General features: G+C 34.2%; 3 protein-coding genes across 6 annotated transcripts; 2 read left to right on the forward strand and 1 right to left on the reverse strand.

The window, feature by feature from the left end:
• Positions 1-4544: 4544 nt before the first annotated feature.
• spz6 (Spaetzle domain-containing protein 6) lies at positions 4545-32918 on the forward strand. Its single transcript, XM_089646401.1, has 10 exons — positions 4545-4573; positions 19479-19588; positions 20212-20367; positions 20973-21107; positions 21344-21466; positions 22107-22275; positions 24171-24277; positions 31555-31741; positions 32570-32686; positions 32811-32918. Exons 1-10 carry the CDS (start codon positions 4553-4555, stop codon positions 32916-32918), a joined length of 1233 nt encoding a protein of 410 aa, XP_089502527.1. The 5' UTR covers positions 4545-4552.
• Positions 32919-35967: 3049 nt separating this feature from the next.
• LOC149412123 (uncharacterized) lies at positions 35968-42213 on the reverse strand. 3 transcript variants are annotated; one of them, XM_089646386.1, is made up of 7 exons: positions 42072-42213; positions 39967-40861; positions 39114-39278; positions 38713-38847; positions 38462-38526; positions 37871-38048; positions 35968-36372 (listed from the first exon to the last, which is right to left on the reverse strand). In XM_089646386.1, exons 2-7 carry the CDS (start codon positions 40853-40855, stop codon positions 36260-36262), a joined length of 1545 nt encoding a protein of 514 aa, XP_089502512.1. In that variant the 5' UTR covers positions 40856-40861; positions 42072-42213; the 3' UTR covers positions 35968-36259. The 3 variants fall into 3 exon arrangements, with proteins under 3 accessions (XP_089502512.1, XP_089502513.1, XP_089502514.1); XM_089646387.1 differs by having other exon boundaries at positions 35968-36395; XM_089646388.1 differs by lacking the exon at positions 39114-39278.
• A 4151-nt stretch (positions 42214-46364) lies between these two features.
• On the forward strand, positions 46365-215537 carry ssp3 (SCAPER domain-containing protein short spindle 3). 2 transcript variants are annotated; one of them, XM_089646332.1, is made up of 21 exons: positions 46365-46721; positions 59083-59297; positions 59545-62475; positions 67268-67532; positions 68744-68819; positions 68921-69023; positions 70189-70278; positions 72647-72805; positions 77084-77254; positions 79311-79520; positions 81219-81351; positions 82578-82668; positions 83230-83587; positions 83817-83929; positions 84700-84823; positions 105229-105344; positions 178412-178556; positions 178921-179109; positions 188179-188331; positions 209152-209322; positions 214012-215537. In XM_089646332.1, exons 1-21 carry the CDS (start codon positions 46637-46639, stop codon positions 214084-214086), a joined length of 5973 nt encoding a protein of 1990 aa, XP_089502458.1. In that variant the 5' UTR covers positions 46365-46636; the 3' UTR covers positions 214087-215537. The 2 variants fall into 2 exon arrangements, with proteins under 2 accessions (XP_089502458.1, XP_089502459.1); XM_089646333.1 differs by lacking the exon at positions 46365-46721 and adding an exon at positions 56372-56440.
• Positions 215538-288358: the final 72821 nt, after the last annotated feature.

The raw sequence follows: 288358 nt of genomic DNA on the forward strand, positions 1-288358 counted from the left end.
TAAGCTGCAGTGACCAGAACGGTGTGTTCCAATTTTCACGTTTTTTATGTAGTTAAAAGTTCCACTGCAGAATGGAAGATGATGAGTCTGCATTATCATGACGAAATTCGAATGGGATAGCGATACGTTCGTTACCTGTGATATGTTTCCATGTGATGTCTTCCGTGTGGTAAGTATATCCAGTAATTCCCAGGTGTCGTGTGTAGGGTATGTGTTTGTGTGTATATGTGTTAGTGTGTGTGTATATGTGAGCGCATTAAGCAATTTATATTATTGACATGATCCTACTTTTGAATTTGGGCAATGGTCCGAAAAAATGTCGATCTTAAGAGTTTAGACAAATATTATTGAATGTATGAAGAGCACTTTTTTGTTGTTTGTTTTGGGGGTGTTATGCCGTGTTGCGCTAACTCCTTCTTTAGCCGACGTTTCGGACAGCGTTGCAGTGTTCATCATCACCCCAAAAACAAACAACAAAAATGCTTTTGGCCGTGAGAATCTAAAAACTATGAAGAGCACGTTTAATTGGGGAATTATGTGGTATTAATTATTATATCATGTAAAGGTGTTTGCGAATGTCGCACTTCTTTCAAGTCCCGCGGGATTGCGGCGTAAAATTTAGAAATCCCGCAATACAGCAAAAGGATATTTAAAAGTATTTAAGGATACTTAAACATATGTGACTCTTTGACAAGGTCTGAAGAGAATTTCTCAATTTTCTCTTGTTGAATACGGGAGTATTAATTTTATCCCGATGAATGTGGAAAATTGCCTTTCAAAATTACTGTTTTTTTATGAAATTCCAAATTTTTTTAATGTCTAAATAGTGTTCAAAATTACTGGTTGCTGAATACGAATGTTGGACGAACCCTGCAAATGGATAGTTCCTGAATATACTTTGTCCAAGATCAAATTGTACCTTTAAACATTAAATTCATTCATACACTGAATAGATTATACACACTAGAAATGTCTTCCTTATAAATTTGAGTGGATGTTCGCCACTGACTTAGTACATTTTGGTTTTAGCGCATCCCGTAATCCCGCGAGTCCACTAATATTTGCAGATCGTATTTGCTTGTGCTTACGATTTACGAAAGTTAATAAGCGGTTGTCAAACTTTGGCAGTAAAAGAAGAACTGAACTTGTTGTTAGAAAGGTAGGATAGAGCCGCATCTTAAGCTCGGAAACTTCAAGATCTGGAATCAAATTTGAAGAAAGAAATGTCCCTTTTGACCTTTAAAGGAACCCGATGGCGCCCAGTCATTTCTAATTATAAATTAAGACTTCAACCCTTACCCCAATATGAGGTTATGAGCCGTACACGACTGAGTAATAATTACCCCACCATAACTGTTTCTTTTCATATCATTAGATTCCCTTGATGTACAGGTATAACCTTTGAAAATTGTTGAAAATAAATTAAGTCAGATATTTTGATTATTCTCTCACTCATAAAAATACGCTATGTCCATCTCTCCAATTACCGTCTTCGCTCATTGAAAGTATATGATGATTAATTTAGAACAGTAATAAATTTGAGGTTACTTCTACACTCCAAACTGCTACTGTATAATTCGTGGCAGATTCCCCGAGGCGCGTTTTTTCCTACTGGCAGGTGGTGTATAGTATATAATACACAATGTGTGCCGGAGAGCATATTGTATACAGCAATCAATTCTGTTTTAAGCTAAACTCTCAAAACAGTCGTAGACTTGCAGAGCTGGTATTGTTGTTCTGGTCTATACCGGCTATAATAGATAAATCCTATTTTGTACAGGAAATCCACAAAAAGGTTTTACTTTAAGAGTATAATTTAGTACATTATTAACAATTACCATTTTATTGGAAATAGAGGTATTTTGTGGTAAATTCATCTTTGAGGCAATTGCGTCATTTCACGTACCTTTATTTAAGCCTCCGCGTTCCAAAATTCTGTCGATTTATAACACAGTTCTCTTTAACTTTTAATTAGTTTTTAAGTTCCTTAAAAAATATATTTTATATTTGAAGATAATATCTACGAGTATGTATTTGTAAAGCTGAAACTGTAATAATACGAAATTCCCTCTACAAAAAAATCGCAAAGTAAGCTCCGAAAATTATTATAAATACCTTATTCATCATTTCCGATCAATTATTATAGTTTTGAAGTGAAACTTCTTTACGCGCGTCATGCATTTTCGAGGACCGGACTAAAACCGACTCATGACCGTCACGAAAAACAGTGATCATTTGGTGGTGGGGGTACGGTACCCCCACCACCGCTCACCGTTCACTGTCGCTCTCTCACCGTAGTCGCTTACTGAGGTGAGGGAGCCACTGACGAACGTTCTCTCTCTCTCTTCTCTCTTTTCCTCTCTCTCTAGCCAACGACGCCACGCCAGGCATCAGCTGCTTGCTTCGTGTACTGCTCGGTGAGTGTAATACGAGTGAAATACGTAATTGATTGTGGTTTATTCGATTTGTTATATTGTTATAAAAAGAGAGAATGAAATGAAAAGAGAGAGAGAAGAATACTAAAAGTTTCACTTCCATCGTGCGTAGGCTTTTTTTTTAATAAATTGCTCACTTTCTCTAACATTTGTATTTAAATACCTCCCTTTCAAACCATCCTTGAACGCTTACGACGGGGCCTTAATCTATGAAATATGTTTTTTTTTAAATCCAAATTCCATCTGGCAGATGGAATATCAATATTTTGTTTGCAGATATAACTTATTAACATTATTTTGAAGATATAGTGAAGGATTTTGAAGTGACGCAATTGCCCATGGTTCCATTTACCACTACTGATTATTATTAATTTAAAAAAATATATAAAGATCTACTCGGTTAATGATCTTTACTTTATGAACCTACTAACCTATCTATTTCTACTACTGATCAATTGATGGTATTTTTTACCTTTAACAATACACTACGCATAGGTAGAATACACGTATCCGGAAACTCGTAGAATAAACTGGCAAAAAATAGGGAAACTTGTGAGAAAGAACCTCATACTCTAAGCCAAATTTGTTGGATAACTTTTTTGAATTCAGTCTTTTTCACATCGAATTTGAAAAGAAATCAGTTGCAGGAGGGTTAATATCAGTTGTTTAAGAGCCTTTTAAAACGCGTCAAAGCATAAAACCCGACTCCGAAAGTTGTTTTAATCATTTAACTGCTAAAAAAAAAAAAAAAAATTAAATCGCAATGCTCAGATTGAAAAGAAAAATCGGTAATTATTTTTTTTTTTCAATAGTAACCGATTTTTCTTATGAATCTAATAAGAAAATTCGGTTATTAGATTCGCCTATATACAACAATAAGGGGGAATTATTATTTATGTTATACCGTCCCTACAGCTCGAGGTCAGTGAAACTATGGCGAACCCATTTGAAGAATATTGTAAGAAAAAGGAAGTGTTTAAAAGTCTTGAAGGGATGTAGTAAGAGAAAGTCGTAAAGCAAATAGATATTCAAATCTGAACACTAAACACACCTAAATCCACTTCAAGCAATGGGTCCGATTCTGAATTTTGGTCGCTCACCAGGGCAATATTGAAACCATCCAGAATAAGGTGCAACGGTAATACATATTATATCATTTAAAATGTACATATAGGTAGGTACTTGGAAATAAAACCAGTGTTAAAATATTATTTACGTTCGTCGAGCTTAATCTCGCAACCTCTGGGTTTCGAGCCAAGGAACTTACTGCTCTACTACGATTCGGGCTTTGTACCCTCCTCATCATCTCCCACAAAGCAAAACAATTAATGTCGTGATCGGTATGAAGAATTATATTTTAAGTCTCAATTAAAAAGCGGTCCACAAGGCTTTATTGTATCGATTCCTAGGAAAAAGCTCCCTTCTGAAAAAAAAAGATAAACTTGTTAGTTATAATGCTTTCCGTTCTATAACAACAATTTCCATCACCGCTCAAAATCGCTATAAAATGTATGCCAAAATAAGTGCATTTAAAAAAGGGAAAAACCAAAAGCTATCTAAACTTCTATGAAATCTCAAAATGAAAAATCTTTTTTACAGTTTGGTATTTACTGCAGCGAAAGTTTGGAAGAAAGTAGACTGCAAGATCCACGAAAACAATTCTATGAAATTTTTACAGTAAAAAGACACTTTGTCACGAAAAACACGTTTTATTAAGAGCATTTAAAACAAATAGTGTTGATGAAACGCCTCTTTTTATAAGTTGGCCGTATTTGTTAGAAGAAATTAACTGTTTTTCTTTTACATAACAGGTGTACTGAGTTCTTGAAACTGATTTTACCTCGCTCTTGACCGTCAGTAACGCGTAGAGCTTCCGACTGTACAGTTAACTTGAATAATATAATCAGGTGCTTTTTAAAATTTAATTTTTAATTTCGAATTTGGAACCAAGAGTTTAAAATATATTTGTAATAAGGAACACTTTTTTTATATTTCAAACAGTCAACGGTTTTTTTATTGGATGATATTTTTTAAATAACTTAAGTGCGTTTTATAAATCGATATGTGTAATATTTGATTCCATTGAACTTTAAAACAGTGGTGCAAAAATGTCACCAATGGATTTACGAATAATATTTGTAAGTATTAATTTATTTTATACTAATTAGTTGTGTTCCTGTAATCGGAACAATCTTTGTTTATTTATAATGGAATTATACGTTTCATAAATTATTATATATGACATAAAATGATTCTGAGAACCATTATAAGTGACTTGTATACGAATAATATGTTAAATTATTTATTATAATAATTTCTTCAATGCTTAATTTATTTAAGCTGAACAAAATAAAACATTTTAGATCACGGGTTTCGCTCTTATCCGTGCGTTGAGTATTTAGATTTCCTTAGGAAATTATAATTGATTGTTTTCGTGGGATATTATTTTTAATCGTGAAAATTGATTTTTATTTCATGAAAGTATTTAAAAATGATTTGCAAATTAGTAAATATCTGTTGTGTTTTTGAGTTCATCTCCAAATGAAATGTTAAATCACACGTCATTGTATGCTCCAATACGTATGCCTTATGCCTGCAATGAAGGAAAAATACATGTATAAATAACTGTTCATTACTTGCAAGCTCTTTTATCTTCATTGAATCCGTACAGTTTGTTTACTTGAACAAATGTAACGTGAATGCCACTTTTGTTTGGCTCTTTGACACTATGTAATTTATAAATTTTTGAATTGACAATTATTTTAGAAAATTTAATTTGAGGAAATTTTAACATTTTATATGCTATCTCGTGACGTACTCGTAATTTTCATGTCATAGACTCTTGCAACACAACACAAAAGCCTCAAGAAAACATATATGTTATTTTGACACAGTTTGCAATCAACAAATATTTAATTTATTCTAAGTGCATTTACATGAAATTAAGATCTCTTTATCAAAGCGAGTATATTTAATGTAGTTCTCAGCTAATTAAACAAACTTATTCCATCTATTGTTTGTAGCAATGAATGTTTATTGCTAAAATTAAAAATAACAATAGACGCTTTATAGAAAAATAATTTTGCTTCAAACCACGTTTAGTTTTTCATTCACAAGGTTAATGGATCATTTCTAAAACCATTATGGAATTCTTAACTGTAGTCAATTGTTTTAAAATTTATTTGATACGGAATGCAATGGAAGTGTTATGTTATTGTATATTTTTGTATTAATTAAAATGCTGCCCAGGTACCTGGTGCTCCGTGCTCAGTGCTTCATGCCCCAGGTCTAGGCTCTGGGTACCGTTCCCATGGGGTTATAGCATTTAACCCAGTTTCCAGTTGGCGCAACATGCATTTTATAGTTATTATCGCTGAGTCATCCTTAACCCTTTCAGACCTGAAATCAAGCTGGCAGTGGTAGGACATATTTTACGCTTGTAGAATTATTTGAACTTTTTGGGGTATTCGTTTTCAGACAGCGCGTCTCACATAAAATGACACGAAAAATTAACGAAGAAACAAAACAATTTTTTATTGAACAAAAATATCTGTAGCGATTAAAAATAAAAATTACCCTTCACAATTTAATAATCTCCTCAAAATCAAATATTAAAACAATATTGACCAATGAATACCGTCAATTTTTATTCGTTCTAGATGGGGAAAGAAATTTATATTCATTTTATTCAAAATAAATTCATGTAATTAAAAATATATTCATGTAATTAAAAATATATTCACGAATTTCCAGATATATTCACGTATTTCAAAATATATTCAAATATTTAAAAATATATTCACGTATTTCAAAATAAATACAAATATTTCAAAATATATTCGTGTATTTCAAAATATATTCATGTATTTCAAAATATATTTACGGTACGAAAGGGGTCAACTTTTCTCAGACGAATTAATATTTATAAAGTAGTACTTTGATTGAGAATTCAACACTTTTTTATTGAAACTTTAATTTGTCTTATTTTTAGATTTGATGATAAAAATCCTTAATCAATCTTACAATGACTTAAATACCGGGCAACAAATCGGTTATTTTGTAATGACACCAGAACTCACCGCTTCAGAATTTTTTAAAGTTTTTATATTTTCTGTTCAGAGATAACAATAAATTAAAGTCTGATAAATCGTCACAAAATGAGTTTTTTCATTGGTCAGAATTATTAAGGTTGCAGAAAGCATTTTAAAACCAAACAATAAAAACTTACTTAAGAAAAAAAAACTCTAAACCGATTTAGAACGAATCCTTTTGGGACTGGGAAAGTATCGAAAAACTTTATAATAATGTTTCAGCTTAGAATAATAAATTAAACCAGTACAATTTCTATTTTATTTAAATAAATATAAATAATAATAAATATTTTATTTTAGTAAAATAGACCATAATTTAAAAAAGAAAAATAAAATATTTAAGAAATTTTAATCTTTGAGATTGAGAGAATATTTCAACACTTATCAATAGGATCACGTATATTTACGAACTATATTCGGAACTCGAACATATGAATTATGGCCATATATATCGGATTAGTTAGCCACGTTTTCTACCTATTGCGAGTAATTATTTGTTAAATTATTAATTATTCTATAGATAAGCTAACAAGAGGATGGTGAAATACCCCCTAAAAATTGCACATTCTTTATTATTTGTCATAATTTTTTTAATGGATAGTGCTCGTCATAATTGAAACATTCATAATAGTCGAAAGAGGTTTTCAATAATTAATACCTTCGATACAATAAACGAAGTCATATATTATAATTAATGAATATTGATAGCCATTTCTTTAAGCTTTTTATCTAACGAATTGGAAATTGTGATATTCTTAAAGGTTCCATAATATCTGTCAACTGAATTGTTTTAAACTATAAATTAAGTTGGGCAATTTTGAGAGTCAGAATAACAGAAATGTATACCTATATGAGACGATATATGAATGTGATTGAAGCAAGGAATGTGTACCAAAACAGAATTGTTTTTCTTGTCCATTCTGTCTGCTTACTCCTGCTGGGAAATGGCATGAAGGTTAGTTAGCTATTTAGTTACATTTTTTGTAGGATTATAAAATTTTAAAACTGTCTGCCTGGCTACAGTTACCATAGTAATTATTTTACTTTCAAGACGTTACTTAAAATACAAAAATTCTGAATACATTAAGGCGATGCCATACGTAGTAATGCAAAATCATGTGTTTTTGGTTCGAAAATTTGGTCGCCTAGAAATGTTTCAGATGCTTTAATTAAATACTGCGAGTAGAATACATCTTGGCCTTTGAAATAATCGAGTATTTTTTAGATAAGTCTTTTTATAAGCCCAGAAAAAAATAATGTATAAGGCCTATGAAAACTGCTTTAAAGTTCAAAATCTCCTACTTAAGAACTCATTTTTGGTTATGATTTTATTGTATAATGTGGCAAATTAAGTTATTTATAAAATGATCGAAAAAAAAATATTTATGCCTTAACATCCACAAAATAAAATAAAAGGCACTTTTTGGCCATGTTTTTTTCTTGCATAAATCGAAACAGGCGGATGGTGTTAAGCGGGAATTTAAACCTTATCGCCATCTACGTAAGGTTTGTTATTGATAGCGGCTCAATTTAAAATATTACACGACGTAGTGCATCGCCTTAATAAATATATTTTTATATCGTATATCAAGCTTAACAACACGATTCTTCAACACAAGACAAAGTAAAATAGCCATCATCAATATTGAACCGGCTAGGCTTAAAGCTAAAAGGATCAATTACTATTCAAATTTTGATCTAAAAAGCTTTTTTATGATTTTATAAAAATGATCATCTCAAAAATTCAAAATCACGCGATTTTTATTCATAATCTAAACGGCCATACAAGCCATTAACATACATAATATTCACATAACAAAGAACCGTTAGCCAATTGACACATTTTCAAAAATTAAAACTCCTTCCATATCCTGGTCAGTAACCTCTAATGCGTCTCGCTCTCGGAAATGGGTGAAGGTCGTTTGAAGGCATTGAACCACATAGTGAAATAATAACCAAGTTACTTTACCACTAGGCGCCTTCTTCAAAAACCTGTTATATTCGAAACATGTTTAAAGCTTTAGGTGCAATAAACACTAGGTTAAGTAAAGTGATTCATTTGGATTATACCACTGAATAAAAAATCAATGGAAGTGTGAGCTATACCGACTTGGAAGAAAACTGATGTCGCAAATTTACATAGTGTGTCGATAGTCGAATAATATACACGGTATCTAGAATCTCGCTGTACATTCAAGCGGGAAACTGATGAATCAAAATCGAATTTGATTATTGTATTAAAAAATCATATTGTCTCCGGTAAAATCCATCAAAAATTTTGGGGTAGAATCATTGATCACAAATTTAAGTTTTCAAACCAAATTTCTGTTGACATTATCGTACTACAAGCTTCTATGGTTTGTAATAAGTTCTCGCAAACAGTTTTCTAATCCCAACGCAATGTATAATTGGATCATAAAGTCTAAAGTTAGAACAGATTAAAAAAAACGTTACTTAGATACCTGTATAAGACCATGAATGAGAGTACCCGCGATTAATAAATTCATCACCAAGATTTGATTTAAGTATTCATTGAGTCAGGCCCCTTCAGTAACGCCGTATAAAATTAATATTAATTTAATAAATAACTTAGGCTGGAATACTTTAAGTTATTCGCACCAAACAACTACAGGGACGACACCATAATCTGCTATGTATCCCACATAACAGAACGGACGTACTGGCTCGACATAAAATGACACTAGATAAAGAGCTATTAAATAATATTTCGAAGACTGCTGACATATTCATCATAAGCATTAAAGGATTAAAGGATTAAAGGAGAATGTAAATAACATAAATTACCCATTATAATATTATTTCATTTTATATGTAGTTAAGTTAATGTATATTTTAAATGTTTACACAGTCCGTAATCCACAAAAAATCTATCTAAATTGCATTTCGATTTACATATTTTTTTCTGCAATCAAATGGTTAAAAAAACTTTTGATGTCGGGTCCACGCTTCGACGCTTTTTAAAAGACACTAAACAGCTGAAATTAACTCCCTAGCAACCAATTTTTTTTTTAATTTGACATAAAAAATTCCACCAGTTTCGCGTTTGTATTATATTTGGAACACAACATAGTACAAGTTTATGGACATCTTGTATATAATTTACACTGTAGTGGAAAGAAAATTGGTATATTTAGCGATGGCTCCCACAACTTTTTCAAGGTTTTCAAATCACTTTTATTTCTCCATAATTTTCTTGTCTCTTTATTTATACTTCTCTCTTTCAGAAAGCCTCATTATTTTCTATTCACTTGACTCCACTTTATTTTCTCTTTTGTGTACATAAATTATTAAATCATTGATAAGGTTAATAACAACAAATTTTGGTGAAAATAAGAAGAGAAAATACACGCATGTTTATACGTGGAATGGTTCCATGATAACTCAACACAGTGACAATTCAACACAATTTTAAAAAGTAAAATAAATTCATTAGAAACGATGAAAAAAAATATTTTAACCCAACCTAACCTAACCTACTTAACCCAGTTAGTAAAGTTTTTGTTTCATCACTTTCCATGACTTTATATAACTTTTTAAAGATGTGATGAATTATCATTATGGTGATTTATCCGGTCACCACGTATAATATACTAGCTGAGGACCCCGGCGTAACCCGGCCATTAGACGGTGACCTTCCTGTTATTTTGAAATTCAAGTGTGCGAAATTTCATCAATCTCGCAATAAAATTGTAGATTTTTATAAAAATCAAAGAAAACGCCGACCGGCCACCACGTACTTTCTCATTAAGAGGAAGCTTCAAGCCAAAAATGTGTGTATTTTTGGTATACCTTATATTGTAGGTAATAGGCATCAAAATCGCTTGACAAAGGGAGTCTAGAAACGTACGATTTCAAGCACAAAACTGGTTTTTATTTATTTTGTAAATAATTTTATAAGAAGGCAAAAAAGTTAATCAAGTGTAACTGTCACAGATAATCTTAGCTATAATAATGTATTTTTTAAAGTTGTTTCCTTTATGCGTTCATACATTTCTATTGAAAAAATATTTTTTTTACTAGTTTACATTTATATTTTTTATTGAGTAATTTATTTTTTTATTTGTATTCTACTCAAGCAAAACGATAGGAAAACCTTCAATTTATCTAAAGCATATTTTTTTGGTATTCATAATGTATACCAATTCGTTATAAAGATTAATCAAAATAGTGATTTAAAATTAAGCTTCGCCTTAACATCCTCTGACAATCGTATATACGAGTACATATCTATCTTTCAAACAATCTTATTTACTTATCTCTCTTTCAAACCACATTGAACGCTTACTACGGGGCCTTGCGTGTTTAACCAGTGATTCCTGACATCATTTGAAGTAAAGTTGGAATTTCAAAACAAAAAAAATCTCATTTACTTCTACCATTATGTAGAATCACCTCCCGAAGTTAGTACATTTTACCGCCTGCACCACAGACATAGGAATTAATAGACGAGAAGATAATGGCGAGGGGTAAAATCAACTGTTGAAGAACGAAGGGAGTAAGGGTGACTGTGATTCGTCAATAAATCAATCTGACAGTAAATAGGCATCTCGCATTATAATATCACCATTTACTTCTTAAAAGTAAAACCTGCTTTTGAATGAATAGACATTTTTACATGGGAGCGCAAATTACTCGCCACGTTATGAACAAATTTGCGAAGTCCAAATTCGGCAAAAAAATTCGGTTTTATTTTCAGAGTCGAATATTTCGTTTAAGTATTTAGTTAAGACACTTTTATAAATGTTCATAATTTACTTCCCAGCAACCAACCAGCTTTGTGTTTCGCGTCCAGACGTTTCTCGATGTGATAGTATATGTTTCTAAAATTGATCTATATTATACGATGTGAATATGCTTAAAATAAAGTAAAATAATGCTTATATATGGAATGTAATACGACAATTGGGTTTATTCTCTTTTTCACATCTATTTTTACAAGTTTTCATAGTACAAGTCAACATATTGCCGTGTTATTTCGTAAAATGAGCCGATGATGCCTCGACCATAGTTCGCACAAGAATGATGACGTCACGTTTTCAAATTTCACTTGAGGCCATACGCGAGCACAGCCGGCTCCAATGGAACCGGTATGGGGAGTGGGGATAATACGCTTTTAATCACTTAGGGCAGGTCTACTAATATTCATATGTCTATGGCCTGCACCCATTATAGTATTCTAGCATGGAAATTGTGATTTTTCTGGCCAAAATACGTATTTATTAGTGGGATGTTTAGTAGATTTGAGGTTTTCGTCCTTATGGTGTAAGTGTGTTGGTCAATAAGATACAAATTGGTCTCCTTTGAATTTGAGTAGAGCATGTTCACGATGCTATTTAGATATTTGACAATGTCGAACAATTTCACCCGAAGTAGGATAAAAATGACCTTAATTCTGGAACGCACACGACTACAGCACGTATCCAACGGTTAAATTGTTCAGTAGATTGCGCATTATTACAAGAACGAGGTTACGCGTTGTTTAATTAATTACAGTGTACAGATCTGATAAGATTCCTATTCCTAAGGTTTTCCTGCTCTCGGACATGAGAATTCTTGTGTCGTGTGAGGGCTTTGGTCGAATTTGCATAATGCATAAGTTAACGAGTTACAGTATCTATATACATATTCCACATACCTTACTGTACATTTACTAGATGACATGAATATATTTAGGTATTTGAAGTGTTCAATATCAATTATAATAATTATGTCATCAATTTAATGGAACCCAGTTTGAATTAAAATCACGGGATATTATAATCATAAAATTTGTAGAGCTGAAACTAATAATAATTATTGTCAATTTCAGCGTGACGACCAGAATTGCCTTTTGAATGAACATCGCTAGTATACTTTAAAATTCATTAATAATTCAAATTTAGATCTGTCAAACATTTAAACAAAAGATATGCAAATGTCAAATAAAGAATTTTTTATAAAAAATATCTATATTTTAAACCTACTTTATCGTTTGTTTAATATGATTCATACTAATCAATTCCAATATTGATATTTAAAAGTTAATTCAGGAATACAATTTGATATGCCGAACCAATGCACAGACAGCCGAAATTAGTATATTAAAATTATATTGAGGAATTTAAAAGCCGAAATTTATTTATTTTTATTAATTTGTCAGCAATGTAAAGAATGTTTTTGTTGGTGCAAAAATTGGGCAATCTGAAAGGTTTTCTTTGTTTTTTAAGCATCTTCATGGTATAATGCAGAAATTTTTTATTTTATATTTATTAATATTATTTAATTTTTTTTTATGAAGATTTTTAAGTTGAGATATGTTTTTTTAATTTATCCTCCACACAGCATCCCTGAAGATGACATATTCTCTGAGGGAAATGATATCCACAAGGGCATCCTTTGTAGTAAATTTTAAAATATTTGCCACTTCACACTTGTCCAAAAAACATCGATATTTACCGTGCGTAGATACCCTACTTCCAGAGAAAAAAATATAAGCAGCTATATAAATTAATAGTTCTTTCTGGTCAATGGCGTCACGTGAATTTCCACATTTCAAACAAACACTCATGGAATTGTTTCGTTGGTTCACGGAGTGTGGGTGTGATTGAATGTAAAATATGCGAATACCGTTGTGTCTATTTGATGATTAGTCGTCGTGAATTGAATAGATTCATACCGAATCAATCAGTCAACAGTAGACGTGGTAAGCACACGATTGAAAAGGTATGCCATTTAAATCATGTTATTTACAATCTAATTTTTATACATGCATTCAAAAAAATTCTGAAGGAACAGCAACACTAAAATTCAACAAACATGAATATAAGGAAAACAGCAAACATGAAGATGATAAAATCAGCAAACATGAAAATGACGAAATCAACAAATACAAAGAAGAGGTCGAAAAACATGAAGATGACGAAATCATCAAACATTAAAATAACGAAATCAACGAATATGAACATGACGATGAACATGAAAATGAAGAAATCAAATAGATACGGTCGAAAAACACGAAGACGAGAAAATCATGATGTAACACCTACACATCATTTTGTAGTCTACTACGGAATAGGAATCGCTGTGAGGAGGACTGTTGATATTCTTCAATACTATGTATTTTAATTTTTTTATGTGACACTTCACAAGAGCGCCCTTGTCTGTAGAGTGTAAAGGCAGAGGAGCTATGTCACCACCCAGTTGGCAGCGTTACAAGGCGGGAATAGTCGTTATAAAAATAAATATATACACAGAACTTTTTACCAAAGAATATCAGATCTACCTAGGCCTATGTGATAAACCTACCGTTTTGCTTAGTTTGGTGGAACAGTATCTAAAATCTTCGTGGTTTTCGATTCATTTTACGTCTGCCTGTAATTTTATAAATCTTGCTGGTGTGTGGTTATAGTTTGTTCATCAGACACAATTTTTACGCTTGGCTACAAGAATTTATATTTTATTAATATTTTAGTAACCCATATTTTAGTTTATATGTAATATTTATTAGTTTTTAAAACAACTTATTTGTTGAGTTACATATTCGGGCTTCATACCTATTTAATTTGATTTTCTCACACACATTTATCACCTAACATTAAAATTGGCACAGAATATATATGTTTAATTATAACATCAAATCACTTCAGATCGTGCTTAACTGTTAAAGTAATTACCAGTTAGCTGTGATTTGCTATTCAATTGCCTTTGCACACATAAATCGTACCGTTGGTTATCAATACCATTCTGGACACAGTTAGACTATAGATCAACAACTAACCCGTAACAAAACCAAAAAAACAGCAGGAAAGTCAATTAAAAATAATTTAAATGTTTTGAATCTGCATTTTAGGTCAAACTCATGTCCCCTCGTGTCATCTTAAAATAGCTTTTTGTTTGACTACTCATAGAAGAAAGTGAAACCAAATCTAATGCAAAATTGCTCGAAATAATAGAATTGCATGGAAATAAATGTAAATGCCTCGTTCGATTGTTTTCTGCTACAATGTGATTCTAGAATAAATTTCCATAAGCAATGAGTGCTTGTTTTTTAATGGTAAGAATAATATAAGGATTTGTGGAAAATTGTCGCACTTTATTTGTTGAAAATTAATGGCTGGAAAATAACATAGGAGGGTCTTTCTTTGGATATTTACTATAAGTAGGTACAACATTTATTCCTTGTTAATATAAAATTTCACATAAATTACTCGTTAAAAATTTATTTACATCATATGTAAAAATAGTACGGGCAATAGCCACACTCAATAAACTATTTTAAATCCTTATACGTGATTAATAGTTGTTCAAGATATGGTCAAGAAATAAGGTTTATTGTAATTTATTATAGAAGTTAAAAATGCATAACCGTTTTGGCTTACTTCAACTATGCATATTATAATGCAAAACGCTCCCGTTAGTTACTACCGCGACTAAGCTATTCAATCAAGAACACATAAATTATGTATTTTCAACAAATATTTCCTTGTCCCTGTGAATGCTTTAAAACATATTATTTTATAAAACCTTTTTGGCAAAATCCTTTAAATTTGTCGCTACAGCTTCCACTATTTAAATAATTGACAAAATCCACTTATTTGTCTGGTTTCATTTGGAATTTCAAGGAATTAGTTGATTGTTGGTATCAGGAAGTGTCAGAAACCTTCGCATTAGGGTTTGAAAATGTATGTTATACAGGTGGTTACAGGTTACAGCATCCTTAAAAGGAATGAAAACATGGCAGTGGATGCATTATGTTTCGACAGTATAATGATACTACAGGGATATCTGCATGACATTGACGAATGATATGTGTACATACTGTATAATGTGGAAACAACGATAGAAGAAAAGAAGAGAGAACAGGCAAGGAGAAACGACGATTATTTTTAGAAATAAAATATTACTTTAAATGATATTTTATTAAATAGACACAGAACATAGTTTCTTTGAGGATGCAATTTGAGTAAGGAAGGAAAGACGTGAACCATTCTCTTGAAGAGACCCATGTTGAGCACAAGAAATAATCGTCAAAATTATCTGTTCAAATGACAACCGTTTACAACAAGGCTGCCCAACCCCAGGCCCGCGGGCCACAATGTGGCCCGCGAACGAATTATAAGTGGCCCGCGTGAACCATTTTCAAAAAACCCGCCAATCCGCCAATTTGAAAAAGTGTCGCGGGCCCGCGGTTCACCAGTGTTGCCAATGAATGCGATTTATCGCTATTTAGGCTACTCAGAACGAGAATCAGCGACGAAAAAATCTAACCTGTTGAACTTACTTTTTAAACAAAAATACAGCGGTTTCGTGTCCGAAATGGAATCCTGTAACAACCCCCCCCCCCCCCATGGATTTCAAATATTTTGTGGGGAGCACTCATTTTGAATTTTTTTGTGGGGAATAATTATGTTTTATAGAAATTCTCTAACAACCCCCCCCCCCCATGGAAATAGGAACCGTCAGGTATTCAGTGGCCCGCCAGTGATTCAAAATCGTCAATTTCGCCCAACTGTTAAAAAGGTTGGGCAGCCTTGGTTTACAACAACGTGGGGCAGAACAGTGAAGCTAATTATTTGAACCACCTTCACTTTTAAATACCCGAAAGATGCGGTATTCTCACCTGGATTCTATGTTCAAGATTGCAATTGGGTCCCTGGCCATTTGGGAATTGAGGGTAACGAGAAAGCCGATTCTCTAGCTAAACTTGGAACAATTTCTGGCTCTAATCCTTTAGATTTTAGAATTCCTATCTCTGACGTCATCCCAATTCTTAAATCCAATATGATTCGCTCCTGGGAAGAAAATTGGTCTAATACGAAAACCCGAACTGGTGCTTTTTATGCTGGAATACAAAATCATATGCCAAGTAAACCTTGGTTCTACGGCAAGAAAAAATCCAAAAGATTTATTTCCTGTATCTCGAGAATGAGAATTGGTCATTGCTCCATTGCATCCCATTTGTTTAAAATCCGGGTCCTAGATAGTCCACTCTGCCAGTGCGGCATGGAAAATGAGACTCTTGATCACGTTTTCTTTAATTGTAAAAATCATTCATCTTTCAAAGGCATTTATCGTTTACTTATAAAAATCACCCATCAATCTCACCTTAGTATTCCTTATTTACTTTCTCTCAACAATTCTCGCATTTTCTCAGTTCTATACAAGTTCATAGACTTGAATGACTTCAATATTTGAGATTTCCTATTCCCGTATAGATTTCCCATAAAATTATAACCATCTCCCCTAACTTTAACGGCACATAGCACTCTTTTTAGGGTGAATTGCCTAATACAAAAAAAAAAAAGATTGCAATTCTTCACGTTTGTCACAATTTTGCACAAAGTCAAGGGTTTTTCCAGACCAGAATTTTGCAAGCTATCATCACACTTATCAGTATTGCGCATCAGTTTTATCAACAAAATGAAAATAATTAAATTATTTTAAAATATATTAATAACAGGTAAATAAGGTTATAAAATATTTCTATACTTCTAGAAGACAAGTTTAAGTTGATGAATTATCAACATTATAAACAGAAATTAATATTTTAAAAACTGTACCAAAAAAATAACGTTGAATAAGCAGTGACAGGAAGGTATATTACGAACAACGGGAGTTTTTATGTCGTAGGAAGTTATTGAATACACGAGCGTCTTGAACTGTATAAAAAAACTGGAACGTGCTTTTGTTGTTTGCCTACACGTGACCTTGCTAGGTCAATACATTATATTTCTGTTGGATTATGTGTGTCAAATAATAATGAGATGGCAGTAAGAACAACATAATGCTCACAGCCATAAAAGTTGATGCAAAACCCAGTTATGGGCAGTAAAGACGTATTATTATATATTATTATCACACACAAACCCATTTATTCATGATCAAGGTTTGTTTCACCATGACGGTTTTCGACTCTTATTGAATAAAATGATCATCTGTTTGATTTAATGAGCTCATTTCTTCGTCGTCTGCTTTGCTACTGTATAACCAATTAATGCACTTACGATTTCTAAGACTCATTTGAAGATCTAAGCTCTAATAAAAAAACACGGCTTCCCTAAGTCAAATCATTTTTAAGTCGATTTCCAACTTTTAATTTCTAAATTATTTTTCTAATTTATTTATAAATTCCTCTCAATGAATATTTACATTTTGGATTTCCCGGAGATATATGGCACCGACCGTTGTGCGCATAACATATAACTTATGTTGAAAAGACAATAAGTCGGCTAGTCAAGAAGTGTCCTACCCACCAGGCTACTCATTGACAACCTCAAAGCCTAGGTACATGGGATATTCTTGTGATATACAGTTTTACAATAAAATGAAAATAGATAAAGGCAATAGTGATACAAATCGACTTTATCACATGTTTTTGGGTCAAATGTAAAATGATTAAAGAGATAAACGACATTCCATAAATTCCAGCACAGATGCAAAGACTGTTGTTTCCGAGAAACTGGCGAATATCTCGTGACCCTATTCCAGTCATTTCGGAGCCGCTGTCACCGTCATATTATTTCATGTGTGTAACGGTACGGAATACCAAACAATATTCACCGTTAAATATTTCCAAAACATCCTTATACAAATGTGGAGCCTCCTTCTTTGCACGGGCTGAAAGATCTAAGGCGTAAATATCACCGTTGTTTGTTTAAAGAATTAACAACTTTACTGTACCGGCGGCACTTTTCAGTCTAAAACCAACAGCAATATTATTGGTGTTTTGTCTTTTTCCGCTGTCCTCTTTACTTTCCTTTCTTGGTTAGTAGTTGAACACCAGATTTTCTGCGGTTAAACTTTATACTTACTTCACATTCCTCATACACTTTACCTAGATACATCTATATACACAAAAAACTCATATTTATATCACAATAATATGAAGTAGAATAATGATCAAAATCACAGGTTTTGTGACATCAAAAAAGAAAATTGTGATTTGTTTTATGATGATCGATTCTATCCATAAATTTAAACCAATAATTTCTTCTTCTGTCCGGTTTGATAAACCTCTATTCACCGTTCTTACAAACAATATTGGTTCCTTCCGCCTAAATACCATTTATTTTTACTACTTAAAGTTTATACCTTTTTTAATAAACCCCATTCACCTTATAATTACGTCTTTATAAATAAAAATAAATAATATGCCCTCTTTGCGTCGTTTACCGTCACGTTTCTTTATTTCCTTTTATTACTTCGTCGCGCTTTTTGATTTTTTTGAAGTGGACCACGTTCCCGACCTTGGTGAATGCCAGATTTTTCAGACCATGTTTTTTTAATTAAAAAAAAATAAATACAACGTAAAGGTTCAAGCAATTGCAGCTTTCAATTACTTACCGCTCTATTTACCTACATTTAATTAGTGTTTAATCATTTATAGCGTCCATATCTTTGTTCGATGTTTATTATACTACTGGCTTCACGGCTAGTTAGGTAATGGGTGCAATTTACAGTCATGGTTTTCAGCCAACCAGAGCTCGTAATTTCTGGGTTAGTGATGCCATGGAAAATAGGTAAAAAATTATAATCATTTACAGCTAACAAGCTCACGATCATAGAAGGCACATACCGGAATACAGAAAACAAAAGACATCTTTCAGTAGGTACTATTAGCTTGTAATTTTGTTTCAGTAGGTTCTATTAGCTTGTTTTGTAGTTAAATAGGTTGTGCCATACTTTATTACTCGAGTTGTGTTTTGGTGGTTAAAGCCGACGTGATGTTATTTTTTGCTCACATACTTTTCACGATTACGTTGTCATTGCCACTACCTAGAATGAACTGAGATAGACCAGAATTGAGGTTGGTGGATAAGTTTGGTGTTAGTACTGAATCAATGTGGATGATTTGATTTTGTATATTTGGTTAGTTTTCATCATTGATTATCCTGTGGGTTGGTTTATTTAGAACCGATTGAATCGATTTTGATGCGTTTCTCCCTTTTTCCAGTTAATCGGGACCTTCGTCCTCGGCTTTGCGGAGGAAACGGACGTAACTTCAGAGAGTCCACCCGAGGGTTACTATGCCTTCGTTGAGTCACCTAGTGCCACTCCACCAAGGTATGAGAACGATTTTTCAAAAAATTACATTTTTCACTCAAGTGCTTCTGTCGTATTTGCTTAGAATATTTTCAAACACTGCAGATATTCGGTATCTGAAACAGTTTTTATCTGAAACGTGGGAAATAATTGTACTTTCTTGGGGCAGTCTATACAGACCCAAAAAAACAATTTCATAGGCATACGGGGTATCCGGGGATAAAGTGCAGTAACTTTGGGAGATGATTCTAAATTTGATTTATTTATTGCGAAAAAAAGTGAATCCAATAACATTTCACAAAATTTGCAATTGATACATAAATGAATAATAATAAAATAAAATAAAAATTGAATATATCATTTTTGTCCATTTGAAGCAGAAACATTGTCAAGTGACATTATACGTGTAATTCAAAATAAAATAACAACTTACTAAACACCTTTTTATGGGTGTATAAAAAAGTGTATATAAAAGTGGTGTTTATTAAGTTATTATATTATTTTTAAATAATTACGTCAATTATGACGCAGCATTGTATTGAAAATATATTTATTGCAATCTTGAAGTCACAAGTTGAATGAAAAATGTGTACCTCTTGGATTTTTCTTAATACTGAGTACCTATGATATATATTATATTACAGAGTAAGGCCACCTCCCTACCGCCATATCCAGTCTGACTGCCCCGGTATCCTGGAGAAGCTGGGTGCCTCTCCCCATAACCTGTGCGGGGACCTGAACAGGGGGCTCATCCCCAGGAACCCCCTCGGACAGGGGAACAGCGGGGAGCCCTACCCCTTGTGAGTTCAGTTTACTTTTACTTTTCTCTTGCCATGTGAACATAATCTTTGCATATAAAACCAGTAGTTCTGAAAAAAAAACTATGTTTCTTATTTTCACTTATTTAATAAATCAAAACCAAAATTTTCATAATTATAAACCATACATGTTTAACGTTAACTTTATTTTTTTATTCAAATAAGGAATTATTCCTCAGGTCGATAGATACCTTACCTACCTTGCCTGGTACATCACCATTCGATTAAATTAGTGGCAGATTAACGTTCCAACAGACTCTCTCACTGGACATTTAGATGCATGTTGCGATAGTCGAACAACTATTAATTCTAGGCTATGTAACAAAAACGGGTCAGAATCAGCTGTTTCTATTTATATTTAATTGCTTTGTCTTCGTTTATGCTCTTTGGGGAATCGTAAACATTTTTTGGACCTCAAACAGAGTTGCAATGCTATGTTACATCTATTCCACGGTTTTACAAATTGCTATTAAGACGGCAGATAGTTCGAATAACTTAACGGAAAGATTTGTGGAGCTTAATCCTTATCATATTGTACTAAACTATTTTAAAGAATGTGGTATATTGACAAGTGTTTTCTGTTCCAGTGAGCTCATCCGAAACCACACCCTTAAGTTCCTGTCCAGGACACTGCCTATCCTGAGGGCTGATGACACTCTCCCCAGGGTGGCACAGTTACAGGCTACAGCTGAAGAGGCATTGGATTCCTTTGGCCACAATGAGTAAGTAGAAATATTTCAAAGTTTTTCACAATTTAAAAAAAACATTTTTGAACACTGTTGCTGGAATAAAAGACAGACCGAGAAGGTAATTCACAAGATTGTAAGGTCGTTTGTATTCTTCGTATGGGTAACTTATTATTTTTGAAAGTTTTCCCGAGTTTAAGCTTAGAGTGGCCCTTATGTAGAATTGGACTAATATTTTACTTTCTAGACTTAACAGTATCTGTTTGTTTCAGCCTAAATCCTTACCAGGGTGAAAGAGAGAAGAGGGAGATCCCGCTAGATGATGGTCCAGAACACAGAGGAATTGATGAAAATAACAACAGAGAAGGAAGGAAATTCTGCGATGGAGGAGGGGTGTACGTATTTTCCGAAACATTCATGATTTTTACCGAACGTTTGGCCGATGTTGATTTTTATTTTATTTTATTTGTTGTACGAAAGATTAATCATCCGTTTGTAGTACCTATAAGATTTCTCATTTAACATTCTTATCATGTGTAATGATAGACTTACAAAAGAGTTTTAAGGCAAATATATTTTTAAGAGTAATTAAATATATCTCTCACTTTATAAATTTCATTCAATATCACTATTCCTCTAATGCACGCTATGTTGCGCTAAAACATCTGTTTTGCCGTGTGGGATCCTGAACAACTCGTCGTGATGACTACTTTATATTTCATATGAAAGCTTTGGAAAAAAATAAGATTTAAGCTTTTCACCCAGGCCATCTACTAACTCCTGAAATCTTACAATATAACTGTATTTTTTTATTGAATTGATAGGGGAATTGCTAAGGTATTTCTAAAAAAAAATTATTTCAGTTATATTTATCTACAGTTTCAAAAAACTACCCCACCCCTTTTTCGACCACTGTACACAATAAGAATAAAATTATTTTTGCCTAAAAGTGATCGAATAACTCTGTTTAAAGCCCCGGCAACGCAATAGACTTGCCAGTAAATAATAAAAATATTTTGGACCTTATGTATTTAGCTTCTGCATGCTGTACCGCGCCATCAACGGCGAGGGTCTGGCCGGGGGTGCGCCTAAGCCCCTGACAGCCGAGCGGAGGGATGAGCCCCAACAGCAAGCGCTGGCTGCTGGGGCGCAGGCCGGGGCCGGCCAGCGGTACGAGGGTCCTCCAACACCGTGCCCTGCAAAGGTATCTATTGCTCATTTAAGAACATTATTTCGTGTAAGACCAACTAAGAAATTTGACATCAATAACAACGATCGCCAAGTGAACAATTAATTTTCATTTTAACCAAATCACTATTAAAATGTATCTTCCACGTGTGAAGGTAGACCTTCATAGATGAGGTAGACCTCAGCGTGTAACCTTCAGAAATCACGCACTCCGTACGCAGATGGTGATGAGGTTGAAATCACGCACTCCGTACGCAGATGGTGATGAGGTTGAAATCACGCACTCCGTACGCAGATGGTGATGAGGTTGAAATCACGCACTTCATACGCAGATGGTGATGAGGTTGAAATCACGCACTTCGTACGCAGATGGTGATGAGGTTGAAATCACGCACTCCGTACGCAGATGGTGATGAGGTTGAAATTCCGGAACGAAAAATCGTCAAAATGCATCCTTTATTTTATTTTGTGAAGTTTAGGCACATATATTTTGACATGTGCACCGATTCATTGTTACGCGGATGACAGTACAGTTCATGATAGCTTTTTGTTTGACAAGCCCCCAAAGGGCACACAAACTCCAACGGCTCGGAGGGCTTTGAAGCAGAGAATGGACGGTTATCTCGAGAGTATTTCCTCCTGGGGTAAAAATAATCTCGTCGAATTTAATGTTTCAAAGACCCAATCCTGTCTGATTACGTCTAAAAGGGATCCAAATGATAATCTAGTCTCCTTCAACGGAAGCAATCTTCCGAACAGGCCTTCCATTGATATGCTTGGTGTAACTATAAGTGACCAGCTCAGGTACGGGGGCTCCATCGAAGCTAGAGTAAAGTTGGCCTCTCAGAAGCTGGGCGTACTGTACAGGGCCCGCAGATACTTTAATAGTACACAACTGCTCACCCTGTACAAATCGCAAGTGCGCCCTACTGTCGAATTTGGCAGCCATCTCTGGTCTGGAGCCCCAAAATACCTGAAAAAAACCCTTGACTCTGTGCAGAAACGGGCGGTCCGTTTGATAGATTCCCCAATCTTAACAAACGGACTGCAATCTTTAGAGCACAGGCGTCAGGTAGGTATGCTGTCCTTGTTCTATCGATATTACAATGGAAGATGCTCTGAGGAACTAGCGTCATTGATCCCTTCGGCACCGGTGCGTAGTCGGGATACACGCCAAACGCGCGCCCAACATTTGTACACAGTTGACACTTGTCACATGAGAACGGGTCGCTTCTACGATTCGTTCTTAAGTTCAACAGCTCGGCTGTGGAACGAACTGCCGGCCTCTGTGTTTCCTCCCTCCTACAACATGGACTCTTCAAGACCCATGTTCACTCCTTCCTCTCCACAAAAAGACCCTCCACACAGCATCCCCAAAGATGACATAGGCCCTGAGGGAAATTATTTTCTTCAGGGCCTCCTGTGTGGAGTAAATATAAAAAAAAAAAAAATATTCAATTGTTTATTTATCAAAATCTAATGAACTTATTTTGACACAATTGTAAAAACAATAAAAAGGGGTGCGTAAGAAGAAGATTTTATGCAAAGCATTGTCGAACGATGGATTTTAATTGTAACGAAATAAGTATTACAAAATTACCAAACGTGGCAAACCACTTGGAAGGGAAGTAACCTATGGCAGAGATGTTGATTATCCAATGAATGGTTCCCGGGGCGACTGTACCCATACCGCCTTCCAAATTGAATGTACATAGCTAAAAGCATGTGATACTTCATCTCTGGTCATGAATCTTTGGACTTGCAGCTATATTACTCTTTTTACTTCTATAGCTAACTTGTTGGACAGTAATAGATTACCAAAAATTAAGCAATCAACCAAAACCAATGGATAGGTACTATTGGCGGTAAAAGTAAATAAATTATTGATCATATTTTTTTAATGTTTTTCAGGTTGAATACGCAACTCCAGTCTTCGCCAAGAACTATCAAGGCATATGGAGATACGTCGTACAGATTCCATACGAAGGATACTTCACACAGACCATCGAAGTAACAAGGTTCGTTAATCCTATTGGTGGTGCGCAAATCTTTCGTTCGCAATTGTGCGGGGTTGGATGCGGTGGTGCGATAAAGACTAAGACATTCAAAAACGAATTGAATTTTGCCTTAGTGTTTGCAAGAGGAAAATGAGTGGGAAAGGCCAAAGACTTACCCTGGTCTCGTTCTCCTTAGCCGCTGGTTCCTTTTCACTTATCAGCTTGCAATTTCCTTTAACAATTCGCTCACTCAACACAAAACAAAACAGTGACATTCACTGCGGCGGGTAAAAAACGTTTCACTAGACGATGTGTGCTCCAAAACAATCACAGCCGAGTTCAACATATGCGGGTACTCAAGATGACACGAATGTTCGCGGTAAGATGCAACGATAACAATACTCCTTGTCTTTGGCCCGGATCAAGGAAAGGGGACAAGGGGCAAAGGGGGGGTGAAGGGTACACATTTTAAGGCTATTCAATTTTAAGACCTCACGCGCAACTACCTATCCTATCATGTAGAGTTCTCTAACAAGCTGTGTCACCCAATATATATTCTAAAACATACCTACTGTTGTTCAAAATTTTGTTTGTGAAGATTATAAATTAATAGCAGATTTACTTAACCCCTAAAACCTCTGACGATTTGCAATATATTTTTCACATTATAAACTGTCAGAATGCAGATACATTCTATTTCAGATACAATCGCTATTTTTTAATGTATGTTAAAATAAAATACTGTTTTAAAAGAATATGAGAGACTTTTTCTAATTTTATTATTACAAATCGACTAACTCAATTCTAAATATTAAAATTTTGAACGCAAGCATAGATAAAATTTTTAATGTAGCTTACGTTGTAATTACTACTGTACACGAAACTAAATAAAATATTTAATTAGACAAAAGTATTATGAAAGTTACTGCCACTTCACTTTTTTCGTTTTACGTAAAATTTATATTTTATCTTGACAAATATTTTTCATAGGCTGATGTTGTTTCATATATTTTTTCGGGAGTAAAGAGCGGTTTTCTTTTTTTCTTATACTATTTCTATCACATTTCTCACCATAACACAAGGTGAGATAGCATGACTATTATGAGAGCGTGTCAGGATGGAAGACGTATCACCCAAAAATACTCTACGGGTGTCTTCTGTCTGTGAAGCATATCTCCCAAAAATACTCTACGGGTGTCTTCTGTCTGTGAAGCATATCTCCCAAAAATACTCCACGGGTGTCTTCTGTCTGTGAAGCATATCTCCCAAAAATTGTACAGGGGTTAAATTTTCAATTTTGTTTGTTTGATGATATGATAGTTTGACATGCTATCATACTATCATATCATCAAACATACTAATTTAGGTTTTCTGTGTGTGGTACTTTGTCCCCATAAAAAAATTTGCGTGAAATGTGAAAGACCTCAAATTTGATTTGAATGTATGTGTCATTTTCAAAATTGGAACAGCTTTTGTGAAGAATGATTCAGATGTTTAATTTTAATTAACTAATTCTAAATTCTATATTTTAAATGTGCATTTATTTCATATAAATTTTAGACAGATTTCATCATTTTTCAAGTTTTCTATAGTAAACATACTAGTGTTCATTCGAAAGGTAAATTTCTGATTTTCTCTAAAATTGACAATATATGACCGGAAGCATGAAAGTGATAAAATCGAAAGATGGAAAAATGTTGACGAATGAGGAAAAAATAAAAGAGAGATGGATGAAGTATTTCGAGGAAGTCTTTGAAAGCGAAGTGAGTGACAGTGATTCTAGCGGCGAATCAGATATGAATGATGATGGACTGAATGTTACCGAAATTAGCATAGATGAGATAGAAAGATCAATTAAGTGTATGAAGAATGGTAAGGCTGTCGGTTTCGACAATATTGCTGCTGAATATTTTAAAGGAGGTAGCCGTATAATTCTCACATGGTTGTGCAATCTTTTTAACCAATGTTTAAAGGAAGGTTACACGCCTTTAGATTGGAGAAGGGCAGTGATCATGCCATTATACCTTTGTATAATGGCATGATCACTGCCCTTACCTTTGTAAAGGGTCACGTATTGAATGTGGGAATCATATGGCTATTAGCCTGCTAAGTTCAGTTGGCAAGCTGTATGGTAGAATTTTGATTTAAAGGGTAAAAAAGGAAACAAAGGATAAAATATGGGATGTGCAAGGTGCCTTTATGAGTGGAAGGGGGTGCATGGACCAGATCTTCTCATTGCGTATGCTCACCGAGAAGTTTCTGGCAAAAAACCAGAAACTTTTCTGTGCCTTTGTAGATCTACAAAAAGCATACGACCGAGTCGACAGGAAAAAGCTATGGAAGGTGTTGTCCAAGTATGGAGTGAATGCGAATCTGACTCAGGCAATTGCGTCTCTATATGAGGGAAGCGTTGCATGTGTTAGGGAGAACGGTGGTTTTACGGGGTGGTTTGATATCACAAAAGGTGTTAAACAAGGCTGCGTAATGTCACCGTGGTTATTCAATCTATACATGGATAATTGTATGCAAGAATTGAAAGAGGTGGGATTGGGCGCGAATTTGAGTAATCTGAAAGTATGTTGCCTGTTGTATGCTGATGATGCGGTGCTGATTGCTAATAGTATGGATGATCTGCAGTCTCTCGTGTCTAGGATGAACGAAGTATGCGTGAAGAATGAGTTAATGATGAATGTAAGTAAGTCTAAAGTAATGGTGTTTGAAAGAGAAAGTACGAAAACAATGTGCAATATAGCTGTGAATGAGGAATACTTGGAGCAGGTGGATGAATTTGTGTATTTAGGAAGCATGTTTACGAGAGATGGGAAGGCTGACAGAGATATTGAAAGAAGAGTAAATGCAGGTAACTCCATTAATGGAGGACTGAACGCAGTTGGCGCTAACAAAAAATTGTCCAAAAAAGCGAAGTTAGCAGTCCACAATGGAGTGCTGGTACCTACCCTGATGTATGGAAGTGAGGCATGGAACTGGCAAAGAAAGGATGAAAGTAGATTGAATGCTGTTGAAATGAGATCCCTGAGGCGTATGTGTGGTAAAACCATGTATGATCGTGTGAGGAATGTGGATATCCGCAAAGAGTGCAAGGCTGATGTAAGCGTAATGAGTAAGATCAAGAAAGGGACGCTTAGATGGTTTGGGCATGTAGAGCGAATGAGCGAAGAAAGGAGTGTAAGGAGAATATACGATGCAAATGTGAATGGTAGCAAAAGTCGGGGACGCCCGAGGAAGACATGGCATGACCAAGTGAATCAGATACTTGAGTCGGGCCATGTCAAGAGTCAGAACAATAGAAGAGTATGTATGAGACGATGTATGAATGTGAATGAGGCAAGGAGTGTGTGCCAAGACCGAGTTGTTTGGCGGTCCGTCCTCTCTGCCTACCCCTGCGGGGAAACGGCGTGATGGTTAGTTAGTTAGTTAGTTGACAATATGTATTTGTTTTTGAAAGGCAATGGATCTTGAGCAAAATACTTTATAAATATTTTCACTTTCACAAATCCTAATATAATTATTATACCTCGTGATTTTTCACGGGTCTGCTCTAATTAATTAACAATAACAGTTTTTCATTTGTTTCCTGATACATAACCACATTTTACATACTTACACGTATCTGTGATATCTTAGATAATAGTTCGAGGTGCTCTTCACAGATGACTCTTGTAGCGGTAATGTAAAACTGTCGATAAAGGGGATGACAGATTACGCTATAAGTTCCAAACGTTTTATTTAACTCCATATTGCTCGCCATACAATCCAATACAGACCTGTCACACATGACAGATGATGTGTTATAAGTGTGGGCGTGGCGACGATATGTGCTGTGATCAGCTAGCCAGACTATTTTTGAAAATTATGCGATCCCCTTTAATCTGTCAAAGTGACAGCTCCCATACAAATAAATGATATTCCGCGGCAGTCCTCCAATTGGATCGTCTTAAACCATATAGAACTAAGTCAAAAAACTTACATTTGAGAAAACGATGGTTTTGCGTTTGGTAATGCTGTGTAAATACCACCATCACTATGGAACTAAATTGTGACCTAAATTTAAGATAAAGGCTTAGATTGAGTTTTGAACATATATTTATTATTCCAGCATATTTAACATATCAATTAAAAATCATTTAAAAAAGTTAGTTCACTCTGGTTGAATACTTCGGTAAGTTAGTTCAAAGTTAGTGCACTCTGGCTGGTTATATTATGTGACTAATCTCTTCCATTGCATACATTAAGTGAACTAAGTTCATTCTTCGAAAAACTCGTCGTCTGAAGCAAGTTCTAGGCCATCAACATCTTCATCACTTGCATTTCCTGATTCTTCTTTTGTACGCAATGCTTCAAAAAATGGGTGATGAATCGGTGGAACATACTTTAATAGTGACATTATGTCATTCTTCTTTGCTTGTGCGATTCGATTTCCTGCAGGGTACAGTTGGGTTAAAACTACCTTGCTAACATTGAATGGTTTTCCCCGGAGTCGCTTATTGAGGTTCACTTCATAGAATTCAACTGCATCGTTGAGAGTGTACTTGAACTTCAAAATGCCTGGTCTTGATTTCACAACACATATTAAACGCATTTTTAACCATTCTACTTTCATTTTTTTGTTAGCGACAGTGGTTTTTTTCCTGTTTGTGAGAAATGATAAAATCGGTTTGGTAGAGACAAAATTTTCAGGGATCATCGTCGAGACTTCAAAGGATTGCTTTCGTGGTCGACATTCACGAATAATAGCGTTGTAATCTTCCACGGAATACACATTTTTGTGATACTTTAGATGTTTTTCAATGTCCCCAAAATCGCTGTCGTTAGGAAGGAAGCTATGTCCTGGCACTGGAAATTTGTGTTCTATAATGTCGATTGGGTTGTCATCTCTCTGAACAATGTACATTATTGCTGCTGCCATCTTGATGTTCCGGTTTTGTCCACCGCAAGAGTCGGACCAGAGCACAAGGTGGTTGGAATTAATTTCGTTAGATGCTAAGTATTTTAGAAGACATGATGCAATTTCGTTTGGCCCACGAGAAGCAAGTCCTTCGTGCCAAACATGCATAGTAGCCTTATCATTCTTGCATTCATGCATTCCTAGGTTATAAACTGAGAGCTGACGCTTATAATATGCTTCACCTGTAGATATCTTGGGTATTGGCAAAGTTTTCTGTAGGTCGAAAGTCAGCATTTCAATTTCTCCTTTTTTTGCAAGCACTATATCATTTTTTTTGGAAGTCTGCGTAGCTTCAACACGGGCGTGGTGAAGAGCAAGGTCTGCTTTCAACTTGTTCATTTTGTCTTTGTCTTGTTCTGACAAAGGTTTTCCTTCTTCTGCCCTTATTTGCACATTAAGGCTATCACAAGTCTTGCATGTATCCTTCTGTGGTGTCTTGAACTTGAGATTAAAAGATCTACGAAAAACTCTCTCGTATGATGATTGACTTACTGGCTTATTGTTTTTGAATTTGCAATCATCGCAATACAACCTGTACATCATGCATAGGTTTAACCCTGGCTGCAGATACTTGCAATTGGGGTTTTTGATACGCGTGTAGTGACTGATGTAGCGAGGAAAGCTTTTAATGTGGTCGTGAACGAGTTTTTCAGTGGCAGCATCAAGTTTATTTCCTGGCACATGGCGCCCCCTGTTATCGGTTAACTTTCCGGATCTACCTTTTACAAGAGCTCGATGCACACGAGCACTGTCAATCCGTAAGGTATTCAAAAACATCAGTTTGCACACCTGAATGTCCTTTTGGTCCCCCTTTAAATAATACGCCCTTGACTCTTGTCTTCTAGATGCCAATCCTTTCACACCAACTCGTTGTTTCACACTGGTAGTCTTCACAGAACCAGCAAGAAATGCAGTTTGGGAATCCCAAGACCCGTGCACATAAAATCTGTCATAACATGCCTTTTTGTTGGCAGTACTTAGAAAATTGTAGCACTTACGTCTACAAGTGCATTTATAATCGATAAAAGGTTTGCCCGTCATAACCTTTCCTTTGGATGAAGTGTATTCTTCTGCCGAATTTCGGTGCTTTTTCCTTAAATTTTTTCGCCACTGCGCAGCATCAGCATACTTGCTTTTCACTTTTTTTGCCCCTTCGTGTAAAACGGCATTAGTTGGCAGTGGCAATGCGTTTCCCTCCGGGGAAGAAGTCTCACTATTTTCAGCATTTTCGGTGAGTTCACGTTCCGCATGAGGAGAATTTTCAGCGCAAATGCGATCTGAAAAACAAAATAATTATTATGAATGGCGAATTTCACTTATTTTAGTCTTTAATTCAACCCTACACTATCTCTAACCATCAAATACAGCAGCCTTCTGTATCATGTTGCTTCAAGTTTCCCCTACATTGATTCAACCATACTGAACTAACTTTTAAAGTGTGAATTTTATTGCACTTAACCTGAGCTTTCCAAAATTATTATTCAACTTATAAATGCTTAATAATAAACACAATCTGCAGTACTCAACAAAAACATGATTTTTTATTTATTTATCAAAATATTGAAAGTTATCATGATTTTGCTACTTAGTTTACTTTGGTTGAAGACTGGAGTGGCTAAGAACGATCCCAGTTCAAAATAACATTTATTTCCAAATACTAGTAATTATTCAAATAGACTTACCTTCTGAATCACTAGGAACATAAGTTTTATCATTGTCATCTGACAATTCACTGAAATCTGACATGGAACACTCTGAAAAGTCATCATTTCTGCTGACCGACGCGCGACCTGTCATGTAGGAAGCCATGTTGGATACTCAGTTAGTTTAGTGTGGCTTGAGAACTAATGGAAGAATGCTCGTTTCTGATTGGTTCACCGTGCTAAAAAACTATCTATGATTGGTCAATCAACATGGTTCTCTCTGGCAAAGGTAGATTATGATTTGGAGCCCTCATTTCAAGCACTAACTCAAAAACTGCAAAAAGTGAGTTAGTTCACTATGGTTTCAGACGATCCAATTGATCTGTCTCTCTCTCTCCTGAGGAAGATTATAGGGTAGTGTGTCAGCCCAACATATAATACGTACATGTCACGCCCAATTTATTCTCACATAATATATCGTAATGTGTCTAAGGCCTAATACAGATATATAAATACCCCTGCAATCCTACGTCAGGAGCTCCGAATTGTTACTAGCGCCTGCTAATTAAGGTCCTACTGGCGGTCGAAGCTCAATTATAATAATCACAAATAAAAGTCCACATTGTTTTGTGTGTTTCCGGAGTATTTATTGAAGAGTTTTCTATTATTTAATGGTGTTTTCTTCATAGATGTATGCAGTCCAGATGCCATTACCTAGAGGGAGGCTGCCTGAGCTCCCCTCGCTGGGTGTCAATGTTGGTGGCGGAGCTCCATTACCCTCGGGCTGTGCTCGCGGCCCCCAACGCGGCCTACAGCAAGCAGAGGGCCCCCCTATCCTCTGATGCCACCACGCCACCACCGGTGCATGATTTCCAGGTAAATTTTTTTCTAAATACCAACACAAGAGAGCATTACGTATAGCTTTGCAGACAGCTAAAGGAGGAAATTAACAATGAATTTTTTTTAATTGGTGAAGAAGATAATATCAATAAATCTAAACACAACAATACAGATAATACAATCAAGTCCTACATACAAATGGAATAGGTTTAAGACTAAACAATTTAGAAGCTTTGGAAATAAATAAAAATCAGTAATTATTATTTTTTTTTTTTTCGATTTTTTATGCATAGCACAAAGGGTAACAATTATTTTACAAGCAATAATTGTTAGCCTGAAACATGCATCCACAAAAAAAATAGATTTTTCAATGTACTGTTTGTTGTGCTATGCATAAAAAATCTTGTCTTAAAACATTAGTTTACCAAAAAAAATATATATATTAATTAATATTTGACAAGTTCTAGTATCTTCACCAAAAAATGTAGACAATTTGTCTCGACGCCATCTAGTGAGAGAGTTAGCACTTACAATGCCTTTCTCATATAAAATAAAGTTGGTTGTTTTCAGGTGAAAAAATGTAACAAGCAGTAATTGTTGAATGAAACACTAGTATATATTGAATTATTTCGCGGATAAGAGATAAGCCGCCATAGCTAAGTGGTCAGAGCTGTCGACCGGAAATCGAAAGGATACGGGTTCAAGTCCCGTTGGCGTCATGTATCTTTTATCAGGAGATTTTTCAATGTGGAGTGTTTCAGGCTAACAATTATTGCTTGTAAAATAATTGATAAATCAGTAAATTTGAAAGTTAAAATTATTAATAACCAAGAGTACTAATGTGGGTATTGTTTTGTTTCTCAGGCCTACCAACAATATCTGCAGAAGAGAGCTGGTCTACAAGCGCCATCTGATGACGGACTGGGTACCACGGAGAAACCTCCACACTGCGATGGTCATGACGAACTTGGCTGCTTCCAGGTAATTACTCCCACCGTTCTTCCTATTGCCACTACCGTTTAAAATTTACTAAATAATATAAGATTTTCAGTGATTACAGATTCCAAGTCAATCGGAATGTTGATGATTTGTTATTAATTTGCAGGTCCGTCTGTACTACGACTGGTTCCTTGTTCCTGGATCTTGCAAATGCTGGAGACCAGACTACTTCGCCAGATACGTGCGCAGGAAGTCCAGCTCCCCCGACCTATAAGCCACCACACATCTAATATAAATAAATAAATAAATAAATAAATAAACACTACACTTTTGCAGTGCTGAATTCATGTATTTTCATGAGATGTAAACAAAAAACGCAGACTGAACAAAAATCAAATTTTAAATTGAATGTCCCATTCGGGTGTCAATTTTCATTCAGAGTTAGAATATTCTGAAAAACGACAAGAATATTTCGCACCACTATTCATAGACGACAAGTCAAAAATATGCAAGCCTGCTAAAAAACTATCATATCGTTAAACTGTACAAAATACGAAGAAAGAAAGTATCACATACATTCTTTGATGTCGACATTTATTACTTTGAATCCAATTATCTGGGAAAACCAAATTTGTATTTACGAGTTAATAGTGCAGAAAAAATATTAGCAACAAAAAAACAACTGCTAAAATCACAATCAAATCACTTCTCTAAACGAACTGCACAAAATTTGAATAAAGTAAATAAAATAACTCTTTGACATCTTTCCAAAATTGAAACTTTCAATCCAAATCTTAAAACACCATTTTTTGACACGTCATAGAAATGCATTGCACTAGGGATGCGATGTGTTAAAATAAATAAAAAAAAGGATAACCTACCCTCATTGAAATTGCATAAAGCATTACTAATTCATGGTTATTGACGTAAACAATTGTGTGCAAAAGAAAGAAGGGTATGATTTAAAAGATATAAGATTATATTACACGGAATTTGATCGAAGTAATAAATACGAAAATGAGCCTGTAGTTAAAAAAATCGATAAGGACTAAAAGTCTTACGATAATGTTTATACTTAGGTCGGTAAGAGCCTATGTTTGTCATTCTCGTCTTTCTTTCAAAGGTAAATAAGAACCTAACACATATTTTGCCGCAATGTATATAAGTTACTATTTATAATTATTTGCTTATGAAATCTCCATCATGTAACGATTTTAGAATTAACGAAATATTATCATAATAATTACATCATTAGTCTTAGAGATCTCTATATAATAATTAGATATCTGTTGTAAATAAAATAAAGATTTCTGTACAATTAATTATTTAACTGTAAGTGAGAATGAAGCAGTTTAAAATATAAATTTGATGGTTTTACCATCGATGATTATAGTTAGAATTATTTATTTTTGGGAATTTATTTTGTAAATTGGTGTGGCTGGATGGGTCTTGGGGTTTGTATTTTGTAATTTATTTAGGTATTTAATTATTATTTAAAACAATAAATGACTTAAGAAATATACGATAATTTTCTTTCAAAAAACTTACCAAACCCATCATCCATTTTTTGAAACGTCTGTTGCGATGTACCCTCTTGCGAAAACAAAACATATTAATTGTTGAATTACTTTTATTAAAGAAAATAAAACATATTATGTGCTCCATTTAGCAAGTCCAGTCATTGAAAAAGTAACAAAGAAAAGATATTTTAATAATATAGCATGAAAATATACACACATCAAGACCACAAGAGAATACCCAGTAGAAAGAATAATTAATCATAAATATTGCCTCGAAAAAAATCATTTAAAATAAAGCAAATATAAAAGAGTATTAGCAATCATTCGTAGGTAAAAAAGAGATCTGGTACAATTATTTTTTTAAATGGTTATTAATTCTTTTCGATTCATAATGCAAATATCGAAAAGCTTGCAAATAATTTTATTTAAAAACATATTTAATTGAAAATAATTCTACGCTACTGCATTTATTTTGAGACGAGCATTTTTAATTATGCTTAAAAAAATAGTGCCCGATTGAAAAGTTTTAAAATGAAATTAAAAACGTTTTAATCAATCAATTTTGAAATGTGAGTAGAAAAGATTTAAAATATATTATAATTCACATAAATTAATTATAAGTATAACAATTTAGTTTTTTTAAGAAATTATCAATATTTATTTATGGAATATCAATTATAATACAGAATAATAATTGATGTTTTGTAAATATTATCTAGATTATAATAAAAGTGGTCAGTGATGTGTGTTTAAATGTGTATTAAATTAAATATGTATGTATCAGTAAATAGAATCTGTCTCCCTTAAGACTAAATAAAAAGTATGCTAGTATCTCTCCATGAGATTTGTCAACATTGTTCTTCTTCTTTCTATGTTTAGTCAAAGTAAAAGAAAAACAGTACCTACTCATTTAATGAGTACTAATGTACCCCACGTGTACTTATAAGTAAGCAAATGAAAACTTAACACTAATAAAATAAAAGAAAAAAACCATCACCAAGAAATAAAAATAAAAAAAAAACACAGGCGTAAGAGAACCCGCTGGCTTGACTTAAAAAGTAAAAACATAAAAGTCTAAAAATGTTAATATAGACTGCTAATCTTTTCACGCGTTGTGGGTAAACCAACGGTGATTTTTAAAAGTAAAATATATATCTTCAATAGATTAAAAAAAACCTTACATATAAAATTATTAATATGGTATAGATCCTCGTAATGCTTGTGATAATATGCTCAGCATATTCTATAGCATTATTCGGAATAATAAGAAACATATTTTCATCGGAATTTTGTTTTCACAAAAATCCAGAAAACATTTTGTGATAATGCAAAACAAATTATCAAAAAATGGCAATGTATGACAACATTTAATCAATTAGAAACATTAAAAAAAATCATTTTCAAATCATGTAAAATACAACACATTTTATTTAGAAATATCTAATCAAATTGATTACAGTTCAATCAATGGAATTAAATATCTCAAAAATATTCTGATTTCCATTTTTAAAATTGCAATAGATTTACTCAGCAAAATAATTTGATTGGAAATGATTTGCAAAAATTACCGACTTCGGTTAGAATGATAAGCAGAAATATAAAATATATTATTAAATTCACAATAATATTATAGAAATCATCATTATTATTACTTAAAATTCAAAATGTGTTCAAATAATACTTTCTCAAACTAAACCAGAATTAAAAATTTAAAGATTCAATTTTCTTTACAAGAATTTATGCTTTTCAATTATTGATTCATTTTCCAATTAAAGTGGTTTAATGAATTAATAGTGACTAATTTCAAAATAACAATTAGTCATCATCCACATTCTTGAAATACAAAAAATTATTGATTGATTTTACAATAATTCACCAATTAGATCATAAAAAATTAGAAAATGTTTGAAAATGGTTCAAATGATTATGGAGGCATATTTTTTTTAATTAAAAATAATAATAATAGAATAAAACTGAAAAAATTAAAAAAAAATTATGTCGGTTTTACTAATAAAACCAAAAAAAGAAATGAAAAAGAACCCATTGTAGCTGATAAATGATAATATTTCTCAAGAGAAGCCAATTAGCTGAAAGCTCAAGGGTTTTGGATGACAAAAGGGTTCTGCATTAAACTTGGCTGGTCGGGAACCATTTTTGCTGCTCGAAAGGCGAAACTCGCCTCCTGCCGTTGGCCATACGTAAATTTTTCTGCAATTGAGTAAGAGAAAGTTCTGAAAATGGGAAAAACATGAAATGTGGTCATTACGGGGAACGTGTGCTGGTCAACTTCATTCAACTTGGTGAGAATATTCAAAATGCTTGGTATTGTGAATTGTGTCAATAAATCTTTTTGGTTTGTGGAATTACCATTGAAGATTTATATGTAGATGAGACATGAAGCGAAAAAATAGTTTCCGCTTTTTTACCTCCAACTCTCCTAACTAAAACTACCGAATTCGGTCTAGTAGTGAAACAAGTTTCGACGAGATATTAATTAGTTCGCAGTAGCGCCTCTAATTGTAGCTCTACGGGAATTATTAATTTAATTTGACGGCCGGCATAGTCCAGTGGTAACGCATTGGACTGCCATTCCGAAGGTCGCGGGTTCGAACCCGGCGTGCGCAAATAAATTTTATTTGATTAATTTGTGTTATTTCACAATTAATTAATTAAAATAATATATAGTATATTTGCGGCACGTTCCAGAGTGGAAGATACTACCAGTATCGCCCTGGTGTAAGACCAACATTCAGAATTGAAACGTTGCTCCAAATGGCTTTAGCCGTGTTTAGTGACTAGATCTGAATAGCCAGGTACTTCCCCACCTTCCTCTTTCCCTTCCCCACTTACCTTCAGCCTCACAACATCCCCCAATTGGGGATGCCATAGTCTCACTGGCTCCAGACGGGAGCAGTTGGGACTCTTGTGAGGTATTCACTATAAAAAAAAAATAAAAAATAAATTACGGCAAAATACACAATATTGCTAGTATGTCCGAGGTAAGTGCCGTAAAAATTTTATTCTGATTCGTAAATGTAGGTATACACCAGAAATTCTGTGACTAACTACTATATTTATGTACTCCTAACTCGCCCAGAATAATAGAGCGAAATTGTTATGCCAAGTCTGGGAACATCTTCAATTCATGAATACGAAATATTATTCCTGGGGTAGTTTTCTTACGTTTAAAATAATGTTTGATATTATTGTTAGTTTCCGATCTAAAAGCCAAGCAAGTAAATAAAAGCTACCAAGAATTGGCAAAACTGGAGACATTTGAGGGAGGCCTATGTCTAAAGCCAGAGACATTTGAGGGAGGCCTATGTCTAAAGCCAGAGACATTTGAGGGAGGCCTATGTCTAAAGCCAGAGACATTTGAGGGAAAACTATGTCTAAAGCTAGAGACATTTGAGGGAGGCCTATGTCTAAAGCCAGAGACATTTGAGGGAGGCCTATGTCTAAAGCCAGAGACATTTGAGGGAGGCCTATGTCTAAAGCCAGAGACATTTGAGGGAGGACTATGTATAAAGCCAGAGACATTTGAGGGAGGACTATGTCTAAAGCCAGAGACATTTGAGGGAGGCCTATGTCTAAAGCCGGAAGCCAGAAGACTCGTGAGGAGTAATAAATGAGCGCTACAAAGCTAACATAAGAACGGAAAAACAGTGTTAAAAATGATATCATCAAGGGTATCAAAATGATTTACCAGTTTTGGGCGTGAGCGGGCAGTACTTGACCGTGTGCGCTAGGTCACCGGTAGCTCCACAGTTGCGGCAAGTGTAGTCCCGCAGGATGGGGCAGCGGACCCTGCCCTCGGGGTCCTTCAGGATGTGTCCACGGTACACGGCAGGCTGCTCACCATTATTGCGACAGAAAGCGCACTCCTTGAGACAAAACATCACTTCGGTTACAAACTAATGATCCGATCAGAAAATTTCTACAGTAAAACTTTGTGAATCATCAAACATACTATTTTCGGTCGTAGGTTATTGTTATTGTTCTCTAACAATGAACAACTCAAATTCAATTAACTCGGGTTTGCTTTTAGTGTCAGATGTGTCATTTTAAAAACTAATTCTGTCAAGAATTCAGACAAACGATTAAATACCTATTATAATATGATATTTTAGAAAAATAAAAATTTTATTCTCTGTAGTGGAACTAATTTGTCAAGAATTCAGAAAATCGATGATGACCTGGTCATAATATAATATTTTTTATCCAAGAAACGGCATTTTGGGTGCTGGTTTGGGTAATTAAAAAAACACGGTACGTAATTATCCAGAGAGATACTCACGGTTGGTGTTACTGTAACCCTGCGTCTTTGTCTGAACTGACCATCTAAACCTCCAAGCGGAAAACCTTAAAAAAACAATCATATACACAAAATCAATAATTATAACAACCGAATCAAATCAAAATAAAACGATTGTAAATAAATTTGACTGAGATCTTCAGAAGGATTTTATTCGCCCGCGGATAGGCGATCCTTAATCCTCACTGTCTGAAGGATGGTCGGTAAATTTGATATATAGTAAGAAATATTACCATAGGCCTGTTGAGCATAAAGCTGTTGATTCTGCAATTGGGAGGTTGCTCCGAGGTTCATCAGCATCAGCTGGCGGAGTAGGTCCGCCTCAGCACTCCTGGCCAGCGGACTCGCCAGCATCGGGTTCATGGCAGCTGAAAAGGGAGAAAACATTTAAATAATATTGATAAAAATCCAGAATTACTGAACACGGTTGATACGAATTTTTTTTTATTGAAATAGATTTCCCATCACCATTTCTTGATAATTTTTTAAAAATAAGTGGATAATTACTGCCTACATCTGTTTTCGAAAAACCTTGTGTAAAGCCGGGGCAACGCCGGGGACGTCAGCTAGTAAATAAATAATATATTAAGGGAGTCACCAGGTGAAAGATGAATTACTAGAAACATGGACATACCATTAGCAGTTGCGCTCGTGGAGGGCTGCATGAGATGACGTATGCCCTGGAAGGAAGGCCGTGGGGTGGGCCAACAGCGGGAACCTCGTGGGGAGGAGGGCGCAGCACTATCGTGCCCGTTGGCCTGAAAGTCTGCCATCACGTCGTCCAGAGCGTTGGAATCTCCTAACAAAAAATACATCACAATGTGGGTGTGTAGACTAACAGGATATTTGAAAAAAAGCTGTAAGAACCATAGAATCAGGCCAGTTACTAATACTATTCAATAGTTACAAGTGAACTATTTGGGGAACCAAAAACTCAACAGTGTTGTTATTCTAATCGTTATTTTAATTTATTTAGTTTTCCAGCTGGGCTTTTACGTAGATTACAAGAACATAATATACCTAATGAATTAGCTATCAAAAAATCAGCAAAAAGTTTTTAAGAAATGAAGTAATGTGAAACTGATGCACTAAATATAAAACTATATGATTAAAGTATACAACAGTAACGTTAAAAATATCGATAGTACATGTAAAGTAAGAAAGATAAAAGAAAGAAAACTAAAACTACATTACCTACACTACTATAATTTGTAGAATTTAGCGAAGTGCTGGAAAATCTTACGCATAATTCTATAATAATAACTTATAATAAGCCAACATAGTTAAAATTGTTTCAAATTATCATTTGTTATTCTGTACCACAGATATTAAAACAAATGTTTGGTAAGGTCTGTAGCTAAAAATAATGGTTTCGAATGCTTTATGTATTACAGAAAAGACTTATGTAGAAATAAACTAGTTTGATAATGGAATAACTATAAGTTTCAAGAAAGACATATGTATATACAGACGCCTAAAAAACTTACCCTTATTTCCAACTCTTTTGGTGATGGGTTGCGCTACTTTCTGATGTTGCATATACTGGTTCTGTAACTTGGAGTCCACTTGCAAGTTTTGTTGATTGTAGTCCAAAACATCTTGAACACTTGTGGAGTGGATGTGACCGTTGTGCTGATTCTCCTGCACTAAGTTGTTGTAGTGAGAATAGTTTTGTTGTAGAAGTTCCAAGTTCTCTTGGGAACTCAGCAAGGCCTGTCTTCCCTTATGCAATATCTCCCTATACATATCAGGGGAGATTGCCGAATGCGATGGAAGGCCATAAGAATCCCACTTATTCTTGAAGAAATCAATGTCGCAGTTAGTTTGATGGTTCCTGTTGTTCTGTAGGGTCTCTTCCAAATTAGTCATGTGTTTAAAATGTGAGAATTGTTCATCCTTTATCTTCTGGCGTTCCACGTTCAAGTTGTATTTGTCTTCCTGTTGGCGATATGCTTGGAGCAATGCGAAAATTTGCTCATTTTTTATGCGATTAAAGTAAGCCAATGAAGCTTTATCTTGGCTTTCTTGGCCAATGAAATTTTTCAAATTGGCCCATTGTGCTTTTTCCGGATCTTCAACACTGCCAGGCATATTTTTCAAATACTCTCTGATCTCCCTATTCTTTTCTTCTAGAGAGAAATACATATTATCATCCCTATCTGCCGGCTCTTCCGCGGGTAGGTTTTCGCTTAAGCTCTGGGTGGGTGACTTCATGGATGAGTTGGATTCATTGTTTGAAGGATACATGGCTGCGTTGTCGTTCTGGCCCCATTCCGGATTAGAGTCCTGGCTTTTGGTGGTGATGAGACTACTCTCAGAAGACCAGGCCTGATCATTCAGTTGGTGGTTTGAATAAGACAAAGTCGCGGCAGCCATTATGATCTGGAACAAAAAATATATTTTCAAGCGTACAAATTAAATCAAATACCTAAAACAACAATTAATAATATTGTAACAACATGTTACGAATAGTACCTAAGTAAATACTCAAAGACAACATCGTATTATTAGAAGGTAGGTACCTCCTATTTTTTTATGGTAACAATTTCTTAATTGACCACGATTACAAAACTTTATAACTTCCACAATACTTTTGTTACAAATATTGACAAATAATTTTTAAAAATACTAATTTTTTGTTGTTCCTTTGTCTATCACTCGGGTTCAATGAACTCTATAGCCTTTGCTTTGTATAATTTTCAAAATTCGACGTGTTTGTTTAGAGAATTCAGACAAGCGATAAAGTACCTACATAAAAATTATACTATTTTTAATGAAATATTATTTTGTGTTAATTTTTCAAAAAAAAAAACTAGTTTGTCGGGATTTCAGACTATCCCTATTGATTGCATCAAATTTAGATAATAGACGAAGCTAAAAAATGTTTAAATTTTTTAACCTATGATTAGTCCAATTTGACCTCCAACTCACTAACGCTAAACGAGCGGAAACTCCCGAATCCGGTCACCGCGCACTTCTACTCGCCGAGGTACTACGAGATATTAACACGCAATAGCGCATCTATAATATCCCGTGATTTTTCACGAGTCTGCGATAGTTCATAATAAACAACTGCACCTGGATAAAGATGCATCAAAGTTCCAATATTTGTCTCAATCAAGGTAAAGTTTGTAGGTTAGGAAATACGCATAAATTATTAAAATAACTAACAATCGAATAATATATTTTGTGCATGTTTTATATCTCCCCGGAAAAGTTGTTTCGCGTTTCTTTTTAAGTTCGTGCGTTACACAGAATTCGGAAACTTTACGCACCTACTAATTTATTTTCTTTTACTTACAGTACTTACTTATTAATTTATAGTTCTTAATTCGTAATATATGTAGGTACTATGGGTTGACATCTTTCTAAAATACGTAACAATCTATACACATATACCAACATAAACTTCAGTGTAGTAATTTATGACTATATAATATTGTGTAAAGATAAATTATTGACTTTTAAAATACACACAAATCATTTATAAGGATGTGTAGACAAGTACACAAATGAATTATAAAGAATGTAGCAGGTGGTTGAGGCTTGCTATTGCATTTCAGGTAATAATTATAAAGTTTGTTAAACTTACCTATTTTTTGTAAATTAACCAACTGCATAGAAAATCAATCGACTCTCGTGTCACGTTTTAAAATATGAATAAAACGACGAATTTTGTATGAAAATACAAAGATGTATTGTAAAATTACAAGACGTGGTGGGTCGTTGGCTTAAATTTTAAAACTGCAATACTGCGTGGTTTTCTAGAACTTTACTGAAACAATTTTAAAATCTATAATATTGTAACAATATTTTTGGTTTCAATTTCAGCTACTGGTTTTTGTAGCCGTAACGCGGTTTTCTCCCAATTTTATGCGATCGTTTATCGTGAAAAATCATGCGATATTATAATTGTAGGATTTATCTCAGGATCAATGCCTTTTAAAAGAAGAAATTTACCCTTTGAATGCTATAAAACTTGAAAAATTATGACATCTGTCAAACATTTAAACAAATGAATTTTGTAAGCATTTCAAATAGAAAATTATTAATTAATTCAAATAATTTAACTAGATTATCGCTTGTCTGATATGATTTATACATATCAGTTGCAATTTTGAAAATTAAAAGTTCATTCAACTAGAATAATTTTATGCATTACGCATAAATATATACCTACATCAATTCACGGACCCACCAATGCACCGACAATCCAAATTAGTATGTTTAATTAGTATTTCGTGACGCGAAGATAATCAGATTGTCTTCTATATAGATATTACGATTTTGTACAAGAGACCCAACTTACCAGATCCAGTGAAATTGCGCATGTCACGCCCAATTTAGGCAGGCCAGTCCTGAGTCAAACGGCGTGTGGCTCTAGTAAAAACCTCAAGGGCGCTGTGTCACGTGTTAGTATATTATCAGCGCCTTGGCTCTTTGGCTCCTTGGTTCCTTGGCGCCTTAGCAAGTTGGGCCAAAAGAATTGGGGCGAGGAAAAATTGTTGGGAAGCACTTCGATATCACCACTAAACATAGCTAAAACCATTTCATGCGAGAAAACCTCTACTCGGGAACAAGATGCAAATAATGTTAACTATTTTTAAGTCTTTTTAAGTAGATATAATGTGTAATCAACCGAGAGAAAATAAAAGCTTTATTTTTTGATCCACTCCGGGAATTGAACCCGCGCACTCTGGGTGACGATTTTCTTTTTGATTTTTATATTTATTTACAAACGCTGGCTGTTGGTGAATTTTATTTTCTTTTTTTAATGTAAATACCGCATTAGAGTCCAACTGCATGGATTCAATAGGAATACCTTTGATTATATAAATGTCAATATGTATATATTTATATAATCAAAGGATAATACATATATTGTAAGGTTGAAGGGAGTATGTAGGGGTAGAAAATGTGGGAAAGAAAAACTAAGAACATTTTTTTTTTTTTGCTTTTTTCTACGAGGGACCAATTTTTTGGTTGTTACGACAGATTAGTCATCCAGTTAAAGTACATTATTTCTTATTTTGACATTCTTAACATTCCGAGATTTTTTCTTGTTTTGAAATTCTTAACTTTTCGAGATTTTTTCTTATTTTGACATTCTTAACGTTTCGAGATGTGTTGTGGCTATAGAGAAATTAAATATATCCACCATTTCCGAAATATCATTAAACAACAACATACCTCTTGTCATGCTATGCTTTGCTAAAAGATCTGTTATGCCGTGCGGTATTAAATTAAATTGTGGTATTGGTTAAAATCAAAAGATCTTCCATTTTTCTTGCTAGATACCTATATTAAAAATGAATTATTTATGTGAAACATATTTTGAATATAAACACTATTTATACTATGTGACAAAAATGACTGCGTGGCAAGGCGGGAGGACGCTCTACCACGGAACGACGCGTCATTCGGCCAGCCTCGACACTCGTCGGCTCTTTCCGCCCGGCCGAAAAACTCTCAGCCGTGTATTTTCTTCTATTCTCTGAAATTGGCAATGGATTTATTCTAGATAATTTGTAATATATTATGTGTGTATATTTTTAAATAATAATTGTTTTCTTACCAAAAATATAAGGACTCCCTTCCATAAAAATCAATTTCGATGTATCACGTCTGCGAGACGTCCCGTGACGACTATTTTTATTCTTATGTTTCCTGGGACAATAGGAAGATAATATAATATACTATACAAGATTCCATATATTAACATTATTTACTATCATTACAAAGTATAGAATTCTCATAATACCAAGACTTGGTCGATAGCTCTCATAAAAGAAAATAATGACAATACTTTCGTTCCGCGTGTCATGTTGTGAAAGTAAAAAACAAACCGTTCAGATCGCGGTGGTTCACTTCACAACAATAAAAAATTCAAAATGGATTTTCAACGAATTTCGTGCAGATTTCTGTTTTACAAAACTTTCGCGCGTGCTGTCAAAATCAAGTTGCGCAAAATTTCTACCAGATGGCGTTGGTGAACTTACCAGACGTTATGCGGGAAGGAGCCATTCCACTTCGAACTCCAACTAAAACGAAAAAAAAATTAAATATAATTTTACTGTGCGATATTGACTTTCGCATTAACGAAATTTATTTTAAAACATACAGGGTATCCGGGAGGTGATTTTACATGATGGTAGAAGTAGAAAAGAAAAATAAAAAAATTCAAATTCCTATGTATATTTTCCAGTAGATAAATATTTATGCCTAAAAAAATATTCATTTTCCCATACAAAAAATCCAACTTTTTAATCTAAAAACTACATCAAAATATTGTAATTTCTAAAGAAGTTATCTGGCTTTTTTACTTCACGTAGAATCACTCCTAAGTTAAAACAATTTACCCCCCGACACACCGTATAACCGTATCAAGATAAACAAGACTATGACCGATAAAATATACGTGTATTTATATATCTGTAGGTATTAACACACAGAATAACAGCAGGGTATGTATGAGACAATGTTTGAATGTGAATGAAGCTAGGAGTGTGTGCTAAGACCGAGTCGACGTCCATCTTCTATTCCTACTCTTGTGAGGAAACGGTGTTGTGGTTAGATAGTTTGTTACATAAAGAAATACCATTATGAATATTACGATTACCTAGTGCGAACAAACTCATTCAACGAGACATGGATAAGCATTTTTGTGAAAAAAAATAAATTTTGTCCTTAAACTAAAAATGTACATTGTGGTAAAAAATAACAACTGTGGGCATAAAAACGTACTAATTAATATAAGAACCACGATTAATTTGTAACATTGAAACTCTTTTGAAGAAGAATCTCAAAAAGAATCCCAAGGAATACCGAGAAAACTAGTATATTTTTTTAATCAAAACATTAGTTCGCTAAAATAAAAGTTCTCCGATACGGTGTTAGTTTGCTTCACTTTTTGTTACTTTTTTATGGATTTTTTTACTTATACATTTTTATTTACTTATGGAAGGTGATACATTGTCCTACCGCTGCGTCTCCATACATAATTGAAATAAAATATTAAATAAATTGTTAATCGTCCTTTTCACAACGAAAATAAAGTGGATAAGGCTCAGAACAATCCTGTCTTAGTAAAAATATATTTGCCTAATTGTTGGTAGGTATTATAATGGCTTCAAAAGCGTATAAACGGTAAAAGTAAGTGATAAGAGAATACAACCAGTTAGGATACCCGAGTGAAAACACGGCAAGTGATTCAAACACTCGGGTAAGTTCATGTCAGGGGTTACAATTTAACAATAGAATAGATATGCACGCCTATGAATGCGAATGAAACAACAAAAATGGTGTCAAGACAGAGTTTACCCTCTTTATCTAACCCTGCGGGGTAACGGGGCAACGTCACATTTGACAGTTTACCATGTTTCGTAAAGTTTGCTTATGACTACCATTCTAAATACGCACAATTTTTTGAAATAACACTTTGGTTCCACCTAATTGCAATAAAAAACGACTATTTGAGTTGTTGGAAATAGAAAATAGTACATTTTAATAGATATTTGGTTAAAATCAAAATCAATATGGCGGCTATCTGGGATGATGATACACCGATAACCTTTAATGAATAATAAAATTTGTTTAAAGCCATTTATTTTATCTTTTTTAAAAATAAACCCAAACCAAGCACCTAAGAAAATATAAATTTTCTAAATAGGTTTTAAGGTTCTTGGTTTGGGTTTCTTAAAAAAGAACATTTTTTTGGTGATTGTGCGTACTATATTAGTAAAATTTTACCCTATGTTTATTATTTTTTGTTTGTAAATACATTATTTTCCACGTCCGATTAGTGGTGGTTGGGTTTTTTCTGTGTAACTCTACACATTCGTGTAGGAATTCTCTCGGTACAATTTTATTGTTCTGGCAAAATTTGACAGATTCGTAATCAGCTGCGTGCGTTCTGAGATTACGGCTCATGTAAACACATTCCCACTCATCGCATTCAAAATAACCTGAACCGTTTCAGTCAACATGTGAATCGTTTTCAAATTCAAATTCGCAATAATTATTATTTGCAATAACGGCCGCAGTTTTGTTTCAGTCGCTTTGTGATTTTGTGAATTTCCAGCGTGCGAGTGATGTCACCCTTTGTGTTTGTTTTTAGTTTCGGTTGAGCTTAAAACGCAATTTGGTTTATTCATCGAGATGGAGGAAGTCAGACAGCTAGTTCAGGATGAGGGGAGAGATGCCAAGAATATCGTGGCTTTCCACGTCTCCGTAGATCCTCCAGGTAAGTCCAAAAACATAAATTGCACGACAGACGAACAATGTTTTGAATATACCTGACACCGTATCAAATAAAACTAACTTATTCATGATACAAATTCAATATAGTGTCTTCTTTGCCGTGAAAAACATTAAATAATAACATAAACAAACATATTTTTAAGTGTGGTTAACTTGATTGACGTATCTAATGCGAACATTAAAAAAATTAATGTTCCGAACAACACGTAGGTGTACAAAATAAGACAATTTTTATTTATGATATGGAAATTTTGAATTCAGTTTTCGAAACGGTTGCATGCTCGTTCGTTTATTTCCTTTTAAATAATACTTTGTTGTCAATAACAAAAATAATAATAATATCAACTGTCAAAATGAAACATGTCGCGATGTCTGTAGGTTGCGTTTTGCGGGGTTTGTTGTAAAATCAGTTGGTTATTGATGAAATTTGACGATATAATATAGGTCTGTGAGTGCATTGGCGTGTGTTTGGTGTATTTAGAGTGAATAATTGATTAATTCTGTGGCCTTTGTGGTATAGGGAAGGTTCAGGGTCAATTGACCAACAACAGGTTGACTAATAAGGCAATCCTCTCACAATACTGGCAGATATCTGCATGCCCATATTTGCAGGTAACTCTATACAAACACTATCGGTTTTAACTAAAATCGTCATGATTCAACCTTCTCCAAATAATAATGAAAACAACCTCTTTTCGTTTAGATGGCCTGATGCAATATTTCTTCCATTTTGCCATTTTATTGTTTGATAACATCAAACCATCATCTTTTTGATCTTCCCCTTGCTTTTCTTCTCTCAATCTTCTCTTAGATATATAAATTAGCAGGTTTACATTGTGGATCTTGCATTATGTAACCCATAAATAATTTTTAATAATTTCCTTGTTGTATTTTGGTTGTTTTACTATAAATCATTCTGACTGTCCTAACAAACAATGTATGTTGTGCAAATTGGTAACTTTTCATTAAAATTTCTAAAGCTTTCTGTCTACATTTATACTGTTTTTGATATTTTCCAAAAATCACATAAAAAATTTATACATATAATGACAACTTTAAACAGTTCAGTTATCTATTACACAACCGACATTGTTAGTCGCAATCAACATATAGATATTATAATACATCAATGGCCGTAATCTTTATGTCCAGTACATAATATTCTTATTTTTAGGAAATGTTTCCCTATACACATTGCATAAATAATATGCATTATTAAAATTGTGAATATTTGTTATCTCTGTTTTTGTTTTACCTTAGAAGAGCCACCACCTGGTAGGGTGATGTTGTGAGGCAGGTTAGGGGAAGGGCTGTAGGAATGGATTTGTTAATGCGAGTCTTCACATAGTGGCTGGGATTATATGAGGGAGAAAATACAGATACCGTAGCTCGTTCCACATGCATGCAAATTCAATGCGAATGCATATTTATCAGCAGGAGTTTATCTTTCCACAGACGAAGGTTCTCCACAAGTCATCCAGTCTTCCATTCCATAATTTACCCTGTTATTTCATTTCTCCATCACATGTTGGGAAGTGGAAATTAACCCACTTCTGCAGATAGACACGTTGTCAATTGCAATGCATTTTATCAAATTTTGGTGGCAATCATGCATGCACACATTTCTCTGAAATTGGATGACATTTCAGCAGTTAATATGAAATAAATGTCTGTCCTACCTAGGGAATGCAATCCCGGTATACCGGGATCCCGAAATACCGAGATCCCGCAGACATTTAGCGGGACTAATCTCGATCGAAAATTTTGCGGGATCCCGCTGGACTGGCGAGATTACAGAGAAGCGCAGCTCATACGTGTTACTCTGCGCACGATAATATGAGAAACCTTGAGGTTTTGATAAAGAAGGAAATGAATTACTTCGAGTCCGGTGGATTAAAAGGCACATACCTTCAATTCACTTACAATGCGCTATTTGCAATGACTATTGTGCCAACCAGCGTGGAAGCTGAACGACCTTTTTCAGCCGCTGGCTACCTTGTGTCCAATATCAGAAGCCGTTTATCAGATGACACAATTAATACTTTAACTTTTTTACGAAGCTATTTCAAAAATAATGTTTAATTAAACTTATGATGCTCATTGTACAAGAATATTGTTTATCGTTTGAACGTTATTATTTAAATTTAAGTTTCAGTTTCAGTGCCGGCAATCCGGGCGTTTATTTTATTTTCATTTGTGTACATAGATTTCTTTTACCCACCTCACTAGACAAAGTCTGTTCCGAGGCGGGTATGTTATGTAAATTTATTTCTTATCTTATTCTTTGCCAATTTATGACTTAAACTTTACCTATGTCTAACTAAAGGTATACCTATTAATAAATCATTTAAAATGTCCCAAAGAACTTGTTTTATTATAGTTATAAATTTAAATCTCTAAAAACAAGATCGAGGTCTTTATTATACGATTGATTAGATATCTAAGTCCACTCTGCTGGATCCCGCAAATACCTGGATCCAGCGGGACTAAGATTATTCAGTCCCGCAAATACCTGGATTGACATTTTCTTGCGGGATTGCATTCCCTAGTCCTACCCAATCGGGATTTTGCTTAGTTGTTAGCGTGGTTGATTCCAGTCCCTGGGGAGGAAGCATCAGTCCTCAGTCAAACCACAAACAAAATAAAAACATATATTTTTAAACAAATCTATTAATAAAAACAGATGTATAAAAAAACTTTATTTTTTACTTGTTGTGTTTTTAAATAGTTAAATAAATACTTATTTCAAAGCTCCATAGTGCTTGATGAAAATAACTCTGCAAGCTGAAAATTGTTTTGTTGACGAATAAATTTCATTTTGCTTGTGATGATAATTTTTGTTGCATCACTCACATATGTTTCTGCTTCATAGTAATTATTATACAATCTTATTAACATTCCCATTGTATTTTTATCTTTATTGTTTCCTGAACCAATTTTTATTTATATTTAGAAATCAAGGCTTACTGCATTCACGGGATTTAAATAATCTTGCTTAGAAACCAAACGACTCTTGAAAATTATTGAATTTTCTATAAGTAATTAATGCAGCATTTCACGACTTTAAAAAAAAAATGTTCTTGTCTAGTGAAAATTTCCTGTTAGACTGAGCAGTGTCTACACCAGTATGTTCCTACCGCTAAGAACTCTGTTGTAACCTCTCTTTCTGATACATTGCTTTGCTTACTGGAAAGATGAAGAGGTTACAACGGAACTATGAATGGTACTCCTTTATCAGAATGTTTATTTATGCAAATAGTAGTTTGTTTACTTAGCTATATTTATTTGCTTAGAGTGACTGTAAATACAGTTGCGATAATGTGAAGAGTACACTAACGTATATCTTGTTGTGATAATAATTTCACCTGTACATTTTATAATTTGTTTGTATCTTATTTATACTTTTGCACCTTCTTGCAGAATTTGAGATACTTAGCATTGCATTATCGTGGGACTACTATTCAGAATCGAAATGGCCGGTAAAAAATATCACCATGCGGTGAAGGTTCTTCACATGGGGACAGTGGGGATAATCCCCACTCTTGCTAGATGCTTTGTCTTCAACAAAATAAATGAATTCTTTAAACAAAATTAATGTAAAAATTTATCTTTAATCATTTTCACGCTTGAATTTTGATGAGACACCAAGGCAACTGGTGACTGCTCCGCGCTATGTCGTGGAGCTTACTAGCAACTAGTGGGGCAAATCGATAGTCAAGAGTCCTTTGATGCATTTCTCTGTGCGCAGAAATTAATGCGTACATGGGAGATTCCTGAAAGTGTTTGGGTACATTCCTTGAATTTCTTTCTCGCTCCTAGTCAATTTGAGAAACTGCGCATGCCCACTTGTATGTTGATTCCATGCAGCTTGGGAAAAGCATTAAATCCTCTCGTGACGAATATTATTGGATTGTCTGTTTTACATGGTTCAAGAAAGTTACGTAGTTTTGGGCGGGGATCGAGCGCGTTCGAATTAACTGAAAAATATTGCATGGTTTTTAATATACTATAATATTTTTAATTGCACCTGCAGAGATTTTAATGTATTCTGTGTTTAGACATCTGATATATTATCGAAATATTATATATTATCTTCTATATTTATATAAAAAGGCGATCCCCGCCATTGAAGAAGTTAGTACTCGAACTGCCACTTTTACCAAGAGCCCTAGATATGGTATTCCTTAAGAATGGCTCTATACAGGGTGTATCGGCAAGTACCCGACAAACTTTAACCAGCTATTCCTCAGCACATTTGGAGTAAAAAATGTTATGGGCGCTTTGCTGTCCGGTAATATTTTTTTTCCATTAAAAACAAAATAAATAAAAAATCCACACTCCGTCACTGTCATTTGCATTGTTTCTCGTGTACAACAGCTGTTATTAGCAAGTGTGTCAAAAAGTGTCCTCGCTCTTTCGTACACACTAAATAATAATAGTTAAAAATGAGACGAATGGTGCCGTGCCATTTCGTTGTGATTGTAAAAGCGCGCCAACGTAGGTACGCACGTACATTATTCAATGAAACTCGAACAAAATATTGCCAGATGGGTTTTCAAACTTTGACAAAGGATAAAACATTGGTGACATGTGGTGAAAATATGAATAGTAAATTTTTTATTAAAAAAAATGTTACCGGACAGCAAAGTGCCCATAACATTTTTTACTCCAAATGTGCTAAGGAATAGCTGGTTAAAGTTTGTTTCGGGTACGTGCCGATACACCCTGTATAAATCAAGCCAATATCGACCCGAATTTCCCAATTCTTAAGAAGTACTCAAAAATATAAATTAACAAATCTATTGTTAAAAAATAACTATGACAATAATTTTTTTTTAATACATCTAAATTAACCCACTTCCTGACCTCCGATCGAGCTGAAACTCGGCAAATAGATTCAATGTCGATGACAATGCATTCTATCAACTTTTGGTGGAAATCGCGTATACATATGCATTTCTTTGAAATTGGATGTCGTTACAGTATTTAGTATCCAAAATAAATCTCAATCCTACCCAATTAGGATTGGGCTCAGTTGTTAGATAGGTTGACTACTGTACCTGAGGAGGAATGTTCAATCCTTAGTTAAGGCAATGCACTACGTCGTGTAATATTTTAAATTGAGCCGCTATCAATAACAACCCTTACGTAGATGGCGATAAGGTTTAAATTCCCGCTTAACACCATCCGCCTGTTTTGATTTATGCAAGAAAAAAACATGACCAAAAAGTGCCTTTTATTTTATTTTGTGGATGTTCAGGCATAAATATTTAATTTTTTTTCGATCATTTTATAAATAACTTTTGCCACATTATACAATAAAATCATAACCGAAAATGGGTTCGTAAGTAGGAGATTTTTAACTTTAAAGCAGTTTTCATAGGTCTTATACATTATTTTTTCTGGGCTTATAAAAAGACTTATCTAAAAAATACTCGATTATTTCAAAGGCCAAGATGTATTCTACTCGCAGTATTTATTTAAAGCATCTGAAACATTTCTTGATGACCAAATTTTCAAACCAAAAACACATGATTTTTCATTACTACGTATGGCATCGCCTTAAACCATAAAAAATAATGTATTTTGTATTAATAAAAATAGACATTATATTAAAATTTTAAAAGCGATTTTTTATTATTTAATTTTCCCCAAATGCGGAGTTAATACAAATTACAAATAAACATTTTGAATATCAATAACTACCTATAATTGAGTGCAATGTTTGCTTACAATATATTTTATATTTCCATCATAACAACATTATCGTTTATTATTTCTAGTTTCATGTTTTTTCTAATAAACTAACGCCGCTGCCATCTGTTGACAGTTTTTGCCAACGTCCCAGTGACCCAATCTTTAGTTTGAAAAGTTGTTTTATGAGATCCATACTTGTGATTTTGCTCTCTGTTTTTCTGTTTATATTTGCTAACTCAATAAATATTCTGATCTCAAAACTATTTAGGGAAGCCCGTGGTATTTGTAAAATGCTAATTTCACACAAAAAGTTTTATTTATTTGATCTTTTGTTCGGTTATCTGTGCCAGATGTAGGTGTGGTGAGTCCATATAAGGTTTATGGGATGTAAATACCTTATAATATAACCTCATATTGCCATTGGATACAAATTTATTATGCTTTTAAATTATTATGTGACTTTCTTGGACGCCATATCTTTTACAATATTTTATGATTTTTAAATTGCCCATCCTGTCCCGTGTTTGGTTATTATTTATCTGGCATTTGTGACGACAGCTTTTAACTTTCCATTAAATAGTTTACCATAGTGTAAATAACTGCCTACAACATTAGTAAACAAATTTTATTTGTTTGAATTTCAAAGACTTATTTTCCGGCCTACCCTTTTAGCTCTGTTTTTGTGAAAAATCACACCAAACTTGCCTTACGGCTTGATATACTTGACTCTGCAGTTGCAAAAAATTGTAAGATTTAAAAAATAGTGTGTTCATTCACTAGTTCCCAAAAACTACGCTGAATAAGACTCTTCCACTCTTAGCCATTATTGAAATAACACTTCCTTTCTACTCAATTAGTACAAGAAAAAACTATTTACATTGGGGCAGATGGAAAATTTTCACAAATTAGGTTCTTAGTTTGGGTTATTTAAATAATTTGTGCATATTTAGATTGAAACGGAACCCTCCAGCAAACATTACATCATACCAACAACATCAAATATGGCATCAAAACTGGTAAAAACCTGGGAAATTTTTAGGTTATTAGGTTCTTAGATTGGGTTATTTAAATAATATGTGCATTTTTAGATTTAGCACAAATTAGGTTATTAGGTTCTTAGTTTGGGTTTCTTTAAATAATTTGTGCATATTTAGATTGAAACGGAACCCTCCAGTAAACATTACATCATACCAACAACATCAAACATGGCATCAAAACTGGTAAAAACCTGGGAAACTTTTAGGTTAATAGGTTCTTAGATTGGGTTATTTAAATAATATGTGCATTTTTAGATTTAGCACAAATTAGGTTATTAGGTTCTTAGTTTGGGTTTCTTTAAATAATTTGTGCATATTTAGATTGAAACGGAACCCTCCAGTAAACATTACATCATACCAACAACATCAAACATGGCATCAAAACTGGTAAAAACCTGGGTAACTTTTAGGTTATTAGGTTCTTAGTATTGGTTATTTAAATAATATGTGCATTTTTAGATTTAGCACAAATTAGGTTATTAGGTTCTTAGTTTGGCTTATTTAAATAATTTGTGCATATTTAGATTGAAACTGAACCCTCCAGTAAACATTACATCATACCAACAACATCAAACATGGCATCAAAACTGGTAAAAACCTGGGTAATTTTTAGGTTATTAGGTTCTTAGTTTGGGTTGTTTAAATAACTTGTTCATATTTAGATTGAAACGGAACCCTCCAGCAAACATTACATCATTCCAACAAGATCAAACATGGCATCGAAACTGGTAAAAACCTGGGTAATTTTTAGGTTATTAGGTTCTTAGTTTGGGTTGTTTAAATAATTTGTGCATATTTAGATTGAAACGGAACCCTCCAGTAAACATCTCATCATTCCAACAAGATCAAACATGGCATCAAAACTGGTAAAAACCTGGGTAACTTTTAGGTTATTAGGTTCTTAGTTTGGGTTATTTAAATAATTTGTGCATATTTAGATTGAAACGGAACCCTCCAGCAAACATTACATCATTTCAACAAGATCAAACATGGCATCAAAACTGGTAAAAACTTGAGAATTTTTCATATAATAAAGAATGTAACACTAGTAGTGCCTTCCATACAAATTAGAATGCAAACCAATGATCCATTTAGCCCGACCGCCCGGTGTTTCGTCTCACTTAGGGTCAAAACACACTGAGCGTATCTTAAGCAGCTCATTTTACGTCGAGTTACTCATATACATCGTCACAAATTCTCCTGCGCGGCCTCACCATGCGTATTATACCTTGTTACGCCGAGTGTAATAAGGCCAAGAAGTCAAGCACGCATCTTGCTTCAAATTTGAATGAACACGCAGAAGCTGCTCAGAATTCTCACGGGCTGCTTTTTATGCAACTTAATATATATTTGGCATATTTTCAGCGGCTACAGCCATACTTTGCGACGCGTATCTTGCGTAGTGTACGTTGTAAGATACGCTTAGGACGGGTTGTTTCGGAGAATTTGAACATTTCATCAAATTTCAACGTTCATTTTCAAGTTCTGCGAAAGATTTTTTCAAGTTCTGTTTTTATTTCAGTTTTGTCAAGCAACTAGCCTACAATGATATAATAACAGAACTTGAATAGGACTTTCACAGAACCCGTAAATGAACATTGAAATTTGATGAATTATTCAAATTCTCCGAAACAACCCGTCCTTAGTGTGTTTTGAACTTGAAACTCGCCTGAGACCGTTGATCTCCATCCCATTTGAATTTCGAAAACACAGTTTTGGATTAAAATATAGGCCCCGATTGGGCTTATATCTGGATCATGCTCATAAAGCACTTTTTGTGTTTTTATTTACTCTATGGAAATTTTTATTTTTATTTTAATGCATTTTTCCATCTCCCCTGATGTAAATAGATTGTTGCGGAATTTTAGAATTTTACCAAATATTTTATGTTGATTTTTAAGGTAAAATTGATCTTACTTCAGGCTCACGGATGTGCCCCCAACACGTTTTTATTGATTTATCTCTTCAGTGTTTTAATCCTATATAATTTATTATCTCTATTGAAACTTTCAGAAAGAAGAATAAGCACAGATTTAATACTGTTACAAAGAATGCTACATTTTAAAATTGACTGTCCCGAATTACTTCAATGTATCAATATCCATGTTCCCAAAAAATCATGCCGACATTTCTTACCTTTTTACTTCAATAACACCAGGATACTAGCTTACCAAAATTCTCCGATTCCGAGACTTCACAATCTCCGAAATAAATATTCTGATCTGGTTGATATATTTCATTTGAAAACTAATCAGTATAAATGTTGTATATTCTATCACTTTTATTCTTCTAGACACAAATAGACCTATGTACCCATATAACTTCTCCGCTTCTACTATTTTGTTTTGTTGAATCTTTTAAATTCAATTATATGCGTGAGGATTCATTTTTGCCATTATAATTACATTCTTCTTTATTGTATTAATTTTTAAGTGTTTACTCTGATACAAAATGCTTGTATTTTTTTTTTTAAAAAAAGCTCACCAGGACGTGTAATAAATAAATAAATAAATCCTAATTCTACTAATTCCCTTTCCATTCCATTAATATATTTTTTTTTACCCCATTCACACATAAAATTCACGTGATATTACCATTTAACATGCTAACCGCCATGTAAAAAGGTTGGGCAATACCATGAATCCATAGCATTTGCCACAATAAAACTCTGAAAAAGATAGCCAGTGGGTGGCTATTTATTATAACAATAATATTTTACCTAAACCTACACAATAATACAGCAAACCTATACCTTCGTCTTAAATACTACATATTATTTGCACCTACATATTACATACAAGTACAAAACAATAATACCAAACGCAATAATTCTGGATGTAGGTGTAGCAACTTATACAATAATTTATTGTATCTTTGAGTGGGTGGCCTGAAGTGAACTGTAGGGAGTTATTCAAACAAATATGAACTGTTGATCTGAGTGAATCTGTTGCACGTTCAAAGACTTTCTGTAAGTTTTCTCTTTTCTTGATTGATTTTTGATTTTGTCTTTGTTTTAACTCATTATTCTGTTTATCTTTACTGTTGTTTTTGTAGATGTTAGATGGAAGATAGTCTGTAAGGTAAATGTCTTCCATGAGAGGTTATGTAAGCATTTTTTTTGTTGTCACTTGAGTCATGGCTTCATGCCCAAATATGTACAAGGAACTAGGTTTGGCTTCATTGAATGATACTTTTTATGTAATTTATATTTCTCTGTTTAATTAAAATCAAATTGAACATTTGTTTGGAAATTCAAGGGCTTAGTGTCTTCTCTAAATAGTATCAAACAAAGTTCCTATCCGCGTCTGTGTGTTATTCTAATCTATGCAACGGATTTTGATAAGGTTTTCACTATCATTTAGAGAATTTCTTCCGGAAGGTTTATATATATAATACATGCATATTATATTTATTGAAAGTAGAGAAAAGTTGAGCAATGCTGTGTACTTGTCAGCTGGTTTTATCATAAAATAGGCAGAGATATAGGTTCTTACTCATTTATTTTAACTGTCGTTTTTGTAAATTTTAAACATACGGTTAGTATGTAAGGTAAATCACTTCCATGATAGGTTACGTTATTTGTTTATTATGGTCACTGGCTGAGTTGGCATCGCGTGTATGTCCCACAGTGTCAGTTCAATTCTTCAGCTGGCTAAGTCATTCATCACAACATTTTTCGCTTACTGTGGTGGTCGCAGGAGATTTTAAAATATTGTCATGTTATTCGTAAACCCTGGAACATTTGTTTTTCTTTTAAAAAAATTATGTTAAGTTAATTTTCCTGTCATTACTCAAGTCATGGTAAAATTGCATGCCCAAGTATGTACAAGAAACTAGGTTTAGCTTTGTAGCGATGCTACGAGGTATATCTAGAACACTCCAAACGCAATGCGAAACGGTCGGCTTTCCTATGTTCCTACCAACGGCCTACGAGTATGTGCCGCTGAGAGAACTACCTACGTCAACACGTTGCGATTGTGACCAGGTAGATTTCGCGCATGACCGCGCATCGGGTCTAGACAATCACCTAGGCATAATTCCAGCGCCATCGAAACTACCAGAAGTATCCAGACTGAGCGAGTTGTCTCCAGTTTACCAGCGGTATCGCGTAGTTACTACCGCCGTCGGCTGTACTACATAAATAGGCCCGACGCAGCGAGCAGTCAGTCAGTCATTAGTCGTTCAACAATTTGCAAGTCTCGCGAGTGACAACCTGCGCACAGGACGATACACCCGGCTTTGAACGGCTCATCGATTGACTCCAATGGGATCATCACAGCGCCCTGGTTCCAGCACATCTGACCAGCGCTACATCCACACACCTAGACTCCGCGGCATTCTTGCCGGTCTATGTATCTCCCGCACAACCGCCGACCAGGTACACCACACCTTCGGCTACCCTGTTCAGCACTGGAGCACCCGAAAGACCCACGGTCTTCACCAGTTCTTGACACGTTCACGAGTCCGGTCACCAGCAAGCGGCGTCGACTCTTTAAGGCCCGCGCATTGACCAACACCTCACCGCCTGCATCCGGAGTCTTCATCATTGGTCCTGAAGTCATCTCATTTACGGCATCCTGACTCAATAAAAGCACTGTGACCTTCACAACCTCTTTCATTGTGTCTCCTCACCAGATCCCCAAAGCTTCATTGAATGATAATTTTTATGATGCTTTTGATTTTCTTCCTTCGGGAACATTTTGCTTTGGCAATTGATATTACTTGGGTTTAGCATCGCAGAGCCCATCTTTTATCATAAATTAGGCGGAGATATAGGTTCTGGTAACCTTTTAAGATCACTGACCACGCAATATACAAATATTTTTTTTGCAATAATGCTTTGATTCTACTTGATTACTATAAAAGCCGACGGATGTATTTACGTCCGGGAAATGGAAAATGCTGCATTCAAGTTTCATTTTTTTATTATTCAAAGTTAAACAATTTAATGAGATTTGACAGTTCAGCAATGCATATTCAAAATTGCCAGATATATTATTTTGACTTTTATTTGTACCAGTTTGCAAAAACTCTAGCAAACATTATTAGTAAATAATACAAAATTTAATGTTCCATCGAATTACAAAGCAGGATGTTGGCTTCAAGTGTAATTGATCAGTTCCGCTAAATACAGTAATTTATTGCATCATATGTATGACAAAAAATAACCTCATTCATAATCTGTTTTAAATTCTATCTGCTTGTAGTGAATTTTAACAGTACGATATTGGTAGCTAAAAATAAAAATGAATTGATGCACATACAATTTTACTAAAATTAACTGTTTTATTTATTCATCAAATACGTTTTCAAAGTATTAAGACTTTTCCCTTCTAATTCTAGTTCTCTGATATGTTTGTCTGGGTAGTTTTCCCAAGTCTGCTGTCACCATACAGTTACCTATGTTTAGGACTCCCGTTTTAGTAAGACCTTTCCCTTCTAATTCTCTGATATCTTTGTCTGGGTAGTTTGCCTTGGTTTGCTATGTTTAGAACTCCCATCTTCCAATTTTCATCCATCCTTCTTGCTAGTTGTCCTGCCCAGAAGAACGTTCCAGTTTAATAAATCTTTGTCGCAAGTGATTGAAATATCATCCACTTTCTGTTCTAGGAAACAAAGTGTGCCGAAAGCCACCCCGGGCTCCCCTGTCTCCCATGTCCGACTCGCCGCTGTACCACATGACCACGGATCAGCGCAAGGGGGACGCCATGAAGGACAAGGGCAAGGCTTGCGCGCGCGTGCGCTCCGCCTCCACTGGCCGCGATAAGCGTTCCGAGCTGCAAGCGCGCTACTGGGGACTGCTGTTCGGGAACTTGCAACGCGCCGTGAGTATACTCTTATAGAGTTGTAGAAGTTGCTTTGGTGTTATGCTGTGGTTAACCAAATTCTTTTTGCTCACTTCTGTAAATGAGATGTGGTAGTGAGTATTCTAATAAAATAGCACGACTGCTGTATTTGATAGTCTTAATTAACCTACCTCCAGAGTGTGTAACTTCATAGTCTTACGAATAATACCAGTTAAACTCTGTCTGACCGTTCATGTAGTTCAAAAAATCTTTGTTTGTTTTCCAGATTGGTGAAATCTATAACACGGTGGAGAATCACGAGAACATGTCTGAATGCCAGGAGGTAATCCTCGTTCTCGAGAACTACACTCGAGACTTCAAATCTCTCTGCGAGTGGTTCCGGCTCAAGTGGGACTACGACAACACTCCGTCCCCCAACAGGCCTCTCAGCCTCGCCTGGGAAGTCCGCAAAACTAGTCCAGCCAAACCGGAACTTAGAAAAACCAGATCTTGTAAGAGTTCACCGTCTGTTTCTGGTAAAAACAGCCCATGTCTCTCCGGAAAGAACAGCCCGTGCTCTTCTACCGGGAAAGTAAGCCCAAACCTCACATCGCACAAAATCTCTCCCAGCTCTTCTGGAAAGATCAGCCCAAGAACTATGGCAGGTTGCCTCAGTCCTAAGCAGAAAGCTGACATCACTAATGCCTTCTTTAGCAAAGTTGAAAAGATCATTGAAGGACAAGTTGCCAATAGTGTAAGCAAAAGTGAAGATGATTTGAGAGCTGGAGGTGACGCAAACACTATCAGGACAGAAGAGGAACAGATTGTGGATGAACACGGAGACTCGTCAAAACAGGATGTTCTTTCAAGAAAAACTCTGAGTGTCCCTGGTACACCAGAAAAATTACCTAAAGTTGAGATTGGAACTGCAACAGAATTCCCATCTTTACCCACGCCCAGGAAAGCTATCGTTATCAGAAAGAATTCAAGTAAAAATGTTCTGAGTAGCGAAAGCAACGCTGGAAACAGTACTGAAATTGTTCAAAAGTTGAATGATAAACCCAAGGCTGTGATTAAAAAAAGTACTGATGCTAAAAAACCTGCTTTGCCCGCACATGTCAAACATACTACTGATATTCTAGATGCTTTAGAAAATGAACACTTAAATGTCGCCAAGTCTATCAAGATGTCTGAAGATACTGTTGTTATTGTTAAGAATATTGATACAATTCCCGAATCTGTTCATCAAATGAACGCTAAAAATATAGAAATTACTGCTTCTGTAAATGATCCAGCTGTTGTTAAAGTAGATATGAAATCTGCCGAGTATGATGAACAAATCCCAGAAATTGTTCATATGAAAAATGACAGACAGGAGGAAGCCACTGATGAAAATGCAAAAATTTCAAATGATTCTGATAATCCTATTGCGCTTGTTTCAAAGCCGGCTTATTCTCAAGCTGCCTCTAAACCAAAACCTGCCATTACCACAGTCCCTGCCGGAAGACACCCCTTTACTGAGTCCAAACCAAATACCTTGGTTACCTCGAGTTCTGCCGGTAGTGTACCCACAAAGCATGTAGCAGCTACTAACAAACCCCATGTTAAAATTACCGTCAATGACAGCAAGATGATGAGAAGTAAAACTATTGCTGAAATCAAACAAGGGCCTTGCAGAAAGATTGAAGCAAAACCAGTTAATGTCAATAGGAATAATGTTAAACAGGTCCCTAATCGCAATGTCGGAAGTTACCCCTTCAATCTGACCGTCGGCCGGGGCAAACTGTTTGAAGGAAACACAACCCGTGTCACTAGTAACCTCAGCAGAGTAGAAATGACCAAACCCAAAGTGGCCAACAATATACTTAGACCTAACAATTTACCGATCAAAAAAGAAACACCCGTTACCAAGAGCACCACTGACAAAAGTGACAAACCTAATTCTTTGACAAACGGTTTTAAGAATGATGTCAAACCATACTTTAATTTCTTGCAGCCGTCTCCTTTCCCTTGCTCTGACGCCATGTACAGTTCTTCCGAGACTATTGTAAACTCGAGGCACGAGCTATCACACGTCGAATCCAATGAGAGTATAAGAACTCTGTGTCCTGACGGGGAAAGCCATATGTACAATGGGAGTTTTGCAGGTTCTGTTGAAGTTTTGAATATCATCGATGGCAATGGAGGTCTTATCAACCAAGGTGGCAATGATGGCTGGCTAACAGTCAAATCTAGAAGATTGAATAAAAATAGTCAGGCTAAGAAATCTAGCTCCCACTGGGCAAATAGGTACCATCAACCATCAGCAACTGCCAGTCTCCCAACACTCAACATGATTGAATCACCCAAAGAAGGAAAGTCAAAGATAAGCGATTTTGTCAAACTCGCTATCACAGTTGAAAATAATTCATCCAACAAAGATTACGCCGGCAAGAAGAAAAGCGAAGCATCAAAACAAAAGAAGAAACCAGAAAACAAAAAGAATGCCGAATTAAAAGGCAACTCTAACATGCTGAGACAGAAGTCAGATATTACAGGAATGAAGTCTAAAGGTGCTAAGGAGTCCATGAAGTATATTACTAAATGCATCTCACCGAAAGATCTTCAATTCATCGATGCAAAGTATTCTGAAAAGATTTTTGACGATTCAGATTATTTGCCGAGATCAAAGAAATTCAAAGGGAAGTATACAAAAATGCATTTCTCTTCGGAAGATTTGAGCGAGTGCAAATTACCCTCGGAGGAAAATGTTGGACGGATTACCGTTGTTGCAAAGAAAACCGTTTTCAAAATGCCCGATTTTGATTCTTCTCCCAAGATCAAAACAACAGTTCATTTATCACTGGAAAGCTTGAATAGTGATAGTTGCACTTCCACATCTCTAGAACACATAACAGCCATGAATGAGAAATTGACTTTGAGTGAAATAAGCATAGACGCGGACTTAAAGTTGCTGAAAAGTTCTGAAGTTTACGATGGGGATAATGACGAGGCAAAAGATACCGTTTCGGATAATTTGGACACGGAGGCAAATGAGATTGAGATGATGACCAATCAGATTGAGGAAAATGAGAGGAAGATGGACCTAGCGCTGGATTGGCAGTCTGAAGAAGACCAGAGGAAGCTGTCTGAGGAAGAAGAACTACTGAACCAGCAGATCCAGGAGTTGCAGCAGGGGTCGGACTTCGATATGGACACTGAGACGGATGATACTGAGGTAAAAATTCATTCATCCAGATCTGTTGTATCCTTTTTCTCATATACAAGTATTTATGTAACAGTAAATGGGGTTGTAATGGATATCTCAACAGTAGACCATACCATGATATTTTTACTTACTGAAAATATGAATTATATCACATTGTTGTATGCTCTAACATACGCAAACTAATATATAATTTAATATTTGTTGCTAACAACTGAAGATGTGAACCGATAGAAATGTGTTGTGGGTGTGTCTGTGCATCTGAAGTTAGGCCAGTTTTATCTTATTTTGGGTGAACTTTGTTCATCGCATAATTCTCGATACCACTTAGAAATTACTCGCTTTTTAATAAAATTTTTTCAGACAAGTGGGCAAATAATTTTTAATACAAATAATTTTTCAATGTTGCCTTGAAAATAAATGTCAAATTAAAAAAAATAGAGATATATGTATGTCAGTGACTATAGATATTGTATAAATGCTTGAATATTCACTCTCACATTTTTTTTACAATTTTTTTTGGGATTGGCGTATTGTAAGAAGCCCATAAAAAATGATGTACGTACCATAGTCGCCCCACTCCAAAATTTGATTTTTTTTTACTCCCAAATATACAATTTTTTTTAACATAATATATTGACATAAAACCATAGACGTATGAATATTAGTAGACCTGCCCTAAGTGATTAAAAGCGTATTATTCCCCACTCCCCATACCGGTTCCATTGGAGCCGGCTGGGCTCGCGTATGGCTTCCCGTGAATCTTGAGAATGTGACGTCATCATTCTTGTTCGAACTAGCGTCGAGCTATGGTCGAGGCATTTTACAAAATAACACGGCAAAATGGTGGCTTTTGCTATGAAAACTTGTAAAAATAGATGTGAAAAAGAGAATAAACCCAATTGTCGTATTACATTCCATATGTAAGCATTATTTTAAGCTTATTCACATCGTATAATATGGAGCAGTTGTAGAAACATATACTATCACATCGAGATACATCTGGACGCAAAATACAAAGCCGTGTGCATAAGAATCAGGGATGTGCCTTTGCCTTTTGCGCTTTAGGTACGCGCTTGTTTCGTATGTACGGTACTGCTGGAACGAGAAGGAGTGCATATCACGTAATGCGCTAGGTTATACCGAGTGGCGATGTGTGATAGAAAATCATGTTTTTTGTTTTTAATTGAAAAAATGTCATCGGAAGGCAAAATGATGTCCAAGTTTTTACTCCAAATACTCTTAGGAATCGCTGGTAGTGTATATAATTTCATTTGTTTTTTTAGTTGTTTTACTTTTCTTTCTTAAAGATTTCAATATTTTATTATTAATAGGAACATAGCGGTTGTGACAACCCTCCAACATTGGTCGAATGTAGCGATTCCCAAGTGTGCGCATCGTTGTTACTGGGAAGTAAATTATGAACACTTATTAAAGTGTCTTGACTAAATACGTAAACAAAATATTCCACTCTGAAAATAGAAGAATTTTTTTTTGCCGAATTTGGACTTTGCAAATTTGTTCATAACGTGGCGAGTAATTTGCGCTCCCATGTAAAAATGTCTATTCATTCAAAAGCAGATTTTACTTTTAAGAACTAAATGGTGATATTAAAATGCGAGATGCCTATATACTGTCAGATTGATTTATTGACGAATCACAGTCAGCTTTACCCCCTTCGTTCTTCAACAGTTGATTTTACCCCTCACCTTTAATTTCTAGTCTATATATTCATATGTCTGTGCATAAAACATATATTTTATCAAAAAGTTATTTTGTTTCAAAGTTCAAAATTGACCAAGTCACCCCGTTTTATGATATCTAATTTCTTTCTTGAACAGATAATCAATATCATTGGTTTTTCTGGGGCCTAATGCTGCAAATAGACACGAGAAATTGCGCGCGAGCCGAGCTACGATTTATGGAAAAGGAACGAAGTAACCACAAGTGGCGTTTCGAGCCATTTGTAGTTGCTTTGTTTCTTTCGTAGTCGTGGTTCAGCCCGGCATTTCGGCTCGCGGGTTTATACTCACCCTAAGGGTTCTTGTTGACTGGATTTTTTTTTACTGGATAACAGGCCGTTGTGAAACGGGTATTCTTGTTCACAAGTCATTTATATAACAGAGAGAAAGAAAAAACTTTCATTTTTATTTTTATCTTTAACGGATTAAGTCTCGTTTTAATGTAAAATCGATTAGATTTCCTTCCATGCCGTACAATTAAGCCGCTTTTATAACTCTCCTTGGTTTAATCCGTAGTACTGGTCTATTTTGCACTAAAGTGATTAATTTTTCCATATTCTGATCCACATTTCTTTTCAAATTGCGCTACAAAATAAAATGTTTGGGAGTGAAAACATCTGTCCGTCCGGCGTCGTTAACTCACCAGTCTGTACTTAAACGTCGTTAGTTGTTAAGTACAGACTGGTGATGTTCCCAGCACTGACTGCACCGAGCCGGGCGACGTTCAGCCGAGGGACGGTGGGTGAGACGTCGGTGCGAATAATGCCAACGGGTGGATGACCGGTGCATAAACAAACATTAATACTTACCTTGACCGACTGAGCTACAGGTCCTTTGTAAAAACTGGACTATCACCTGTTGCCGTCAGCAAGAGCTCTAAGAGTTGGAAGTTCTTGGAAAAAATTGGCCACACCAGTTTTCTTTTAAATCGGTTTAGACCACACTTCTATTGATTTGCTGTTCAGTGTTGCTACAATACTTTCTAATTTATGTTTTGAATTTATGAATGTTATAATATTACTTTCACTCTTTTCAACTGAGCATTGTAGAGTTGAGTCGGACAGCCTGGCACATGTGAGATTTTTGTGTGTTTGATTTTTTCCTGATATTACATTTTATTACCAAATTTCATATATATGATTGAAAAATTTCCTTTGATTGTCCCGATAATAATAAAAGTATTTTATTATCTTCTTTTTTTTTTTGTAACAAATAGATATAACGATATCCTCACTGGGATCTCCCGTGCTGAGGATTTAATTTACATATTAAAATTTATGATAAAAGTGTTTTTTTTTTCTGAAATAATTATAAATATTTTACATGGTGTTTTTTGTTTTTTTGTTCTGTTGACAGTTTTCAGTTTGTATTTGGTGTACGTATATTAATCTATTTCTGATCTCTCCATGTTTTGTATCCAGCTTCTTATTTGAAATTTAAATTTTAAAATATTGTTGTGAGTTTTGAATAAGAGTGGGACTTTATTGTAGAGTTTAGTACCATAGTATGTATAGAAAGCTTGAACATGGCAATGTATAATGGATACAAACCTGTTACCGAGCGGGACATATAAATACGTCAAACGTAAACAGTATCGGGTACGGGTAGAACATATGAATACATCTTTGAAATATATGTTGCGCCCTGGAACGGGCGGAACGTATATTTCCGAGCATATCACACAGAAATTGACTTTTGAATTTATATATTTAAACTTTTTAAATTCAATTTTTCTATTTTATTTGTGTGCTTTTGTTTATTGTTCTTTAATTGTTCCATTTTTATATTTTTTGCAATCTTTATAATTGTTTGTTAAATATCTAATTTTTTATTTCGATGTTTCCATATTTTTGTTGGTATTTTCATTTATTTTAAGCATAAATAAAAAAATAATATGAAATTACGTCCTTCGGGCGTGACGTACTGAGACTTCCTAGTGAAAGAGTTTGCACCCGTTATAATACTGCGTAATTCAAAACGGAATTCCCCGGTTAACAGGTTAATATAGCAATGAACTCAAATTTGCTTTGAATTTAAGTGCCGTTTTGTCTTTGCCAAAATTGGGTCTGATTATGTAAAGAATTCAGCCAAACAATAAAGAATTTTGTATAATATTTATAAAAATTGAACTGACTATAATTTGTTATTAAACTGGACTAATCTCGTAAATTTATCAGATCGCAGAAAAATCTGTGATCTTATATAAAATAATTCACTCGGTCCTGGATACCCCTGATTTAATAGAACTAATACGATTTCATTGCCCTGGTCGCGCTAACAATAGACTGACTCTACCGTTCTACTATAATAACACACATACATTATCACATTATTACTCACCAATCAGTCGATTACACATTTTGGGAAATGAACATGCTAACATCGGCGACATTTATTTCTTAAAATTAGCGCAATATAAACATGCACTCAAAAATTATTTTTCCATAATGTAACTTTATATACGCAATATGGACATGTTGAAATGAAATGATGATATTTCTCATTGTTCTTTTTTTGTTATTTTTGGTTGTGATACACAAAATAATTGTATGTTATTTTTAAGTTTAAAACTACTATTATGTAATGATATTATTTTTCTTACTTTTGTACTCTATTATATGTTTATTTATAAAAGGCAGTATAGCCGTTTATGTATTTAAAATTAAAAATAATATTTTGATCACATTATCAAAATTGAAACTGATTTGTCAAGTTTTCTATTGCTAGTCATTATTACTAAGGCTTGCGGTAGTGATATCAGAAAAGTTGACGTGAACAACCCCTTAACTGATTTAAATTAATTAAGTTTTTACTCTTCTAATTTATGCCTTTTGCCAAACTTTTCAGTCAGCATTAAGGTGTCCACCATCGGGGCAGATGTGATGTTGTGCTGGACTCAGTAATGCTGTCTGAAATGTTGGCTAAAGAAGGAGGAAGTGCAGCACAGTATAATAACCTAGAAATAAATCATGATGCAAAACACTTTTGGCCGTGAAAATCTCAAATCGTATCTATGTTTTGACAGGTTATAAATATTTATTTATTATTTTTTTTAATTCCAGACTGACGGTGAAATCCTATGTGAAGAGGACGAAGACACCATAGAGGACAGTTCTAAATATGTGGGTGAAAAAGTCCATTCCAAGCAGGCGTGGTATGCGGGCGGCAATGAGACAGGTGATGGGAGTGTGAGCAGCGAAGGTAAAGCCGTCCACCAGGATGACATGTCTCTGGAAGATCGCTACGAGCCCATACTGTCCAGTATGAGTTGGGTGGAGAGGATGGACGTACTAGCTGCCCTAGAGTCACTGGTTTCAAGGGATCCAGGTACAAAGTCATAAAAATTTGTTACATTTGGATATTTCTTTCTGTTCTGTAAAATTAGACTTTATTGATGATGGTTGTTTGATTTGTAGTAGCGATGAGTCATTCATAAATGAGCCTCACAATTGAGCTAGTTCTTTTGATGAGCCATATTCGTACAAATCCTGGTAAACTGTAACACAATAGATATTTTAGAAATATGGCGCTATCATTAAGATTAATTGTTATTACATTCTCAGAGACATGAACGGAGTCTGACAGTCCGACATCTAGACTTGAACATATGTACCTACACCTACTAACTACCTTGCATCATATTTTTCTCGTGGTACTGTTACCAAGAGTCGTATGATTATTCATGCGCTTACGCTGGGAGTTGGGAGGGGTATCGGGGAACCTTAGCGGGGGAGCCGTATCGGGCGAGCATAGTATTCTCGTTGCTCATGCGCCCCGAGCTCACGGCTCCTTTTCAATTGAGCCGTTGTTCAATTTAATCGACTCTTTGAGCCTGACGAAAATATTGAATTGGTGCCGTAGCTCCCGCTCTTAATAAAATGAGTCACGATCGTTTCCTTTCAATTGAGCCGTTGTTCAATTGAATCGACTCTTTGAGCCTGACGAAATTTTGAACTGGTAAAACAAGACAAGCGCTCTCTTTATATTCACATTAACAAAATTTTATTTACAATTAAAATTTAGAAAAAGACAATTAAAATACTTTTATGTTATAATATTAAATAATGGATAGGTAGATACTTTTTCGCTTGTCTATATTCTTTAAAAAAATAGTACCAATTTTGAAAATGACTATTTTGAATATTCAAAGCAAATTTGAGTTCATTGAACTAGATTTCATGCAGGACTAACTAATGCACAGCACAGTGAACCGAAATTAGTATGTTTGATGATATTTTTTTCAGCCTAAGTCAGAGCGAAAACCTTACAAGAATTTTTATTTATAAGTACATATTATAAATAGTATGTAATATTTTTGACACTTCACCTGAGATTTCTACTTTATATTAAAAATTGAACAAAAAATATGACATATTATATTTCTTACTTTTGACAGTTATTTAGATATTTAAAAACTGCACAATTATTATCTAAAAAATTTGTTGCGAGATGGAAATATTGTAGATCTAGAAATTCCAGCAGAAAAGTTGTGCAAATTTCATGATGCTGGAGTTTTAAATTAAAGGTTTATTTTTCAGGTCGTGCGCAGCAGTTACATGCCAAATTATCTCACAGTATGAGAAGAAGAGGCAGCCTTCAAGAAACCCTTAAAAGGTTGGTTTACCTTCTTTTTACCTGATATGTAATGGCGTTCTATAAATCTATCTGCTCTTGAAGAAATTTGACAAGTGAAATATATTGGTTTTTGTGTTTAGGTATCAAGCGAAGCAAGCCAGAGCAGAACAACACAGAAGGGCTTTACAGAAAGAGAGATCTACCAAACTACACCAACTTTTGGATAGAGTTGAAGATGTTAAGGTCAGCATATCTCATTTATTTGGATAGAGTTGAAGATGTTAAGGTCAGCATATCTTATTTATTTGGATAGAGTTGAAGATGTTAAGGTCAGCATATCTTATTTATTTGGATAGAGTTGAAGATGTTAAGGTCAGCATATCTTATTTATTTGGATAGAGTTGAAGATGTTAAGGTCAGCATATCTTATTTATTTGGATATAGTTGAAGATGTTAAGGTCAGCATATCTCATTTATTTGGATAGAGTTGAAGATGTTAAGGTCAGCATATCTCATTTATTTGGATAGAGTTGAAGATGTTAAGGTCAGCATATCTCATTTATTTGGATAGAGTTGAAGATGTTAAGGTCAGCATATCTTATTTATTTGGATAGAGTTGAAGATGTTAAGGTCAGCATATCTCATTTATTTGTATAGAGTTGAAGATGTTAAGGTCAGCATATCTCATTTATTTGGATAGAGTTGAAGATGTTAAGGTCAGCATATCTCATTTATTGAGCCGATAAACCCCAAAACGAGTTGAAGAAATTTCTTATGAAACCAACATCAATTGTGTACTTGAGTTGGGCCATGTCAAGAGTCAGAATAATAGAAGAGTATGTATGAGACGATGTATGAATATGAATGAGGCAAGAAGTGTGTGTGTCAAGACCGAGTTATTTGGCGGTCTGTTTTCTCTGCCTACCCCTGCGAGGAAACGGAGTGATGGTTACTTAGTTAGTTAATTAGTTACATTGTGTCTGTGCATTAGAAATGGCAATCGGTCTTTTAACAATGGATTGTCTGAGATACTTACTCTAATCTTACCATTTATTGGATAACCAACATCTCTGCCATAGGTCACCCAAAGGGGTTCACTATGTTTGGTGACTTAGAAGAGGTTCCAGGGTTCATGTGGTAAGGTTTGTCCGGGTCTTGGTGACGGAAGCGTCTGCGCGCCAACCGCGTGGCAGTCCAGATCGAGAGAGACTGGTTGAGGGAGGCCTTTTGACCTCTCCAGCAGGAGTTTGTCGAAACAAAGCCTTGCACCGCCATGGGAGGGATGAATTCATAAGTCCAACTGTCTTGAACAGTAGGAAAATTTTCTCTGATACTCTTTAGCCACTATTTACTTGGTTGACCGAACTTTACACGTACATGTTGACATTATTTATTTGTAACATTTCAGGCAGCTAAGTTGACACTCATCGAGGAGAAGAGATTGCGGATGGAGCAGAGACTGCAAAGAGCTGCTGAAAACAGAGATCAGAGGCTTAAGGTAGTCTAGAACATCATATTAAATCAACATTTTACACATTAATCATTAGTTCTATTCAGAGATGTGCTTTATTTCAAATAAATCCATTTCAAATGGAAATGCAAAATGGGTATTTTCCATTTTGCATTTTAAATGCTTTTCTAAAAACCATTTTGCATTTTAAATGCTTTTCTCAATGCATTTTCCATTTTAAATGCTTTTTTGCAACATTCTTCCTACTATCTCCACTCATCTTTTTTCATAAGCCCCAAATATCAGTCGGTCCTCAACCTCGCTATGAGAGATAATTTACATTTGTCAAGTTGCTCCCTGGTAGGAGTCCTGGCAATTGAGTGATACCATTACAAAAAATACTGATTCAAATACTGAACATGGGGCCATGACGCTGTAATATTAAATGTTAGATAGCAGTTTCTATGTTTTTACTTTGGCAACATTAGTCAACATGGTTTCATAATCTGTAGTCGTGGTGTTTTTGGATTTACCATCATGTAATATGTTTGTTCTACATTGATTGATGTTCATTATTAAATGACAAAATTGTTTAAGAATTCTATAATTATTTTAATTGTTTGACCTGAGAAACCATTTTGCATTTTCAATGCATTTTGAAAATAGGTATTTTGCATTTTGAATTTGAAATACTTTTCTAAAAACCATTTTGCTTTTTCAAATGGAAAAGTTTTGACCCATTTCCATTTTGCATTTCAAATGGTTTTGGGTACCCATTTTGCACATCTCTGGTTCTATTATTACATTTTTCGATCAATCTGATGAAAATCAAAACTATGGAATAACTAGGATTTAACCACTTGAATATATTTACAAGCGTAAAGGTTGAATATCCGTCGCAAAAAATTCCAACATGGATGTGGTATTAGAGTGTGCAAATCAGTGGCGGTCAGTGAACTATTGTGGTAAGATTGAAAAATACGACTATTAAGGTTAAATGCGACTTTCATTATTATCTACGTGTCCATAGATGGCATTAATTTAATTATTTTATTTTAATACGCTTTTTGCAATTTATGCTGTACAATATTAAGACAAATTTTTTAATAGTAAATAAATATATAGTTTATCCGTGACTTAATCAAGTTATTTGCATGCCTCTCTTGAAACAATTGAGTTTTTATGAGGACAAAACTATTTATTCATATTCATATGCGTATGTACGGGCGCAAATAAAAACAATCTTCTTAATATTGTGAAGTATAATTTGCAAAAAGTGCATTTTAATAAAATAATTGATTTAAAGCCATCTATGAACACATAGATTATAACCAACGTCACATTTAACCCTAATGATGTTGTTGTAGCTCAAAAAAAAATAATTTTTCAATTTTAATATTTTGTATGAAGATTGTTTGGGGCTTCCTCAAACTGAAAGAATCCTGAAAATCTACATTATTGAAAAAAAAAAACATTTCTAAAAATATATTTTCAGCTGTAACAACATCAAAAATGTTTTTTCAATCTTACCACTCACTGAAAAGTTTACGGACCGCCACTGCGAGAGCCAAGCATAAGCATGATCATAAAAATTTTCTGCGCAAATGTGAGCGAAAACCAGTTGAATGATTAAGAATTTAATCATCTGTATGAATTTTTAAATAGATATAGGGGGTATTTCACTATCTCTGATTATGTTCTGACTAAGCACTAATCCGCGGATTAGTCATTTTTTCGTTTTCACTATATCTGAATAACGCTAACGCTCGGGTTAAAGTTCGATTTGACTAATCAGTGCTCGAACCTCACGTTAGGCGCTATTCCTCGAATCAAAGATGGCGTCAAAATATTCCGAGTTTGACAGCGGAGAAGTGAGTCGAATTTTGTTGCAAATTATTATGGATACCGAGGTTTTTGATTTACAGAAGCAGGTGAAAGGGCGGCGATGCGAAGGCCGCGAGTTTTAAGAGCTCGAATGAATTTGAATGCTTGTATGATCCATCCTGAATTATTTGATTGTGTTCAAAATAAGAAACAATGTATTAATTCGACACGAATCTATCTAAAATGACCTGATAATCAACATAACATAACCAAAAAAATGCACACTTTGCGGTGTGCGGACTGTGACGCATGACAGCCGTGGCAGTAGATGGAGTAACTGCAAACATTTTGCGATGTTGCCAGACTATTTCGAGTGTTATCTATCCGGAAGCTCGGAAACAATGGTGAAACGGTCGCCGTTGAATAACGAAGTTATTCTGATCTTTAAAGCCAGCCAACGGATAGCTAGTCAGATATTTAACCCGACATAGTGAAATACCCCCATAATATGTTCTCGATCGATTCGAGGCGACATATTCAAAATAATAACATTTGATTAAAGTGTTACATTTCTTATGCACTCTGTTCCCAGGACATAGTCAGAAAGGCTCACGATGAGGACGAGAAGTTAAGAGAGATTGCCTTCATCAAGCAGCTAGAGGCGGCTAACAAGAGACACGATTTCTTGGTGCTGTGTCGTGAACAGACTTCCCGGTTGAGAGAAGTCAGGGCCGACAGGATGAGGCGACTGGTATGTAATCAACTCATGTAAACATGTGCTCCAATTGGTTCCATGATATTCCATCAAAATGTAAATTCAACCCACCTTTAAAAAGTGATATAGAATCATTAAAAGTGATGAAACAAAAACTAGGTTTAATAGTTATCTATGTAACCTATTTAACCTAGTTTTTGTATCACTTTTCATGACTACTATCACTTTTTGGAGACGTGTTGAATTGTCATTTTGATGACATAAATGGTATTATTGATTCACCTACTCTACTGCAACTCATTCCTTTCAATATCCCCTCGCAAAGACTCAGAAATAATGAACTGCTCTTCCTCAACCATCATTCGAAAAATTATGGATATTATTCACCATTGTCCAGAATGTGTAGACTGGTCAACTCAAGTCAAAACCTTAACTTTTTTGGGATAAGTCTGAATGATTTTTGCCAGTCGCTAAACAAGTGACGGAATATTATAAGTGTCCTGTGGTCCTGACCCACGGCGTATTCTTGACTTGATTCGACTTGTCACTTTATTTTCTTATATTATATCTACCATATGTCTTTGTTTTCATGTACCTTTGACTACTCCTGTATTTTTAATTTTACTTTATTTGTGTTATTATTTTGTAATTTGGACGTTGTCTGTTAATAAATAAATAAATGACATACCCGGTCACCGCTCCAATTATAATAAGATTCAAACATTACTCAAGTTGTCTAGAAGGTATATCTAAGGTACATAAACAGTCAAACTTGGTTATAGCGATCACGGCAATAGTGAGTTAACGGCTATAATGAGCAATTACAAAAATATATTTTAGTTTAGACTTATCTTCAAATAATTGTTGACTGTTATAACGAGGTCGATTCAGTGATATACCGTGCAAATAATTTTGTCAATACAATTTCTGAATACATGAATGGGTCGTTGGGTCTGAAAAGATCGTTGGGAATTATAGTAACAAACAAAGGGGCGGCACAATGCGGCGTTTAACTGCCTGACCCACAACGGCGGCTGGCGGGAATTTCCTATCTCGCTAGGGATGGATTCATATTTTTATGGCACTACCTGTGTAAGATTGTCGGCTATGTTGACCATTGCTATCCATCGGTAGAGATGGCAAAATTTCGTTTTAACTAAAAACGCGAAAAAATATTTATGTTTCGAAAATAGGGCATTTATGAGTTTTCTTTGCGTTTCAAGGCATTTGAAAGTGTTTCCAGTGATTTCTATTTCGCGAATTAACGTGAAAAACTTGATTTTGGCCGTATTTCAGCTAAATTATTCTATTTAGCGAAATAGGCGCGAATTTCCCGAAAATACCGGGTATTAAAATAATATGTGAGAATTTCAAAAAATCGATATTTACTTTACGATTTTTTTATAATTTTGTTACTATTTTATGTGTAAATATTTAATATTTTTGTACTGTAGGCTAAAATTGCTTTTTGACATTACACAAATTGTGCGAAATAAATTACGCCTATTGATGTTAATCGCAATCTGCATTTGTTGTGTTTTTGTTCGACCCGTACTTAGAGTTTCCTTCCTTATTAATTTAATATTAAAATTAATTATTTATAATCTTTCACATGGAAATACTTGCAAATGAAGGTTATACATATATTTTACCAAAAAACTTAAAATATGTGCTAAAAACATTCAGGAAATACATTTTTTTCTATTTTGCTACAAAACGCTAAATTATGCCGCAAAATGCTATAAAACGCTAAATTTCCAATTGTTAATGCTAAAAAATCTGAAAATTAATGCTAAATTTCGCCATCTCTATCCATCGGGCATAATGTAAAATCTGCAAAAGTTAGGCGAAATTTGAGTTTTGCGAATTTGTTCCCTTTTTACGTCTTCTTTTGTATTACAACTCATCATCAATTATGTTTATGAAAGTACCTAGTTACGAGAACCTGCATCCCTGCACGGGGTAAATTTCTGGTAGTGATGCACAACTTTTTCACCAGAGCTTTGTTTATTTTTCAAACAGGCCGTGACCTACAAGTGGATTTTTTTTTGTTTTTCGTTGAGAGGGAGGCGGTTGACAGTGAAATTCAAGAGTTAGTTAATTCAGAGCTGAAACAATATGAAACAATATTAGCAAAACATGTAACAGTTTCATAAAATAAAAGAGAAACTAATTCACAACTACATGTAATACATGTCACTAAAATTACATTACCAACACAACTATAATTTGTAAGATTCAACAAAGTGCTGGTATATATTACGCTTAATTCTATAAACCTAAATATATGAATAGTACCTTTAAACTTGTTGCCCAGATCATGCATCCTATTGATTAGTGAGTGTGTCTGATTGTGTATGTATTACAGAAGAATGACATTACATTAACTCAAGGTTTCTGTTGATTTTTTAAATTTTGTGTTATTGCAAACCGGTTCTTCAAATTTGGTTCCATTTAGGAAATGCAGCGTAAATTTACCACAACTCTATAAAAAAATGTTCTCAGCGAGGGTTTTCAAGAATTACCCCAAACCTATAGATTTTTCTCTATAACCAAGTGGGCCGTATGAAATTGACATGCAGGCCGGGTCGCAAGAATGGGGCCACGGGTTGTGCTTCACTGGTTTGTGATAAGTAAAATTTTACAGCCGAAAACCAAAACTATTTAGTTATTTATGACAAGTGTGATTTTACAAGCGATAGGTACAGTACGCACAAGGTAATGATAATAAGATTGACAATTTAGTGATATTTTTCTTGGAAGCCTTGAACCAGGTGATGATAGTCATAATGTGTTGATTGTTTTGAAGAGGAAATTGAGAAGCGAAAATCTTTAAAACAATCATTGATATTAAATTTGATAAATAATTTGTGTATTTTTCAAATTTATTTTTTTAATAAGTAATACCTACTCGTATTTTGAAAATATTCTTTACTTTTGCGTATATATTGATAGTAGAGGCAGGTAGGTAGGTACATATGTACCACTTTTAAAAAACCTATTTTGGATATAATGATTAATGGCTATAAGGAGCAAATATAGTCAGTCGCCTTGTGATAATTATTACCAAGTTTGACTGTATCTTTAAATAGTATAAAATAAAGTCGCTATCCGCTTCCGTTTGTTTGTGCGTTTAGTTCTTCTAAACTACGCAGCGGATTTGGTTTTGATAGGGTTTTCGCTGTCATTTAGAGAATTTCTTCCGGAAGGTTTTTATATAAATAATACATTAGTATTATATTTATGGAAAGTAGTGAAATGTCTATGTTTTATAATAATATTTTCGGGTACTTACATTGTTAAACGCTGGCTAAACCTTATGAGATACATCAAAATAACATACTACGGAATTGTATATCTACAATTGTATGCCTACAAGGATAACTCCCAGCAACACCGGGTACTCGTCATGTAATATATATAAATCGTCAATCGTTATATGATAGTAGTTCGGAAAGCAACCACTGTTTGGCTATACATAAATCAAAAATTGGCATAGATACAAATATATTATTACGCATGTGACTACAGCCTTCCACTATTTTTCAACATGGTCGCCATTTATATTTCAGTCCTTGTCATAGCGTTCCAATTTGCAAATTCCTTCTGCATAAATCTCGACCACCTGGGATTGTAGCCAACCTGTCACATTTTGAAGATCTACATCAACGCTATGACAAATGCTTGAATTTAATTGGCCATTGTGTTGGAAAATTGTGTAAAGTTGTAGTTTTAAGAGACACGTAATAAAATATTCATATTTATGCAGATTTTTTTACTTATGTTAGCTCAAATGGTGTTTACTTTCGGAACAGCCTTTTAGGAGAACGCATTCGGGACAAGTCTAAATTGAAACAATAGAAAACAATGGCATGAAATTTGTGTCACAGTTATAATACATTATAAAATGATTGTATGAGAATTTTATTTATTTATTATACAACACTTCTACTATTGGAGCAAAAGACAGGCCGAGAATACGGTTTTCAAACCAGGCTGCAATCTACTTTGGAACTGTGGTGTATTTTCATGCATTGGTTAGGGATGGTGACATCACTCCTAAAGTGTGCCCCCATGTACATTTGAGGCTCTCACCACTTTCCCATCCCGGAATAAGTAACAAATGGTTACTCCTTCAGGGTACACAACAGGACTCTAATTTTTTATATTGATAAAAGACTCTAGGTATATAACGATTCTAGACCTCAAATGTCCCTGCATGAGGGGTTAGTGTATGTACAGTAATTTAACAAGTTATACACATATATTTGAGTTTAAAAAAACTGTTTCATTTTTATATGTAATATTTTGTAGGAGGAGAAAGCAGCAAAAGAAGCAGCAGTAGAAGAGAGACGAAAAGCCTTGGAGACGGAGCGAATACAGAAGTTGGACAAGATGAGAGAGAGCAGACGGCAGAGGGAGGAGCGAGTGGGACGCCAGCAGCTGCAGAAAGAAAAGGAAAGGGCTCAACTTGCTGAGGAAAAGGTAACATATAACATTTTATAATCTATCAAGTCAGTACAGCCCTCAACAAATCAGCTGTTAAGTTTTTGTTTATCACATCAATACTTATCTTGTTCCTTGACTTAGCCTTGAATTTTTTTCACATTTTAAACCCAGGATGAGTACCATTTGACCCATACATTCTGCAAAATTTTGATTTAAATCTTGGGTGCCGCTGATTCGCACACGTATGCTTCCGCGCCATGAGCATGATTTTCCCAATTTCATGGGTGTGTGTCAGCTGTCAGCAAAAATTTAAATCATGTGGCTGGTTTTCAAACTCTTGGTTTTTGTGGATGTTTAGATTGTGAAATTCATTATGCGTGACATATAAGGTAATAAGGCTATAATTGTTTTAAAGGATGTGGCAATTTTTTTATTTAATGTCTTAAAGATGCAACCATCATGTCGAATCGAGGAAGATTTGTGGGTTTAACTATTTATTTATTAACAAATTGCAACTTTACCAAATTAATGTGAAACCTCATTGATGGAAAATCTGCATGTAGGGACTGTCACCTGTTGATGTATTACAACCCAATTTATCAGGTTGTTTGGAAATTTTCTTCATAAGCATAATATTATTGTATTACTAGCTGTACCTCACCATGCGTTGCTATGGCTCAGTCTGTCTGAAAGAGAAACAATAGTGCGTGTTGCTTTTACGTCCAACAGATGGTGCTGTTTTTCAAAAAATCATGTTTTTACCTGTCACATGTGACATCTATATAATATAGGTTTATAAAAACATGCGCATATTGGAATGCAATGTTGTGTCAAAATTTCAAAGCAATCGTTGAAGATCTTTCGGAGATTAGAATGTTTTAAAAAAACACAAACATTAACATTTTTATTTATGTAGATTAAATCTTGGTTTTTGTGCTAAGTTTGTTAACCTCTCAGACAAAGACTTTTATCTACTATGTGTTCCTTTGAGAACTGTCAAAACGTGATAATTTTTGTGTTATTTACGAGTTTTGCTAAAAGCTTCATAACTCACGTTTTGGGAAACGTAGCCTCATTCTAAAAAATGTTTTGGAAAGATTATGAAATCCACTATCGCATTGTGTTGTTATACGTAAATATTTGCGTTTCTAAATATACATTTTATGAAAACGTCAAAAATACGTAAAAATCGCTTACAATTATTTCAAAGCCTTGAAAAATGTACTTTTTTCTGAGTATCATGAAGAAATAACACTTTATATATTGAAGAAATATAATTAAAAACTATTAGTCACCTCAAAATATTGACCGTCCAAACTAATATATTTTTAATAAATTATTTAGAAACGCAATAAATTATGAACGAACAAGATGACAGATTCAATCGGCTTAGATAATGCACTTCTACGTTCCATAGATATTCTTGAATACAAACGCGTAGCGTTATTCATTATCGATACTCTGTTTTTTAAATCATGGCAATCCGTATACTAGTGATGGAAATAAATCGATTTTTGTAAAATCTCGCGCGTTTACGTGAAAAGACGTTCTAATGTCTTGACTGCTATTATCATATTTACGTCTTTTGACGTTCTAATGTTCTGAGTGGTTAATGCAGAACTCTGCGTTAACATGTAATTTTCTTATTGTTTCTGTCAAATTTCACTGATTAAAAACAATTATTGTCCTTTGCTCTAGATGTTCCTCCATAGGGAATCACCAAAGATATTAGAAGAACGAGATATGCTATGTTGGCCGCCGGACCGTAGCCGGAGTACTACCTAATTAGGGTACTTTGAACGGTATCGGGACGTGTACGCACAGAAATCTGTTCTATGTATTAGTGCGGATACCTTAGCGCAAGCGAAGGTGTGCAGTAGTATTGGTGAACAAAACCGGCGACACTCGGCAAAACAATTCCACTCAGTACGAACTGCGCATAGCACATCTCGTTCTTCTAATATCTTTGGGAATCACTAATCCTCAATATGTCACCAATATTTCACAACCAGAATTTCTTTTACCTCACATGGTGTCCGTTCTTTTACTGACATGTGTAATTTCAATTATTAACAAATTTGGTGTTGTCTAGGCTCGTGGACGATCAGAGCGCCTGTCTGCACTCCTGGCGGCCCAGGCAGCCACCGCCCAGGCACTGCGACGTCGAATATCCCTGAAACAGAGGGAAACAGCGCGGCGCCACCAACAAACCATCTCCCTGATAAAGCAACGTGCGCTTGAGCTGTCTTCCCAGCGCCCTGAGGCGGGTGTACTAGAGGGGCAGACCAGTAATAGGACCAAGGTAACAATAATAATAAATAAAAATTAAATTAAACTGATTTTTGATTACTGTGCACCTTATGAACACACTTCCGGGGGGAAGGGAAGTCTTACTTGTTACACAGGTCCTGTTTGAATGGCGGGAAAGGTATTGTTGTCTGATAATTATATATTGAGGGGGTATTTCACTATGTCGGGCTAAACATCTGACTAGCTAGCCGTTGGCTGGCTTTAAAGATCAGAATAACTTCGTTATTCAACGGCGACCGTTTCACCATTGTTGCCGAGCTTCCGGATAGATAACACTCGAAATAGTCTGGCAACATCGCAAAATGTTTGCAGTTACCCCATCTACTGCAACGCCTGTCATGTTTTGCCGCAATGTCTATGGAATGCTAGCGTCAACGCCAATTGATCTGTGGTCAACGACGTCATCCAGTTTCCCGCCATAGTCCGCACACCGCAAGGTGTGCATTTTTTTGGTTATGTTATGTTGATTATCAGATCATTTTAGATAGATTCGTGTCGAATTAATACATTGTTTCTTATTTTGAACACAATCAAATAATTCAGGATGGATCATACAAGCATTCAAATTCATTCGAGCTCTTAAAACTCGCGGCCTTCGCATCGCCGCCCTATCACCTGCTTCTGTAAATCAAAAACCTCGGTATCCATAATGATTCGCAACAAAATTCGACTAACTTCTCCGCTGTCGAACTCGGAATGTTTTGACGCCATCTTTGATTCGAGTAATAGCGCCTAACGTGAGGATCGAGCACTGATTAGTCAAATCGAACTTTAACCCGAGCGTTAGCGTTATTCAGATATAGTGAAAACGAAAAAATGACTAATCCGCGGATTAGTGCTTAGTCAGAACATAATCAGAGATAGTGAAATACCCCCTTAATCAATTATATCAATTCCGTCAGGTGAAGCAAAAGAATGTTTCCTTATTCAAAATCGCATAGATAAAATATACAGTGAAACAGTTATCAATCGTTTTTGAAGGAATCTGTTGAAAAAAATTATGAATACGGGAAATCAATGGAAGCGGGAAATGGAAAAAAAAAAACGCTAAAAAAATATTCTTATTTCAAATATAACTTACTGTGTTTATTAATAAATATTTCAAATTCGAAATGTGTAGTGTAATTTTTAAAGTTTATTCTGAAATTTTAAATACGTACAAAACTTAGTTTGTAACTGTATTACTGCACATGTATTATAAAGTACGTATGTTGAAGAGTGTGCACTTTTTTCACCGGACGATTCATTTAGAAATGCTCAAAACCTAGGTAAGTATTTAATTAAATTCAAAACTTACAAAAGGTATTAAAAAAATTTAATTTAATCACATTGCTTACGGTACTGTTAATCGAAACCAAGCTTTTAGCCATGAAGTATAGTTTTTAAATGTATGTTTGCACATTAAAAATGATGATCAAGTAAAATATGTAAAATAGTAAAAACTGCGTGATTTAAACAATGAATGCGGCAAAACGATGCATGGAGTATTTTTGATGCGGTCTATTTTTGTGTGACATAAATTTTGGGACTAGAAGAAATAAGCGATAAATGCAGTAAAACAATTATTCGACGAACGATCAATCGGGATTTCACTGTATTCATTTTGCATTTTGCTCTTCAAGCTCAGTCAAAGTTTGAAGGAACTGTGTTTATTATTGAATTTAATTAGATTACCTTATGTTTTGTTCAGCCTTCAGAATTCCCTCGTAAACCGAGTCAGGACTCTACTAAGAAGAATGAAGATGGAACTCACACAAGAGATTCCATCACACCGCAGCGGGAATCCAATTCTGACGGAGGGACTGACAAAAACATGGGAGATGGTTCGTTGATTTATTGTTTTTTTTTATACTTATAACCTTTTTTTTTTTTTTATGTGACACCTCACAAGAGTGTCCCTGCCTGTGCAGTGTACAGACAGGGGAACTATGTCACCACCCGGTTGGGCGGCGTTGTGAGGCGGAATAAGGTAGGGGCTGTAGGAAGGGATTTGTTAATGCGGGCCTTGAAGAGGCTCGGATTATAGGAGGGGGGAAAAACAAATGCCGGTAGCTCGTTCCACATACGAGCCGACTTACACAAAAACGAGTTGTAAAAACGGCCCGTTCTCATGAAGCCAACGTCAACCGTGAACGGGTGTTCAGTTCGTGTCCGTCGAGTTTCGCGCACGTGCACCGGTGCATCAGGAATCAATGCTGCTAGCTCCTTGGAGCAGGCTCCATTGAAATACCTGTAGAACAGACACAGCATGCCTACATTGCGTCTATGCATTAGAGAAGGCAATCGGTCTGTTAACAACGGATTGTCAATCAGATCAGGTGCTCTCCTTTGCACAGATTCAAGCAGGTTTATCAAGTATTTTGGGGCACCAGCCCAAAGGTGGCTCCCAAATTCAATAGTTGGGCGGACTTGAGACTTGTACAGGGTCAGCAGCTGGTCACTGTTGAAGAATCTCCTAGCCCTGTACAAGACGCCCAACTTTTTGGAGGCCTGATTTACTCGGGCTTCTATGGATCCCCGATACTTGAGCTGGTCTGATATAGTAACTCCAAGCATTTCAATGGAGTCTTTATTGGGGAGAGTGCTCCCATCAAATTGCACCAGACAGTCATTGATCTTAACCTTACTAATAAACGTGTTTTAAATTTTACACAGCCGATAAACAACCTTTTATGTATGAAAAATGGTTGTATATTAGTTGTGTAAATTCAAAATAGTAAGGGCCTTAGTATATGGCTTTATTTACCTTGATATCTGGAATGTTACTAATATATTCATACTAGCTGACGTGTACCCGCCGTTGATTGACTTTTCTCTACTTTCTACAAATATAATATTCATGTATTATATATATAAACCTTCCGGAAGAAATTCTCTAAATGATACAGAAAACTCTATGAATATCCATTGCGTAGTTTAGAAGAACTAATCGCACATACAAACAGATGTGGATAGTGACTTTGTTTTTCTATTTAAAGATTGTTTGTATGTACATACTAGTATTTCTGTGATGTATACGTATTTTGAAATAATTGTTTTTGCTTTTCAGCTAATGAAGACAACAGGCTTTCATCTAGCCGGGAAAAGCACAAGGCGCAGAAGAAAAAACTGAAGAAAATCAAGCAGAGAATGTCCACAAAGTAATTAATTAATTCTATTTTTATTACTAAAATTAAACTGTTTTCTTGTATAATGTTATAACCAATCTTTATCTGACTGTAATGCTTTCTCAATTCATATTTATATACAATGGTTAAAACAAAAATTACTGCTGAGCTTTCAATCAACTTACTTATTGTGTTTTAACTCATTTTCTAGCTTTGTCAAAGTGATATTTTAATCTTAAATTTATAGGTTTTACCAAACTGTTTTCTTATCAATCACGTTTGGGCAATTTCATAAATACTTGTTTAACCCCTCGAGCAATTTTGGGAGATATTTCTCCCAGACATCAAACACCCGTAGAGCCTTTTTCGGAGATATTTCTCCCAGCCTGACACGTACATTCAAGTTTACGTTAGTTTAGTTTAGCTTGAATATTATTTGAAAAATAATATTCAAGGTTTGCAAAAATAATCAAATGTAATGCAAAATTATTTCCCAGGCAATTGACAGTTTGCTTTTGAGAATTACTTTGCAAAATATAGAGGTTCTAGGGGTTAACTGATTTTGCGATCTCATTTCGATGATTTTTTTCCCAGGGGTCAAGAATACGAGGCGTCTTACGAATTCCCAACAACGGAAGCGTTCTCTACCAAAAGCAAGATGTCTCGGTCCATCAACCAAATAGCCAGCATTGTCCAGCGGCATCACCATATATCCACCAACACCAACAGTCAGACCAACGGCTTCCACCAAGTGTCCAACTCCGTGTCAAGGAGTCAGAACAACATCCTGAAGAATGGGAGCCTGGATTCCCGAATCGGGTCTGTCCACTCTTCTCTCAGCGATCTGAGCAAGAACAGCAGCTTGAAGAGTGAGGGCTTTGTCAATGGAGGAGGGAATCTCAACCAGTTGGATCGCTTTTTGGGAGAACTGTCCAGAATTATGGAGAAACAGGTGTGTATTATGCTATTTTCGCCCTTGAGGTGATTTTCTCACGAAAACGGCGCTATAAAAATAATCCAATAATAATAATTATTATTATGTTATCATAGGGGCTAAATGTGTTTTATCTAAATTTTTTTAATATACATATACAACATAATATTTGTGTTTATTTTTGAGAGACTAGAATTAAATAGATAGGGAGTTGTTGCTAAAAATAAATAATGTGTTTTTATTCTAGATCAACCCCTCAGAGAAACTGGCGTGGCAGAAACTAAATGGCTTCTCTATACTCAACGACATCTTGTCCACTGGCACTAACGAAAAGGAAAACTTCACAGATATCTCCACTAAGTGAGCACACATTTTTTAAATTTTTGCAATCTAAAGATCAATAAATTCTTTAGATTGATGACTGAATTGAATATTTTTCTTAACCTCTCAGACAAAGACTTTTATTTACTATGTGTTCCTTTGAGAACTGTCAAAACGTGATAATTTTTGTGTTATTTACGAGTTTTGCTAAAAGCTTCATAACTCACGTTTTGGGAAACGTAGCCTCATTCTAAAAAATGTTTTGGAAAGATTATGAAATCCACTATCGCATTGTGTTGTTATACGTAAATATTTGCGTTTCTAAATATACATTTTATGAAAACGTCAAAAATATGTAAAATCGCTTACCATTATTTCAAAGCCTTGAAAAATGTACTCTTTTCTGAGTATCATAAAGAAATAACACTTTATATATTGAAGAAATATAATTAAAACCTATTAGTCACCTCAAAATATTAACCGTCCAAACTAAAATATTTTTAATAAATTATTTAGAAACGCAATAAATTATGAACGAACAAGATGACAGATTCAATTGGCTTAGATAATGCACCTCTACGTTCCATAGATATTCTTGAATACAGACGTGTAGCGTTATTCATTATCGATACTCTGTTTTTTAAATCATGGCAATCCGTATACTAGTGATGGAAATAAATCGATTTTTGTAAAATCTCGCGCGTTTACGTGAAAAGACTTTCTAATGCCTTGACCGCTATTATCATATTTACGTCTTTTGACGTTCTAATGTTCTGAGTGGTTAAATTAATTGTTATTTTTTCTTTCAGGACTCTTATAACGGCTGGAAATCTATACCGGATGGCTTGCCTAAACTGCCCACAGAACTGTGACTATGTAATTCTCTCCAACAAGATCATCTGCCTTGTAGATCTCATGTTGCAGAGGCTGCAGGTTTGTGCTATCCATTGTTTGTTTAGATCACCAGTGGCGGCTCGAGCGTGTCTTCGATAGTGGGGACTGTACTGAAATATCACTACCCGAAGAATATATAAAATTTCTTAAACAAAAATGTTCACGGACAGGTCACCTCCTAAAAGATTTCTAAACACATAATAAATTTAAATCTCTACAGATATATACCAATTTACAATATCTTAATCTGCATATAAAAATTCAGCCTGCGTTTATTTGTGCTCGCAAAACTCGAAAAGCAGCCGATTTTGCAGATAATTTCAAAGTTTGTTCTTATTAGTGCCGGGAGTTTTTAGATAGTGGTTTGAATGGTGGAAGAAGTTGGAGATGCCCAAGAAAGACGCAATAGCGAAGCATTGCAGTGTCCACTAATAGAATAATAATAATAATAATAATTGGATGACTTGTATAGCGCCATTTTTGTGCAAAATCACCTCAAGGGCGCTGTACAAATTTATAATACATTTCTACAGTGATCAATGTTATTACTAACTATTTATGGAGATAATATACAATACAATACTTACCTGGTAGGTCACTTGAGATTAACACTTAATTAACATTATCTAATTGTTTATTAGCGAAATTTAGGACATAGTTGGAAAATTGAATATAACTGGACTTTCTCTCAGGAATGGTATATTTAATTTAAGGGTATGACAGCTTAAAAAGGTAAGTTTTTAGTTTAGACCTGAATTCTGTAGGACTTGTTATGGATCTTTGTTCCGAAGAGAGTTTATTCCAAGCCTTCGGCCCAGATACTCCGAAAGCGCAATCACCAAACCTAATATTTGGCTTGCGCTTAGGTTCCATCAGTCTGCCTACAGCTGATGATGTTGCTGATCTAAGAGTTGACTGCCTCACAAATAATGCAATATCTTGCAAGATTATCATCAAAACTAGCAAACCGTCCAATAATTAATTAATAAAAGGCTGTCCCAAATTCTATGAGATTTACACAGAAGTGCGATAGGGCAGAATTCCTAGGAATCGAATCCAAATGCACTTAAAAATACAAATTTTGATTATAACTTATGTTTTGTTTAACCTTATCCACTGGAGCTTATTTGGTCACATTTTGGCCATTTTCAATACCAGCGAGAGTACCAAAATGTAATCTACAATTGGCTACGCTGGCCAAAATGTAGCCAATACATATTGAAATAATTTTACAATATATTTCAAAAGTTCCCGCGTCTTCGTACAGTTTTACACAGCAAATGGTTTCCCCATTTTTCAATAGATGTTTCGCATATCTATACAGTACATTAATATAAACAAAATTCTTCAGTTGCGAAACATTTTTCAAAGGCCGTTTTGTTGTTGCAGTAAAAATTCCTGTGAATGTTTAAATTCTGCTATGTATTGTATATCAATGTATTCGTTATTGCATTCTCTGCCTATTTAAGGTTTCAAGTTATTTCATAGTCCTAAAATTAAAAATATGTTATTAAGGCGATGCACTACGTCGTGTAATATTTTAAATCGAGCCGCTATCAATAACACCCCTTACGTAGATGGCGATAAGGTTTAAATTCCCGTTTAACACTATCCGCTTGTTTTGATTTATGCAAGAAAAAAACATGGCCTAAAAGTGCCTTTTATTTTAATTTGTGGATGTTCAGGCATAAATATTTAATTTATTTCTGATCATTTTATAAATAACTTAATTTGCAACATTATAAAATAAAATCATAACCGAAAATAGGTTCGTAGGTAGGAGATTTTGAAATTTAATGCAGTTTTTATAGGCCTTATACATTATTTTTTTCTGGGCTTATAAAAAGACTTATATAAAAAATACTCGATTATTTCAAAGGCCAAGATGTATTCTACTCGCAGTATTTAATTAAAGCATCTGAAACATTTCTAGGCGACCAAATTCTCAAACCAAAAACACATGATTTTGCATTACTACTTATTGCATCACCTTACTGTGAAATTTAATTTTGCACCTGTAAAAAAATATTCTTTTTCCGTGCTGTACCTAAATTTAGTTAAATGAAATATGTAATATTGTTACTTATGTGATTTTTAATACTAATTCGGTTAGTATTCATGAAAAATATAGGATAATTTTAAATGATAAATTACAATTGAAAAATTATTTACAAAGTGAATACACGAAAACAAAAGAAGAAGAAGATAAATGAAGAATTTCTTTCAATATTCCGCGGTGATGATTTTTTATAAAACCAAACGGTAATTCTCCAGTACTCAATGCATTTTATCGTCAATATCTTTTTTCTTCCACAAGTCATTTTAATGTCACCAACTTTCGATAGATGGCAACCTGCCATTTGTTTTATGGCGACATCTATTGAAATATATCCAAGTTTCACACCTTTAATAATGTTATTCTTATTTTACGATTAGTAGATAGATGTCATTACAAGTATACGATTCTCGTTTTTACTTCTGATATCAATCATTTTCATGCAATAAGGTACAATGAATTATTGAATTAAACAATAATGAATTACTAGAAATGTGAGCATCTTTTTAACCTTTTTTTTTGTGGGGTAAAATCTTACATCAACATTATTTTAAGTAGGTAGTTGTGACGTAAATTTTATTTAAAAATATTTATCAAAATACATGGTGTGCGGAAACTATTGGTACAAACGGGAAACAGGTGAATCTGCATTACATTGGTAGTTGATTTTGTTGTTTTAAATTTTATGATTTGAGCTTTCGTTTTCGAGTAAATCGATTTTGGAAATTTTAGGTTCAATTTGAAATAAAATCGGCTTGCTGCGTGGTTACCAGAGATGTGCAAAATGGGTACCAAAACCATTTGAAATGCAAAATAGAAATGGGTCAAAACTTTTCCATTTTAAAATGCAAAATGCAAAATGGTTTTTAGAAAAGCATTTCAAATGCAAAATGCAAAATACCTATTTTCAAAATGCATTGAAAATGCAAAATGGTTTCTCAGGTCAAACAATTAAAATAATTATAGAGTTTTTAAACAATTTTGTCATTTAATAATGGACATCAATGTAGAACAAACATATTACATGATGGTAAATCCAAAAACACCACGACTACAGATTATGAAACCACAAAAAATTTGCGCGGGACTAATGTTGCCAACGTAAAAACATAGAAACTGCTATCTAACATTTAATATTACAGCGTCATGGCCATGTTCAGTATTTAAATCAGTATTTTTTGTAATGGTATCACTCAATTGCCAGGGCTCCTACCAGGGAGCAATTTGACAAATGTAAATTATCTCTCATAGCGAGGTTGAGGACCGACTGATATTTGGGGCTTATGAAAAAAAGATGAGTGGAGAAGAATGTTGCAAAAAAGCATTTAAAATGGAAAATGCATTGAGAAAAGCATTTAAAATCCAAAATGCAAAATGGTTTTTAGAAAAGCATTTAAAATGCAAAATGGAAAATACCCATTTTGCATTTTGCATTTCCATTTGAAATGGATTTATTTGAAATAAAGCACATCTCTGGTGGTTACTAACAGCTGTTTGTCTTTTAAATGCGTGGAAGCGTAGACCACGGCTCCAAAAGTTTTTTTAATCCATTAGTTTTCGAAAAAAAGTTGAAAAATTATCGAATGCTCAGATAGAAGAAAGTTTTTGGGTAGATTTTTAACAGTTTTTTTTGGGTTCTGTGTGATGCAGATTCATTAGTTTCCTGCTTCTACCACTAGTTTCCAGACACCGTGTATATGTACCTCCTGCCTCCTGCACATTTCAAACTGTATATCGAGGTACGATTCTTACCATGGCAATTTAAAAAAAAAAAAATTCGATTGCCTATATGTATATATATTTATTTAACTTTTATTGTTTTGAATACCTAATAAATACTTAATACGTAAAAATTTATATCCAACGATTTTTCATTGGTATGTTATGGTTATTATTTTATTAATTACTAGCTTCACCCCGCCACGCTTTGCTGTCGCTCAGTCTGTCCGTGCAGATAGAAAACAATAGCGCGTGTTGTTTTACCTCCAACAGAAGACGCTGTTTTTAAAAAAAGAACACGTTTTTGCCTGTCACAGGTGACATCTATATGATATAGGTATTTAACCTGTTCTTTCATCACTTTTCATGACTTTATATAAATTTTTATAGATGTATTGAATTGTCATTTTGATGAGTTATCCGTTCACCATAAAGTTGTAAACTTTTTAATAAAAGTGTGTTTTTTGAAGTGATCTGCCAGGTAAGAATGTTTTTCTGTGTCTGTTTGTAAAAAATAATATAGATAGAGTCTAAGAACTCGTAATGAATTGTACAGCACCATGGAGGTGATTTATCACAAAAATACACCATTAACTTATCATTATTTTTATTAATAGCTGATGTGTACCCAGCTTTACTCGAATTTTCTATACTTTAAAATAAATATGATATGCATGTTTTATACATATAAACCTTCCGGAAGAAATTCTCTAAATGATAGTGAAAACCTTTTCAAAATCCGCTGCGTATTTTAGAAGAACTAAGCGCACAAACAGACAGACGCAGATAGCGACTTTATTTTATACTATTTAGAAATTATTGCATTCAAATATATAAAAAAGAGAAAAAAAATCAGAAACCAGTTTTTAAATTGCAGATGGCGTAAAAATAATAATATAATATTATAATACATAATTTACAAGTGAACCAAAAATAATGTAAAAATATATGGATTCACTCGATGCTATGTAATGCCATGTTCCCAAATAATAATATTAAGTTACCTGAAAATATCATTCAGGTATCTCTTAAATACGGGTAAACTTATTTAAAATATGTCGATATTTGAAGGCAAGAAATAGTTGCATGCATGTGGTAGTTAGTCCCGGAATTATTGTTGCAGAATAATATTTTTTGCCGGACTGCTCGATTTGGTACTTTTGATGAGATGCAGGATTTCACAACGGTCTAATTCGGAGTGAACAATTTTAAACACAAATGTTAAATTGTTTATTTTTCTTCTATATTCTATTATACATCTTAAGGCGAAGCTTATGCTAAATCACTATTTTCATTAATCTTTATAACGAATTGGTGTACATTATGAATACCAAAAAATGCTTTAGATAAATTGAAGGTTTTCCTATCGCTTCGCTTCGAGTAGAATACAAATAAAATAATAAATTACTTAATAAAAAATATAAATGTCAACTACTAAAATTTTTTTTTTTCAATAGAAATGTATGAACGAGTTAAGAAAATAATTTTTAAAAAATACAGTATTATAGCTAAGATTATCTGTGACAGCTTCGTTTGATTAACTTTTTTGCTTTCTTATAAAATTATTTACAAAATAAATAAAAACCAGTTTTGTGCTTGAAATTGAACGATTCTAGACTCCGTTTGTCAAGCGATTTTGATGCCTATTACCTACAATATAAGGCATACCAAGAATATACACATTTTTGTAGCTTCCTCTAAAAGATGTAATTCCTTACGATGTAAATGTTTTCTCGCGAATTTACGCTAGTTATCTGGACTTAAAACACCCCGCTATTTAATTCCCAATGTTAAAATAATAAGCTGCCGAAATAGCAGCTTTTAACCCGATGTTTAACCCCTCCGCTACCATGTGTTATTGTTTTCTTACCATTGATGGGCCGCGGCCCTCTTTCTACAGCTGTGGCATCACTGAAGAAATAGATCGATAGGAATGCGTTTTGGGCGTGGCCGTGTCTGAAGTAAGGTCAATTTTATCTTACTTCACGAAGAAGGTAATTTCCCTCGGGATATCTGTGTGGAGGGTCTTTTTGAGAAAAAAAGGAGTAAACCTTGGTCTTGAAGAGACGCATGTTGTAGGAGGGAGGAGAATGACAGAGGCCGACATATCATTTCACAGCTTGACAACAGTTGCATTCAGGAATGAGTCGTAAAATCGACCCGTTCACGTTTGACAAATTTTTGGTAAATTCATAGAATGTCTATGGTTTACCAATACATATAATATATTATCTGTCTTACTCGTAATAAATAAAACAGTGGGATAAGAACTGGTTATTAGAAAACATTACTCATAATCATGCGCATGCGTACTGCATATTTCGGCCGTAATAAGACAGTTTTAGTAGTTGACAAAACCGCCCGAATGTATTACGATCGGTGACCGGATAACTCATCCCAAAGACAATTCAACACACCTTTAAAAAGTGATATAAAGTCGTGAAAAGTGGTGAAATGATAAACAAACTAGGTTACATACGTTAGTTTTTTTTATCGCTTTTAATGACTTTATATCAATTTTTCGAAGAAAATTTCCTCTGAAAGCTTATCACTTTGTGATGTAATTATTTATTATATTAAAACACAATTAACTTTGTTTGCGTCACTTTAATATATATAACTTCTACATGTTTCATTAACAAAGTTCACCTCATCCAGTTTAGTATATACTTGCTCCTGACGAGGTGAACTTTGTTCACGAAACATGTAGAGGTTATAAATATTAAAGTGAAGTTATTTGTGTTTTAATATACTTTATATCACTTTTTAAAGGTGTGTGGAATTGTCAAAAGGTCTTGTGTAAATTGGCGTCATCAGTTTTTTTTAACAACAGTATCGATCACATTTCATTTCTATGAATTTTTTGTTCAGTGTTTCCAATACATGCGTGTCCAATAAGCTCACTGAGATATCCAATTTCACAACAAACAAACAAGTCAAACCGAACCGAACAAATGAAGGAATCGCCGCTTTTTTTAAACCACATCTTTACATGAAGATTCAATATTTGTTTTGTGTGAAAGCCTTGGAAAACATTTTGATAGCGCTTAGCAGTGATTTTAGTATAAATTTAATATATATTATATATTTTATGACGATAGCAATATCTGCTAGGTATTTTATGTGTACTTAGTAAACATTTGGATTGTTTAGTTACACCCATTCTATACCGTTTTTTTATCAGTTGAATTGATTTTTAAAATCCCTATAGCTCATGATGGAAATATCGTTGGAAGCTAAAAATAGTTGCGTTTGCCTACAAAATCTATAAACAAAATTCCGTACAAATTTCAAGACGCCAAAGCTCACGGTTCGAGAGTTTTTGCGCTTTATTCAATTAGACTTTCTGTATTAGTTGACGTCAGTTTCCTGTGATTTATCTTAAATTATATAGGTACAAATTCTGTGCAAATTTCATGACGCTATAGATTCGAGAGTTTTTGTCGTTTTATTCAATCGGACTCATGTATACGTTTTTAGTTTATATCAGTAATTTATGTACTGCCCTGAAGGAAGCTTTATATGAAGGCGAAACTGGTTGTCGACAAATATCTTAAATTAGTGCTTGATATAGATCAGTGACATACATCAAAGAATGCTCTGTTTTTATAGTTTTTCGATGATAACTCGAGACAATGACAATTCAACATTGCTTTAAAAGCGATGAAAAAAAACTAACATATAAACCTTACCTGCGTTACCTATTTAACCTAGTTTTTATTGTCATATTATATAACTTTTTAAATTCTCATTTTGATGCGGTTTGATCCGGTCACAAATACACGTCGGTCCTACCTAATCGCAATTTGGCGCAGTTAGCGCGGTTGACTTCTGGCCCTGGGGAGGAAGATTCAATCCTTATCATACCAAAAAATAAACCTTTGAAATTGGCTATTAGCTGGCCCAAGAGATGGCGCAACTAAGTTAAAAATTGATGTATTATATTTAAAAAAAAACTTTGTTTTTTTTATTATGTAAATTGCTTTCAGTCATATAATAGGCTATCCGAGACAAAAACCCAATTCGTAATTCCCCCATTGTCGAAAAGTCCATTCCCGACCATAAAGTCTAAATGAGCGTGTACAAATTTCCCTACCAGTACAGAAAATATTGCCAAGTCTATTGCAGAGCACACATCCGGAAAAAACGATCTGATTCTCCGATCCGGCCACTTTTTTTCACCCCGTTCGGTTTTCCGTCGTTGAAACTTTGGCCGGTTGTAAAAATTAACGAGCGCGAATTTTCAATCAGTTTTTTCCGCTTCAGTTTTTTAGCCTCCTTGCCGAGGCTTCAGACTTTGCATGGAAAATGAATTTTTATCCGAGTATCTAATATCTGAATAAAAGTTTATTTCGTAAAAGAAATAAAACTGGAGTAAAGATGGAAATCGGAAGACGTCATCGTGGAAAAATTTAGTTTTAAATTGAAAAAATCGCTGAAGCAATTCAAGAAGTTTTCGAAAGCGAGCTTTGGAATTTAGTTCATTTTGTGGCTAATACAAATTTGTCATGAGTAAATATTGCTATTTATCTTCAATTTCTTGGATTTTTGGTTTAAAACGGGATTGCAGTCCCTTAACGAATGTATTAATAGGTTTTTCTGATACTCTTTTAGTTAATTGAGAATATATTATCACGATGTCCGACCACCTGAACACTGTTCATAAAAATCCTAATATTTTCGTCCTAATTCGTCATTGTATATTAAATATAGTTAAAAATAAAGTCGATATCCGCGTCTCTATGTTTGTGCGCTTAGTTTTTCTAAACTACGCAACGGATTTTGATAGGTTGTTCACTATCATTTAAGAAATATCTCCCGGAAGGTTTATATGTATAATACATGCATGTTTTATTTATAGAAAGTAGTGAAAAGTCGATGTTTTGTAATCAAGTCGTAAAAATATTTTTTGGGGCTTACATTGTTAACGCTGGCTAATCCTTATGAGATTACTACTTATCAACTCTTACGCAGTCTCACGTCTCGATTACTGCAACGGCATTTATGCCAGCCTTCCAAAATATCAAATTGACAAGCTTCAATCGGTGTTTAATGCAGCAGCGTGGCTCATAACCGGGGTTTCAAAATATTCGCACATTTCAGAACACCTTCGTAACCTTCACTGGCTCAAGTGCCCTGAAAGAATTCAGTACAAACTGTGCTGGAGGGTGTTTAAATCCATCAATGAAATGGCCCCACCCTACATCTCTAAACTATGCGTCCCGGAAAACACTGGTCTGAGGCAGTCAACTCTTAGATCAGCAACATCATCAGCTGTAGGCAGACTGATAGAACCTATGCGCAAGCCAAATACTAAGTTTGGTGATCGCGCTTTCGGAGTATCTGGGCCGAAGGCTTGGAATAAACTCCCTCCAGAACTAAGATCCATAACAAGTCCAACAGAATTCAGGTCTAAACTAAAAACTTACCTTTTTAAGCTTTCGTATCCTTAAATTAAATATACTACTCCTAAAAGAAAGTCCAGTTATATTCAATTTTCCAATTATGTCCTAAATCCTGTATCTAAATTTCGCTAATAAACAATTAGATAATGTTAATTAAGTGTTAATCTCAAGTGACCTACCAGGTAAGTATTGTACTGTATAATATATTATCTTCATTAATAGTTAAGTAATAACATAGATCACTGTAGAAATGTATTATAAGTTTGTACAGCGCCCTTGAGGTGATTTTGCACAAAAACGGCGCTATACAAGTCATCCAATTATTATTATTATTTATTATTATATATCAAAATAATGTACTACGGAATTGAATAGCTTAAAAAGGCATACAAAAGTAATCTATCTAACCTATCTCATAAGGATAACTCCCAGCAACGGCCGGTACAAGTCATCTAGTTTACTATATGATAATCAGGAAACGGCTTGCAAAACTCGTGTGTCAGTTTCTTTGCGATGTCCCAAATAAACGTTTAGGTGGATTATGTCAGTTTTGCAAAAACACCCCTCATTCCGTTTATGATATTTTAATTTTAAAATAAATCACTCGATATTTTTTCACTTTTATTTGAGTTTTGGATATATGCTTTTAGCGCGCGGACAACACGATATTTGATATTCCTTCTGAAATACAGAATATGTATGATTCACAAATCGACGGGATGAAATACTACGTACATAAACTTATGTAGTACTAGTCTATAATTAGGTAGCTTTGTTTGTTTATTTCTAGGCGAATCCATTTCCAGTCCTGGAAGCCGCTCAATTTTAAATAAACACCAACCCATCGATCAAGCAGATTGACTGGTTGAAATGGAAATCAAATCTTTCGTTTAGCTCTGAATTATTTTTGTAAATTTTGCACAAATTTTCAGAATTTTTGAGTGGGCTTTTTTGGGCTTCCGCGAAATTTACATTACTTGTGTGTTAATTTACATTCGTTAGGTACAAAATCTTGTAAACTGTTATTTTTTAATTTTTTTATTAGTTGTAGGTAATCACAAAGTTTGTAGATGATGTAGGTATAAAGTATAAATTTAAAAACAAATTCACAGTCCTCCTCACTAGGGTTTCTTGTTCTGAGACGGCCTGTAATTTTAACCTTTTATATTTAGTTAGTTGTCTACTGTAGACTGAATGTTCTAGAAATGAGATCCCTGAGGCGTACGTGTGGTAAAACCATTTATTATCGTGTGAGAAATGTGGAGATCCGAAAAAAATGCAAGGCTGATGTAAACGTAATAAGTAAGATTAAGAATGGAACGCTTAGATGGTTTGGGCGCGTAGAGCGAATGAGCGAAGAAATGAATGCAAGGAGGATATATGACGCAAATGTGAATGGTAGCAGAAGTCGGAGACGCCCTAGGAAGACATGGCACGATCAAGTGAAACAGATACTTTAGTCTAAGAAAAAACTTTTTTTTTTGAATTTAGGTAGCTATCCTGTGGAAACTGCGTATATATATACATATATACAGGGTTTTCCAATAAGAGGTGTTATTTTGATATTAAATCGTAAAAGATCAATGGTTTCGTTGCTTGTGTGGCACGTAGCGTCTTGTTGAAAGCAAACGTTGTCCAGATCAATACCATCCAATTCCGGCCATAAAAAATAATTAATAACTGTAACCGTAACTGTTGCTCCAGCCCCATTTTCGTAAAAGTAAGGTCCAATGACTCCGCCGGACCATAAACCGCACCAAACAGTCACACGTTGAGGATATAGAGGTTTTTCAACAATAACTCTTGGGTTTTCCGAGCCCAGATGCCACAAATTTTGACCAATAACACAGGTCTGCAACGTTTTTTTTTTCTTTGAAATAAGAGGTTATTCCCATGTATTTTTGTTTGCTGAATTCGGGAAAATTATCAAAAAAATTCCATCACGTAAGGTTTTTCCGCAAAATGCAAAATACTGTTGGATTGCCTAAGGCTATCTTAAGGCGCAAAACGGGGTTTTTTGCCGAAATATATATTTTTTATTATTTACAACTTATTATAAGATAATATTAAGTTTTATAGACTGAAACAAAACATTTAGTAACTCATGACGATAAAATTAGTCAGCTTTGAATTATATATATATTGGGATTTTCCATAGTAAGTATTATGAGAGAATGCCAGAAAGTGTGGCCGAAAAGAACATTGATGGTCGGAGAGAAAAACGTGCACTTTGAATCTTTGGTTGATCCTAAAAAGGTTTTTCTACCAACGCTCCATATCAAACTTGGGATGATGAAGCAGTTTGTGAAGGCATTGCCAAAAGATGGCGAGACATTTAAATACCTTTCAAGCAAGTTTCCTGGTCTGTCTGAAGCAAAGCTGAAGGAGGGAGTTTTTGTTGGTCCTGACATTCGTAAACTGATGAAAGATAACAACTTTGAAAATGTGATGAACGATGTTGAGAGGTCAGCATGGAATTCTTTTAAAGATGTAGTTACGAAGTTTCTAGGGAATCAGAAGGACCCGGACTTTGAAAATATCGTAGAAAATATGTTGTTCAATTTTAAAAATCTGGGATGCTCAATGAGTTTAAAACTCCATTTTTTGAACTCCCATTTGGATTACTTCCCGGAAAATCTTGGTGCAGTTAGTGAAGAGCAAGGTGAGAGGTTTCACCAAGATATCAAGGAAATGGAGAGTAAGTATCAAGGTCGATGGGATAGAAATATGATGGGCGACTACTGCTAGATGCTGCATAGGGGAAATTTAACGTCCCACAAACGAAAAAGCACAAAACGAAGCTTCCAAACTAAAAAAAGCAGATTTAATAAAGATTTATAATTGTATATAATGTAAATAAAATATAATATGACTTAAAATAAATTAAATTTGTATAATTTTATGATTTTTTTCTTTTGAACATTCTCTACAGAAGTAGTGTGAGGCGGGTTTTGCCTATATTTTAATTTCCACTTTGCGGAAAATCCTTACGTGATGGGTCGAAATGGATGGAATTCTCGAATTCAGGATACCGAAATACATATAATTCAACCATTACCATTTAAAAAAAAATTAAAATGTCTATTTGCAGACCTGTGTAATTAAAGAATTTACAAACCTGGGCAAAACGGAGGTCATTGGCGCAGACGAAATTAGTATTCATCAATTTTATAGATTGTCCATAATTTTATAAGTCACGTTTATTAGCAAGCTTGGATCATTGTTGGCGTCGCGACGGCCATCAATCAAGTAGTTTGGAGAATGATAACCTAAACGTGACAGGCTGTGTTCCCAAACACTCCATTTTATTATCGCCCGGCTCGCGGGGTCCATATTCCATACCGCCATAGTCCATATGTCTATTATGTCTGCATAATGCCAGATGTTAACATTATTAGGAACCGTGTTTTCCCGCTAAACATTGATTACGCCAATATAAATAAATACCTCTCGAGTACTTACCGAGAGTATTGCACGCCATTAATGCGGCGTACTTTTGACGATATGACCTGATTTCTTGAAAGCAAACCTTATTGAAAAATTGAAAAGATTCTATGAGAGAGAAGGATCGTTTGAAGTTATTATTTTTATTTTTTTTGGTAAACTAATGTTTAAGACAAGATTTTTTATGCATAGCACAAAGGGTAACAATTATTTTATAAGCTCTGAAACACTCATCCACATTGAAAAATCTCCTGATAAAAGATACATGACGCCAACGGGACTTGAACCCGTGTCCTTTCTATTTCCGGTCGACAGCTCTGACCACTGAGCTATGGCGGCTTATCTCTTATCCGCGAAATAATAAATAAAGTTGGTTGTTTTCAGGTGAAAAAATGTAACAAGCAGTAATTGTTGAATGAAAATGTATATATTGAATTATTATAAGTCAGTGGACATCTTCAATTTATCTTTAAACAAATATAAAATGTTGTTAGTGAAGCAATTCAGTTATGTACAATAAATAATGTATATTTCTTAATATTCTCATGGGCGTTTCAAAAAGGGCGTTAATAAATAAATAAAAAAAATAAAAGCAAAACGCGCTATTGTTTCGCTATTTGCACCATTGAACCAAACACATATATCATTATAAATGCCGATTTACATTCTCTTTTGATATTTTTCTTTTAGTGTTATAATTATATTTTAATTTTTAATCTTTATTTTTTATTTTAAATTTATCTTTATTTTAATGTTGTTTTTCTTTTATTTTTTTTAAATGTATAAATTCTTAAATTATAAAATGGGGGCCTCAGCACGGGTAAACAACCCAGTGAGGCCAACATTACTAAATTGAAATATGAAATATTGTAAAAAAAATGTATCAACAATAAAAAAAAAAAAAAAGACTTATTGATCTGTAAAGACAGACTGAGCCACAGCAATGTGTGGCGGGGTAAAGTAATTAAAACTATATGGTCGGGCATTTTTTTACCGACAAATCACGGCGTAGCGTGGGTGTTTTTTTAATTTTTAGCGCCAAAATTAGACTTTCCGCCAAATATTCGTATCTTATGATCTATTTGATATTTTTCGATGAAACTTTCAGTGTTTTACTTTTAAAAGATGTCTCTATTTATTTACTTAGCAATGCATGTGTAATTCCTTCTTTTATGAACAAAAACCTTCTACTTTCTTGGGAATCATAGAAAAAACAGTATTTCACAATCGAAATAATTTTATTCATACAAAATTACAAGATTATTTAGAAATTTTCAATACATATAAAACAACTATAACCTAATAGTAATTCAATGTGTGATAGTGTTCGAAACACTTTCCTTTATGCAGGGGCACATTGCAAAACTTACACATGTACCGCGTTTCACTGCGTAGTTTGTGAGCGGAACATACGCGACAACGATTTTTTTAATTTTATGTTGTGTTTCAAACTCATTGTATTGACAGGTAGATAGATCGGGTACCGCCGACAATAGAAAACACATGACCCCGCACCCATTTAGAACCCCTTGTTTACAAGTTTCCCGCTCCTTATCGCTTTGCGGAACAAAATGAGTAAATTCGTCTCCCGCGTCTTACTGTAAAAAGGCGTATGACGAGTTTTCTCGTTTCCCGCAAAGAATGTGTTAAGATTATAAATCTGTATTATAAATTCTGGAGTATTTCAGGCAAGTAGTGTACCTACCAGGGTACATTGGGTAAATATGATATGTTGCAATAATTGGAAATGTTAACTAACACAGCCCGCGCTATTTCGATACGACAATAATCTCGGTGAAATCACAACCAATATGTTGCATTGTCCCAGGCTGCCATGTACGCGGCATGATTCTCACTCCCGATAAGCCAATAAGCGCTAATGATTATGCAAACATATTTTATGTGACTGACTCTATTTTCTAGCGGCACAAAGTGTTCGGCAAATACGGGTCAAGTGGAGTGATAATGGAGTGTCAACATTTCCCAGTGTAAATAAAATAGCAGAGAAGGGATTAAAAATAAATGGGTTATCAGCGAATACCGAGTACCTGGATAAGTACGCCGAGTGTGGCGAGCTTTACTCCACTGCGAGCTTAATCGTCTAAGTGTAATATTATCTGGTTTAGACTAAAGGCTTATTGATTGATCTTGTTTGGGATATAAAAATTATGTTGTAAAGTTGTCCTCCAACACTCATCGTAATCATTTTTTATGATTGTTACCAGCGGTCGCGCAGTAAAATGCTAGAAGTAGGGAATGCAATCCCGCAAGAAAATGTCAATCCAAGGTTTTGCGGGACTGAACAATCTTAGTCCCGCTGGATATCTTTTTTTTTTTTTTTTTTTTTTTTTTTTTTTTAACAGTAATACCGCACAAGAGTCCCAACTGCTCCCGTCTGGAGCCAGTGAGACTATGGCATCCCCAATTGGGGTATGTTGTGAGGCTGAGGGTATTGGGGAGGGGAGGGAGATGGGGAAGAGGAAGGTGGGGAAGTACCTGGCTATTCAGATCTGGTCACCAAACACGGCTAAAGCCATTTCAAGCAACGTTTCAATTCTGAATGGTGGTCTTACACCAGGGCGATACTGAGAGTATCTTCCACTCTGGAACGTGCCGCAAATATACTATATATTATTTTTAATTAATTAATTGTGAAATAACACAAATTAATCAAATAAAATTTATTTGCGCACGCCGGGTTCGAACCCGCGACCTTCGGATCTGTAGTCAAAAGCGTATACCACTAGACCACGCCGGCCGTCATAAATATATATATCTAATCAATAGTATAATAAAGACCTGATACCTCGATCTACCAACCTTGTTTTTAGACTTTTAAATTTATACCTACAATAAAACAAGTTCTTTGGGATATTTTAAATGATTTATTAATAGGTATACCTTTAGTTAGACATAGGTAAAGTTTAAGTCATAAATTGGCAAAGAATAAGATAAGACATAAATTTACATAACATACCCGCCTCGGAACAGACTTGTCGGAACAGAACTGTCTAGTGAGGTGGGTAAAAGAAATCTATGTACACAAATGAAAATTAAATAAACGCCCGGATTGCCGGCACTGAAACTGAAACTGAACTGATACCTACTAAAATTTGAATAATAACGTTCACACGATAAACAATATTCTTTTACAATGAGCATCATAAGTTTAATTAAACATTATTTTGGAAATAGCTTCGTAAAAAATTAAAAGTATTAATTGTGTCATCTGATAAACGGCTTCTGATATTGGACGCAAGGTAGCCAGCGGCTGAAAAAGCTCGTTCAGCTTCCACGCTGGTTGGCACAATAGTCATTAGCGCATTGTAAGTGAATTGAAGGTAATTCTCTGTAATCCCGCCAGTCCAGCGGGATCCAGCAAAATTTTCGACCGAGATTAGTCCCGCTAAATGTCTGCGGGATCTCGGTATTTCTATACCGAGATTATTTATACCGGGATTGCATTCCCTAGCTAGAAGGGATTAAATATATATATGTGATATTTTTTATATGCAGATGATACTGCAATTTTCTACTGGGGTAAAGATTTAAACATCTTACTATAAAATGCACAGAGTTACTTAGACAAAATTAACAGTTGGCTCCAAATATCCTAACAATGAATGTTAAAAAAACAGGATACATGATTTTAAGCTCAACTCATAAAATAATTCCTCCTCATGTACCCTTAAAAATTGAATAAAACAACCTGCAATTCCTGATACAGGAGAAATATCTTGGGCTGTGCATTGATAAACACCTAACTTTTAAACAGCATATTCAAGATATTAAAGATAAAATCACCCCCTTAATTAGCGTATTTAGCCGGATATCATAGGTATCTGTTACCAAATAAAATTAAAATGGTCTATATTATAGCCTCGTACACTCACATTTAAACTACTTGATTGAAATCTGGGGAAATGCATGTGAAACATATATAAATGAACTACAGGTAACACAAAACAAAGTAATCAAAAAGCTATTTCATTTCAAACCTAGAACGTCAACAAAAAATATATATATGGAAACAAAACTATTGAAATTAAGAAAATTATATGAATATAATACATGTCTCCTTATTTACAAAATAAATAATAAACTCATACATACAAATACAGAACTTATTAAAACGTCCCAAGTACACACACACTTTACACGGCAACACGATAAAATACATTTAAACACCATACATACTCATTATGGCAAGCAATCCATTGGTTACGAGGGGAGCAACATATATAATTGCCTCCCAGACGAAATTAAAAATGAAAAAAAGTGTAGGTACATTAGAAAAAAAAATTCAATCAATCAACAAAACAATGAAAGTGAATAATATCGTTGTGTAATATATTTATGTGTAATGTATTCGTTATTTCTAGTTAAATAAATGAAAAAATGTAATTTTCTTTTATCTATAATAAAATAATAATAATTGTCAGCGAATATCTACTTACAAGCGTTTGTTTTTTAGACTATGGCATCCTCAATTGGGGTATGTTGTGAGACTGAAGGAGATGGGGAAGATGAATGTGTGGAAGTGCCTGGCTATTCAGATCTGGTCACCAAACACGGCCAATGCCATTTCAAACAACATTTCAATTACGAATGGCGGTTTTACACCAGGGCGATACTGAGAGTATCTTCCACTCTGGAACGTGCCGCAAATATACTATACGTTAACTTAAATGAGTAAATTTTGAAATAACATAAATTAATCAAATACTATTTTCCAGCTTGCCGGAGGCCATCAATTTTTTTTATTGCAAAATTTTTCATTATCAGTTTCTAAATATGAAAATTCATATAAAATATCAGAGTAGATACCTTCCCACCCATACAAAGGAAGGCTACATAATATTTAGGTAGAAGCAATCCGGTGGGATAGGGTGTGGGTTGGGGGGGAAGTTGCATTAAGCCTAAAAGCTTTTGGGGTACCCGGTACCTATGATACAGGTCTAGAGGGAAACGATATTAAAGCGTAGGTACTTTCTACTTGCCGTGTTGTTGTTATCGTTGTGAGTTTTTTCTACAACACACTTCTTATTTCTCGTTTTCGTTCTTCTCAGAACCTTATTATATTAGATCTCGCTGGGAATAATTTTCCATGAAAACATTTTTGCATCGTAATCTTATACGTTAATTTATTTTTCCTTTAGCGGATATTTTTATGCTTGCGGTATTTAGAGCATTTATTAATCTTCCTTACAATAGATTTATTGAACCATTTTGCCTCAATCGTCTAATAAAACATTTATAACATTTTAAATCACTTAGGAGCAATTGTTTCACAGAATTTGAACAATTCATTAAATTTCGAAGTTAATTTTTAATTTCTGTTAATATTTCAGTTCTATGAAACAACTGGCTTATAATTAAATAATAACGATTTTAAAAATTATCTTTGGAATGTGATGAATTGTTTAAAATCTGTGAAACAACTGGCACTTAGAACATTGACGAAATCATACAACCTAGGTAATCATGTTCCTGTAACGTGTAATCATAATAATATTCATACTAGCTATATATATAGTTACACTAGCGCAGACCCGTGAAAAATCACGGGATATTATAATTTTAGTATATATATATATATATTTATAGTTTTGCGGAGACCCCTGAAAAATCACTAAAACTGTCTTTCTTTTGTCATGATTACCTAACCCTAAGAAAAAGAAGTACACAATTCAAATATAGAATTAAAATAATTTATTGGAAAAATATATTTAACGCTTGTCTGAATTCATGACGCATCAGTTCCAATTTTGAAATAAATTAAATCCCAAACAAGTGCTAGTTCATTAAAACAGTTTTACAAACACAGACAGACCTCCGGCAGAAATTATTATTTTTTTAAATTAAATTTATATTTAAATACTAGCTGCACCCCGCCACGCGTTGTTGTGGCTTAGTCTGTCTGTGCAGATAGAGAAACAGTAGCGCGTGTTGCTTTTACGTCCAACAGATGGCGCTATTTTTTTAAAGCATCTTTTTACATGTCACAGGTGACATCTATGTAATATAGGTATATAAAAAAACGTGTATTTGAATTCAACGTTTTGTCAAAATTTCAAAGCAATCGGTGAAGATTTCGGAAATTTATGATTTTGAACAAACGAACATACATTTTTATTTATATAGATTAAATGATATACTTTTTTATTTACAAGCACAAACAAAATATTTACACAAAATACATTACACAACATGTTCACTTTAGAGCAAAAAATATAAATTATTTAACTATAATAAAGAATAAATACACAGTAAAAAATAAATAAAAAAAATACAAAAACAGCCATCTTTTTCACTGATACTCGGTGCATGCAAAATTTTACAATGTTTAGGACAGAACAAAGTCACAACAAAACAGTTCTAAGATGTAATATTAGATTCAAAACTAAATTTCACATCAAATTATGAATATGTGCTGAAGAAGGTATTAAAAAGGGTAAACTTTCTTAGCAGACTTAGTAATAAATTAAGTAAAAACCATAGACATATGAAAATATTCACATGTCTATGGTAAAAACACTACAAGCTCATTTTAAAAATAATAATTGAGCCACATTTAGATTTTATTGCTCCATATTATATTTGGCCAACGAAGGAAACCTGAACAAGCTTTACGTTATTCCAAATAGATCAATGAGATTTATACTAAGGAAAGGCAAATATGCAAAGGTTAGTCAAATAAGAGAGGAGCTGAATTGGATTCCAATAAAAATGAGACCAAATAACCAAATGCCCAAATACTTAAAGGATTTAATAGTATTTTATAAAAAAATATTCATAATTATGACACCAGAAATATATGAGCATATGAGAAAACAGAATCATAGAATTGCTTAATGTATAAAGGATTAAAGATGTACGATGAAATGCCTGAATGTCTGAAGAATGAAGGAAGAATAAATGTACCTGTGATATCTGAACATTTTGTAAGCTTAATCTGTGAAATCGGAACATTATGTAAGCTTAACCAGCGAAATCTGAAAATTTTGTAAGCTTAACCCGTGAAATCTGAAATTTTTTTGTTAGTTTAACCTGTGAAATCTGAACATTTTGTAAGCTTAACCTGTGAAATGTGAACATTTTGTAAGTTAATCTGTGAAACTTGGATATTTTGTTTGTAAAGCTTAAGAGGGGCTGCGCGGCTTTCTTCATACAAAACTTAAATTTGAATTTGATGCCAAAATACTCCACCAAACTGAAAAATATTTTTTGTAATCAAAAAGCATATCAAATATCTAGTACGTATACATGTGATGCTTTATTTATTTGTGTTTTAATTTAGAAAATATAGGCAATTAAAGAATTCAATTTTGACGATTTCAGGGGCAAATTGACAATTTTATGTAAATACAATGAAATATAAATTAAAAAGGACGTTTTTTGTGTCGGTATTTAAAATTTGTATTCGACAAATTTGTGTTCCAACGAAAATTGAACGTTTGAAAATTAAATTTAAATTCATCAAATTATAACTCATATTTTTTTTAATTTATGTTTCATTATATTTGCATTGTCAAAAAGGCAAAATTATTTGTTTAGGAAAGTCCCAAATAATTGCCAAACTTGCCCCTGAAATTGTGTAAAATTGATTTTTTTAACTGCCCATATTATATAATTTAAAACACAAATAAATAAAAAAGCACATATGCGTACTAGATTTTTGATACAACTTTGATGAAAAAAATAATTATTCTGTTTGGTTGGGTATTTTGGTCTTAAATCCAAATGTAACGTTAACCTGTGAAAACTGAAAAAAATGTAAGAAATTTAGAATTTTTATTATTATTTTATTTATTTTCTAGAGTTCTGTAAACTCGGGGGTGCCTTGTGCCCTGGCCACGACCCTTCAGCGGGCCACCAGCTCCGCCCTCAGACACGCCACCTCCGCGGTGGCAGCCAGGATGAACGATCTTGTCAGGTGAGCTACGTTATTTTAATACACTTTAGTCATTTGTGACTTTCAAAGAGAAAACACTACGCTTAGTATTCAAATCGCATACATAAATTGACCACAGAAGAATTAAATTGTAAATCTACACCGCTACGAAACCAAAGGTTCCGACCGCAATTTGAAAAAAAATTTATGGAACTTCGTGAATTATTTTAATGTGAGACAACAAAACAGTGAGGTGACAATAACGTTTGTAATACATTTGTCCAACGAAATTTGTGCGTTTTAATTTTATTTTCATTATTTTAGTTACAAAGAACGTAAAACTTTTTGTGTTTGCATTTAACATTTAACATTTAAATATTTCAAAAATTGTATGTTTATTTCTAATAATACATTTTGAAAGCGCATTTCATCACCTTTAAGGGAAGCTTCAATCCATTTATTTGGATTTTATTGCAAGCGCGACCTACTGACAGAATACGCCAGAAGACCTGACGTCAAAATTTCAAGCTCCCTCATACCTAATTTCTACCGATTTATAACAAATTTCTCGTCATAACTCTAAATTTTTACGTTCCATAAAAATATATGTTATTTTTGAAGATAATATCTGTAAATTTGTTATGCCGAAACGTTAATTACATGAAATTCTCGATAGAAAAAAATCGCAAAGTAAGGTCATAAAATTATTAAAAACACGTTTTGTTCTGTTATTTAGTATTTTATAGACATGAAAAAATTCACAGTGTATCTTAAAATGCAACTAAAGCATTTGTCGAGAGTTTTTTTGCTCTATTTCAAACGAGCCTTGTTTTATTAAATATTTTAACCATTTTTGCTTAATTATTGTCGTTTTTGTTTTTAAATATTAGCGTGCTCTCTCTAACATTCGTATTTACATATCTCCCTTTCAAACCATCTTTGAACGCTTTCTACGGGGCCTTAAGTTCGTGAGTTTTGTTGGATATTCTCTTGGTTTAAAAGAAATATTTTTTGATTCTTAAACATTGCACAATTTCAACAGGGAGCAGATTTTGTTTTGCTGCTTTACTTGATTTTCAAATACATGTCCTCTTCATTCGTATATCGTGTTTATACCTACAATAATTCTTTACATTTCCATGTGTACAATTTCGTCACGATGGTGATACTTTGTTACTGCGGAGAGGTGGCATTTAAAAACTTGTGTTCTGTCGATAGGTTCTCTCACTGGGAGTAAAATCGGCCACTCCGAGTAAGTGGCGCATACATTTGAAGTATGAGTGGTGCCCTGATGGCTTGCCAATATCCGCTACTGAATGCACTTCTGTGTTATGTACCCATAGCGGTTTAATGGGCGCTCTGTGGAAGCCATGTGCAGCGATCTGCCAATATGGAATTTTATAATCAAAGCAACCACCGCATGTATGTGACCTAACTGATGTTTTTGAATTTTATAATTTGTTAACTGAAGTCCAGAAATGTTTTTGAAATCAGACATAGACACTTATTTTCTCCTCTCATTTTGAACGTCAAGTATCCAAAATCTTATCAGTGAGTATGGTTTTTCTAAATCTCATTGTAGACAGTGACCTTCTCGTTTTATTTTATTTATTTATTAATTTAAACGCCCTGATGGGCTTTTACATTATACATATTTTACTGCATAATACAGTGACAACAGAAGGTTTTATTTTTAAAACATCAACACAAAAATAACAACTTTTTTTAAGCTCACAACATATCTACAAGAAAACAACAAATATACGCAATCGCTCTTTAAATATGCTACATAAAAATGTCATTTAGGTATCTCTTAAACACAGGCCAAATTATATTAAATATGTCGATATTTGAGGTGAATTTGTTTCCAAGTGTGTGAAAGCGAGAAATAGGTGCATGTGTGTGATAGTTGGTACTAAAGTTATTGTTGCAGAATAATATATTTTGCCTAGTTGCTCGAGTAGGTACTCTGAAATCTATGAATTGCAGGAGTTCACAACAGTCGAGTTTGGAGTTAATAATCTTAAATAAAAAAGTTCGGTCATTTATTTTTCTTCTGTTTTCTAGGGAATGTATTTTAAGTGTATTTATTAAGAATGTTTAGTTTATGTGTTGAATAGGTATGTGTAATTTGAAGTTAATAAATCGTAAAAATTTGTGCTGCACACGTTCAATATTTTTTATATGAATCTGGTAGTATGGGTTTTGAAGGTCAATTGTGCAAAATTTCATCAATCTCGGAGTAAACCTGTAGATTTTTATAAAAAACAAAGCCGCCCACCCACATACACTCTTCTTTACATATATACAGAGTACGTAGATTTTGGTTGACACTGGAGTGGGCCGATATTATAATATGGGCAGGACGAATACAGGAGCCCCCAGTGTTTTGACCGCGTCGCGCATATGGTATTCGCGGTCTGACGCCTCTCGGAGTGGACTACTAACATATTCAATACATTTCAAATTCAAATTTCTCGCTTTTTTTACGTCAGCAAAATTAGGAATTTTTATGAAAATTTTTAGAGTCTTTTGTTTGAAATATTTAGGGCTCTTTTTTGTGTCATAACCTACCGTAGGTTGACTATTTTCAGGGCAGTTTTAACCCTGCAGTCACGCAGCTTTCGAGGACATGAGATATAATATCATCTTCCTCTTCTTATCACAAAAAAACAAAAATAAGTTATTCAACTCTTGCAATACTTGACTGAGCGTAGCGAAGTCCTGTTTTGACTCGAGAACTTGCATCTCTTCTGTCTGTAAATTTGTTTGTTTGTTGCGTGTCCGGTCAATCTTGTCAAGATGGTTGCCGTGCTTGATAGTACAGTTTTATTCCGCCAGAGCACATGAGCGTTGTGATTATTGCGAGCTGTCAAATCGGAAAATATGTGCTAGCACAGCATAGCATTAAAAGAGGAATGGTGCTATTTCATGAAGGTCAAAATCAGTGGATATATTTAATCATTCTTTTAATAACCTTTAAAGTTTTTTTGTAGACATTGCTTGTCTTCCCTAATATTAATAATGTAAAAAAAAACTTCCACCGTAAATGCATAAATGTAGGTACTACTACTGCCCATGACTGACTGACTGACTGACTGACTGACTGACTGATCACAGACTCAACAGAATCCAGAACTTCAAACTCACCGTTTGAGACAGTCATATCCATAAAGTCAGAGCAGCATTGTAAATAACTAAATATGTAAAAAAACTAAGAATTTTAAAGCTTTTAAGGTTATTTCATTAAAAAATCTCCAGTCGTAAATAGTGCTCAATTCCGTTTTACCGTTTGTCTGAATTCTTGACTCAATCAGTTACAATTTTGAAAATGACACTCATATTAGAAACAAATTCGGGTTCATTAAACCTAAGTTAAAATCAGTCACAGACGAACCCAAAACCAAAATTAGTATGTTTGATGTCTAAACCGAACCTATTAGTAGCAGAGTAGAAAAATGCGTCGGGTTCTCATAAAGACGTCGTGGGTTCAATCCTCTGCCAGATAATAATCATATCACAAATGTACCTATATTATTTTTAGTTCTCTACCAAGCTGCGCCAAATGTAATAAATTGAAATGAAGAACGTACACGGAGAAAAATGATTATTTTTAATATATTAAGAATCTCTTCAAATTATTGTCAATCCAGTTAAAAACGGGATTTCAGGCCGTTTCCTGATAACATTTGAGTATATTCCTAATATAGCGGAATACGTGTTCATGCACGTGCATTTGCCAAGATAATGTATAACGAAATGTTCGAAAATATTAAGATTTTTATGGTTTACGTATCTGAATAAAAGTTTATCAGGAAATCTATCAATTCATTCGTTAGGTACCCGCGATCCCGTTTTTAACCGGATTATGAATAATTTGAAAGGATTCTTAATAAATTATTGACACTAATTTTTCTCCGTGCGTAGGTAGATTTGTATTGGAACAGACTTATGACCAGATAGGATGAGACTAGCATTAATACCTTTATATAACTATAGGGCTTGCATGCATTACAAACAATAAACATTTTCCGCTTGTAATGAAGAAAGAAGGAGGAATGCAAATACATATATTAAAATTAAAAATTCCAACCGAGAAATGTTCATCTTTCTTTCACAGTGAATAAAATAAATCTATCATAGACATAACAAAGAAATCGATACAAAACCTCACCACACTCTTTCGCTGTCACAATCGAAAAATAATTTATTCCCAGAACACCCCCAAACTCCTGATTAAAATTAAATTATGCATTAAGTACCTACGTGCGTTAAAAAAATATAAGAAATTGGTTGACATTATAAATACGGGGAGGTAAGGCAAACAGTATCCATGATCGGGGATTAGAGTGTGTTTGTATTTAATTACGCCCCGCGGGGAATGGAAACCCGGCTGTCTGGGGCTAGTCACTAGTTTCGGCGTTTGATCCACCGCCCTACACCACCCCCTCCCCCACCCCCTCCCCCAATCGCCGCCGCGCATCTGTCGCGTAATTCTCCGCGCACTCGAGGGCACTGGTCGCGGCCCTTGATCAGTATAATATGTAGGACATGTTGGTACCTACCGAACTGCCAATCATTCGTAGAATTGTGTAAACACTGAAATGTCTTCTCTGAAAGTACAGGGTTTTCCAATAAGAGGTGTTATTTTGATATTCAATCGTAAAAGATCAATGATTTCGTTGCTTGTGTGGCACGTAGCGCCGCCTTGTTGAAAGTAAACGTTGTCCAGATCAATACCATCCAATTTCGGCGTTGGCCACAGACATAGGAATTAATAGACGAGAAGATAATGGCGAGGGGTAAAATCAACTGTTGAAGAACGAAGGGAGTGAAGCTGACTGTGATTCGTCAATAAATCAATCTGACAGTAAATAGGCATCTCGCATTATAATATCACCATTTACTTCTTATAAGTAAAATCTGCTTTTGAATGAATAGACATTTTTACATGGGAGCGCAAATTACTCGCCACGTTATGAACAAATTTGCGAAGTCCAAATTCGGCAAAAAAATTCGGTTCTATTTTCAGAATCGAATATTTCGTTTAAGTATTTAGTTAAGACACTTTTATAAATGTTCATAATTTACTTCCCAGCAACCAACCAGCTTTGTGTTTCGCGTCCAGACGTTTCTCGATGTGATAGTAACAACTGATTCATATTATACGATGTGAATATGCTTAAAATAAAGTAAAATAATGCTTATAATATATATGGAATGTAATACGACAATTGGGTTTATTCTCTTTTTCACATCTATTTTTACAAGTTTTCATAGTACAAGTCAACATTTTGCCGTGTTATTTCGTAAAATGAACCGATGATGCCTCGACCATAGTTCGCACAAGAATGATGACGTCACGTTTTCAAATTTCACTTGAGGCCATACGCGAGCCCAGCCGGCTCCAATGGAACCGGTATGGGGAGTGGGGATAATACGCTTTTAATCACTTAGGGCAGGTCTACTAATATTCATATGTCTATGGCGTTGGCAATGTTCGTTGGTTAAAAATCTTAAATCTCCGAAAGACCTTCATCGATTTATTTGAAATTTTTACACAACATTGCATTCGAATACGCGTGTGTCTTCGTATACCTATATTAGATAGATGTCACCTGTGACAGGTAAAACATGTTTTTTTAAAACAGCGCCATCTATTGGACGTAAAAGCACCACACGCGCTTGGTACTCTATCTGCATACATACTGCGCCACAGCAACGTGTGGCGGGGTATAGCTATTAAATAAATAAAAAATAATTAATAAAATGCGTCATACATTATTTTTTGTCCCATACAAAAGATGGATTTGACACGTGGAGGAATCTGCAAAATAAAGCTCGCAATAAAAGTAAATAAAATTCACGTAGCGCTTCGATTAAATTCAAAAAAATCTTCAACAAATTATGAAATCAACAAAAGCTACAGAGTTTTCCAATAAGAGGTGTTATTTTGAATAGCCCGCTATTTCGGTAGATGTTACTTTTGAAGCTGTCATTTTTTGACATTTGACAAGTAGAAACTACGCCATTAATAAAAATGGAACGATACACGCTTTAACAGCGCATTGAAATTATTAAAATTCAATTGACTGAATCAAATGCAAATCATCTTGAGTGATGAGGCCCATTTCCACCTCGGTGGCTTCGTCAACAAGTAAAATTGTCGCATCTGGGGCTCGGAAAACCCAAGAGTTATTGTTGAAAAGCCTCTATCCTCAACGTGCGACTGTTTGGTGCGGTTTATGGTCCGGCGGAGTCATTGGACCTTACTTTTTCGAAAATGAGGCTGGAGCAACAGTTACGGTGAATGGATCGCTATCGAGAGATGATTAATGATTTTTTATGGCCGGAATTGGATGGTATTGATCTGGATAAAGTTTACTTTCAACAAGACAAAGGTAAGAGTAAACAAGGTGCAATATATCTTTAAAGTTTACATCAAAAGTTTTGACAGAAGAAAACCACAGAAAAACATTAAAATAGACAGGTGATCTGAGATAAACGGACATAAAACTTGATTTTTGCCGTGAATAGTGAAATAAATAAAGTAACTCAAGATGGATCCTAAAAGTTTTATTGATAAAGCCACAGATGCAGTTCTAATTCTACAAAATTGCATTAATGACATTTCGACAAAACTAAACAAAGAACAAATTAATAAATTAACTCCGAAAACAATTACAATTTTGGGGTTAATAAGCGAAATGGCAGCAAAAATGGCCGATATTTCTGGAGAAAATAGAATACTTAAGGAAATTACGGGTAACAATAAGCAATACCAAAATTTGGGGAAAAAAATTATTATCACTCCGAAAGAAGAGCAGACCACGGAGAAAACCGAAGAGGATATTAAAAAACAAATTGATCCAATCGAAACAGGAGTGATGGGAATAAAAAATGCAAAGGATGGTAAAATAATTGTTACATGTAGAAATAGTCAGCATATTGAAAAACTACAGGAAGACATAAAAATAAAGTTCTGTGAAAAATATACAACGAAGATCCCAAATAAAAGATTCCCATCAATAAAAGTCGTTGGAGTAACACATAAAATGGATGAAAAAGAAATCGTTCAGAACATACAAATTCAGAACGAGTTTCCAGAAGAACCACAAAAAATGGAAGTAACTGTAATAAAAAACAAGAAATTAAAAACAGGAGAAGAATATATAATATATTTGGAAGTAGATACACAAACACATGGAATAATGTTGCAAATGCAAAAAATAAATATTGGATGGGAAAGGGTCAGAGTATTTGATGCATTTGACATTAAGCGCTGCTATAAATGCTACGGGTTCAACCATAAAGGGAGCGAATGTAAAAAAGACTCCTTTGTATGCCCTAAATGTACAGGTGGTCATAAAAGTGAAGAATGCAAGGCTATTAGAGGAACAGAAAAATGTAATAATTGTATTAATACTAAAAACAAGTTGAAGATAAACCTAGACTCAAATCATCCAGCGTGGAGCTTCGAATGTCCAGTATACAAAAGGAAATTGGAATTGGAGAAGAAAAAGGTAATTTTTTTATAAAAAGCAACCAACTGCAAGGAATTATATACTTAAATATTCAGAGTCTGATAGCGAATAATGAAGAAATCCAGATTTTGATTGAACGAAATGATCCTGCACTTGTAATGTTAAGCGAGACTCACATAACATGCGATATTGAAGACAGCGAAGTTACTTTTCAAGGATATTCAACAATACGCTGTGATTCCTACAGTAGACACACAGGGGGAGCAATAATAATTATCAAAAAAGACATAATATTTGAAGTTATTTCTAACACAAAATACGAAAAGAACTGCTGGATACTAGCGATCAGGATAACTTCTGGATATAAGAAAGGAGTATACGGAGTAATTTACCATTCTCCAAATGCAAGTACAAAAGACTTTTTATCATTTATAGAGAACTGGTGCACCCAAAACCTAGAAGAGGAAGAAGATAATATCCTAACTGGTGACTTTAATATAAATTTCCAAAATTTGAATGATACATATACTAAAAGACTTAAAAAAATTATCCAAGCATCGGGAATGAAACAACTTGTTAAAATTGAGACACGAATAACGGATAAATCCAGGACGTTAATTGACCTTGTCATATCCAACAGATTAGATTTGAATGTAAAAGTTCTAGATGAGCCAAAAATAACCGACCATAACCTTATCCACATTACAGATAACACAAAAAGAACTAATACGAAAACCAGCAAAGTAATAAAATACAGAAATTATAAAAAATATAACAGTGAAAGGTTAATTGAACTTCTGGGTGATATGAATGAACTTCATCAAATGGAATTTAATGAAAAGGCTAAATCATTAATAAATAACCTTCAAGAAGTAATCGACCAGTTAATACCAATCCAAACTACTAAAATAAGAGGAACAAATAAATGGTATAACATAGAACTACAATCAATACAATATGAAAGAGATAGACTGTACAAAATTGCAAAAATCTCAAGAAACTCACAAGACTGGAAAGCATTCAAAAATGCAAGAAATAAATACTCAAAACAACTGAAAGTTTGTAAGAACGATTACTTCAAAAATAAAATTATCTGTGAAAAAGGAGACACTAAAAAAATGTGGAAAACCATAAAAGGATTAATGCAAACTGAAGATAAAGGGATGAAACATGACATTGAATTTCCACATCAGATACAGGGTAGCATACAGAACTGCTTCAACAAATATTTTGTAAACAGCATAACGGAATTACATCAGAGTATACCAATACTGAAGGAAGACAACCGCGTGAGAAATGTTCCCCTAAACCGAGAAAAACTTGTGTTTAAAGAGATTGATGAAACATATCTTTTACAGATTCTAAACAGCACCAAATCAAAAGAGAGTCCAGATGGAATAAGCTTTACAGTTTTAAGGGATGCAATGCCAGTGATAGGACCTCATCTACTGAACATAATAAATGAATCGTTAAGAAGTGGAAAATTTCCAAACACATGGAAAACATCTATTGTGATCCCGATTCCGAAAGTTGTTAATACCAGAAAATGCGAAGAATTTAGACCTATAAATATGTTACCAAAATACGAACAGGTACTAGAAATTGTAATAAAGAAACAACTCGTTGAGTATTTGGAAAAACATCATATATTATGTGACGAACAATCAGGATTCCGTAATAATAACTCTTGTGAAGCTGCAATAAACATTGTGATTAATACATGGAAGAAAGAAACAGATAATAAAAAAATCACCATTGCAACATTTTTAGATTTTAAAAGAGCATTTGAAACGATAGAAAGGAAAAAACTTTTGGAAAAATTAGAAGATATAGGTCTTTCTGAAGTAGCTCTAAATCTCTTCAAAGAATATCTCCATGAAAGAAAACAGGTAACAAAAGTGGAAAGCTCAGAATCCGAACCGATAGAAAACAACCTCGGTGTTCCACAAGGGTCGGTATTAGGTCCAATTCTATTCATTATTTACATTAATGATATAATTAAAACCATAAAACATTGCAAAATTAGATTATTTGCAGACGATACATTAATCTATATTTCATGTGAAGAATACATAGATGCAATCAATAAATTAAATGAAGACCTACAAAATATAGCGAAATGGCTGAAATTAAACAAATTAAAACTGAATGTCGACAAAACAAAATATATGGAAATAGGCAACAAAACGCATAACACAGAGTTAAAATTGACAATTAATGGCGAAAAAATTGAAAAAGTAAATGAAATTAAGTACCTGGGTGTGATACTAGATTCAAAACTAACTTTCGCAGCAAATTTTGAATATGTGCTAAAGAAGGTATCTAAAAAAGTCAATTTTCTTAGAAGATTAAGAAATAAACTAAATGGAAACACTACAGAGCTGATTTATAAAACTATAGTTTCTCCACATTTAGATTATTGCTCTACTGTGTTGTATTTGGCCAATGAAGGAAACTTGAACAAGCTAGATGTTATACAGAATAGAGCTATGAGATGTATACTAGGAAAAGGAAAATACGCAAGCATAGATCAAATGAGAGAACAGCTAAATTGGATTTCTATAAAAAAGAGACTATTATTTAATGTGTTAATTTTTGTACATAAAATCATGAACAACCAAATGCCAAAATATTTTAAGGATGAAATTGTTTTTAATAGAGATGTTCATAATTACGAAACCAGAAATGTAAATAGGATTAGATTGCCACATATGAAAAAAACAAAATCACAGAACTGCCTAATGTACAAAGGACTAAAAATGTATGATGAAATGCCTGAAAGTCTGAAGAATGAAGGAAGAATGAATGTATTTAAAAAGAAATGTTATATTTATTGTAAAAATATGTAAAATTACAAAATGAAATATGATCTTGTTTATATTAGTTTATATTCAAATGTATAAACTAACTCAATAAATAATAAAAAAAAAAAAATAAAAAAAAAAAGACAGCGCTACGTGCCACACAAGCAACGAAACCATTGATCTTTTACGATTGAATATCAAAATAACACCTCTTATTGGAAAACCCTGTATTATCCATACTACTAATTTTTAAGAATATGTAAATTAAATCCTCAGCACAGGAGATGCCAGTGAGGATATAATTACATTAACACTTATTATTATCATGTTCGATATATTCTAGCCGGAATGTGAGCAAAAATTCGGTCCTAATATTCAACCTATTCAATAAATATCTCAACCCACTCGAGAAATAATAATTATGCGTGCAGACACTTGCTATTTAATATCAATGAATACATAATTTAATATCGCGTTTCACTGCGAGCATTAAACCCAGCCTCGGGGTATTTACTGCGACCAAACAGCCCCTAACCGACCCAACCCAACCCACCCTGGACCCAGTTGGAGGCAGCAACTTGTAGGTACTTTGATTCGCATTAGATGATCAAAAGCTTAACCATTGCGCATCAGTTGCTTAATATACTGGGGGATGTACAATAAATAAAACAGACTATTATTATTAGGTAGTACCTTACTGGTGAATAGGTGGTTTGAATCGGGAGGATTTGGCATGGGCAATGGGCAACCCCGATTATCCGTACCTCTTAGCAGGGTAACTTCGGTTTTGAACTATCGAGGCGTAATTTTAAAGTAAGGTGTTTTTTTGTTTGAATCAATCTTTTAGAGTGCTTTTTATATTCTTTTTTAATGTAGAAATAGATGGTGAAAGCGGCACTATTTAAAATCCATATCTACACACGGTATTTAACAAGAATTATTCATTGTAGGTTTTTAAGTAAAATGTTAGCATCTCGTCATTAATGTTATTGTATTGAACCAAAGTGCAAAAATAAAACCATGACCGCATCTGATCTGACAATTTACTTGTGTTTAAAAACCTACATTACTACGAAAGCAATGGTGTGACTTTGGACCTGGTAGACCATAGATATATTACTCACGTAGACTGGTTGTGATATCAGGACTTGTCAGAATCAGCAAATTAAGTCGTACCAACCAAACGGTGTGTTTTAATGTTATGGTGTTTTATTAGTTGTTAAAGGACGATTTATAAAATCTATCTATTATAATATACAGGGTGTATCGGCACGTACCCGACAAACTTTAACCAGCTATTCCTTAGCACATTTGGAGTAAAAAATGTTATGGGCACTTTGCTGTCCGGTAACATTTTTTTTCTTTTAAAAACAAAAAATAAATAAAATTTCCACACTCCGTTACTGCCCCAGTATAGGGGTAAAGTACTTGGCAACGCCGCGCTACTGTCATCTCTTTCACACGTATTCTGTCTCAAGTCCCGTGTGGGCTTTTATAAGCAAGTGTGTCGAAAACCATCTTCGCTCTTTCCTACACACTAAATAATAATAGTTAAAAATGAGACGAATGATGCCATACCATTGTTATTGTAAAAGCGCGCCAATACGTAAGTATACAACGAAACTCGAATAAGAATTGCCAGGTGGGTTTTTAATCGCTTTAATCTGACTTCAAACAATAATTAAACACGTAAAAATTATTTAATATAATATTACAGTACAGTACTTTGAACCTTCGCAATAAATTTATTTGATTTTAAGTTTAGTTTGTAGAACTCCATTTCAATTTAGAGATTTTTTTAAATTTTTAACAGTCTTATTATTAAATTTATAAAAACAGTGTGTTTATAAACAAGTTCTGCTAGTTGTAATTATTATTACGCGTGACAGCTGTTTCACCTTCTGACGGCATTATCAAACTGTGGTGAAGCCACTTACAGACGACGTAAGTGATAACTTTCTATTTTTATTATCCTGGCTTTATTGATTTCCGAGTAAATTGTCGTAAATTATTATTTGCTAATTCCTATTATTGCATTGCTTAAAATTTCACTTAATGTCGTTGGTATTTCCAACTGATGACTCAGGGGTTTATTTCCCTGAATAATTAAGTATTTTGGGGTCTAATTATCATGCATTTCATAACATCCGATATATCTACACAATTTTAATGTTGAATTGGGGAAAGTTTTATGGCTAAGGGAAGGAGTGGAAGGTGAGGAAGTACCTAGATATTCAGATCTGGTCACCAAATACGGCTAGTCATTTCAAGCAACGTTTAAATTCTGAACCTGGATATTCAGATCTGGTCACCAAATACGGCTAGTTATTTCAAGCATTGTTTAAATTCTGAACCTGGATATTCAGATCTGGTCACCAAATACGGCTAGTTATTTAAAGCATTGTTTAAATTCTAAACCTGGATATTCAGATCTGGTCACCAAATACGGCTAGTTATTTCAAGCATTGTTTAAATTCTAAACCTGGATATTCAGATCTAGTCACCAAATACGGCTAGTTTTTTCAAACATTGCTTAAATTCTAAACCTGGATATTCAGATTTGGTCACCAAATACGGCTAGTTATTTCAAGCAACGTTTAAATTCTGAATTAATTAATCAATTACGAAAAAGCGTGGGGTTAAGAATATTTTTTTAAATTATAGTTGTAATTTATTGTCGATTTTTTAAAAAATTTGCGATATTTTAAATAAAATTTAATAATTATTATGTAAATAAATTAGCAATCTGGCAGCATTCATTTGCAGGTGGTCAGTCCAATGCAGTCATGACGTTTGTGTGAGTGCTTTCCTTTGTGTGAGTATGTTGCGCAGCAGTTTTATATGAACCGTTTTTTGATTCATCGGGATTGTTTTTAAAACTATACATTCTTTGTACCTTCAAATTAGTGGAAATAAACTTAAGTGTGTCAAGCTGCTCGTTATATTCCGGTAATTCTGGAAGGCTTTTAACATAAGCAATAATATTCATAAATCACATTCCGCGAAGTTGTAAATAACTTAATTTATTAAAAAATATACGTTGTAGGATAGCCTAGCAAGTAACATTTTGACAGAGCACTTACGGTGATTTAAAAAACAACGGCGCTGTTCAAATAATCCAATTATTATTATTGATAAGTACCTAAGTGAGGAAAATTGTTTTTAAAAGTTCTCAGAATTATTGGACTTCGATTATAAATTCAGGAAATCTACTAATTAGTTTCTTAGTTTCAAAATTAGACTATTTAATACGTGAAACGCGTAAGAGGTGAAACCAGAGCATTCCAGAGGTGAAACAATTTAGATACAAAAATTAAACTGATGTGTACAATACAAGAAGACAATCAGTGATTCGCATACGAAAAATGTGAATAATCATTATTGTTAAATGAAATATTTATTTTCTGGTACTGGATTATGTAATACGGGCTTCGTTCGCAGCGACACGCGAGTTAAGTTGCGATGTTGCTTTCAAATTTTGACAAAGGATAAAACAGTGGTGACATGTGGTGAAAATATGTTTAATTAATTTTTTATTAAAAAAAAACGTTACCGGACAGCAAAGTGCACATAACATTTTTTACTCCAAATGTGCTAAGGAATAGCTGGTTAAAGTTTGTCGGGTTAGTGCCGATACACCCTGTATAATAAAACTCATATATTCGAAATCAGCGTTTGTTTATCTAAATGTATATATTTTTTATGTTCCTTATTCATTCTATATATTGAACACAAAAATTTGGAATTAGAAAAATTAAAAAGTAGATTCTTGAGTAAAATACATTGTTATGAGAAAAATTCTCGCATTGGCAGGTTGTACACTATTCTGAGTAGTGATGTATAAATTCCCGGGAATTTATTTCTGGGGAATATTCCCCTGGACGGGGAATTTTGCGAATTTTGATTTTAACAACATAATACCTCAAAAAGAATAATATTTATTAAATAAAAAATAAAATATATACACATATGGTACATATAGAGCAGGATAGATCCATAAAAACTATTCCCATATACACGGTGTCCGGAAACTCGTAGTACAAGCGGGAAACTGGTGAATCTACACCACATGTGGAACCCAAATAATAGAAATATAGGAATAGGCTCCAAGAGAAAAATAACAAAAAAACACCGATCAAAATTATTTTAAAGTGAGTAGTATCTCTATATAATTCTATACTGTACAGTATTAGTAGCCTGTATACACTTTATGCTAGTAAACGGTACATATAAAAAATCAATCGTAAAACTGTAAAAATGACACAACTTCACAGATCGTTACTGTTCATCTGATGATACCGATTGGACACTGACACTATCAACTTCGCTTCCACTTTCACCTTCATATTCTTCTTCTTCTTCTTCTTCTTCTTGATCAGACCCGGACGAAGTTGTTGCCGACTCAGGATTATCTACGTTTTCTTCTTCCTCAGCACTGTCAATTGGATGTTTGCGTTTGCGAGTACCAGATAGGTTTGAAACGTTATGATGCGAAGCAATCTGCTCATCCGTGGAAGAAAGGGTTTTCTTGGGAGCAACTTGAGAGCCTCTTTCAGAGGAAAGAAGTTTCCAATTGTGTGAAACAAATGTCATTTTCCCTGCTCTTTGAGTTGTTAGACGATTCTTCCGTGTTGTATGAATGCGACTAAACGTGCTAAAAGATCTCTCAGTGGCTGCTGAAGTAATGGGAGCAGTCAATATTCTTATGGCAACTTGTGACAAATCAGGGGATGTCGTCTTAGATAACTGCTAACACTCAATAAAGCATCCAAGAGAAGTGTAGAAACCATTTTATTAAAAATAAAATAAATTCCCCGTTTTCGGGAATTTTTTCAGGTCGGGGAATATTCCCGGGAATATTCCTCTATCACTAATTCTGAGTAATATAATATTTCAAAATACTGTACCGAAATTTCCAAGTTAAACATTTTTTTTCAACTTTTATCATGTTTGAAAATAAAATATTCCAATTTATAAATATCAAAGTATATTTCCAATAAAAAAATTCTAATAGGTAATTTTATCTAGTTTCTTAAAATGATATTTGTTTTTGCGACTTCAAAAAGAAGAAAGTGTAAAACCCGGGCAACGATGGGAACTCAGCTAGTCTATAAAAAGTATTTAACAAAGTCACTATTCGCGTCTGTTTGTTTGTGCGTTAAGTTCTTCTAAACTATGCAACTGAGTTTGAAAGCGTTTTCACTATAATTTAGATATTTTTTTCCGGAAGGTTTATATATACAGGGTTTTCCAATAAGAGGTTATTTTGATATTCAATCGTAAAAGATCAATGGTTTCGTTGCTTGTGTGTCACGTAGCACCGTCTTGTTGAAAGTAAACGATGTCCAGATCAATACCATCCAATTCCAGCCATAAAAAATCAGTAATCATCTCTCGATAGCGCAATCCATTCACTGGAACTGTTGCTCCAGCCTCATTTTCGAAAAAGTAAGGTCCAATGACCCCGCCGGACCATAAACCGCACCAAACAGTCACACGTTGAGGATAGAGAGGCTTTTCAACAAGAACTCTTGGGTTTTCCGAGCCCAAGATGCGACAATTTTTCTTGTTGACGAAGCCACCGAGGTGGAAATGGGCCTCATCACTCAAGATGATTTGCATTTGATTCAGTCAATTGAATTTTAATAATTTCAATGCGCTGTTAAAGCGTGTATCGTTCCATTTTTATTAATGGCGTAGTTTCTACTTGTCAAATGTCAAAAAATGACAGCTTCAAAAGTAACATCTACCGAAATAGCGGGCTATTTAAAATAACACCTCTTATTGGAAAACCCTTTAAAATACATGGATGTTATATTTAGAAAAAATAAATTAGTTTAAATTAGAGAAATGTCGAGGAACGCCGGATAAGCCGGATATATATAACGCCGGATAGTATAAAATAAATGTTAGATTTTAAAAATAAAGTTGATCCTTGCAAATCCCTAAAGCGATCCTTGATCCTAGGGGTGGTTTGTTGGTTGGTTTGTAGTTTGAGGCCATATGGAATGGTTGTAGCGTCCTCCTGTTTGGATGCGTATCGTTGTCACATATCATTATGGGTCTTATTGTTTGTGTATGTTGTTGTTTCCCCCATTTGATAAGTACTGCAGCAGTGTGGTGGTGTCACAGCAACAATACAGGTCCCGGAGAATAACTAGGATTGAATGACACCTTCATTTCACAAATAATTTGATTTTTGATGAACGTTAAATGATTGTTCCATTTTTCCATCTTTGTTCCACTTATTTATTAGGGACCCATTCTGGCATTCATTCAAGGTGCAAGTAGTAAATTTGAAACCGGGCCAGTAGTAATATTTAACATCACAATAAAATAAATTACATAATAAAATACATTACATAAATACATTAATAATAATTATCAACCTGTAAAAGACAAATATTTTTTTAAATTTGGTATGCCGCAAGAACTGGAATCGACATATGTACCAATCTCGCCAAATGCCCATCGGGTAGGATCGATATTTATTTAGTATGTTGACTGCTTTAATATCAACCGATTTCAGAGAAATGCATAGATGCATCTCACTATACATAAAACACGTTTTTTTCACATAAAAATCAACCTCACTATGACTAAGCCTGTATAGAGGTTAACAATTTACCTTTGAGTGAAGCAAACATAAGAGTAATCACAAACATAAAGTAATTCTACATACAAACACAAAATATTTCAAAATTAAAGAAAAAATAAGTATTAGATGTGTTACCAGATGGGTAATTTGACGGTATATTGTAACAATATTTGAACCATAACTAATTATTAATCATTATTCAAAAGAAGAAGAAAAGTAGATAATAAAGACAGATAGGGTGACATTCAGTTTTTAGCAAATGGGACTTATATAAAATCTTATTTTTCAAGAAAGGACAAGGATGAAAAAATATTAAGACGATCGTCTGTCAATACAAAAATCTTAATTAACTTTTTAAATTTAACTAAGGAATTGGTAGACTTTATCATTGTGTACGTAATTGCCACCAGTTGAAATAATGCATTGTCATCGACAACGAGTCTGTCTGTCAAGTTTCAGCTCGATCGGATGTCGGGAATTGGGTTAATTTCCTTTTCCAAGATTTGCATACATTTGATGTACATTTTACGTTCAGTCAGAAAAAAATGTTATTTTATTTGTTGCAACATCTGTTATTGCCTATTGTGAACACAATAATTTGGTCCAAGCCACTCGATGTTCTAGCTGTTGATGGACTAATTATCGTTAGCATTTATTGACAGCTGCTTCGATTCGATTTGTATACAAATCTGATTCAGACCATGACTAAGTCTTCTTATTTTATATAAATTATCCTTCCGATCAGTTAAGGCGATGCACTACGTCGTGTAATATTTTAAATTGAGCCGCTATCAATAACAACCCTTACGTAGATGGCGATAAGGTTTAAATTCCCGCTTAACACCATCCGCCTGTTTTGATTTATGCAAGAAAAAAACATGGCCAAAAATTGCCTTTTATTTTATTTTGAGGATGTTCAGGCATAAATATTTAATTTTTTTTCGATCATTTTATAAATAACTTAATTTGCCACATTATACAATAAAATCATAACCGAAAATGGGTTCGTAAGTAGGAGATTTTGAACTTTAAAGTAGTTTTTATAGGCCTTTATACATTATATTTTTCTGGGCTTATAAAAAGACTTATCTAAAAAACACTCTATTATTTCAAAGGCCAAGATGTATTCTACTCGCAGTATTTAATTAAAGCATCTGAAACATTTCTAGGCGACCAAATTTTCAAACCAAAAACACATGATTTTGCATTACTACGTACGGCATCGCCTTAACCAATTTGTTCAAAACATTTTATCTTGTTTTTAAACTCTTGTTTTCAAGACTTGGGGCAAGATTTCATTGTAAACACACACTGAAGCATGTGTTTTTTGTATGTGTGTATGCTTTGTTATTATAGCAAGTACGCGAGAGTATTCTGCCTTCTCTTATAGAGCCATTATTATTTTACGGTGACAATCGCGCTCCCACTTTGCAAGGGCAGGACATCTAGCGAGTAGCGAGCCCCCTCGTGATTTCTATACAGCATATAATTCAATAATCATGAGCCCCCTCCCCTCCGCCTCCCCCGCCCCTTCACCAGAAATACCCCACTTCCCGGCGAAGGGAGCGACAGAAGCGATGCGCAGATGTTCCCTCTACAGAAGTAACGCGCTACATACTGTATTAACACGATAAAGTACTCAAAAGTGTATTTAATTCGACATGTTGAATATTCGAGCGTGGTGGTTTTGAAACTGCGCTTTTGAATTTTCAAGAGGTTGAAAATATTTTTTTTGCTGTCATAATATCGAATTTCTGAGCAATATGTGTAGTACGCATTTTTTATGTTGCCTTTAATTTTTTTTTTTACTTGCTATATATATATTTATATTGTTCTAGAGAAGTTATAAATTAGTTTCGAGAGTCAAGAGAAATACAGGATGTCCCGGGGTAAAGTGCACAAACTTCGTGAGGCTATTCTACGTGATAGTTCTAGTAAAAAAGATTACTTATTTTTTCTAAATTTGAACCTTTTAAGAGGAAGCTACAAGCCAAAAATGTGTATATTATTTGTATACCTTATATCGTAGGTAATAGGCATTACAATCGCTTGACAAACGGAGTCTATAAACGTTCGATATCAAGCACATAACTGGTTTTTATTTATTTTGTAAATAAATTTTTAAGAAAAAAAAAGTTAATCAAGTGAAACTGTCACAGATAATTTTAGCTATAATACTGTATATTTAAAGTTGAGTCCTTTATGCGTTCATACATTTCTATTGAAAAAAAATTTTTTTAGTAGTTTACATTTATATTTTTTATTGAGTATTTTATTTTTTTATTTGTATTCTACTCAAGCGAAACGATAGGAAAACCTTCAATTTATCTAAAGCATATTTTTTGGTATTCATAATGTACACCAATTCGTTATAAAGATTAATCAAAATAGTGATTTGGCATTAAGCTTCGCCTTAAGGTAGATATAAGGTAGAAAAGTTGAATTGTTAGGACACCCTGTATAAGATTTGTAATAATAAATGTTTGTAAGAAAGACATTAAATACTAAAACTTCTCCTACTCCTGTCAATAAGAGCGTAAAATGTTGCTAGTGCAATGATGGGGGATTTAACTAGCATGGGACTGAACCTCGGTGGGAACCCGATGCTTTTGACTATCCGGTTGCTAAACTGATAATTTATTATTTATTTATAAAATAAAAGTAATACAATATAATAATAAACAAATAATAAACAAATAATTGAAGCAAAGAGAAAAGTTCCAATAAACTTTTTAGTAGCTTGTCAATGGGTTGGAATTTTTTTAATTTAATTTATTTATTGCATCTCACTATACATAAAACACTTTTTTTCACATAAAATCAACCTCTTTAGGACTAAGCCTGTATCGAGGTTAACAATTTAAATTTGAGTGAAGCAAACATTAGAGTAATCACAAACATAAAGTAACTCTACATACAAACACAAAATATTTAAAAATTAAAGAAAAAATAAGTAATAGATGTGTTACCAGATGGGTAATTTGACAGTATATTGTAAGTATATTTGAACCATAACTAATCATTAATCATTATTCAAAAGAAGAAGCAAAGTAGAAAATAAAGACGGATAGGGTGACATTCAGTTTTTAGCAAATGGGACTTATACAAAATCTTATTATTTAAGAAAGAAAAATCAGAACAAAATTCTTAATTAACTTTTTAAATTTAACTAAGTTTTAGTATGTACCGCCACAAAGTTCAATGTAGAGCCAAGTCTAGTTGTTCGCGTTTGTTGTGTTCTATCATCAAATTTAATATTGATAAAAAAGCGACAAAGTATTTGAGTGATATATAGCTGTTTTATACACATAACATTACATTCCTTATAAAGTAGGTTGGATGGATAACAGAATTTTTTCTGTACATCACTTTACTTTTTTAGTTTTAGTTTTTTGTTAACTCTATACAGGAAGTCCTGATGTTTTCCTCGGGGTCTATTTGGTCACATATAGATATTAGTTTGAGATGCTATTCACAGATGGCACTTGTAGCAGTAAGGTAGAGCTGTCGATAATATAGGGATCATTGATACATAAATACTATTGCTACTAAGATTAGGGGCTCAGAATGTTTACTTCCGCCTGATAATTAAAGCATAATGACATACATGTAAAGCAGAGGTTCCCAAACTTTTTTGCCCCGTAGACCACTTGCCAAATTTTTTTTTTCCGTAGACCCCCTGCCTGCCAAATATTGAATTTTCCTAAAACTATTAACGTCCCATGTGATAATCATTTATTTTTTTAGTAAAAAGATTCCCTTCCCTTGCCTGCCCAACAACCGGGTGGCGGTGTAGTTCCTCTGTCTTTACATTGTGCAGACAGGGGCACCCTTGTGAGGTATTACACCAAATGAAAATGAAGCAGGATAAGCAACGCGAATTTCTTTCTGTAGCTGACCCTACAGAACTGCTCCTTAAGTTCTTTGTCAGTGCTTATTCCGGTAATTTCTTCTTGTCACATGATATCCGATTCTTCAACGTTTCATTTCCATAGTCAAAATGTCTTCAAACTTAGTTTTGAAGTCTGTGTGAAGTACATTCAAATGTTGAACATCATTATTCCCTAGATGTTTTTCAAAAACAAGTTGGGGATCTAGGAAAATTCGCGGCTTCCAATGTGCAATGTTTTGCTTGAATATATTAATTCTGACGAGAAAAGGAACATAGACTCTATTTATATACCTCAATTAAAAACTTTACGAAATATAAAAATACAAATTTCAAATAAGTAATTTCTCAGTCTATCATATTTGTGTTGGCTCTATTGTGTCATTTACGGAACTCCTAAATGGTGACTTGAGGTATCCGCTCGTATGTACCCCCATTTGAATCTCGTGGACCCCCAAATTTTTTTCTAGCTGACATAGACCCCCAGCATGCCGATATCGACCCCTGGGGGTCTATATAGACCACTTTGGGAACCTCTGATGTAAAGCATAGGACGTAATGTACAAGTTCTATTACAACTATTACTAATAAAAGTTCGCAGTGTATTTTATGTTATAGTCTATTGTTATTGTGTACGTTCTTTGATACCGAAGTTTTATTGAATAGTTAGAATAGTTATAGAGAGTCACGGCAGTCATCTTTGGGGATACATTTTTTGCACAGTTGTGTGATAATTCACCTCCAGTGGGCAGAATACATATAAAAATCCACCCGTAAAAATGTTTTTTTACTATAATCATTGATGTATTAGTCTATGACTATAATATATGTATTTTCAATTTTCGACCTAGTCGCGCCATCTCTTGGGCCGGTTTGTAGCCAATTTAAAAGAACCAAATTATTTTTTTTTGGTTTGACTGAGGATTGAACCTTCCTCCCCAAAGATTGGAGTCAACCGCGCTAACAACTGTGCCAAATCCATATTTGGTACACGGATAAAAATTACTAATATTCAATATTGTTAATTTTTAAGATACTCTTAAAAAAAATTCGTAATCCGGTAAAAACGGGATTAACGAATGAATTGATAGGTTTCCCAATTAACCTTTAGTAAAACAAGAATGCATTATTATGTCGGAACACGTGTTCATAAAAATCCGAAAAATTTCGTCATTGTATATTATCAAGGCAAATGTAGGTGCACGAACACGTGTTCCGATATTTTTGGAATTACTAAAAAATTATCAGGAAATGGTTTGCAATCCCGTTTATAACCGGATTACCAATAATTTAAAGATATTTTTTATTAATTAGCAATACTCTTTTTTCCTACATGTAGGACTGACGTTTGCAATGTCGTCCAATTTCAGAATGTGTATACGTGATTGCCACCAAAATTTATTAGAATGCAGTGTCATCGACAACGTTTCTGCCTTCAGCTTCATCAAGCTTCAGCTTTTTTTTTGTTATTTGTTTTTGGGGTTTTATGCCGTGTTGCGCTAACTCCTTCTTTAAGCTTCAGCTTGATAATTGTCGGGAAGTGGGCTAGTTTCCACTTCCAAGATTCACGAAAGACAAAAGTGAAATGCAAAAAAAAGATGTGTTTAAAAAGTGACTTATGGCGTTATATCCTCTCGGTCTACCCTTTGTTATATTATTTAATAAGAATGATAAATATGAATAAATCTCGCCCGTCGCATTAGGCGAGTAAATTGAATCATCAAAACGCGAATGCGCATATTTAAATATTTAATGAGGTGAACCATTTTATTACACTTGCATTATTGCATTGTGCGTGTTGTATTGTGACGAGGAAGGTTTTAGCCCAGTCAATGAAGGGAAAAAAAGACCCAATGTCGGAACTAATTCCCCGGAAGCTGAATTTTTCACAGATGTTAGAAGACTTTTCGACATGTATTTTTACAAAAGTCCCCGACTTTCCCCCTTGTGCTTCCTTCCCCACCCCCTCTTGAATATATTTTTCAAAGCCTTTTGGAATACGCTAATATCTCCTTAATGGTTTTATAAAATCAGATTATTTTTTTTTTGTTTAGTTTCTAATTAGTTATTCTAAAAAATTGTATTCTTTCATTTTTGCGAGAAAGGCTATACAATCTCTACAATTTATTAGTAAAGGAAAAATATCAGTTTGTAAAACAGTATTTCCGAATATATTTGCACATAACTTTTTTCTGAGCCTGTTAACGAAAAAAAATAAATCAACAAAACTTGTAGACAATATTTTTAACTATATAATAATGGGTTTTAATTTACAATAAGGCACGTAGGCTGTTAATAAGGAGCACGGCGCGCGGCGGCTCGAACGCGCAGCGGTTCGCGGCGCAGCGAGAAATTACAAAAACCTAAGGAAAGTAATGATTAATTCATGTTTTTTTTTTATATAACAAATTCGTCTAACGTTGAAGATTTTTATTGTTATTTACCAGTTTTAGTTCGGAGGGGAGGAGGGTAATATAAATATTTTCCCCTGCCCAATGAAGCGCTTTCATTATCCACCAACCGCCGTGCCTCGGTCTGGCTAAACAGTCATATTATGTTGTATGATTGTTTGTTACTTATTATTTAAATAAAGGTATGTGGGAAATTTATGGGAACCAGTTTACGCGTCCTCAACAGTAACCCACGTGCTCCATGGACATGAATATTCTCGGGCAAACAGAGCCTACACTTTAACAGCAGCGTCTCTTGTCCACGTAATGAGAGAAGAATACCGAGATATTGATGGAAAATTAAGACGAATAGAAAATATGTATCAAGATTTAGTTACGTGGAAAAAAGATATGGAGGAGGTTAATAATGATGACAATCTAAAAGAGACGATTCCATATACTAAAGGAAGTGAAGACAGGATTAAGGAATCATCGAGTAGGACTGCCAAGTTGTGGCTTTACCTTCTACATTGCATCGACCTCATGCTTAGATTTATAATTGCAGAGAAGTCCGGGAATCGAAAAATGCACCTAAATACTATTGTTGATATGCTTCCATTTTTCCACCCGACAGGACATTTACCATACGCAAAATCAGCACATATGTACGTTCAAAGTATGCTGCAACTCGAATCAAAAATAACTAAAGAAGAATAAAAACTATTCAGTGAAAATGGGTACTTTACAATAAGAAGAAGTGACAGATATTGGTCCGGTACGTGGACGGACATGATCATAAAGCAGTGTCTCATGCGACCAATGAAGTCAGTAGCAGGTTTGACTCTTGGGCGCGGAATCACTGACAGCGCTTTGTCAAAGTGGAAACTTGGAACCACTTACTACGTGAAAGTGCAAGAGAGCATTGAAGAATTCATCGGTATAGAATTTAATTTTACTGAACAGCATGTTGAGCTGCGCGAATCACGGAAGAAAGGGGATGAGCTATATATAGGAAAATATACATCATGGCTAAGACAGCACAGCCCGTTCACCAAGCTCTCGGGGGAGCTGGTGTCTTTATCTTCAGGGTTTATTTCAGATAATAGTGTCAATTGTGATAACGCTTATGAGGTGGGCCTGGGAGCTATGTAAAAAAATGAAAGGATTTAATTTTGGAGATATACGACTAAAAAGGAAAGACATGGTGACTACCCAGCAAGATTCAAATCCGCAACTGTTAAGACGAGACAAGTTGCAGTAAACCCCCAGCAGCTATTTAACAGATAACTGTGCATTAGTGATAGTCCTAGCAAGCTTTAGACCTACTTAGGATATGAATTGGCTTCAAGACCACTTCTATTTTAGATGAAGTCTCCCTTCGTAAAGGAACAAAATCATGTATGGCGAAAGTATTTAGCGAAAGTATTCATGACGAAGTTGATTTGGAAAATGCTGCAATAGTCATCGATGGGGGATACCTCCTACACTCTGTTGTTTGGCAAACTTAAACTACTTACGGAGACATCATTAAATCATACTCACGTTTCGTCCATACTAAATTTGGCAAACATTCTCTTGTCGTTTTCGATGGATACCCTGAAGAACCAACTGTAAAATATGAAGAGCAAAGACGAAGGTCGGCTAACAACTCATCGTGCGATATTGAATTAAACTTCACTACACGTTGTTTGACTAAGAAGGTAGCTTTCTTATCTAATAAGAAAAACAACAAAAATAAAGACCGCTCGGTGGCCGAGTTGACATCGCGCTTGGGTCCCACTCAGGCGTAGTGTGTTCAATTCCTCGGCCGGCTAAGTCCTCCATCACAACACAAACAACATTTTCAGCTTTCTGTGGTGGTAGTAGGAGATTTTCAAATATTGTCAGGTTATTCGTAACCCGGGAATGTTTGTCTTTCTTTTTAAAATAAAATTAAAAAAATTAAAATTAATGATTGAAGCACTGTGTCATGAATTTAGTGAATCTGGTTTGAAAACAGTCACGGCCGCAGGTGATGCCGATATTGACATTATACTAATCGGCATCGAACAACTCAACATCTTCTCAAAAGTGATTGTTGTTGGCACGGATAGTGATCTTTTGGTATTACTTGTAAGTCTTGCTCCTGAAGGAAAATCTATTTTTTCTGTAAAGATGTTGGTGGAAATAACTTCAAGAACTTTCTACATCATAGAGAAACCTATAATGTTACATAAAGATATTCAAAAACACATGCTATTTACCCATGCCATTACGGGCTGTGATACGACCCCATCTTTATATGGGTTAGGAAAGATAAAAGCTGTTGACATGATGAAAAACATGAGGCATTTCTGGAAAAAGATGCAACTGAAGAGAACTTGTTGCAAAATGGAGAAAAATTCGCTCTCGCCATGTATGGTCTTGGTAGCTACTCTAATTGAAACGAAGCTCGATACTATAAGTTTACCAGACTAACGACAAAATCAGCTTTTAAATCTAAATTTGACTTGGCAAAACTACCACCGACTTCAGAATCGTCTCATCAACATTTGTTGAGAGTTTATTTGCCAGTACAGTTTTGGTTAGGAAACAAACTAAACCCTATAAACTGGGGATGGAGGTATGAAAATGTAAATGAAAATGGTGGAAAGAAGAAATTTTTGAAACCATTTGCTCCTGATGACCTTCTTTCTCTGGTGTCCTGTTCCTGCAAGTCTGGATGTGAAAATTACTGTGGCTGCAGAAAATCTGGATTTACCTGATCTGCCATGTGCTACAACCGTAACGGATTATCATGTCTGAACACACCCCAGTATTACAAATAAATGGAAGACTCTGTTGACTAGAAAATTATTTGAATTTTTGCCTAATTTTGTCATAGATAATATTGATAAGTATATAATATAATTTACAAACCGTTTTGTCATTATAATATTTTTTGACGTATATTTTAATAAGCTTATTTGAAAGTAAACCATTTTAGATCTATGCACTATTTTAAGTGATTATTTGTTGTTTCGGTATTTTATTGTTGATAGGTACACATGATAAAACAAGTGAGAATTTCCATAAAAGATTTTACAGAACTTCGCCATAACATAAGGTCTGCAATATTTTAATGTTTTGAAAAGGTAGTCCCACGCTGTTGTAGGTATTTTTGGCTTATTTCACATAACTTTATTTAAATAATATGTTACAAACAATCATACAACATAATATGACTGTTTAGCCAGACCGGGGCACGGCGGTTGGTGGATAATGAAAGCGCTTCATTGGGCAGGGGAAAATATTTATATTACCCCCCTCCCCTCCGAACTAAAACTGGTAAATAACAATAAAAATCTTCAACGTTAGACGAATTTGTTATATAAAAAAAAAAAAATGAATTAATCATTACTTTCCTTAGGTTTTTGTAATTTCTCGCTTCGCCGCGAACCGCTGCCCGTTCGAGCCGCCGCGCGCCGTGCTCCTTATTAACAGCCTATCTGCCTTATTATAAATTAAAACCCATCATTATATACATTATTTTATAGCTAAAAATATTGTCTACAAGTTTTGTTGATTTATTTTTTTTCGTTAACAGGCTCAGAAAAAAGTTATGTGCAAATATATTTTGAAATACTATTTTACAAACTGTTATTTTTCCTTTACTAATAAATTGTAGAGATTGTATAGCTTTTCTCGCAAAAATGAAAGAATACAATTTTTTAGAATAACTAATTAAAAACTAAACAAAAAATAAATAATCTGATTTTATCTAACCATTAAGGAGATATTAGCGTATTCCGAAAGGCTTTGAAATATATATTTAAGAGGGGGTGGGGAAGGAAGCACAAGGGGGAAAGTCGGGGACTTTTGTAAAAATACATATCTAAAGGTCTTCTAGCATCTGTGAAAAATTCAGCTTCCGGGGAATTAGTTCCGACACAAAACCTTCATTGACTGGGCTATTTGTTTAATAGTATTTAAACAGTGGTCCTATGGACGGCCCACTGGCTTGGAATGGCATGATTGCGAGTTCACTCCCCTCGCAAATCTAAATAAAAGAGGGATGTTATTTCATGGACGCTGTCAGCAGTGCTTACTTGGGTTTTTTTAGGGATAATCTGGATCAGATTGTTGAGCGTATTGAAATATAAAGTAAGAGGTTTATTTGTAATTACGATTGCTACGTTAGTTTTTCTAGATTTGTTTTTCAAGTCATTAGAAGGTCAAATTTATTACTTGTAGTTCTGTAACAGTAAACCTCGCGTTCAAAAAAATGTTCGTAGGCACTTGAATGCGGTAACCGGATAACTCAACACACCTTTAAAAGTGATACAATGTAATATGTCAACTTACCTAACAAAAACAGTCAACACAATAACATAAACTATGGAGTTCCTCAAGGATCCATATTAGGGCCACTTCTTTTTCAAATTATGTTAATGATATATATGTCAGTTAAACCTAAATGGCGAAATTGTAAGTAGGCACTTGAATACGATAACCGGACAACTCAACTCAATGCTAATTCAACACACCTTTAATAAGTGATGAAACAAAAACTAGGTTACATAGGTTATGTTTATAGGTTAGTTTTTTTCCTCGCTTTTAATGACTATATCATTTTTTTAAAGGTGTGTTGAGTTATCGTCGAAGGTAAGTTAGAGAGAGACCACTGTGACATAGATATATACTGTTTGAATGTGTACCCAAATGTCGTTGATTCAATGCTGTGAGTATGTTCTCGATTAGTGCCTTTTATCTCTCGTGCTGTACGTAACATTTTTCAGATCTATTTGAATTTCACTTTATCTTGCATCGTACACACACGTGGACATATGCGCCCTACTCTGCAATTTCTCGGCATCTGGCAAGATGCCTTTCTGCTTGATGCCTCTTTCAATTATGTCAAAATTAATTTGGGCTATCATTATGTACTTATTTTGCATTATTTAAAAAATATATAAATCGTAAAGGCAAAGAGCCACTGGGTAAATGATACAATTTGTAGTAGGACGGCAATGGCAGTGATCTGTTTATGACATCTGATACCACTGTCATTGGGGTTGCAAGTAGACAGTGATAGTACTTCAGCCTTCAGCCTAGCCACAGCCTTCGCAGGGATTGAGAACCTTTCTATAAACAATTGTGTTAAAAAAAACCCACTTCTTTCAAATACTATTCTCGTGACTTGGGCCCTGATAGTGCAAGTCACAACACGATGCTTGGACACTACAAAACCCAACCATACGATATATGTATATTAGAGTGTCCCAAAAAAATTAAAGTTGTTATTTTTGAACGCATACACTCTAATTTTGTTTTAATAATGACAAAACACTTATAATTTTTTTTTCGTTTACTTTGGACAACTGCAACCCGTGCCGACTTGCATCGAAAGATGTCAGTACTTGTACATTAAGACGCCAGCGAGCAAACGTGTTGATGAGCTTGTAGTAACTTGCTATTTTGTTAGTAAACGAAAATCACTCGTTCAGGCAAGATGTTGTTAGATTTACCCACTTCTAAAAAAATTATATTGTTAATAGGAGTCGTAAAACACCAAATATCGGGTTCTAAACTGCCATCTAATGGACAAGTTCTTGAAGTTTTGTTGTACAATATCCGGAAAGTGAATTTAACTGTCAATATATACCAAATATAGCTATAGTTGGTATTAAAAGCTGTGTTTGAAGTAAAAATCAGTCAAGTGACTACAAGCCCTGACATACCTACCACTCTTCAAAAAGTTTCGAGATAACTGTAAAAATGTTGATCCCGATAAAATTCAGTGCTACAGAGAAAATCTCACATTGCACCTAACCGCTTCCGAAATCGATGATTTGCTTGACTTTTACCATACTGCACTGACAACAAAAATACTTGGAGATGACTATTGAGAGTTTTTAGAGCTCTGTGTGATAGTTTTAGGAGGAGATACAGCGAGAAAATTTAAGATTCGGCCTCCAGGTGCTCGATGGATGGCAAAAGCGCTTTATTCCTTGAAAATATCATTAATTTGTGCGCAATTTAAAATTACCGGTAAGGATAAGGCGGCACTTTTAGACGTTTGCCTGTTCATAGTAACATCCTATGTCAAACCATAGTTACAATGTATTATAGTAGTTAAAGCACCTTACCAGGACTTTTGCTTTTTGAAATCGATGAAGGCTTAAGAAAAAATTGATGAAAACATCTCAATGGCAGCTTTATTTCTGTTCAGTAAGCAGTTATGGTATTTGACCGATGAAGGATCTATTTTATTGCTGTTTGACGACGCTGTGGATTCAACAACTAAAATAAAAATGCTCGAAATATCAAAAAAAAATAATTTATCAACCCATGACAAACGTTACATCCCATCGAAGGAAGATCTTGATGGTAAATTGTATGGTAAGTTTATTAAGTAGTTTAAATTATGTTTTGTATTGAGGTTTTTGTTCATATCATAATTTAGTGACTTTTGTTTCTGAGAAAAATATTTACGACTTCATTTCAGTCAAGAGCAAGTATTTGTTTGATCGTCTGAAAACAGATGCCAGTTTTCTTAACGAATTCCCTACGATGTGGTCAAATAATGCTTCGTATCAAGAAGTCAGAAAGAGGGTGTCGCCGCTGAGGGTAGTGAATGATACAGCTGAAAGAACTGTTAAGTTTATGCAAGATTTTCATGGCTTAATCTCACGGTCGAAGAGGAACAAAAATAATTTTTGTTACGATGCGTTCAGGAACACCGGAAGATTTATCCTGACTGTAAAAAACTAACGATGAAAAAAAAAATTAATCAATAAACCATTTTTAAATATAAAATACTACATAATTGAACATTTGTGCATTTTTAAATTTTATTTATCCGACAAAAATGAAAGTTGAAAATTCTTCCATATTAACTCTGTACCATATGTTCGGCATCAAGTCGGCACGGGTTGCCGGTGTTTAATCAAAATAATATTTATTATATGAGTTATTGGGATCAAATGAAATAAAATAAGAGGGTATGCATATTTAAATTCACGAAAAAAAATTTCTCCCTTATGTCCTGGGACACCCTAATGTATATAATCAATATTTGTGTAAAATTCGATGAGTAATGTTGGCAGTCAATAATAGGTCTATGTGATATATATGATAGCATTTTGATTTATGAATTTTCTATAACGTTTAAAATGTGTCTTTTAGGTTTAAAATGTATACTTTTTGATTTGCCGTCAAAATGGTATAATCGTGATTATGACGTTACTGACGTCACGCCGACCAACCAGCCTAGCCGCCTTACCAGCCAGTAGTATTCCACACATTTTTAACGGAATCAATAGTTTATGAAAATACCCTATTTGAACTTTATCCGCGAGTCATAGGGTAGCCATCCCTTGTCTAGTCTACAACCTACATCCTCCATAATAACCACTTCTTAGGTCCACTTAGGTACCACTCCCCCTGTGGCCCTGTGGGGTGCACTGGGGATGAAGGGAGTATCACTATTTAATTGTTCGTACCGATATGATGTGATTATCTCCGCATTTTGGGGAGTGACGTGAAACACTTGTCGCAATATAATGCACCTCTCAATCAAAAAAAATATATATTCGCCCCTATCATGTCTTATTTTTATTTCATTCGAATGTAGACGTATTTATTTTGTATTACCAAAACATTAACCTTGTATATTTTATCGTTTTATAAATTATTGGTTCATCTCTACCGAATAGAATTTAGATAAATCGACTTTTTTTAATCGTTCCTTTTTCCTTTGCGGTGAATTTCTACTGCACATTTTACTCACTGTCAAAACCATATATGCAAATTAAATTTATAATGTTTACATCTCTGAAGTTTCCCCAGCCCGGAGCAGGTGACATTATGACACCCCCCTAATCGGGGATTGTTGTGAGGTGGAAAAAATTAGAGAAGGAAAATATAGGCGGTTTCGATCTTGTCAGAAAATACTGATATAGTCAAATTAGCATCGCATTACTTCTGAATTGTGATATTTCTCTTTGACACTACTGAAAGTATTTTTTTAAATTCTGGATAACGATACCAATACTAACACCATGAAGAATAATGAACATTTTGTGAAGATGAATAATAGTTTGTACCAGCTCTTGTTAATCAATGTGCAATCGTCGATAATAAATTTCACAATACTCATTTCTCTTTCGGTACTTAACCGCCAATCGAGCAGAAGTATTGTTTCCATCGTAACAAACTGTCGACGCGTTTCAATACTTTAATTTCAATAGAATTGAAGCACTTGTTTCAAAGTCCGCCTTTCAACTCACAGTTTGTAGTTTTACGTTTCAACCCTGTTTCATCGCACCCCCACAATGGTTGCGCCCCCAAAGCAGATTATCTCGTAGCTAGTTACACTGTAAGCATATATGTGATTGTGTTTAATGATGAAATAATACGGTTCGTATACGCAGATGGATGCTCCTTTCAATGTCACTTGACGCGGGGCTCGTTGGCACTCGCTACAAGTACAGTGGGTTTCATTGGGCGGATCTAATAACAAAGGTATTCTCAATGGAGCACTTGTTTTTTGTTGCAATGTTTTGTTAGGCCTTCTGTCAATCATCGCATTATACTTTGTGTGAGTAGGTACCAATATATAAAAACATTATTTTTATTTATTTAAAGAAAGCAAGACAAAAATATATATTACAGTAAATAATAAAATAAAATACAGAAAAAAAACAGAAAAGTTCCAATAAACTACTTTTCAGTAGTTTATCGATGGCAACTTTTCACATAAAAAATATCAAAAAAAGATAAAAACTTATTTTACTTAATGACAACAGTGATAACAATAAAAAATAACAATTTGTTTTGAAAATATAAAAACATATACACAACAGTGATAGTATCTACCTATAGTTTGTATTAGACTCTAATACAAACTATTTCTTTCAGCGAGCCAATTTTTCAACATAATATTTGTTTTTACATTTGTACATTTTTTTTTATTTCAGCAGGTAACATATTTAAGCAACTAGGTATCATGTACTCCAGTGTTCTTTGTCCATATTTGTTTAAATGCTTAGGTACAATTAGTCCTTCATTTATCGTAAAACGAGTATTGTAAGTGTGGTCCAGTCTATTTATGTATATAGGGCTATTCATATGCTGAAATATAATTTTATACCACAGAATTGATCTTACTGAGAAAATTTTAAGATTCTGATAAAGATGCCTTTGTTCGTATAAACTTTTATGAGCTAATAATTTAACTAGTGAATTTTGAACTGATTGAACATGGTTTATATTTGTTTTACATGAAAGTCCCCAAGCTGTGATTCCATACCTTATAATAGATTCAGCTAGTGATAAATAAATTATTTAAGTTACATACATAATGAGAATATTCACAGTCTTCCTCACTAGGGATTCCTATTCCAAGGCGGACTGGGTATTTGTAAATCACAATTTAATGATTTCCTCATCTTCATGTTTGTAGACCTCATCTTCATGCTTGTTGATTTCCTCATCTTCGAGTTTGTAGGCCTCATCTTCGTGCTTGTTGATTTCCTCACCCTCATATTGGTTGATCTCCACATCTTTCTTCGTGTTTGTTGATTTCCACTTCTTAATGTTTGTTGATTTCCTCATCTTAATGTTTGTTGATTTCCTCATCTTCATGTTTGTAGAACTTATCTTCATGCTTGTTGATATTATAATTAAGTTCTCTGATCATGTTTAAAAGGACTGATAAACTAAATAAGGTTTTTGCACCCCAAAATCTTCAATACAATAATTCTCATATTTTGATAGTACTATGGAAACCTTTTTTTGTCACATTTGGAGGCTTACATTAAAAGGGAAAAGGCAGAGATAATAATAAAGATTATATTATATAATATAGATATTGCACCTCCCCCCGATTACGAATAAAAATTAAAAAATAACCTAAATCCCTTGAATCTTATCATATTGTAGATTAATGAACACTCACCTTTTTTGTGTTTTATATATATTTTTTAATTATCTTTGTGGATAACCACATAATAGATATATCTAATCTTTAAATTGTTATTTTTTAAAGTTTTATTAAATATGAAATGTTTTCAAAACTCTACGCTTATCTCGTTTGTTTGTTGGTTGATATTATTATTCATGACTCACAATGTAGAAACTTTTCCAAAGTTAACCTTCCCAATTCAAACACAAATCTATCGTACATAAATAACGCCGTGTTTCCGATAGCCGAGGCATGCAGTGTCGCGACCGGCGGAAGTATTTCACTGGAATGCGCGCCGGTCTCCTATCCTCAGTCCTACCTACTTGCATTACCTACCGGTCGGTCTCCCAGTGGCGGTTTTCTTTAAGAAACGTAGATATTTGAAGTAAACTCCCTTACAATACCACAGTGGTAAATACTCTCAGTATCGCCCTGGTGAAATACCACCATTCAGAATTGGAACTTTGCTTTAGCCGTGTTTATCGACCATATATGAATAACCGCTCCCGCTCCTTTCAGCCTAGCAATATACCTTAACTGGGGATGCCTTGTCTCATTGAGAAGACTCTTACAAGATATTCTTATTAAAAAATAATACACTTTGTAACAGCAGGGCATTAGGACCCATTAGCAAATAAATCCGCCTATAGGCACATTCGTCTATATGAGCGGAATCCAGAACGCACGTACAGACTAACCGTGCCTATGAAATAATGATTCATTCGAAAAGCATTGTCTCGTATGGTGAAAGGTACCTTCTTCTATTTCCACAGGGTAAAAATCGTAATTAGGAGCAGTGCTCCTTAGCGTCTACTGTTGTGCACAAAACGTCCGAAGTTTAACGAATTTCTCACATTCGTTGAAGTCATTTTCGAATAACACAATTATTGGCATTTGCCCTATGTTTACAACTATATAAATAAAAATGTTCGTTTGTTGAAAATCTTAAATCTCCGAAATTTCTTTACCGATTTCTTTGAAATTTTGACAAAACGTTGCATTCGAATATCGTGTTTTTTTTATATATTTATATTCTATAGATGTCCGCCACTGCAGCCTCCTGCTAGTACCTGCAGATAGAGGGCTGCAGACTGCCACTGTTATCGGCAGGTTGTTTATGGGTCAAATCCGACCCGCAAGGGTACAATATTTGTGTTTTTATGGCTGACCAATTAGAGATTTTTATATTCAACGTTGATTGGAAGTCTAAATTCTTTGTGGGGTGACCGTTTCATTAGGCGTAAGATTTATTTACTGTTGTTGGAACTCAAGCCAAGTAAGTGATAGGTCTGCGATTGCGGCCGCCACATAACGAGGCCAGTGCTGTATTAAATAGTCTATTTAACTTCACTGTTTAAATAGACTTATCAGTTTATTTAATATCCTTGCGGCAAAACAACACACAAACCAGCAATACCAATGATGACTGTCGTTGCTCGATGGCACTGACTTGATCACGTGACAAAATCCATCGCGCGCAAAGTCCTGTACTGGCGTCAGCCTTGCTATGTATTAAATGACTACTGATGTAAATAAGGCGCTCGATTAGTGCAATTTTGTCAAAATAATTGAGATGCAAATAACTTATCTAATGGCAGGTAACTCGCGTTTTTGCGTTCAAATATTTTATTATTTATGGTAGAATTGCAAATATAGGAGTGATATTATGAAAAAGTAATATTATGAAACAAGAAATAATGCTTTTTTTTTTACCTGTAAATTGGATATTTCTTATCTCAAGCCTGTCATGGAATTGCGTTTAACTGCATATAGTTGCAATGACCAGGTAATTCCTGACTGAAAAAAGCTGTGTCATTTTCTTTACGCCGGAACACATCATTTGAGAATTTTTGCTGCTTTATGCAAACAGATTTGTTTAATATTTTTCGCCAGCTTATATGAATGTTTGCACCTTTGTAACCTCATTTTTATCTCAAATGACTGAGCGTAGTGTTGAGCTGTTTTAACTCGACCGTTTGACATTTCATCTATTATTTTTTTTGTGTGTTCCGTTCCCGGTTCAAGGTGGTGGCGGTGTTTGATACTACCTTTTATTCCCGCCAGGGTTCGCATTGACATGTATCCTCCCAAGAGCTATCAAATCGGAATAATCGATATTATGTTACCTACCTGCCTGAAGAATGTTTGAAGAAAAATTTTCATTGAGCTGTTACGTTTATTTGGCCAAATTGTGTAGGTTATTACTTATTTGAAATATTTTTTTACGTACGATATTATGCTTTATTATAAAATTATTTAAGTACTTACTTACAAATCTTAAGTTTTCCGAGAAAATTTTTGCTTTGATTTATTAAATAAGAGAAAATTAAAAACTTGGACGGGTTGTTTAGGAGAATGTGAAGAATTAATCAAATTTCAACGTTCATTTTCGGGTTCTGTGAAGGTCCTATTCAAGTTTTGTTATTACATCTTTATAGGCTAGTTTGACAGAACTGTAATAATAACAGTACTTGAAAAAATCTTTCACAAAACTTCAAATTTGAATTTTTTTTTCAAATTCTCCTTAACAACCCGTCCTTAATTTTTTGTACATTTTTTCGTTCACGGAACTACTAGTATCTGTAGGTATGTACTGCTAACCTCCAAATATTTGACGTATTTTTGCAGTTTGCATAGAAATCGTAACGATACAACTTTGCAAGTAAATACTAAGATAATCTTTGTTGACATGTTATCACCAATTCATAATTATTAATTGAATAATACTATTAATGGTGACAATGTGTAATGTTGCGAGGAATTTTCTTGCGGTTTGCAGTCGCCATCCCGGCGAGTCTGCGGGTACCGGGGACAAGAGACACGAGACACGCATGACCCATGTCTTATCAGCGGCATTTTATATTGTTTTTATTTTACGGATTTGACCGCAACCCGTATCTATCCGTTTCGTCATTCATTGCCCGAATCCTGTGCTTCTGAAACTTTTACACTGATGTCGGAATACATGATGTCAAACGAAGCGATGGTATCAAGTCTGATGTATTGCAGAGGGGAATTGTACTTGCAGAGTTTTCAAGATGTGGCGAAATGATGTAGAAATCAGATTTCTGAGGCGCACGTCCCGTGCTAAATCCGTCAATAACCTCATAGGTAACCGGGAAATGTCCTGATGTTTATTATATCTACTGTATTTAGTGAGTACCTTCCTATAAGCGAGAAATTACAATTTAAAAGTGGATAGATAAATGACAGGTTTATTTTAACATTTTTTCGCGATTTGTAGTTTAGACCTTAGAATTGGTAAATTATTTATTATTTTTTACTCGGCTCCTACATTTATTATACAATTTCAAAAACCTACTCTATCCATGGACTCAAAATTATATAAAAACTTATAATATATTATTACATGCTACGGCGTCTTGAAAGAAATGAATATTTTTTACAAAAAAAATGTGAAGGTCTGCGCTTTAATATGTGTAGATTAGTCAGATGCAACTATATACCTGTGATTAGATTCCCCGAACTTGAAATGACTCTCTTTTACACTGAGTAATATCAAAACGACATTTCATGTAAATTTCTACGAAGTTCTAGACTAAGTGATTTTGCAATATCCGGATCATAGTTACTTAGAAAGATATCATTAAATGCCATAAAACTGAGTCTCGTTTATTCTTTCACATTCCTTTCATTCTCATTTGCATAAGTTATTAATTGAATGAATTTCAAATCGTCGACTCATTGAGTGCAATTTCAATTCCTGCTTCGGACTGATTCGTTTTCTCGCTTCACCATTCTGCGTCAATGTGATGTTATTCACCGAATGAAATGAATGAGACTTCATCCGTAGCGTAATGACTCAAGTATTTGACTAATGATTGTGTTCGATTTCTGCTGCAGCCCAATCTATTCTTTGACTCTATCCTATAGACTTTCTCTTGAATAAACCATCGACGAGTCAGAGGGGATGTGCGCATTACCACACATTTCTTCAGACTGATAAGTGGATGGTTTGAAAACTCAGCTATTATGGAAAGCATTCATTTCTAGGTTTCTATATCTCCGTCACAGACAGTACAGACTGTTTTATCTTCCAAACTGCAGGACTAACTTGCCAACGGTCAATGTTCATATCGGTGGGGAGGACAACATTGTTTTAGCGTGAGTTAGGCTAAGCCTTGTTGAAGCTAGTATGGTACCTTTAAAAGCCTTTAAAGATATCATACTAGAATGATATAAAGATTATTTTTTATAGATACTTTATATAATTTATATTTAACTTGACGGTGTTTTTAAATCTCTCGCCTGTAAAAAGGTACCTACATTTATTTAATATGTATCACTCCTGTAAGTTTTAGTAGGTTCATTCCTATATTGACATATTGTACGTAAGAGATACTGTACACAGTAGTTGATGTTGACTTCATGAGAACAGATCGTTTCTTCGACGCGTTTTTGTGTAAGCCTGCTCTTACGTGGAACGAGCTACCGGTATCTGTTTTTACTCTTTCACATAAGCTATAAATTTCACATTCGCTCCTATGCGATGGATTCAACAGCTAGGAAACAAATACTACGATGTTGTTGATATATTTAGTACATCAATTTCAATATATTAGCATACCCTATTGAAGTTGTTTTCATCAAGTAGTGGAATATTTTAATAAAGGTATTTAATTTGATTTGACTAACACATAATAATTTTGTCAACAGAAACAGAAAAAAATATTTTGGATTTTTTATGTTTTGTGCCTACATACTGTGTAGATCAAGTTCAGTGATATTTTGACTTTATATTTATTCTTCTGCAATTGTTTTAAATAGTCGTTTCCTGCACTATTTTCGTGTATAATTTCGTAAATATTTTTTTTATATATATGTATTTAAAAGCCTTAATAGGCGTGTAATAAATAAATATATAAGCTGGGCCTCTTCAAGACTCGTATTAAAAAATCATTCCTTCAGTCTCTACCTTAACCCGCCCCACAGTGCTGCCCAATCTGGTGGCGATATAGTTTACCTGTCTCTACAATGTACAGACAGTGTCGCTCTTGTGAGGAGTATCATAAAAAAGTTTAAAAAAATACTTACAAATTTTTTATCATCATTTCACAGTTTGAGCATCCTCGTTCCAAACTCAACCCGTCTAAGCCCGGCTCATCCTGTATCTGCTCTTATCTCTGTAACTGTCCCGTCTGGCGACGGATTGGACTCAGCCAGCCAGTCGTGGTGTCCAGGTTTCCATGGCTTCCATGATTTCCACGGTGCCTGGTGCCCTCCACCAGACGCGCGACGTGCCCGATCTATCTTTATTGCCCAGATAATAGATATTATTGTTTCGGCGAGCGCTATTAACAATAGTAATTTATTACCCGTCTAGGATTTTATACGGAAATTCTTTAAACAGTCGTTATTAGATTGGATTGAATCCGAATGATGTAATCGTGGCCTTATTGGTTTGATGAACCACCTTAAACCGACTATGTTAATAAGGATATTCATATGAAAACTTCTCGTTATCCTTGAAGATTGGTTCATGTTTACCGTCTGGAGCCACGGAGACTATGGCATCCCCAATTGTGGTATGTTGTGAGGTAGTGGGGAGGGTAAGGAGACGGGGAAGAGGAACGTTGAAGAGTTCCTAAAAAAAATATTGAAAAGTGAAGTCAGATAAAATTGGGAACCTCTGCTCTAAATCTTCCACAGCCCTTCCCACAAAAATAAAAATCCTTTCTCCACCTTTGTAAACAAATCACAGCGTCCTTAGTCCTTACGGCTCCCGGCTCCTAGCTCCTAGCTCCTAGCCCGGGCGGCAGATCTCTGTGAGAAGAAAGTGCTTCGTGTGAAAAGCCTTGTCATTTACACTTGTTACAATATTTGCACACCGTTTAAACGCGTCATGTCGCCTCACGAATACACCCCACCCCTTCCCACCCCCTGATCTCTACGGGGAGGGACGGTGTGAATCTGACACGTGATTTGTTAAGGATCATCGGAGCCTTTTCACCATTTTATTACGTATTAAGGGATACTTGAGTTGAATATCAACAAATTTTGTTCTTTTTTTTGATATTGGATAATTACGTTTATAGTTTTTTTTCGCTATTTTTATTGTGCATTTTTGTGAAATATCATCTCAAGGGCATTTTACAAACCTAGTTAAGTATTTCTATGCCAAAGACAATTAATATGCGCCAGAACGTAATAATTATTACACACATTATTACTACTATTGTTTCCTGTTAAGCAATATAATATATACTATGAATCGAAACTTTTGAGTTTCTGCAAAACTATTGGTGCTCCGATGTTATATTTGAGAATCAAAACGCTTAGAACTGGTTGTTTCACAGAATTAGAATTTGATCAAATAAAAAATATTCATCCCAGAAAAGTCAATAGATGTCGCATAATAAAATAAAAACAGGACATATTTATCGAAGACACTATCTAGATTGCATTTAATACAAGATTAATCTTGCGATCATACATAAAGATAGCAGCCAATAAAAATATGCGTTAAAAATGTAGATACTGTTGGCAGTTCTTATTCGAAGTATGATACAGTTAAATATGACCGAAGAAAAGATTAGCGCTGCTGGTAGATCAGAACAAGGTCCCAGATGCGCCCGTAATTTTTTTCTTCTGTTTTTTCAGTTTCTATTTTTTTTTGTGAATCGCTAATATTGTCTTAAAAAATTAAATATTACAATTCGATGATCAAATTCTTTGACACAACCCGTGCACTACCAGGATAGGGAGACCTTGCAATACGCTGTGCAATGTAACCTAGTTAAGTTATTTAAATCATAAAATAATATATTTAAAAACAAATACGGTAGTGTTCTGCATTTAGCAGCGAGCGCCGCCCCTCTGATGAAATAAAAACAGAATTAGCATGGGGACACTGCGCCGCGGCTTACGTATGGTTTATTGCCAATCTGCAATTCAAATTCGCCACTTGCAATAGCCACTTGTCCCGGCTGATGCGCCCCACGGAATTCGTTTCCCGGCTTAGAAGGACCTCGGCGCACGGGGCTTTTCGAGTGATTCTCGGAACGAGTGGGTTTTCGGAAGTAATTGCGTTTGATGATAATCTGCGAATTAAATACATCGCCGGCAATTGGGCACACTTTATTATTTCACACTCTTGTTGATTTTGTAAAAGTTCCCATGTGTATGTGCTTAATTGGGTTGGAATCAATTGATTCCTTTTCGTTAGCTCTCCACCTATGCTTAAATGTTTAGAGAATTGACCAAACCACCTTTTTTGTACACTAAATTTAAAGAGGTTGTGCTTACGAATGAATTTGACAGATAACACAGATCTATAAGCAGTTATATGCAGTTAAAGCTACAATTTACTAATCATTTCCATTAATCTACAGATTGTTGTATTTTTTTATTTTACTTAGATGAGTAAATACGTACTCGTACATCTGGTAGAAAAAAATATGAAATACAAAAAAAAACAATTTCTGTTTAAGAAATACAGTTACATTGATTTCAAAATACAGTTTAAGAAATACAATTAAATTGGTTTAAGGTGACTAAAATTATATTGGTTTGTACCTTCATATGCATATAATTATTTCAAAATGAACAAGTTTTTTGGTTTTAAACCACTTTATTTTATTATATACGTCGACCGGTTTCGGTTGATCTCAACCTTCTTCAGGACAATAAATATATAAATTGAATTATAGTACAGAGGAATCTTATGAGGTAAAAAAAAATACAGTGTGTGGCAAGCCTACGCACGACGGAAGTGAAACTTTTAGTATTCTTCTCTCTCTCTTTTCATTTCATTATTCTTGTGCCACGAATGTTTTTCTCACTTCTATCTCGTCACTACTCATTTTTGACACTAAAACTCTGTTCCAAATCGAATAAACCACAATCAATTACGTATTTCACTCGTATTACACTCACCGCGCAGTACACGAAGCAAGCAGCTGATGCCTGGCATGGCGTCGTTGGCTAGAGAGAGAGGAAAAGAGAGAAGAGAGAGAGAGAACGTTCGTCAGTGGCTCCCTCACCTCAGTAAGCGACTACGGTGAGAGTGCGACAGTGAACGGTGAGCGGTGGTGGGGGTCCCGTACCCCCACCACCAAATGATCACTGTTTTTCGTGACGGTCATGAGTCGGTTTTACTCCGGTCCTCGAAAATGCATGACGCGCGTAAAGAAGTTTCACTTCAAATACAGAAAAAGAAAGCATTTGAGAGATGGGGCGGGGGGAGCATCAGACAGATAGGTAGAGGGGTAAGGGAAGGGTGGGGGTTAGGGAGAAAGGTAACAACTTTAAAATCGGACTGCTGGTTAGTTCTAACTGTTTGTTTTAAATTAAGCAATTATTTTTATTTGATTTTGCTATTTCTAATATCATTATTTCTTTTACATATCATTTAGCACATATCCTACGAAAAGTGCCAAGACTGTGGCTTCCTTTAAGGTTTTTGCTAGGTGATTATAAAGTTTTGTCCTTTATAAAACTCGCTGTTTTGTGTGCACGGGTAACCGCACAACTCAACACCATGACAATTCAACACCCCTTTAAAAAGCGATGTAGTCATGAAAAGTGATAAAACAAAACTAGGTTACGTAGGTTATGTTTTTTTTTCATCGCTTTTAATTACTTTATATCACTTTTTGAACGTGTGTTGAATTATCATCAAACCGTGTGCATGTAAGTTTAGTTTTGGGAAGCCTAAAAACTCGGCAACTTCTAGTGGGATACTTGTGAACATTTTCGTGGCTTTACTGACCTATTACTGACCTACAAGCACACGAGTTGAATATAAAGCATACACATTACCAGTTATTACTGGCACACACCACAGAACAGGGCGGTGTAGTATAAAGTTTAATTATTAAACTAGAGTTAGTGGTTAAGTTATTTACATAGACTATGTATGAAGAAACAGTATTTCATATCAGCAAGTTTTCTCCGTGTGTCAAACCCTTCAGGGCTATACAGTAAGGTGGAGTGAATTTTTTTTTTGAGAATTTCGAAATCGGCATAGTTGGGAAAGATGCTCCATATATTAACAATTACAACAAAAATAATAAAAAATATATAATCACAATAGCTGGACATCGCCAAAACTTTATATTTTATCATTTTCACGATTTTACCTAAGTATTTATAGCTCATATACGCGAAATAAAACACACAAAAAAATTGTATTTTACCATTTATTTTACAGATAATACATTCGTAGATTGTTAGAATGGAACAAATAGTAGAAATAAAAAATGTACATATATTATTTACCGCATTGAAAAACTTGAAAATTACGAAAGTTACTATGAACGGTACTGCATTTTGGTGTTAAAAATAGGCATAAAGTGTCGTGACTCTAACCTTGTTTTTATTAATCCATCTCGCCTCAAGTGTCCACAAACAATGGCTGAGGCTTCTGTTACAATGTTCACACATCTCTCTGTAGCTTGAGTGTGGCAAGGAAAATTCTTTATCATTGGTAGTATGACATCGTCAATTATGGTGTGATCGGTAATGGCTTGTAAAATTGTCTCGTCACTTACAAATTTGGTTAGTGGTGGCTCGGTTATATTTTCCCACTTTATAACATCAATATAATCATCTGCTGAAAAATCAAAAACAGGCACTTTGAAGGTACGAATAAAGTCTGATTTCATTTTCATTTGCCGAGCTTTCAATATTCTTCTCAACGCCAACTCTCTTACGTATTTTCGGTTGTCGTTTAACATGGCTAACAATATATTTTCGTGATGCCCAAAAAAGCCATTACGCTGGATTACTGGATCAATAATATCTTTTAAATCAATGGGCAAATACCGTGAAAGCACTATTGTTTCGTATAAATGCCTTGCACCGGAAATACATAATGGTTTGGTCTTAATGTTGAACCACATAGGTGCGTAAACTGTTAATACAAATGTCGTTAAAGTTACCATATTTGTATATGGTTTTAGGGTAGAAATGTAAAGCCGAAGAATCCGATTCGCTGTAGTGAGCCACCTGGATTGTACAATTTTACCGGGATTTGTTTTTCATAAATTTTCATTGCAGAATCCGGAGTCACATTTACACATTTTCAATAGCTGATACAGCTAATACAGCTGATCTGTACTTAAATCCTGTGTATTTCAGTATTTGTCATACCTGGTAATGAACATTGAATGATTTTAAATTTCACGACAGGAAGTTGTTCACACTTATTTAAAGATTTACCAATAATTCCAGTGAAACTTTGCGGTCGCAAAATGAGTTCGTTTGCATGTAATTGACAGACAATCCACTGTAAAGGCTGTTTGAGAAGTGATTTAAGGCGCCAAATAACACCTCCTTTGTACCCCGTATTAACTGCAGTTCCGTCGCATCCAATTGCAACATTTTTTTCCAAAGCAATATCTTTCGAAGACAGTAATGAAATAATTCCATTACTTATTGCTTCAGATTTTCCGGTTTTTAATGAAATGTGTCCCATGTACTCGCTACCTGGTTCTTTTACTAAACTAACATGTTCTTCAGTTATTATTTTTCGCCGGTTGTCCTCCATGCTTAAAGTTTTGTCCTTCCGTCCGGCGAAGTATAAACCAAATTGATTGGAATCGATTACTAACGGCTTACTAGTAAGGGCAGTTCTTTTCTTCATTCGAGCTCGACGAATTTTACTCCTATCCACAACGCGAGATGTATCGTTCTGTGAAATTAAGCCAACATATTGTAATACAGCGGAAACAATTGCAACTCCTGCTCGATCTGAAATACAATATCTGTCTAATGTTCTGGCCACAACAGGGAAGTGTTTCACCTCATGGTGAGAATTATTTGGCTGTGCTTTACTTTGCATTATTTCTTGATGAATTGAAGACGAAGCACATTTTTGAGAGTCTAAAGTTTAAACTACAAGAATGAATAGCGTCAGTTAATTTGTTTTTGCACTCAAACTCATCATGATGACGTTTCCTTGTCAATAATTTCATGTTTTTTTTTTGTAGCATCTCGGTCCAGATCTCCTATCATCATTTTTCGATCAGTTCGCTGATCCAGTAGGAATTTTTGTTCTTTGATATGAATTTTTAGCTTCTTTTCACACGAACATAAGTCAAAAGATGTGCATCTGCATGTCGCTATATCAAAAAGAAACGGGGTTTTTTCTAGCGGATCGGAAACTTCGCCAAGATGATACGCGATACACTTCACTCTGTTTGATACGCGTTTGGGGTAGAAGGATTCGTTGCTGTGTGGGAATAGTTTAACTGTTCCTACAGTCCTACTTTATAATTATATTATAAAATAATAATTTAATTATATCATAGGTAATAAATAAACACTCAATTTTTTTTTAACATAATTATAAGCATTTCTAAGAATCGGGAGAACATTATTGGTGTTTTCAGTGTTTTTATCAAAAATTCAAAGTGGTGGCGATGTCGTATTTATAAATAAATATTTTTATTTAAGATAAGTACATAACGGAGCACCAATCCCGCGTATGCCGAATTCTATATTACGAAAAAAAAAATTCTCCATACTAGACCGCTCCACCTTACTATACAGCCGTCACCCATCGCACGAACAAACACATAGTTTATTCCGTTCGCCACCGCTCCTTCTATCACAAGCCCCATTACTTATCTTGTCCTGCCGCGATCTGTCAATCATTAATATCAATCTGCCCCTTTCTCTGCGGCTACCTTGTAATATTACGTACCTATTCCCTTGCATTAGGTGTTCTGCCCTTTCACCGTACCGAATAGTGGAGACCATTCATGCTAATGATGCTCGCCTTGCAACCTTTGAATTTTTCTCACAATCATTCTCCGAATGTATTACATCCTGTGGCATAGAGATTTACACGTAATATATCTTTCTAACCCCCACTCTTAGCAATGTTTTGAATTATGGTTTATTTAACAATATCAGGGCTTGGTCATTTACATACTCGCTTGCACCTACATTACAAATTTTTTAAACACATAAATTATAAACTAAACTTACACTTCTCAAATTATACCGAATCCATTAAATTTCATAATTTTAACTCCCTCCAAATACGACGTCTAATTTTTGATCAAATATTATTGTTTAAAATCCTAAATAATGGTCTGGACTCGCCAGAACTTACCAATTTAATAAATCTTCATATTCCGTCTAGATCAACCCGACAATCTGATTTATTTTATCTACCCTCGTGTAGAACAAACTTTCGAAAAAAATCCCCAATTCCTAGTATATGTTCACAATATGATACAAAATTTTACAGCATTGACATTTTTGGTAATAATCTAAAGAAATATCGATATGAAGTAATTGCGTACGATCGATTATTAATATGAGAGTATGGAATGTATCGGGAGCATCTCCTATCCTCTTCCTATTTTCCTTTTCCTCTCCCCTTCCTTTAACACCAAATTAATTTTAAGATATTAAAACTTCATTTCCAATGAACTATAACATAAGAAACTTCTGTGGCTTGACTTCAGTTAACTTGTATATTTATATCTATCATTGTATATTATATAAAAGCTGTTTGTTTCTTACAAAATAAATAAATTACATGCAATGATACAAATAGGCTGTAATAGCCTGCCTCTTCAATAAATACCTACTAATCTGGAAAATGCCCTACTATTTGACTCATCGGTTCTATTTGTCTAAGCTAATTACTCAAATACTATTGGTTTAATTCTGTATCACTATTGTTTATTACGAGCTGAACTTCCCGGCGTTGCCCGGTCTCTTTTCGCAGAGTTTTCGAAATCAGATTCGGACAGTTATTTTCAGCGTCAAGTGTGCAAAATTTCATCAAGACCTGCTTCTAGGATTGGGAAAAGGGTGCGTTGATTTTTAGAAATCTCATATACACAAAGACCTTCCTCCTGTTTCGAAGGTTAAGTGTGCGAAATTTGATCGAGCTCGGCTTTAAGGGATGAGAAAGTGGGGTGTGGTGGTTTTTAGAAAAACCACCCCACGCCGAAACAATGTTGAAGGTTTATAGCATGGTTGACAGTAATCAGTAGGTAACCAAACAATAAAAATCACCAAACAAAGAAGCACTAAACAAACAAACAAATTGCAGTATCCCGGGCGGCGCCGCGGCATGTTTTTGTTTTTATATAAATCCACAGTTTTATTCCGCTTTTTTCGGATGAAATTTTTACCACTTGACCTTCAAAACAAGTGGAGGCTCTCTATTTGCATACATTAAATTCACAAAAAAAACCTCCATCCTTATTTTCCATCCCTTAAAGCATCATTTTTATATTTCTTTATGAAATGTTGCACGCAGAACGTTAAAAATAAAAGTAAAATAATTACTGACTACGTATGATCTCGAAAAAAAACTTTAAACTACATAAAGCACAGGCGTAGAAAAAACATTACTATCTCTGTGACCCGTCATTTCTCTATGAGCAACTAGAATGTTGTATCCTTAAACCGCAGATGAAGATGATTGATTAAAATTATTACAAGCTAATTCAACTATGGTGAGTGGCACCCAATATCCACTCTCCTTCCCACGGAACAGTTTCTCACCGCACTAGCTCACTCCTCCCCTGTACCGTGCGCCAGTGTTCTGTGTTTTGTTCATATCGCATCTCCTGCTCCGCTCTGCTCCCCGGGGAACCGGTCGCTGCGCACATAATTGAGATAACAATGCGGTTAGGCAAAGCGTGGGTAGGCAGTTAACGATCAGTTTGCAATGGGTATGTTGACTTAAAAACGTGCAAATATAGGTACTGCCTATCGTTGTGTGTGTCGTAATAATTAGTTCAGATTTTATTTCTTATACAAGCGCAGACCTGTACAAAATCACTGAATATTATATTTGTAAATGTAGTTATTTAATAGAGGTGAGGCGTATTTATCGTACTCAGTACAAGTACCGGGTATTTTCATGCTGTACTTTGTACTTGTGACAAATCCCAAAATAGAGTATTTATTACTTTCTGTCCCCAGATAGGTATAAAATACTTGCCAATATTTGTACTACGTAACAGGTATTTTAGCAAGTATTTTTAGCAGGTATTTTTCGTACCCGTAGTCACTGTACCTAGTAACGATAAAAAGCAACGGCAAAAGCACCCGAATACACGAAACAAAAAAAAGTTTCCTACCTAACCTCTCCCCATGGATTTGAAAAATTACCGTGGGGAATATATTTTTGTGGGGAATTGCCTTTCACAGAAATCCTATAACAACCCCCCCCCCCTATGGATTCGAATAATTATGGGGGGAATCAATTTTACGTAGAAAATTTGTCGAGATTAACCCTTAGAAATCTAATAGTGTTATCATCAATGTCTGTATAGTTTAGGTTTGTTGCGAACGGAAGTGGTGCCCTCTGTTATTGTCAAAAAACAACCGTCGAAGTTTTCAATTCGCGGCAATGGGTTTTATCTGCCAGTTTAAACAATTATTACAGTAATTTTCTGGAAAAATAAGTATTATAGGTAGGTACTGAATTCTGAAATCTTGACACAATCAGTTACATTTTTTAAAACGACCACTTAAATTCAGAACAAATCTACAAGTAAAACCACTAGGTGTTGGTATTGTTAATTGCAGGATGCTTTTTGGCCGCAGGAAATCTTGTATATTATCTGCAAAACTTAAGGAGGTAGACAGCTGTGATCCTTAATTCTTAAATAATATTTAGCTTCTTGTATATGGTTCCATGAATGCGTAATATAATGCTAAGAGCACATGGAAAAGCTGGAAAATGGAAAGAGATTCTAGTTAAATGACCTTCAAATACTATACAGGGTGTATCGGCACGTACCCGACAAACTTTAACCAGCTATTCCTTAGCACATTTGGAGTAAAAAATGTTATGGGCACTTTGCTGTCCGGTAACATTTTTTTTCCATTAAAAACAAATAAATCCACACTCCGTCACTGTCATTTGCATAATGTTTCTAGTGTTCATGTTTCATGTTTCTAGTGTTCAACAGCTGTTATTAGCAGGTGTGTCAAAAAGTGTCCTCGCTCTTTCGTACACACTAAATAATAATAGTTAAAAATGAGACGAATGGTGCCGTGCCATTTCGTTGTGATTGTAAAGCGCGCCAACGTAGGTACGTACGTACATTATTCAACGAAACTCGAAAAAAATATTGCCAGACGGGTTTTCAAACTTTGACAAAGGATAAAACATTCGTGACATGTGGTGAAAATATGAATAGTAAATTTTTTATCAAAAAAAATGTTACCGGACAGCAAAGTGCCCATAACATTTTTTACTCCAAATGTGCTAAGGAATAGCTGGTTAAAGTTTGTCGGGTACGTGCCGATACACCCTGTATGTTGAATAATAATAGATTATTGAACGATAACTGTTACTTACAGACAGATCCATGAAAGATTTTAAAAGTGGACAGAATATAAATTTTAAAGACGACTGTCATAATGGTTTCTTCCAAAGGTTTGAAATCAATGTTCACTGAACCGTTTTATAAAAATATTCCATGAAAATGTTTCTTATCCCTCCCTACAATCTGCCCTTTATTCGGTAATTAAAACATCAGAATGATACAGATTTATTTACTTTTACAACCCTTATTCTGTGCTCTTCACTTCAGCGAGCTTCGACTTAATCCAAAGCCTTCCCGAGCTTTCTCTACTCTTCCCCGCTGGGCTGAGTTACCACTTCAAGACTGTTTGCTTTTCTCCCTCCCTTAAGCTTTTCTTTAGTAGAGTCGGTACATGTGACACTGAGAAAAATAATTTCTGTTACAAAAGTGACAGCATGCCAATTTCCTGATAAAATATTAATATATATATATTTTTTTTTTTTAAAAAGAAAGACAAACATTCCCGCGTTACGAATAACCTGACAATATTTGAAAATCTCCTACTACCACCATAGTAAATGAAAAGTGTTGCTTGTGTTGTGATGGAGGGCTTTGCCAGCCGAGGAACTGAACACACTACGCTTGGGTGGGACCCAAATATATACAAGATGTCAATTCAGCCACCGACCGAACACACGTTTTCTTTTCCTAATAATTATCATGACGGATTGGAACACAATATCAGTTTGTCAATATCAATATTTGTGTGAACACGTGTCCCGCCGTCCTCATAAAACATTAGTTTTTAACTGATGTTTTGTTAGTTACTCTGTCAATTCACTCGTTAAAAGCCTGCAGTCCCGTTTTTAACAAGAAAACGAATAATTTGACCAGATTTAAAAAAAGTTTACAGTATTTTATATTAGTATCCGTGTTTATATCTCCGTGTACCCTGAGAATTCTTACACAACCCCCAATTGGCTAATTTTAAATAAATTACGTAGTTTTCCAATATACCCAACCTAGTTAGTGTATGTATTATACAGGGACGCACTTGACTTATTTTAACCAGTGATTCCGGACATTATTGGGAGTAAAAAATGTGAATGAAATTTTGGAATCCGGTGATACTTTTATTTTATCAACTTAAAACATTAAAAAATCAGTATGTATTGGACAGTTAGGATCTGGGTGAGGGGTTGGTCGGTTTCTAGGCTGAGTGACCAATGACATGTGGAATATTTTTTTTGCTTAATTTTTTTAAAAGTCACTATATTTCAAAATTTCATTTACATTTTCAACTCCAAATAATGTCAAGTCAAATTTCGTGATTTTTGATATTTCTTAATTTTTTAACATTTTCAAAATATCGTTATATACCAACTCACTAGATTTACTTACATAATATTTCATTATTTTTCGGGGGTCTGTGCTAGTTTTTCCAATAAAATCCTTGATTAACTTGTCATTTCCATTAATTACACATGCTCAACATACAAAACAATTAGGGTTTGCAATCTCGCAATCCCGCGGGATTTCAGCAATATTTTTCCCGCGAGATTGCAAAACTAAATTTACTACAAAACAATTTTGTTTTGATTTGCACATGCTTGCGAGTTGTCCGCAAGACAATGTCCGTTCTCTTTTGGGTGACAAAACTCTCCATTGTCTATGTTTCTACAACCTCATCTTTTATCATTCTTCTTAAATATTTATTATTTTACGTTTTCAAAGTCTTTTATAATATTGCATTCATAAAAAACTTACTGTGTTAACTTTCAAAGTATTTTTCATAATATACATACTAGTATAAATCAATAATTCGAATTATGTTTAGAAAGCCTTATCAACATCCGACAGAACAGCTAATGATTGAAAATAACTTATTAGACATAAATAAACTGTTCATAAAGAAGATCATCTACAAAAACTGCATAAAAAAATTACCACATCACATAACTCACTCGCAAAACACGAGAGCAATTACAAACAATTACAAGTACCGTATATCTAATCAAATTTCGCTAAAAGACATGAATCTTACCTGGCTCCTCACATATTCAACATGTTCCTAACCCAAACTAAAACTTACGTCTTACCAAATAATTTGAATTGGGTATTCAAAAGATTTGTAAACTGGTTGATGGTAAAAGAAAGAACAGATATTAGAAATATTCTAAACATCTAATGCATTTTACAAACCATACTGCACACAAATTCTAACAAAATTACAAAATTTTACAATTAATTATAATACGAAATACTCATTTGATATTTTTATACATAATTTTTCAACACATATAGTAAGTACTACACTTATTTTTATATTACTCATTTTTTTACTACTATTTTTCTTATTATTTTTATTTTACTATTTTTTACTAAACATTTGGTTTATATATAATTTGTTAATTACCAGCCTCAGAACAGACTTTATCTAGTGAGGAGGGTAATGAAAAAAAACATCTGTACAGTAGGGTGTATCGATTTTTAACTTTTTTTTTGTTTTCAAATTCCAAGTTGAAAAAAAGTTGCTACTAGGTACCACAACTTACCACAAAAAAATTTGGATTTGTAAAAAAATGTTTAGGTCTCCCGCACAAGGCCTAAAGTTTTAATTTTTTTCAAAAAATATCAAATTTTTTTAAAATTTAAAAAAATTAAATCGTAACTTTTGTGTTTATTCCAAGTTAAAAAAACAGTAATATTAGGGCATAAAAATAAGTAAGAAACGATTTTTATTTATAAAAAATGGATTTTAGGTCTCCCGCACAAGCCCTAAAGTTTGTTAATTTTGATGAACTTTTGTAATTTTCTGTACATATATGAACCATGTTTTTTTTAAGTTTAAACCACCGGAATGAATTGTATTTTTCTTACAGAAGGCATAAAATGAGACAATATATAATAATACATAATTCATATATACATATAGTAAAAATATATACCATATATATACTATATTTATAATATGTTTTATACCTGAAAAGAGATAGTTGGACGGTGTAAATTGTATGATAAAGGTGTTGAAAGTTACTAATGTTATTTGCTATAACTGTTGTTTATTACAAAAGTATAAAAGGTTGTAACATGTCATAAAATGTAGTATAATAACTAAGTACAAAATGTTTCTGATTACTTTCCATACGACATGAGTGGCAGTTTTCTTGTTCTACTGCAAATTTACTGCCTTGTTTAAGTATTCGTCCTTTCATCTTGTCTTCAAAACCTCAAGTCAAAGTTATGTATAGTATTTACATAAGCCTAGTGAAAATTTTATAAATATTATTACAGTTCCCAAATGAAATTTCAATTTCATATGGAAGACAGTATGATAAAGACGTTATTTATAAATCTTCCAAGTAATTGCTGAAAAGAATTATTTAAAAAAATGAATGGAAGCTTGTGGGATTTGGGGATAGATGAGCTAAGAAAAGTCGTCCATGCAACGTTACAGAGAAATGCTTTCATGGCTCACCCAGAACATGTTTTGATAGCTATGCTGTTTGATGAACGAAAACATATCAGAGCCATGGCTTATAAGAGAATCCAGAAAGCTCGCGCAACCGAAAGGAAAGGGGTAAGGGTATTTAAACCCCCTCAGATCAATTTTGATGCCGAAGACTATATAGATATGATTGACTGGAAATCCACTTCAGTAACTGAACCCTCTCTTGTTACTGATATAAGCCTAGAAGAGTTGGAGTCAATTGCGGAAACTGGAAAAAGTGGAATGGTTGAATTTTGAATTCCTTCTCACACTCAAGCGGTGGAACAAATTGTCAAGGAAGTCACAGAAGCTTCGTAGCGAGTATGTGAGCTGATCGAAAGAGATGGTTTTATCCGTGCCAGACTGGAAGACCGTAAGGAGCTACCCACGTTCGAGATCAAGAGCCAGTACAAAACCTCTGCAAAGGATTAGAATTTAAGTAAGTTTTTTTCGACTGTTTTGTAGTTATAATGTTTCTAAATAACGTCTTTATCAAAGATATTAGAAGAACGAGATGTGCTATGAGCAGTTCATACTGTGTGGAATTGTATTGCCGAGTGTCGCCGGTTTTGTTCACCAATACTACTGCACACCTTCGCTTACGCTAAGGTATCCGCACTAATACATAGAACAGATTTCTGTGCGTACACGTCCCGATACCGTTCAAAGTACCCTAATTAGGTAGTACTCCGGCTACGGTCCGGCGGCCAACATAGCATATCTCGTTCTTCTAATATCTTTGGTCTTTATCATACTGTCTTCCATATTAAATTGAAATTTCATTTGGGAACTGTAATAAAATTTATAAAATTTTCACTACGCCTATGTAAATACTATACATAACTTTAATTTGAGGTTTTGAAGCCAAGATGAAAGGACGAATACTTAAACAAGTCAGTAAATTTGCAGTAGAACAAGAAAACTGCCACTCACGTCGTATGGAAAGTAATCAGAAACATTTTGTACTTAGTTATTATTCTACATTGTAACGGACGTACTGCTCCGGGCTCGGCCGCGGTCACCCCATATTAAGATTTGATATTTGCCCTGTTGTTAAATTGAAGAATGTAAAATGCTGATGTGTGAAAAGATAAATTGTTATAACCCTCAGTTTGTAAAATGATGTAAAATGTTTTTGTGATCTTATAATAAATGAACGTCGGAGCTTGGCTAGAGGTATACGGGCAGAGAAGTATTGTGAGAGCTGGTAAAATCATAATTTAATTCGGGCACGATTGTTAGAACCGTGCCAAAACGTAGTGGGAAGCCGTGCCGTGCGCCATGCGCCGTCATAGCGTCACAAATGACCGGTGGTACGCCGTCATTACGTCCCACGGGCACGGTTCCGAGGATCGTGCCCAAACAAAGGAAGGCCGTGGTTACGTTCGGCCACGTCCCGAAACTACCGGCCGAGCGGCGGGGCGCCGCGATAGCGTCGCAAACACGGCTCACGGATTCCAGGAATCAAAGAGAAAGTGAGCCCGTGTGCGCGTCGTGCGCCCGCTGGCGGCTATAAAATGGGCAACAGGCCCTCAAAACGTCAGATATCCAGCAACCACCACCAGCTCTACACCTCTCTCTCTGCTCTGCCCTCTACCTCGCTCCGACTTCTGACTCTGCTCGCCTTCTTTCACTCTGACCCCCGCCTCACCCTGGACCACGGACTGCCTACCCCTTCGGACCAGACTCGGAATCAGCTCAAGAACAAGCGACAAGCAATCGGACCAGCTCTACAGCGGCTTCAGAGACGGCCCCGTTCTACCCCTCCACGCCACTGAAGGACGACATCTCACGCCTCCACAGATTGGGATCACCGGCCCCTTACAGTCTTGTGTGTCACACGATTACGTCTGATACACTACATTTTATGACATGTTACAACCTTTTATACTTTTGTAATAAACAACAGTTATAGCAAATAACATTAGTAACTTTCAACACCTTTCTCATACAATTTACACCATCCAACTATCTTTTTTCAGGTATAAAACATATTATATTTATAGTATATATGTGGTATATATTTTTACTATATGTATATATGAATTATGTATTATTATATATTGTCTCATTTTATGCCTTCTGTAAGAAAAGTACAATTAATTCCGGTGGTTTAAACTTAAAAAAACATGGTTCATATATGTACAGAAAATTACAAAAGTTCATCAAAATTAACAAACTTTAGGGCTTGTGCGGGAGACCTAAAATCCATTTTTTATAAATAAAAATCGTTTCTTACTTATTTTTATGCCCTAATATTACTGTTTTTTAACTTGGAATAAACACAAAAGATACGATTTAATTTTTTTAAATTTTGTAAAATTTTGATATTTTTTGAAAAAAATTAAAACTTTAGGCCTTGTGCGGGAGACCTAAACATTTTTTTACAAATCCAAATTTTTTTGTGGTAAGTTGTGGTACCTAGTAGCAACTTTTTTTCAACTTGGAATTTGAAAACAAAAAAAAAGGTAAAAATCGATACACCCTACTGTACAGAACCAACCTTAAATAAACACCCGGGTTGCCGGCACTGAAACTGAGTATCAAAACTATAAAATATGATTGTTTTTTTAAATCGATCCCGCAATCCTGCGATATTTTTCAAAGATGCGGGATTAGTAAACCCTAAAAACAATAAACACACACGAGTACTTAAATACTACACCCATTTCATGGACGTGTTTTCACTACTCCCGCGCGTTAAGCATTCCTTGATTGGATTCCCGCGGAGCCCCGATTGAACCCACGGTAGCAGTGTCCCTTCTCTGTCCGCTGGGGGTCCAGACATAACCAGATGCGAGGTCGGTTTAGTGTTTACGCCGTAACGCCCGTGGTCCGCCGACAATGGCCAATAATGGACAGCGTATCAACTGCACAGCGGGAGGTGTGGATGTCTCAATGTGCCGAGGTTTAGTACTGAATTGGCTCGTTGTGTGGATGTTAATGTGATATTATTGAATTGTGGTGTTTTCATTACTTGTTAGTCAGCGGGTGTTTTGTTTTGTGTTGGTTATGTTCTACCACTGATAGCTCCACTGTAATCTCTGCTTCAACTGCTACTGTTACAACGGAGTTCTTACCGATAGGACCAAGGTCACATTAATCGAAATAAGTAGTTCAACATGAGTAGGTAGGTACGTAAATATACTCAGATTTAGTACAAAGGGTCGAGTTCTACGACTTGCTAACAGTTCCTACTCGGTTTTAATTTTTTTTATTGGACTGATCAAACGCATAATATTATGTGTCTTATCTTGTAGCGGAAATTTTGCGAGCTTCATAGTTATAAAAAATTCCCTGCAAATTTGTTGACGCCAGAATATGACATTTTTGACACCACCTTTCAGATTTAAAACGTTTCTTAAAATGGCTTTAGCCGTGTTTGGTTTCAGAAATAGACAGGTACTTCCTCACCTCCCTCTTCCCCATCTATATAATATCCATCATCCTCATATCAGGGAGCAGTTGGAATTCTTGTGCAGAATTCGGATTTTAAAATTTTAAACATAAACTCAATTTTTTAAATATTTTTTTTATTTTTTTGTCTTTTTTTTATTTTTTCACTCTTTTAACTTACCTACTCATTTTCTCGTGCTACGTTCTCGTCCGAACTTTTGGCAAACAAAACTTTGCTTTACGCTCTCAACTTTACTATTATATTTACTACCTTTGGCTTGTTAAACAAAACACTTGGAATTAATCCAATCACCCGGTGTATATTTTTCATTACAACTTGAAAACTAAACCAACATTGTCTCTGACGGAAAAACTTTAGTTTATAACGCATACACCCTCAAATAAACACACACATAGCCCCCAAACATCGCTCCAACGTTACCATTACTAGGGTACCAGTTACTAGTGAAATCAACGCAACTTGGGATATTTACAATTCAACTGATTTCAAACAGTGTTTTTTTGTTGTTTGTTTTTTATCTTTTATCATTAAGAGTCTGGCTCTACTTTTTAACTCACTAAGGTTAATCGCTTTAGCAAAGGTTCCCAAAATCATCTTAAACATTAAGATCTTTGTCAATCGAACGCGAATAATTTTTGAGATATTATTTCATAATACCAAGGTTTTTCGTGAATGGTTCCCCATTACATTTCGCGGTTTGTGCGTGAAAAGGGTGCAAAAATTGCGTTGTGTTTTATTAGAAAACACAAGTTATAATATATATTTTTTTGTTTTGTGTTTTTAAGTATTCGTTTTAAAATTCGCTTCTTAATAACAAGGGTGAGTAAAAACAAAACAATATTTATTATATACTCGTAGGTTTCAAAGTGTTAAATGAACTCCCTTTAAATGTTAAGGAAGCCAAAAGTCTCGTAATTTTTCGTGGGTTATGTCTCAATGATGTGAAGCCTTAATACTAGTACATCAATAATAGAATATATTTGTAGTAGTTTTAGAATAGATGTTCACTAGATGTAAAATTTATAAATTGTATAACTAAAGAAAAAAGCTTAAAAATTGGAACTTTGCTCCAGAGTAGAGCCCACCCTTAGTAATGCCCCGGTGTAAGTAATACCACCATTCAAAATTGAAACGTTGCTTGACATGGCTTTAACCGTGTTTGGTAACCAGATCTGAATAGTCAGGTACTTCTCCACCTTCCTCTTCCCCATTTTCTTCCCCTTCCAACTCACTAACCTCACTCCCAACCCTCATAACATACCCCAATTGGTGATGCCGATTTGATCCAGACAGACACAGAGGGAGCAGTTAGGACTCCTGGGCGATATTCACATAGAAAAAGCTTTAAGATCGTAGCACCATTTTTTCCATATAATTGTTTACTATCCCTTAACCTTTACGTATCTGTAGGTAAAAATCATGGATCATCCGAAGGGGTATCACTTGGAAGGCTCCCCTATATATCGCGAAGTGATAGTCTCTTAAAACTCTTTTTGCCCTTTCCAGTACTCGGATATCAGCGACTATTTTTTTATGCCCATCCTTTAACCGGACTTCGCCCCTTTTCGCCCATCAGTCATTAACATCAGTCCAAACAAAACGTGTGTAAGCAAGTGGGTCTTCCAACGACCCCATGCTTTTTTATTATTTATTTCTTATGGGCTTTTAAACTATAGAAATCCCAATTTAATAATATTCAGTCAATCATTAATGTTAACTTATGTATTTACGCAGAAATACGTAAAATACTAAAATTATATGTCAAGTATTTAAGCTAATATAAGGAGGACAGTAATTTTGGGTACTACCTACTCCCCCACTTGGCTGCGGGATAGTTAAGTAATGCAAACTCGTAAAAGAGTCAGTACAAAATAGAGCGTAACTAAAATTTAATTTTTACGTTCGCGCTCGAGGTTTATTTGTGGCTAGGAATTAAAAAAAGAAATGTGAAATATTTGTCTTTATATTTATCTTTAAAAACAGTAACGTGATATATTTTTAAATGCAGATCGATTACCGTATTTTTTTTCTTTTTTCGAAAGAAACAAATACTTTGGTGTGTGATATTAAATATTAAATAAAAAAACACACCTCTTTTTTTATTGAATTCATAAATGACCACCAACCAGGTTTAGCTTATCTCAAGCATCATCAGGGCTATTATATTAACTGTTTATTAATATAATTATATTTATTTAATACATAAAAGTTTTTCTTCTAAGATTACCAAATTATAGAAATGTGATGTAAAAACAACTTAGATATCGCGCACAACTCTTTGGGGGATGTTTATTACCCCCTCCGGTGCGGAAGGGTTTATCAAAATTCAATATAAGATAGGTTAGGTTAACACACACCACGGAAACGCAGTAGCCTAAAGCACACTCTATCTAGCAGCAGACTTACTTCTAAATCAGTTTGCAAGCGAATTTCGTAGGGGAATGCGAAGACGAGGACGCCTCTGCAAATTTATCTCCACCAATCAGCGGCCAATCTTGGCGGCAAACACAATTATGACGTACGTACCCCTCCCCTACCAGCTCTCAACCCTTTCGAAGGTTGGTTAGTTTGTTTCCGTAATGAAATTTCATCCCCGCCTGGATCGTCTTATCTTTGGCTGGCCCAGAATGCCGCCTTGAGATTTCTGGCCTTGTCAACCATGCCAGAAAGCCACGTCATTGGGACTTGTAAATCTTTAAAAGGATTTTCAATCATTTTGACGAACTGTAATTATTGACATGAAATGACAAATGGACTCCACTAGAAAACTGATTAAAAAATCACAAAACTCGATCTGAAACATGATTTTCGCGCTGATTTTATACGTATGGAAACATGAACTTGGCAGGAACTGGGATTCTGTGTTGAGGGTCTCGTGGAGGAAAGGAAGGAGTGATCCTGCGTCTTAAAGAGACCCTAACGCCCTTACTAATAAATTTTTTTTAAATTTTACTCAACTGATAAACAACCATTTATCCTACATTATTGGTTGTTAAAGTTGTCTAAAGTTTATAACACGTTTATTAGTGTGGCCCTCACGGAGTATTGAAATTTTTGCGTTAATTTTGCAATTTTTGCTCTAAATTTGCCCTTTACGGGCTAATTGGCTAATTCATTTATCATCACGTTTACGGAGAGATTTATAAATATAATGTTGCTCATGATTAGCATGATTTCTACTAGTTTTAGTAAAAATACCATTTTTATAATCGACCGGACTTCACCCCTTACGCACCAACGTTGATGGTAATGTAACTAAATGAATTACTTACATTTCCAGTTAAACATTGCACCTGTATGCACCTGCGCTTGATAGTAACGAAATAATAAACTTGTTAAATGTCGTGAGTTTCTTTCAGAAACTGAAAATCTAAAGCATTTTAAGTAGGTGTAGGAGGTGTGCGGTTGTTTGCAGACTTATGCAAACTTCATCTTCCCAATCATTGCTTTCGCGTTCTTGTTGTTTTCACACTTTAAAAATATATATTTTACCCACCATCTCATTTTACGCATTGAAAGCACCTGGCAGGAGACGTTTGCCGAAGCAGATTGGATACGGCAGGTTCCCTGAGCCAACAAACCTTAAGTGTTTTCATTATTATTGTGCAATCATACTTCTACAATACTAACGACAATAATATCGACGTCGACTACCCTGATACCTCTCCGACGATACCTATAGCTAATACCGGTGGCGGTTCGTGGCCTTAAAAATTCCCTCAGATTTTTTTTCCATATTACGGATATATTATTTTCCTCAAAATGTAAATGAATTTCTTCACACAGCTGCACTAACGATTAGCGACCTAGCAATGAGATATATTTCGGCGATTCATTTGGACGTCTATTTCTATATCTAAACGCGAAAATCACAATTTAAGAAAGAAACTCAACATCTGCCGTAATTAACAACATAAGCACGATAATCACAGTAAAAATCGGTTAATTCTTGCAAAATACTATTCCGTACAAAATTTACTGTTAAGAGATCTCATAGGTGCTGAGCACTAATATGATATACTACCATGATACCGCCCTGGCGCGATTAGTATGTTTTGTATGAACTTAAGATATATGACGCGGAGTCGCAAATATAGTATGCGAATCAATTTGTGTTTTTACTGTGGACTGTAAATAATATTTGACACTTGGGGTTGCTGTGGTTAACAATTAGAATTGGAAAGGGTTTCGACTTACCCTTGGTCCTTGGTATACGTCTTGTTGCAAATCGATATTATTGCCTTGTGGGACACTGCGGGTGATCGCTGCACAAGCTTACGTAATAGAGGAAGTACTTAACATGTTCACTGCACAGGTTTTCTTAACAGACTGGTGATGAACAATGAATTGTTTTAATGTCGCTGATGCAGGTATGTATTCCACACTTTCAGACAAGGACAGGTAAGTGGGTGTAGGAATGCAGTAACATCTATTAAAGGGAGATGCATACAGTTGCGTCAACACGACAAATGGTCCCATCTCTCTCTGGTTTCAATCCTGGGATTGGTTTGCAGCAATTTTATCTACTCTCCTCTTCCATTCTTCCCTGTCTTGTGCGGCTCTTTTGACTTCTGCATATGATGAGCAGCGCACGTCCACCAGCAGGTCCTCCAGGTACTCTCGGCGTGGGCGTCCCCTAGAGTTGGTCCCCTCGGTCATACCCTCTATTATGACATGCAAGAGGCCTTCTTGTCGTATAACATGGCCGATCCATCTTGCACGCCTTTCGGACAAGGTCCTGAGCAGGTGCCTTCCTCCTCCGATTCTTTGGAGAACCTCCTCATTTCTAACATGGTCTCTCCAGGAAATGGTCCCATATGCGCTGATATTCATAACGCACGTACAGGATTTGGGATTCATTGCGGACTAGCTATTGGGCAGTACGTGTATCATTCGGATGGTGGATTTTTTAGCACGGAATTTTAATGGCACGCTGTTTAAAGTGTGGAAAAATTATAATATATGTAATTTTCTTATCTTTTTATAAGAGCTCACTGCACTAACGTACTTTAGAGAAAACCGCCACTGAGGACTACCAACCCTGGCGGATACTTTATTTAACCCTTCCCTCTCATTTTATAAGGGGCTGCTGAAGTATCGTTGCGAAGTGTAAACATTGCTGATAGCGAGATCATAGCTTTTCTTGAAACATTAAACTCCTTAGCAGCGAATTCATTATGTTGGATCCTTATTTTATTAAATCTCATGGTAAACAAATAAATCTCGCAGAACGAGCTTTATATCTCGAGATGTTTTAATTTAAGATATCAGAAAGCTTGAACAGAAGGCAAATTAATTGCAATTAAAAAAGTTATTATTTAGTAAATTCTGGATGAAGATTCCCGTTACAACTCCGACGATCATTACAGGATAGCAGACCCATGAAGAATCACGGGAAATTATAATTGTAGAATTTGTATATATAAGCTGAAAATATTTATTATTTATTTATTGCATCTCACTATACATAAATTATGTTTTTTCTCATAAAAATCAACCTCACTAGGACTAAGCCTGTATCGAGGTTAACAATTTATATTTGAGTGAAGCAAACATAAGAGTATCACAAACATAAAGTAATACTGCACACAAACACAAAATATTTCAAAAATAATGAAAAATATGTATAAGACGAGTTACCACATGGGTAATTTGACTGTATATTGTATCAATATTCGAACCATATCAAATCATTAATCATAGCCCTGACACGTTAATGTTGATTCAATTTCATGTACCTACCATTAGATCAAGGTCCTCTTGTATGTATTATTGTGACAATTATACCACAGTCTCAGGATATAACTCAGTTATAAATAGATTGCACACACTTGGGAACTTTTATGCTAAAATCGCAGATACTTTTAATAATCCCCTTGTAAAGTATAAAGCCGCACTAATAACACATTTTAACGCCACTTATTTTAATGAGGTCATTACATAACAGGCTATTGTCATTGCTTCTTTCTTTACTGTTTTTAAAACATCAACACAAAAATAACGTATTTTTTTAAGTTCACAACATATCTACAAGAAAACAACAAATATACGCAATCGCTCTTTAAATATGCTACATAAAAATGTCATTCAGGTATCTCTTGAACACAGGCAAACTTATATTAAATATGTCTGTTGATAAAGATTGTATATAATCTTATTAACTTATTATTTAAGAAAGGTCAAAGATGAAAAAATATTATAATCCAAACATCTTAACACACTTTTTAAATTTAATTAAGGAATTGGTAGACTTAATATGATTTGGAAGAACAATAAACTTAAGTGGTACCTGATATAAATAGTTTCTTTGGCCAAAAGAACTTTTAGTATGTACCGCCACAAAGTTCAATGTAGAGCCAATTCTAGTTGCACACGTTTGTTTGATTAAGGCGATGCATTACGTCGTGTAATATTTTAAATTGAGCCGCTATGAATAACAACCCTTCGTAGATGGCGAGAAGGTTTAAATTCCCGCTTAACACCATCCGCGTGTTTTGATTTATGCAAGAAAAAAACATGGCCAAAAAGTGCCTTTCATTTTATTTTGTGGATGTTCAGGCATAAATATTTAATTTTTTTTCGACCATTTTATACATAACTTAATTTGCCACATTATACAATAAAATCATAACCAAAAATGGGTTCGTAAGTAGGAGATTTTGAAGCAGTTTTCATAGGCCTTATACAATTTTTTTTCTGGGCTTATAAAAAGACATACTTATCTAAAAAATACTCGATTGTTTCAAAGGCCAAGATGTATTCTACTCGCAGTATTTAATTTTTTATTTTTTTATTTTATTTATTTATTAAGTTAAAAGAAATTTACATTTCACTTTCTTAACTTAAATATATAACATTAAATAAATAGTATTCTAATATTGTTCTAATAACTTAAGATTAAAAAGTTTTTTTTTAAATACATTTATACTCTCCGTTTTAAGTTTATCTGGAAGGAGATTGTATATTTGTACACCCTCGTGGCCAATGCCTCTTTTGCCACTTTCAGTCCTTACAGCATGTGTGCACAATTTGTTATGTTGCCTAGTATAATGTTCGTGTACTTGTGACGTTTGTTTAAATGTTGTGTTTGTGTGTATAAGTCCATTTTGGATTTTGTAGATTAGGAGGCATATGTTGTATTCGTACAATTTTCTTATTTTCAAAAGTTTCATTTCCTGATACAGTTTTTTTGTGGGAGTGTCCGGGTTATAATTGAAGAGTTTTTTAATAACTTTGTTCTGTATTGTTTGTAAATCATTTAGGTATGTAATGTATGTGTTTCCCATATTTCTATTAAATAATTTAGATGGGACTGGATTAAACTAAAATATAAGCCCCTCTTTACCACCGTTGGTAGGAGATGGGCAATTCTACCAAATACACCAATTAATGGGATGATTTTTGCTTTTAATTTTTCTACGTGTTGTTTAAATGTCAGATGTTTATCAATATGTAAGCCAAGGTATTTTTCGCTGTCTAGAATAAGCAAGTCCCTTTCTTCTATTTGTAGAGGTTTATGCGACGGTATTATTATTTTAGGTGAGCTTAGGATCATGTAGCCGGTTTTATTAATATTTATTGTTAATATATTTTTTATTAGCCAACTGTTTAGAATATTAAGATCCTCTTGAGATTGTTCTAATAGAGTTTCTAAGTTTTTTCCGAAGTAAAATATTGCAGTGTCATCTGCGTATAGAAATATTTCACCATGTAGTTTCAACTGGCAGATGTCATTTATATATATTTGGAATAGGAGGGGCCCCAGTATAGATCCTTGCGGAACTCCATAGTTTATACTCTCTAACTGACTGTTATTATCTTCTATGCTAACATATTGTTTTCTGTTTGATAGATATGATTTAATTAATTTGATAGCTGGACCAGTTACTCCTGTTTTTTCTATTTTTTTAATCAGTATTTCATGACTTACGGTGTCAAAGGCTTTTTGAAGGTCTACAAGAATTGCTATGACATAGTTTCTATTATCTATGCTAGCTCTAAGTTTATTTATAAGATCATTAGTTGCAGAAAGCGTGTTAGACTTTTTTCTGAAACCGTATTGTTTGGCATATAGAAATGATTTTTTTTTCAGAAAGTTGTTTAGCCTATCGTATATTACTCTTTCGTATATTTTTGATAGAATTGGTAGGACAGAAATAGGCCTGTAGTTTGATGTTTGAGTTTTCGAGCTCCCTTTATATATTGGGATAACCCTTGCGATTTTACAACTGTTCGGAAATTGACCTTCTTTTAGGCTCAGGTTAATCAGTTTAGTTAGTATAGGTGTTAATAGCGGGGCAAGTTTTTGTACTGTTACACATTTTAATTGGTCATGACCAGCACTCGCATTTGATTTTAGGGATTTTATAATGGCTAGTATTTCGGGTTCAGTTGCGGGTTGTAGGTATATTGACTCCGTACTTTCATACTTTAATGTAATTTTTTCATCCAGTTCATGGGTGTATTTGTTAATTATATTACCAGCTAAAGAGGTGCCAACATTACAAAAGTAATTATTAAAGCATTCGCATATCTTGATCTCTTCTGTGATAATTTCATTATCTCTCTTTAGTTTTTTACATGTTTTGCTATGCGTGTTTGTTTGATTCTTGACGATGTTGTTAATTAGGTTCCAAGTTTTTTTGGTATTATTTTCACATTTTTTAAATAGTCTGCTATAGTGTTGTTTTTTAGAGTTTTGTTTTTGTATAGTTATTTGGTTACGTATTTTAGTAAATTCTGTTTTCAGTAATAGGTTACAGGGTTCTTTTTTTATTTTTAAGTGTAGTTTATTTCTTTTATTAATCATTTTTAATAAGTCTTTTGTTATCCAACCAGGAAGACAGGTTTTATTTGTTTTTATTATTGTTGAACTGTAAAAAGTAATTTTGTTTATTAGATAGTTTACAAAGTTATTGTAGTTCAGTTCCGGGTCCTCGTTATTATTTATAGAAAAGGGGTTTTGTCGAATATCCTCCTCTAGTTTATCATAGTCAATTTTCGTATATTTATAGGAGGGATTTTGTGAATTCTTTTTGGTGTAGGTGTGCAGTATGTCAAGAATCAGTAGGTTGTGATCAGATATTGAAGTGTCACAGTTTGTTATAGAATATGAAAGATTTATGTCTGAGATGATGTGATCGATAATGGTGTTGGTGCTTTCTGTGATACGTGTCGCATGTTTTTTGTTTATTTTGTTTATTATATTGAAATTGTTTGACTTGATGATTTCTGTGTATTTACAAGTGTGTGTGTTTGTGGAGTCAAGTAAGTTGATATTAAAGTCCCCTAGTATTATGGACCTTTTGTGAGTTTTCAGCTGTGTGTTTAACTTATCTACAAAATCTTGGAAATTGGTGTTTGGTTTTTTATATATCACTCCAATGTTTAAGTTTAGTTTGTTTAATTGTATCCAGAGGAAATTGTTGTCTGGATCTACTATATTGTCGATTAAATTATATTCTAAGTTTTCTTCAATAAATATGGATACTCCACCACCGATGCCCTCAGGTCAGCAGGATGCCTCGTGTTTGTAGCCTTCAATATTGATGTATGGTACGTCCGTTTCTTTGAGCCAAGTTTCTGTTAAAAGTATGATGTTGATTTTGTAGTTAATGGTTTTTAACAAGCACAGGATCTCGTCGACTTTTCCTTTCAGGCTTCTAATATTTAGATATAGGAATGAGATTGAAGTTTGGTTTTTGTTTGTTCCCAACTGTTTGTAGAGAGTTACGTCATCTACCCGTGTATGTAGTTTTTTTGTTTGTAAATAGTAAGTTTCGATATGACTGGTGGTCGTCGATTGACTATTTCGTTTTTTTTTATTATTATAAGATTTCATTTCGTCCATTAAATTGGTGATTTTTCCGGCATTATCGGGATCCAGTTTTTTGGAGTTTGCGTGTAGGTAGATTTGGGTTCATGTTTGTTTATTTCCTTCTCGATATTATATAACATTTTCCGGTGGTTATTCTTAATTATTTCAATTATGTTTATTCTTGCCAAACTCATCGATTTCGAGATATCATATTCATTCATTCGGTCGTGGAAAATTGGTCCGATGAATTGACAATGATTTTTGAATAGAGCAGCGTGAGACCTTATTTCGTGGTTGAGTTTGGAAACATTCAAATGATTATTTTTAGGTACCGAGTGCACTATAACATTGGTGTGGTGAAGATTATTTACAATGTAGTACAAGTGACTAATTATATTTTTCGGTGATTTTTCATTTGTCCCAGTAAAAATGATGACAAAATCTTTTTTTGTAAGGATTTCACATGACTGTAATATTGTTGAACTAAATTTGTCTACAGTGGCACCGGGATAAATATAACTCCGGCATTCTATTGTTTTTGAATTTTTTTCAATATTTCGTCTCATTTTTCTTCCATCCTCATCTCCAAAAATGAGTACTTTAGGTTTGTTTTCCTGCGGCATTACGAGATCTGTTAGTTGATGTAAAGAAATGTTATTTTCCACTATGGGAAGTTGCTTTGTTTCCGCTTTATAAGTCAAGAACGATTGATTACTGCTTGAAGGTGTTAAATTTGTTAAAGGAATTCTCCACTTTTTTTGTTACATGCTTTAGTTCATTAATGTTTTTATCTATGTTTGTAATTTGACTTTTAATTTCATGTTGAAAATTTTCTAGTAGTGAATATATTTTTAGAGACATCTCTTGGAAGCTTTTGAAGTTTTTGTTTAATTGGTTAATTATTGAATTAATTTTATCGTTATCTCGTGGTGTATCATTATGTTGTAGGGTTTCGTTCACAGATGTCTCCGTCAGCTCATCTTCATTCTGTTGTGGGGCTTCATTCACAGATGTCTCTGTCAGCTCATTTGTTTGTTGAGAAATTTTATTAGTTTCTTTGCAAGATGGGCACTTGAAACTTTGTTTATAGTTTTTATTCATCTTTCGAAAATTAATTTCAGTTATATGACAACAAAAGAAATGAAAATTATGCTTACATGTCTTGCAATACAAATTTTCGTTGTCATGTATTTGGGTCTTGCATGATTTGCATTCCATCATTGCGGATGATTTCCACAGTGTTTTTGTATAATTATTTACGCTAAGATATGAACAAGTAATGGCAAAGGATTATATTGTTTGATTCCTTTTCACAGCATAAAAATTCTAGTGTTTATTTATTTAGAGCAAATGACAATAACACCGTTTGACGTTTGACATTCCCGGTGATATCACACTTATTATATTAAGTTCACTAAGATTGTCTTTCTATTTTGTGAGCAATCAAGAAGTAATTACTTGGGTAAATATGTGGAATTAGTTTTATTTCACAGATATCACACTTAAATCACGCTTTTCACATAGTTTTCTAGGTTTTTTTATAGGAGCAAAGATTTTGACTTGTTCACTGTTTGACGATGCGATGAAAGCATCTGAAACATTTCTAGGCGAAAAAATTTTCAAACTAATAAAAACACATAATTTTGCATTACTACGTATGGCATCGCCTTAATATTCGAAAAAGTATTTTAGTAATATATAGCCGTTACAAAGTATGTATAAAATATTTGCCTCGGATCATTATAATAAAATATCGATTTACCAAAGTATGGACGGCCGGCATAGTCCAGTGGTAACGCATTGGACTGCCATTCCGAAGGTCGCGGGTTCGAACCCGGCGTGCGCAAATAAATTTTATTTGATTAATTTGTGTTATTTCACAATTAATTAATTAAAATAATATATAGTATATTTGCGGCACGTTCCAGAGTGGAAGATACTACCAGTATCGCCCTGGTGTAAGACCACCATTCAGAATTGAAACGTTGCTTTAGCCGTGTTTAGTGACTCGATCTGAATAGCCAGGTACTTCCCCACCTTCCTCTTTCCCTTCCCCACTTACCTTCAGCCTCACAACATCCCCCAATTGGGGATGCCATAGTCTCACTGGCTCCGGACGGGAGCAGTTGGGACTCTTGTGAGGTATTCACTATAAAAAAAATAAAAAAAATGTACCGGACGCATAAAAGAATTGACTGGATTTCGATGCATATAAAAACAGACTGGGTCTATGAAATTACAAATGTCATTATTTATGACTTCTGAAGAAATATGAATATAACAAAGAAATGCGAAAATGACCGTGTTCTTGAGGTTTGGAACAAAGTGCAGCATACGGCCCTCTTCCTCGTATAGTTATATATATACCAACGCTTCATCAGCTTATTAGGACCTCATAAAGAAACTATAAAGTTTTTGTTGGTGAAAGAATGACAGTAATCATTGTTCAAACATCATACTGTCCATGAAGCTATGGGTAGAGATAATGGCATGTGTGTGCAGTTTGCAAGTGTCTCCTGGGGAAACACGTAAAGCTGCTGTTTGTGGGTTGGTAACCCAATAACATCCACCCTACTTACTGTTGATCCTTTGTGTGAATTTTAATATCCCCATTTGGATATGAATTTCATACTTTCATAGTTCAGTTCTTGTTATTGTCAGTTGGCCAATGCCGAGTGACGTCGACTTGTTTACCTCTGATATAACACGAACACATTAATATTCGAACTTTTCTACTATTTTGTTCTACCGCAAACCCGTGACAATTCACGGTATATTTTGATTCCAATATTGAAAAGAGACATTTGAAATCATTTTTTATTAAAATATTATATTATAGGCAGGTAGACACCCATTTTATCGTTTGTCTGAATTTTTTAAAATCTATTTTATTCTCCATTTTTTTAACTAGAAAATTTCTAAATGAACACCTGAGTTTGCTGTGGTCACCAAATTGCTTACGATAATTAATTAATGGGACACGTAAATTATTATTCACTACCGTAATATGGGGCGATTTTGGAATCGGGGAGCGACTTCGATCATCGCTCGCCACCACTCAGAAATTACTCGGTCTTTTTAATGTTTTTTCGGGCGACGTGGATACAGTCACTCCTCGAAAATAAAATGTGAAATTTGTTGATTTCTAGTTATATTAAAACATATTGTCGGTTGAATTGGGGTGCTGTGTTTTAATATATGTGCATTTCTCAACGATTAAATTAGTTTCGTGTCATTTATATCGTCAAGTACAGCACTGTCTATTGATATATCTAAGTAGGTACTTAAAATTCGAAATCAATTTTTTTTTTGGATTGTCGTATCTTTGTAATAAGCTTGTAATAAATGGTATGGTAGAAATGTGACCTTGATCACCATGTGTTTTTGAATCATCTCCTCTTTTAATATGTATATTTGAACACGGGTTTGGGGTAGTTTAAACATGTTCAATAAATATGACTTCTGGCACAATATTTTTAATCAAAAAAAAAAATGTTCAAAGTTAGAAATTTGATCCAAAGTCACTCCATTTTACCGAAAATAAATAAAAACGTACAATACATAATTTACCTTCTATAAAAGGTTTTATCATTTTTTAATATATTACTTTTATTATTCTTCATCGTTTTTGTAATCTAATAAAATCTTGGATTTGTTCGTTCTTGCTTTCCATATCTTCGGCGAACTCGAAGTATTAACTTCTTCCCAATCCGCCCCATCCTGGTCGGTATTGGCTTGGAACGGCAACGGGATGAATTTCTCCATTAGGCTGAGATTAAAATCAGATTGAGAAGGAGCCACTTGGCACTTGTTTACTTTCACCTTTGTCTTCGTCTCCTCCACCAGAAACAAAGGTGGTTGAAGTATTTTTGTTGCTTAATCGAGTTTTATGCTCATACCGCGAAACGTTTATGAATGACTGATTAATAATTTTTTTGGTGACCGGGCGCGAATCATGTTATTATCATATTTTAGTTTTGAGTGGTGATATAATTGAACAAAAAAATTGAAATATTGAATGACGGTAAAGTTTAGAAAGAAGTTTTGGAAAGAATAGAGAGTACCTAAACAAAGTCTCCATTAAAAAATATATACAACTCAATTATTGTACCACACGTTAATTACTGTAGCAGCATTCTCTTAGCAAACTATGGATTAATGAAACAAATGACAATACTACAAAATAATAAAATAATTATACTGAAGAACAAAAAAATGTACGAAAATCTAGGAAATGTCGAAGGAGTCAAATATCTAATCATTATGTAATATCCTTATTTTAAATCTACGAAATAATTAATGGCCACACGTCAATTGTAATTCTAAGAAAAAATGAAAACCTGCTATTTGTTGTTTTGTTTATTTAACATCCAATATGCACAACAATGGAATAAATGCGTACATACTTGGTGTAGCCTGGTTGCGTTTCTTTCTACCGTCATTATTAGCGTTGAGATTATGATTTAGTATATTTTTATAGTGAATCTCGGAAAAAATTGTACCGATAAGCATTATAAATGAAACTCGTCTATATGCAAATTAGTTTTATGCTGGCTTCGATTTATGCAATATTATCCTAGTTGCTATGAAACTAGGCAAACAGATTTAAGTCGAAAATTCAAATGTATTCCTAAAGCCTTATATGAATGAATAGAATGAAGATACGTTACTGTGGCAACGCGGTTTCTCTGAACTAAACAAACACGGTTTTCCAATAAGAGGTGTTATTTTGATATTCAATCGTAAAATATCAATGGTTTCGTTGCTTGTGTGGCACGTAGCGCCGTCTTGTTGAAAGTAAACGTTGTCCAGATCAATACCATCCAATTCCGGCCATAAAAAATCATTAATCATCTCTCGATAGCGCAATCCATTCACCGTAACTGTTGCTCCAGCCTCATTTTCGAAAAAGTAAGGTCCAATGACTCCGCCGGACCATAAACCGCACCAAACAGTCACACTTTGAGGATAGAGAGGCTTTTCAACAATAACTCTTGGGTTTTCCGAGCCCCAGATGCGACAATTTCGCTTGTTGACGAAGCCACCGAAGTGGAAATAGGCCTCATCATTCAAGATGATTTGCATTTGATTCACTCAAGTGAATTTTAATAATTTCAATGCGTTGTTGAAACGTGTATCTTTCCATTTTTATTAATGGCGTAGTTTCTACTTGTCAAATGTCAAAAAATGAGAGCTTCAAAAGTAACATCTACCGAAATAGCGGGCTATTGAAAATAACACCTCTTATTGGAAAACCCTGTACTTATTTCATTCATACCCACATATTCTTTGAATGGCTGTCCTTGATGAATAGATTATTTGTATAGCGACGTTTTCGTAAGAAAATCACCTCAAGGGCGATTAACAACTTAGTTTATACATTTAATGCATCCCTACGACTTATTACTTGTGGCTTATAACTAAGTTTAATAGCTAGTGACTTTAAACTAGTGGCTTATAACTAAGATGAATGCCTAGTGGTTTACATTTACAACTAAGACTTTTAACTAGTAACTTACATTATACATATGGCGTATAAGCTTCTAAACGGTTTAGTATCAATACCAGACATTCTGGCTAAAATAGGATTCTATGTCCCTGATAATTTTACGCGAGGTCCCCAACACAGGCTTTTGATTCTTCCTAGGTGCAGAACTAACTTACCAATGGTGATGTCCTTGGAAAGAATCACTAGGTTAATTAACTGCCTCGCAGGAAATATGGATATTTTCCACATGTCCTACAACGTATTTAAACGTGAAATATTATTCAAGACTTAACATTGTAAACCTAAATTTAAAACTTTTTTTTTGTCCCACTCGTAAATGTATTTGTTATTCACTTTTTGTAAATTTTAATTATCGATATTGCAATGTTCTAGTTTATACTGTTTTTGCAAATAAACAAATAAATATATGAACTTTAAACAGGATGCCTTAAGGAAAAATATTATTTGCATATAAACAAAAGAAATACACGTTTCAAATATAGAATAACAATAATTTAATGTTTAAAAAAATATATTAAATCTATATCCTTTATCCGTTGTCTGAATTCTTGACTGTTGTATTAAATGTATTTGTTATTCACTTAATTTTTATATTTATGACTAACATACATATCGCGATCACTTTTAAAATGCCCCCAATTTCCGCAATAGTACTCTCTCCTTGTATATATCCTCCAAGCGCACAAGTCTTAACACGTCCACTCCGATGGGTGAAAGAAAACAAAATACCAGCAGCGGTGATGGGTACAAAAAGTCCTACCTAAAAAAACGAATTCAAGTGCTTTTCGTGCAATTTTTAACCATATATATTTAATTTTCAATATTATTTTGTGCACTTCTTCATATATCTCCGATGTTTCCTATAAGAACAAAAAATATTCCGATTGCTTTCGAGCGAGCGAAATACTGTTTCGACTGCTGTCCAAATTCTGCTGGCGGTGGTGCGCGTTTTCATACACATTATTATATTATTGAGTAATAACTCACTTGAAGCTCATCCGATTATATTCATTTTTACCTCAAATTGTGGAAAAATATTTGATAAAATTAAGCTTAAATCTCTTGGTCCAGAGCCCAGGAACTTAATGCCCTTCGACGGAGGACGTCAAAATTACCGCGTTATCTCCGGGTTTTTTCACAAAATGTCTTATTAAATAAAACTCCGGCTTCAACAAAACACTTGTAATTTTAATATGGTCGATTGGCAGTGGGCCCTGATATTTTAACTAGCAGGAGGTTGGGATATTGTTCCCATATTCTTTATTATACATTTGGTCTTTACAATATTAGACATCTAAACGCCATCTATGGGTGAGCTCTTACACCAATATCAAGGATATTACAAAAGATATTTATGAAAAAAAAATCAAACAAACATCAAAAACGCAATTTATATTACTTGCTGACTTGGCAATGCAGCATCTCTTTTGGATGTTATTATGTCTATTTTTTACGTATACCCAGCATCTCTTCCCACCCCCACCCGCTCCGCGTTCCTAATATGTTTACCCAAGTGGAATCTAATTACAAGTAGAGGCGGGTTTGCTTGAGCTAAATTTAATAATCTCTCCCAAGATTTCTTTTGCGGAAAGATTGCATCACTTTTCAATTTTCCGGCGAGATTTTGGTTTTGTATGTTTCCACGGTGCTTTGTTTACCGTCTAGCCCTGGCTTTGTTATTTAATGACATTTTTTCTTCTTCGTTATGTCGTTACGGAGTGAGTTCGCTGCTATCTAACATTATTATATTACATTATTTTCACCTTAAAAATACAAGTTTGTGAATTGTTCTCGCTAAATTTATTTTAAATGTTTTCATTAGTTTTAATTTTTTCATTGATTTGTTACGCTGGCTCGAATAATGTGCTTGTGTTGCCTTGTTCTAGTATTTTTGTACCTTAGAATGAAACTTCATCAAGTTTAGTTCAGCAAAAGTTCGTCAAAACAACAAACCGTGTTTCGGGATTGATGGTGTAATTTTATTTTATATTTTTGTAATGAAACATAGATAGGACCAATTCTTGCACTGTCATTGGTCGAAATGAAGCAGATCACTTTTGATACAGTAATATCAATTGGACGTGACCACATTTTCAAAATGACCTAAAAAGTTTATAATTTTTATATTTGCATTTATTCCAATTTCACTTTTGTTTTCGGGTTGAATAAACGCAAATATTGGAAGCGGAGATTAAAACACTTCCCTACATCCGTTCGTTCTGAGACTCGGCGGATAGACTCGTCGATGACAATGCATTCTATCACGGTTGGTGGCAATCATATGCACACGGCATTTCTCTGTAATCGGTTGATCGGTCCAACCCGATCGGCAATTTAGCGTGGTTGGTAGTGTCGACAAGCAAGTTTTAAAGGGCATTTTAAAAGTGATATGTAATTTGATAGAGCTTAATTAATTTTCCATAATAAAACCTTATTCGTATTCTTTTGGATCTAACCACTTTTATTTCTTTGCCTTTCCATATAATATGTCCTTCCTGACACTGTTTGACCTTGTTTGTATTTCCTTGTTCTAGCTACGTGATTGGCTCTGGTCTCGTAGACCTGGTGTCTCAGGTCTGCAGCTGCGAGGACCCACTTTCCCCCGCTTCCTGTGACTTAGTGGAATCCTCTCTTGAATTACTGGCAGGCCTTACGGATAGGTGTGCCAAAGACCTCCAGGTAAACAATTTATGTTAGATTTTTTATTTTAAAATTTTAAAAATATCAGTTTCATTTTACAAAATATTGCATTTAGGGGCATACATAATAATAATCATAAATACACCAATCTTCTTCCTTTTCGCTGTGCTTTGATAGTTAAAAGTTCCTGTATCTGGTAGGTCAGAAGTTTAAATTCCGAATGAAGAAATATGTTTTAGGAGCGTAATAATTCTTTTAAAAAGCCATGATCATGGTAGGTTATTAATTGAACAAGTATAGAGCAAGCATCAAGTGTTAAAAGTGATTTGACTTACGTTTTGATTACAACAAAATCAATACAACCACAAAACAAGATGCTTATCCGTTATGTGGCTTGTTTCAGACCGACGCGTGCGCGCGTCTCGGCGTCGCACTACGCAGCTCAGAGATGGGTGGCTGCGTGCGCGCCGTGTGTTGCGCACTAGCGGCTCCCCCGCACGAGGGCGCGCTGCCGGCGCCCGCTCTACGGCTGGCCGGCGCCGCGCTCCAACTTCTGACGGCGGCGGCTGGCGCCGACCTGCCCTCCTATCAGGTATGTACTATGTTTTATGTTATTAATTCCTCAAAACTTTAAAACAAAAATTGTTTGTCAAAATATTTAGTTTTACTCCTAATTAACATGTTCCCCGTCAGCATTGCTTAAACATCCATCTACTTAATTAATTTACACAGTTTCTTCCACAGCTTTCTCACAGATATATCTTCATATACTGATTAATTGAGATTCACCACCAACGGTCTCCAAATCGAGAAATCAACTCACGTTCGTTTTCCGAACGCAATTATCAGCGAAAATCTCTCGTGTAACTTCCGGGAGGTTATTATCAACTGAACTGAACATCCTCAGTAGAGAGAGATCTGATTCACCGCGAGGATTGATTAGTTTACTCAGTCCGTGATGGGATGGATTGGGAAGCTGGGTTTGGCGGTTACCGCTGCTTGCTCAAGCCCCCGTGCGCCTCCGGGGTAAACATTATTACGTTTATTAATTTGTTTGGTTTCGGCGGACGGCCGTGTGTCTAAGGGTCATTATTATGGGGCGGGTGTATTAAATGGCTGTTGGATCGTTCTAATCATTTAAAGATCACATTGCCAAGTTATAAGATTTAAAATTAAATTAAAATCAGTAAAATGATATTTGTTCATTGAAAGCACTAAAAGCAGCCAATCATTTTTATTTCCGTGCATTTTTTTTTGTCTACAAAGTTAATCGGCCTGTAGACAACTTTGTCTGACCAAATTTTAGACTATCGAGTTTCAATAGTTCCGTCCTGCGTCCATGCATGAAATTGACGACTGCGAATAAGCCTCAAGCGATAGTTAAACACTACTGTAAATAACCGAAATATTAGATATTACAGTCACAATTGATTTCGTTTCGCTTTAGACTGTTTTTTGTTTTGTTTATTGGTGTATCAGAGACAGAGACAGAGTGATGTAGACAGAGCTATCGACGATTTTTTGTCAGTGTTGACTAATCGACGATGCTGTTGATAAAACCTTTGTCGTGTTAATGTTAACAATTTTAACAGCTTTCGTGCTGCTTGACCTCCTGATTAAATATTAATTATTTATTCATTCTGGATGGAATGTGAGGAGGATAGCGCAATACCACACATCCCATATATAATACTATGATCATTAAATTGATAAAGAACATCTTGAGAAACTAGAACAACCTTTCTTATACCACTCCAAACACACAGACACTGTTACATTGTCGCTGTGACTTAACCCTTGGATTGCTAGGGGTAAAATGCCAATCGCCCGCCATACGCCGGCTGACACTATTTTCATAAGAACTTATTGTTTTTTTTGCAAAATTATGTATTGTAAATTGTCCCGTCCTACCAGATAATGTGTTTATATGTTGAAAATAGTATATATCACATGTAGTTTCCAAAGGATAGCTACTCATATTCTGAGATTCAAGATCAAATCTGTGATTTAATAAAAATGTAATAGAATGAACACATACGAAAAAATCCCGAGTTTTAACTAAATTTCCAGCAAAATAAGCTTTTCTCACAATAAAAATAAGTCGTACGAGGATTTCCTGTCAATAAATGCTGTCATAACTTTTGAAAATCGTAATCACGATATTTACTATTGAATTATGCTATGCGCTTTTTTACATATAGCTACGACTGCCTCCGTGGTCGAGGGTTAAGGCTCTCGACTACAAATCCGGAGGTGGCGGGTTCAAATCCCGCCGCACGTAAGTGCATTTTATTTCACAATCTAAGTATTTAAAAATTATATAAGTTATATTTGCGGCACGTTTCAGACAGGAAAATACTCTCAGTATCGCCCTGGTTTAAGACCACCATTCAAAATTGAATTGTTGCTTTAATTTGTTTAGTCACGTTTTGTGACCAGATCTGAATAGCCAGGTACCTCCCCGCCTTCCTCTTTACAATCTCCTTCCCCTCCTCACTACCTTCAGCCTCATAACATACCCCAATTAAGAATGCCATAGTCTCCTTGGCTCCAGACGGCTGGGAGCAGTTGAGGTTCTTAAGCGGTATCCACATAAAGATAAAATAAACATATTTGCAAGTGACGAAATGACAATCTAGAATAACGTTAATATATGTTATTTCCTTGCCAAGTGCATAAAATATATTTTAGTGTGCTAGGAGCATTTTTTAAGGTTACCAAATTACCAAAATCGAGGAAAGTGCGTTGACATACTAAGAAATCCACGGAGGATTTCTTGGCACACTAGAGGTTAACCGATTGAGTGCCAAAAAAATTCATACAGTTGCTTGTAAAATGCCACCAAAAAAACATTATTTTTTATTAAACTAAATATTTTTTTAAAACCCCATAAATTCTTTGAATTTTCAAGGATTTCGATGATATTTTCGGTGTTTTATTAAAGAATATTGGTTTAGAATCACGCGGAGGAGGATCCCGAAGTCCAGGCGTTTCGAAAAAATTAGAATTTTACGTACAGACGTACGCGCGAATCAGAACACGACTGACGCAATCGACGGAAATCGACGATCGGCAATCTTCGTTAAAACACGAATCGACGAAAATCGACGATTGGCACCCAAACGGTTAATAGCTCTCTGAAGACTCTCTGACTACACGAGCACACGATGAGCCCTGCCACACATCACCAGTAAACAAATATCAATATGTGCTCTTGTATCCATCCAATAACACGGTAATTCATATTCTGCTATAATGCAATCATTCCACAGTTAGTAGTCAGTCCACAGATTACAGTATAGTCATTCCACAGTTAGTAGTCAGTCCACAGATTACAGTATAGTCATTCCACAGTTAGTAGTCAGTCCACAGATTACAGTATAGTCATTCCACAGTTAGTAGTCAGTCCACAGATTACAGTATAGTCATTCCACAGTTAGTAGTCAGTCCACAGATTACAGTATAGTCATTCCACAGTTAGTAGTCAGTCCACAGATTACAGTATAGTCATTCCACAGTTAGTAGTCAGTCCACAGATTACAGTATAGTCATTCCACAGTTAGTAGTCAGTCCACAGATTATAGTACAGTCAATCCACAGTTAGTAAAGTGGGAGCAGCCAGCCGCCTCTGTGTGACTTGTAGAGTTATAGACCGCGGGGTGTATCATATTATTTCGTATTTGTATTTGATTAGCTTTTGTTTACATACTTCGTATGCTATCCGATATAGTATAACACGTGTATCATGTACGTACAAGTCATGAAAACAAAATTTTAGTTGTTATCATTTTTTTAATATCCGCATTAAAAATTTATATTCTATCAAGATGTAATTCTGATATCAGGTATGGAAAAATTCAACCAATTTTAATATGGTAAGGTTTAAAAAAGCATTCAAACGAACTCTTCAGATTTTAACCCTTCGAAAAGATGCTTTTCACAAGTAGAAATATATTTATTTATTCATGTTCTCCGTAACACGGTTTTCAGTTAGTTTTCAGGTACAATTATAGTACGAATTATTTTTATAGAAAAAATAAAATATTTTTTTGTGAAAAATATTGTTAATCTTTTTTATTTGTACTATCATGTAGAATTACCTCTCAAAGTTTGCGCACTTTACCCCCGTTCACCCTGTATAAGTTCGTACAAGATATTTCCTATACTTCTTGATACAAAATATATATTATTCAGTCAAGTATTTAGAACTCAAATTCAAATTTAAGTTTTGTGTAAAAAGGCCGCGCAGTCGTTACTCCTAAAATTTTATCAAACTTTAAATCAGAATATTAATTCTCTTGAAAATAATTTCTACAAGAAAATTTTGAAAACCTTCCCATTACCTTTCTATTCCCTCTCAGGGTGGCCTCCTCTCCCCTCGTGTTTACAGGGCACATGCGCACTGCAACGGCCATACAGCCAGCCCGTACAGCCTTCCCGCAGTCGACTGTAAAACCAACCGCCCCTCTCCCCGCCCTACGGATATTTCCTCCAGGGACTCTAACCCTCCCTGGAAGTCCCCGTAAGCAAGATGAGGTTTCGACAACCGCCTCGAGTTTGTTGAACTCGCTGAAATGTTCCATTTAATAATATTCTAAATAATACACTACGTACTACGTATTCAAACACACTACGTACCATTTTTCATAAACAAACCAAATACGCCGCATGAAATAAACATTCGAATTCACTCTGCACCAAGCACTCAACAACACCACTGTAACTTACTATGTACTAATATTGAAATTAAAACTTCAACCAAATATCTAGGGATCACTATTGACCAATGCCTAAAATGGATACCACATATAACCATTCTCAAAAACAGAGTACGAAAATTAACCTTAATTTTTAGCTGCTTGAGACATATTCTAAATAAAGAACTACTGAGAATGACGTACTTCGCATTCTGTCAATCCATAATCAAATATGGTATAATAGGATGGGGGGGCGCCTATAAAACTCACACACAACCTCTTTACATTGCGCAAAAACTAATAATTAAAATAATATTAAAGAAATCATTTTTATATTCATCTGAACTCATTTTCAAAGAATTTAAAGTCAGAAAATTATATACTCTTTTACTGTATCACGCAACCTTACAAGTTTACAAAGATGATATCCTAAACAAAACCGTACCATTCAAAAACATAGCAAATCTCAGGCAAAAATACATGTTACCAATTCCGATTTGTAAAAAAACTTTGGGTCAGCAAAACTACAAATACTTAGGAACAAATTTCTTCAATAAATTGCCAGAAAATATAAGATCACTAAATGATAGTTTCAAAGAATTCAAAACACAATTAAAAAAATATATCCCGAAAACCTAAACTAAATTTAAAAAAAATAAAATAAAAATAAAAGAAAAACAAAAACAAAAAATTAAAAAATTAAATAAAAATCTAAGAAACTAAACAAATAATACCTCATCCCATACACACAAGCAATTGCTTTTTATGGGAGAACATTGAAAAATAATAAATATTAATCATATCATAATATCTTATCTACTAGTGAAATATATATATGTATATCACACATTGTAAATTTATTTATTGAATAAATTGAATTTGTTTAAAAAAAAAAAAAAAAATAATGCCATCTTACGTTAGTTGCTTTCATTTCTTATTGAGTCTATACCTAGTTGATATCAAATTATTTAACTACATATTATTTAAGCAGCATTGATGACCTCAAAACCCAACGGAAGAAACCCATAGAATCTTTAAATTTGTCAGATTATGTGAAAGAAAAATATTTGGAAGTGAATTCTTACATACATTACAGTCTAGGTTCCTTTTAAAGAGATATATAATATAGTTAAAAGGCGAAAACAGCTATAAAGCAATAAGTAGGTTTTGCGAACGGTGATTTCTGACGACATGAAATTTACGGTTCCATGATAACTTAACACAGTGACAGTTCAACACACTTTTACAAAGTGATATAAAGTCATTAGAAACGATGAAATTTTTTTTTTTTTTAACCATACCTAACCTACATAACCCAGTTAATAAAGTTTTTGTTTCATCACTTCCATGACTTAATATAACTTTTTAAAGATGTGATGAATTATCATTTTGATGATTTATCCGGTTACCGAAATTTACACAGTTTTTTCCATCTACCTAATATGAAAGTTAACGAAAATATTCTCACATCACCATTGTTGTAATATTCTGACACCGCAATTGAATTGTTTTTTTTTTTTAAATATGATTTAAGATTTTCACGGCCAAAAATATTTTTGTTATTTGTTTTTGGGGTGTTATGGCGTGTTGCGCTAACTCCTTCTTTAGCCAACGTTTCGGACAACATTGCAGTGTCCATCATCAGGGTAGATGTGTTATTTGAGCTAATTTGAAATAACACATCTGCCCTGATGATGGACACTGCAATGTTTTATCTTAGCTCTTTTTTTTCCTGCAAGCGTTTTTCAGCCAATGTAAAATTTATAATATGTACAAACTATCATCGAAGAGGAATATACTACTAATAAGTCTAAACGATTACTTCTACTTATTCTCAACTGGGAATCGAACCCAGGATACATAGTCTTACCGGGAAAATGCTTCGAAACACTCAGCCATTGGACCTAATTATTTTTCTTCAATTTTGTCGATCTCATATTTCAAATTCAATATTATCTTCAAGTAATTTTTCCCGTATTTTTGACTGCTCCATTTTTTTAATTATGACAAAGTTCGAAATAATTTGTTTGTTAGCGATGGTGTCTCGGATAAACATATCCTATTTTTATTAATATTGACTTTTTATTTCTCTGTGTTTATTAATATTAAATTCTTCTTCAATGATAATATATGTATTACGTTGGTAGGTATAACCTTAAAAAGTTATTACGATAAAATCTTTGGCAAATTAATTGAATCTTTCATTAATTCTTATTATAACAAAACATTTCGATTTAAACAAAAGTTTACGTAGTTCTTCGTTTGAACGTTACATGTTGTTTGTTAACTATGTTAGATTCGAATGTTACTTTTATGTGAAAGTACGTCATAATAACTCATTTTAAATTACTGTATCCATTTTCTGACCGTTGTCATTCTATCATTACATTATGCCCTTCTTTCTTTCAATTCAATTCCCCTTTCTAAGATGCGGTGTTCTTTGTGATCTCATTTCCTCTCCACCCCCGAAGTTGTATCTCTTGAAAAGTTTATTTTTCTTCTTGGTGCAGTGGTAGTTTGTCGCAACCCAAACTCGATACAGCCACCCCCTCCTCTTCCTTAACCCTCACCATCCCTTTCTCCATTTCATACCCTGAACCCTCGTGGTCCGCGAGAGTGTAATCGAATGCCAACTGGTCATTGGCCATTTTGAAAGTTTGGTGACGATTCGGGAACTATTTGCTGTACGTCTATCGAATAAAAATATATTATACTAGCTAAGCCCCGCCACGCGTTTCTGTGGCTTAATCTCTTGGTACATATAGAGAAAAAATAGCGCGTGTTGCGTTTACGTCCAACAGATGGCGCTGTTTAAAAAAATGTTTTTACCATGTGACATTTATTATATAATATAGATACAATCGAAAGCAACATTGTGTCAAAATTTTAAAGCAATCTGTGAAGAACTTTTGGAGAGTTAAGATTTTGAACAAACGAACATTTATTGTTGCCCCATTGTTGAATTTGGCAGCCACCTCTGGTCTGGAGCCCCAAAATACTAAAATATAGTTAAATAACCCTCGACTCTGCTGAAACAAGTGTTTCGTTGGATAGATCCCCTATCTTAACAAACTGATGCAATCTTTGAGCACAGGCGTCAGATGAGAATGCTGTTCTTGTTGTACCGGTATTTCAATGGAAAATGCTCCGAGGTAATTGAACTTGCGTCATTGATCCTTCGGCACCGTTATTTATTTAGGTAACACGCCAAACGCGCGCCAACCTTGTACAGATCAGAACCGGTCGCTTCTATGACTCGTTCTTGAGTTCAACAGCTCGGCTGTGGTACGATTTGCCGACTTCTGTGTTTCCTCCCTCCTACACCATGGGCCTCTTCAAGACCTTTGTTCACCCCTTCCTCTCCTCAAAATTAACATCCATACAGCCTCAAAGATGACCTCCTGTGTGAAAATAATGTTAAAAAAAATTATCTTCGTACATTAATAAGGTGCTGAAAAGATAATAAATTGACTTCCTTATAGACTAGCTACTGGGGAAAAGGCAGTAAGGCTTTCACGGGGTCTTCCGTCCCCCACAGAACGTAAAACGAATCAAGCAGAAACACGCTAAATCCGCGCTGGTCAGTCAGCCAGTAAGACAAGGCTCTTAGTCGACTGTGCTGATTCGTCGAAAAGCTGCAAGATTCTCGTCGGGTCCCTTTCAAGGCAATTTGTCCACTTTCTGTATTCTTTATCTTGTTAATTCTACACATCCGACTGGGAATGCCTTCTAGAGTTTTGCTATGGCCGTAGTCAATATCTATCCGTTTCAAAATTATCGATTCATATATTTTTTTGAAAGGAAGACTAACAACATTCTAGGGTTACGAATAACCTGACAATATTTGAAAATCGCCTAATACCATCGACACAGTAAGCGGAAAATGCTGGTTGTGTTGTGATGTAAGACTTAGCCAGTCGAGGAATTGAACCCACTACGCCTGGGTGGGGCCCAAACGCGATGCCAACTCAGCCACTGACCGGTTGTATTGAAAAGAATTAGTAGATTAAAATGCATTCGATGATATGTGCATTTCGAAACTCTCTGAGAATATGGGTCTACGTTGTATACTTCTCTTTGTTATTATTAATTAGTTAATAATATGAATTAGTTATTTTATGAGAATGTCGTAAACGTAATTTTTCCTAATACATTATGCATAATTTTGGCATATAATGTCGGGATAGTGGAAAACGCTGCTCATCTTAGAATAGCGTCAGGATGGTGCCGGCAATATGAAGAATGCCTGAATTTGTTGACGTTTTTTCGCGATGTTTGACAAATATTAAATCTACAGCATTATCGGAGGGACATTTTAGATCGAAATATCAATTTACCACTGCACACATGGGACGCATACTCGAATTGACCGGATTTCTATGTAAATAAAAACAAACGACATTTCAAATGTCATCTGAAGAAAAGTGAACAAAACACTTAAAAGGCCTGTGTTTTGAGGTTTGGAACAAAGTGATGCCAGTATAAAAAATCTGGCATGAATATTATGATGAGTATCGATTTAAACCCGAGCAGTATATGGCCCTCTTCTTCATATAGCCATACCGGTGACCGGATAAATCATCACAATGATAATTCATCACAGCTTTAAAAAGTTATATAAAGTCGAAAAATTATTAACTGGGTTAAGTAGGTTAGGTTTAAATTTTTTTTTCATCGTTTCTAATGACTTTATATCACTTTAAAAGTGTGTTGAATTGTCACTGCGTTGAGTTATCATGGAACCAGCCATACCAACGCTGCAGCGTCGTATTAGGGAATCTTTATGAGTACGACTTTGTGGAAATAATTATTGAATTAAACTACAAGCGGAATATTTTGCTTGTGCATTTAATGGAGGATCTGGCTAACGGAGGATTGAACCCGCGACGCCCCAATGGACTCGTCCACTAACCGGTATTTGCTACCATTCGTTTAATTTTCAATTAATTGTCTCCTTGTTGCAGGACACCCTGTCGGGCGGGGCCGCGCTGCAGTTCCGCCACGTGGTATCCCGCCTCCTGCGCCACGCCGCCAAGGCTCCGGACACCTGCGACCGCCTTCTCCATGCGCTTCTTCCCGCCATCGGGTACTTTGCCCTGCAGAGGGAGGACAACCAGGTCAGTCAAACTCTTAAACAAATATTTTGTCCATCAAATTTAACAACCTTCGACTTCCTAAACAAAACATTTTCCTTCACTCAATCTATCTAGCTACCTAAAACATCTATCTTCCTACTTATAACATCGATCTACTTACTCATAACAACTATCTTCCTGCTTATAACATCTATCTACCTACTTATAGAGTTTGTGAAAAAACCCGGAGATACAACATTAAGGCGATGCACTACGTCGTGTAATATTTTAAATTGAGCCGCTATCAATAACAACCCTTACTTAGATGGCGATAAAGTTTAAATTCCCGCTAACACCATCCGCCTGTTTTGATTTATGCAAGTAAAAAACATGGCCAAAAAGTGCCTTTTATTTTATTTTGTGGATGTTCAGGCATAAATATTTAGTTTTTTTTCGATCATTTTATAAATAACTTAATTTTCCACATTATACAATAAAATCATAACCGAAAATGGGTTCGTAAGTAGGAGATTTTGAACTTTAAAGCAGTTTTCATAGGCCTTATACATTATTTTTTTCTGGGCTTATAAAAAGACTTATCTAAAAATTACTGGATTATTTCAAAGGCCAAGATGTATTCTACTCGCAGTATTTAATTAAAGCATCTGAAAACTTTCTAGGCGACCAAATTTTCAAACCAAAAACACATGATTTTGCATTACTACGTATGGCATCGCCCCTCCTTTGTTGCAACTCCTTCAGTTCAACATTCCTTGCCGTGGAATTAATGGTTCATCAATCAACACTACTAATTATCAAGGTAACCATTCTCCACTGTCCAGAATGTTGAGACTTAACTCAAGATTTTTGGTCACAGTCGGAATGATTTTTATCTTTACGGAAATAAACTTTGAAATCATGGACTGTACTTGTTCATGATTTGACTTGCATATTCATGTTCTATGTCCTCGCTTTGTAAACTAAACTTTTAAAATCAGTCTATTACTCACTATGCCAATCACACATAGAATACGGAATTCTAGCTTGGGGTAATGCTTCTTCTAGTGCCCTCGACCCCATTATAAAAGCACAAAAATCAATCATTAAAATAATCCTTAAGGTTCCTCTTTCTACCAGCACTGATACGATCTTCAATACTATCAATGTTATGGACATAAAACAGCTGTATGCAAGATCCATCTTGGTCAACTTACACCAGAACAATAAATCACTATACAAACCAACACAAACTATTCACAATACCCGAGCCAAAAACAAAGAACTTCTTCAAACCCCTTTTGCTAAAACCTCATTCGGACAAAGACATTTTAAAAACATAGCTTGCAAACTATACAATACACTACCAACTACGATCATACAATTAGAAACAATGACAAAATTCAAACACGAAATAAAGAAATGGATTGCAATCACAGGGCGTCCCACTATTGCAAGCATCTGTAAACCAAATTGCACATAGACAACAAGTACTATTTACACACGACCAAATTCAAACTTAATTAAAATGATCTATTTATATTTTCCCACATTTGTAATGAACATAATCTTAACAGGATTAACCCAACCGTTCTTTTGATTGTATTGAAATTATTTTGTATTATTTTTATATTTTGTATTTACCCTTATTGATATTCACTTAACTATATGTATATACATCGATGTACTCTATGTCTGTCTCGACACAGGTTTACCCTAGTGAGACAGGCATCGAAAAACCACTTGTAAAAAACTTTATATAGATAAATAAAAATAAAAAAACTCTTATTTTGCTCTTTTCGTGTTATACAAGGTGTTAAAGGACGTATTTGGCTTACGTTAACCAGTGATTCCTGACACTATTTGTAAAAATGTAAACGAAATTTTTCCGGTGTAATGTATCCGGTGAACTTATAAATCTACCACGTAAATCTTCACTGGTCACTAAGTAACTTACCAACCCGTCATCTAGATCCTAACTGTTAATAACCTACTGATTTTTCACGTTTTACCTTGTAAAAAAAAGTCTTTAAAAAAATGTCAGGAATCACTGGTTAATGTAAGTCAAGTAGGTACGTTTCTGAACACCCTGAATATGTTTGGTATAATTGGAAAAGGGCACGCTAATATATATAAATAAATGAAATTATTTTGTTAAAAGGGTGGCGAAAGAGTCTTCACTTTATCGGTAGATGCTCTCATTTTTGCAAATATCTTCTTGTCCTTACGATTTTGACATAAAGAAAAAAAAACAAAATAGGTACACGTTGGCTAACCATGAATCAAGAAGGCGGAATAATTCTGCCAAAGTAATTATTTTTATTTACAAGCAAAGCTGCTTTAACTGCCTTGTGAAAACGACTGAGGACTTTTGCGTCACCGTTTACGTTTCAATTAAGTGAAGATAACTGTTAATTGTCTCCTTCAGGACAAAGGCATGTTTTTCAATTTGCTTCGAATGCTGGCGTGGGAATTAACTAGCCCTTCCGGTAGTCCAGCACATTGTTAATATCGGGGAATATTCATAAAAACCGCATTCGAATAATCCATTGGCGACTGACATGTGTAAAACATCGAATATCCTTCCGTCCACCTGTGCTCCGGGTAGTAACTAGTAACTTTAACTCGCGTCTTATTACGTAAAAGTTTCTTATACCCCACGTGGGAAAATAAGCACCTGCACGTGCATATACCTAAACTCAAGACTCAGGACGTGTCATAACTTAGGACGGGTTGTTTCAGAGAATTTCAAAATAACTAACTAACTAACCATCACGCCGTTTCCCCTAAGGGGTAGACAGAGAGGACGGACCGCCAAACAATTCGGTCTTGGCACACACTTCTTGCCTCATTCATATTCATACATCTTCCATACATACTCTTCTATTATTCTGTCTCTTGACATGGCCCGATTCGAGTATCTGATTCACTTGATCGTGCCATATCTCGGGCGTCCCCGATTTCTGCTACCATTCATATTTGCATAATATATCCTCCTTTATTAATTTTTGATCGAGTAGTTGTAATTGGTATATTGAAGGTAATTAATAACTTTGATTTCTTTTAACATTCTCACTTTCCTAACGCGGTTATATACCATACATTTCTACTTCATTCGGTATTATTTCATCATTCCTCTTACCATTAAAGTTCGTGGATGATTTTAACACACATTTGCTTCAGCGATTCCATTTTTACTGCTTTCACCTACTGTTCATCTCTGGCAGTAGTTACAAAAAGCACGAACTAAGTTTTTATTTCTTTGTTATTTTCTTCAACGTTTCGTTACAATATTATTGGTGTTCAATATTTCTTCTCCAGTTTATTTATACTTCTTCCATAATTATTATTTCGCAATTCCCAATGACTGAACGGACATCGATGTCTGTCATAGGGGCGAATTGTCGAGTCTCTTTATAGATACCATCCGCTGGTTCGATTCTCGGGTCGGACAAGCAATTAATTTGATTGGTTACAGGTGTTTTATGTCCGGGCTGGCTTGGGAATAGACAAACAAGCGTCTTAACAAGGGGGCTTTAGGACACCTGTGAACTGTGACGTGAGAATTTGGATAATATCCCTCGATGGTCTTTAGCCAAAAGGATGTTGTTTTGTTTATTACTATTAGGGGGATTAATATTCGTTATAAATTTATTTCACTAGATTGGGATGGTAATTATAATAATATATGGATGATTTGTATAGCGCCATTTTACTGCAAAATCACCTCAAGGGCGCTGTATAAATATGTAATACATTTCTACAATGATCTATGTTATTGCTTACTATATATGGAGATAATATACAGTACCATTCTTACCTGTTAGGTCACTTAAGATTAACACTTAATTATTATTAACTATTGTTTACTAGCGAAATTTAGATACAGAATTAAGGACATAATTGGAAAATTGGATATAATTAGACTTTCTCGGGAATGGTTTATTTAATTTAAGTGTATGACAGCTTCAAAGGGAAAGTTTTTTGGACTTTCAGGAATGGTATATTTAATTTACTGGTATTATTTGGTACTGGGTCCAATATTATTCATCTTATATGTAAACGGGATATTTTCTCAAACACTTCATGGTAATATAACCTCTTATGCTGACGATACAGTCATCATTGAAAGTGACGATACATGGGAATTAGTAAAACTCAAAGCAACAGAAGACATAAACACTCTTAAATACTGGTTTGACATAAACTTACTATCTCTAAATAGTGAAAAAACTCACGTGATACCATTTGCAATAAAATCAAATGACGTTCCACAAAATTTTGACATAATTTTACATGACAATTTAAAAAAACATAGTAAAAAACTGTACAATAAACTGTTCCACATTGAAAATTTCATATAAAATTAAATACTTAGGAATTATAATAGACAAAAACCTAAACTGAAAAGATCCAATCAACCAAAGCGTCAACAAAATAAGAAAACTAATTTATATATTTTTGAAAATTCGAAATTTTCCCTCATTGGAAATTCTAACATCAGTCTACCACGCTTTGGTACAATCAAATCTCCAATACGGTGTAATCAGCTGGGGAGCTGCATACAAAACAAATCTACTCCCTGTTGAAATGGTACAACGTCTAATTATAACAATAATATTGAAAAAACAAAGAGATTATCCAACACACCTAATTTTTGAATAATTTAAAGTTTTAAAATTTAATGATCTTGTCCAAAAAAAACATAACTCAAATAATAAAAGAAAAACAAAATCACAGCTTTTTAACTGTAAGTCGTACTCGTCAAAAATATATATTTCCAACACAAAAATGTAACACCACTTTTGCTCAACATCATTAGGTACATATATCTAGGAAAAAAATACTTCAACAGCCTACCCGAAAATATCAGAACAATAGAAAACGATAAACACCTACTAAAAGCAATAAAAGAGAATTTCAATGTTAAAATACCAAAATGATGAAACTATCTTTGTAATTTATTATAAATTTTAATATTCATAATTACAAACACTAAATATTCTTCATCTTGATACTCACCACTCTTCTAGACTCAAGCGCCAGCTTCCATAGAAGAGGAACATTAAAAAATCAAAAGCAGTGAAAACTAATTGTATGAATTATTTTTGTTAACATTATTGATTATACTCTGTAAATTGATTAATTATTTATTAAATATATTTAGAGTAAAAAATAAATAAAAATTTAAACAGCTTAAAAAGATAATTTTTTAGTTTAGACCTGAATTCTGTTGGACTTGTTATGGATCTTAGTTCCGGAGGAAGTTTATTCCAAGCTTTCGATCTAGATGCTCCGAAAGCGACACCAAACTTAGTATTTGGCTTGCGAATAGGTTCCATCAGTCTGCCTACAGCTGCTGATGTTGCTGATCTAAGAGTTGACTGCCTCAGACCAGTGTTTTCCGGGACGCATGTTTAGAGATGTAGGGTGGGGCCATTACATTGATGGATTTAAGCACCATCCAGCACAATTTGTACTGGATTTATTCAGGGCACTTGAGCCAGTGAAGGTTGCGAAGGTGTTAAGAAATGTGCGAATATTTAGAAAGCCCGGTTATGAGCCGTGCTGCTGCATTAAACACTGATTGAAGTTTGCCAATTTGATATTTTGGAAAGCTGGCATAAATGCCTAATATGTAGGGTTATTGTCATCATCTTGTAGGGTGACAAATTAATATGTAAATATAGAATAAATTGGTATGAGGTGTGTGTCTACCGTAAAGAGTAGATTTCTCAGGGTATATCGAGCCTTTTCACGGACTTTACAGTGTTACACTGAGCGCCAAAATCTGTAATCCCTTGCCAGATTATGTCCGTGAAAGGTAGGGCATGAATCAGTGCTCTCAGAGCGTGGGCACAGTCATGCGAATTCGTACTTGTAAGAATACAAAGAAAAACAATGGATTCATATTGAATCTAGATAGAACATATATTGTTACCAAATGTAGAAAACTTACAGTTGATAATAGAATACAATACGAAGTTAGGTTACAAGATGGTTGTAATTATTGGTTGGGAGCTTCCATAGATGCAGGTGCTTTCTATCGCTAGATATGTTTAATAAAAGTCTAGTTTTATTTAAAATTGTCATTTGGCAGTTGAATCGATATACTTGCTTAACAAGTATTCTTGCGGGAGAACTATAGTTATAATATTGTGGCAGTAATGTGTGTGTGTGTGTATTTGTAATTTACGGTGGCTGCCGGAACCGTAAATCGTGTTCAGGAGATGGGAGGTTAATAAATGAGTGTCTGCGATATTAATTAAATTTATTCGTGAGGATGAATTTACAATTATACAGAACGCGGAGACTGTGGTAGACAAAGTAAAGATAGTGGCGGTAGATCGAAGGTTGAAACCGGAATGAAGATTTCTCTTCTGGTGCCCGCTTGCGTCTAGCGGCGGATTAATTTAAGTTAGTGTTGCCACATGTGGGATGAAATAAAGTAGTCCCACAATATTGTTGCGAGTTTAGAATGAGAGTGTCATTGAGTTGTAGAGTTTTCTACCATAATATAAGATTTATTTTCCCAAATATTGTAGTTGCTTGTTGGATATGTTTTGTCCCTGAAGTCTAGTATTTCTAATATAAGTGTTAGTTGTTATTTCTTATGTTTTAAGTTAAGCTAAGGGTAAGTTAAAACTTCGATATAAATTTTTTATATTTATCTCAGCATCCTAAAGAAAAGTTGATCACCATTCGGATTAAAGGCCACTGCCCAACGAGCGCTATCTGCTGCGGTCTTATCTCCGGCTTATCAGCCGCTGTCTGCGCCAGATCTACGAGTAACCGCTGTAGAGCTGCTAACCGCCAATAGCCCGCTGAGCTGAGGAGTAGCTACCTGCTAAAGCTCGACCTACCGGGTCGTGTTTCTCACGGTAGTCGATTGGCGATTGACCACCGAGCAACGCTCACCTGCGGGATGGTCATCGCAAACCTTTCCGTTCACCAAGAGAAATCGATTTTTGCCATCACGATAAATTAACCTTTTATTTATTTATTTTTATTTATTGCATCACACTATACCTACATAAAACACTTTTTTTTCACATAAAAATCAACCTCACTAGGACTAAACCTGTATCGAGGCTAACAATTTACATTTGAGTGAAGCAAACATTAGAGTAATCACAAACATAAAGTAATTCTACAAACAAACACAAAATATTTCAAAATTAAAGAAAAAATAAGTATTCGATGTGTTACCAGATGGGTAATTTGACAGTATATTGTAACAATATTTGAATCATAACTAATCATTAATCATTATTCAAAAGAAGAAGCAAAGTAGATAATAAAGACAGATAGGGTGACATTCAGTTTTTAGCAAATGGGACTTATATAAAATCTTATTATTTAAGAAAGGACAAGGATGAAAAAATATTAAGACAATCGTCTGTCAATACAAAAACCTTAATGAACTTTTTAATTTTAACTAAGGAATTGGTAGACTTAATATGATTTGGAAGAATATTAAACATAAGTGGTGCCTGATATAAATAATTTGCTTGACCAAAAGAAGTTTTAGTATGTACCGCCACAAAGTTCAATGTAGAGCTAATTCTAGTTGTCAGCATTTGTTGTGTTCTTTCAGCAAATTTAATAGTGATAAAAAATCGACAAAGTATATGAGTGATATATAGCTGTTTTATGCACATAACATTACATTCCTTATAAAGCAGGTTGGATGGATAACAGAATTTTTTTTGTACATCACTTTAAGGATCAATTTTTGAGTAATATTTAGTGGTTCAACAGGCTTAATAGGCTTTTTTATATTGATACCGCATAATAATCGCAAATGTTCCAAACCGTCTGGAACCAGTGAGGCTATGGCATTCCTAATTGGGGTATTATGTTGTGAGGCTGAAGGTAGTCGAAAGGGGATGAAGATAGGGGAGTACCTGGCTATCAGATCTGGTCGCCAAACACGGCTAAATCCATTTAAAGCAACGTTTCAATTTTGAATGGTGGTCTATACTGATAGTATCTTCCACTCGGAACGCACCGAAAGTATACTATATATTATTTTAAATTAATAAATTGTGAAATAACTCAAATTAGTCAAATGAAATTCACTTTCGCGGATTTGAACCCGCGACCTTGGGATTGCTAGCCGAGAGCCTCACCCCTCGACCACCGTGGTCTTATTTATAAAACATCAATTTAAGAATGTTTTATCGATTTTCCTTGATAATGGTATCATGACGATATAAAGAATTTTCGTTGTAATAAAAAATATTCGGATTTTCATTACATACTGATGTGTTCCGACATCATGATAATATATTCGTAATTTACTAAAAGTTTATCAGAAAACCTGTTAATTCATTCGTAATGCCTGCAATCCTGTTTTTAACCGGTTTACCAACAATCTGAAGAGACTCAATAAATTAGCAAATATGAATGAAGCAATTTGTTTCTTTTTTTCAAATGTTACTGTGCTTTTACATTTATGTTGTAGACCAATAGTTGACACCAAGCAATGGAAGATGCTCTGAGGAACTAGCGTCATTGATCCCTTCGGCACCGGTGCGTAGTCGGGATACACGCCAAACGCGCGCCCAACATTTGTACACAGTTGACACTTGTCACATGAGAACGGGTCGCTTCTACGATTCGTTCTTAAGTTCAACAGCTCGGCTGTGGAACGAACTGCCGGCCTCTGTGTTTCCTCCCTCCTACAACTTGGGACTCTTCAAGACCCATGTTCACTCCTTCCTCTCCACAAAAAGACCCTCCACCACAGACATAGGAATTAATAGACGAGAAGATAATGGCGAGGGGTAAAATCAACTGTTGAAGAACGAAGGGAGTGAAGCTGACTGTGATTCTTCAATAAATCAATCTGACAGTAAATAGGCATCTCGCATTATAATATCACCATTTACTTCTTAAAAGTAAAATCTGCTTTTGAATGAATAGACATTTTTACATGGGAGCGCAAATTACTCGCCACGTTATGAACAAATTTGCGAAGTCCAAATTCGGCAAAAAAATTCGGTTCTATTTTCTTAGTCGAATATTTCGTTTAAGTATTTAGTTAAGACACTTTTATAAATGTTCATAATTTACTTCCCAGCAACCAACCTGCTTTGTGTTTCGCGTCCAGACGTTTCTCGATGTGATAGTAACAACTGATTCATATTATACGATGTGAATATGCTTAAAATAAAGTAAAATAATGCTTATATATGGAATGTAATACGACAATTGGGTTTATTCTCTTTTTCACATTTATTTTTACAAGTTTTCATAGTACAAGTCAACATTTTGCCGTGTTATTTCGTAAAATGAACCGATGATGCCTCGACCATAGTTCGCACAAGAATGATGACGTCACGTTTTCAAATTTCACTTGAGGCCATACGCGAGCCCAGCCGGCTCCAATGGAACCGGTATGGGGAGTGGGGATAATACGCTTTTAATCACTTAGGGCAGGTCTACTAATATTCATATGTCTATGCCCTCCACACAGCATCCCCAAAGATGACATAGGCCCTGAAGGAAATTATTTTCTTCCGGGCCTCCTGTGTAGAGTTAATATAAATTTTTTTTTTAAAACACATAAAGTACGCGGAAATATTGTTACTGCTTATTTGACCAATTTCCGGTCTGTTGTATTAACTCTGCGTGAATTTCGTCTTAGTTTTCCTCGCCGTCCTGCACCATGAGCGCTTTTGACCGATATCATTTTTTCAAATTCATGTCATCATTTATACACCTTCAAATAAACTTTCCGTAATTTTTTTTTCCATTTCTAACAAAATGGCAGCCAATTCACATTATGACATTCCTTTTGTCCCATCTTGTATGTTAGTTGACAACCCCTGCACTGCAGACACATCAACTCGGACCGTGTTAATAAAGCACCTGCATTCTCCCGCGATAAAGGGTATCTTTGGTTAATTACTGCAATATGAGTGCATCCTTTTTGCGTTCTTAGTAGGTACCAATAACGGCACTACGCATGCGGGATGGACAATAAACTGGTCGTAAATTGCATCATATTATTGATGCAAGACATACTATACTCTTACTATACTCGGCTATACTCTTGGTAGAAACGCTCAAAAGAGAAAATTGCATTTTTATCACATTAGCTCCACATATTCCCCTCAGGGCCAGTGCGATCTTTAGAGATGCTGTATGGAGGGTATTTTTAGGAAAGGAAGGGGAGGAAGTTCTGCTAAGGAAAAAGGTATGCGGGGTTGGTAGGAATCTGCGTATCCAGGTCAGATCAATCGTAATCCAGATCAGTTTATCCCGGAGTGACGCACAGTGGGCTGAAAATCGCCTTTCATAGACATAGAGACTTGAATTTTCAAGGGTATTTTTTTGGCTAGAAATGGATTCTGCTGATCATTACTATGTTATAAAATTTCGTACGAAGCAATTGCGTGTACAAATGAAGGAGTTTCATCATTTTTTTAAGAAAAATAAAAAAATAATTTAAAAATGAGGCTATCTCTGGAATCATAAGGTTGGCCATTCTATCCTTAGACACAGATATACTACTATTTATTTGTATTTTTTTGACATACTTCGTATTGTGGCGCAACTTGCGATTTTTTTTTTTTAAATCCTCAAAGTTGAAAAAAACACTTTTTAATGTTGATTCATTTTAATGCTTAAATGCTTTACATATGAGTATGATTTGTCTAGTTTATTATATTTTATTTACACTTCAAGCCTAAAAGCAAGCTTCGTACAAAATTTTATAACATAGTAATGATCAGCAGAATCCATTTCTAGCCAAAAAAAAATACCCTTGAAAATTCAAGTCTCTATGTCTATGAAAGGCGATTTTCAGCCCACTGTGTGACGGACGAATCCAACCTTCCCACTGTGGTGCAAGGCGATGTTCTGAGAGAGTTCTGCTGAAGATGTCTCTCAACCAGTATCTCCCGATCGCAACTCAGATGGTGGGGAGCAGAAGCATCTGCACCAAGACCCAGAAGAACCTTACCTCGTGAATCCGGTCAAAAGTCACCAAGCTTAGCAATCCACTTGGGGTGATCTACGGCAGAGGTGTTGGTTATCCAATAAATAGTTACCGGGGCGGCGGTACCGATACTCGTTTACCTGATTGTAAATATGCTCGGAAATTATTAAAAAACACATGTTGTTCTATTATTTAATATGTTACAGGTATGAAATTCACAGGGTTTCTTTAAATGCTACTTTGGTATTTGTCCAGAGATTTTCGCTCAATTTTAAATAAGTCATGCTTTATGAAATATTTTCGCTTACGCCTATTTATTATAATCTTTTTGAAAACTTACTACGGAGCCTTATGTTAGGCTTGTTATTTAAGTTGCCATTTTATTTCCGTTATTGACTGTCTTGGGATTCCGGTCACCTGCTGGACTAATCGGGCCCGCATGCGTCGCGAGACTTTCGCTAACGACTTGCACATAGTTCTGTAATGAGCCAAGAGTTATACGCGTATGCAGGCAATACTGGTCGGGTAATAAGTTACACGTTTCATACTCTATTTATTTTTTTTTTTTTTGTATTAGGCAATTCACCCTAAATAGAGTGCTATGTGCCGTTAAAGTTAAGGGAGATGGTTATAATTTTATGGGAAATCCGAAAGACTTGTACCATTCTCCATGCAGATGTAACATCGCTTAACCAAAAGCACCCCATATAATTCCTTGACGCTTGCATCACCTCTAGCGACTAGGATTTATACCTACACACATGCCGTCTTACTCATAATTGATAATACGAAGGGATAAGAACAGGTTAGTAGAAAACGTTACTCATAATCACACTCACGCGTTTTGCGTATACCGGTCGTAATACGGCAGTATAGCCGGGATTAGGAACATATAATGCTACGTTATCCTCCGCGAGACGAACTGCCGAACTGAACCTCAACTTATGGGAAAGAAAAGAAGCAAACGCAAATGGCGCGAAACGCCGCTTGCAGTTGATTCGTTCCTTTCCCGTAATTCGTGGTACGGTTCGCGTTTCGGTTCGCAAATGTATACATTCCCTTACGATCGTATTAGACGAAAATGGCGGACTTGACATTTTGGAGCGAGGTTTGTCAAATCGGTGATTTTAATCCGAGCAGTGTACGGCCCTCTTCCTACCAACTACTGTCCTACTTGGCGTATTAAGGAAACTATGTTATAACTACTACTAAAGGTTATAAGTGAGGCGGAGCGATGGACTATTGGGTTATATGGAGCATTTGTTTCCACTCAAATCTGTACGGAAGGTACTTCTAGTGTTAAATTATTAAAAAAATATATATATTTCATGATATTTGTTCATAATTAAATTTATTTGTAACTTTGATGTAATATTAATTTTCTTATAATTAAATTATACATAAGTAAATGAAATCCTCAGCACGGGAGATCCCAGTGAGGATATCATTATATCTATTTGTTACACAAAAAAATATAATAAAACACTTATTATTATTATTATTATTCCGTAACATGTGCCTAAACATGAATTAACAGGAAAGCGAATAATTTTCCGAGATTTTTAATAAATTAACAATATTTCATATCGGTAAGTTTTCTCCGTGCTAAATCCAAATTTCAGTTTCATATGAAAAAGGTCGCGCAGCCTTTTCTCTTAAGGTTAACGTAATGTACGATATAATCTACGCGTTCATAGATGGCGTTAATAATACGTCTTAATATTTTAAAGCATAACTAGCAAAAATAGTATTTTCATAAAATATTTAAATTAACGCCATCTATAACGTGCGTTACGTTTACCCTTAACAATATTATGAAGTCGGTACTGCAATATAAAAAAGCAATGGCGGTACCGCATAAGACTAAATAATACTCTCTTGCATAAAACAAATTGTTTAATAAAATGACATATCGTACTAATGCATCTAACATCATTTATTAACTCTTGACAGGCCAAGATGCCAAACAAAACGTCTGTAACCAAGTGGGTCTTCCGACGACCCCACGCATTTTTCTGTCTTGTGGGATTTGAACTATATAAATCCCAATTATTCAGTCAACTATTAATGATAACTTATGTATTTGCGTAGAAATACGTAAAATACTAGACAGATATGTCAAGTATTTAAACTACCTACTCCCCCACTTGGCTGCGGGATGGTCAAGTTGTTGTGAAAACTTGAAATGCCAGTCACGTAATAATTATTTGCCAACAAACATGCAACCAAATTTAATTTACATGTTCCTTATCTCCTCGACATTATGATTTTTCCCTTGTCAATCAAATCTCTAATTTCTCCGGTTGACACTGTTACTTTTTATCCCGTTCTTGACATTCTCCATTGTGCCCCGTGTGAACATTGCGACATTTGGATTAGCCAATCGCAATCTAAGATTCAGATCAATTCTGAAGTAATGGCTGGACCATGCTGTGTTCGTCTTGTGACTTACTTTTAGAAGTTGTCTTAATCGAAAACCGGTAGCGAATAAATCTCAGAGATTAGAAGATTGCAGGCTTGTCGGTTATTCGAATTGTTTGCGGCATTCTAAATAAGCTTGATCTTTCGATGACTGCGACTACGAAACTGGTACGATTTCAATGAAATGCAGAATTTAAATATTGGTGTGTGTTTGTAGAACTTGTATTAAAATGTTACCTCGATCTTTAGAAACTACCTAGTTTAGACTCGTCAAAAATAACGTGATATTATAATCGTATGGTTTATGAAGCTGAAAGTATTAATAAAATACTAGGTGACGTTTGCCCGGCTTTACTCGGGGACTTTTGAATTGCTTAGGGCAGGGGTGCTCAAACGGTCGATCGCGATCGACCGTTTTTTTTAATTCGATCTCGAGAAAAATTTCCCATTTTTCACTCCTTCTTTTTTATTATTTATTTGTAGCTTGTAGCAGACTGACTTACTGAACGGAGTGTTCTGGAACAGCTGGCAAATTTCGTATTCCCAATGTTTGGGTCAACTTACTTGTGCGAGTCTGCATTTTCTGAAATGAAGATAATTAAGTCAAAATATCGCAATCGACTAACTGACGAACATATGTCATCATGCTTGCGATTAGCACTCGGTAATTACGTACCACCGTATGAAAAGAATGCTGAGGACATGCAGTGCCACGCTTCAACATCCAAAGTCATTATAGTTAAGTTTAGAAACTAGAACTCGTTTGTTTTTTGTAAGAACCAATAAACTTGCAATTTTGAATAAATATAAGTTTTTTCACCGACTTTTTAGTGCAGACCTCCACCTACCTTGACTAAAAAAATTCATATTGCGAACTAATTTCTGTCGTTCCTCCAAATTCTATGTGGATTCGTGGCCATGCAATTATTCAACGTCCCTATATATTCACTTATACCTGCTCCACGATACACCCTACCTACATAGACGACAATTCTGTATCACACATACTTGCAGCCTCTCAGAGTCGATCGATCGGAATCTAATAATATTGAGGTAGATCGCCAGCAGTTCAAGTTTAAGCACCCCTGGTTTAGGGTAATGTTTTGGGTTTGTGAATTCTAGTGTAAAAATAATTTGTGTAATAATAATTGTGTTGTAATAAATATTTGTTTCACTTGATCGTGCTATGTCTTCTTCAATCATCCTCTTCAAATCATATCAAATCAAAAATTATTTATTGTAAAATTAAAATTACAAAAGGTATAGCTTATGGGTAGACCCCATTTCTTCCAGCTAACCACATTTATTTAATTACAATTTTTATACAGATAAAATAACAATATACCAATGAAAAAATAAAAAAAATACAAATATATATACCAATAAAAATAGGTGTTTCATTTACGTGAGGTATTCACTCAACGTGTAGTGACATTTATTAACAAGGAAAGTGTTTAGTAACGATTTGAATTTGTGTGTATCTTGTATTTGTTTAATGTTATGTGGAAGGTTGTTATATACTTTAATGGCCATGTAGTATGGTCCTTTTTGGAATATTGTTTTGTTTGCTTTTGGTATTAGTAAGTTTTCTGTGAGCCTTGTAGCGTATTTATGTGTTGAGTTTTTTAGTGGGAACTTGTCTGTAGATGATCGCACTAACATGCATAACTCCAATATATATATGTCTGTGACTGTCAGAATTTTCAGATTTTTAAACATAGGTCTACATGAATCTAAACGATCAGAGTTTGTAATTTTTCTTATGCATCTCTTTTGTATGATGAAAACATCTTTAGCGTTTACCGAGTTTCCCCAAAAAATAATACCGTATTTTATTTTATTTTATTCCTTATTCCTTATTTACTTCCAAGTCATACTTCTTACAACTCTTTCATCGTTCATCACTTACATCTTATTTTACCACAAATAATTATAATTATACGATTCATTTTTCCTCGGACGTCCGAGACATTTGTATACCTTTCTCTTCAAGTGTATAATGAAATCCACATTGTTACTGTTAAAAAACTACATTATGTTGACATAAACTCCAACCCATATCTAATTTCTACTTTGGTAAGTCTTCTCTGGTCGTCCCAGACTTTTTCAACCATTCACTACTGTTCTATTAAATACCTCATTGTTACTATTAAAAAAACTACATAATATCGACTACGCATCTCATTCCAGTACATAGATAATGCGTCAAGTCATCCTCGGACGTCCCCGACTTCTACCATTGCAACCACTGTCTAAACACTCCTCCTACTAATAAGAACAAACTTTGAAATCATCGTCGCAATCGTATGAATGGTATAGGAACGCGTATGGGACAAACAATCGGATGATTGGTATAAGAACGCGTATGGGACAAACAATCGGATGATTGGTATAAGAACGCGTATGGGACAAACAATCGGATGATTGGTATAAGAACATATATGGGACAAACAATAGGATGAAAGGTATAGGAACTCGTATGGTACAAACAATCGGATAAATGGTATAGGAACTCGTATGGGACCAACAATCGGATGAATGGTATAGGAACTCGTATGGTACAAACAATCGGATAAATGGTATAGGAACGTGTATGGGACAAACAATCGGATGAAAGGTTTAGGAACTCGTATGGTACAAACAATCGGATAAATGGTATAGGAACGCGTAAGGGACAAGCAATCGGATGAATGGTATAGGAAGGCGTATGGGACAAACAAATAAATATTAATTTTCTATATATTATATAGACTTCCATCAGCATCATCGCCTTTCAAAAACCTCTTGTAAATTTTCTCTAAAATATGATGTAAAATTATCTATAGCATTGGACAAACAATTGAAGAGTGGTATAGGAACGCGTATGGGACAAACAATTGGATGAATTGTATAGGAACGCGTATGGGACAAACAAATAAATATTAATTTTCTACATATATATATATATATATAGACTTCCCTCAGCATCATTGCCTTCCAAAAACCTATTGTAAATTTTCTCTATAATAAAATTATATTGTTTTTTGGACAAATTAGTCTAATAATTGTAATGTCAATAGTAATGGAGGATAAAATTATTAATCATGGAATGCAGCGTGTTTAATAATGCCCTCTCTTCGTCTATCTTCTCCAAGCAAACTTTGTCATAAAAGTGTGTTTATATGAAGTGACCTGCCAGATTAGAATGTTTTCTGTATTTGTAAAAAAAAAATCCTACGTTTTTCTACAAGCATGTCTGTGAACTCGGGGGCAAATTTTGGGGAATTTAGAAAATGGTTCGTTCCACTTTTTTTATCTTAAGTTTTCCAGATAATCTGCAAGCAATTTCTTTTGTGTGTTATAACCTATATATTTAGTCACAATACTCATACATAATACTTGGTGATAAATTGGTATAATTTACTGATGACAACTTAATAACGACACCCAATCATTTTAAAGCCATGGAAAAATATTGGAACACTGTGTCCCCTAATTATTGATATTACTAATAACGTGAAAGGTAAACATCCAAGTAGACAAACACCTGTGTATTTGTAACACATATTAATGCAATATTATAATCTCACGAGTTCTTTGGAAGGTACCCGTGAAGCACTATGTATAACAATGTTAGCTTGTTGGTGTTTGGTATTAATTTGAACGGTAGTCCACGTAGCATTGTGGCGATGGCTATCTCAGACAAGGGGAATGACATTTGATGGATTGGAACCTACATAGATCAACAATGGAGACGGTAAATGCGTATTTAGATGAAAGTGCTAGATTAGATATTAAAACAGAAGGTTTTTACGTAACCTACATATTTCAAATTGATAGTTTTATTTGTTTGTACGTAATGTATTGGATATTTTTTAATCCTATTTTATTTTTCTAATCACTTCTGTTGATGTAACTTTAGGTAGGTTCATCTATACACAAGTAATGTTTACACATATTTTTACTTTAACACATATTTTTTATGTAAGATAAAAGGGTGGAAGAATTTGGTTGGTTTTGTCCTAACTTCGCGAATTGTAAACTGTTGCCTAAATAAGAGATAACCAGTTCTTAACGCCGCAGTTGTAAATAAAAGATTCTTTTAATCGCATACCTAATTTCTACCGATTATAACTAGTTTATCGTTAACTCTTTAAGTTTTTAGTTCCAAAAATAGTTACTTTTGAAGTAAATATAAATATTTGTTATGCCGAAACGTTAATTATATGAAATTCCATCGGTAGAAAGAATCTCAAATAAGCTCCGAAAATCATTAAAAAAACGTTTTGTCCTGATATTTAATATGTTATATGCATAAAAAATTCACAGTGTATCTTTAAATTCAACCAAATCATTTGTCGAGAGATTTTTGCTCTATTTCAAACAAGTCGTGTTTTATTAAATATTTTCTCCATTTTCGCTTAATTACCATCGTTTTTTTTTTTATATTAGCGCGCTTCCTCTAACATTCGTATTTACATATCTACTTTTCAAACCATCTTTGAACGCTTACTATGGGGCCTCAATAAGAAAATATAAATACGACAGGTAACGTGAAAATATTTTTAAAGAGACCCCCATGCTAAGGTCCCGCCAGAGTTCTGTAAGGTCTCGCCAAATATTTAAATGTCTCGTTGCCCAAGGGTTGTGGCGTGTACATTCTAAAAATAGACCGCTGTCCTTGGCTTGTTGGTGCGCTTACATCATCGTGCGGGGAGGGGGTCAGATAAGAGCCTCGAATTCACTGAAGTTCACTCGAGTGCGTCGTCGTGTAACTCTTGGGGTGCTGTAAAAATTAAGCTGAGCAAAACAAACATAGATTATGCCTAGTGAGAACGAAAGACGTTTTCACGCAAAAAGTAACGGTAGTGTAGATACATTACCCACCCCATTTTTTTGTGATATCTTGGAAGAAAACATATTTAACAGAATTAAATCAGGCTTGTATTGGTATCAGTAGGAATAATGGGTTGGAAAGCTTTTAGGACGGGTTATTTCACACAATTTTAACAATTCATAAGATTTCAAAGGTTTTTTTTTTATTTTATTTTATTTTATAATTTTTTTTTTTATTTAGTAAAAGATTATACATTATTTAAGAAATGTTTTGACTGCCCAACTAGGAGGATTTCCGTTTTAGGACAGTCAAATTAGGATGAGTATTAACATTTTGATAAGTATAGTATTAAATAATAATGAAATAATAGGTATATGTTAAAACTAAAAACTTAAAAAAGTTAAAAGTTCTATTATCATGTCAGTTATATGAAACAACTGGCCAATAATCACATAATAACAGAACTTGAATAGAATCTTTACAGAACTTACATAACAGAAAAATAACATCGAAATTTTATGAATTGTTAAAATGCTGTGAAACAACTGTCCCTTAGAATTGGCCAAGTTGACTAATTATTGCACAAACAATAAATGCTCAAGGTCAATAATAACCAGTAGGTACTTCAATCAATTGCTATCTATGATAAATTACTGTCGGATATGTTTATGTTCGTGTGTTTCTCTGCCAACTAGTAATTGTTGATTGTAATGAAATAAAAATATTTGCATATGATGTATTGATGTTTAATCAATATGGATATTTTATTTCGAAGCTATTACTTCGCGGTTTGACATTTTACGTAAAATATTATTATTAGCTGAAGAACAACAATCATGTAGTGTTAGGGACATCCCAGTAATTTTAGAGCCGAGTGAATCAAATACTTGGGATGAGTGATCTCAAATTGTGTGATATTTTTTTATGCGAGTACCTACCGTACAAGAGTTATAACTACTCTCCATTGTCTGGAGCCGATGAGATTATAGCTTCCCCAATTGGTGTATATTGTGAGACTGAATGCAGTGGGGAGGGAAATAAATTGGGGAAGAGGAGGGAGGGAAATTACCTGTATAGGCAGATCAGTATAATATATTACAAACAATCATTCTTAGTATACACAATAGAAAATTAAGAAGAATATCTCTTTTTTGGAAAAAAATAACCAGAAAAACTATAATTATTATATACAGGGTTTTCCAATAAGATGTGTTATTTTGAATAGCCCGCTATTACAGTAGATGTTACTTTTGAAGCTGTTATTTATTGACATTTGAAAATGGAAAGATACGCGCTTCAACAATGGATTGAAATTATTAAAGTTCACTTGAGTGAATCAAATGCAAATCATCTTGAGTGATAAAGCCCATTTCCACCGCGGTGGCTTCGTCAACAAGCAAAATTGTCGCATCTGGGGCTCGGAAAACCCAAGAGTTATTGTTGAAAAGCCTCTCTATCCTCAAAGTTTGACTGTTTGGTGCGGTTTATGGTCCGGCGGAGTCATTGGACCTTACTTTTTCAAAAATGGAGCAACAGTTACCGTGAATGGATTGCGCTATCGAAAGATGATTAATGATTGTTATGTTCGGAATTTGCACAACGTTTACTTTCAACAAGACGGCGCTACGTGCCACACAAGCAACAAAACCATTGATCTTTTATGATTGAATATCAAAATAACACCTCTTATTGGAAAACTCTATATAACTCCGTTATTGCTGCACATTTTAACCTCGACCTTTCTTTTCTTATGTGACGACAGATAACAAAATTAGTTGCAAATTCTCCAAAATATGACAGCGAAAATAATACTTAGGCGAGATAGATTTTAAGTAAAATGTAAAGCGTCAGCTACACTACTCGCTTCGACGCTTCGACGAAGTCCTCGACGAAGTTAGCCGAAGTTCGAAGTGCGTGCCCACACACTCGTGCAACTTCGCGAGTAACTCAGTCCAGTTCTTTGACTCGGGCGCATTTACCGACAACAATCGGAAGTCGGGCGAAGCGAAGCGAAGTTGCCCGAAGCGAAGTGAAGTTCGTGCCCACACTATCGTATTCGATCAACTTCGCGAGTAGTGTAGCTGGGCTTTTCAAGTAACCGAATTGGCTAACAGTGACTTGACAAATTGGAAAGTGTAAAGTGGATTTTTTTTCCATGAACGTGATGATATTTTTAGATAATATAAAAACAACCTGTCTCCAGAATACTTTCAAGCTACAAATTAATCGAACGAATGACTACAAGTATGTTATTTTATTTTATTTTTTTTTTTTTAGTAAAAAAAGTTACACGAATTACATTACACAATATTGAATATAGTACAGTTATTAATTACATAATATAAGTATTTGATGTACCCCCATAAATAAGCAGGGCTTGTGTGTATGGGGGTGTTGTTATATTGGTTTATATTTGATATGATTCAGTTCAACTGTTCGGAATACTTTTTAAGGTGGCTTTTGAATTCGTTTATATTTGCATTCATGTTTCTAATTTTTTCTGGTATTGGGTTAAAAAAATTAACTCCGAGATATTCATGGTTGAACTGTCCTATTGTTTTTTTACATTTAGGAGTAGGAAGTATGGACGTTATGACAGAAGTGTTTGTGGTTCCATCCTCGTTGTTAAAGTTATCGTGATGTATTATTTGTATTAATGAAGCCATGTTTCCATCGACAGAACCTCCTGACCGCCGGCACTCCGCCGTGCGTCGTGCAGCAGCTGAGCACGCTGCCGTTCCGCTACTTCAGCGGGCCCGAGCACGCGCGCGTGCTCCTGCCCGTGCTCATCGCGTGCAGCGAGCACTGCGCGCCAGCTAGACAACTGCTGAAACAGGAGATCTCGCAACAGGTTCATTATTTTCTTCCATTAACATCTGATAAAAGTTTTAACAACCTACCTATTCAAAATAATTGATTGGAGCCTTACCGAGGTTTGGTGCTTGGTATTTTTCGATATTTTGTTCAAATTACACAGGGTATCCGGGATAAAGTGCAAAAACTTCGGGAGGTGATTCTACATGTTGGTAGATGTAAAAAAAGAATTTTTTTAAAATTCCATTGTTTTTCCTATAAGAATTTTTTCATCTACATTTCAACTTTTTAACCTGAAAACTACCTTAAAACGTTGAAATTTCTTTTTATAAGTTATTAATCTTTTTTACTTGTACTTGTTGAACCACTTCCCGAGGTTTGTGCACTTTACCCCCGAATACCTTGTAAATACTAATCACGTAACTATTGTCATATTCGTGATGTTAGATTTGTCATTTGCTTATAAATAAAAATATACCCTTTTTCTTAGTCTTAGCACTTAAGTTACCAACAGCCACAGGTAAAAGTATACCTACAACCCTTGTTTCAGAAGTTATCTGTGTTATCACTAACGGAACTAATTCTTCCCAACCTCCCCCACCAATGATCCTCGTTCCATCCGAACGCAGAATAATCATAGTAATTCCTAATAAACTCCTATAAAACACCTTGAATAATTGATAAGTCCTACCCTCCTGCGTTATATGCAGGGACTGTGGGACTGTACCTTCTGTTTTTATCCTAAATTTGTCCCCTAAACAAGCGTTTACCCGCTGCCACACCTGCCATGGCCTCAGGTTTACCGGCGCCGCGACGCTTAAAGGCATTACTGAGTCCTCTGGGCATCCTCTCCCTGTGGGAATGGCTTTTCGGATCCGTGATGGATGCTAATGTATGGAACAACATGTGATCTTGGACTAAAGAAATTATCATTTAACAAAAGGTTAACACTTAATATCAAAAATGCGAATGCTGTCCCTTTTCTATTTTGTACTCAAGAATATTCTTTCTACGCGAGGACTTTGCGGTCAAACGCAGAGAGATTAAATTTATTCATTTCCGCACCCAGGTATTTCTCTAAATCATTAATTAATTTATAATCGATATGACGGGTAATGGTCCAAGATAGACACAACACAGCCAATAACTCTCAATTTATTTATTTTTTAATTATTTATTTATTATAAACGCCCTGTTGGGCTTTTGCATACATGTGTACTTTACATGATCTACTACATGATACAGAGACACAGCGGTTTTGTAAAGTTTAGAGAACTAAATTTAAATGCAAATCTTTAACAAATTAATACATCACATGGCTATGACATTGTAACTAACTCAACCACTCGGGCATTTGCTGTTTCCGTAGTTTTTGTAATGTAACAACTACGCGATAAGATGGTTAATAAGGAACATTATGCCTCCCCCGCCTCCTATACAAGAACTCTGATTCTTGATCACTCAAAATGCTTATTACTTATTTTTGTTTTATTTGTAAACAGTTACAATATTTTATAAGGTGTGGTAAAAAATGTGTAATAATTGAACCAACAATAGGTTCCCACTGATGTATCTTAATTATTAGTGAATATAAAAGCGAAAAGAGTTACATTAGCCTTTGGGGTTGGAATGGAGGAAGAATGGGGAAAGAGATGTATCTAGTCTGTCTAGAGTAATATGTATTGGGTGAATGTTATTTGTTGATTCTTAGGTTTGAAGTTATGAGGTGATGGGTTAAATAAGTCCAATTCAATATGAAATGTTTAAAATGCATGAAAGACGGTGAATGAATGTGTTTTGTTTTGAGTTAGTGTTAGTGCAACGAGGGATGTTTAATGTGTGCCTTTAATAATAATAATAATAATAATAATAATTGGATAATTTGTAGAGCGCCGTTTTTGTGAAAAATCACCTCAAGGGCGCTGTACAATTTATTTCCTAGGATCTACATTTGTTATTTAGAAAAGATACCAACACATACTTACCTGGCAAGTCATTTCCGACAAACACACTTATATTAAAAAGTTTATGCTTATAAAAGATAGAACTGCACGCAGAGGACACTATATAAAAAAACACTGGTCGTCGCATGATCTTAAGTCTGCTATAGTTTTTATTTTAATTTAAATGTATTTTAACTGTCTTAAAAGCCTACAAATTGTTAGTTGTTATCATTTTTATTTATTTATTTTTAATTATTATTTTTATTTATTTTATTTTCAGTATTTTTTACATTTTGTTAATTTAAATTGCCGTCAACTGTGAAAGTGGAGGTTTCTGAAATTATGGATACGACTGTCTGAAAAGGTGCGTTTTAAGTTTAGATCTAAATTCTGTCGAGTCTGCGATCATTCTCAAATCATGTGGCAGTCCATTCCAGGCTTTAGGTCCTGACACGGCAAAAGCACGCTCACCGAACTTAGTATCTGGTGTGCGCTTTGGTTCCTTCAACCTTCCGATAGCTGATGACGTTGCTGACCTAAGGGTTGACTGTCGGGAATTGGAATCTTCTGGAATACACAATTCTGATAAATAAGCCGGAGCCATTCCGTTAAGTGACTTAAATACCATCCAGCATACCTTGAACTGGATTCTTTCAGGACATTTGAGCCAGTGCAGATTTTTGAGATGCTCTGAAATGTGGGAGTATTTAGATACTCCGGTGATAAGCCTTGCCGCGGCGTTGAAAACGGATTGTAATTTGTTGATTTGACATTTAGGGAGACTTGCATATATTCCGTTGCAATAATCTAGACGTGAAACAACATAGGAATTGACTAGCAATTTAGTCGCCTCTGTTGGCAGGTTTCTCCGCACTGCTTTAATTTGCCTTGATTGAAAGAACCCCGTGCTTACAGTTCTGTTCACCTGAGTTTTAAGGGAAAAATTAGCGTCCAGATTGACACCCAGTAATTTGATGCACGTTTTTGGAGTGATGTCACTTCCGGAAATGGTTATTGGGGAGTTTTCAATGTTATGCTGACGTCTGCATGTAGCAGTCCACAGAAACTCAGTCTTTGTGGGATTCAGTTTCAATCTATTTGAGGTCATCCAGCGAGTAATTGCTTCTATACACTCAGTTATACGAATTTCTAGACTGTTTATTTCTTCTGGTAAGCAGTAAAAATAAACTTGCTGGTCATCAGCGTAGCAGTGAGATAGAAGGCCGAATGATTCTATTATTTTAGCGACTTTGTCTGATTTATTTGATGGGTTTTCTTAATGAATTCGTTCAAGTAATTATCATTCAATGTACTGATGACGCTTGCAGTCAGGTTGTTGTGGTGTTTGTTGATTGTCAAGTCAGAAATAGACCTTACAAAATTGTGCGATAGCGGAAGATGTATCTCTTGCGATTCCTCGCCTCTGAAAAACACCACGCTGAATAACTCGACTAGAGTGTTTGTAGGTAGAACAGGCCTTCAAGTTTGCGAAAATGTTGTTTAAAGCACATTAATAATGAAGTGGTAAAAACCTTCATAATTTCCCCGCAAATGATTATCAGTGTCCTTTCCACTTGGCAAGCCGTTCCCGCCCTCCCTCTCGGTGGTGTAATAAAGGTGTACTTTTTAGGGGGCGGAGTAGGGCGGCGCGCTGCTAAAAGGGTCACAGCTCTTGAAGGCGCGCTGTGAATTATTCCAAGGTGGAAACAAACACAAACAAACTCTCTTAGGACTGATAATAACTTTTAAAAGTAAATATTTTTTAATTTATTTTAATTTTATAAATATTAAAAAAATACAATTTTGGTGATTTTCTCAACTACCGTGCTAGGCTCATGCCCAAAGATATTAGAAGAACGAGATATGCTATGTTGGCCGCCGGACCGTAGCCGGAGTACTACCTAATTAGGGTACTTTGAACGGTATCGGGACGTGTACGCACAGAAATCTGTTCTATGTATTAGTGCGGATACCTTAGCGCAAGCGAAGGTGTGCAGTAGTATTGGTGAACAAAACCGGCGACACTCGGCAAAACAATTCCACTCAGTATGAACTGCGCATAGCACATCTCTTTCTTCTAATATCTTTGCTCATGCCCGTATTAAGGTAGTCGTGCATGATTTATGTAAGAATAACAATAATAAAACATAACGAGAATATTAATTGTTACGATAAAACAATAATTAAAAAAAATCATATTATTATAGAAACCATATTAGAAATAGAAATAACGATAAAACTAAATTAATGATAAGAGTTAGTTTTTTTATATCGAAATATTGAGTTTAAACAAAGAAATATTCCAGTAAGATCATCGATAGTACATATGATTTTTGATTAGTTAATCATTCTATACCTATAATAGTTTTTCTTCTTCATTTTTTACAGATCGTATTATTTTACGTTTTATTTATTAAAAGGTCCACAGACAGACACGTGCCAATCAGTAGGGACAAAAAAGGCCTGTGCCTTGCAAAGGGTTAAGTGGAAACGATTTTGATATATTATGTTGTATAGGACTAGACAACCTCATGTTGTGTGGAAATGAGTTTACTTTGATTTTCATAAACTATCATTATTGTGTAGTGATGAAAAATAACAAAAATAGGGAATTTAACCATTGTTTGTAAATTATTAACATTTCCACATCCAAGATGGCGCCTCGTGCGAACGCCATTGGCGCCAAAATCAGTACACGTCGGACCAGCGCAATGGCCCAATGTGTACTTGCAGCATAATGTAAGTGTATAGCTAAATTTATAACATGTTGTATTTGTTCACAGTTGTTGGAGAACTTCAAGAATTCAGAAGAAGGGAAGGCATCCAAGCTCCTCCTCCTCATGACGACGAAGACATAGTTTTAATTTTATTCTCTGACCAATTTCTTCAATCTCGTCCTGTCTCGTTTTTGAAATAGAAAATTTAAAACAACTTTAAACTACAGATAGTTTAAATGTTAACGAATCTTATTATCTACAATTATAATATATAAATCTATTTTTTACAATATTAGTTAATCTTAAATTCTTGTATTTTACGTAAACATAAATACTTTTCCTGCATAATATTATTATAAATTAATAGCTGAAGTCCCCGGCGTTGCCCGGGATTTACACAGATTTTTTGAAAATCAAATTCTGCTTTTTAGGGGCGGGAAAAGGGGTGGTTCGAAATCTGTTATAGATTCCCCCTATTTTGAAGGTCAAGTGTGCAAAATTTCATCACTATCAAAATAAATTTTTTTTAAATTGTTTTTCAAAAGAACGCACATCGCAATCTCTTTTTTTAAGACAATAACTTACCATAATCTGTTGAATCTGACTGGTTGTAAAATTAAACCTCTGAATATTGTATTATTATTCTAGAGTTCTATAAAAATAATGTCGGTGATTCATTATTGCCAAATTATAGCCCGACATTTCGTAAGAGGAAAAAACTATTAGAATTTTTATTGATATTAAAAAAAAAATTGAATTTTGTTATGTATTTATTACCAAATGTTTGAAAAAACTCGTACAACACACTTGCTCGAATGTTGTGGCGTAATGAAATTAAAAATGGTAGCTTTTTGAAAAAAGTGTGATACCTATTCGATAGAAAACTGATGTTGGCAGTTTACGCAAAATATTTCGATTTACAGACCACAAACAGGTCAATTAATTTGGTTATCTGCTTAAAAGCTGGTCTCCTGCGTACAGAATGTTTTCTTTTCTTTCTTTAAATGAGTATTGCTGATTAATTAAGAAACCCTTCAAATTATTGGTAATTTGGTTAAAAACGGGATTGCAGGCCCTATCGAATGAATTAACAAGTTTTCTGATAAACTTTTAGCGAATTACAGACGTATTATCACGATGTCGGAACCCCGTGTTCTTGGAAATCCCAATATTTTCGCATTTCGTCATGATATTATTGTTAGGGCAAATGCACGTGCGTTTTGACTCTGTGATCGAGAGGGAAGGCTCTCGCGATTCAAAACCGAAAGTGCGTAATTTAATTTAATTTTATTTATATGTGTTATTTATATATATAAAATAATGTATAATATGCAGGGTTTTCCAATAAGAGGTGTTATTTTTAATATCCCTCTATTTCGGTAGATGTTACTTTTGAAGCTCTCATTTTTTAACATTTGACAAGTAGAAACTACGCCATTAATAAAAATGGAACGATACACGCTTCAACAACGCATTGAAATTATTAAAATTCACTTGAGTGAATCAAATGTAAATCATCTTGAGTGATGAGGCCCATTTCCACCTCGGTGGCTTCGTCAACAAGCAAAATTGTCGCATCTGGGGCTCGGAAAACCCAAGAGCTATTGTTGAAATGCCTCTCTATCCTCAACGTGTGACTGTTTGGTGCGGTTTATGGTCTGGCGGAGTCATTGGACCTTGTTAGAAAATGAGGCTGGAGCAACAGTTACGCTGAATGGATTGCGTTATCGAGAGATGATTAATGATTATTTATTGCGGCACGCTCCAGAGGGGAAGATACTCTCAGTATCGCCCTGGTGTAAGACCACCATTCAGAATTGTTTCAAAGTTGCTTGAAATGGCTTTGGCCGTGTTCGGTAACCAAATCCGATTAGCCAGAAACTTCCCCACCTTCCTCTTTCACGTGTCCTTCCCCTGCTCACAACCTGCAGCCCCACAACGTACCCCAATTGGGAATGCCTTAACCTCACTGGCCCCAGACGGTTGGGAAAATTTAACTTTAAAAATTTTTTTGATGAGAATCTTATTTAATTAACAATGCTCATTTTTCTCCGTGTATATACGTTAAAAAAAACATTTTGTGCTCAAGAGACGTGCCAGAAAAAAATAAGATTTTTTAAATCACTGAACAGTTTCACTAAAAGTGGGGTAAAATAGGGTTTATTTCGACACAGACCCCCCCACAATACAATTATATCAGTTAACTCGACGGTGTCAGTTAATTAATTATCAATCTATTTACGCAATTTTTCCGCATTTTTGTTTTATGTTTTGCGTAATTTAAAATATTATTTTTTTATTCAAATGTGATATTATTTGTTTTATAATTTAAGATTTATAATTTATTTGAAATTTAGTCGCTTTCCGTGGAATAAACTATTTTTTTGTTTTAACTAACAGAACTTTAATTTCACGAGAGAACCAATTTAGCTATTGAACGAAGGGCATTTTAGTATAGTAGAATCTCTATACTAATCTGGCTTATTTCGTGTTGCTATCATTCTCTTACGAATACTATATTATTATGTAAAGACTTAATAATAACATATTAATAACTTGACTGATAATATCTTGGTAGTGATTTGTTGTAATAACCCTTGTAAATTGTATTGTGATAATATTACATAGTTTTTTGTCTGGCAACCTAACGTAGAAAGCTTATTAAAAAGGAAAAAAAAAAATAAACCAATAAACAAAGTTTTTTTACAATACTATGTCTATTTTTATTATGTAGTGAAACATCATGAATCGAACGGTACAACCTAGTTGCGCTATGATTTCATCCAAATTCAGAAAAATGCGTGTGTGTTCGTTCGTGAACGCCACCAAAAGTTGACAAAATGCATTGTCATCGATAGCTTGTATATCTGCCGATTTCGATTTTCGGTAAGTGGGTTGATTTCCACTTACAGGATTTGTATTCTTTAACAACAAAAAAAATGAAATTCAAATATATATGTATGTGCGTGATTGCCACCAAAAGTTGATAGAATGCATTGTCATCGACAACGTGTCTATATGACGAGTTTCAGCTCGATCAGATCTCGGGAAGTAGGTTAATTTCCGCTTCCAAGATTTGCATGCTTTCATTACCGAAAATAAAAGTGAAATTCAAATAAATGTATTTTGTTTAAAATTACTGTTCTTCATTTATTGTTAAAACTAAACAACGTTATTTAGAAAATTTCAGACCATCCGCCACTTAATGGACCAATCTTTATTTACAATGAAAATTACAATATTTGTAATGTATTTTATTTTCAAATAGCATTTCGTCATACTTCGCAAACAACCGGAAGATACAAGTCATTTTTTAAATCATTGAATTACGCAAAACTGTCACTAGATAACAGTTTTTTAGAGCAATTGAAAAAAAAAATATACTAAAGCATGACAGAAAACAACTGCTCTCGGTGTACTAAACGAACGTTCGTAAGCAAACATTCGTTGTGTACCGATTATGTTTATTTCCATCGTGAAGCGATTTTATAACTTTCTCTCTTTCTCCCATGGAGAGTTCTATCGCAACCAAACAATAAGTACACTGTATATATAACGTGCCACGTGTAAAAAATGACATGTAATCCCTATATTGTTTTGCAAGTAGGTACCAACCAAATTTTTGCATTTTCTAACTTTTTTAAAAAATAAACAGCATTTTATGTGTTTTAGCGTAGCTTATTTGATTGTATTTATTTATATAGAGATTTACCGCACCTAGTAATAGAATATAATAAATTTGCATCTATTTTTTAAAATGTATTAATCTCCTATTATGAATAACTTACTTAAAATGATTACTAATTCACAATGACGTTGCAATACATATAGACTTGTAATAGAGCTCTCAAAGTGGTAAATAAAAGAAACGCTAATTGTCGTACTTTGGATTTCGTAGTTTTTTTTTTACTATACTTTGCGTAATATCGTGTGCTAACTCTAGCTAAATTACATAAAACGTGCCAAAATGCTCTCGCGTGTAGTGAAAAAGTGTTTGCATTATGCGGTAAACACTAGAAAAAGGCAAGGAACAACATTCCATTTGTAAATTCGCGCAAATTATATTGTCATAAAAAATATTATGACAAGATAATTATTTCGATTGTTTCCCGAAGATTTTCAACGCCATCAGAGAAAACTAAGAAAACGAATGTAGCAACACAAAACCTATGACAGTAGTTCATCTCCTACAGCATTCAGTGTTCGTCTTGGTGTGAGCGAGTGAGCGTATCTTGTAACTCAGTGACACCCATGTTGTGGAATGTAGTATTTGACGCAACTTGTAAATACGAAAACACTGCTCAGTCCTATAGTTTATTTCGTCCGAGTCAAGAATTTACTGGAAACATTAAGAGTGTTCTTACTCTGCCACGTTGTTAATTTTGTGAGACAATAACAAGTCTGTACGTATTGTAACATCATTGGTAATTCATTATTTGTTTGACTATTCGATGTAAATCACAACTTAATTAATATTGATCCATGTTGATAGAAAAACGCTAGTCTTTTTTGTTTAGTGTTAGGATGACGGTTAAATGAAAAGTTGGTTAAACATTATTATTATTTTATAAATTTAGTGGAGATATGTGAATGAAGCGAGCTTTTTTTAGATGTTGACGTGTATTTCGAAAATAATCTGTATTCAATATTGTATTGCCGACTATATGCCAAAGGTCATGTTAATGTAGGCCTAATTTAAAAACTGACACTTATATTATGAAATAATATTAAGTAACTACGCATAATATTATTGTTATGGATTGGTTTGTAAACGTTTTGTATCTTCCTGAAAAGTCTGTGTGATCACTTTAGAAAAATTATTGTATCATCTTCTGTCTACAATTAAACGATATTTACCACAAAATATGTTTTTATTTATTTATTTAATAATTTTTAATCGTATTTAGTTTAATCTATTTATTTATTTTATTTATTTATTAATCTTAAGTTATCTTACATCTTCGTGTGTGCTAATAGTTTTATAAACATATAAACATGTACATTGTTTGGCAAACATAATCTTTCTTTAAATATTTCAATAAAGTCACAAAAAAGAAACATTAATAATTGAGATAGACATATTTTCTTAATTCATTTTTGAACTTATTAATATTTTCTATCACAGCAATTTCCTTCGGGATTTTGTTATAGAGTTGAACGGCCTGGTACATCAGAGATTTTTGGGTGCTTGTTTTTTTTCTTGTTGGCAATCTAATTTGCTTAGAATTTCTCGTCCCGTGTCCGTGTATCTCGTTATTGTAATTTATTTTTCTTTTCAGTTCCTTAGACATCGTCCCTATGTTAATTTTATGTATAAAAATAAGTACATTCAAATACACAGTTTGCTTCACCGTCAAAATATTCAGCTCCTTTAACATGTCTCTTATCCGTGTGTATATGTTGCGCTTAAGTATTATTCGCATTGCTTTATTTTGCAGTATTTGCATTTCATTTAAAAACATCTATGCAAAACTATAACCTCTTTCCGCACAATATACTATGTCAGCATTACTTGTATGTGGCATCACACAAGTGATGAGTACACTGAGTGCAACCGGGGTAACAATATCGCCATCCATTCGGCTGAGTGACTTGGGGATCTAGCACGGTGAAATCGATAACTTTTCAATATTGGATCGATAGGTGTGACTACCGATGGTTTTATACTAATTTCCCGAGCACGGTCGCGCTGTTAATAGCCATACCGATATTGAAAATGTAATAAATAAGAAATCTATTTACGCTGGCAACACTGGCTCATCTGGCTATGAATTGACATTCCTAAACATCAGACGACTACGTATATCTTAAAAATACTAATTAATCGACAATGCCGAATTGAATAACTTAAATATGCATTGGCGGTCCGCATGTACTTTTTGACACAACCATGGAGTTGTTTAGTTCACGGGTCTTAACTAACAACTTTAGTTTCTCCAGGCTGGAACAGAATCGTTTATACGATTTCTTTCAATTCTAGGAGCTTAGTTTATCTCCATTCACTAATAAACCAGTTATATTATCCAAAAAGTATTATCCAAAATTTGTGCATATTACATCTTATCTGATGCCTTGGAGACTACATACTTTAGAAATCATATTCTTACCGTACTCGCAAATATCTCTAACTGACCATAGATGACGGATATCATCAATATCGTATTGATATAGGGTTTTATCGATCCACCCTACTAGATACCCTGATGCGAGTTTAGGAAGAGGTTTGTTAATTCAGGTCCTGAAGACATTTGGTATCAACGAATTAATAAATACAGTTATCGACAGTTCATTCATAAGCGTGCTATTTGACTAAGATCGAGTGGGTGAAACGACCCGTTCTACTACCAACTATATAATCTTACACTTACAAAACTATGCAGCATTGGTATGCGGTATGCAGCTAATCCAATTTTGTGTGGATGGGCGCTTTTCACGGCATGGCAACAGCAAAAAAAAAAACATAAAACGTAATTCTTTGTTGCAATTCTATGCAGTTCTTTCCTACAAACTAAATTTAATAATAGTTATAAGAAAGAGATGTTGAAAAAGAGACTAACGGTCAACGTATGTCTGCTTTCCCCAAAGTAATTTTTAATCATTATACATCTCCCTCAAAGAAATAAAACAATGTTTCCGTTGCCGTGACGTTGGCGTTGCAATAAGAACATTCTTAGGGTTTCCCGAAAGGGTTTTTTTGGCAAATGGTGAGTATTTTTTTCAGTATTTTCAACATTTTTTGTCGTCTCCACCATCCTACTCTCCAAGATCAAGAAACGAAGGTCTTCATAGCAATGGGACTATTGATATACATCTGAAATTAGGTAAAGTATTAGTTTTTTGTCAAAAAATTTCAAAAAGCAAATCACATTACCTAATCATACTATTATTGTAAATCCAACATGGTGGTCTATAGACAGTGCGGTGTCACATGAGCATACCACCGACGAACCACCCATGACGAAGATATAGAAATACAACATTTTGTCTAAACAAACGTGGCGCTGACGGCCCGTCACGTGTCAATGTGACGTCTCCTGTCAAACGCCATTATGACACATCCCGTCATCTGGCAGCAGGGCTCGACCGATGACAAAAAGTTTTGGTTCCAGCCTTGTGAAGAAAGCATGCAAATAAAATATTCATTTCGACCTAGCTAGATACAGAATCAGTCTTTGTATAGTTTAAAATTTAAAAGTAAACAATAAATATTCTGTGTGAAGAAACAATAAAACAAACAAATCGATAGTTTGCCAAATTAATTATTTGAAAGCACTTTCGGCAAAATGGGAGCAAGACATATTGGAAAATTGGAAGCGCTAAGTGAGAAACACGATGCAGGAAGCAAAAGCACGAAAAGGTAGCAGAGGGAAGAAAAAATCAAGAACCAGTAAACAGGAAAATGCGAGAAATGAAAACCAACATTCAATCCATTCTTTAGGCATGCCCATTCTATATTGGCTCAAGGTTGCCTATATACCCGTCGATTAATCAGTGCTCCTGGTTTACCGGTCGCAACGGGAAAGGAGTGCTCCTGCATTCACATCACTCCTTTTTGAAAAATCAAAAATATCATGATTGCTTTATTTTATGAGGAAAGATTTTTAGAAATGGATATGTATGAATTCACAGTGTCTTTCAAAAGAATTACTCAAACTAGCAAGAACAGAAAAAGAACATTTGATGTATTTAAAATAAAATGGGATTTACTAAAACAACAAAATCATACATTAAATTTTTTCATAATATATATATATATATATATATATTATTTTGGAGAATTATTAATGTTCGTTATGCCGCCTAAAGAATAATTATTGTTTACATCCAATTTTTCTGTTAAATTATATATATATATATATATATATATATATATATATATATATATATATATATATAATGATATTTTCCTTGTGATTTGAACGACACAGTCAATTAAAACACAATTGAGTTTCTCTGTAAGGAAAGTAGAGGTTTATTTTGTTAATCTCGCAAGATTTACATAAAGAAAAGCATTCAGTAACAAAACATAACCTGTAAGGAAAGAAACGACATTTAATGTTATTAATTGTTATGTCAATTCCTTAATCACAATCACGATAGCAATTACCAATTATTGAAATTATTCCCATCAATCTGCCTTGTCACAACCCATAGATTATTTTTACTATGTCTTAAACCATGTATTACGAAATATCGATTCGACTCTGTAGGTACTGTGGCGCACATCCAGCCAGTGACAGTCCACGACACACACAGCCACAATGACGAGACAAGCTCGGCATTGCCTTGAATTAAAGAAAATTATATTTTTCTTTACATATATATATATAAATATATACATTTACCACATTATTTAATTAGTATCATTCCTCAAAATATTAGTATGGAATCATATAAACTGCTTACTTCGGTTTAAAGTCAATGAATCCACCTAAATTTCGCCGCCGAACCCATTTTTAGGTTCTACAAATTCGGCATTTTATGACAAGTGGTCACTCAAACGTTTTTGCGAACTAGCCAGATTATGCCAAAATCGCTCAAGAGGTTCAACACGTTTTTTCAAACAAAACTCACAAATATATGTTATAATTTACCTATGATATTAATTGACATAACTTTTGACATCCGAATACTCGTGTTCTTACCTAAAAACGATACATTAAGTAACGTTCTAATATTCTTGAGTAAAAAAATAAACTTGTTTGAGCTTAAAACGCCTTATCCCTGGGATTGATATCTAATATCCAATAATCTAATATCCTTGTGCTTTCTTAAATAATAAGATTTTATATAAGTCCCATTTACTAAAAACTGAATGTCACCCTATTTGTCTTTATTATCTACTTTGCTTCTTCTTTTGAATAATGATTAATGATTAGTTAGGGTTCAAATATTGTTACAATATACTGTCAAATTACCCATCTGGTAACACATCTAATAGGTAGAGATGGCAAAATTTAGCATTAATTTTCAGATTTTTTAGCATTAAAAATTGGAAATTTAGCGTTTTATAGCATTTTGAGGCATAATTTAGCGTTTTGTAGCAAAATAGAAAAAATGTATTTCCTGAATGTTTTTAGCGCATATTTTAAGTATTTTTGGTAAAATATATGTTTACCTTCATTTGCAAGTATTTCCATGTGAAAGATTATAAATAATTAATTTTAATATTAAATTAATAAGGAAGGAAACTCTAAGTACCTACGGGTCGAACACAAACACAACAAATGCAGATTGCGATTAATATCAATAGGCGTAATTTATTTCGCACAATTTGTGTAATGTCAAAAAGCAATTTTAGCCTACAGTACAAAAATATTAAATATTTACACATAAAATAGTAACAAAATTATAAAAAATCGTAATGTAAATATCGATTTTTTGAAATTCTCACATATTATTTTAATACCCGGTATTTTCGGGACATTCGCGCCTATTTCGCTAAATAGAATAATTTAGCTGAAATACGGCCAAAATCACGTTTTTCGCGTCAATTCGCGAAATAGAAATCACTGGTAACACTTTCAAATGCCTTGAAACGCAAAGAAAACTTATAAATGCCCTATTTTCGAAACATAAATATTTTTTCGCGTTTTTAGTTAAAACGAAATTTTGCCATCTCTACTAATAGGTACTTATTTTTTCTTTAATTTTGAAATATTTTGTGTTTGTATGTAGAATTACTTTATGTTTGTGATTACTCTTATGTTTGCTTCACTCAAATGTAAATTGTTAACCTCGATACAGGCTCAGTCCTAGTGAGGTTGATTTTTATGAGAAAAAAAAGTGTTTTATGTATAGTGAGATGCAATAAATAAAATAAATAAATTGTTTTTTTTTTAATAGATCATATAACTAAAATGCCCGCTCGTTCAAGCTGTATCCCGAATGGTCCACAACTGAATATCGAGTCTCTGAATGACAATATTATTTATTTGTGTAACAACTACCTACGTAGTATTATTATTGTGTTATGTGTCAAGTAATACGCCTCAGCAGATCGCACGGGTTGCGGGCTCAAATTTCCTGAAGGATGTTATTGTAAAGGGGGTATTTTGGATCTCTGGATGGAAATCTAAATATATCTGATTTATTATTCTGAATGACAAACTAATTTTTAAGAGACAAGGTTTTTTATGCATAGAACAAAGGATAACGTATTATTTTAAAGCAATAATTATTAATCTGAACCTTATGTCTTAAACACTTTTTTATCATTAAACATAATAATATTTGACAAGTCGAAATATGTCTCGACGCCATATAGGACGCCGACGACGCCTTCGCTGGAAGCACTGCCAGCCGCAATCAGACACAACCATGCTTTCTTCTTCTCTGAGACCAGTGCTTTAATCTCATCATCCCACCATGCATCACCTTTCTTCCTACCTTGCGTACTTATTCCACAAACCTCCCTAGCAGATTCACAAAGACACACTTTTATGTGGTTCCATGTTTCGTCTATGCTTAGACCATCCATTTCCTTCGCATTCAATCTTATCTCTGCACAATTCACATACTTACTTCTCACATTATCGTTTTGCAGTTTTTCTATTTTGACTCTTGTCGGAGTTGGTACCGTTTTCACTTTAGAGCGCCAACCGCGAAAGAGGTTTACTCTTGACACTACAAGAAAGTGGTCAGTTTCGACCTCAGCCCCTCTGAAAACTCTTGTGTCCTCGGTAACAGCTCTCAACCTAGAGTCAATTACTACAAAATCAATAATTGACCTCTCATTTCCTCTTTCCCACGTATATTGGTGGATACCTTTATGATCGAAGAAAGTATTCGACACAAACAGGTTCCACTCTAAACATACTTCAAGCATTCTGTTCCCGTTGTCATTCGTTCTTTTATCCCCAAACATACCTAAGACCGAATCAAATCCGTCACGTCTAATTCCCACCCACCCATTCAAATCGCCTGCCATTATAATCCTTTCGTTCATATTTTTTAGTCTCATTACAACATTCACACCATATTATATCTTTAATATGGCCATATTATAGATTCAATATGGCCATATAATATCTTCAATATGGTCATATTATTTATTTAAATGGCCATATTATATGTTCAGTCTGCGAAAATGTTAAAACAGTTTCCGTTGTGCATGTGTATAAAACGAAATGACCAAAGTAGAGAACTCTTTAGAATTCGCATATAAAACAAAAAAAACTGTAAACTTTGCAAAATGGTCTTGTGAACATACAAGCACTAAGGCAGCGATTTTAATACCTACCTAATTAATATTTAAAAACATTGTTGTTATAAACGTTTGTAAAATTTAAACGTGTTAAAATTTAAAGTCTCCCTTCGAGGGAAAAGTTATGGTACATCAGTTAGAAATTTTACCTCACTTACGTAAGGTTCACTGAAATATTCCTATTTTATCGTGCTTACAAAAACCGGAAATAGTTTTTAAACCCCAGAATGGACTTCCGATGAAGCGTTAAACCATTTCCGCCTCATTTTTATAGAAACGGAAAGATTCCATACCCCCACCCACACCACCCCCACCCCCCTGCACCAAGCAAGAGTCATTACGTCTTTTGAAGAAAGGGATGCAGATTTTAAAATTTTCTTTATGCAAAGTCATTCTTATGAAGATAATTTAAAATTGAATCGGAAAAAAGTTTATTTTAATTTCTTTTGCATTTTTTTACGATTGAAGAGAGTAAGTAAAAGTGCTATTAAACGAACGAAATAAATTTCAGATTATTGCCTTTTGCCGAACAATAGATTGTCTTGCTGTCAATTGCCTTCCAGGGCAAGGTATTGGCCGTCAATATGATCGTATCACGTCGATTTTGCCGTAATAATAAGACAAATTCACAATACAAAAATTGACCTCCTGCAATAACTAACTCCACCAAACTTGTGTACAATTATTTTGAATTTTTATGTGACGCCTCATAATCGCCATCCGGTTGTGCAGCATTATGAGGCGGTTTAAAGCAGGGACTGTAGGAAGGGATTAATTATGGATTAATAATGCAAAATCATATATTTTTGTTTGAACATTTTGTTCGCAGTATTTAATTAAATTCTGCGAATAGAACACGTATTCGCCTTTAAAATAATCGAGCATTTTTTGATAAGTTTTTAACAGCCCAGAAAAAAATAAGTATCAGGCCTATAAAAACTGCTTATACTTCAAAATTTCCTACATACGAACCCCTTTTCGGTTACGGTATTAATATGTCAAATTAAGTTCTTTATAAAATGATCGTAAAAGATTATTACACGACGTGGTGCAACTCGCGGGTTGAAAAGGCCCGGATTGTATCTTGTTCCGCATACGATCTGACTTACGCAAATACTGAATTATGTTAAGGCGATGCCATACGTAGTAATGCAAAATCATGTGCTTTTGGTTTGAAAATTTGGTCGCCTAGAAATGTTTCAGATGCTTTAATTAAATACTGCGAGTAGAATACATCTTGGTTTTTGAAATAATCGAGTATTTTTTAGATAAGTCTTTTTATAAGCCCAGAAAAAAATATTGCATAAGGCCCACAAAACTGCTTTAAAGTTCAAAATCTCCTACTTACGTACTCATTTTCGGTTATGATTTTATTGTATAATGTGGCAAATTAAATTATATATAAAATGATCGAAAAAAAATTAAATATTTATGCCTGAACATCCTACAAAATAAAATAAAAGGCACTTTTTGGCCATATTTTTTTCTTGCATAAATCAAAACAGGCGGATGGTGTTAAGCGGGAATTAAACCTTATCGCCATCTACGTAAGGGTTGTTATTGATGGCGGCCCAATTTAAAATATTACACGACGTAGTGCATCGCCTTAATACAACATTTTTACCACTTCCTGAGTCCTAGTTATTTTGCAATGGTCACTATTCTTACCACTTCCTGAGTCCTAGTTATTTTGCAATGGTCACTATTCTTACCACTTCCTGAGTCCTAGTTATTTTACAATGGTCACTATTCTTACCACTTCCTGAGTCCTAGTTATTTTGCAATGGTCACTATTCTTACCACTTCCTGAGTCCTAGTTATTTTGCAATGGTCACTATTCTTACCACTTCCTGAGTCCTAGTTATTTTGCAATGGTCACTATTCTTACCACTTCCTGAGTCCTAGTTATTTTGCAATGGTCACTATTCTTACCACTTCCTGAGTCCTAGTTATTTTGCAATGGTCACTATTCTTACCACTTCCTGAGTCCTAGTTATTTTGCAATGGTCACTATTCTTACCACTTCCTGAGTCCTAGTTATTTTGCAATGGTCACTATTCTTACCACTTCCTGAGTCCTAGTTATTTTGCAATGGTCACTATTCTTACCACTTCCTGAGTCCTAGTTATTTTGCAATGGTCACTATTCTTACCACTTCCTGAGTCCTAGTTATTTTGCAATGATCACTATTTTTACCACTTCCTGAGTCCTAATTATTTTGAAATGGTCACCATTTATACCACTACCTGAGTCCTAGTTATTTTGCAATGGTCACTATTCTTACCACTTCCTGAGTCCTAGCTATTTTGGAATGGTCGTCTTCAAGAATACTTCAGTTTACGGTAAATGTTTTTCGTCTTTAATTAGGTCTTCCGAATTCTAAAAGAACCTTTCGAATTCGATAGTGAGTTTTCTAATTTCGGGGGCTTAATTTAATTAAAACTTCGTGAAATTTGAAAAACTGGTATTGCTCCTTTTAGAAGTTACCCACAGATATAATGGTGTCATCAACTGTTTCTGCTTTTCCCTGTTAATGTTTTTTAACTGTTTGAAAGTGACATGATTCGAATTCGAACTCTTTGGCTTGTAACTCCTCTATAACGCCCCTACATATTTTCCGTCGAATACCACCCACTCCTGCAATTTTTGGCATGTTATGGTAATGTTTTGATCAATCGCTTGTCATAATGTACCAAATTTATAGAACCTAAAAGTATAGGATAAACGGCGAATCTAGGTTGATTCATTGGATTTAAACCGCAGTAAGCAGTTCACATGTTTCCATATTAATATTAGGAGGAATTATATAGTATATATATATACAATCAATCGTTCGAGTGGGTATCAGTCGTCCTATTCACTCCAGCCACCGAGTGTTCGTCCTTGATGGAGTTCATGGTTTCACCGTGTGTAATCTCTCGGTTGTGGCTCTTTACCTGTGTTTTATTCTACCCACAACCTGCGTCAGGAGACCAGAGAGTAAAGATAGTCTGTTGGTGTAATATACATAAATACGTGTTTCATGCTTACACTCGAATGGCCGAGTGGGTGTTGGTTAGGTGGTGCTTGGGAGTGTTTTTGGGGGGGGGGGGGTGGGATGGTGGCTCTTAGTGCTAAGTGCTGTTGTTAATCCGTGGGGGGCACAGGGGAGGCAGTAAGGACGAGGATTCACCCCTCATGCTATCGGAGAAAGGCGGCGCTATTCGAGGAGAATAGTTTTCTGTAATAATAAAAATTAGTGCCTTTAAAAAACATCTTGCATACATCAAACTTACTAATTTAGAACTATCGAATGATGTAAAACCTGTGGCTTCACATTATATAATTTAAAAAGAAAAAACTTTTTTTAAACCACTTTATTTGAGTTATATAGGTCGACCTATATAAATCATATATTGGAGGGTGAAGTATTAGGTCCTGCAAGGTGAAAAAATTCATGCTGTCCGGGGGTATAGGCCACAAACTTCGGGAGGTGATTCTACATGATTGTACGATCATAAAAAATAAACAATTTTTTTCGAAATTCTTTTGTTTTTTCTTTCCATATAAACGTTTGTACTTGAAAATTACCCTAAAAAGTTTAAATTTATAAAAAAATTATTTTTATTTTTTACTTGCACTATTATGTAGGATCACCTCCCGAAGTCTGTGCACTTGCCCCCGGTCAGCGAGTTTTTTTTTTAATTTGACGAAAAATTTTGTGTGGAAGGTATTTTTGGGGAAAGGATGTTCTTGGAAGGACAAAAGGTATGAGGGGTGGGTAGGAATCTGGGGGTCAATGTGTCCAGGAGTGACGGATGTATGAATCCATCCCTTCCACTGCAGTGCAAGGCGATCGATCGAGAGAGTCCTGTTCGAGAAATCAAAAGGTCTCACTCAACCAGTCTCGATCAGGCCCGCCACGCCAGGTCGGCAAACGCGTCTGCCGCCAAAACCTAGATAAACCTCACCCCACGAACCCGGGAACCCCTGTTAAGTCACCAAAAGTAGCGAACCACTTGAAGTAACCTATGGCAGGTGTGTCGATTATCCAATATATTGTTCCCGGGCGACAGTACCCATACCCGCCTCCCAAATCCCTTAAAAAAGTTTAAACAGTTAAAGTGAAAAATGAGTTATCAAATCATTTAAATATACATACGTGAATATTTAAATTGAAATAATAATAAGGCAAAACTTTCAAAAAGAAATGTAATATTTGTTTGCTTAACCCCACGAGACGCCCTTCCATTAGATGTGAAAATAACTCTACCCCTAGATTTTTTTCGCATTTTCCCCTTCAAGAATAAAGCACCTCCTTCCCCCGCCGTCTCAGATTTCGCCTGCACTTTCCTTCCCCTAACAGGCCCCTCACTCCCTTCCCCCCTCCTATCCTTCAACAATCCCCATCCGTTAGAATAATAATAATATCTTCAACCGACACGACATGTTACACTACTAAAAAAAAATATTCTGTCGAGATTTTTTTAAAAGTGATTTCCACAGTCCAATACAATTAGTCCCAGTTGCTCATAATTAATTTTGTTTCACTAAAATAATCTGGTACTTCCATTTTCTGTTGATTTTTACCCTATAACAGAACAAGAGGTTTTTTTTATAATTTTTCTCTTTTTCTATCTACGGAATTTCATTTAAATTATTTTTCAACTCGGCTTATTTATAGATAATATAAAAAAGGACATTTTTTAAGAGCTTAAATTAAAGTGTTCAAGTGTGTATTTGTCAGTAGAAATTCGGAATGCAGGGCCATAAATCTTCATGACTCTCATTTTTTTTGTCAGACGGTTGGAATATTTCTGCTTTGCAATAAAATCCTAATAAACGGAATATTTCTCAACGTATCCGAAAAATAAAAACGGTTTTAGAAAGGTGAAAAATTATATAAATATTGAAAAAAAAATTGCTCACTTTACGTTTTATGTTACTAAAAATATATAATGAATAACGACCAAATATATAAAAACACTCTTATTCTATTAGAAAAAATTAAAACAAACGTTAGAGTTACCTCTAATTTTATTGTTTCATATAAAAGTCACTAATAAAAAAAATCACAAGGTATCAAAAGTTTTTCTAATTTCGGTTGGGCTCTTTGGTTTCAAAAAGGTGTACACTTCAATTCTTCTGTCATTAATTTACTAGTTGTGCATACATAGCGTGGTGTTTTCTCTTCCTAACACCATTTAGATCATATTTCTGACCACAACAGTAAGGAAATTACAACAATTTCTGTAAGACCATATCAGTTGTTCCAAAAACGAACAAATTAGCCTGAAAGTTTAAGCATCTGCATACTCCTACGGCGACAACTCAAAAGTATATTTGATAATTTATGAGTATACTAACTGTTATCACTAAGGCGTCAATCAAGTGTGGACTTCGTGAAAGTCATTAAACATCACTAAATGTCAGATCTGACTTGCCTTGTGTTATCCTTGCTATAATAGTGAGTCGTGCTGTACTTATCCTTGTGCTCACGACACGCGACAGTCCGTTTCACTCTAGTTGATGTCCAGGACTTCATGACCCGCATCTGAGTTGGGATTAATGTCGAGATCAATTGATAATAAAATTATATTCCATTATTTTTGCTGTATATACTCGTAGTTAATGTAATTACCCAAGTAAATCCAAAAACCAAGTCAATAAAAAATCTAAATTAATCGTTTTTAGTTCCCAATTTTTTCTCCAATGATCATCAAAATCGTCAAACAAAAATACTTATATCGGTCTGTGATTATAACTCTCTTTCAATGGAGTAGGATTTGTTTTGAACTTGAATTAAAAAATTATCTTCATTTTAAAAATTGAAACCACCAACAGGCAAGAATTCAGACAACGGACAAAGGATATAGATATAATATTTTTTTAAAACATTAAATTATTGTCATTCTATATTTGAAACGTGTAGGTATTTCTTTTGTTTATATGCAAATAATATTTTTCCTCACGGCATCCTGTTTAAAGTTCATGTAAAAATATGTATGTAAAAGTTATGGATGTTTGTATGTAAAACTTATTTCGGGAAAGACAACATTATACAAGGAAATTATTTAAACAGTCTTATTATTATTGTGAAATTATTTTGTAAATAAATATGAATTTAATGGGGAGTTCAATGAAGGTGATTATAATCACACCGTTGATTGAAAAATATTTCATAAATACATTAAGTTTTTTTTTTTTTTTACTTTTCGTTAACATATAAATGTTCAATAATATTAATATTCAAAAAACAGTTTATAATTGAATTAAGCTTGATAACAGTAAATACTTTATAGAGATATACAGAAGTTAGAGAATTCCAAAGAAAGATTGTGTCACTAGTTAATAAGGTTGCTGAGAAAATAATCTTTAATAAATAACCTTTTTCAGTGTTTTTTTGTTTCTTACTGGAAGTTTTAGGTTACTAGGTAAAGCCTGATTGCATTATATTCTCGTGACTTGGTCTGTTTCAGCATTTCGCTCGCCATACATTCACATTGGGATTTTAAGGCGAGCGATATGCTAAAACGGGCCAAACCATGATGCGTATAGCGTAACCTGTCATTCCCATAATGTGTTGTATTGCGTGTATTTGTCCTGGTATATGTCGTAACAGTTCAAAAACTGACATTGGTTCAAAATACAAAAGCTTTGATTCCGGATTTTCCATTCCTGATTATGATGTACATATAATAGTATGAACTATTATAGCAGCAGTTTGAAAGTCGAAAGCAATCGACATCCAATAAACTTCAGTTGGCTGAATGTGAATACATCAAGAAGATTAAGATTACCTCGCGTTTATGAGACCACCCCAGACATAAGCAATACCACTTACAGTGGAAATAAAGGACGACATGTTTATTTCTGCATCACCTCTCATTGTAGTCGATTGATGTTCAACCTTAGTCTTATTCCATATCTAACTTTCTTATTCATAATTCTTAGTGACCAGCCGAAAATAGATTTCCAGCCGAAACTGAAACCGAGTTTCGGTTTCTGTTCTAGTTTCAGCCAAAACCGAAGCTTATTTAAATTAGTTAAAAAAACATAATTTTCATTTCGAAGCTTGTAGGAGTATAATGAACTAATTTTTAAATTAAATGCACAATTAAATTAAACGCATCGATTTAAGGCGAAGCTTAATGCTAAATCACTATTTTGATTAATCTTTATAACGAATTGATGTACATTATGAATACCAAAAAATATGCTTAAGATAAATTGAAGGTTTTACTATTGTTTCGCTGGAGTAGAATACAAATAAAAAATAAGTTATACAGTAAAAAATATAAATGTAAACTACTAAAAAAACATTTTTTCATTATAAATGTATGAACGCGTAAAGGGAACAATTTTAAATAATACAGTATTATATCTAAGATTATCTGTGACAGTTTCACTTGATTAACTTTTTGCTTTCTTCTAAAATTATTTACAAAATAAATAAAAACCAGTTTTGTGCTTGAAATCGAACGTTTCTAGAGTGCGTTTGTCAAACGATTTTAATGCTTATTACCTGCAATATAAGGTATACCTAGAATATACACATTTTTGGCTAGTTGCTTCCTTTTTATGAGTAAATTGGTTTACATTTAGCGCTTTTTGGTTCGTTGTTGTGTGTTACTTCTTAAAATATTTACGTTGTAAGTATTTTAACTTTAAATGAATTTAAAAAATACAACGGTCTATTCTTTGATAGTATTTATGTTACACAAAAACTAATTATTATTTCAACAGTAAACTTTGAAAGTTTAAAAAATATACAAACTCTTTCAACTTTGAATTATAATGCAACTTTTATAAATATAAAACTTTAAAGAATATGAAATAAAATAATATTTTTGGTTTAAAACCACGAATTTTTATTAATTTTAAGACCGACCGGTTTCGCTTCACTCGAGCATCGTCAGGGTACAAAATTAAACTAATCAATAATACAAAATGTGTCATTATATATACATACAGAGGGAGAGAGAAAGTAAAACCAAAATGAAACAACAATATATTAAAAGAAAACGATTAGTGTATATAAATATTATAATAATAGATAAAGGCATCAATAATTGTAAGGTGATTGGGATACTGGGAATTTTACAGTTTACAGGGAATATTCCCAGTATTGGGCTTTTTGACAAATCTAATTGATCGCTCGAGTGAAGCGAAACCGGTCGGTCTTAAAATTAATAAAAATCCGTGGTTTTAAACAAAAAATATCGTTTTATTTCATTAAAATGTTAAACCACAAAGTGATTGCTTTCTACGAAAATATAAAAAATTTAAAAAATATATTTATTAAAGTTATTTTAGAGGCATACACAGTTTGTATTGTAGCCTGTATATTATTTGCCTGTACCTACAGAATATATTTATTCATTCTAACGCAGCATCGCGTTCATTGTTCAAATGCATTGTACATATAGATTTGTATTAGTGCTTGACGATCAGTTAGCCAAAAGAAGAAATTACGCGCCTTAGTAAAGCCGAATGAGATCCGACGCATCACGAGCGCAAGTTTCGGCTAAACCGAAGTTTCGGAAAATTTTTGGCCGAAACCGCGGTCGAAACTCGTTTACCTCAAAACTAAATTGTTGTCAAACATAGCTAGAAAAATATTGATTCAGCAATATGCCACAATGACGTCTTGATATTTGACTGAAAGATGTCTGTGCATTGTCTATCAATTTTTCCTGGATTATCAAGTGGGTAGGTAATCTTGTATTATTTATCGTTCCTCAACATTTGTTGGTCATATTATGATCAAAATATATTTAGTAATATAATATTTATTTTAGCAACAAATTAATTTCTTGTCCTATCAACAAATAAGATTATCCTCTTGGTTAGTAGATTCTACTCGTATATGCGTGAATCATCGGCGCGTAAATGAAAGTATATTTGATCTGGCGTTTGAGGTCATAATCCTTTGTGAGACGATAGCCTCACATAATGTCCTGATGAGGAATTTGCTTAATACGGCCGCGGGTGGTCCGAGCTTTAAGCGTTTTGATAACCAAAGAACGACCGCATTTGGAATAAAGAAATAATTGTTTTTATTCAAGTCTAATACTTTTGAGTAGATACGTACCAACACTATTCTTGGGCTTATGTTATCGCAAAATGCAACCAATTCTTTGCCAAATAATTGGAACACCTTTTTCTAAACCAGTAGGAAGAGAATAAAGTCCACCATACAAGTCTATAGGGACACATACATCGTCTCATAGCCACACACACTTCTTTGAATATTGTATCGACTTTTGATCTAACCTAACCTAACCCAAGTAAAATATTTGAAACACTTCATATATTTACAGGAGACTCACTGAGCGATAATGTGTAGGCCCATGTCATACGCCTACTTTCTATAGGTTTGGAACTTTTAGTAGTCGTCACCACGACTTGTTCAAAATGCCCTACGGCAGAACAGATATTCTAGCACAGGAACAACAGGATAAGAGGAATGGTGCTATTGACATTATTGATTGTAAAACACTAATTATTATTACTCTTTAAATAACTTTTCAACTTGTTTGTATTTGTATACTTATCTTTCCAAATGTTAAGAAAGTTAAAACAAGAAATCTTGTACTGTAAATGGATAATTAATCTGTCATACAATAACTTCATTTATATAAATAAATAATTATTCAAACAATGTTGTAAGAAAATGATTTTTATCATACACCTATTTAGTTCCGACGACTAATTAATATCACGATGAAGCGCAAAGATTTAATTAGTTATTATTATCCAGAAATATATTTTTATTTTTCTATTAGTATAAATGGTATAAGATTAGTACCTTTAGTCCCTAGTACGTCTAAACAACATAACTGAAGTATGTGACGAAATGTTGAAAAAGCAGGGAAGGCTGGAGAGACCGGAGTGAAGCATTATGCCCACATTTACGAATCGTCTGTGCTATATAATTTTAATAATTTAATACTTGAGATGATCTACATGTTCCGTGAGACGATCTATAAGATCTGGAAGAGGAATGAGAAGAGAATGTTAACTTTTTTATTATTAAGGAGGTGTCGTGAGCGAAATGTATAATTTTCGGAATTACAAGCATTTCATTCTTATAAATATTGTAAACAGTAAATAATATTGGACCTAGAACTGTTCCTTGAGGGATTCCGAATTCTGAATAAGAACCATTATTTTACTATTCTTCGAATTCCAAAATTTTCTTATATTTTGATTAGCGTTCTGTGGCATTTACTGTCAAAAGCTTCTCTAAAGACTTGCTAATTTTTCTCTGCCGTTGAATTGATTATCATTAATATTATTTGTTTTTAAATCTTTTTATCAGTGGCTTTTTATTAAACAATACTATCCATAAATCGTCTTTTTCCTTATCCACAATAACAATATGTCATATTACGTAGATTGCTTTCTTGATCCAGTATCACCGGAGCTAATCTCCGCTTACTGCGGACAGTGCCGAGGAGTGGACCTCACAAAGAGAGAGGGAGAGAGAGAGGCAATACTTAAATTAAAGATTACCAGTGATATGGGATTAGCGGCAACTCGAGCTTCTCTCTTGACATTCAATTAGTTGTTCAACAATCTGTGAGGTTTGAGGCAATTTACATAATATTTGAGTTTTTATATCTTATGAAACAGTTTAACCGTGTGAGTCCAAGAGTAGAATGAATAATGAAAAAACTATATCTTCAGGTCAGGTAAGATAACAGAAGTTGCAATTTTGTATTACAGACCAAGATCATGTTATGCAGAAAGAGAATTTTTCTAAATATGTTTAATGCATTCAAATTCGTAAATATTTAATGTGCCTTGTTTAGTATCACATCGAAAGTAGGACAGATTAAAAGATTAAGAGGACTTGTAGGTAATTGTAATTATTGTTTGATATCTTGTTTATGAATTACCCTTTGTCATATTTCCGTGATTATGTTTGGGTTATTATATCTTACTGCGCTTCCTCCTTTTTTAGCCAATGTGTCAGACATCGTTACGGTATACATCATTAGGGCTAAACAACCGTTTCCCCGCAGGGGTAGGCACAAATGACGTACGCCAAATCGCTTTGTATTGACAAACACTTCTGGCTTCATTCTCATTTGTAGATCGTCCGTACAAATGTGAATACATTTGTACGTAAACAACAGCTGAGTGGCGTGCAGTGGCGTACTGTGGCGTGCCGAAGAGACTGGTTTGGGGAGACCCTTTGATCTCTCCAACTGATCTCTCTTGTACCATCGTCTTATCTAACAGTGAGAGTCAGTCACTTCTGGACACACTGATCCCAAAATTCATATCCACAATACGTTTTTCCTTCCCAGTACTTCCATTTCTTCCTTTCGTTAAATAAAAAACTTGTTTTCGATTAAGGCGAAGCTTAATGCTGAATCACTGTTTTGATTAATCTTTATAACGAATTGGTGTACATTATGAATACCAAAAAATTTGCTTTAGATAAATTGAAGGTTTTCCTATCGTTTCGCTTGAATAGAATACAAAAAAAAAATTACTCAATAAAAAATATAAATGTAAACTACTAAAAAAAATATTTTTCAGTAGAAATGTATGAACGCATAAAGGAAACAACTTTAAACAAATACATTACTATAGCTAAGATTATGTGTGACAATTTTACTTCATTAAATTTTTTGCTTTTTTATAACATTATTTACAAAATAAATAAAAACCAGTTTTGTGCTCGAAATCGAACGTTTCTAGACTCCGTTTGTGAAACGATTTTAATGCCTATTTGTAAAAAGCATTTACTTTGTGGCTCGTCATAATTTACAATAAAAGATATAAATTTGTTTTAGACCACTTTAATTTTGATTGTACTCTTCCGGTTTCGGAAGCACCCTTCCTTCGTCAGGAGAATATTAAAACTAACCTATGATACAAATTTTTTGTGTATATATCTGTCAATATTTTGTATCATAGGTTAGTTTTAATATTCTTCTGACGAAGGGAGGGTGCTTCCGAAACCGGTAGAGTACAATTAATATTAAAGTGGTCTAAAACAAATTTATATCTTTTATTATAGATTTTAATGCCTATTACGTACATCGATTTCAATATATAAGCATACCCTATTGAAGTTTTTTTCATCAAGTAGTGGAATATTTTAATAAAGGTATTTAATTTGATTTGACTAACACATAATAATTTTGTCAACTGAAACAGAAAAATACATTTCGGATTTTTTATGTTTTGTGCCTGCATACTGTATAGATCAAGTTCAGTGATATTTTGACTTTATATTTATTTTTCTTCAATTGTTTTAAATAATCGTTTCCTGCACTATTTTCATGAATAATTTTGTAAATATTTTATGAATATATATATATGTATTTAAAAGCCTTAATAGGCGTGAAATAAATAAATACAAGGTATACCAAGAATATACACATTTTTGGCTTGAAGCTTCCTCTTAAACAGCATCAATAAAGTCGAATTTTACAAACTTCGCACTCTATGAGACTCAAAAGTCAAGAGCCGCTACTAAAGAGAAGTGCACTGCAAAATATCAGAGGCTTTAGTAGTTAAGTTTACTTAGATGAACCTTATTTTTACCTGATTTTTTGGTGTTGAAGGCTAAATCAACGTATGAAATTTTTGGCAAAACTATGTACCTATTAGATACATATTGGTTAAAATTAGGTACGTTCTTAACTTCGTTGTTTAATGTGGAATAACTAGAGACAGATTTATATGTAGGTTTGTATTGGAACTCACTCGTCATATTTTCATAGCCTACTCAAGTTAAAAAAGCTTCCATTAAAATCACAAAAAGCTATAAAAGCACCACTCTCATCTCGCGCATCAATCACCTTATTATTAGTGTTTATTTAACAGTGCACGCATTTCGGCTTCTCTATACCTAGTTCCTACCTACAATACCTACCACCTAATACACACAGTCACACACCTTCACTCCTTTACTCTTTATAGCGCTGTAGCGGTGTAGTGTAGTACAGCGGACGCGACGCGGGCGCAGATCGACAACTGTTTATTTCCAACACAGCGGTGTTATTATTTAAAATATGTTACAAGTGTTGCAACTGCCAGCAAGTGGATTGTATGTCATGCGCCGTTGGGAAATATGGAACTTCTCAAACATGACTCTATCGACCAGTGTTGCCAACTCAACTAGTTCAAAATATGCTAGAGTGATGGGAAAAATATGCCAGAAATATGCTAAATACCTTTAAAAAATGCCAAAAAAGCCAACATAAATTTAACTTAGTATTTATTGAGAAATAGAGTGATCGGAAAAATATGCCAGAAAAATGCTAAATTACTTTAAAAAATGCCAAAAAAAAAGCTAACATACATTTAACTTAGAAATAAAATCAGTGAAATAAAATATCAATATCTTCATCTTATTCTTCTTCATTAACAGCAGCTGATGTAGAAGGCTGAGAGACGGAGTCGTAACTTTCTTTGGTCCCAATGCAGTGTAGTACTTCGTCAGGAATAGTGTAAAAAATTAATTGAATGAAATGAAAATTGACCCTCTTGTAACCTTAGGGGATGCTGTGTGTCGGATCCTTTTGATTACATTTGAAGTAATTGGTCTTGAAGAGAACCTTGATGGTTGATGATATGGAAAAGTCAGCAGATCATAACGCGGATGATTTGATTAGCACGAGAACGTAATCTTAATCAACTGTGTACCATGTATTGTTGGGCACTGTTTGCTCCATTGTCAAAGGATTAAATGATGCTAGTTCTTCTAAGCAAATATTATTAAAATACCACTAGAACAAATAAGCATTTATAAAAAAAGGTTGTCTATCCCCTTTACGAGTATGGAAGGTGGTAGGTAGCTGCTAGAGGTGGCAGCAGTGTTTGTTTACACCGCGAGGCGCCAGCTAAAAGCATTCCGGCCGCTAAAAGGGGCCGCTGCACTCGACTCGTATAGCCGGCCGCCTGGCCGCAATACCCATATAGTAGCGGGGCTCCACTAACAGTAGTCACCAGCCACAGTCGGCATAGTCACTGCTCACAGCACACGGTTTATCAGCTTGTACCCCAAAGGATTGTAACCGGAGGTTCCGATGCATATTTGCAGATCATTTTGCTGTGCGATGATATTTTTTACAAAAAATATGTTTACTTTATCACACGTCGCTACTGACCACACTACCACAAGTCATCAAGTACCACAGTTATAGATATGTATGATAGATTTAATACAATTAAACTAAACGTGGTGTGATAAAACCCCTGAAACACGAAGGAATTGAGAGAGAACCAATGAAGCCAGCTAAGAAAAGCAATCTACTTGGATTGCTCTAGTTTTTAACATTAGATAACGCACGTGAATGTTTACTAACATCATTGATTTTGAAGATTTTCCAGATTGTGATGATGGTCATAAAAACAGCAAATCGGAGCCAGAAGAAGAGGAGTTAGGTAAAGATTATTTTTTTAAATTATTCGTTACTGCTTTCATCAAAATTTTTACTGTATTTTTTTACGTTGATCATGCAAGAAAATCATATAATCTTCATGCGATTGAGTTATTAGTAAAAAATAACAGCTTAGTACCGAGTTTCTTTGATATGTCTGCATGTATTTACACATAAACAAAATTGAGACAGTTTATCCACGGGAAGTACATTTAATCCTTTGTAAAAACTTTGAAAACCGTTTTCCCACATAAACTCTCAGTGTAAACATATTTTCAATTACTGTTTTCCTTTTTGGTATTAATACACGTATTACTAACTGCACATGCAAAAGCTTCATTTGCTAAAAAGTAATCACCGCTAGAATATTTCTTTAAACTTTCCCCAAAAAGGGGTATCTCATATTTTGTTTAGTGTAATTCAAATTATAATTTTATTGGAAATTTAGAGATCGTGTGAGGCTATTGGGAATGGGGAGAAGAAAACGAAGAATCGGATGGTTGATACTGTTTTTAGAGAAAGAGTTTAGTCCAGAAAATGAATAAAACGAAGTACCCATTAGAAGTGATAAATCAGGTTTGAAGCAAATTGACAGATAAACTAGAGGTTTGAGGCCGATTACAACTGGAATGAATGAACTGGCCATTGTCAATTTTGTATGTTTCACTAACTACACTTACGGAGAAAACTTACTGATATATAAAATTATTAATTTATTAAAAATCTCTTCTAATTTATAGTAATCCTCTTAAAAATGGGACTTCAGGCCCTAAACGAATGAATTGAATTGAACAGGTTTCATGTTAAACTTTTAATAAACAGAACGGGTTCATATAAATCGTCATATTTTAACATTTCGGCTTTATATTAATATGGCAAACGCAGGTGTATGAGCACGTGTTCCGATATATTCGGAAAGTAACATTTTTCTCCGCACAGAAGCATAAGACGATCGGTTATTAAAAATGTAGATGTGTAATAAAACCGAATAGGTACCTACCTACAGTACCTACTTCCTACTTCCGACTCGCAGAAAGCAGTAGCCTAGTAATGAACGAGTTTGATGTAAATAGGCATCTATTTTCCATGAAAAGGTTCTAAAAATTACCCCCGTGAGTACAAAGCTTCTTAAAGTCAACGAAATTCATTCATGTTTCACGTAATAGGCCTGTTAGCTGTCGGCTTTAGAGTTAGGTACCTATATTATTATATATTTATAAATTATCGTTATTTTCTTTCTTGAATAGCGCAAAAGAGTCACAACTGCTCCCAATCGCCCGGAGCCAGACAGAGAATTAGAATTCAATATATTGAATTCTCAATTGGGGAATGTTGTGGGACTGAAGGTAGTGGGAAGGGAAAGGAGATGGGTAAGAAGAAGAATGTTTTACGCTGAATCATTGATATTATGGTGACCGGATAAATCATCAAAATGATAATTCATCACATCTTCAAAAAGTTATATAAAGTCATGGAAAGTGATGAAACAAACACTTTATTAACTGGGTTAAGTAGGTTAGGTTAGGTTAGGTTTAAATTTTAATTTTTTTCATCGACTTTACATCACTTCTTAAAGGTGTGTTGAATAGTCACTGTGCTAAGTTATCATGGAACCATTATGGTGACCGGATAAATGTATTACCATTCAAGCAACACATAATTAATGCAAATTTTTACAACTCAAATTGAAAGCATTCCATAGTAACTCCACCCTAAGATGAAACCGAGCTTAGAAAGCAAAGTAAAATCAAATCATTAAACATTCAAGCCGCGAGATAACTTTAAACTTTTCACTCATCGCATAAACAGCATCTTCTGGATTCCTTGGCTAAGTGAATCAGGATTGATGGATCAACCGAGTGACAGCTGTGAACAAATATTATGTTCTCCAGTAAATGAAATAGTGATGAAGCAAACAGTTTTGGTGAAATGTAAAAACATCTGAGCTTTTATAGGAGCGTTCGTTTCATTCACGGTCTATAAATAATAACGCTGGAAAAAGCACAGAGTAAAGATATTCCCGTACGTTGTGTGTATTTTGGACGTAGGCATTAAGGCGATGCAATACGTGGTAATGTAAAATCATGTGTTTTTGGTTTGAAAATTGGGTCGCCTAGAAATGTCTCAGATGCTTTAATTAAATACTGCGAGTAGAATACATTTTGGCCTTTGAAATAATCGAATATTTTTTAGATAAATCTTTTTATAAGCCCAGAAAAAAATAATGTAAAGGCCTATGAAAACTGCTTTAAAGTTCAAAATCTCCTACTTACAAACCAATTTTCGGTTATAATTTTATTGTATAATGTGGAAAATTAAGTTATTTATAAAGTGATCGAAAAAAATTAAATATTTTTGCCTGAACATCCACAAAATAAAATAAAAGGCACTTTTTGGCCATGTTTTTTTCTTGCAAAAATCAGAACAAGCGGATGGTGTTAAACGGGAATTTAAACCTTATCGCCATCTACGTAAGGGTTGTTATTGATAGCGGCTCAATTTAAAATATTACACGACGTAGTGCATCGCCTTAAGGTTAAACGCAACGTGTGTTATAATCACCGCTTTCACAGTTGGTGCTAATTTAATTTATTTTTTATTATTATATATTTATTATATAAGTACATTTTTGTTTATTTGTTACAGTATTTTAATATTTCAAGACCCCTCTTATCATAGAAGCATTAGCTTGTGGCTGGAAGAGGAGTGTACATTGTCTTATTACAATAAGTAAGTAATTAAAAATAAAATGATTTTAAACTTATTTGAAGTGAGTTATTCTTAAGATTAATTAAATTTTTTTTTTTTTTTTTTTTTTTTTTTAAACTTCCGATTTAGTTGTCCGGGTTAAATCTTCCCCAAAGGAAAAACTTAACCCTTCCACTCACTTTTCCACAAATGATCATCTAGTCAATCAACATTATGTAAGTGCATTATATAAGCAAAATAAATACAAAACAATACAAGAACAACAACACGTCAACTCACCAGAGATCAAATGGGAAAAAAAATTCACCGTCTCCAGATATTTTCATATCAGAGGGTTCGGCTCGGTAGTACTTCTAACAGGGCCTATAAATCCTACTGATCCCTCAACATAAATATTTAAAAAATCTTTCGTTATCCTACATGTATTCAAAATGACCGACTTTTGCATCTTTATATATAAATTTTTTGATAGATCTAATACGCCTAAATTTTTAATGAGAGAGCTAGGTATAATGCCAGTAGCCGAAATAACGAATGGTAATATTTTTATAGTCTGAGAATGCCAAATTCTTTTTATTTCGTTTCCTAAATCTGTGTATTTTCTAATTTTTTCATTAACAGATTTTTGAATGTTACAGGAATTTGGAATAGCGACATCAATGATATAAGTTATTTTTTTAATTTTGTCATGTAAAACTATATCGGGTCTATTATGACTAATCGCTCGGTCTGTTAGTATAGTTTTATCATAATATATTTTATAAAATTCGTTTTCTAAAAATGAATTTGGTTCGTATTCATAGTATGGTACTATATTACGGCAGTCAATCAAGTTATGTTTAATTACCAAATTTTGGTGAATTATTTTTAAAACTTGATTGTGCCTAAATGTATACTCGGACGGTGCTAATATAGAACATCCAGATATAATATGTTCTATAGTTTCCGGAAAAGCCAAACATTTTCTACACAAATATTATTATTATTATTATTACATTTATTACATACAAGATATACAAATATAAAAGGAAGCTTTGACTGTCCAACTAGGAAGTTTCCCGTTTTAGCACAGTCAAATTGGCAGGTTGCGTGTACATAATTCCAGGTAGGTAGGTACATGTAAAATATAAAATAAAATTAAAATATAACATATAAATGTAAGAAAGAAAAATAGAAAGAAAATATTTTTTTAGGAAAATACAATTTAGCAGTAATGAACAATAAAATCCAGATAGGTACATGTAAAATATAAAATAAAAATATAATATATCAACGTAAGAAAGAAAAATAAAAAAAATATTTTTTAGGTAAATACAAAATACAAAATCGAGGAGATCAACTCAGACTACGTTTTTTAATAATTTTTCGGAATCTGTCCTACCTAAGTCTAATAACCATTTAGTAATTTTAGTTTGGAAACTATTTTATTTTAAATTTTATTAAAAATTATTTTTTGTAAGTTTGTCTTTAAAATATTTTTTCACAGTGTTTATTATTTTGATGTTATGTTAATTATTTTATTAAAATACACCTTTTGCAAGTTATTTTTTATTATTATATTAAGACGACATATTTGTTTGTGCCCGTACATACGCAATACAAAAATGAATAATTAGTTTTATGCTTATAATAACTCAATTCTTTCAAGAATGGCATTTAAATACAACATTGTATTGGTGATTCCATCTAATTTTGTATTTGTAAACCCTTTTTAAAAATAATTGAGTGTGTATATCTGCAAACTATTTATTAACTAACTAACCATCACGCCGTTTCCGTAGGCAGAGAGGACAGCCAAACAACTCGGTCTTGGCACACAATCCTTGCCTCATTCACATTCATACATCATCTTATGTGAACTAACCATCTAAGCTCTAAGCGTCCCTTTCTTAATCTTACTCATTACGCTTACATCAGCCTTGAACTCTTAACGGATCTCCACATATCTCACACGATCATACATGGTTTTAACACTCATACGCCTCAGGGATCTCATTTCTACAGCATTCAGTCTACTTTCATTCTTCCTTTGCCAGTTCCATGCCTCACTTCCATACATCAGGGTAGGTAAAAGCACTCCATTGTGGATTGTTAGTTTCGCTTCATTGGACATGAAAGATTGGACAGACATGAAAAGGAAGGAGGGGAAGTATGTAAGCATATAAAAATTATTAAATAAAATTCGCTGCACTGAATCATTTTTCTCTTGAAAAATTTCCTGCAGAACACAACTAGCAGGAGGAAAAAATAAATCTCTTATTATAATAAACATGTTTAACATACGTATCTTTAAAAAAAATATATGACAAAAAATAATTTGTTTGGAAGTAAGAATCCAAAAATATTTAAATCATTCAGTGTTGTTTCATTCAATATTCATGTTGTAAAATAAATAATTTTCTATTTCATTTAATCATTAAAGCATTGGTCAAACGGCCTCCATGATTAAGGGAGTAAGGCTCTCGACAAGCATGCTGGAGGCAGTGGTTTCAAATCCCGGCGTGCGCAAGTAAATTTAATTTTATAAATGGTGTTATTTCACATAATACTCATTGAAAATAATATATAGTATATTTGCGGCACGTTCTAGAAAGGAAGATACTGTTAGTATCGCCCTGGTGTTGAATTTAAACGTTGCTTGAAATGACTGTGTTTGGTCACCAGATCTGAATAGCCAAGTACTTCCTCACCTTCCTCTTTCCATCTCTTTCCCTTTGCTATCTTCTTCCCTCCGGTTTGGTGACATTTTATCGACTGTTGACTAGTGTAAAAGAAAAGGGGCCACCCTAACAGAAGCAATCTTCAAAATAAAATAGAAAGCATTCTGATTTACAAAATAAAAACGCAGTGAGTTTGAAGTAAATTGCACATCAAACGGTTCAGGCATAAAAATATAAACAAACAGAGAATGAAATAAAACAACGAACTGTCAAACAAAGACTACTCCCTCACTTTGTAAGCTAAATAATGGTGGCTGTGGGGAATAACGATCATCACTCAAAGCTGGAAAATTAACGCTTTTAATTTTTCTAGAACATAATAAAATAATTCTTTGAATAAAGAACACTATTATAAGTTGAATTAGCAAGTATTTACATCAGATATTATTGTAAAGTTAGCAATTATAAGTCTTAGTCGTAAGTCACTAGATATAAATCTTAGACGTAAGTCACTAGTTTTAATTCAGTAGTTATAAGCCTTCCTGGTAAGTTACTAGATGTAAGTCTTAGATGTAAGTCACTAGTTTTAAGGCCGTAGTCATAAGCCTTCGTAGTAAGTCACTAGATTTGAGTCTTAGATGTAAATAACTAGTTAGAACCCTTAAATGCATATTATCACGTTCACGGTAATATATTTTATCGAGTGGCACCACCTTTTTTTTCTTTCGCGTATGTCAAATGTCACTTTTTCTTTGACAAAGTGAAGATTCTCAAAAATTGGGTGGAGGTTAGAATTGCAGTTTTGTTTTGCTGTTATTATTTTGATTTTCTGAGGTAAGTAGATACAATAATAGAATACTTATATGTAATAACTCATATTTTTTCCGGTACACTTATTAGTTTTGATAAATTGTTTTTTTTCATAGGTTAATTGTTCATATTAATTTCTATTAAATACATGGTGTTGTAAATCTTCAACATTTGTTTTTTTTTAATCAAATACCATTAAAAAAATACATTTTTTTCTTTATTTTTCCTTGAATATACATGTAAATATCTACCAAATATGTATTTTTCCAGAAAAATAAATAAATCATGCATTTATGGGTTGAGTTAGATGTTATGAGCCGTAGTCGTAAGTCACTATTTTTAAGTCAGTAGTTATGAGCCTTAATCGTAAGTCACTAGTTATACGGCTTATTGATTTAAGTCACTAGTTTTAAGTCTGTGGTTATAATCCTTCGTGATTTGTCACTAGATATTAGTCTTAAATGCAAGTCACTACTTCTAGGTCAGTAGTTATGAGCTTTCGTCATAAGTCACCAAATATAAAAGTGACAAGTTTTAAGTCAGTAGTTAGTTGTGAGCCTTAGTCGTAAGTCACTAGATATACGTTTTAGTAGTAATTCACTAGTTTTAAGTCTGTAGTTAAAAGCCTTAGTAGTAAATCACTAGATATAAGTCACTAGTTTTAAGTCGGAAGTTATTAGCTTAAGTGGTAAGTTGCTAGATATAAGTATTAAATGTAAATCACTAGTTATTACGAATCTTAGTTGTAAGTCATTTATGATACCCACACCACTAGCCTCTTAAATCCTCACTGATACTAAAATAAAATCTCGGAAGATTATTTATTCAATTTTTTTTATTTATTAGATACTAAAAAATACAATGAGGGAATAATGAATCTTTGACAGTCCAACTGAGAAGGTATCCATATTCATAAGATTGTGGAAAGTACTTTCGATGTAAGAGATAAGTTAGGTAAGCATCTTATTTTTTTTTCATTTCTTCTATGATGTGTTATGTCATTGAAACACGTGCTTCATCATTTTTCTCCTGAACCCGAAATAGTGTCCCTTCAATGTATAGAGCGGGTTCTGGGGACAAAACGTCATTCAGAACACATGTTGGGCGGAATCTTAATTACGAAATAGAGCTTTTTACTGCAAACTGTAAACGCCTCATTTAATTGGAATTGTCAGCGGAGTGGTAAAATGAGAGCTCAAAGGGAACTGATTTCTAAAGCTGTTTAATCTGATGATTATTAATGAACTTTGAAACGTCGCATGAGGGTGGAATTGATTTATTTATTGTTTATACTAAACAATACGGTGTCGTTTAATTATGAAGATTAGTGACATTTGCAATGCCTGTTCACACTATTGGCCAGGCTTTTTATCCCGTATTTTGCATTTGAGTCAAAGGACAAAATAACCATCAACGTAGAGTGGATAAAAAAGGTAGGAATCCAGAAGAGGTTACTAGAGAATGGAAAGAGAAGACGATACAAAAACGAGCAATAACTATGCAATAAGAAAGATAAAAGACGTAGATTTTGCTGTGTCTCCAGGTTTTTCACAAGCTCGCTTATTAAATAAAACTCCACTCGTAAATTGACAATCTGCTCTGAATCTTAATGTGCAGGCGGTTGAAATAATATAGAACTGACTTTATTTATCATACTCTTGGTCTCTACAATACTCGACAGCTAAACGCCATTCATGGGTAAATCTTGTGCCATTTATGGGTGAGCTCATACACTATTACCAAGGATATTAAACGTTAGATTGTGCAACAGAATGATGATGATGAAAAAACCCGATGATTTTTAGAACTGAAAAAACTAAATAGGTATGTCGTTAATTGACTTACTAAATTAAATTATTCTAGATAAACGCACGAAGGTAGGAACGCGACAAATAAAACAATTGAAATCCGCTGTAAACATTAAAAAAAATTAAAAAGTTTTTTTTAAAACCTTTTGATGTGAAAAATCCTCTCCGAATGAGCCTAAAATGTTTCCTTTACAATATAATAAACTTCATTATAATGTTAGAGCTTTAGCAAAAGAAAAAGTGACGTGTTTAAGTTTATGTGTGGATATCACCAATAATAATATTGAGTTTCGATCTCGTGGTGAGCTTTTCCACAGGGTGATTTTAATATTCAAGTTAATTAAAAAATTTAAGATAAACTTTGTGTTGCCGATTTTCTGCGAAGTGTGATGTTTTATTAATATAACATAATTATAGGTACATGTAATCTACACATTGCCTACAAGGAAGAAAATGAACTTAGATACAAAGTTAATTCGTTGGGTGGAAACGAAGCATAAAGCTAGTGAAAACTAAAAATACACAACTCTTCCAGCAGATAATTTAGGGAAAAAATTCGGATGTATTTACACGGTGTCCGGAAATTCGTGCTAAATGCTGGAAATTCTTGACTCTACATCATATACAGAACTCAAAAAACTGGTTCGATATAGATTCCGATCTGAGAATTTTGATTTTTTTGCTTTTTTCGGCAAGTGATGGATTTAAAAAAATAATTTCACTTAAGACCTGTGTCATCTTTTCGGATGCTGTGTGAAAGGTCTTTTTGAGGAGAGGAAGGGGTGAACATGGATTTTGAAGAGACCAGTGTTGTAATAGGGTAGAAAAACAAACGAGCTGTTAAACTCTAGAACGAGTTGTAAAAACGACCCATTCTCCTGTAACAAAGGTCAACTTTTAGGTGCGCATTTGGCTAATATTCTGACTACACAACGGTGCAAAAAATACAAATGACGCTAGTTTCTCGGAGCATCTTCCATTGTAATACACGTAGAACTATGACAGCATACCTACTAGAAGTCTGTCTTCTAAAGATTGCAATTCGCTTTTTGGTTCGCTCAATTCAAAGGTGAATCTTTCAAACGGACCGCCCGGGCCCGTTTCTGCAAAGAAGAGTCAAGGTATTTTTCTAGTATCCAGACCAGAGGTGGCTGCCAAATTCCTATACCATAGTCAAATACCTATTAATTTTCCGCCTATACTATGAGATTCCTTAAACTGTGTATAAAAATTAATTTGGCACGGATAATTGCATGACTATTTCTTAGTAAAATATTCGTCATTCGAAACATATCTGAACACGTGTTCACGCAGGTGGCCTAGTTCGAAAAAAATATAATGGACGAGATGCGAAAATATTATTATTTTTCGAAACACGTGTTTTGACTTCCTCACAACGTATTTGTGCATTACTGATAGTTTGTTACGAAATTTGTTATTCTATTCGTTATTGGCCTCCAGTCCCATTTTTACAGTAAAACCATTTAACCAGATTTTTAATAAATTTACATTATTTAATATCAGAAAGTTTTCTCCGTGTGAGTTAGGATGGGTTATTCAAATAATTTGAACAATTCACCAAAATTTTAATGTTGATTTTGAAGTTCTGTGAAGGTTCTACTCAAGTGTTGTTATTTAAGCATTATTGGCCAGTTGTTTCACAAAACTGAAATAATAACAGAACTTGAATAGTACCTTCACAGAACGTTATGGACATAAAACAGCTCTTTGCAAGATCCATTTTGATTAATTTACACCAAAACAGCAAAACACTATACAAACCAACTCAAACAATACACAATACCTGAGCCAAAAACAAAGAACTTCTCCAAACTCTTTTTGCTAAAACTACCTTTGGGCAAAGACATTTTAAATACAACTATACAATATACTACCAGCCACTATTAGACGAACAGAGTCAATGACCAAATTCAAACATGAACTAAATGAATGGATAACAATCGCAAATATCTGTAAACCAAATTACACGAAAAAAATAACAACAATTCACATACAAAATAAAATAATACAATCAATAATTGTATAAAAGCCTCTTTGTAAGTATGTACTCCAACTAGATGCATTTATTTTCGATATACAGTTATAATATTTTCGTTCCTGTACCTACACTTTCTATTATCTTTCTATTGGTTTCTGTATTTGTCTCCACGGATTAAAGTTCATACAACTTTGTAATTTGTGTTTTGGTTTATTTTTTACGTATATATTCTGTATCAGAATACGTCTGTCTCGTCACAGGTGTACCCTAGTGAGACTGATGTAGAAAAACACATGTAAAAAACTATATATTGATAAATAAATAAAAATTAAATTTAAATTTTAAAAAAAACTTGAGAATCAATTTTGGAATGCGATGAATTGTTCAAATTCTGTGAACTCATCCATAGTCTCTACCTATGTATCTTGTGAATTATATCTAAACGTAATTCGTAATGAATATAGCTAATAGAAATGGAATAGTAAAACCACCCTGTAGTTTGCTGGCGGATGTATATAGTATGTAAACGTGATGGGGCGCATCCATCTGAAAGCTTTTAGGCCGCGTCAGGCCCGCGCCGCGCTAACACTTGTCATCGGAGCTTTTTCCTCTCTCCCCGCGCCCGCGACCGCTGCCAGCACTGATGGATGTTATTGCGCGGTGTGGCCCGGCCTATAAAACCGTATACCGCGTGGCATAGCGCCGCCACGCTGATGACTTCGGGCCTCCTGGTCATTATGTGGCCTATGAATGTTACAGCTCGTATCGAATGACTTTTGATACCCAAATCAAACAACATAGCTTAAATATTTTTAAATTTGTCATTTTTTTCTATTTATTTTCAATCATAAAAAAATTGTAATTTTGACTGTCTTATAATTCCTGCGTATCTGATGCAATAAACTCAATTTGCTTCCAATGTGTCATTTTCAAAATTGGAACTGATTGTCGACCTATCGTTAATCAGAAAATTAAATGAAGTAGGTATATAATAATTATTAATTGATAATTTTTTTTTTCGTTTAAATATTTAGACAGAGATCGTATTTTTCTCGTTTACTGACAGTGTTCATTTGAAAAGTAAATTTCTGATCGCTCCTCTAATTTGTAAACGAAAAAATATAATAACAAATATGTACATTCTAACGCTGCATCAAGTTCATTGGTCAAATGCATTTTATATATCAAAAAGGCGTAAGCTAGTCATGAATGAGTTAAATATGCAGTTTCGATTAGTACAAAATTCAAATCAAAACTGTATGTTTAACTCATTTTTGATAAAACTGTCGCTTACGCCCTTTCGCCTTTCCGGCATCAATATAGTTTTGTATTACTGATCGATAAACCAGTGGATGCAATCGGTGTCAAAAGTTGATAACAATTTGTCTAGTCTATGGTTAGAAATAAGATAGATCATTGCAGAAATATATTATATATCTGTACAGCGCCCTTGGGGTGATTTTTCACGAAAACGGGTAATAACAATCGTTCAATAGTGTAAACAAATATTATTATTATTGTTAAAAAACATCGAAAATATATTTATTTTTGAAAAGTAACGATCCTGACCTAAATATTTTAATAATACTTTCAGCTTTACAAATCCTGATATCCCGTGATTTTTCACTTTATCTGATCAATCTAATTGATCTTTACATTCAAATTGATATTTAAGAATGTGTAGGAGCATAATGAACATTATTGCGGTAATCTGTTAATTTATTTGTTCGCCTGAATTCCAGAAAATATTTTTTTAGGTTCAAATTTATTTCCGAAAAATAATTTTTAAGTTTTTGTATTTCCGAAAAATTATCTTTTTAGTTTTTGTGTTTCCGAAAAATATTTTTTCATATTTTAAATGATCCTGAATTATTTTAAAAAGCCTTTTTATTGCAAACTTTAACACAATAAATTAAAAGCTTGCAAACGAAATGTTATTTTTAATCAAAAGCAGCGTGTTTACACAACGTAAAGTCGCAAATTTTGTGCGCTAATTTGTTGGTAGTTTTATTGTGGATTGGAAACTATATTTGACACAGGTATTGCGATGGCTGTAGTTTACACTGTTAACAGTTATCAATGTTCAATTGACTAGAATTAAACGCACTGAGAACTTGATCACTGCACAGGTTTTCTTAATAGGTTCGTAATGTATAATTCATTTTTGCAATGTCACTGATGAAGGTACTCCACACTATCAGACAGGGATATGTAATTAGGTAATAGGTCATAGGGTGGTGGAATGTAAGATCATAAGTTAAAGGGTGATGCATATAGTTGCGTCACCACAAGTTCTTACGTCTATCATGGCTATTCTGTTTGTACGAAACTAAACAACTTGTTTCCGGTAAATGTAGGTTAAACGACATTCTCAGTCATCAGACTCTTCTCTATAATCCCAACAAGCTCCCGACTTGAATCAACGTGTAATGATACCTCTATGCTAATTCTACCAAGTTAGGTAATAGGTAGGTACTTGTAAAATAAAAATTATCGTTTCATCAAAAATACTATTTTTTCTTTTATGATTGACTTACGTAACTCCGGTTCAATGGCTCTAAAACTGTGGTTTGCTTTAAATGTAACTATCATTTTCCAAATTGTAATGATGTGTTTGGAAAATTTAGATTGGAGGAGTGGAGAATGAGTGGAACATACTCTCAGTATCGACCTGGTGTAAGACCACCATTCAGAATTGAAACTTTGCTTGAAATGGCTTTGGCCGTGTTTGGTGACTAATTCTGAAAAGCTAGATACTCCCCATTATCCTTTTCCCCATCTCCTTCACCTCCCCAATCTCTTTAGCCTCAAAACATACCCCGATTAAGTGAAAAAAAAAAAAAAAAACAAAAAACTTTAAATAGTAAATTTTAAAGAGCTTTAAAGTGAGTAACTTTATAGCTTTTTACAATTTACCTTTAGGCTGGTGCCCCAAAATACTTGATAAACCTGCTTGAATCGGTGCAAAGGAGAGCGATCCGTCTGATTGACAATCCGTTGTTAACAGACCGATTGCCTTCTCTAATGCATAGACGCAATGTAGGCATGCTGTGTCTGTTCTACAGGTATTTCTATGGAGCCTGCTCCAAGGAGCTAGCAGCATTGATTCCTGATGCACCGGTGCACGCGCGCGAAACTCGACGGACACGAACTGAACACCCGTTCACGGTTGACGTTGGCTTCATGAGAACGGGCCGTTTTTACGACTCGTTTTTGTGTAAGTCGGCTCGTATGTGGAACGAGCTACCGGCATCTGTTTTTCCTCCCTCCTATAATCCGAGCCTCTTCAAGGCCCGCATTAACAAATCCCTTCCTACAGCCCCTACCTTATTCCGCCTCACAACGCCGCCCAACCGGGTGGTGACATAGTTCCCCTGTCTGTACACTGCACAGGCAGGGACACTCTTGTGAGGTGTCACATAAAATAAAAAAATAAAATAAAAACTGTCATGATATTCTTGACAGAAAATGATTTTAATTACCATTTAACTTTTAACAACTGATTTGTCGAGAATTAACACAAAATTTTAATTACAAACTATTACGTGATTTTCCACGGTCTGCGCTAGTGAAAATTAACTTTTTTCCTAACTGTTTGAAGGTATTAAATTCTATCTAGACTTTATACTAGCAATAAGCAGTTATCTCAATTGCCAAATGCCTTCCCATCCAAAGATTGAATTGACGTACAATTATTATTATTATACCCACTCTGTTTTGAAAATGTTTGCACTGAGCTCGAGATGTCGGGGATTACAAACAATTTTGAAATTGAGCCGCCATATTATTGGAGGATTTACAGTTCGCAGCAGAGAAATAGAATACATTAGATATTCCCTCCCGGGACATTAGAACCCTTGAAATATTTAATGTATTACTATTTGTTTTAGTTTAAGTTCTGCTTATATTTATTGCTGACTGACTTATTTGAAAAGCTTTCATTGCAAAGCACTCGTTCACGAGGCTTTGATATTTTGATTTTACATTATTTGGTTTACGCCCAGCTTGAATTTTACTTGGATCAAAAGAACAAAATGTGCCTGGTAAGTTATCGAAAATCATACACAAAGTTTTTAAAGCTTCTAATATCATTAAAATGATAAAATAAATATGAAACAATATCAGTAAAACATGTAACAGTAACATAAAACAGAAACTAGAACAATACTGCATAAAAGACAAATCACTAAAACTGTATTAAAACGCTACTATCATTTGTAGGATTCCACAAAGTGCTGGTATAGATTACGCTTGATTCTATAAATGGAGTCAGTAAATATATCAATTGTACTCCCAAACTTGTTTTCTAGATCATGCATCCTATTGGTTATTGAATTTTAATTAGAAATTATTAAGAAAAATTTTACATTTTGTCTTGTGTTCCTAGTCGTTACATGGAATTTAATAGTGGCGACGATGGCAGGACTGTCAATTGAGTGGTTAATGATTCTGTGTAATACTCCCATAATGAACTGCTCTTCCTCAATCAACACTCAACTAATTATGAACACAATTTTCCACTGTCGAGAATGTGTAGACTGGTCATTTATTGATTTATTTACTAACGGACCATGTCCAATTTCAACACATTACATATCACACGAATGATACAAGTAGGAATGTTACAAAAAAGGATAGTTAAAAAAATATGAAAAAAATTGGGCACATAAACAATAAAGATAATGTCAAGTCAAGACAAGAACAAGGTTTTGATGGAGTTCACAAATTTTGCCACATCAATATTAAATATTACTTGCGTAATGACTGACAAAAATCATTAAGGTTTACACCAAAAAATTCAAGGTCCTGACTTGAGTTGACAAGTCTAGCCATTCCGGACATTGGTGAATGGTATCTATAATTTGTGATCTCAAGACAATACCTTTTTTAAGTCTAAATGAGTTTCTCTGTCACTAACCAAGTAAAGAAATATAATATATTTAACGCCTTTCAGTGAGTTCTTGACTTGAAAAGTCACTTTTATTTTCTTTTGTTTATTTCTCTCTCTTGTTTTTACTTAATCCATATACCATTCTTTACTTATTTCGTTTTCTTAAAATTACGTGTTTTTTTAAATTTTACACAAGTCCATTAAATTATTTAAGGAAAACACTGATAATTTTTAACATTAAATGTATTCAAATTTATGTAGAGATTACGTGGGGTTACCACCATTGGTGTTAAGGAATATAAATTTTACCGGAATATAAATTATTGGAATATAATATTTTTTTATTTTTTATTTTTTTTAACACCGGTAAGTTAAGATAGGACTCTATAAGATTGTTGGTTTATATTTTCGTAATATCCTTCACAATACATTCCACATTAAGAGTCACAATATCACAATACTTCCCAATACTTCACAATACTTCACAATACTTCCACATTCCACATTTCACTCTTAACAATACTCTTGAACCAAGTGGTCGACTGTAAAATCGTTGTTAATTTAATGTTTATTTGGGCTTATAAAAGTGATCAATTCCACAAAAAGTTGTTGCGTAATTAATTATTTCACTTGTATATTGTACATCGTAAGTGATCGTGTGATTTCGTTGACTCTACAGAGTGCTACAATTCATTGTTTCATAACCTTGACAGTTCAGTACCTATTCATAATGTCTGTTCTACCTACTAAAGCGGGTACTAAGTCAAAACGTAATGTTGCCGTAGAGAGCCCCGTTGCTGAGGCTGGTTCAGAGCCAGACTTTGGTAATTTACTAATTTTGTTTAAGGACGAAATTAAAGAAGAAATTAATAAAGTGTTCATGCAATTAAAAACAATGAATGATGCGCTAAGAGAGTGTCACTCCAAAATTAATAGCCTCGAAGTCAAAAACAATGAACTTCAAACTAATTATAATCTGGTATTGTCCAAATTAAACCGTCTTGAGCAAACCTCATTAAAAAATAACGTGGAAATTATTGGCATACCGGAAAAAAGAAATGAAAATTTAATAGATATCATAAAATTGCTAGGAGCCAAGGCAGGTGTTGATGTTCTCCCAAATGATATTGATGGAATCTCTCGTACAAGGGTCAAGGAATTACCCAGAGAAAATCCTAAATTTACTCGTCCAATTGTAGTAAAGTTCACAGCCAGCCGCAGTAGAGATAACTTTCTTGCTGCTATAAGGAAGAAAGGCAGTCTCAACTCAAGTGATTTGAAGCTTCCCGGGGACTCCAAAATTTATGTCAACGAGCATCTGACTGCTGCAACCCGTGCGCTCTTCAAGACAGTGAGAGACTTAAGCAAGGATAAAAACTTTAAATTCAGATGGATCAAATACGGAAAAATTTTTATACGCAAAAATGAAACTAGTCCCATTATTCAGGTGACATTGGAATCTGACGTGACTCAGGTTTTTTGCTGATAATCTTCTTAGATTTAGCATCGTCTCGTGTGACTATAAGCTATTATCAATTTATTTTTCCTATCTACCTTATCTTTTTTCCTACTTTAAAATATCATCCTTTGTACTGGTTTTTCTTTATTTGTATAATATTAACAACTAACTCTTTTAAAACTACCAACTTTAATCCAAATTATCCTACAATTACTCTGCTTGCGTTACTACAACACCACTCTAATATTTATAATTTACTAGAACATGCTTACAACTATTTTATCAATCTTATATTTTATATATATTATCAACTAAATGTACTAAAATGTTGAATGTATATTATCAAAATGTGACTGGACTGCGTTCTAAGACTGATAGATTTTATTTTAATGTTACCAATAACAACTATGATATTATTATGATAACTGAAACTTGGCTTGTAGACAGTATTGCTAGTGAAGAGCTATTTGACAACCGTTACCTGGTATTTAGGCGCGATCGCAATGAGCAAAAAAGAGGAGGTGGAGTAATGATTGCGTTGAAGAAGCACCTCATAGCTCATGAACGTAAGGATTTTAACACGAATGCTGAAGACATCTGGGTGACTGTTAAGATTAATAATTTCATAAAAATTCATTTATGCTGTGTTTACATACCTCCAGGAGTCAATCACTCACAAAATATAAATGAATTCATGGATAAATTATGTGAACTTCGAGGACTACATCACGATGATCATTTTGTCATATCGGGTGATTTCAACTTACCTCAAATTAACTGGTCTTTAAGTAATGGTAATAGTATGCATATTACGAATGGCTCTAAATCTGAAATTATTTCCAAACTATCTGACACCCTTTCATTTACTGATCTATCACAGTACTGCACCTTTCCAAATAATAATCATACATACCTAGACCTTGTTTTTAGCTCGATCCCTGTAATTGTATCAAATACTGACCAGTATCTCATCCCTGAATGTAAACATCATAAAAGCATTCTTGTTGACATTAACATATCTCTGGAAACTCCTATGGTGGACAACAAACGAACAATCAATCTTTTTAGGAAAGCTAACTATGAAACAATAAATAACGTCCTTAGTAGTATTGATTGGGATGCAGAATTTTTAAACCTATCAACCAATACTGCTATTGACCGCTTTTATACAATTTTATATGAAATCATTCGATTAAACGTCCCGTCAAAGGAAGTTCATATTAATAATTCTTATCCCTATTGGTTTAGTTCAGCCCTAATAAAACTGACTAAGGAAAAATATAAAGTGTTTAAAATGTGGAAAAGGTGGTCCAATCCTTTAGACTACCATGAATTCTGTATCCTTAGATCAAGGCAAAAGAAATTGTCTAGAGAATGTCTTAAACAATTTATAACAAACGCTGAACTTAATATATCTCGTGACCCTAAAAACTTTTGGTCTTATGTTAAAGGAAAAAGAAATAATTCTGGTTTGCCTCATGTTATGAAACTGGGCGAAGTGACTGCTGAAAATCCTTTCGCAATATGTAACCTGTTCTCACAGCATTTCGTCTCCACCTTTAATTACAACACTATTTCCGATGTACACTCTACCAACTATCATTTTGACAATCAAGTTAATATCTCCTCGGTATCAGTTTCAAAACAAAAAATAGAAAAAATAATCGATACTATTTCTAGCTCACTGGGTGCGGGTAGTGATAAAATTCCGGCTTTCTTTATCAAAATGTGTAGCAAGGTAATCTCGAAGCCCCTATTATTGCTCTTTCAATCCTCATTGAAAGAAGGTATCTTTCCTGATCGTTGGAAGAGTGCTCTCATCACACCTGTTTTTAAGTCTGGGGCTAAAAATGATGTCCAGAACTATCGACCGATATCTAAATTACCAATCTTTAGTAAAATTTTTGAAAAAATTGTTCATGAACAACTATATAACTGCATCGAGTCTGTAATACTCGTGAACCAACATGGCTTTATGAAAAAAAGATCGGTTGTATCTAATCTTGCCATTTTCATTGAAAATATTACTAAATCAATGGATGATCAAATCCAAGTTGACGTAATCTATACAGACTTCTCAAAAGCGTTTGATAAAATTGACCACAGTCTTCTTTTGTCCAAATTACTAGCTTTGGGAATTCATGGGGATTTATATAGATGGTTAGTCTCCTATCTTAATGGGCGCACTCAGGGAGTAACAATAAATGGCTTCATCTCTGAGATTGTAAATATACCCTCAGGTGTGCCCCAAGGATCTCACCTGGGACCGTTACTGTTTACAATTTTCATCAACGACATTATAAAATGCTTTAATTATGCAAATGTTCTACTTTTCGCTGATGATATGAAAATAATCCTGCCTATTAATTATATAATTGACTGCTTTAAACTACAAGAAGATCTGTATAGGCTTAATGATTATTGTATCCGCAATCGTCTCAACATGAACACTTCTAAATGTTATGTAATTACCTTCACTAGAAATAAAATTAAGTTTGACCATAATTATCATATAGCTGGCCAACTACTCAAAAAAGTTACACAAATTCGTGATCTAGGTGTTATACTTGACAGTAAACTTACATTTGAGGCTCATATTGATATGATTGTTAAGAAAGCCCTTAGAATGCTAGGATTCTTATTCCGTATTGGAAAAGAATTTAATAATATCATAACACTTAAAATATTGTATTTTTCTTATGTTCGCAGTCATCTTGAATTCGCTTCTCCCATATGGAATCCTCAATATAATATTTACATAAATCGCATTGAAGCCATCCAAAGAAAATTTGTCCATCATTTAAATTTCAAACTAAATTCAAACCTTGACGTAAACAGCTCGATGGACCTTTATGGACTTAAGCCATTAAAAACTAGAAGAGACTCCGCAGATATAATATATCTCCATAAAATTATCAATGGCTTTATTGATTGTTCTCCCCTTCTGTCTGAAATTAATTTTAGAGTTCCGAGCGTTAGAACTAGAGAAAAATCACTTTTTCATCTCCATAAATGTTCTACTAATATAAGACAAAATGCGTTTATATTCAGAGCCTGTAGTATATTTAATAAGAATTTTAATGATATGGACATATTCTCAAGTAATTTAGGAACCTTTAAAAGATATGTAATAACTAACATTAAATAATTTTAAATATTCTACTTGAAGTTATCATGTTATTGCTTTGAATCCTTTCCAGTTACTTACCTTCCAATTTATACTCATGTGTTCAATTTAGTTGTAGGTATACATTTATTATATTGTTATTATTGCTATTGTGTAGTGTTATTGATTGCTGCTGTGTTGAAATTTTACAATACATTTTGTTTTGAATTTTAGTTGGGTATTAGTATATCAGTTAAATTTAAATTTTTGAAATTTAGCTGGTTATTAGTATATTATTTGTGTTCCTAGATCTGTTATTATTTTTTATTTATTATTTACAATTTTGTATTTTTTGTAAATTTCTCAGGCCACGGGTACAGAACCCTTAGTTTCTTGTTTTAATATTTTTTATTATTATTATAATTTTAAGTGAAAATCTGTTATTGGATTTTATCTATATTATTTAGTTTATTCTTATATATGTAAATAATCTGTTGATTTTCCCAAATAAATAAAATAAAATAAAAATAAAAGAGTGTATTGTGAAGCACAGTTTTTAAGATAAAAATATTGTGAAAAAGACTTGCGCAATTTCAATGGTTAACAGTCACGTGTATCTATGTGAAAGTGGATGGTAGAGGGAGTAGGTGGCAACCTAAAACAATCGGAGGCAATTCTCAACACTTGAACATTTAATTTCCGTTTTGAAAGTGCCCTCCAGAATCGGCGCGCGGAATGAAAGTACCTATCTACCCTAAGAACCAACTACCCTTAGGAGTGGTATAGGTGGCTCATTGGTTAAGTTGACATAAACAAACTGAGAATTTATTAGTATTATAGGTTGAAGATACATACTTGCACGTCTATACGAAGATATATCTGAATTGAAGGCCTCCGTGGTCGAGGTTCAGATCGCTGCTTGCGCAAGTAAATTTTATTTGATTAATTTGTGGTATTTCACAAAATTGCTCATTCTTAGATATGACCGAATATTATTCAAATTTTCATTTGAGAGTGGCTAATATTGTTTCCAATGATTAAATATTATTCCAGAAATAAAAATAAAATATATCTTTAATCTAATGGATGCAAAACAACGCTCTTATATAAGTACGGGTGGCGCAGATGGATCGGGTGGTTTTAAAATACTTGTCAAACTGTCAATTTTAAAGGTATTGGATTGAGATAAAGTGCAAAACGTGTAGTTACAATGGAAATTTATTAAAAAAAAAATTGTAAAGTTAGATTTTAAAAATTACATCCATCAAATGCCCTCCTTCTCAAGCGACGCATTCTTGGAGTCGGTCCTTAACGTTCCGCATTGCCCGCTCAAGCACATCACCAGGAATTAATGTGATTTCGTTGTGAATTGCTGCCTTCAACTCCTGCCTCTTGCTTCAATTTGCTTCAATTGCTGCCTTCAACTCCTGCCTCTTGCTTCAATTTGCTTCAATTGCTGCCTTCAACTCCTGCCTCTTGCTTCAATTTGCTTCAATTGCTGCCTTCAACTCCTGCCTCTTGCTTCAATTTGCTTCAATTGCTGCCTTCAACTCCTGCCTCTTGCTTCAATTTGCTTCAATTGCTGCCTTCAACTCCTGCCTCTTGCTTCAATTTGCTTCAATTGCTGCCTTCAACTCCTGCCTCTTGCTTCAATTTGCTTCAATTGCTGCCTTCAACTCCTGCCTCTTGCTTCAATTTGCTTCAATTGCTGCCTTCAACTCCTGCCTCTTGCTTCAATTTGCTTCAATTGCTGCCTTCAACTCCTGCCTCTTGCTTCAATTTGCTTCAATTGCTGCCTTCAACTCCTGCCTCTTGCTTCAATTTGCTTCAATTGCTGCCTTCAACTCCTGCCTCTTGCTTCAATTTGCTTCAATTGCTGCCTTCAACTCCTGCCTCATGCTTCAATTTGCTTCAATTGCTGCCTTCAACTCCTGGAGTTGAAGGCAGCAATTCACAACGAAATCACATTAATTCCTGGTAATGTGCTTGAGCGGGCAATGCGGAACGTTAAGGACCGACTCCAAGAATGCGTCGCTTGAGAAGGAGGGCATTTGATGGATGTAATTTTTAAAATCTAACTTTACAATTTTTTTTAATAAATTTCCATTGTAACTACACGTTTTGCACTTTATCTCAATCCAATACCTTTAAAATTGACAGTTTGACAAGTATTTTAAAACCACCCGATCCATCTGCGCCACCCATGTATTTATCTTAGTATTTAAGCTTACAATTATTCAGATAAGCACTTTGAGATTCATTTTGTGCAAAAGGTTTCCCAAGCTTGTCCATTTGCTCGAGAAATAGCACAAAATTTGGCATGCTATTTAAAACGGCTATAGAAGTTTAGAATCCCAATAAAGACTTTTTGGAAAACATTTCCATCTGCTCCATCCGGAACAATATCGTAAATATTTCTAGATTTGCTGTAAACATCTTGTTTAAATCTTTCCTCCACTCGAATGCTCGAAGTCGTGAAAAATAATATTCTGCTCGAAGGAATTTGTTTCCTCTGTGAAAGTTTTCCACTAGTTTTGGATGCTCTCCTGTTAGCATTTACGTTTCATTCTAATAGCGATTCCTACTTTGACTTTTCGAATATTTGCTTTTTTTATTTAACCTTATGTGTATACTCACCTTCTAGTAGAAATCTTACATTGATAGTATATTATGTAGTATGTAGGTATGCTTTTTAAATAAGTATCATGAATACCACAAGAATCAATTTTTCACCAAGGAAATACAGATAGATACATCTCTATGAAGCTGAAAATGTTCTTGAACTACTCGGATAACGTAGTGCTATATATGTCACGTACTTGGATCACATGGTGCTATATCTGTCACGTACTCGGATCACGCAGTGCTATATCTGTCACGTCCTAGGATCATGTAGTGCTATATTTATCACGTCCTCGTAAAACTCATCCTATCTAATATTCTTTTATGGTCAGACTAAGCTAATTTGACCCTACCCCCTTCGGTCATATTTTAACTGTAATATATAACTGATACAAAATATTGTTAATTTATTCATATTCTGGTCATATTATTTGTTTTCCTTTGAAAAACGGGACTGCTGCTCTTTAACAAATGAATTGATAGGGTTCATAACAAACTATCAGTAAAGCGTGAACGTAGTTATGAGGAAGTCAGAACACGAGATCTTAAAAATTATAATGTTTTCGAATTTCGTGTATTATATTTATAAGGACAAGGCTACCTGCGTGGACATGTGTTAAGATATATTCTGAATGACTAATATTTTATCAGGAAATGGGCATGCAGTCATATTTTTAACAGTACTTTGATAAATCATTCTTACTCATTTTTCTTCATAAACTTCGACTAAAAACTACTAAAATTATCTTCATTTACTTAACGCACATTATTATTGGCTGCTATCTTTGTGTATCATTGCAAGATTCTTCCCGAACTTTATGTAATCTAAATAATGTCTTTATTTTAATGTGCGACATACAAAATATGTATCTACTCTTTAAAAAATGCTAGATGCCATAACAGTGACCTGAAAATAGATGGAGAGTTTTGATTAAAAAGTTTTCCAGACCATATTTTCATCAACATGTCAATTCTTTACATAGCATATTTTCTTATTGAAAATGGCTTTGACCTAAAAATGAACAGCGTCCGGATTGCGGTCCGCTGTGATGCATTAACGTCTTGGATTTTTTCCTCCTAATGTTCTAATGAATGACTTTAAAAGCTTTTCATTCTGGATCCTACAAGTTCCAATTGCTCGTGTTAATTCTGTGTGACATTAAGTGCAATTGCGTTAAAAGGAAATAAATAGCCGCCGCACTTAGCAAATAACTTACAGCCGTTTACACAAATACACTATTATACGGTATAATACACGACATTCTTCCGGTAAAAACATCGGATTCCTTTTAGAGGTCTACTTTTCTTTGTTAATAAATGAATTTGAGACTTTCTTCTTGATGGGAACAGTCAGAAGTACGCACTGATGAACATGTTAACATCGATATTTGAGTTGGTGGATAAAGTAGGTACTTCGACATTTTTAGTCTTTATCTTTCCAAATAGGAACCTACCTACTTATTCTCTTCAGATAAGTGGAACAAGTGAATTTGTTTCGTCAATTTTATCACAAGGTATTATCATTTTGTTTTATTTATTTTTATTCATAATAATAGTATTTGTTTTCAATTTTTTACACGCCTTTTGACTGCCACTAGATTATAGTAGTCGAATTTTGTTAATGATTGTACATACTTAACTGTTAATTTTTAAAGAAACACGGCTTTTTATTTTAAAATACTGTTAAAAATGTGACTGCATGACCATTTCCTAGTAAAATATCAGTCATTCAGAATATATCTTAACACGTATTCACGCAGGTGGCCTTGTCCGAATAATTATAATGGATGAGATACGAAAACATTATAATTATTAAGAACATATGTTTCGACTTCCTCATAACATATTCGTACTTTACTGATTTGTGTTTGTGTTGAAATTTACCAATTACGAAAATGAATAATTTTAATAAATTAAACATATTTAATATAAGAAGGTTTACTCCGTGGACTCTCTTGTTAAATACAATGTATTTGTATGGTGAAAAATCTATAATTGTTTTCTCAGTTAAGTAAATTGCACATGTATAAACCAACCTGATGTAAAACTGTTCATTTCCCTAAATTCAAATAAATCAAATTGTATTTAGTTATAAATTAAATTTAAGTAAGTACTAGTTGATGTCCCAAATATCCATTAAAATTGAAAATATATCCCGAGTGAAAATAAATGCCGCCGACGAGAATTGAACCAGCACCTTCTGATGTATGGTCAGGTGCTCTGAACCATTATTTCCAACACGCCAAATAATTCAATATGTACTAGTACTTCAATCAACAATTACTATTATTATATTTTTTAACAAACTTTTTTTGTGGTGGTTTTGACTGCTGATGGTAAAACATACACACATACACATTTTATGAGACAAATGTACTATAACCTTTACTATCATCTCACTTTTTTGTCGTTTCGTATGAAAATAATTCATTCAACATTCACAAGGTTTCATAATTTTTCCCTTGTTCTAAATTACATTGATAAAATATGGTTTCATAAAAGTGTACGTTTTAAATCTTCTGTGGTCAACTTCTAGATTTGAATAATAAGTGTGATGTTATCTCTTTCTATCATCGTTTAGATCACATTTTCACCTTGGCAATAAGGGAGACACAACGATTTCTATGAGAACTATGAGCTGCTCCGCGATTGAACTCAATTTCCCGATTCCCCGATTCCCAATAAACGAATTTGTCGGAAATATTTTAGAACACAAAATGAGCATTTCAAAATTCCACTTTTACTTATTAAAATTAACTTTTGACCGGTCGGTGGCTGGGTTGACATCGCGTTTGGGTCTCACCCAGGAGTAGTTTGTTCAATTCCTCATCTGGCTAAGTCCTCCGTCACAACATAAGCAAAAAAAAAATGCTTACTGTGATGGCAGTAAGAGATTTTCAAATATTGTCAGTTATTCGTAACCCGGGAATACTTGCCTTTCTTTAAAAAAAATATTGAAAATAATGTTGCCTTGGAAGACAAAAACTTAAATAACTTACGCATCAAACCATTTAATCGTATTTTCTAAAAAAGTGTTCGGCAAAAAGATTTCACGCAACTCCCCCTTTTATAATTCACAGTGACTTTTTAACACCACCATGAATCTTCAGACTAATTTCGGCTTCTTTTGACGAACTCTCACAAACGTGTGCGACAATTTTTTTACCTTAACTGTTTCGTTTCCCGCCAGCTTTATTATCTCGTCTTGATAAAAAAAGGAGCATGAACCACTTGGCATGTCCTTCTGGAGTTATGTAGTTGTGTGGCGGTAACGCACGAGACACGTGTGGAGAATGTTAGCGCCACTTATAGCCTGGGAAAGCCACTTAGAGCGTGGAGTGGCGCAGGAATAGATGTTGGAATTGGGCATCAAACGGCGCGGCGGCCGGTAATAGGGATGTTATATCCAGGGCTTTCATCACCGGTATTCGAGATACCGGTGACTCAATTTCAACATCTACTCAATTACCACATAGGTGGTTTCCAATAAACCATCAATTAGTGCTACAGTAACACTGGAGTATAGGCGTCAGCAAGTTATGGACAATAAATTGCTTGAATTGAAAGACAGACCACTGTATTCTATATTCTGTAACAACGCACGATTTAGCAAAAGCAGTAAGAAAATAGGTATGCTTGAAAGAAGAAATATATTAAAGAAATTTTGTACATTCTTACAATTAGGAACTTGAGTGAAAAGAAGTATTATGGCTTAAAAATAAACGCTGCTTCTGAATGCAGGCAATTTTGCACGATATCGCGATGCATTAACTCGCACACGGGTTACCACTGCGCTGTGTAAATTATTTAAAAACTCGTTAACAATAATTGCAATTTTTTATGTGGGATTTGTTGATTTTTTATCAACCCGTCAAAACCCGTATGACGTCACGCGTACTCCGCCAGATATCGATTGTCTTGGCGGGCTTTGAAAAAGTAACACTTACTAGAAAAACGACATAATTTATTAAAAATATAATATCTACTGTTCAACTATTTTAATGTCGATAATCGTCCAGGTCGCTGGCAATTAAATACAAATGTGTTCAAATGTTGTTTTTAATACCCCTTCTAACAGATAATCAATTGTTTAACTTATTTATTTGTAAGTAAATTAACTATAATATATAGGTAAACCGCGATTTACCGATGATTCCATTTGTGCATGCCCTAATTACAGAACTTCTACCAGAGATGTGGCGCCGGTGTTTGACGGTGTTTTTTGGGATTAATAGAATAAACGTCAGAGGATACTCCCCTCGATACATTTTCATATTGCATCTACTTGTACATGATTCTGTTTAATCAGCCATTGGTTTTATACAGTTTTGATCACAATGCAACTTGTATTAGTAAATGTCCGTAATTATTCATAATAACTAACGCAGACCCCTAAAAAATCACGGGATACTATAATTCCAATGTAAAAAAAAAGAAAATTAAAATAATTTTCCAATATTTTGACCGGTCGGTGGCCGAGTTGACATCGCGCTTGGGTCCCACCCAGGCGTACCGTGTTCAATTCCTCGGCTGGCTAAGTCCTCCATCACAACACAAGCAACATTTTCCGCTTTCTGTGGTGGTAGTAGGAGATTTTCAAATATTGTCAGGTTATTCGTAACCCGGGAATGTTTGTCTTTCTTTTTTAAAAAAAAAAAAAATATATTATTTTATATTACACCTACCTTTTTGCCTGTCTGAATTACTCTTCACAAAATTAGTTCCAATTTTTTAAATGACATTTTCATTCCAAGCAAATTTGAGTATGTTGAACGTGAAAACTGACTAACTTGGATTAGAACAGTGCACTCAGTAATACACAAAAAGGTAAATTACAAATTGAATTAAATACCTTACTCGAATGACAAATAAAACAAAGAGATGCAAAAGAGACAACAGACGCAAAGAGAGACACAACAGACCCAAAAAGAGACTAAAGAGACATAAAGAGAGACACAAGAGACATAAAGAAAGACACAAGAGATACAAAGAGCGACACATGATACACAAACAGAAATACTAGAGATCTAAAAAAAGATATATGTGACACAAAGAGATTCACGTGAAATATAAAGAGAGGCACAAGAAACAAAAAGAAATTCACAAAAACATAAAGAGAGACACATGAGACATTAAAAGGGACACAAGAGACAAAAAGAGAGATGCATAGTGATACATAATATAATTAGCTCAACAATTATTGAACAATATTTTTGTGCCATAACAGGACATTTTTCTGAATATTTATTAACGAAAATATCTACTTCAGGAGTAGTTAAATATTATTATTATGGATAATTTGTAGATTTTGGTTCACAAGTATTTAAACTATGAGCATGGGAACGCAACGCATATTAAGATATCAGCTCAAGTGGTCCGTTATCCTAGCATTGAACACTGTACAATGTTATATGGTTACTCATTACATCTTAAAATAACATTAATAACATGGGCGAGCTTGTTTCAAGATATATCACTTTTATCTTAGAATGCAGGCGATTAGAAAATTGGTCTGTTGTTTGTTGTTGCATGGCTTTATCTCTGGACTTGATCGAAGATGGTTAGAAATGTACGTAATTAAGAAATTTCGGGTCAAAATGATTTGTAATAATCATATCGGTAAAAAATATACTAGTAGTTTTTAACAGTAGCAATCCAAGAAATACGTTTCTATTTATCCCTGATTTAAGCCACCGCATACTCAATTTCTACTTTTAATTTATTTTTATGTTTATGTAGAGCAAGCAAGCAGTTCGGAGGAAGTAGATTTAAAATATCAATGATTGATCAAAATCTTACTATACACTAGCCGGTAGCGATGAGTCGTACAAGAACGAGCCGCACAATTGAGTTAGCTCTTTTTAATGAGCCGCATTCTTACGACTCCAGGTAACCGACTAAGCCCCCACATTCCAAATTTTTACAGATTTATAATGTATAATAATATCTAGACAATTATTTGAAATACACTCTATAGAAACAAATTGCAAAATTACCTCCGAAAAGTATTAAAAATAGGTTTTTCTGTTATTTAATATATTATATGTATGAAAAATTCACATTATATCTCTAAATGCAACTTAAGCTTTGTCGAGAGATTTGTACTCTATTTCAAACGAGTCGTGATTTATTAATTATTTTCCACCTTTCGCTTAATTTTTATCGTTTTTTTAAAATATTAGCGCTCTCCCTCTAAAATTCGTTCTTACGTATCTCACTTTCAAACCATCTTTCAACGCTTACTACGGATCCTTAAACGATAACTCTTTTTTGTCGGAAGATATTTCAGAAAAACCCTGTTAATTGTTATTTCTCGCACAGACGTTAACGGCGTCTGAAAGTCCAACATCTGGACTAGATGTGGATACCTATACTTATTAACTACCTAGCACCTTATTTCTCGTGGTACTAGGCGGCGTAACGGTACCAAGAGTCGTACGATCATACGATCATATGCTCATACTCAAACGCTCTGAGTTCACGGCTCCCGTTCAATTGAACGGTCGCGTCGTTCAATTAAATCGCACGAAAATATTGAGCTGGTTCCGTGAATCCCGCTAGTCGTTACCCATCGCTACTAGCCTGTTCTAGGTAGGTACTTGGTGAGTTCTCGGAACCTAACAATGTTGTAAATGCTTGATTAATTTTCCCACATTGGATCTAGCAGCCTTCCCTCATACGTATTGAGTATGGTGATTGATATTCGCCCCGTTCCCCCTCCCGCTCCCTTATTGATTCTGGAACATTCATGCGCCGTCATCCAATTTAGATTGGCTCCACAGTTCTGGAAATACGCTCTGATCGGGTGTGTTGATTAACCACTCTAATTATGGTTTGAGAAGCTAACAAATTTGATCAAACTATCATAAAAACCTGACCAATTTTCTGACAAAAAAATACCAATTTTATAAAATTCCACAAACCGTCAAGACCAACCGATTATTTTCTTCATTTTCGTATGCAGAACTAATCTATATTACTACTGTATAGTTGCGCGCTATCACACACTTTTGTTATTTAATATATATATATTTTTTTATTTTTACATGTTTCAGAGTGTGTTATAAAGACAAATAATTACAGCTTTTCCTCACCTTAAAGAGATGAGGCTTTTTTGTTTGGTGAGGGAATTCAAGTTCAAATAATATAATATTAAAGTCAGTAATGAAAAATTGTAATTGATAATAACAAGAAAATAAATAAGAAAAGCGCAAGATTTTTCGATGACGGAAAAATATTTTTGATTTTTTTTAAACAATAATAAATATTGACTCTTTTTTTGTTGATAATTATATTATTTCTTATAACATTATTCATATATTATTTCATTTTATTATTTCATATTATTTTATTTTATATTATATAATTTATCATATAATATTGTTTCACATTACATTATACTATTTCATATAATATCATTTCATAATATTTCATTTTATATAATATTATTTCTTATTATATTATTTCTTATAATATTATTTAATGTAATATAATAATAATTTCTCAATAATATCGATATTCTTAATATCAATAAACTTCGAAAATGAAAAAGCAAAATAAATCTCCAACCACCATTGGCCTTAGAAACTGTTGTGTCTTAACCTAGGAGGTATAATCGCCAATTCACATATTATTATTCTTGTATTATTAAAAATAAACCCGTAAGAAACAAAGTTTTTTTTAATATTATATCTGCGTTCATTTTTATAAAAAAATATTAATACATGTATTTAAAAATACACAATTTATTTTGGTGTGATTGAGGATTAAACCTTCGTCCCCGAGGACTGGAGTCAACAGTGCTAACAACTACATAAGCTAAATCCCTAATGGGTAGGACCTACATTTATTTCCTATATTGAGTGCTGTAATGTCATCCGACTGTACATAAATGATTGCCACCAAAAGTGGAAACAATGCATTGTCATCGACATTGAGACTAGGGTTAATTTTCACTTCCAAGATTTGCATTCATTCACTCTCGAAAAAAAAATCTAAATTCAAATAATCTATTTAAAAACCTGGTTAAGTACAAATAAATAATAATTCTCACATATGGGGGTAGAAAACAGTTGTAGGGGTAAAAAAAATTATCAATTATTGCTAACTTCGTGAGTACCTAAATACAATAATTCTGCCTTATTTATTATACCGGTTCAAATAATATTCGTATTTCGCTATTGCTGAAAAGCATTCTTCAAAACATACGTATATGAAGCTAACCCCACGAAAAACAATAATATAATTATTTGTATGTAGTAACACCATTGCATCACTGCGCTGTGTATGCTTTACATACGGTGAGGTGTATCCGCCGCGGTCCATTAGTGGAATTAAACCCCCTTCCCTCCCCCGAGCGGGTGGTGGTGGTACAGCATAACCTCCCCCCCAACCCCATAGCGGGAGGGGGTGATTGATGGGACGCGGGGAAAGTTGCTGGGAAATCTGGAAAAGGGGAATAATTTCGTAGGTATAATGGTAAAATTAAATAAATATCCATGTCAGTTGTGCAGTAGGTTCCTACATACATTCGTTGCGTGCTACGGGAATAACTTTAAGACAATGCAGCTCCCTGAAAGTTAATCAATGAATTTGTAGAAAACTGTTGTGTGTATCAATTAATGCTGACAGCTCTCTTTAATTTATTTAAGGCTTTCAATTTTTGCTGTTTTTTTTAAATATTTGACTATTAACTGCTCAAGCGTTGGTCAGAAGATAACTTTCACACTATAACACTAAAGCACACATATAACGTGAAGGCACAATATGGACAATAGATATAGCTGTCGTGTATATCCGGCTTTACTCGACTTTTCTCTCTTTTTTATAAATATAACATTTAGGAAGAAATTCTCTAAATGATTGTGAAAACCCTAACAAAATCCGTTTCGTAGTTTAGAAAAAGTAACTGCGCAAGCAGACAGATGCGGATCGCAACTTTAATTTAGTATAATAGAGAAGAATAACATCTCAACTGACAACGTAAACTCAAAGGCATTATTAATATTTTATATTTTGGATAGATAGATACTTCGGAAGTTCTTGTATTTTACTACTTTAATTGGCACACGGCTTTTGGATTTAAACATATGGGTATTAATGTTGACACTTAAGGCGATGCACTACACAGTAATGCAAAATTATGTGTTTTTGGTTTGAAAATTTGGTCGCCTAGAAATATTTCAGATGCTTTCATTAACTTCTTAGCCGAAGTATCATACAGTCAAATATGACAGAAGGGGATAGAGTCGAATAAGCTCAGTGGTAGATCAAAGCCCCGGCAAGGCTGAGGTCTTCGATTCAATTCTTAAATGCTACCAAGTCTTTTTCTATTTTTAAAAGCAATAATTATTAGCCTGAAACAAGATTGAAGATTTTTCAATGTGGATGAGTGTTTCAAGCTAATAATTATTTCTTATAAAAATAATTTTTACCCTTTGTGCTATGCATAAAAAATCTTGTCTTAAGGCAATGCCATACGTAGTAATACAAAATCATGTGTTTTTGGTTTGAAAATTTGGTCGCCTACAAATGTTTCAGATACTTTAATTAAATACTGCCAGTAGTATAAATCTTGGCCTTTAAAAAAATCGAGTATTTTTTAGATAAGTCTTTTTATAAGCCCAGTAAAAAATAATATATAAGCCTATGAAAACTGCTTTAAAGTTTAAAATCTCCTACTTACGAACCAATTTTCGGTTATGGTTTTATTGTATAATGTTGAAAATTAAGTTATTTATAAAATGATCGGAAAAAAATAAAATATTTATGCCTGGACATCCATAAAATAAAGTAAAAGGTACTTTTTGGTCATGTTTTTTTCTTGCATAAATCAAAACAGGCGGGTGGTGTTAAACGGGAATTTAAACCTTATCGCCATCTATGTAAGGGGTGTTATTGATAGCGGCTTGATTTAAAATATTACACGACGTAGTGCATCGCCTTAAATATAATACATACTAGCTGCACCCCGCTAGGCGTTTCTATGGCTCAGTCTATCTGTGCAGAGAAGCAATAGCGCGTTTTACTTTTATGTCCAACAGATGGCGCTGTTTTTCAAAGCATGTATTAACCTGCCACAGGTGTCATATTTATATAATATAGGTATTTAAAAACATCCACGTATTCAAATGCAACGTTGTTTCAAATTTTTAAAGTAATCGGTGAAGAAATTTCTGATACTTAAGATTTTGAAAAAACGAATATTAACATTTTTATTTATAAAGATTTACATATCTCATTTTGAAAATCACTTTCTGTGTAAATTTCGAGGGAGAGCTTAAATTTCGAGAGATTTTTTGCATCATATAAACACACATAGAAAACTTACTGGTATAAAATATTGTTAATTTATGAAAAAATCTGGTAAAATTTTTCCTTTTTGCTGTTAGAACGGGATTGAAAACTTATAACAAATGAATTGATAATTTTCACAACTAACTATTAGTAAAGCACGAATATGTTATGAGGAAGGACAAGGCCATTTGCATGAATACGTATTCAGATATATAATGAATGACTAATAAGGGAATGAGGAAATGGTTATGCATTGATATTTTTAACAGTATTTTAATTAAAAATAAGCCATACTCATTTTTTCTCTTCTCTCTCTAAAGAATCTCATCAAAGTATTCATAATCCGGTTAAAACGGGATTGCAGACCCTTAACAAATGAATCTATAGGTACCCTGATAAACTTGAAGTTAAATACCAATGTATTTTCACGATGTTCGAAGAACATAAAAATCCTTGCATCGCATTTCGGCATTATATACAGGGATTTTCAATAAGAGGTGTTATTTTGAATAGCCCGCTATTTCGGTAAATGTTACTTTTGAAGCTGTTATTTTTTAACATTTGACAAGTAAAAACTACGTCATTAATAAAAATGGAACAATACACGCTTCAACAACGCATTGAAATATTAAAATTCACTTGAGTGAATCAAATGCAAATCATCTTGAGTGATGAGGCCCATTTTCACCTCGGTGGCTTCGTCAACAAGCAAAATTGTCGCATCTGGGGCTCGGAAAACCCAAGAGTTATTGTTGAAAAGCCTCTTTATCTTCAACGTGTGACTGTTTGGTGCGGTTTATGGTCCGGCGGAGTCATTGGACCTTACTTTTTCGAAAATGAGGCTGGAGCAACAGTTACGTTGAATGGATTGCGCTATCGAGAGATGATTAATTTTTTTATGGCTGAAATTAGATAGTATTGATTTAGACAACGTTTGCTTTCAACAAGACGGCGCTACGTGCCACACAAGCAACGAAACCATTGATCTTTTACGATTGAATATCAAAATAACACCTCTTATTGGAAACCCTGTATTACTTTGTCAATTTAATAAAATACGAACTTATTATCTCGCTGTCGGAATCCGTCTTAAAAAAAATTGAAATATTTTCACATTTCACCATGGTATATTATCATAGATACAACCGTGTGGGAGGCCCAGATGAAAATTATTTCCCTCAGGACCTATGTCATCTTTGGCGAAGCTGTGTGGCGGGTCTTTTTAAGGAAAGGAAGGATAGGAATTTTTCCGTACAAAGAGGGAACGAGGGGTGGGTAGGAATCTGGGGGTCAGTTTGTACAGGAGTGACGTATGAATCCATCCCTTCCACTGCGATGCAAGGCGATGGGTCGAGAGAGTCCGGATGAAGACGTCAAGAAGTGTCTCCCTCAACCGACCTCACCCCTGCTAAGTCACCAAACGTAGCGAACCACTTGGGACGCAGTGACAGATATGTTGGTTATCCAATAAATGATTCCCAGGGCGGCGGTTCCCATACCCGCCTCCTAAATTAGTCGATTAACGTCTTCCAATATGTTAGGAATTTACTAAAAGTTTATCAGGAAATAGCTTGTAATACCGTTTTTAACTGGATTCCCAATAGTTTGAAGATATTTTTAATAAATTATCATTACACATTTTTCTCTCATTACGATTCTTTTCTGATTTTATTGTTATTTCATAGTTGCCTCGCTTAGCGTAAAGCTCAAGTGTAGAAAGATTTCTAGGTAATGGCTCAGTGGGTATAATCGCCGTCAATTCGCCGCTTCCTCGCACATGTCAAAATATTTATTTCCCCGCCGTTCAACGTGTAATTATTGGGCTGCTCCCGCCCACCTACCCTACAGCCGCCCACCCCGCCAGCCGCCCAGCCGCCTAATGACTGCCGAGGAAATCAGTCTCGATAGATTGCGCGACACATGACAATACATTTTAATATCACCCCACGACTTGCCACTGCTGAGTGGTGCGACTACACTTTAGACTGATTTTATTGAACGCAGTAAAAAAAAAATATATAAAAATGCTAGAAACCTCTTCATACAGCTTCTGTTATAATTACAACTAAAACTAAGCGAATTCAGAGAAGAATTATACGGTATACGGAGAAAAATGAGTATCGCTGATTTAGTGAATTCCTGTTAATAACGTGATTGCAATCCATTTCCAAATAAAATATTAGCTCATTATGTCGAACACGTGTTCATGCAGGTGTCCTATACCTATTTGATTTTTTTATGAAAACGTTTTCCGACATTCTAATAACATATTCGTGTTTTACCGACAGTTTAATAATAATAATATTTGGATGATTTGTATAGCGCCGTTTTTGTGCAAAATCACCTCAAGGGCGCTGTACAAATATATAATACATTTCTACAATGATCTATGTAATTACTAACAATATATGGAGATAATATACACTACAATACTAACCTGGTAGGTCACTTGAGATTAACACTTAGTTAATATAAATTAATTGTTTATTAGCGAAATTTAGATATAGGATTTAGGACATAATTGGATATAACTGGACTTTCTCAGGAATGGTATATTAATTTAAGGGTATGACAGCTTAAAAAGGTAAGTTTATTAGGAAACGTTGCGCTTTAAACAGGAATACGAATAATTTTACCAGATTTTTAATAAGTTAGCAATATTTTATATCAGTCAGTTTTCTACATGTACAAACTTCCATAAAATTTAATTTAATCAAATTGTGATATAGAGATGGTAATTTAAGTATGAGACAAATTAATTTGAATTGACAAACTGAAGAAGTTTCTTTGGCATTGTTGATATTGATTATTCAATTCAAATATTTTAGATATTTTCTCAAATTTTCGTTTTTGGTATGAATTTAAGTGATTGCTTTTATTTTGACAAACTTTGAACCGTTAATATAACCTACACCCATTCATATAAGCTATGTTGAAATAATATTTCAATAAATTTTCAAAAATATTTCTATACTAAAAGGTCTCAACATTTTACATAATAATCAACGGCTTCATATGGTTTACAATTGGATACAATTAAAAGTAAAAACATATTAATTTCTAATAATTATATGTAGACATGAAAGATTTGTTAAGGTATGTTTAAACATCCAATTTAAAATGTTTTTCTGAACTATTTAGGCGAGGAATTTGTGAATTACCTACATAATATGTTTGTGAACGGTGACAACGAAATAAATCCTTACTCCTAGTGTATCGAATAGGTACTCTTATATTAACTAGACTCGGGAATTCGCGACAGACGATCTCTGAATTTACAATTTAAAAAAATAATCATCTGTCTGTCTAAAAAGTGTAATTTATTTTTATTTAAAATTAGTTTTGAAACAACATGCGGGTCTCGTTAAGGTTTAGTCGAATCAATCACGATTCCAGTGAGCGCACGGCTCAGGACGCAGGATGCAGGACGCAGGACGCAGGACGCGCGACGTCTCCAGGAACAATTGCGAGCACTTGCTCCGCTTGACAATTACTGTGATGACAATACTTCCAACTACTGCCTCGCCTGTTCATCTGCCACCCCGCTACCCTACTGCTACTCTACTACTAACTGTGGACTATGGGACATACTCCAGGCTACAGGACGCTCGCGTTTAGGAGACTGTTATATTAAAAAATGTCATTTTAAAGAATTTTAATTACATGTTAGAAAGTATCAATATGAAGTCAAATTATTAGTCAGAAAAAAAATGTAAACATTCGTCTTATGATTTTTTTCCAATCTAACAAGCATGTTATAATATTATCTCACGCACTCATTTATAGATTCTTCTGAAGATTTGGGTTCGCCCCTCCTTCAATGTTACCTGTTGGTACACCTGTCACCATCTCGTTTTATTTTTTGTCTTTTTTTCTATGTAATTGTTTGAATATTGCAGAAATGATTTAGTGTCTTCTCAATCAATAGATTCCGGCTTAAATTTCCACTTCCAATAGAGAAAAAATTCATGTCGAAAAAATTATCATTTATTTATTCAAAAAACAGTTTTTACATAAAAAACATACTCTGCACATCTCACCAGGGCATTCCTGTATCAAGATGTGCAGCTTTACAATAATATCATTTAAAAAAAATACTTATATGTAAACTTAAAATAATAGCAACATTAAATTAAAACCAAAAAAAGAAAAGTTTACGACACGGTCGTTTCGAGACCGGTAGATAAAAATAAACAAAATTTTAGTAACAAATTATTTCGTTATTTCGAAATTACTTTACAAATAACTAAATCATATTAAATGGTGAAATTCTTTGTAACGCGTTAGTCTAGTTTTGGACGAAATATCAAAATACACCCTGTAGTTAACTATACGGACTGTGGGGTAGGTACTGCACCCCTCCTCCCCGCAAATGGGGGGCAACCCCTCTCACTTTTTAATCTAACGTCAACTTTCATTATCTCGTTCAGGGAAATATCGAGGCGCTTATTTCTATAGATTGTCACAATGCGTCGCTGTCAAATCAATGACTGGAGAACACCATACAAATACACCATGTAAGCAGTACAGACTGATGAGTGGGTGTAAAGTATAGACTCTAGCGTTTATTAAGAATGCAACATGCTTATGGTTCAATGTAAGTATTATTCCACCGTGAAATCACATTGATTTTTTAATTTATAGTTTTATCTATCATTGAAGAAGATAATCCTTAAAAATCTATACAAAACATGGAACAGAACGAAACAAAGAAAATAAAAAGATAACGGTCACAACTAGGAATCGAACTATCTCTTGTCTTACTGGGACAAAGTCTTAATCACTCGACCATTGGGACCCTTTTATTAAATTAGTAATTCATTAAATTAGTTCCAATAAAAAAATAATATTCAATTAGACTTTTAAAAAAAAGTCAAAAGGTATCCTGTATAAATAAAAAAGGATGAGTTTATCCAAGACACTATCTAGGTTACAAATCAATTAATTATAAATTTGTGATCATTCAAAAAGGTAGCTGCCAAAATACGGAAACAAAATAGTAGCAAAATAATATTGTTAATTCTGAATTTGAAATATGAGATCGATAAATATGACGTTTTATAACTAGGTCCCAGTGGTCGAGTGGTTAAGTCGCCGAACCGGTAAGACAGCAGATTACTTGTTATTTATTTTATTTTCCGTGTCCTGTTTTGTTTCTTGTTTCGCTAAGTTTTGTTGGTATTATCTTATTGTTCAATGATATATTGCATGAATGGGTATATCCTTCAAAATTTAAAGAAAGGGGAGAAGATCTTCATCTTGAAGAGACCCACTTTGAAGTAAAGAGGACCACACGTAAGTCAATATAAGTCGCAAAAACAAATCGTTCCCATTCAACAAATTAATGTGAGTTAAATATAAATGTTCTACTCCAATTTGACGAGACTCGGGCTATGCACCGGTGCCAAATATATAAAGTTATTTGGAAGTCCTTACATTGAAATACCGGTAGAACAAACACAAAACACTTCCCAGATTTATTAAAAATATTGCAATTCGCGATGGATTTTCCCAAAGTGTTTTAAGGTTTCCAGTCGCTTCAAACCAGAAATGGCTAACAATTAAAAATACCGATTTCGGCTTTGGTTTTGTCAGTAACTCCGGTTCAATGAAGTCTAAAATAAGTGTCATCATCATTTTCAAATTTGGAAGTGTTCATTTGGAGAATTTAAACGAGCGATAACCTACCTAATACAGGGTTTTCCAATAAGAGGTGTTATTTTGAATAGCCCGCTATTTCGGTAGATGTTACTTTTGATGCTGTCATTTTTTTGACATTTGACAAGTAGAAACTACGCCATTTATAAAAATGGAACGATACACGCTTCAACAACGCATTGAAATTATTAAAATTCACATGAGTGAATCAAATGCAAATCATCTTGAGTGATGAGGCCCATTTCCACCTCGGTGGCTTCGTCAACAAGCAAAATTGTCGCATCTGGGGCTCGGAAAACCCAAGAATTATTGTTGAAAAGCCTTTCTATCTTCAACGTGTGACTGTTTGGTTCGGTTTATGGTCCGGCGGAGTCATTGGACCTTACTTTTTCGAAAATGAGGCTGGAGCAACAGTTACGGTGAATGGATTGCGCCATCGAGAGATGATAAATGATTTTTCATAGCCGGAATTAGATGGTAATGATTTGGACAACGTTTACTTTCAACAAGACGGAGCTACATGCCACACAAGCAACGAAACCATTGATCTTTTACGATTGAATATAAAAATAACACCTCTTATTGGAAAACCCTGTATAATATTTTTAACAGTTAATTTTCAAAATTGGAACTAATTTGCATGGAATTCAGACTATCCGAGATTTTACGACGCTAAATAATAAACATTAAAACAACCTGTCAACAGGAACAAAATACTCAGAAATAACACAGGGTGATTTGTGTTAATTTCCGCAGTCTCGCTAATGTTACAATAAATAATTTCATTAAAAAAATATAATTGACATAACGTGAACCTGCCTACAAAAACAAAATACCAAGAGCATAGAAATAGGATGGGGTATTTCCATTTTACTAGTTTATAATTTTATATTAGGAAGCAGCCCCCGATTTGCAAAACAAATAATCAACTTTTGAAAAGCTCGGAAGGTGGCGACGCGTAAAAACAATAATAATAAAAGCTCCACACAAAAAGTTCGCGAATATTCGTTGTTGGGGAATCCCAAGTAAAAGGGGGCCTTAAACGGCAGAATCAATTGACGGCGGACCCTTTAGTACTAATAATGGTCCGCAAAGGCAATTTTGGGTATGCAATTTGTGTGATGATGCAATCATTCTAAGTGCAGTGCACGATTTCATGGTGACAAGTGTTTAGTGTGGATTTAAAGTACTGAGCGGAATGAATGATTACATATTATTTTGAATCTGGGATGTAAGTAGAGAGTAGGGAATTAAAATGATTGTAGGAGAGTTGTCCTCGTTTCATGGTGGATAATTACTGGCTACAGTCACTTCGTTATGAATAATTGTTATTTTTTTTTAACATAGAAGCAGTTTCCTGAATTTTTGTTTTAACATAGAGGAAGTTTTCCTTTTTTTTCACATAGACGCAGTTTTCCTGAATTTTTCAGATGAGATTAGTGATTCAAAATAAATTTAAAATTTTACTAGGAATTAGACATTGTTAGGTTCTTTTTTTCACTCGACACTCGAGTGATCGGTAACCTACATAAATAATATTAAAAAATATGAATTTCGGTTGTCTGTATGTCCTGCGTAACTCTGATTCAAAGAACTGTAATTTTCTTTAAATTTATCTGATCGTGTGAAGAATTCGGACAAGCGATAATATAATATTTTAACATTTTCAAAATTAGTTGAATCAAAACTGATTTTTCAAGAATTCGGACTATTATAGCAGGTCTGCGCTAATAATATTATATTTATCATCAGAAATAATAATTTATCAAGACGGGAAGAACACGATCACTGAATTATTCTTCAGCCATCCAAAAATCACCAGACCGGTGAAAAATCACGGGATGTTAAAATTGCAGTTCTTATTTAAAATATTTTTTATGCACTGTATTATTGGAAGGTACCAATTATCTACCTACTATATCGATTCACTGAATTATTCTTCACGCTAGCCGTTCCAATTTTTAAAATGACAGTAAAACTATTTTCTGTTAAAAACTATTCTATCGCTTGTACGAATTCTGCATACGATCAGTTCCAAATTTAAAAATTAAATTCAAAGCAAATTAGAGTTCGTTGAATCAGAGTTACGCAGGATATATAGTTCATTGAACGCAAACATTTTCACGTAGGAATAACGCACATCACAGACATCCTAAATTACTACGTTTGATGACGATAATACATATCAGGATGAAATATCTTGATTTGAGATAGCCGAGCTGATATAAAAATGATAATACTATAATACCCAAATCTTTTTTTACATTCATCTATTTGATTTCCACTTTTGTTTTCGTGAATGAATGAAAATATTGGAAGCGGTAATTAACCCACTTTCCGACATCGATCGAGCTGAAACTCGGCTGATAGACGCGTTGTCGGTGAAATCAATCAATCTGTCAATCTGTCTTGTGGCAATCACGTATTCGCGCGTGGACGTGATTTGTTATTTTTTAATGATAAACTTACGTTTATCAGACAAGGTTTTTTTTATGCATGGCACAAAGGATAACAAATTATTATAAGCAAAAATTACTAGCCTGAAATAATTATCTAGTGGGAAATTCAGCACTGACAGAGCCTTTCCTACAAACATAAAGTTGTTCTTTTTCTAGTGAAATATGTAATAAGCAAAATTGTTGATTTAAATACTACAGGTTGGAGCAAAAGTAATCACCATATTGTAAAACGCTATAACTTTTGCAAATGGCGCCAAATGTCAATTTAGTTTTGACATTTGAAAAGTAAACAAACGCAGAATATAAATTGACAAGAAATAAATCGGTTTACAAACAATTGAACAAATTTCACAAGCAGTACCAAAGTTTATCATAAAAAAAATTACAGCAAAAGAACATCGGGTGATTACTTTTGCCCCATTCTGTAGTACATATTGAATTATTTGGTGGGTTGGAAATAAGTCAAAGTAGCTAAGTGGTTCAGAGCACCTGACCGGAAATCAGAAATTGCGGGTTCAATTCCCGTCGGCGGCATTTATTTTTACTCGGGAGAAATTTTCTTTCAATTTGTATGAACATTTCAGGCGATCAATTATCGCTTATAATATTTTTACGTGATTTCTATTAATATTTTAACGCGTTTCTATGTTTCTATGATAACTGGATTTCTCTGAAATAGGATACATTACAGCATGTAATAGATAAAATTCCTGTGTAGGAAGGATCAATCCTGAGTCAAACCAAAAGACTTTTCAAAATATATGCAGGTACCTTTGTATTATGTGTATTACTTATTGCTAATGGTAATGCTAACACTATCCACTAGACAAATTAATATGACCCTCGTAAAAAAAAACTGTTTTCATATTGAAAGCGTCGTTTCAGTTTTGACACGCCGACATGGAATAATAAAATTATGGCACAAAGGTTACCAGTTGCTGGTTGCCAGAATGTGTACTTTTGTAACTTTTGATCTGTGCCCTTCTAGTTTTGTCCAGCAGATGGCATCTCGTGCGCATTGTGCAGTAGGTTCTGCGTAGTATTGTGGCACAGTTGTACAATCCCCAGGCTGCTGTTCGCGGCTCAGTGCACAATCCCGGCCCTTACTTTTGAATTTATTGTTATGGAACAGTTTGTATATCAATGCTTTGTAGTTTTAGAAATCAGAGAAAATATAAGTAGCCCAATTTAGACTTTTTCGGAACATTCATGAAAATATTCAAAATTATATTTAAACCTAAATAATGAATAAATCTTCTAAAATTTTTGTTTTGATCTCAAGAGATCTAACGAAATATCATAATAATATCAACATATGATTTGAATGACATTGTTTGACATTACATTGCACGATTTCATTTAATTGTATTACTTTATTTATTTTTCGGAATAACTTTTATTGAGTAAAAACTCAAATTGTAATATTAAATTATTGAAGACAATATTAGCGATTTCTAAACGAAAATCTGAAACAGAAAAGGATACGGTCACATCTAGGACACAAACCCAGGATGTGACCGTATCTTTTTCTGATTTTTCTGTTTCAGATTTTCGTTTAGAAATCGCTAATATTGTCTTCAATAATTTAATTGTATTACGTTGCAATACACCATATTACATTACATTCCAGTGTATTACATTTCATTTTATGACATTACATTACACTGTATTACATTACATTTCATTTTAATAGATAAAATTCCAATTTATTACATTTCATTTTATTACATTACATTACACTGTTTTTCATTACATTTCATTTTATTATATTACATTACACTGTATTACATTACATTTCATTTTCATAGATTACATTCCAATTTATTACATTTCATTTTATTACATTACATTACACTGTTTTCCATTACATTTCATTTTATTATATTACATTACACTCCACTTTATTACATTACATTACACTTTATTGAAATGATGAAACAGATAAATACATTTTATCATTCTAATGAACCTCTAATAATAGTATTTATCACAAATTGTGTTATTCTAAACCTTTATTCACAAACTGCACCCCCCAGGTATTTATTTTCATCATTATCACAGTCGATAAAACACATCTCCGATCAACTGTGCAAATGACACGACGAGGTTAAACCAACCGAAAGTTCATGATTTTTTATTGTTGCTGGGAGTGTGTTTTGGTTGTGATTATCACAAATACTACAGTCAAAGTGACTTAATGTACTGGATTAAAAAAGCATCGATTGAATAGAATAAACTTATTGATTTCATCAGTGCAAAATGTGACTGATATAATAAATTGTTGCCATTGTCGGGTAGATATGTATTTGTATTTTGAACGTTGCAGATACATTTATTACATATATTATTTTGCAACATTGCTAAAGCGGATATTACTATAATAATAATGAAGGCATGGACCTTGAATGTAACTAACCGTAATACAACACTTAAAAATTGGCTACGTAACCCTTGACTGAGATATGCAATTGTTGGCCTATGTAATTTGGAGATTGGTTTTAGTTATCTAATCCTTATCAATTGTTGTCCTATGTAATTTGGAGATTGGTTTTAGTTAGTTAATCTTTATCAATTGTTGGCCTATGTAATTTGGAGATTGGTTTTAGAGTATCAAGCCATTGATAAAGATTAACTAACTAACAATCACGCGGTTTCCTGCAGAGGTGGGCAGAGAGGATGCACTGCCAAGCAACTCAGTCTTGGCATACACTATTTACCTCATTCGCATTCATACATACTCTTCTATTATTCTGACTCACTTGATCGTGCCATGTCTTCCTCGGGTATTCCCAACTTTTTCTAATATTTGTATTTACGTCAAAGATTCTCCTTACACTCCTTTCTTCGTTCATTTGCTTTAAATGCCCAAACCATCTAAGCGTCCCTTTCTTAATCCCATTACGCTTACATTGCCTTGCATCCTTTGCGGATCTCCACATTTCGATTAAAAACATGATTTTACTACACATACGCCTCAGGGATCTCATTTCTACAGTAGACTGAGTCTGCTTTCATCCTTCTTCTGCCAGTTCCATGCCTCACTGCCATATATAAGGGTAGGTACCAGCACTCCATTGTGGACTGCTAGCTTCACTTATTTGAAAAAAAAAATGGTTATCGCCAACCCCGTTCAGTCCTCTATTAATGGAGTTACCTGCATTTTCCCTTCTTTGACAAAGACACAAACACAAAACTCATTTTTGCAGAAATTCAAATACATAAAAAGATATTTGAGTAGAAAATCCATTTTCGTAGGTAGCTCGTAGTACCTACTTATGCACATTCTGTAAGAAAATATTTTCTTTTCACTAAATCTCAAAAAATCTGTGTCTTCTCAATTTCTGTTTTCATTTTCTACAGTCAGAAGTTTGAACGTGAACAGGTTGACAACTCCTTCCCGATGGTTGTGTAGATATCTGAAGTTTACTCATTCTGGGGGGACTCTTTCCATCCAAGCTCTGTTTCAATTCTTTGATATATCTTTAGCCAATAACTATGAGTGACTATCACACAAATTTGAATAAATAAAATCAAGCTAAAGAAATAAAAGAATAAGGAAAAAGGAAAGTATCACAAAATAAAAGAGGACCAATACGTATTGTACAATCTAATTTTGTTTTCCACCACTTGTATTAATATGGTTGATGCTCCAGCAATATACAGGTCGGCAAAATAATGTTCAAGGCTCTGCGTTTCTTTAAAGGGTTTAAAATGGCAACACCAAGATGGCTTAAAGAAAAATTAATGAACGGCACTTCTTCCACAGAAACAAGTATTTTGGCGACTACCACTTATCTGCGTGGAAATTCATAGACAGGCACAAGTTGCAAATATTTTTGTAACTCGATGCCAGTCGAAATCATTACAACTCACGTCGTTAAACATGGAGAAATATTAAAGTCTCATCGTCACCCGTGTCAGATATTTTTTGACAATCCGTGTGCAATGTGTGATTAATACTAGGAACAAAACTTGTAACAAATAAAATCTTTACCAAGCAAAAGTAATAGATAATTATCAAATATGAGATAACAAACCCGCGATTGCGGCATCATTGTAACAGTTTAAGTTTACTATCAAAAGGATTGCTTGGTTAAAGAATAAAAGAAAGATGAAGTTAACAACATTTCACTTTTGGCTCTACAACCCCTGGTGGGTCTTGGCCTCCTCAAGAGTCTTCCTCCACTCATCTCGGTCCCGCGCCAGCTCTCTCCAGTTTCGAAGCTCCAAGGCAGACAAATCTTTGAGGACGTTGTCGCTCCATCTTAACCTTGGCCTTCCCAGGCTCCTTCTCCCTATCGGTCTTGAGCTCAGCAGGGACTTTGGTTCTTGATGCTCGGTCATTCTCTCCACATGACCTAGCCACCGAAGTCTTCCCAGTTTTATGAACTTTGTGACGTTTAGCTCCTTAAACAGAGTATAGAGCTCATTGTTATAACGTCTGCGCCAAAATCCATTTTCTAGAACCGGTCCGAAGATGCGCCTCAAAATTTTCCTTTCAAAAACATCCAGTGCTCGATCATTCTTCTTAGTTACAACCCACGTCTCGGCTGCGTACGTAAGCACTGGTCGTAAGCACTGGTCGTAAGCAACATTTATTAAATAACAATTAGAAACATGAGACTCTCAAATTAGCATGGATTAAATTATCTCAAGGTATGTGCAGTGAAACGAAGATCACTAGCACAGTTGGTATTAATGGTAGCAATTTATAAGTTAAATTTGTGACAAAAGAATATTGTCAAATATGCTGTATTGTTTACAGGTTTCTCAAAAGAGCGACATACAGCTCTTAGATAAGAACTGTAAAATTTATAAAGGTTTACATGATGACCAGCGATTACAACAGCTAGCTAATCAGTCATCAAAATATCCCGTAATGTCTGTCGTCTGGAGCAGTCTCTCGAATCCTTCCCGTTGTACTGGGTTTGCTCCAAGTACTGAATTGACCGGAGCTCGTCAGTCGCTGCATTCAACCATAGACCGAGCATCCCATAGATAAGAAAGCGGTCTGCAGATAGAGTTGTGGATGAAATTACCATAAATGTAGCGGGGCGAAAGTGAACTGCTACAAACTGTCAACAAAAAAATGTCAGCCACAGTGATTAATTATGTAAGGTTATGAAAGCTAGTTTTGATGTTTCGAGAGGCGGTTTTCTTGATTTCAGTACTGACTTGTACGGACTGTACGCGACAAGTTGTTTGCGACGTGAATGAATACACAACATCAGTGTCGGATACTTGCGAAGAAGTAAAAAAAATCACGCCCGAATAGGTAGGCATAGATAATTGACCACAAATCTCTGTATTGGCACACACTCTTTGCAAAATGCTCACCCATTTGTTCGTTGTCTAATTTAAGGCATTGAAAGATAACGACATTCATTAACTCTTGTTTTAAGATGGCGCCTGGCTTTGCAAAGTAGGAACTGTTGAGGTGAAATTATATGAATTTGGCGCATTAAAAATTAGTAATGTACCTACTATTTTTATTTTTGTGAATTAAGACTAACTAAACGGAGAAAACTTACTGACATGAAATATTGTTAATTTATTAAGAATCTGGTCAAATTTTTCGTTTTTTGTTAAAAACTGGACTGGAAGTCTATAACGAATGAATTGACAAAGTTAATTGTAATTATAGTACCAAAAATAAGACCTCTATAAAAAAGATGCAATATTACAAATATATAAAGAAACTGTAATAAAAAAACTTAAATTTAACTCATCCTTAAGGCATAATTTTAACATCCAAATTCCTCTATTTTCAACACAACAAATGCACAATAATTACATTTACAAAGGCATAAGATATTTTAATAGTCTTCCCGAAGAAGTGAAAAAATACCAGATTTTATTTTATTAAAAAAAAGGTCAAATTTATCTTTAAAAAAAATAATATCACCTTTCAAATGTTATAACTTCAATTCATGTTACAACCAAAATTAACGTCACAATCCTCTTTTAAGTTTATATTTATTGTACTGTATTTATGTTAATTACTGATATATACATGAAATAATTGTGAAATAACTCCTACGCCAAGCTCAAGAGCTAGCACTCTTCATTGGAGTAGAAATTCAATAACATATGTTTTTCACTATTACCTATTATTACCTAATTTTATGTACAATGTAACAATGTTATAAGTTAAACAATAATAATAATAAATATTGAATTAAATTATTCAGAAAAGGCCACCCGCGTGCACAGGTGGTCAGATATATTCTGAATTACGAAAACTTTACTAGGAAATGGTCATACAGTCACATTTTAACAGTACCTTGATAAAAAAAGCCGTACTCACTTTTCTCCGTGCATGGTACTTATACTTTTAGTATCGCCTTGGTGAGACATTGCTTGAGATGGCTTAACTTATGTTTGGTGACCAGATCTGAAAAACCAGGCTTCCTCACCTTCGTATTCTCTGCCACTACTTTCAGGCTCACAATATACACCATTTAGATATGCCATAGTCGCACTGGGTGCTGACGCTTGGGAGCAGTTGGGAAGTACTTACATAAAAAATATGCCTGCATATTATTGGTAATACGTAAGCTATGGACACGGGTAGTGGATAAGTAGTTTAGTTAGGAGATAGAACAGATTGTTACAACCATATCAAGTGGAGTACAGAATCCTCCCCCAATCCTAATTCCAGTTTCAGTTCATGTAGAGAAGAATAGGTGACGAGAATTAACGAGAAAGGGTGGAATTGACAGTGGGAGGTAATGATGCGAGAAACATTACCTACTGGAACTAATATTGGATAATAGATTACGTCATTACGTGACAAGTAAGATAGATGTTTGCTGTACCCAATCAAGGATATTTGTTGCTACCAATATCTGTAACTACAACGACTGCTCTCTTCAAATTGAAGTTCAATTTGACAGATATGTAATTTTGTATTTAATAATAATAATAATACGAATAAAATTTATGTTTCAATGAAGGCTTACAATGCAATACATTACATATTTTGAATTAATATATAAAATCATTAGAATTTTACAAAATAATATTAGATAGTTAAGCACAACAAAAGCGGAATTTAAGTGAAAAAAGATGTGTACAAGTAGCCGTTTATGGAGGGTATCTGAACATCTCCCGTCTCCAGAGGTCCACCAAGGGGAACTCCATCCAGGCAACCATGGCTGTGATGATGGTGTTATTTGATCGATGGTCGAGAGCTTTACCCCTCGACCACGGAGGCAGTCAAAAGTGTTGATATTGTGGTAGTTTCCCATAAAAACTTATTACAAAATTTATAATACCTGTTTGAAGAGAAATGATTTATAATTCCTCAAAATTATAAGTAGCCACAGCATAAGTATGATAGTTTAAAATTGCAAATTAAAATATTGTCAATTAGGTAAAAAAAACTTTCCGTTTCCAAAATATACATATAGCAAGTAAGATGATCTTTACAACACAATTTCCAACCCTTATTTGCATCGCAGGTTTTTTTTTCATCAATACGAGTAAAAGCACGAAATCAACTCAACCGTGAACATGAATACGAATAGGTACTGTGCGTGGAACAACCCTTGCGCTGGTCTATGAACAATTTTACGTAAAATGACTGTAACATGTGTTGCCGAATCTAGAAGCAACGAATTGTGAATAATCCGTAAAGATAAATCCAATAAAATATTCAAACGACAGCTTTCAATTAGGAACGCCCTTTGGATTTTTGTGCCATTTTATTGATATATTTCGCATATATTTATTACACTATTTATTTTGTACAAGGGTTAAATTATTAAATAGTGTCATTTAGATTTTGCTTCACTCTAAGTAGGTACCTATTTAAAAAATGTATAAATTTTGCCATTGGGCTTTGGTATCTTGAAAGAAAAGGAGGGTGAAGAGAAAATTTATAAAATTCGTCAGCAAGCATAGTTTTATAAAATACGCGACGGTACAGATTTCGTCAGTAAACATAGTTTTATAAAATACGCGGCTGTACTGATTACTTCAGTTTACATAGTTTTATAAAATACGCGGTTGTACAAATTTCATCAGTAAACATAGTTTTATAAAATACGCGGCTGTACAGATTTCATCAGTAAACATAGTTTTATAAAATACACGACTGTACAGATTTCATCAGTAAACATAGTTTTATAAAATACTCGACCGTACAGATTTCGTCAGTAAACATAGTTTTATAAAATACGCGGCTGTACATATTTCGTTAGAAAACATAGTTTTTCTAAAATACACGGCCATACAGATTTCTTCAGATAACATAGTTTTATAAAATACGCGGCTGCACAGATTTCGTCAGTAAACATAGTTTTATAAAATATGCGACTGTACAGATTTCGTCAGTGAATA

Source organism: Hesperophylax consimilis, chromosome 24 (assembly GCF_061612785.1).
Source record: "Hesperophylax consimilis isolate HC1 chromosome 24, BYU_Hcon_1.0, whole genome shotgun sequence".
NCBI classification, from domain to species: domain Eukaryota; kingdom Metazoa; phylum Arthropoda; class Insecta; order Trichoptera; family Limnephilidae; genus Hesperophylax; species Hesperophylax consimilis.

Excerpts from the sequence above, each read along its gene's own strand:
- LOC149412123 (XM_089646386.1), bottom strand. The coding sequence starts at position 40,855 with ATGGCTGCCGCGACTTTGTCTTATTCAAACCACCAACTGAATGATCAG. Across the intron at positions 38,848-39,113 it reads CACGAGCGCAACTGCTAATG|CTGCCATGAACCCGATGCTG; the intron begins GTATGTCCATGT and ends CTCCCTTTTCAG. Across the intron at positions 38,049-38,461 it reads GGGTTACAGTAACACCAACC|GAGTGCGCTTTCTGTCGCAA; the intron begins GTGAGTATCTCT and ends TTTTGTCTCAAG.
- spz6 (XM_089646401.1), top strand. The coding sequence starts at position 4,553 with ATGGATTTACGAATAATATTT. Across the intron at positions 4,574-19,478 it reads TGGATTTACGAATAATATTT|TTAATCGGGACCTTCGTCCT; the intron begins GTAAGTATTAAT and ends CCCTTTTTCCAG. Across the intron at positions 21,467-22,106 it reads TTCTGCGATGGAGGAGGGGT|CTTCTGCATGCTGTACCGCG; the intron begins GTACGTATTTTC and ends TTATGTATTTAG.
- ssp3 (XM_089646332.1), top strand. The coding sequence starts at position 46,637 with ATGGAGGAAGTCAGACAGCTAGTTCAGGATGAGGGGAGAGATGCCAAG. Across the intron at positions 81,352-82,577 it reads TGACAAAAACATGGGAGATG|CTAATGAAGACAACAGGCTT; the intron begins GTTCGTTGATTT and ends TTTGCTTTTCAG. Across the intron at positions 209,323-214,011 it reads AACAGGAGATCTCGCAACAG|TTGTTGGAGAACTTCAAGAA; the intron begins GTTCATTATTTT and ends ATTTGTTCACAG.